The sequence below is a fragment of the Castor canadensis genome, chromosome 12, assembly GCF_047511655.1.
Source record: "Castor canadensis chromosome 12, mCasCan1.hap1v2, whole genome shotgun sequence".
Lineage (NCBI taxonomy): Eukaryota > Metazoa > Chordata > Mammalia > Rodentia > Castoridae > Castor > Castor canadensis.
In genome coordinates, this window is record NC_133397.1 from 63,516,922 (window position 1) to 63,760,404 (window position 243,483).

Below are 243,483 nucleotides of genomic sequence, written 5' to 3' on the forward strand. Positions count from 1 at the left end.
CAGTGTGGTTATCAAGCGTTTATCCTAAATCTGAAATCCTCTTGGTGCAAGAGGCAAAAATCCACTGTGCAGGGCCACCTGTGCCCCAAGATGAGCACCGTCCGGGTTTATTGTGAGCTTACAGTACTATGAGCAAGGTGCCCGCAAGTGACGGCGACGAGGAAGTTGCGTCGCTTATCGAGATCCACACCCCAATCCTAGGCCCTTCCGGTCTGCCCCATGGGGCGTCCTTAGCAACGCGCGCGCTCTCTCTTAGCCCCGCCCCGCGCGAGGCGGTGGCAGTGTTTGCGCTTGCGCGCGGCCGCAACCGCCAGTCAGCTCGCTTCACTTCCCCTCCCCGCCCCCTCCCCTCTCCTCTTCCTCCTCCTCCTCAGCCGCCCGGAACGTGACGCCAACATGGAGCCTGAGGACTTGCCGTGGCCCGGCGAGCTGGAGGAGGAGGAGGAGGAAGAGGAGGAAGAGGAGGAAGAAGAGGGAGAGGATGAGGAGGAGGAAGAGAAAGAAGATGCGGTGGCAGCCGAGGCGGAGGAACCAGCGAAGTCGGATGAAACAGTGGTGGTGGAGGAGGTGGAGGAAGAGGCGGGGTTGGAGTTGGATTCCGACTCTAACTACGAGTTTCAGCCCCGGGAGAGTACGGACGAGGAGGAGGACGACGAGGCCAAGGCCTGGCTGCAGGCGCAGCCTAGCAGAGCTTTTCCTCCGCCGCCGCCCCCTAGGCACAGCTACTTGCCGGCCGGGCGGACCACCACGGAGGTGAGGTGCCGCGGAGCGGCGGGTCCCGAGCGCCGCGCCTTGCACGCCGCCAGTCACTGCGCCTGACGGGCAACCACTCTTCGAAGGGTTTGGGGGACCGCTCGTCCCCGGGGCCCCGAGACATGCGTTTCACCCCCTCTCCCGGTGGGTCCCGGCCCTTTTGAGCCACAGCAGATGTGCGGAGGAGCCGGTATTCCCAGAGCGAGCAGTTAAGCGCTTTGGGGGAATAGCTGGGGCTTATCGCGCCCGGCCGGAGCGGGAAAGGGCGGGTAGAACTCGAGCGAGTGGTTGCCCTGGGTACAGCTTGTTGGGGAGACAATTAGCACACGAGTTTAGCTGAAGTGCAGGACCCCCACCCCCGCGCCTTGAGCAATTAGTGTGGCTTATGTACTCTGCATGCCAGGTCTCCAGGGGCTCTCTGCCTACTGTGAACCTTCATTGGTAGCAATTAAACGGAAGCCCATGGGAGGGACTTAGAATGCAAGAGGCTTTGGTTGCAGCTCCAGTCTGCAAAACTAGAAAGCACAAAGTAATACAGAATGCAAAAAAGTGTGGGTTTTATTGTCGGACCGTGAGGACCACTTTGTAAATAACCATGCATTTAATTTACTGCTTTTTAAGAAGCAAGACCTGGCTGGAAGAGTAGCTGAAGTGGTAGAGCGCTGGCAAAGCATGCGCCTGGCCCAGGGTTCAGCCCCCAGGAAAAAAGCAAGACATGTGCTGCTCGCTTCTGGAGCTACTAGCCTTGTGTGGCTCTTTAATATTAAATAAAATTACAGAGGCTAGGTATGTAGCTCACTGACAGAGTGCTTGCCTAGCAAGTGAAAGGCCCCCAAGTTCAAACCCTAGCACTGGAAAAAAAAAAAAGAATAAAGTTGAGAATTCAGTGTCTCCATTGTTTCAATCACTTTTCAGTTACTCAGTAACTACGCTTGTGGCAGATACAGAACAGTACCATCATCGTAGTGATGCTATCGACTGGTGACCACTAGAGAGCAGTAGTTGATAGTTTGCCTGATATTCTAGTGTGTGCTTAATTCATCTGGTTTATATATATTATTATTATTTGGGTGAAACTAGAGTTTGAGCTCAGGGCTTCGTGCTTGCAAAGCAGGCACTTTACCATTTGAGCCATACAGCATCAATATTTGTGGTATTGGAGGTGAACTCAGGCCCTTGTTCTTGCTAGGCAGGTGACCTACCAACTGAGCCATACTGCCTGCTCAGAAGTTTCAAGTTTTCAAAGCACAGATTTTTCACCTTTTGGGTTAAATTTATTTATTTATTTATTTATTTATTTCCTCTTCTTTTGGTGGTGCTGGGGTTTGAAACTCAGGGCCTCAACTTGCTAGTCAGGCACTCTACAAGTTGAGCCACTCTGCCAACCCCAAATTTGTTCTTAAGTGTTTATTTACTTGTTTATTTACATGTGTACAGAAATGCTTCTGGTATGTTGATTTTGTATCCTTCATTGAATTCATTTATTCATAGAATTCTTAGTTTGTGTGTATGTGAAGTTTTGGGGGGGTTTCCACAAGTAAGATGATGTCATCTGTGAACACAGATAATTTACTTCTTCCTTTCTATTTGCATGCCCTTTTCTTTTTCTTGTCTGATTTTTGTGGCCAGGACTTCTAATCCTACGTTGGATAGAGGAGGAAATTGTAGGCATCCTTGCTTTGTTCCAAATCTTAGAGGAAAAGTTTTCATTCTTTCATCATTGAGAATGAGATCAACCATGGGCTTTTCACATGTGGTCTTTATTTTGAGGTAGTTTTATTCTAGCCCTAGTTTTTTTTTGTTGTTGTTTAATCATGAAACTCTTGAATTTTGTAAAATACTTTCTCTGTTTCAGTTGAGATGATCGTCTAGTTTTTGTTCTTTATTTTGTTAATGTGATGTATTACATTGATCAATTTTTTCGTGTTGACTCATCGTTGCATTACAGGAATAAATCCTGGTTGGGTCATAGTTAGAGTCCTTTTAAATGTATTGTTGAATTTTGTTTGCTAATACTTTGTTGAGAATTTTTACATGTATACTCATTAGGGATACTCATTAAGGTCTGAAGTTTTTCCCCTCATAGTATCTGTGTTTGGTTTTGATATGGGGGTAATGGTGACTTCACAGAATGATTTAGAAGTGCTCCCTCCTCTTCATTTTTTTTTTGTTTTTTGTTTTTTTGGGGGAGTTGGAGTTTGAGGATAATTGGTGTTAATTCTTTAAATATTTGGTAGAGTTCTCCAATGAAGCTGTCTGGTCTTGGGTTTTCTTCTTTGGGAGGTTTGTTGTTGTACTGGTGTTTGAACTCAGGGCCTCACATTTGCTAGACATGCGCTCTACCACTTGAGCCACTCTGCCTGCTCTTTTTGGGAGATTTTTGATTGATTCATTTTCCTTGTCATTGGTCTGTTCAAATTTTCTTTCTTTTTTTTTCCTTATGATTGAATCTTGGTAGGTTGTGTGTTCCTAGGAATTTGTGTTTCTTCTAGACTATCCAATTTGTTGGAGTACAGTTATTCGTAGTACTCTCCCTTAATCTGTTTTATTTTGTGACATTGTGTGTAATGTCCCTTTTTTATTTTTTATTTTAGTTATTTGAGTCTTCTCTTTTCTGGCTGGTCTAGCTAAAGGTGTGTCAATTTGGTTGATACTTTCTTCTTGCTTGGTATTTTCAAAGAACTAATTCTTGGTTTTGTTGGTTTTTTAAAAATTGCTTTTCTATATTTATCTCTGGGTAACTGTATTTTCTTTTTTTCTGTTCACTTTGGGTTAGTTTGTTCTTTTTCTGTTTTACAAGGTGTAATGCTAAGTTTTTGGTTTAGAATTTTTTAAGTGTAGGCGTTTACTGATAAATTTCTTTCTTAGCACTGCTTTTGTTGCATTCTATACGTTTTGGTATATATTTGCTTGTAATATTTGTCTCAAGGCATGTTCTAATTTTCTTTGTGACGTCTTTGACCCATTGGTTGTTTAAGAGTAACTGTTTAAATTTCTGCAAATTTTCCATTTTTCTTTTGGTTGTTGCTTTCTAGTTTCATTTCATTTTGCTTGGAAAAGATAATTTGTATGATTTCAGTCTTGAATTTAAGATTTGTTTTGTGACCTAATCTGGTGTATTCTGGACAGTATCTCGTGTTCTTGAGAAGAATGTATATTTTTGGGTGGAGTGTTCAGTATAGCATGTTAAGTTCAGTTGGTCTATAATGTTATTCACGTCCTCTGTTTCCTAACTGATCTTCTGTCACACTGTTTTACCCATTGTTAAAATCTCCCACTATTACTGTAGTGCTTCCTTCAATTGTGTCAATTAGCTTTAGTTATTTGGGAGCTCTGCTGTTTGGCAAATATACATTTATATCAATAATTATTTTATTTTATTGGCAACCTGACCCTTTTGCATCATATAATGCCCTTCTTTGTTGTAAGTAACAGTTGTTGTTTCATAGTACAAAGTGTGTTTTGACCCATATTTGTATAGCCCCTCTTGCTCTCTTGATTACCGTTTGCATGGAATATCTTTTGACATCCTTTTTCTTTGAGCTTAATCGTGTCTGTAGTTCAACTTGGGTATTTTTTACACAGAATATACTTTGACCTAATTTTTTGTTATTTATTTATTTATTTTTCAGACAGACTCTTACTATGTAATCTACGCTTGAACTCAGGACCTCATGCTGGCTAGGCAGGAGCTCTCCTACTTGAGCCATGCTCCCAACCATTGACCCTGTTTTAATCCTATCTTTTTAAATTTCTTCATTCTTTTATAGCTTTTTAAAATTCTCTCTTTTTGCCTTTCTTTGTTTTAGTTGATTTTTTTTTTTTTTTTTGTCTTTTAAGACCGGGTCTTTTGATTTTTTTTTTTTTTTTTTTTTGGTCTTTTAAGACTGGGTCTTAATATGTAATGTAGGCTGGCCTTGAGCTCCCAATCCTCCTGCCTCTGCCTCCTGAGTGCTGGGATCATAGGCATGCAACACCATGCCTGAATTTTTTTCTTTTTTTTCTTTTTTGATAGGGATGCTTTGATTCTCTTCTCAAATACAGTCTATATATCCTATATATAGTGTATATTCTATAGCTGGTTTCATAGAACTTTTGAGGAAAATAACAGTTTGTTTATAGTGATAGAAAACTATTGCATATGAAACTCCAGTCCTTAATAACTTTGCCACCATTTTTATTTTATTGATGTCACAAATCTTTAAAATTATGAATCTATCAACAGATTTATAGCTACTTTTTATGCTTTTGTTTTTTAAAGCCTTTAAAAGAGTTAAAAGCAGAGTTAATCACCAGAATTATAGTAACGTTTTTGTATTTGTCCATATATTTAACTTTACTGGACAACTTTATATTTTACTGTTGGTACTAGTTACTACTAATGCCTTAAGTCTTTCTTCTAGGAAAGGTCTAGTGGTAATGAATCTCTGGGCTTTTGTTTATCTGTGAATGTCTTTAATTTCCCTTTCATTTTTGAAGAACAGTTTTACTAGATGTAGTATTTTTAGTTAATAGGTTTTTTTTTTTTTTCTTTTGGCACTTTAAATATATCATACTATTACCTTCTGGCTTGCAAAGTTTCTTGTTGAGAAATTTGTTAATCTTACTGAAGATCCCTTGTGTTGAGTTGCTTTTTTCATTTTGCTTTCTAAATTGTCTCATTGTTTTTGAATATAATATTTCTTTGTGTAGATCCCTTTGGAATTATCAAGAACATAGAGTTCATTAAGCCTGCATTTCTTTCCTCAAAGATGATGTAGTATGGTATTGAATGCTTGTAATCCCAGCACTTGCGATACAGAGGAAGGAAGAATTTTGAGACTGAGGCCAATTGGGGCAAAATAGTGGAACTCTGTCTCAAAGAAAAAGGGAGGGGATAGATTCAGTTATTTTCTTTTTAATAAACTCTTTGCCTATTTCTCTTCTTTTTTTCTGGAATTCCCGTAATGTATGTATTGGTCTTGATTAAGTCCCAGAAGTCCTGTAGACTACATTTACTTTTTTTCTTCTTCTTCTTTTTTATATATTTTTCACTCTGCAGACATAATAATGTCAAATGAGATTATCTTCCCCTTTCCAAACAGTACTTAGTGGGTTTCATTATGCTCTCTTCATATATATATGTATACACACACATATATATATATGTATATATATACATATATATATATGTATATATATATATGTGTGTGTGTGTATAATGTACTTCCATCATATTTATCCCCTCAGTACTCTTTCCTTTCTTCCTTCCCCCTCCCACTTGTTCCTTCCACCAGACAGTCTTCCTTTATGCTCATGTCTCATTATTATTATCATTATCAGTCATCATCATTTTAGGTCTTTTTTCCACATATGAATAAAAATGTGATATTTGGCTTTTTGACTTTGACTTACCTCACCCAACATGATTTCCAGTTCCATTTTTATCCATATTATTTTCATCCATTTCCATTCATACTATTTCATATATTTTTATTTTTAAAATTTCTTTTGTCTTTATGACTTAGGTATATTTGTTTCTTTCCCATTTATCTAACAAATACTTATTGAAGAAAGAGGTAGCCAAACAAGAGATTCAAAAATCTGCTCTGACCTGCCAACAAATTAGGCTCAAGAGTGGATTAAACTCTTTTCTTTGGTGCTGGGGATTGAATCTAGGGTCCTGGGCATGGTAAGCAGATGCTCTACTCCTGAACTGTACTCCAGTCCTGTATTTTAAATATTTTACTACTTTTTTAAAATAGAAGCTTACCCCTCCATTATATTCCCATTTCTCCCTTTTTTATACAGTGCTTAGTGAGTTTCATTCTGCTGTCTTCAGCCATAGTCACATTGCATTTTTTGGTCACTTTCCCCCACCTTGGTATCCTTCCCTTCCTCCTCCCCTTCTCTGATCCCTCCTCAGACCATCTCCCTTTCATATTCATGTCCCATTATTGTTACTGTTATCCTTACCATCATTTTAGGTCTAGGTTCCACAAGTGAGTGATAACGTGATACTTGGCTTATCTCATTCAACTTGATCTCCAGTGCCATCTGTTTTTCTGCAAATTACATAATTTCATTTTTCTTTAAGGTTGAGTAATATTCCATGGTATGTATGTATGTGTACATACATACATACACACACATTCACACACATATATGTATACATACATATACAGCATATTTATTCATTTATTGATTATTGGGCATATTAGCTGATTCTCAGTTTGGCTGTTGTGAAGAGAGCTCCAATAAACATGGGTATGCAGGTGTCTGTTTTGTATATTAATTTATACTCCTTCAGATATATGTCCAATAGTGGTATGATGGGGTCATAAAGTAGGTCTATTTTTAGTTTTTTGAGGAACCTCTATGTTGATTTCCATAGTGGCTATACCAGTTTACATTCCCACCAACAGTGTATGATGGTTCTTTTTCCTCTGCACCTTCTCCAGTATTTGTTGTTGTTTCTTTTCTTCATGATTATTAATGAGACTGGAGTGAGATGGAATCTTAGTTTTTCAGAGAACTGTCTGTTCAATTTACTTGCCCATTTATTAATTGGAGTATTCTTTTGCTGTTAGTATTTTGAGCTCTGTATATATTCTGGATATTAATCCTTTATCTGCTGAATAGTTGGCAAAGATTTTCTCCCATTTTGTGGGTTGTTTCTTGATTCCAGTAACTGTTTTGTCAGTGTGCAGAAACTTTAATTTGACGTCGTTCTGTTTGTCAATTCTTGCTCTTATTTCCTGGGCAATTTCTGTTTAGAAACTACCTATGCCTTTATCTTCCAGAGTTTCCCCAATTTTTCCTGTAGTAGTGTCAAAGTTTCAGGTCTTAAGTTAAGGTCTTTGATGTATTTGGAGTTGATTTTTGTACAGGGTGAGAGATAGGGGTCTAGTTTCAGTCTTTTGCATGTAGATAACCAGTTTTTAGAAAGCTGTTTGTTTCCTCCAGTGTGTATTTTTGACTGCTTTGTCAAGGATCAGATGACTAGCTGTGTGGTGTTATTTTTGGGTCTGTTATTCTGGTCCATTGGTTTTTGTGTCTGTTTGTGCCAGTACCATGCTGCTTTTGCTACTATGACTCTGTAGTGTAATTTGAAGTCTGGTATAGTGATACCTCCTTTTTTTTTTTTTTTTTTTTTCCCTCAGGATTTCTTTTGTTATTTGGGTATTTTATTCTACCATATTAATTTTAGGATTATTTTTCTATTTCTGCAAAAAATGATATTGGAATTTTGATGGGCATTGCATTGAATCTGTAGATTGCTTTTGGTAATAGACCAGTCACTGAAGAAGTAAGGAAGAAATAAATTTCCTAGAGTCTAATGAAAATGAAAACAAGAGGATAGATACAGCAAAGGCAGTGCTGGGGGAAAGTTTATAGCTAGAAGTGTCTACATTAAAAAAAAAACGAGATTTCAAATAAATAACCTAATGATGCACCTCAGGCTCCTAGAAAAACATTGCAGATGGAAAGAAATAATACAAATTAGGCCAAAAAAACTGTACAAAGAATCAATGAAATAAAAAGGTGGTTCTTCAGAAAGAAAAGTAAGATCATAAACCCTTAGCCAATCTGACTTAGGAAGAGGAGGGAAACCAAATTAATAGAATTAGAGATGAAAAAAGGGGATATCATAATAAATATCAGTGAAATCCAGAGGATCATGAGAGAATACTTTGAAAAACCTGTATTCAAATAGAGTGGAAAATCTAAGAGAGTAGATAAATTTCTAGGTGTATTTGACTTACGAAAATTGAGCTCAAGAGGATATAAACCACCTAAATAGATCTACAGTAAGCAATGAGATTTAAGCAATAATAGTTTCCCAACAAAGATTAGTCCAGGACTTTATGGAGTCATTGCTGGATTCTACTAGACCGAAAAAGACCAGTACTCTTCAAACTTTTCCATGAAATATAAAATGAAGAAACTCTAACAGATTCATTGTTTGAAGCCAGTGTTACACTTATTCCAAAACTGGACAAGGACACAGCAAAAAAGAGAACATAGGCCAATCTCTTTAATCAACATAGACACAAAAATTCTCAGTAATAAAGGATTTAGGTGTATTTGGTATAAATAACATGTAGCTTCAAAATAGCATGGAGTGTTTAACATCTGACCTGATAATCTCTAAACAAGTGTTAGTACATTTATCGTCTGTTATTACAGATAGATACAGATACACATATTTCCTTCATCTTACTTTATGCCTTCTATTTATATTGCTTATGCTTTTTCCCCCCTCCTTACCTGCTTTGCTTCCCCGTAAGGTTCTTTGAGGTATCACTAAAGGAAAACTGGGGTTTGAACTCAGGGTCTTCTACCTGCTAGGCAGGTGGTGTCCCACTTGATCCATGTTTTTAGCCTCTTTTGCTTTAGTTATTTTTTTGCCCAGGCTGGCCTGGACTACAGTCCTCCTATTTATGCCTTCCATGTACCTGGGATAACAGGCACTTGCTACCACATCCAGCTTTTTGGTTGAGATGGTATCTCTTGAAGTTTTTGCCCAGGTTGGCTTCAAACTGCGATCCTCTCAATCTCTTCCTTCTGAGTAGCTGGGATTACAGGCACGTAGCACCATAGCTAGCTTTGCTTTTGATTTTCTAGGTCAGGATTTTACAGAAGAGGTACAAATTTTAGCCCTAAACTATATGAGAGTTGATGTATACAAGTTAGAGTCTTTGTGACATCTTACTTTGTTATTACTTAATTGCTGCTTTGATTTTTAGTTCCCCATTTATTATTTACACTTGGTTATTTTTCTTAGCTCAGTTTTTAGCTTAATTTTGCATATAAAGGAATTCTTAATTTTAAGAAGTTTCCCACTATGTTGTTGGTAATTTGTAGCAGATGAGGTGCTTTGTCTATTACTAGACTCAGAAATTGATTGATTATTGGTTATTTTTGGATTAACTTTTCTTTTGGTTGATCCTTTAGTAGTTTTCAGATATTACCTTTTTACTCTTTTGCTAAATTTTCCTCTAAAACTTCTGAAAGGCTTAAGTTGTAATGTGTCAAAGAACTCCCAAGTCTCTTAAGGTTTCCTTAATGACTTTTACATTTGGGGTTACTAAATTTTTGTTAGTATTCATCTTTTCTTAATTCATGGATACCTGTTTTACTTTTATGACCTTTTGTTTTTAAATGAATACTGTATCTTTATCTGTTTGAGGCTATTTTAAAAAACCTCATTAGAAAGTATAATCTGTAATCTAAGAGTATTTTATGGTTTTATTTTTGTGTATACCCTTTGCCTTCTATTTTTGTAGTTGTTTTTGTCTTGCTCCTTGTGGATTCTTTAGAAGGGAGTGTTATAATGGAAGCTTTGAGTTCTTTTTCTGCAGGGTTATGAGGGCGAACCTCTAAAACTAGTCCCTGAACTAGTGGATGATTTGACCCAGGTTATTTTTGTTTCATTGCCTCTGATTTTTGCCAGGAGAACTCCACTCTAATCCCTGACTTCACAAAAAGATCCAGACTTTAATTCCTTTTCCCAATGCTATGATTTGATTTTAGTCCCTATTGTCAATTTCTTAGCTATAAGCAGTAACATTTAGAATATATTCTTGTTTATACTTGTTTCTTTTACTTCTATAGATAAGGAACTGCTATGGTTTAGTGGAAAGTGTATTTGGATCTAACTGGGTTACCTTATATTATTGTTTGCTTATTTTTAGGTGAGCATGATAACTTAAACAGTAGTTGTTAAGTCAAAATGTATGTGTGAATGAGGGGTATTTCTAAACATTAGGTTATTTTCATTGTTGTATAATTGTAGCATTTGTGCTATTATTCTGTTTATGTTTGCTTTTGTTTTTCAGGTTGTTTCACTGACCTGCCATCCATGGCAACAGTTATTATGTAAAGGCAATGTTAGAACACGTCCTGATAGTAATGCAATCTTATTGGAAGCAACATCCCAGAAGGGTTCTGGGGATGATCAGGTATGTCTGGGGATGAACTGGCAAACTGTTTTCTTTTTGGTTAGTGGCACAATAAGTTCTTTGCTATGAAGAATGAAATTAATATTTCAATTTTCTCATAGATCTTTGTACAGTAGTTCACTTTTTTGGGGGAGAGGTGATTTCAGAACTCTTTATATTCAAAAGCATTTTAAGCCAGGTGTGGCAGTGTACATCTGTAATCCCAGCATTAAAGGGGCAGAGGCAGGAGGATCATGAGTTTGAGGCCAGCCTGAGCAAAAGACCTGTGTCAAAAAAAAAAGGCTGGCATTGGCTAAAGCAGCAAGTGTGAAGCCCTGAGTTCAAACTTCAGTACCACCACCAAAAGAAAAAGAGCTTTTATTTATATCGATTATTATGTATCTTCTATATAGATATTTAGTATACAAAAAAATTGAAAAATTAAAAATGTTTAAAATGATAAACCCATTACATTTTACTATAAATAATATGTTTTGAGGTAAAGACGACTTTCTGGAAAAAAAAAGAATCAGTAGGAAGAGTAGCATTCTTTAACATTTTTACAAATCTCTTTTTTTTTTTTTACCTTAACTTAAGTGATTAGGGTTGTCCAAAGAAACAGAACCAATAGGAAAGTTTAAACACACACACACACATACATACATACATACATACACATGAGTTGGCTTTATTATAAGGAATTGACTTATACAATTCTGGAAGATGAGAAGTTCCAAGATTTGTAAGCTAAAGACCTAGGCCTAGTCCAAGTCTAAAGGCCTGAGAACCATTGGTGTTGATGGTATAAGTTCTGGTCTGAGCATGAAGGTAAGTGACTCATGTCTCAGCTCTAAAACCATCAGGCAGAGAGCATGAATTTTCTCTGGTGTATCCTTTTGTTCTTTTTAGGCTTTCAGTTGATTGGATTAGGCCTACCCCACTGGGGACAGCAAACTGCTTTATTTCATTACAGATTCTGATTCAAATGTTAATCTCTTCCAAATATACCCTTATAGACAAACCCAGAAGAATATTTAATCAGCTATGTATATACTCTGTAACTCAGTCAATTCAGTACATAAAATGAACCATCATAGCTAGATTCTTACTCTGCTTTTACATTTAGTTCTGTTACAGTGAAATTTGCAAGAATTGTCTACCTTTTCTCTATTTCCTGATACCTTACTCTTATTTTTTAAAAAGTCAGGTTTATTGATGTATAAATTAAATAGAAAAAAGTTCACCCTTTTAGGTGTATAGTTTGCCAAATGAGATTTTTTTTTGCTAAAAGTAATAGTAAAGTTTATTAGAAAAAGAATATACTTTCAATATACTGAAAGCAAGTCTCCTTTAGAGTGAGACCAACTTCAAAAGAGGTTTTTTTTTGGTTGTACTGGGATTTGAACTCAGGGTCTCATGTTTGCTAGGCAGGCACTCTGTCATGCCTTGTAGGCCTTTTTTTGCTTTAATTATTTTCATCATGGTCTCACATTTTTGCCTGGAGCTGGCCTCAGACTGTGATCCTCCTATCTATGCCTCCAAATAGCTTGAATCACAGGCACATACCACAACATCTGGGTTGTTGGTTGAGATTGGGTCTTGTTAACTTTTTGTCTGGGCTGCCCTTGAACTCCAGTTTTCTCCCCATCTCTGCTTCTTGAGTAGCTAAGGTTAGAGGTCTGAGCCCCTACACCCTGTGGTAATGGTACATTTATAAGAAAGTGCCAAATTGTTTTCAGAAGTGATTACCTCAGTTTGCATTCTTAGCAGTGTAAGAGAATTGTAGTTGTTCTGCATTCTTGCTAGCTTTTGGTATTTTTTTTTTAATTTTAGCAACTCTAGGGATTGTATTATGGTGTCTCATTGCAGTTTTAATACACATTTTCCTAGTGACTATTGAGATTGAATGTGATTTTGTATGCTTGTTGCCTTCCATGTTTCTTCTTCAATGATAGTTCTGTTTAAATCTTGTCCTCATTTTTTAAAGGCTAGTTTTTTCCCACTTATTGAGTTTTGAGAATTCTTAGTATATCCTAGATGCAGGTCCTTTATCAGATATATGTTTTACAAATATTTTCTCCTGATCTGTGGCTTGCCTTTGTGGTCTTCTGTCTTCTAGGAATAGAAGCTTTTTTGGTGGTACTAGGGTTTGAACTCAGGGCCTTATACTTGCCAGGCAGGCACTCTACCACTTGAGCCGTATGCCCGCAGCCCAAGGATTGGAAGTTTTAATTTGGATGAAATTGGTTTATTGATTTTTTTTCTTTTGTGGTTTATATTTCTTGTGCTCTGTCTGAGAAATCTTGGTCTGTTTCTAGTTCACAAACGTTTTCTCCCATATTTTCTTCTAGAACTGGGCTTTTTAACCTTGGCACCACTGACAGTTTGGCTGAATAATTCTTTATTAGGGGAGGTTGTCATGTGTATCACAGGATGTTTAGCAGCATCCCTGGTCTCTTCTACTAGATACCAGTAATCCTTTACCAAGTTGCAACCTACAAAAATCTTTAAATATCGCCAAATGTCCCATGGTTAAGCACATGATAAAGAGGAAGGTGGATCAAAGTCTTCCCCAAGCTAAGAACCACTGTTTCAAAAGTTTTATAGTTTTAGGTTTTATGATTATGATCCATTTTAGTTAGTTTTTGTATATAGTGTGAAAGGCCTAACTTCATTTTCTTACATATAATATCTAATTGCTATTCCAGCACCATTAGCTATTTTTTCTTCCATAGATTTCTCTGTATCTTGTGTGAGTCTATTTCTCTTCTTTGTGTTGCACTTATTTATTTGTCTAGCCTCATGCCAGCATTATACTCTTAATTACTGCACTGTCTTAAAATCAGGTAGCCTCCCCTTAGTGTGCTGGCTAGCTTTTGCCTATTTTCTTCCTCTGTTTGGAAGTGGTTTTGTTTATGCTAGATTCTTGAAATTTATATATGAGTTTTAGAATTAGCTTGTCAATTTCTACTTAAAGCCTGCTAGAATTTTGATTAGTATTTTATTGATTCTATAAATCAATTTGTAGTGAATTGACAATAATATTGAGTAATCTATAAGCTTAACAGTTCTCTCAATTTACTTAGATGTTTAATTCCTTCATCAATATTTTGTTGTCATCAGTGAGTATTAGCATTAATTTTAAAAAAATTCTACTTTCCTATACTACATGTGTATAAAAATATTGTTCACTACTGGCATATAATTGATTTTATTATTCAGCTTATATCCTATGACCTTGCTAATCTCAACTACTAATTCTTACAGCTTTTTTTGTACATTTTAAAGGACTTTCTATGTAGATAGTCATATCAATTGTACTTAATTTTTTTCTTATTTTAATATTATTAGCATATTACTCTAGCCCTCCTGCCCTTAGTGTGCTGGCTGGCTTTTGCCTATTTTATTTATCTACTTAGTGTTCCAGCTCTAATCCTGTGAAAGCAAGTGTCACCAGCACCATTTATGTACTGACTATAGTAAATACTTTTATGACTTCATCTTAGGTGTAATAAATAGAATTTGTTAATAATAACCATTACATAACTTTTTTTTTTGTGCTACTTGGGTTTGAATTTAGGGCCTACATCTTGAGGCATTCCACCAGCCCTATTTTTGTGATGGGTTTTTTTGAGATAGGGTCTCGTGAACTATTTGTCTGGCTGGCTTCAAACTGTGATCCTCCTGATCTCTGCCTCCTGAGCAGCTAGGATTGCAGATGTGAGCACCGGTGCCTGGCCTTGAATTTTTGACTTCTATTTGAAATGTTGGAATATTTTTGGTTCTCGACCAGATCAGGGATTTAAATGAAACTGGACACACAGTGGTGTGTGCTGTAGTCCCAGCTATTCAGGAGTTTTGCTTTCGCCTAAGAGTTTCACTCTGGACTACCTAGGGAGTCCAGGCTAGCCTGGACTACATGGTGAAATGCCCCCCCAAAAAGAAAACGTATTTTTTTAATTGATAAATCTCAAATTTATTTCTACTTCTCATTCAAAATTTGACCTACAGTTCATTTGTCATCCTTATCTCTGTCAAAAATATTTACAGATTTGAGGGCACTGAAATTATAAATGTATGTTTGCATATGGATAGGAATAGTTCAATAATGAAAAGAAAAACAGGTGAAATATGGATAGGAATAGTTCAGTAATGAGAAGAAAAACAGATGAAGGAAAGCGGGAAGGAAGTTATTAAAAACTATGGAAAGGAAATGATGGAAAGGCCTTTGATAGGTAGAGAGCCTTTTCATTTTAGTTTTACCATAAAGTAGAAATCTGAGTAAACAATGGGGTTGTAGATCTGGTGGCAGGAAGGTAAGGAAGTTCATATCCCCTGCTGTGTGCACAGTAAATTAGGAGATGAGGTCATGAGTTGAAAATGAGGAAAGTTCTGTAGTTCTAAGGAAAGAAGGTACAGAGTAGTCATTTGAAAGCTAACTCATTGGATAATGTAGTAGGATTTTCTGGCAATACTGAGAGCCCTGAAGCTTTAATGTCATCACTCGAAAGAAAAACCAGTGAGTTTAAGTTTGTGATTTCTTTTTTGATGTTACTGGGGATTGAACTCAGGGTTTTGTTTGCGAGGCAAGAGTTTTGCCACTTGAGCCACGACCCCAGTGTGTGATTTTTCTAGCCATGTGCTACTACTTGGATTAGGAATATTGTTAATGTAAGAGTAAATAATTGAAAGACAAATATTTATCAGTAGTAGTGGACAATATGATAATGTCATATACTGAGACAAAACAGGAGTCTTCTAGAAACTAGTATGGCAAATAAAATTCAGTAAGGTAACCACATGTAGGGAATATTGTAGCTGTAGGTTTGGATTTTTTTTTCAGCATTATTATAATCAAAGTATAAAATTTTACCTTTGGTGAGAATGTCATTAAATAAGAAGCTGTATATCACAAGAGTGGAAATTTTAAATGTTAATATGTGCGTTAATTCAGTTAATGACTTAGCATGTTTTCCTTTAAAATTATTGTTTTAGAAAACAGAATCTTGGCATTTTCATTCTCAAGAAATGGATTCTTCCCAAACTTTGGATACAACACAGACCAGGATTAATGTGAGAGCAAAAGGGACTGAAATGACAGACTTACCCTCTCTGGAGGAAGATACATTGACCCAATCACAAGGTCAAGTAAAGAAACCAAACAGAGATCTCCTATGTTCTCCATTGCTAGGTAATGCCTCTGTATTTTAAGCCAGTAGTAATAATTCAAATTTGTAAAACAGTTTTGGGGGATGAGAATTCCTGTACATAACTAAATTCTTTTTGAATTGAGGATCTCTGTAGAGCCATATTCAAAGGACTTTCCACATTGGCCATCTAGTCTGGTTATTTAAATGTACAGTTGAGCCTCATTTTATCATGCTCTGTTGCTCGTAGAAGGCAGAAAGGTAATAATTTCCTCTCTAGGTAGCTGTGCCTCTTCCATCCTCAATTGGCAGATATTCTTGGGTAAATCATATATTACCTTTTGACTGGTTCAGCAATGGAGACTCCATGAGCCCCCCCAAAAACAACAAAAAACCAAATGTCTATATTTACTTTGTTTGATTCTTAGAATTAATTTAGGTATATGTTGTTATCCTCAGCTCTGAGACCAGAAATAAGGAGAAAGAGGGTAAGTAGCTTATCCGAGATAGATCTTACTGCCTTCCTTTGTTCAATATAGAAAGAATTTACTAGCGTTTTACAAAAGATAAACTAACTTTAAAATCAAGGGATTCACCCATAAAGATCATTTTATAAAATTTTGCAAAGTTTGAATAGGACTAAATTCAGCAAGTTCTTTTTCAAACATAAGCTAGTATTTTTTTAATTTAAACATAAGCTAATTTTTTTTGAATAAGCTAATATTCAAATCAAGACATTAGTGCCAATATTCTATGATGGTGTATCAAATCAATTTCAGTTCTGCATTTTAAGAAAGATGTTGATAAAATTAGAGTACCTTTGTGGGAGGAGGTGACTATGATGGTAGATGAAAGAGAACACTTTGCTGTAATTAAATATTTGAAGGGCCATCATGCTAAAGAGGAAGCAACTCAGTTTTGATTCTTTAATGTAACAAGTACCTTAAGTATGTGCTTACTGTGTGTTTGGTGCTAGGGACATGTAGATGAAAGCTACTTCCTCTTCTGGGAAGATAATTCAATAAACAGAATACAATAGTATTGTTGAACGAGTGCTATGATGTTCTCTATAGGAGGAGTCTGCCAACTATAGCCTTCAAATCAAGGCTTGATTTTGTATTGTTCATGAGCTAAGAATGGTTTCACATCTCAGCATTAATGTTTGAGAGAGGGTCTTGCTTTATAACCCAGGCTGACTTGTAACTTGCTATGTAGCCCAGACTGGCTTTGAACTTAAGATCCTCTTGCCTTAGCCTTCCAGTACAGGGATTACAGGCATACACCAGCTGAATTTTTATTTACTTTTTTGGTGGTGCTAGGGATTGAACCCAGGGCCTGTACACATGTGTACTATATGTGTGTATATGTGTGTGTGTGTGTGTGTGTGTGTGTGTATACACATTTATTCTAATATTCTCTGAGCTTTTACAAAATGTTTGCTGACTTGTAGTGTAGAGGTTAAAGTGAAATACATAGCTTATTGGGGGCTGTTTTCAATTTCTAAGAGATTGGATAGTGACAAAATGAGTTTTATATTACAGCAAATGTCAAACAAATGTTTAGAAATTTCTGAAAGAACGATTTTATCAGTGGGTGAGAGATTGTGCAGTGTGACTTCTAAAATGTTTTCTAATGTAAAGTTGCATTTAAAATTTTTTGGAGCAGATCCCTGGATCAGATAGCCAGAGGAATTCCACCATTATTGTTTTGTTCTGCATGACTACTGTCATTGTGGTATTTAGTTTCTTACCAATGGCAAACATCATTGATGATGACTGGTGCTAGAATGGTTAGATAAAAAAGGGATACAAACTGGTAACCACTGTCCAAATGTAAAGAAACAAGAAGCAGTTGAGAGCTGTATGAAGAAGGCATGGGCAGTTAGATATATAGCCTTCTCCACTCAGACAGATGTGTGTATACACGCAAGCATAAGAGAATTATTTGAAAATTATTAACTCTTTGTTTCTGGCCTGCTTTTCCCACATAACCTGGTTTAACTCTCTAACTCCATCTGAAATATTCTTAAATATTTAAGGAGATGCTGAAATTCTGCTTACAGCTTACTTATTACTATTTCTTAGTTATACCTAAATATTTATGATAATAAGAATTTCTTTTTCTTTCCCTTTTTGATGGTACTGGGGTTTGGACTCAGGGCCTTATGCTTGCTAGGTAGGCACTTTACCACATCCCCTGCCTTGTACATATTAGTTATTTTTTGAATAGGGTTTCATGGTTATATATGTGCTGGCCTGGACCATGATCCTCCCACATAGCTGGAATGACAGACATGTACCATTGTGTCCAGCTTTTATTGGTTGAGATGGGGTCTCATGAACTGTGATCTTCTCAATATCTGCCTCCCAAGTAGTTAGGATTACAAATGTGAGCCACAAGGTCTGCTATAATAATAAGAATTTCTGTAGGTTTTGGTTAGGGATAACTTTTTTTTTTTTTTTTAAAGAAAAGACTCATAAATTTCTCATTTTAAATTAATATAGTAAATAATTATATTTTGAGTACCAGCTAAATGTAGCAGATACTTTGCTTGGCATTGAGGATATAGCTGTGAATAAAGTAGGCATGGAATTGACAAAGAGCTTTTTGTTCCTGTAGATTATTGATTTTTCCTATATTAGAACTTGAAACTGAGAAATTAAAAAATATTAATTTATTTAAAAATAACCACCTTATTGCATATTAACAAAGCACATAGTTTTCCAGAAAAGTAACTGTTTTGTAAAGCAAAAATATTTAGAAGAATGGTCTTGTTTTACTCAGAACAACAGCAACATCAACAACTTTGTAATTTCTAACCTTGTCTTATCAGTCTTAACAGACTGCATTCACTCTGTTACTATATCATGTATAATACAATCTCTGGAAAAGGGCACTGTTTCATTTTAAGAGAATGAGAGTAAATAAGGCAAATGATATTTTAATGTTAAACATAATTTTGACCCTAGTTCTCTCCTAAGAGTGTTTTAGGGCCTAGGAGCTTCTGGACTTCACTTTGATATAAGGGGTATAAGTCTTTATATTATTTAAGATTGAAAGAAACACTCATAATGGTTAAGAGATACTAAAATAGTTTAGTATTGCTCAAGAGTTAGAATGCTATGGCCAACTTAAAGCTATTTAAAGCATTTAAAGCGATTTACACATGGACAAATTACATAATATTTCTTAAGATTTGTAATCATGTTTCCTCACTTAAGGTAGATATAATGGTACTCACCCTTCAGGGTTGTAGTGAGGATTAGATGAAATGTGTGTTAAATATTTGAACCTTGTCAGGCTCAATAAGTGGTAGCTGCTGTTGTTGTATTACTATTCCAATGCTTGTAGAAATGTCCAGATAGCAGCATATTTAGGTGCTTTAAAGTATTACATAAGTAAGCCAGAGAACTTATTTTCAGATTGATCATCATTTTTTATTTGAAACTTTGCAGTCATACAAGATAGCTTTGCTTCTCCTGACTTGCCTTTGCTGACATGTTTGACACAGGACCAGGAGTTTGGGCCTGATTCCTTATTTCACCAAAGTGAACTAGATTTTGCACCTCTGAGGTAGGATGATTTATTTGCCACAAATCTTTCTATTCTTTCTTATTACAAGTTACTATTAATATTAATGACTTTAATCTAAGGTGAGACTTTGGAGTAAGGGTTAGATAGTCTTATCAAACACTTACGAGGCCCTAAATGATGCATGTTAATTTGGCATAGATGTATGAGTAGTGATGTGCCAGATGATTATAATTTATTTAAAGCTAATTTCTAATGTATCTTATTTCAGGCACACTGGATTTAATTAAGATGCACTGGATTTTCTGTATTGTAAACATCCCTGTATGCTGCCATCATCCTTCTCTCCCCTTTCCTCCTCATTCTGCAAAAAAGCATTCAGTTCTAGATTATAAACTCCTCTGGTTTCTCCTTTTGGCCAGCTGTTACTGAATCAGCCTAGTTAGCTCTCTTTACCTTATAGTAATGTGAATATGATATAACAAAATTTTAAAACAAAGATATATTCTAAATTGATATCTTTTAGAAAAATCATAATGAGAGAAAAGTCTAGAAGTCTTCAAAACATATTTGGAATTATCCAAGAATATAAGTTTTTTTTTAGAACTAAAAGAAAAATTTACCTTAAAAACAACTAGATATTTAGAAAGTAAAAAGTACCCTCTGCTATTGTGCTGTTACTTTATAATCACCCCATTAGATTTTCAACCAATGATTAAGTTATGATTGTATTTCATGAATAGATCACTTCTTGAGTTGTTTTCACAAGCCTAATAAATGACTAGTAGACAAATTAATGCAGGTTAAAATGAATATTAAGTCATGGTGGGTGATAAATATTTAAGATTGCAAAGTTTATTAAAAGTGTATTTTGAATTTTTCTTTTAAGAACCTTTTTTTTTTGGGCAAAATTGAAATCAGAATCTATTATTTTAGGGAAGTCTGAAATAATACCAGATTATAGTGTTGTAGTTCACCTTCTAGTTGCATAATTTTCTTTGTTCAGTCATTAGCTCTAGGAATTTGAAACTAGAAATTTATTTTTTAACACACCTTCAAATAAACTTGATTTCATTGACTTACCAAGTTTGTATTTTTGTGTTAGTGCTTAAAAATTAAATGTTGTTAAGGTGTTATTTATTTATTTTTAACTGTATTGTTTCAGAGGAATTCTTGATAAGTCTGAAGACAATGAAGGGATTTCTCGACCGTCTGAAGTTAGTGAAGCTTTATTCCAGGCTACTTCAGAAGGATCTTCAGACATAGTTAACAGTTGCTTTAGTATATCTCAGCATCCACTTACAGGAAGCACAACTATTGGGTCTCAGCATTCTTTCTTACCTCCTGAACAAGGAAATAATGAAGAGAATGTTTCATGTAATGCTGTTAATGAACTGAAAACTCCCAAAGACTCTGACAGCTATCATGCATATATATCATGGAAGACACGAAAAGATACACAGCAGCCAGAAAGCAATTTAGCTGATGAAGACCAAGTTTCGGGTTCTACTTTATCTGATAGTTGTGATGAAAACCTAGCTACTAGGAGAAATGATGGTTTTGATGATGCTTCTTCACATGTGGAGTTTTGGAAACAGGAAGCTTCACAGCTGGCAGAAATATGTCTTACCAGTAAGGATCATGTTTCTTTTCTGCATGAAGTTGCTCCTCCTCCTCATAATAAACAGTCATATTCTTTCTTACGATGTCTGTTGGAAGGAAGAGGAAAAGAGGTTCCCTTGAGCTCTGATAGTCATTATTCTGAGAATGTTGATTTAAGGGCTCTAGCTGAGAATGAGATGAAACAAAAGATGGATTCTTTGGAGGGTTATGAAAGAAATGAAGATCTGCAGAAAGAATTATCTCAATATTTTAAACAAAAGGAGACTAGAAGTAGTTTGATGTCATCAGAGGTATATCCCAGATCTCCAGATATAAAATGTATTGAGAGTGTTGTAGTTGCTAATAATTCTGAACAAGTTTCAGAAGCACATATACTCTCCAGGGGACATGATATCTCTAAGATTGAGGCTTCTGGTGGTCCTCTTCACACAGTTCAATCCAAGTTGGATGAGACATCAGAGCACCTATATTTTCAAGAGGAAAGAAATCTAAAGGCATCTTCTATTTTTGGTGAGAAAAATGTTGATGCTACTGAAAATGTAGCCTTCGAGGCAGTTATTGCCTCTATTGAGCCTTCCAAGAAAGAGAGTATAAGTGAAATCCAAACTGACATCAATAAATGTTTAACAGATGACAGCCAAGAGAGAGAACCCCCAAATCCAGGCCTTTCCCCATTAAAAAATGATGAAAATTCTTTCTTTGATAAGCTTAAGCATCCAAACTATAAATCTACTCCTGGGGTATTTGAACTAGCAGCTTCAAAACCATTGTTGCATAAAGAAGATGATGGTGATAGCTCCTTACATTGGTATCCAAATTTCAAATCACCCCCTAATGCTCCTCAGACCATTAAGCCACTTTCTGTTATTCCAGAGCTTAAGTCATCTGCTTCTTTAAGTGAAAAATCTTACAACCAGGCTCTTGGTCTTGGGAAAACACAGTCAGCTTTAATGCAGTGTGATACATACAATGAACCATTCCTTCCTGTTGGGAAGGTAAAGTCAGTCTGTGCTCTTGATCTTGCAGAGAAGGTAGGATCTTCAAACATTATTTGTCCAATGAAAGTATCAACTTCAGATTCTTTGGTTTTACAAGATTTAAAGCAGCAAACTTTTGAAGAAGTTGCAGATTCCTCAGACTATAGTTTTTGTAAGGATGCAAAATGTAGTAATGCCATTGAAGGGCCACCTGCAGCTATAGGAAACAGCTTTTCAGCAAACTTGGTGACATGTGATGCGAAGTCACAAGGTGCTTTACCACTGACTGGTGATGCATCATTAATTGCAGTTAGCCAAGAGACATTGCTGAAAGTTGATATAGGCCAAGATGAAATTGCTCTGTCTATGGGAACTCAGTCCAGTTTTATTATACATACAATTTTGCCAAATGACTCCTATTTTGTAGAAGGCCTGCAGGGGAAGGCTGAGTCTGACGTCATTACTCTGGATGGTGACCCTGAATGCTGTAACCTAGATGAAAATGCTGTTGTGTGCAGTGAAAGAGTTGCTGAACTACAAAGAGAGGTGAGACATAATAAAATGATAGTAGTAGAAAACCTGGTATTTTCCAGTATTGTTTTAGGAAATGGTATTACTTGTTTTTGTTTTACATTTTACTATTTCCCAGACATGTGATCGATGTGACTTAACTGGTGAGTATGTTGAGCTAGCAGCTTTAGAGAATTTGCTTGATGATCTTTGTGACAGCTCCCTGCATTGGCAGTCTACATCACAACTATCATCTGAAGAGGAGAGCAATTTTGAAAAGCCTGTAAGTTTTTCTATTTGACATATCTTACGGGTGGGGAAAGGAATATTTTAGTTGAGAGATGGTAACAAAGGCAAAGCATCTATTAACATCATCTAATACCAACTTGTGGGGCTGGAGGTATGGCTCAAGTGGCAGAGCACTTGCTTTGCATGCACAAATCCTGATTTCAAATATCAGTCCTGCCAAAAAAACAAAAAAAAGAAATGTTTGTCTTATACACCCTAAGACTTAGTGGGTTCTGTGGTGTCTTGGCAAAGGCTGTCTTTTGGAACTTCCAGGCCTTTTATCTTGAGACATCTTCTTTCCATGTTGTGCCAGCAAGAATGTTTGAGACAGTGTTAAGATTAGACACATCCCTGGGGACATTCAATTCTTTGTGTCTTTCCCTCTTCTGTCTTAAATGTACAAGCTTTGGACTATTCAAATATTTCTGTTTAAAAGTTCCTGAAAGATTTGATTTCAGAAATTCTTAAAAAGTACAGAATCTATGTTTCCCTTGGAAGAATACTGAAGTGCTAACTAGTTAGTATTCCCAAAAGGAATTCTTCACAAATGAGCAATATATTGATGCACATATAAATTCTCTCCCTATATTTCATTATTATCATTGTGTATATATACTAGGAAGTGGTAACTCTGGTGTGTTATAAAAATTCTTTCTTTACAAAGCTTCATTTGCCTGAATCTTAGGATCCCTTGGCTTTAATGTTCTTCTAGTCCCTTTGCCCATCCTCTTTGTCTGATACTGTTGGCTCAAAGCTAGGTCCCACTTACTTGTAAGGTATCCTTATGTCCTGCTCCTCATTAAATGTAGTTAGAAAATATGTGATGTCCTTAATGCTACTTTCCTTTTCTTATTTCCCTATATATAAGATTGGTATGTCATTATAAAGCTACTAGTTTGGATTATAATAATATTTAGATCTTTAGTTGATATGAGGAGATGAACAAAGATGTCATGATGAGCTTTTTATTTATTTGTTTTATAAGAAAATTATAACAGAGGACTATTAGCTTATTCTTATTCAGTATTCTAACGTAGGCATTGTTTAGTTCTAATTTTCAATCTTAGAATGGGAATGAAAATAGCTAACACTCTGCTCAAATACTGGGTTAATACATAATTCACTAAGACCTGTCAAGTACAGTTATTGGGAATTATTTTCATCCCCACTTTACGATGAATACTTAGAGGATTAAGTAACTTGCTCATGATCATTCACTAAATAGGGAATCCAGTGGGAAATTAACCCTGTTTAAGTACTTAACCACTATATCATGAACTGCTTCCCTGGTTAACAATTGTAAAACCAAGGTTGAGATTTTATGTTACTTTAGCAAGAGTGAAAGTTTTTGAAGGAGATTGCTTAAAGTCAGTTTAAATAAGAATGAGAAACAAAATCAATTTTAAACTTGAGTCCTAATTTTTTTGATAGTACTATTTTTGTGAGTAATAACAGCTTTTCATGTAGATAAAACTTATCTTAAAAATGAAAGTATATATTCAGTTAATGTACTGAGATTAATTTTGATCACTATTCTAAATTTTATCTGCCTTTAACTCTAGCCTTAAGTATATTCTTTTAGTTTGGAAAAGATGATACTTCCTGTACTGTCCTTTACTGTTGGCTCTATTCTGTGATTTAGGAGTAACTTAGTATAAGTACTAGGGAAGCAAGGAGTCAGGTATGAAAGAAATCTTTCTGTATGGTTCAGCTTGCTTTCAGGGAGCTTGCTTACCTCTTGCTTTCTTCCTTACTCTCCTTATCTATCTGAGAATAGTTGTTCATGTTTACTTGACTTTCTTTGATATCAACCCATTGTTTTAAGTGATTGTTTGAATAGCTACTTATTTGTAATGCAGCTAGGAGCTGTGAAAACAGCATAGATATTTGGAAAGTCATTGGAAAGTCATTTTTAACTTTACAAATTTACTTTTATTTACTTTGCTGGGCTGTGGTTATAGCTCAGTGGTAGAGCACTTGCCTAGCATGCATGAGGCCCTGGGTTCAAGTGCTAGAACTACTAAAAAAACACAAAAAACCAAAAACCAGAGCCAGTACATTTTTTCTTAAGCCTTGTGCCTTGGGCAAATGTCATTGGAGGATCACATCCTCATCTATTTAAAGAAATAGGAATAGCAGTAATCAATCTCCTATTAAATGGAGTAAGATATATACCACTTACGTTAGTGCCTGTCTGTTAGTTACCTTCATGTTGCTGAAGCAAGAAGACTAGGCTGTCACTAGTGGTTTCCTACTTTGTATCCTTTGGCATTGCCAAATATCCCTTGTGTGTGTATGTGAGTGTATTAAGTTTCTCCTTGTTTTTGGTAGCAGCATATATTCCATACTTTTTTAGTATCCCTTATTTCAGTCATTTAACTATACAAATTAAGTAAGATTTCAGTCATAGATTTCTTTGTTCTGTTCCATTTTGGGGTTTTTTTGGTCTTGTCTTCTCTCATTTCTCTCTCTCTTTCTTTCCTCTTTCCACGTCTCCTTACTCCAGTGGTCCACCTTCCCCTTGAGGTGTAAAAGCTAAAAGCCTATCTCTGTATGGGTAATTATCACCTATATTTTTAGACCTTAATTTTTATCCTGAGTTAGGCCTTATTGGCATTTTGAATGAAGATTTCTTGTGAACATTGCCATTATCTCAAATTCAACTTGTTTGTAGCATTTTTCTAGTTTCTTAGTCATCTCTTATTCTTTATTTTGGTTAAAAACTGGGAAATTAAATAAATCTTGACATTTTCCTCCTGATTTCTCTCATTTTCAATTAGTAATGAAGATCTGGTGATCGCTTAAATATTTTTCATCTTCTTTAGTCTACATTTTCTTTCATATTACCTACTTTAATAGCTCTATAGTTTTAAGCTATGATACGACGTTTTATTGAAATCAAGATTGTAAGATTATAATAGATGTTTCTTCATTTTGAAGCTGTGAGGAGAAACTACTGTTAAACATATACACTGTCTCACACAAGTATCCATATATCATATGATTGGTACTTTTATACACACACATACACACATATAAGAAAGTCTTTTTTTAGGAGTAGGATAATAGAATCTTAAAGACTTTGTGCTGTTTGTCAAGCAGGGATTCTAAGTACTGTTATCATTTTGAATTGGGTAACTTTATTGTAGGGAGCTGTCTTGTGTGTTTTAGGAGGTTTTGCAGCATCTCTGGACTCTAGTCAATAGGTACCAACTCACTCATCCCCCACTTATGACAGTGAAAATTGTTCCTTTACGGGGTACAAGATCTTCCCTAGTTGAGAACTACTGGTCTTAGAGAAACCTGTAAGACAGTAGATGTAGAATATTTATTTCCATACCCAGCTGTCAACTTTCTGAGAATTAAAAAAAAAAAACATGATAAAAGAAGATAGAAAAATTTGTTTGTGCTTTTGGATGCCTTCTTGAGAGGGCACAACTGGATTAACTTTGCATGGAAATAAAGAAACCTAAAGCCTGGTGTTGGTAGTTCATGCCTGTAATCCTAGCTGAGATTGGGAGGATCAAGGTTCAAAGCAAGCCTGGGCAAGTAGTGGACACTCATCTCCAAAATAACCAGAGCAAAATGTACTGGAGGTGTAGCTCAAGTGTAGAGCGCCTGCTATGCGGGTGTGAAGTCCTGAGTTCACACCTCAGTCCCACCCAAAAAAAAAAAAAAAAAGGAAACTTGAAAGTATATGTGAGTATACTATGAATTTAGTGAAAAGTTAAGCATTAGTTAAGTTTATGCATTAGTATCATCAGTTATGGTTTCTAATTTCTTTTCTAGCAAGGACTTACTAGGAGCTGTTGGAACACTAGGAACTTCTTTTTCAGAAGATAACTTTTATTCTTTTATTTCATATCAATTTGTATTCCCTACTACTTTTATTTCAAGAAGTTTGAGAACTTATGAGTTTTGGTAATTTATCACACCTACAGTTCTTTGGTGCTCTTATTTTTCTTCTAAATATGTAAAAATATTCGTTTTGTCTTTCTTACTCTTTTATCCCCTGCAGTATACCTCTCCCTGTAAGAAAATTCTTGAGCTTGTCAAAAATATTAGCATAGTTCCAGTCCTTCAGTGATTATTATTGTAAGAAGCAAACTAAGGTGATAGAAAACTTCTAGGCCTTCTACTTGTAATATTTTATAAGGTAGGTTTCTAAATCCACAGAATGATTTGTAGAGGCTTCTCAGAATTCACCAAACAAGTTATCATCTGTATAAACTCAAGAGGGTTGAGTACATTATCTTAAGTACATGTTAAAACTGCTCCATGTTCATTTTTAAAATAATGAGTTTTGTTTTTTAGCTGAAGTCTGAATTTAATATAACCTTACTTTCTTTATTTCTTTTCTTTCTTCATAGGTAGATCATTGTAGTCTGGATATTAACCAGCCCTTTTCATCTATATTGCCTTCATTTCCTCATGAGCCAACCAGAGAGCCTGAGTATCATTCTTCAAATCTCAGAATGTTGAGAGTATCTCCTGACACTCTACCAAAGACTCTCAAACATTTAGCAGGTATGTAGAAAAAGAAGGTACTGAAAATTAACTCATTATGGCTAGCGTTTTTTTTTTTTTTTTTTTTTTCCAGTACTGGGGTTTGAATTCAGGGCCTTGTGCTTGCAAGGCAGGTGCTCTGTCACTTGAGCCATTCTGCCAGTGTATGGCTAGCTTATGAAAAATACCTTTTTATACCTTTCTAGCAACCTGGCTGGGCTAAGAAATACCCAGATAATTGGTATAAAGCATTATTTCTGGATATATCTTTGAGTGTCTGGGGAAGAGATTTGAATAAGTGGACTGAGTAAGGAAGATCTGCTTTCACCAATTTGGGTCCATCCAACTGGCTGAGGCCTAGATTGAACAAAAAGGCAGCGGAAAGGCAAATTTGCTCTCTTTTTAATGGAGCTGGGACACCATTCTTCTCTGCTTATGGACATCAGAACTCCAGATTTTCTGATCTTTATGTTGTTGGACTTGCCCCAGTGGCTTACCAGTTTCCAGACTGAGAATTAATACCATTGCTTCCCTGGTTCTTAGTTCTTTAGTCAGTGGTTGAACCATGTCACCAGCTTCCTAAAGATGACAACATTATAAAATCATTATCTCTAATCATAGTTTACTTCTCAGAATTACCATCTAATCCACGTTTACTTTAGCATAAAGTAAACCCCAATCTCCCTCAATCCTTTGCCACCTCCCTCAGCAAATAATCTTGCCCTTTTTTTTGAACTCAGGCCTTGTGCTTGCCAGGCAAGAGCTCTACTACTTAAGCCAGGTCCTCAGCCTTTTTTGCTTTAGTTATTTTTTAGATAGGGTCTCACTTTTTTTGCCTAGCCTGGCCTTGGATTCTCCTCCTTAGGCCTCTTGCCAACCTGTGATTATAGGCAGTTTAACACCATGCCTGGTTTGTTTGTTGAGATAGGGGTCTTGCTGATTTTTTGCCCTAGCTGGATTTTAACAGAGATCCTCCCAATCTCTGCCTCTCCCTGTAGCGGGGATTACAGGCATGAACCACACCCAGCTATAATCTTGCTTTCTGTCTTGAAATTGATCTCTCTTAATTTCTTCTCTACAAGATTATTTGCATGCACTTTTGTCTTCTGTAGCTCAGTTAATTCTTTATTCCCTTTAAGTCATACAAGATTCTGGAGATTTCCTATGATCTGAATGTTTGTGTTCTTTTGTAATTTTTATCTTGTAATCCTTACCCTCCAATTTCTTCGTGTCCTCAATAACACTGTCTTTTTAAAGGGTTATTGCTACTCTGGTGAATGTTAAGATGTATCTTATCGTGGTTTTGACTTACATTTTCTTAATGACTAACTGTATTAAATATCTTTTTTAACGCTTATTGGCCATTTGTAAATCTTAAGGGAAATGTCAGTTCAACTTCTTTGTCCAGTTTTTAATGGGGTTATTTATCTTTTTATTGTGTGTGGTTAGACTACTGACTTGAGATGGTTCATCTATTTAAATTAACGTAACTATTAATAGACATTGATGGATTTCGAAGCACTCCTTTAACTGCATGCTGAAAGTCTTTCTTGTGTTTTTTGTGTTTTGATTTTAATTAATCTAAAAGTATGTTCTAGTTTCCATTTTAAGTTTTCTTCATTGATCCTTTGGTTATTTGGGAATTTCTGATTGTCTAATTATTATTTAATTTCCATATAAGAAGAATTTTCTTCTGTGTCTGATAGTTATCTTAGTTCACTTCTTGTGGGAAAAGAAGTGAATTCTGTGTATGATTTTAGTCCTTTAAATTTATTGAGGCTTGTTTTATGTCCTAGCACATAGTTTATCCTTAGAAGTACAATTTATGCTTAGGCAGAATATGTATTCTGCTATAGTTAGGTGGTGTGTTCTGTAGATGTCTCTTAATTCTAGTGGGTTTGTATATTCAAGTCTTCTGTATCCTTCTTGATCTGCCTAGTTGTTTTCTCCAGTTTCAAAAGTAGGGTATTGAAGTCATCAACTTATCTATTTTTCCCTTCTTTTTTCTTTGATTTGCTTCATGTATTTTAAAGCTATGTTGTTAAATTTATACATGTTTACATACATGTTCCTGACTAATTGGCCTCTCTATTGTTACAAATTATCCTTATTTCTAGTAACACTTCTTGTTTAATGATATTTTGTCTTACATTACTAAGTCAGCTCTTACGGTTTCTTCTTGTATGGTTTATCATTTTTATCACTTTCCTTTCAGCCTATTTGTATTTTTAAATCTAAAATATATCTTCTATAAGTGGGACATAGTTGCATCTTGAGTTTTCTAGTTTTTAATCCAGTCTGCACTCTGCTTTTAGATATGAAGCTTATTCACATTTAATATCATTATTGATATCATTGCCTTTTATGGTCTACTCTTTGTTTTCTGTTTGCCTCATGTCCTGTTGTTGCTTCTTTATTGTTTTTTATTGCACTAAGTGAATATTTTCTAGTGTGATACTTTAATTTCTTCACTGACTTTCTAGGTAGTTTAAAAGTTACATTTTTAGTGATGACTGTAAGGCTTATGATATTTTTCTTATCAGAATATACTTTTGATTTATGCTAAATTAATTCTGGTATGATAATAAATTTTAGTCCCGTATAGCTATTTTCTTTCTTTTGGTGCTATTTCTGTTACATATATATGTGTTATAAATCCCCAAATACATTATTACATTATTATAACTGTATCATGTAATATATTTTAAGGGTGCTTAGAGAAGTGCAGGTATTTAAAAAGATTGTTATATTAATCTTCCTATTACTATTTCTTACTCTCTTAATTTGTTCACATATACTTCTTACCATCTGATGTCATTTCAGTGTTCTACTCCAGCTTTGCCCCATTCATCTTATTTTGCTCTTATTGTGAAGTGTATACATTTTTATATATTTATAGTCCCCCAAATATAATTACATACAATTGTATAAATATTGCTTTATGTATCTTAAAATTGTTTTTCAAATTAGGAAAAGAAATGTGTAAGTATGCTTTCTTTTGTAGTTACCTACATTATTGGTTTTACTAGAACTTTGTTTTGCCTTATAAATTTAAATTATTTTAAATTATTATCTTGTGTTACTTGCTTTCATTTTGCAGAACTTTTCTTAGTATTCATTATAAAATAGTAGGTCTGTTACCAACAAATTCTGGTTTTTTTTTTTTTTTGTCTTTTCTTTCTCAGTGTTGGGATCGAACCCAGACCCAGACCCAGGGCCTCGCTCATGCTAGGCAAGTGCTGTACCACTGAGCTACATCCCAGCCTACTTCATCTTTTCAAAAGATAGTTTTGCTGGGTTAAAAATTATTGGTTAATAGTCTTTTTTTTTTTTTTTTTAGTTCTTTTCTCCAGCACTTTGAATATGTCTTTGTACTGTCTTCTGGTCTTCATTGTTTATGATGAGAAGTCAGCTGTTACCTTATTTGTGTTTGTATGCAATTTGTTTTCTCTTGCTGCTTTCAAGATATTTTGTCTTTTAATGTTTTGATTGTTATGTCTTGGTGTGAATCTCTGTGCTTATTGAGCTTCTAAGTTATGTAGTTAATGTCTTTCATCTATTTGGGGAGTTTTTAAGCTATCATCTCTTTGGGTGGGTTTTTGCTCCTTTTTTTTTTCGGTGTCAGTTACCACCTCCAGATACCTGGTACTTAGGTGCACTTAATTTTGTGTCACAGGTCTCTGAGCCTTTGTTAATTTTTCTTCATTCTTTTTTCTCTGTGGTTATTCAGATTGCATAATTTCTATTGACTTTTCTTCAGGTTTGTTGATTCTTCTGTCTGCCCATATCTACTCTTGAGCCTGTAGTGAAGTTTTCTAATTTTAGTTACTGAACTTTTTAATCTCAAAATTTCCATTGGTTCTTTTCCGTATTTTATCTCTTATTCGGTATTTGATTAGACATTGCCATTATATCTGCTTTTAGTTCTTTAAGCATAATTTCATTCTCTTTGAACATATTTATGATAGCTGATATTAAGTCTTTCCTGGTAAAGTCCAACATGTGAGCCCCCACTGAAATGGAGTTTCTATTGCCCTTCTGTGTTTTTTTTCCTGTGAATGATTCATATTTTCCAAATTTTTCTTTGCCTGTCTTACTTTTTTTTTGTTTTAAAGTGGACATTTTAGATAATACCTTGCTGTACTCAGAAAGATATCTGTTTCTTGAGCTGAGAATATTTGACATTGTTTTCTTTATCATGTTAGTGCCTAGTTTGACAGCTTTTGATCTATGATTAGTCTCCTTAACCTGTACCTTCCCCAAGACTATAGTTTTAGGCCAATTTTCTTTTACAGATCTCTTTCTTTGGTCTCCCTGTTAAGTTTCTGGTTTGTCATTCCCTATTAATATCACCTTTTAGCCACAAGTAATTGCAAGGTAGGTCATTGCTCTATTGTTTTAAATAAATTGCTCCATAGTCTTATCTAATATCAAGCCCTTGTGTAGGGAGTAGTCTTTTTGACCAATGTTTGAATCTTTTTTCTGACCTCAGAAAGACTTTTTTTAGTTGTGTTCCTCCCCCCCACCACTGTGTACCCCAAATTGGCCTTGAAATTATGATTCTCCTGCCTGAGCCTCCCTAATGCTGCAATTACAGTCAGCATTACATGTACTATCATGCCCAGCTGAACTCTCTGTTCTTATGACTTGCATCTTCTGGGCAGAATCTTTGTGGTCCTCCCCTGGAATCTGGGAGTGGGTACAGCAGCTCACTTCTCTTGGAATTATATACCCCTTCTCCATGACTGGTGCTGGGTAGGGGACTAGTTCATTCTAGTCTTCTTGGAATCCTCCTCCTGGAATAGAACCTCTATTCTCTAAGCAGGCTAGGATGGGGCAATTGGAATATAGTATTCTCAACTTGCCATGCATGGGGTAAATCTTCCATTCTATAAGTTGGGATTGGGGAAAGGTAGATTGGCCCTTTTGCTCTTCCTTTTCAGCCTTTCTATCATGTGTTCCTTCCTGTTCTTCTTTGCTATCTTATGGATTATTTCTGTTGATATATTCAGTTGTGCCATTTCATTCCTGCCAATAAGATCCTGAGCTCCTGAGTGATAGTAATTATGGTAGAAAGCCTAAAATTATGATTCATTATTATGTGTTGTCTTGACATGAAACCGGAGGGCCTCAAAAGACTTAGCCACACGATTCCTGCTCTCACCAGATATGCCTTCCAACTAGTAGGAAAGGCTTCCCACCCAGCAAATGCCCCTATCAACTATAGGATTTGTTTATCACCTGGTAATCAACCTAATGGGCTTCACTCCCCTGCTAGCTGATGAAATTATTCAAATAAGCCATTCACTTGCTATTTTTGCTACTATAATCCAGCCCCTCATTGTTCCGGCATATTCATTCTGTTCTCAGGTGTAACCCCCATATGACCTAGTGTTTCTCCCCAAGGCTGTGAGTATATGTGAGTAATAAATTATTGTCAGTCTCATTTGTCCAGTGTCAAGTACCATCCCCATACCTATTGGGAAGAAGTCATCCATCACCAGTTGGGTGAGGAGCATGCAATTGAAAGAAGTGTCCATGTCTGTGTTCAATAAGTATTGTATTGAAATGGGGTCTTGATAATTATTTCCCCCGATTCCTTATTTTTTTATTGGCAATAAACCCCTAGATCATTTGTAATTATGAGCAGGAAGAACTGTGGTTCAACTTGGGTCCAAAGTACAAGTTAGGATAATTTATAAGAGGGGTTATTAGCTCCACTTATGGATTATGAAGCATTCACAGTTATATTACAAATTGGAAATAGAAGGACAAGCTTGGGTTTGGATTATTGAGAATTTGTGATACCCTTATCAAGTAGGAAAGTAAATTTAGTTTTAAACTTACTGAATTTGATCTGTCAGAAAATCATTTGGTTTGAAATGTTCTCAAAGTCAGTTAAAAAAGTGGGAAATGTAAATTTCTAAGATCTCAATAATCCATGGTTAAATTATGCCATAACAATGATGACTCATGCCTGTAATCTAGCTACTAGAGAGGTAGAGATCAAGAGGAATGTGGTTTGAGGCTAACATAGGCAAAAAGTGAGACCCCCATCTTAACCAATAAAGCTGGGCATGGTGGTTCCTATCATTCTAGTTACACGGAAGATGTAAATGAGAGAATCGTAGTGGATAAAAATGCTGGGCTGGATAAAAATTTGAGACCCTGTTGGAAAAGTAACCAAAGCAAAAAAGGTCTGGGTATGTAGCTCAAGTGGTTGATTGCCTGCCTAACAACTGTGAGCCCCAAGTCCAAACCCCAGAACTACAAAAACAAACAAAGAATAGTTGAGTTTTCTGAGGGAACATAGGTACAGAGAAAAGCAAAATGCCCAGGACAGAACCTTAAGGAACACAGTAGCAGATGGGGGTACCAATAGAGAATATAGAAAAGGGGCAAATATTTTGCGTAAATTCTTACTCATTTAATTTTTACCGTTTCCATTTCCATTTCTTAGTGCATTTCTCACATTACACTGGATTTTGCTGTATTTACATTTGATATTCTGTCTTCTTGATGAATTGATGGATTTGATATAATTATGTGATATCTCTATTTGTCCCTAGTAATTTTCTTTGTTCTGAAATCTACTTTATCTGATATGATAGCCACTTCTACTTTTAAAAGACTTGTTTATACAATAGAACACACACACATATATATATTTTTGATGGTACTTGGGTTTGAACTCAGGACCTCATGATTGCTAGGCAGGTGCTCCAACACTTGAGCCACACTCTCAGTTCTTTTTATTTAGATATTTTTCACATAGGCTCGTGAGTTTTTGCTGGCCTCAGGCTGTGATCTTCCTATCATATGCCTCCTGTGAAGCTGGACTCATAGGGATGTACCACTATGCTTAGCTTGTTGTTTGAGATGAGCTCTTAGTACCTTTTTGCCTGGGCTAGCCTCAAACCATGATCTTCCACCTTCAGAGTAGCTGGGGTGGTGTGAGCCACCACACTTGGCAGGGTTTTATGTTGTAATCCAGGTTGCCTCTCTCAAGTGCAAAGATTTGAGTTGTGCACCACGATGTCTTCCTTGTACAATAGTTATTTTTGTGGTGTTTTTTTTAATTTAAAATTTTAACTTTTATATGTCATTATGTTTGAAGTGAATTTCTTACAATTTTTTAAAAATTCACTGCTAACATCTATAATTTAGTGTACTTACACCATTTGCATTAAAAATGAGTTGCTGTATTTAAGCCTTACATCTGCAATTTTATTATTTGTTTGTCTTTGTTCCTCTGTTTCGCTTGTCTTACATACTTTAGAAATTCCATTTTTGTTTATTCAGAGTATTTTGAGTATATTGCTTTTGGTAGTTTTCTTAGTGATTGCTCTAGGTATCACAGTATTGTTACATGACTTGTTATACTCTTTTACTACTGGAAATGAAGTATTATTAGTTCCCTTGACCCATCCTCACTTTAAATATAATTATTTTAATATTTCCTTTATACACCCTAAGCATGATGGCATGTGATGTTAAAACTTTTGCATCATTCTTGAAATATGACTTAGAAACTCATGTATTATATTTACTTTTATTTACCCATTCTGTTGTTCTGTTGCTGTTCTTCCTTTTTGAACTTTTTTTTTTTTCCTGTAATTTCCTTTCTGTTTTGAGAACTCAGCTATACTTTGATGGCAGGTCTGTTATGGGCAAATTCTGTAGTTTTCTTCACCATAAAATGTCTTTATTTTCTATTCATTCTAGAAGGATAAGTGTACCAGATACATAATTCACATTTTACAGGTTATTTCGTATTGACCTCCGTAAGAAATTGACTGTCATTTAACTTGGTGTTCCCTGTAGATAATATGTTATTGCTTCTGTCTGCTTTCAAGATTTTTCTTTGTCTTTAGTTTCAGAAATTGTTCTGTGAATTGTTCAGGTGAATGTCTTTGGGTTTATACTATTTGGGGACTCACTCAGCTCCTTGAATGAATTCTGTGTCTCACCAAATCTAGAGAGTTTTCAGCCATTATCTCTGAATGCTTTTTTTTTTTAGCCTCTGTATTTCTGTTACACTTTTGTCATTTTATGACTCCTAGACTTTTTTGTTAGACCAAGTCTCTATTTAAAAAAGAAAAGCAACAAAAAATAAACAACCCTGTTACCTCTTTGTTGTCCTGTCCTGCTAATGACATTGATCTGCCCTCAAATTCACGGCTTCTGTTCCTGTTATCTCCATTTTACTGTTGAGCCAACCAGCAAATTTCTTGGGGGTTTTCTTGGTGGTACTTGGATTTGAAGTCAGAACATTGTACTTCCTAAGCAGGTTCTCTACCACTTGAGCCATAACCTCTAGCTTTTTTTGCCCTAGTTATTTTTCAGATAGGGTCTTGCGTTGCCTGGGCTGGCATAGATGGTGATCCTTCTGTTTACATTTTCTGCATAGTTGGGATGACAGTTGTATGACACCACACCAGGCTTCTATTAGTTGAGATGGGGTTTTATAAATGTTTTCGCCTGGGGTTGTCTTGAACTATGGTCCTCCTTATCTCTGCCTCCTGAGTAGCTAAGATTACAGGTATGAGCTGCCCATCCCTGTTGTTCTTCCCCACCCCTTTCCTGGTTTTCTTTTCTTTATTTGGTGGCCTCTACAGGGAAACAGGGAATCTTTTTTTGTTTGGAGACAAGGTCTCCTTATGTAACTCAACCTGGCCTAGACCTTCCTGCATCACGCAGGCATGTGCCACCATACCTAGCACAGAGTTCTATTCTTAGTCACCAGTTATACCACCTTTTATCTTCACTAAACCAAACTAACAGTCTCCTTCAACCTTGATGGTAATGTCTTCCTTTCTCCTTTCTGAAGTCTGAATTGTTCTGTCCAATTACCAAGGCCTTCTTAATTTTCTTTCATGTTAGTCAATCCTGTTGGTTCTTATTATTTCAATTTCTCTTTTCTAGATTACCATATTAGTAATAGAAAATAAGTCATCTTTTGTTCCCTCCTACCCATGCTCTGTCAGAATATACTTTTTAAAAGGCAGATTTGATAGTGTCACTTCTCATTTGAAACCCTTGCTTACATAGGATAAATTCCAAAGTTTTTAGCATGTTATAGAAAGTCCATGCTTCACATCTTTAGTCATAAACTTATTTGCATCCTTAATCATATTGAACTACTGTCATTTCTTTATTATGCTATACCATTTGTTTCCTTGACTTTGCAGATGATGTTTTCACTTCTTAGAACACTTTCTTTTCCTATCCTTACTTAATGCCTCAGCTTTGCCACTATCATTCTTATGAAGACTGTCAACAACTCCCAGTGGCATATAGAATTAAGTTTAAACTTCTTAATGTAACCTTTAGAGTCTTTTAGTTTCATATACTCAAAAAAAATACACATACACATATATGTGTACACATACATATAAACCATACAGGAAGTCAGTCAAACCCACCGCATGCATAGCACTCATCTGATCCATATTACATTGTACTCATTGGACTTGAGGGTAAGAGGAATCCTCGAAAATAAGCTAATGGTTCTTTGCTGTGTTGTGCATATGACATCTTTTGTTTCTGACTTATAGTTTTAAGTCTTTTGTCATCATTCATGACACGGTAACAGGTCAACTATAGCTTAGTAAGATGAAATCAAATCCCTCTTCCCATCTCATTAAAAAGTCTTTAAAAATCCAAATTTTAAGATCTACATAATGTTCCATAAGTAGTTATACTTTTATTCTAAAACCATTACTGTATTGTTGATTATTTTAACTTTAGTTTGCTTGGTAATTAATACCTTCATGTACATTTGTTCCTTTGATGATTATTTTCCATAGGATTGATTCTAAAAGCTTAATGGGCCAATGTAGTGAGGTCTGCTTTTTTTTTTTTCCAGTGCAAGTACAGGAATTTAAAAAATTGAATATACATATTTGCATATATACACACACATATGTATATATATAATATTAACAAATCTCTTTCTTTAGGAGTCACTTCTGAAGGAAGCATAACTGAAGTTACACAATCCAAGTTGAAATCAGGTGTCCTGACCACTCCTGGAGATTCAGACATTAGACCTCATTTATCCTTGTCTCTTCAGGACTTATCTCAGTTGGCTGCAAGTTCTCCTCAAGAGAATGCTATTGGTCAACACATTGATACTCTGAGCCAGAAGGCATTGGCAGACAGTCATTTAACTGAAGAGAGTCTGAAAGTCGCAGATATTCCTGAACCAGATGATCAGAACACTGGGATACCAACAGCCCCTGCTCCTTCCTACTCACATGTGGAGAAGCCCGATATTTTATATCAAGAAGGCTTACCAGAAGGATATCTAACTGGTGAGCCACTGGCACCCTGTGACCAGAAGACTGGGAAAGCAACATTATCCTCTACTTCCTACCCATATAGAGAGAAGCCCAATATTTTCTACCAGCAGGCATTGCCAGATAGTTTCCGAAGTGAGGAAGCTCTGAAAAGTTCAGCTCTTCCTAGACAAACTGACCAGAGGACTGGAATACTAGCAGTACCCTCTTTTTCTCACTCCCGTAGAGAAAAGCCTGGTATTTTCTATCAACAGGCTGAGCCAGAAGGTCATCTACCTGAAGAGGCTCTAAAAATTTCTGCTCCCCTTGGACTAGCTGACCAGAATACTGGGATCCCACCTATAATCTCTACTTCTTTTTCACAAAAAGAGAAGCCCAATAATTTATACCAACAGGGCTTGCCAGATGTTCATCTAACTGATCAGCCACTGACAGTTTTGACGGCTCCTGGACAACCTGACCAGAAGACTGGCATACCAGGTGTAACCTCTACTTCCCACACACAAAGAGATAAGCCTGATATTTTCTATCACCAGTCTTTGCCTGGTAGTCACCTACCTGAAGAGACTCCGAAAGCTTCAGCTACTCCTAGGCCAGCTGACTTGAAGAATGGAATATCAACCGTAACCTCTATTTCCTACACACAAAGAGATAAGCCTGGTATTTTATACCAACAGACCTTGCCTGGTAGTCATCTACCTAAAGAGACTCTGAAAGCTTCAGGTGCTCTTAGTCCAGCTGACCAGAAGACTGGCACACCAGGTGTAACCTCTACTTCTTACACACAAAGAGATAAGCCTGGTATTTTATACCAGCAGTCCTTGCCTGGTAGTCATCTACCTGAAGAGACTCTGAAGGCTTCAGCTGCTCTTAGTCCAGCTGACCAGATGACTGGCACACCAGGTATAACCTCTACTTCTTACACACAAAGAGATAAGCCTGTTATTTTATACCAACAGTTTTTGCCTGATAGTCATCTACCTGAAGAGACTCTGAAAGCTTCAGCTGCTCTAAGACCAGCTGACCAGAAGATTGGCACACCAGGTATAACCTCTACTTCCTACACACAAAGAGATAAGCCTGGTATTTTATACCAACAGCCCTTGCCTGGTAGTCATCTACCTGAAGAGATTCTGAAAGCTTTAGCTGCTCTTAGTCCAGCTGACCAGAAGACTGGCACACCAGGTGTAACCTCTATTTCCTACACACAAAGAGATAAGCCTGGTATTTTATACCAACAGCCCTTGCCTGGTAGTCATCTATCTGAAGAAACTCTGAAAGCTTCAGCTGCTCTTACTCCAGCTGACCAGAAGACTGGCCTGCTGGGTGTAACTTCTACTTCCCACACACAAAGAGATAGGTCTGGTATTTTACTCCAACAGCCCTTGCCTAGTAGTCACCGACCTGAAGAGACTTTGAAAGCTTCAGCTGCTCTTAGTCCAGCTGACCAAAAGTCTGGCATACCAGGTGTAACCTCTACTTCCTACAAACAAAGAGATAAGCCTGGTATTTTCTATCAGCAGTTCCTGTCAGGCAGTCATCTACCTGAGGACACTCTGAAAGCTTTAGGTGCTTTTAGTCCAGCTGACCAGATGACTGGCCTACCAGGTGTAATCTCTACTTCCTACACACAAAGAAATAAGTCTGGTATTTTATACCAACAGCCGTTGCCTGGTAGTCATCTACCTGAAGAGAGACTGAAAGCTTCAGACGCTCTTAGTCCAGCTGACCAAAAGACTGGCCTACCAGGTGTAACTTCTACTTCCCACACACAAAGAGATAAGTCTGGTATTTTATTCCAACAGCCCTTGCCTAGTAGTCATAGACCTGAAGAGGCTCTGAAAGCTTCAGCTGCTCTTAGTCCAGATGACCAAAAGTCTGGCATACCAGGTGTAACCTCTGCTTCCTACACACAAAGAGATAAACCTGGTATTTTATACCACCAGCCCTTACCTGTTAGTCATCTACCTAAGGAGACTCTGAAAGCTTCAGCTACTCCTAAGCCAGCTGACCAAAAGACTGGCATACCAGGTGTAACTTCTGTTTCCTACACACAAAGAGATAAGTCTGGTATTTTATATCAACAGCCCTTGCCTGGTAGTGTTCTATCTGAGGAGACTCTGAAAACTTCAGCTACTCCTAGACTAGCTGACCAAAAGACTGGCATATCAGGTGTTATCTCTATTTCCTACACACCAAGAGATAAGCCTGGTATTTTATACCAACAGCCCTTGCCTGGTAGTCACCTATCTGAAGATACTCTGAAAGCTTCAGCTATTCCTAGGCCAGTTGACCAAAAGACTGGCATACCAGCTGTAACTTCTACTTCCTACACACAAAGAGATAAGCCTGGTATTTTATACCAACAGTCCTTGCCTGGTAGTCATCTACCTGAAGAGATTCTGAAAGCTTCAGCTGCTCTTAGTCCAGATGACCAGAAGACTGGCATACTACCTGTAACTTCTACTTCTTATTCATATAGAGAGGAACCTGGTATTTTCTATCAGAAAGAGTTGTCAGAGAGTCATTTCACTGATGAATCTCTGAATGTTTCAGCTGTTCCTGAATCATCTGATCAGAAGACTGGGATAGCTACAGTATCTTCTACTGCTTACCCACAGGGAGAAAAGTCCCATACTTTCTATCATCAGGCATTGCCAGAAAGTTATCTAAGTAATCAGGCTCCGAAAGTTTCAGGTATTTCTGGGTCTGCTCATCAGAAGTTTGGAACAGCAACAGTCCCCTCTACTTCCTACTCACATGAAGTACAGCCTGGTATTTATTACCAACATGAGTTGCCGGACAGTCATCTTCCTGAAGAAACTTTGAAAGTTTCAGCTGGTACTGAACTAGCTGACCAGAAGGCTGGAATACCAACAGGGTCTTCTAGTCCCTACTCACATGGAGAGAAATCTAGTATTTTTTACCAACAGGAGCTTCCAGATCTACCTACAGAGAGTCTGAAAACTTCAGCTTTTCCTAGACCAGCTGACCAAAAATCTGAGGTACCAACAGTGCCCTCTATTTCTCACTCATATGGAGAGAACCCCATTGTTTTCTATCAACAGGAGTTGCCAGATAGTCATCCAACAGAAAAGTTCTCAAAAGTTTTAGTTGTCTCAGGACCAATTGATCAGAAGACTGGGGTATCAACAATATCCTCTCCTTCCGACTCGCATATAGAGAAGCCTGTTATTTTCTACCAACAGACCTTGCTGAGTAGTCATCCACCTGAAGAGGTTCTCAAAGGTTCATCTGTTTCTGGACCAGCTGACCAGATAGCTGGGGCACCAACCACAGTCTCCTCTTCCTACTCATATAAGGAAAAACCCAGTGTTTTCTATCAGCAGATGTTGCCAGACAGTCATCTAACTGAAAATGCTCTGAATATTTCAGATGTGTCTGGGCCACCAGACCAGAAAACAGAGACTCTGACACTGTCCTCTACTTCCTATTCACAAAGAGAGAAGCCTGGTGTTTTTTACCAACAAGCCTTTCCAGACAGTCATTTAACTGAAGAGCTGCTGAATGTTTCAGCTGCTCCCAGACCAGCTGACCAGAAAACTAGCTTATCAACTGTAACTTCTACTTCCTACTCCCAAAGAGAGAAACCTGGTATTTTCTACCAGCAGACTCTGCCAGGTAGTCAGATACCTGGAGAGACTCTGAAAGTTTCAGCTTCTAGACCAACTAACCAGAAGACTGGTTTAGCAACTATAACCTCTACTTCTTACTCACAAAGAGATAAGCCTGGTATTTTCTACCAACAGGCTCTACCGGGTAGTCATATACCTGGAAAGTCTCTGAAAGTTTCAGCTGCTTCTCGACCAGCTGACCAGAAGACTGGCATACCAACATTACCTTCAAGTTCCTACTCACGTGGAGAGAAATCCATTATTTTCTACCAACATGCTTTGCCAGACAGCCCTCTCACTAAAGACACTTCAAAAGTTTCAGCTATTTCTGGACCAGTTGAACTAAAAACAGAGACACCAACAGGACCTTCAGATTCCAACTTGCTTGGAGATAAATCCATAATTTCCTACTCCCAGACTTTGCCAGAGAGTCATCTAACTACAGAGGCTTTGAACATTTTAGCTTCTCCTGGATCTGTTGACCTGAAGACTGGGAAACCAACAGTATCCTCCTCTTCATACTCTTCTGGAGAAAAACCCAGTATTCTCTATCAACAGGCCTTGCCAGATACTCAGCCAACTAAAGGTCTGAAAGTTTCAATTTTTCCTGAACCTGTTGACCAGAAGATCAGGGTACCTACTGTAGCATCTTCTTCCTATTCAAACCTAGAGAAGACTGTTACTTCTTATCAACAGGAGTTGCCAGACAGTCATCTAACTGAAAAGGCTGTGAATGTTTCAATTGTTCCAGGACCAACTGACCAGAAGACTGGGATACCAATAGTACCATCTACTTCCTACTCACACAGAGAGAAGCCTGGAGTTTCTTACCAGCAAGAGTTTCCAGATCTTACTGAAGAAGCTTTGAAAGTTTTAGGTGTTCATGGATCTGCTGAACAGAATAATGGAATACAAATAGTGTCCTCTACCCCTTACTCACATAGAGAGAAGTCTGTTATTTCTTACCAGCAGGAGTTGCCAGATCTTACTGTAGATCCTTTGAAAGTTTTAGGTGTTCCTAGACTTTCTGACCAGAAGATTGGGATACACATAGTGCCCTCTACCTCCTACCCACGTGAAGAGAAGCCCATCATTTCTTACCAGCAGGAGGTACCAGCTCTTCCTGAAGTAGCTTTGAAAACCTTAGGGGTTCCTGGATCTACCTACCAGAAGACAGGGATACAAATAGTGCCCTCTAATTCCTACTTGTATAAAGAGAAGCCCAATGCTTTTTATCAGCAGAAGTTGCCAAATATTAGTGAAGAAGCTGTTGGTGTTTTTGTTCTTCCTGGACCAGGTGACCAGAATATTGGGACACCAACAGTACCTTTAAATTACTACTCACACAGAGAAAAGCCCATTGTTTTCTCTCAGAAAGAGTTGCCAGTGAGCCATCTCACTGAAGAGCCTTTGAAAGTTTCAGCTGTTTCTGTATCAGCAGAGCAGAAGACTGGGTTACCAACAGGAACTTCTAGTTCCTACTTCCATAGAGAGAATCCCAGTGATTTTTATCAGCAGGCCTTACCAGATAGTGATCTAACTGAAGAGTCTCTGAAGGCTTCAACTGCTCCTGGTGTAACTGATCAGAATAGAAGTGCTATAGTACTATCTAGTTCCTACTCTGATAAGGAGAAACTCAAGATTTCTACTGTAAGCCTACCAGATGACCAGAAGACTGAGTTACCAACAGCTACCCATAGTTCCTACTTACAGAGAGAGAAATCCAAGATTTCAACTGTGATTGGACTAGATGACCAGAAGACTCCGTTGACAGTTTTTCATAGTCCCTATTCTCAAAGAGTAAGGCCTGGTATTTTCTTTCAACAGCAGTTGTCAGATACAGACCAAAGTGGAAATATTCAAAAGAGTTCAACTGTCCCTGAACCAACTGATATAAAAACTGGGGTACCAGTACCTCTCTCTGGTTCTTATTTCCACAGAGAAAAAGCTAATATTTTTTATTCACAGGGATTACCAGACAGACATTTAACTGAAAATGCACTGACAGTTTCAACAATTCCTGAACCAGCTAATCAGAAAACAGTGTTACCAACAGCTCTCCCTGGTTCCTTTTCACATAGAGAAAGATATGTAACTAAAGGTGCTCTGAAGGTCTCAAGTGGTTTTGGGCAAACTGATGGGATTACTGGATTACCAACTGGTTCCCCTGGTATTTACTCTCATGGTGAGGCACATAAACTTGTTTCAGGACATGTCCTACGACTGACAGATAATTTGAATTCTTCTTACTCCAGTGTCAGCTCAAACAATATGCCTTTAAATTCTCAGGCAGTTGATGGAGTTATGTTAAGTAAGCCAGAATCTTCAGGTCTTGGAGATGTTGGTGCTGAGGAAATCCGGGATACAGATAATAGTTCCAAAACTCTTAAAGAAATTCGGACACTTTTAATGGAGGCAGAAAATATAGCTCTGAAACGATGCAATTTTCCTGCTCCCCTTGTCCCTTTCAGAGATGTAAGTGATATTTCATTTATACAATCTAAGAAGATGGTTTGCTTCAAAGAACCCTCTACAACTGATGTAACTAGTGATGATTTGCTTCAGAGACAGTTGTTTACAGAGGAAAGCCAAAGCAACAGGTGCATACAGAAGGATATTGGCACACAGACAAACTTGAAATGCCAGAGAGGCATTGAAAATTGGGAGTTTATTAGTTCAACTACAATTAGAAGTCCTCTACAGGAAGCAGAAAACAAAGCCAGAATGCAATTAGATGAAACTTTTAGGCAATATGAAGCAGCCAAATCTATAATAAGGTCTGAACCTGAAGGTTATAGTGGAGTCATTGGGAATAAAATTATTATTCCTATGATGACTATCATAAAAAGTGATTCAAGTAGTGATGTAAGTGATGGACATGGTTCCTGCTCATGGGACAGTAATCTACCAGAGTCTTTGGAATCCGTTTCCGATGTTCTTCTAAACTTCTTACCATATGCTTCACCCAAAACAAGCATAGCAGATAGCAGAGAGGAAGATGGTGTTTCAGACAGTGAGGATGGTTGTGGTAGTGTAGACTCATTGGCTGCCCATGTGAAAAATCTTCTGCAATGTGAATCTTCATTGAATCATGCCAGACAAATACTTAGAAACGCAGAGGAAGAGGAATGTCGTGTAAGAGCACGAGGTAAGAGCTGATCATTTGTCACATACGTACGTTCAGGATTATAAACATGAAGTATAATAATTTGCTTAAAGTGATGTATATGGAGTTCTAAATTTATTTTCCTGTAGAACTGTTAGAATGATTATATTTTCTACTAGCAATCCAGAAAAGGAACATTTAATCAATGAGGTGCTAAGTTATGGCATTAATAATGGTAGTCTGAGTTTATGGTCTTAGGAGAAGTAGATTCTGATGTCAGAGTATAAGGAAGTAGCTTGGGTTTCCAAGTTCCTAAAGCTCTTGTGTTTTCACTAATCCTCCCATTGTATCCTTATTTTGGGATACTCAATTTTGGAAAAGTATAAATTAGAAATATCCTACAGTTCTAAATTATTTTGTATTTTCTATTTTTAAAGCTACATTTTTTTTAGTTTTCCTCTGCTAATAAAATTCTTGGGACTGATTGGACATTAGGGCAAAAAAAAAAGATAAAAAGAAAAATGCCAAGATATTTCACACTGAAGCATGGGTTAAGGATTTAAAAGAAAGTATTTACTAATCCCATTAATTTCTTTTTTTTTTTTTTGTCTTTTCTTTTTTGGTGCTGGGATCGAACCCAGGGCCTCACGCATGCTAGGCAAGCGCTGTACCACCGAGCTACATCCCAGCACCCCCATTAATTTCTTTTAGTTGAATTTTCTTAAAAGAGAAAGAAATAATGTTTAAGACATATATCTAGAGGGTCAACTTCTAAGCAACAGAACTTACCTGGAAATCTTCCTTTAAGTTTAATTGCCTACACTGTTCTTAATCTTTTCATTCTACAAAAATCCCCCAGTCCTCAGTTTTGTTTATTATTTTTAAAATATCAAGTCTCATGGAAGTAGCAGTTAACTGTAGCAGACTCTAAAAAGGGAAATTATTAAAGACTCTCAAGATTGAAAGGAACATTAAGATAAAAATGATTGAATGCCATATTTAAAGTGGCCTTTTTGGAGAAATATCTTTAGGATATGGTTTTCAAAGAATCAGACTTTTGGATGATTCATGGTGGTGCATTTCTATAATTCCAGCACTTGGGAGGCTAAGGCAGGAGGATTGGGAGTTTGAGATCAGCCTGCTATATAGTCAGACCCTGTCTCAAAAACAAATAAAAAAAACCCCACACTTTTCAGTGAAGTCATATCTCAAGAACTTTTAATAAGTTGCCATATTATTGATTATGTTAAGTATTGTGGTAGTTGCATATGTTGCTTTTCTGTGATAGTACAATCATTAGAAAAGATCATTTTTATGTTGTAGTATCTCAGGTGTTCCTATGCTTTCTCTCCAGCCTGGAATCTGAAGTTTAATTTAGCACATGACCGTGGATACCCCACTTCAGAATTAAATGATGATGACAGGAGGAAAGTAGAAGAGATCAAGACAAAGTTGTTTGGTCATGGGAGAACAACTGACTTGTCTGAGGTATAAAAGAAATCTAGTAGTGAAAACAGAAAATGTGAAAGACTTGGTGATGGAAATTGGATCTCTTACTTGGGCACTGGAGACTCCAGCTAAATTGCTGATGATCTTGGGCTAAGGTGTTAGGAACCTTAATTCTTCAAAAGGTTTAAAGATTACACTCTTAAGTTTTGATTTATTCCAAATTCATCTATTGATAAAATTTATCTTACAAAAATGAAAATTGATTAGCTTGTTTTACCAGTAGGTTTTAAGAACAAAGATTAAACATCACCCTTATTTTTTTCTTGAAATGTAGATGAAGTCCAGCTAGTTTCAGAGATTACACTCTGCTTAAAAACAGAGTTACATAAAAATAGTGTTCTTTTTAATAGTACTATTTTTCTTGTGTTAGGCACTATTTTATGAATTGAAACACACAAAGTATGAAAAGTAAAAATCATTCTTGTATATCTCCTACCCAATTTGAGAAATAGAAGATTAACAAATACTGTTGAGCTGCTATTTTTTTTTTCTTTCTTTTTTTGCAGTACTAGGGTTTGAACTCAGGGTCTCACACTTACTAGGCAGGTAGTCTACCACTTGAGCCACTCTACCGGCCCAATACTGTTGAGCTGGATGTGGTGGTATACACTATAATCCCAACACACTCTGGAAGCTGAGGCAGGAGGATCTTAAGTTCCAGGCCAGTCTAGGGTACAGGAAACAAAATCCCAAAACAAATTAACAACAGAGAAATGCCCAAAACAAATACCATTGAAATTCTTCGTGTCCCTTTCCACAGTCTTATCTTTTTAATTCTGACATGTATTGAGCTCTCTGCTCTTCATTGTGACTTTGAACTTTATATAGATAGAATTAGCATGATGTATTTTCTTTTGAAAATTGGGGTTTTCATAATCTTAGATTTTTGAGATTCCTATGCAGGTAGAGTTCATAGTTTTAGTATTGTGTAGAAGTATTCCAGTATATGAGTATATTTCAGTATCCATTCTTCTCTGGATGAGACAGTTCTGCTATTATGAACAGCAGTAGTATTTAATGACACCTAGGGTTTTGGTATGGATTACATGAGATTACATAAAGTGCTTAGTAGAATACGTTACATGCTCTCAGTAACTGACAGGTACTATTAAGATCCAAGAATTGATAGAGCTATCATTATGGACTTTATGGACTAATTCATACAAAGTTTCTTCAAAAACTAGTCTCAATGATGGCTTATCTCAATTTTGGAAAAGTATAAATTAGATTGGAGTTTAGGTTTTCTGTATGTGTTTGTAAAAAATAAAATTTAAAAGTAATAAAATGGATAGTTATCCTAGCCCCAATGGTTTAAAAGTACATATTTTTCCCAGTGATCTGGATTTTTCTATTTTTATAATCTTCATGAATTGATATATCTAGACCCCTCAGCAATCAAATGGCCTTCCTTTGGGTAGACTAGTTTATGTTTTTCTTAAAATAAGGTGTTCTAAATTAGATTCAACATAGAATTTCACATGTGATTTGACCAGGATGGAGTATTTAGTACTTTTCTTTCTGCTAATGTATTCTGAGACTTTTAATGGTCACACCACACTTTGACAATTAAAAAAAAAAAGATGAATTATTGCCAAGATTTCTATTCCTATTTTTTGGTCTATATAATATGTTTTAACTCTGCTGAATTTCTTCTTATTGTTGGCATATTGGTGTTCAGCCTAGTAGAATGATTTTGAATTGGAATTTGATCATCTTTTATATTAAATGTCTCTTTCAGCTTTGTGCCATTTGTATATTTGGTAACTTTTTATCTAGTTTATTGATAAAAATTTGTACTAAGACAGAGTTATGGAGAAAAAAAATCTAAAACTTTTTGAATAAGATCTAACATCTATGCTAAGTACTTCACCATACATCATTCTGCCCATAATTCATCATCTTATATTTGACTTTCTCCAGTCTGTGAACCAAGTGATTATGAAGTACAGTTTGTCAAGTATGTCTTGTTTTTAGAGAACACATATTGGCTAGACTGTGTCTATTTTTGGATACTTCTTTTTGTGGTGGTACTGGGGTTTGAACTCAGGGCTTTGTGCTTATGAGGCAGGTGCTCTGCTGCTTGAGCCGCACCTCTAGCCCTGGATGTTTCTTTTTAACATAAATATATAATCGTTCCCCCTTAAAACGTCTCTAAAAGTCTAATTTTACATAGGTACATAATAGTCCATTGTGTGAATATAACAGTTCATTACCATACTGTTGGACATTTATTCATTTGATTCCAGAAATACCTATTAAATGAATGTTTAATTTGTGCTATCACTAATCTATGTTTATAGAGGGCATATTACTGAACAGAATGGACAGAACTTTCTTTGTCATTGAGCTCATATTCAAGTGAGAGGACATGAACAGTAACCAAATAAGTAAAATACATAATATTTCTGTGGTGGGATAAGTGCCAGGGAGACAAAGAAAGTGGAATAGCCAGGTAAGGACCAAGAGTGAGGTATTTGACCAAGAGTCAAATATTTGAAGAAGGTGAGATACTGTACCATTTGGTTATCAGTGGTGACAGCATGCTAGGTAGAGATCATATGTGCCAAGTCACTGAGTTCACTGTGATCCTTACATATGAAAGGGTAGTAAATAGGCCATTGTGGTAGCAAAGTGAGGATGAAAGGGAGAATACCAGACTATGGAGGGCAGTGTTTTATGTGAGGAGATGTGAAAGGTATTTTGGAAATTTATGTGGGGACTTTTAGGTTATCACATTTATTGGAGGTTGCTTTTGGCATCCAAGAGGGGTGTCAGGGATGTTGTAAGTCTTGCAGTGAACATGATAGTTCCACCTAGTGAAGAGTTGTCTCTTGTTACATACTGTTTTTATTTTTATTTATTTATTTTGGTTGTACTGGAGTTTGAATGCCTATAATCCCAGCTGTGTGGGAGGTGTAGGTAGGAAGATCGCAGTTTGAGGCTAGTCTGGGCAAAAAATGTGAGATTCTATTAAAAAAAATAAAAAGGGTTTGAGTTGTGGCTCAGTGGTAGAATACTGCATAGCAAGTGTAACACCCTGAGTTTAAACCCCTGTACTGCGCCTCTTCCCCAAAAAATGAGAAAATAACTGTCTTCCTGGAATTCTACATCTAGTGAAAATCTGTTTCATGATTGAGGCAAAATAAAAATTATTTCAAATAGTAGTTTTTCACCATTAAACCCTCATTAAAACAAATTCTAAGTGGTATACCTGAGATTGAAGGAAAATGAGCCCCTATTGAAAATTTGTGGTGCAGGAAGGATTAAAGAGAAAAAGGATATGTTAATGAACTATGTGGGAAAATGTAGCTGAACACTAAGTGTATAAAGCAAAAGCAGCAGGATCTTTAAGGCTGAGATAAAACATGATATAAAATTATGGAAACAAAGTCCTATAAGTTCAAAGTCATATAAATGGAGTTCATTTATTCCACATTCCTGAAGTGTTCAAGAGAAAAGAAGACATTGTTTCTGTGCATTGTTGTACATGCCTGTAATCCCAGCATTTGGGATGAAGAGGCTTGAGGATTGAGAGTTTGAGGTTTTAGCCTGGGATATATAGGAGAGCTCAGCCCAGCTTGGCCTAAATAATGACACCCTATCTCAAAAAAGTTCACGTGTACACACACACACACACACACAGGGAAAAAAATTGACATTGTTTATTTTAGATTGGTAAGTGTATATGTCTTACCTTGTATAGAATTAATTTGAGATGGATTATAGACTTTAACGTGAAAAGTAAAACTACCGTGCTGCTCCCCCCTCCCCCCCACCCCACACAAAGATTTTATGGGGCTCCGAGTTTCTTGACAGCTGTGTTCCTCACACTGTTCAGGACGTTGCTCAGAGCTCCTCTTGCTTTCTCTTGGTGCAAATGTATGTCCCCACCTTTTTACTTATTATTATTTTCATGAACTTGGAGGCCCATTTGACCTTGGAGACTGTGGGTACCTCCTTGGTGTGGCAAATTCACAAGAATCAGACTGCATTTCCTTGAAAGATTAGCCAACCTTAGGTGTTTTGTTGTATTAATGGAAAATGGACTAAAACACTTCCTTACCTGAGAAGACCTTCTGTTCCTTTTCCCAGGCAATCCCACACCCTTGGCCCCACCAAAGGCAACTATTGGTATTACTTTTCCACCATTGGTTAGTTTACCTGTTTTGAATTTCATATGAATTCATATTGCACAACCATCACCTTCTATCTCTAGCACTTTTCATCTTATGAAAAGTGTTCATCAAAGACTTCTATGAAAAGTCTGTGACCTAGGTGGATATTAGGTAGCATTATAAAGTGTTTCCTGGCCATGGTGATGATATTGTCACTGTGTGATAGGTGAAGGCTCCTATGATAAAGAGATTCAGTAGTGAATTATTTAGGGTTGAGATGTCATGTCACAGTGTTTAAATGGAGAGATAGCTGATCAGGAAATGCTTAACAATTGTTGAATCTCAGTAGAAAAAACCTCAAATTTTTATTTTAATATATCAAATTTTTGGCATATTCATAACAAATGGTTGGGAGAAGAATTATATGATTTAGCAGGTAATAAGCTACTAAGTAATATATAATCCCCTTGCTATCTAAATAGTTGCCATATATCAACAAAATTTCCCAGTTTACTTGAGAATATTAGCAAAATTTCTCAGAGATATTCTGAAAGAATTTTTGGCATTTCTTGTAATGTTCCCTCTTTTATTTGTGCTTTTCTTTGTGTCTTTAGGTATTGGGGTTTGAACTCAAGGCTTTATGCTTGCTAAGCAGTGGTGCTCTTCTACTTGAACCATGCCCCCAGCAACCCCTTTTTTAACCTTTGGTTATTTTTTCAGATAGTCTAGTGTGTTTTGCCTGGGGGCCAGCCTCAGTTCGTGGTGCTCCTATGTATGCTTCCTGTGTAGCTGGGATTAGAGAGATGAACCATAGGCCCAGCTTATTAGTTGAGAAGGGGGTCTTGCTAAGTTTTTGCCCAGCTGGCCTTGAAATGCAGTATCTGCCTTCCAAGTAGCTAGGATTACAGGTATGAACCATTATTCCTGGCTTTTGAGTCTTTTGTATATTTTCTTAATTTGGCAAAAATGTTTGTTAACTTTGGTTTTATCTTCTCAAAAATTCAACTCTTAGTTTTAAATTTTTTTGTTATTTATTTCTACTGCAAATTTTATTTTTTGTTTTGTTCTATTAACTTGAGGCTTATTTTGCTTTTCAAGATCCTGGAGGTATAAAGCTAGGGTGCTTATTTGAGAGCTTTCTTCTTTCTAACATAAGCATTTATTGCTAGAAATTATCCAGTTAGTGCTGCCTTTGCTTCATCACATAAGTTTTGGTATATTTTATTTTTCTTTTTGTTTCAAGATATTTTCAGGTTTTCTTGATGTCATCTTTCACCTACTGGTTGTTCATCAGTATGTAGTTTGAGCTAGATGTGTATGTACTAACATAGATCTTGGGAGGCTGAGGCAGAAGTAAGTTCCAGGCAAACTTGGGCTACAGGGCAAGACTGTTTCTCCAAAAAAGAAAAAAAATAGCGTATTTAGTATGATTTCCACATATTTGTGATTTTTTTTTTTAAAATAAGTTTTCCTCTTGGAGAGAAAAAACATGGTATAACTTCAGTCTTGTTAAATTTGTTCATACTTGTTTTGTGATTTCATGAACCATCCCTGGAGAATGTTTTGAGTCCTATTGAGGAGAATATGAATCTGTAGCCATCTCCTACTTTGTACAGCTGTCTGTTTCTCCCTCCAGTTCTGTCAGTGTTTGCTTTATATGTTTAGGTGCTCTGATGTTCGGTACGTGTGTATTTGTAATTGTTACATCTGACTGATGAATTGACCCTTTTGTTATTATATGACCTTCTTTTGGTCTGTGTTGAAAATTTTTGATGTTAAATCTATATTGGATGATAGTGTAGCTACTCTTGGGCTCATTTTTCTCTTTTTTCTTTTGTGATACTGGGGTTTGAACTGAGGGCCTCACACTTGCTAGGCCTCTCCTCTCTCCTTTCTTCTCTCTCTCTCTTTTATTTTTTGTGGTACTGGGGTTTGAAGTGAGTGCCCTCACACTTGCTAGGCTGATGCTCTACCATTTGAGTCATTTGCCCTGTCCTTTTTTGCTTTAGTTATGTTTTGAATAGGGTCCTGTGTTTGTACCTGGACTGGCCTAAACTGTGATCATCCTATTTATACTTCCCATGTAGCTGGGATGACAGGCCTATACCCTCACACCCAGAGTTTATTGGTTGAGATGGAATCTCATGAACTTTTTTTTTTACCTAGACTGGTCTTGATCCGAAATCCTCCCAATCTCTGCCTTCTGAGTAGCTAGAATTACAGGCATGAGCAACCTCGACTGGCTTGTGGTTTTTTTGGTTTTTTTTTAAATAACCATTTGCATAGGCTGTTTTTTTTTTCATCTCTTCACTTTTTATTGTATGCATATCCTAAAATCTGTGGCAAGTTTCTTGTAGACAGCATATAGTTGGAATTTAAAAAAAATCTATTCAATACTGTATATCTCTTGATTAGGAGCTTTATGCATTGACATTTAAAATAATTATAGGGAAGGACATATTGTTGCCTTTTTTTCGTTTTCTGTTACAATTCTTTTCTCCCTTTTTTCCTTTCTTGCCATCTTTCTTCATGATAAGTTGATTTTTTGTCTTTGTGCATCTTCTTTAGATATTTTCCTTGTTGTTACCATGGGACTTACATGCAGCAAAAATAAGAATAGACAAATGGGACTACATCAAACTAATATAACTTCTTTCCTGGCATTGTGGCCATACGCCTATAATCTTAGCACTTGGAGCCTGAGGCAGGAGAATCACAAGTTTGAGGCCAGCCTGGGCTATGTGGTGATATCCGTTTCAAAAAAATGAAGTGTATGGGAGGGTAAGTTCTCCTGCACAATGGCGGGAACAAGTAGCAGGTTGAAATGGCAGTCTATTGGAGAAAGTATTTTCAATGCCCTTATCTCAAAAGAAGTTAATATTCAAAATAATAGTTTCTACAACTCATTATCAAAAAAACCCCATCTTTGTTAGAAAATGTGCTGATGACTTGAACAAACATTTCTCCCAAGAAGAAAAATAGCCAACAGGTATAGGAAAAGAGGCTAAATATCACTAGTCAGGAGGGTGGAAACCAATACTACAATGACATATCACATCCCTAATAGGTGACTGATATCAGAAAACAGAAGAGAGGAGTGTGGTGGTGCATACCTGTAATCCTAACACTCAGAAGGCTGAGGCAGGAAGACAAAGAGTTTGTGGCCAGCTTAGGCTAAATTGTGCGATCCTCACTCAAAAACAAAGAAACAAACAAAGAAGAGGTAATGATAACAAGTATTAGACAGAAGGTAGAAAAATTGGAACTCCCTCTCCCCTTTTATTTTCAGTTTCTTTGAGACTACAGTCTCACTCACTATGTAATCCAGCCAATTCTTTTTCCTGGTCTTCCACGTGCTGAGATTATAGGCATGTTCTACCGTGCCTGAGTGAAATTGCAGCTCTTTTTTTTTTTTATTCATATGTGTATACAAGGCTTGGGTCATTTCTCCCCCCTGCCCCCACCCCGTCCCTTACCACCCACGAAATTGCAGCTCTTGATGAATGCAATATGGAGGTTCCACAAAACATTTAAAATAGAATTATCATATGAGTCTCCTGGATGTGTGTGTGTGTGTGTGTGTATGTGTGTGTATATACACAAAATCAAAATCGGTGTTGTAGAGATGCTATGTTCCTTCTAACATTATCCACAATAGCCAAGATGTAGAAACAACCTAAATGTCCATCAATGGATGAATGGAATTTAAAAAATGAAGAAACAACATAAATGTCCATCAATGGGTGAATAAAATATTACTCAGCGTTAAAAAAAAGAAGGTGATCCTATCATATGCAACAACATGGATGAACCTGGACGAAATTATGTTGAGTGAAATAAGACTGTCACAGAGATACAACTATGGAATGATTTCACTTACATGAGATAGCTAAATAGTCAAACCTATCAAAACAGAATAGAATGGTGGGTACCAGGGGGTGGGTGAGAGGGAAATTGGAAAAGAATATTTTATGGTAAATATGCAAAAGAGTTCAAAATAAATATTAGCATGGCAGTTGGTATTCAATACAGTATTACATTTTAAAGATGACATAATCAATAGGGCTTAATCTAGCAAAGCAAAGAGTTTAATATTGTGAAATTTATAAACAAGTGTTCATTAGTAGATCAAATGAGGGAACCATAATTATTTCATTAGGTTCTAAAGTATTTGGGAATAGAGGATAAAAAGCTGAGTGTGATGTTTGTATGCCTGTGATCCTAGCAATCAGGAGGCTGACAAGTTTGAGTCCTGCCTGGGCTATACACTGAGACCCTGTCTCAAAAAAACAAAACTAACCAAACAAAACTCCCCAAAATCTGTTCCTTATTAAAGATATTTCTTTAAATAAGAGTCAAGTAATGAGTCAGTATTATGAAATATGCATTTGAAATTTGCAGTCAGCATAATCAGAGATCAAATAACTGTTTAAATGCATATAATGTCACCAGAATGGGAGCAGGAGGGAATTACAAAGCCTCCATTGCACCATAAAAACAACTTAATAAAGCCGGGCACCTGTGGCTCATGCTTGTAATCCTAGCTACTCAGGAGGTAGAGATCCGAAGGATTGCAGTTTGAAGCCAGCCCTGGCAAATAGTTCATGAAACCCTATCTCAAAAAAACCCATCACAAAAAAAGGGGGGCTGATGAAGTGGCACAAGTGGTAGAGTGCTTGCCTAGCAGTGTGAGGCCCTGAGTTTAAGCTCCAGTACCACCAAAGAAAATTAAGGGCTGCTAGAAATGATCACAGTCAGTTTTTGTAAAACTTTGGAATCTAGTGAAAACCTTAAAAAGTAGGGAAAGAACACAGAAATAAGGCTCCATGGCAGTAGAGAGAGAGAGAGAGAGAGAGAGAGAGAGAGACACACACACACACACACACACACACACACACACACAGAGACAGAGACAGAGTGAGAGAGAGTGAGTAGTGGCCTCTTACAATGCCAGTCCTCCCCCAAATCTTCTGTGCTAGATCAACAGTGCCTTTAAAGACAGCAGCCCCATTCTGTAGATGCCAGGAGGCTCAATGCAGATCTTCTTCTCAGCTAGTTGTGATTTTGTCTCAGGTCTCCCAGAAGGACTGGTGCAGGGGCTTCCCTTTTGTTTTGGCCAACCTGGAGTCTTCCTGGGACTGGGGCACCTTTCCCATTTAAAGGTCATAGTAGCAGCTATGGCAGCTGGGGTCAAGGGATAATAATTAGGATGAGGAATACACAGAAAAGCATGGAAAGAAATAGGTGAGAAATTAGATGGGAATAAGGACTTTAAAAAGCTCCTGCATTTACTAGGGAATTGAGAAGACTTTGTGTATGTCAAAGGTTGGACTCATTCTGGAAAAAAGCCTGAGGAGACCCTAAGTTTTCATTTTAAAATGTTTAAATACTTAGTTTTTATCCATTTGAAGCATATAATTTACTGGTTTTTAATTTGTAGATTTGTACAAATAATTTTAAAACATTTTTAAATTAAAAAAGACATTTTTTTTCCTTCTCCCCTCTCACTCAACTCATTAGGTCCTAGGCAATCACTAGCCCACTTTTTCTCCTTATGTTCTTGCCTATTTTGGACATTTCAGATAAATGGAATTATAACGTGATCTTTTACTTAGTATAATGTTTTCAAGAATCATCCTTTGCATACTATAGCATAAATCAATACTTCTTCCCTTTTTATTGCTAAATAACGTTCCATTGTATGGACATATAATATTTTGTTTATCTGCTCATTACTTGGTAGACATTTAATTGTTTATATTTTCTGGATATTATAAATAGTGCTCCTATGTATGTAAGTACATGTTTTGGAGAGGATATGTTTCATTTCTCTTGAACATATGTCTAGGAATAGAATTGCTGGGGTATGGTATCTCTGTGTTTAATATTTTTCAGTTTCTGTATTGTTTTATATTCCTACAACCACATATGAAGATACCAGGTTCTCCATATTCCTTTCCAACATTTGTTATTTTTTAAGGCTTGAACCCAGGATCTTAATGCTTGCTAGACAAGTGCTCTACCACTTGAGCTATGTCTCCAGTCTTCATTTTTAAAAAAATTAATTTTTCCAATCACTAATGGCATTGCACATCTTGTTACATGATTACTGGTAATTTATCTTCTTAGGAGAAATGTCTCTATTCAGATATTTTGCCTATTAAAATTTTTGTCTTTTTCCAGTTTGCAAGTGTTCTTTGAGTATTCTGATAGTAGACCCTTATCAAATACATAATTTGCCAATGTATTCTCCTTTTTTTTGACTCTTGATGGTAACTTTTGAAATACAAAATTTTTAATTTTGACCTTGTATCTTTAGTGTCATGTCTAAGAAATCATTGTATAACTTAGGGACACAGACCTTTAGTGTTTTTCAGAGAGATTCAGCTTCATTTTTTAAATTTAAGTCTCTCATCCCTTTTGAGGCTATTAAAATGTTTGTTTTTATTTTTAAATTGCGGTATAATGTACATAACATAAAATTTACCATTTTAAAATGTACAGCTTAGTGGTGTTAAATATTAACATTCACATTGTTGACAACCAGTCTCTAGAGCTCTTTTCATTAAATGAAACTCTATACCCATTAAACAATAATACATTCCTTCCTACCTCCCAGCCCCTGCCCACCATCATTCTGTTTTTCTTTCTGTATGGATTTGACTACCTTACATATCTCATAAAAGTGGGATCATATTGTAGTGTACTTATCTTTTAGTGACTAGCTTATTTCATTTAGTATTAGGTTTCCAATAGTCATCCATGTTGTAGCCTATGTCACCATTTCTGTCCTTTTTAAGACATTATAATATTCCATTATATGTGTATAACATATTTGGTTTATCTCTTTTTGCAGTACTGGGCCTTGAGCTCAGGGCCTTGCACTTGCTAGGCAAGCACTCTAATCTAGAGCCATATCACCATTCTTCTCTTGATAGACAATAGAGTTACCTTTACCTGGGCTGTCATGAATACTGCTTACTATAAGCATGATTATATAAATATTTCTTTGAGATCCTGCTTTTAACTTCTTTGGGTGTAGATCCGGAGTAGAGTGAACACTTTTTTGGGGGGAGGGAACCAAACCCAGGGCTTTGTGCATGGTAGGCAAGAGGAGCTCTACCACTAAGCTACACCCCCATCCCTATATCCAGATATAGAATTGCTGGATTACATTGTCATTTCAATTTCAAGGTTTTGAGAAAGCTCCATACTGTTTGCCATAGAGGCTGCACTGTTTTACATTTCTACCAACAGTTTACAAGGACTCTTAATTTGTCAACATCTTCATAAGAACTTGTTATTTATTTTATGTTTGGTTGGTTTTTGTCGCTTAGTTGTTTTGCCCATGTTTGAATATGGTTGCTTTTTTTTTTTTTTTTTTTTTTTGTTAAGTTGGAGGGAGGAGTTCTTTAGATACTCTGGATACTAAGCCCTTATTAGATAGACAATTTACAAGTATTTTCTCCCATTCTATACCTTGTCTTTTCACTCTGCTGGTGGTATTCATGCACAAAAGTTTTAAATTTTTATTTAGCCCAATTTATCTATCTTTACTTTTATTTCCTGCCTCCTTTATGGTCATTTTTATGTCTGGTATGCCAATTCATTCTTTATATGTGGATATTCAGTTATCTTAGCACTGTTTGTTGAAAAGATTATTCTTGTCCTCATTTTTTCCTGGCCTCTTTGTCAAAGATTCACCATAAATGTTAATGTATATAACTGGCTATCAGTTCTATTCCATGATCTGTATGTCTGTCTTTGTGCCCTTACCACTCTCTGAATGACTGTTGCTTTGTAGTAGGCTTTTAAATTGAAAAGTTGAATCCTCCAACTTTATTCATTATTTTCAGGATTATTTTGGCCTTTCTAGGTCACTTGAACTTCAATTTCTACATGAATTTTAGAATCTGCTTGTCAAATTTTATAAAATAATCCAGTGAGATTTTAATAGGATGTGCACTGACTCAGTAGAATAATATGGGGAGTATTGCCCTCTGAATCTGTGGGTTGCTACAAAAGGTATTATAATAAGTATCTCAGTCCATAAACGTGGGCCAGTTTATTTTGATTTTCTTTACTTTCATTTATCAGTGTTTTATAGAATACAGAATGTGTTGTCTTATTAAGTATATTCTCAAGTATTTCATTGATTTTATGTTATTGCAAATGGAATTTTCTTAATTTCATTTTGGATTGGATTATTAAGTGCTAGTATAAATGCAAGATTGAGTTTTGTGTATTGGGTTGATGTCCTGTAGTTTTCCTGAACTTGTTTATTAGTTCTAGTTGGTTTTGTGTGGTTTCTTTGCATTTCTTGTCATCTGCAAGTAGAATTTTGCTTCTTTTCCAGCCTTAATTTTGTCAGTGTCTTACTGATTACCCTTGTTAGAACCTCCAATATTATGTTGAGTTGATGAGGTTAGAATGGACATACTTATCTTTTATTATTATTATTGTTATTGTTATTATTGTTATTATTAATGTATTAGTTGTATAAGGAAATGGGTTTCATTTTGACATTTTCATACATGTATATAATGTACTTCAGTTATATTCATCCCCTGTTTTTTGCTCTCATCTCCTTCCCCTTCCACCTTATCCCCTTCCATGGTATGTATATATACCATGTTATCCACTCATCCATTGATGGGCACCTAGGCTGATTCCATAACTTCACTATTGTGAATAATACTGTGATAGACATGAGTATGCAAGTATCTCTTTTGTAAGCTGGTTCAGTTTCTTCTAGTATATATTCAGGAGTGGCATAACTGGATCATATGGTAGTTTTTTAAAAAATTTTTTGAGGATCCTTTATATTTATTTCCATAGTGACTTGACTCATTTACATATCATTCCAGGAATTCAAGAATGTTTCAACATATCCAAATCAGTAAACATAATAAAGCACATAAATAGAATCACGGGCAAAAATCATGTGATCATTTCAATTGATGCAGAAAAAGCCTTTGACAGAATTCAGTATCCCTTTATGATGAAAGCCATGAAGAAACTAGATACTTCACTTGAACTTCACCTTGTCTTGTTCTTGATCCTAGGTGATAACATCTAGTTTTTACAATTTTATATTATGCTAGCTATGGGTCTTTTGTAGATGATTTTCTCTAGTTAAGTCCCATTCCTAGTTTGAGGACAGATTTTATCATGAATGGGTTTTGGATTTTGTTAAGCTAAACAATGTCTTTTTTTGTGGTATGGGGTTTTGAACTCAGAGCCTCATGCTTTCTAGACAGGTGTTTTACCACTTGAGTCATGTACTCAGCCCTTTTTGCTTTAGTTACTTTCTAGATACAATTTCTTATTTTTGCCTGGTCTGGCCTAGACCACTGTGATCCACCTGTTTATGCTTGCTGTATAACTGGGATGATAGGCATGGGCTACCACAGCCAGCTTTATTGGTTGAGATAGGGTGTCACTAACATTTTGCCCAGGCTGTCCTTAAACTGTGGTCCTCCTGATCTTTGAGGTATGAACACCACACCTGGCTCTTAAATTTTTTTTTTTAAGTGATACTGAGTTTGAACTCAGGACTTTGTGCTTACAAGGCAGGCTCTTTACTGCTTGAGCCATGCTTCTGGCCCTTAAATTTTTTAAAAGAGCTTCGTGGAAATATTATTCACAATAATGAAGCATTATTACAATTCTTTTAAACTGTACTTCATTCTTTTAAGTTGTACAATCCAATATATATATTTTTTGATGGTACAGAATTTGAACTTGGCCTTGTGTTTGCTAGGCAAGGGCTCTGCCACTTGAGCCATACCTATAGTCCTTTTTGTTTTAGTGACTTTTTCTAGTAGGGTCTTGTGGTTTTGCTTGCAGCCAGCCTAGACTACAATCCTCCTACAACCTCTTACATACCTGGGACCACAGACATGTACTACCATGCCTAGAGAATTTGTTGAGAAAGCGTCTCACTAACTTTTTTTGTGGGCTGGCCTTAAAGTATGATCCTCTTCATTTCTACCTCCTGAGTAGCCAAGATACAGGCATGAGCCACCACTCTTGAAATTCAGTTGTTTTTAGAATGCTCACAGAATTGTGCAACCTGTACCATCATCCGTTTTAGAACTTTTGTCTTTAAAGACGTGTAACCCAGGCTGATCTTGAACCTTATCATCCTTCTGCCTCAGCTATCTGAATGCTGAGATTATAGGCATGTGCTGTCACATCTGGCCCAATTAGATTTTTTTTCTTGTGGTACTGGGGATCAAATCCACAGCCCTGTGCATACAAGGCAAGCATTCTCCACCACTTAGCTATATCCCAGCAACTTGAGAGCATAATTGTCACTCAAAAAAGGAAGTCCATAAGTTATAGGAGTCCTTCGCCATTCCTTTCTCTTCTATTTCCTAGCTCTAGGTAATAATTTCTTTATTTTCTGTCTCTGTTTGCCTATCCTGATCTTTTGTTGTTCTGTCTGTCTAATTGTAATTATATATCCTTTAACCAACATCTCTTTATGCTCTGCCTATCATGCTTAAACCATATCAGACCAAAGCAGTGAGATCATGTGCCGTTTGTCTGTCTGTGCTTGGCTTATTTTACTTAACATAATGTTCTCTATGTTCATCATGTTGTTGTAGATGACAGGATTCCCTTTTTTATGACTGAATAATATTCCATTTTGTATATTAGCCACATTTTCTTTATCTATTCATCTCTTGATGGATAGTTAGTTTGACTTCATATCTTGGCCATTAACAGTTTTAAAAGAGCCTGTTACGTATCTAGTAGTATGTTATGTATCTAGTAGTTTGTTATAAATATCTAGAAACAGTAATATGAAAATAGTAGCATTTATTTGATTATTTCCAAAGCTTTAAATATTTTTAAAGTGGAAAGGTTGTGATGAAACATGTTTATTATGAAAACTTAAGAGATAGCATGGGAAGGAGGTAGGCCACAGGGTATTTGTAACCTATGAATTGTTGGGAAGGAGGAAGAGAAATATATTTTTCAATTATGATAAATCTAATCATGCCCAGTTTTGAGGCCAGAGTAAATTTGTGTTTCTCAAGTTGAGCTATTTCTTTCCCAGATATATGTCAAGAGATATCAGGGTAATAGCTACACATTAAAAATGATATTTCTAAAGTGTCTGATCTAGTAATACTTAGCTAATTTTTGTTTTGTTTTCAAAGCCAACATTTTGTTTTTAATTATAGATTTACAGGTAGTTGTAAGAGGTAATATAGAGAGATCACTTATTCTTCACCCAATTTCCCACAATGACAGCATCTTGCAGAACTGCAGTAATATATTATGGCCATGATACTGACACTAATACAGTCAAGATACTGAGGCACAAGGCTGCCTCATTTTGTCCTGTAGTCACACCCATTTACATCCCTTCCTACCCCTTTAGCAACCTGCCAGCTACTAATCTTTTCCCCATTTCTGTTATTTTGTAGTTTTAAGATTATAATATGCAACATTTTCATATTAGTATTTTTCATCCAGAGTAACTTTCTGAATTACTCAGAATAATTCTTTGGAGACTCATCCAAGTTGTGTTTATCAGAAACTTCTTTTTATTTCTGTAGAATACTTTCCATGGCATGTGTATACCAAAATTTATTTAAATATTTACCTGTTGAGGATCACCTGTTTTCTATTTTGGCTTTATAAATAAAGCTTCCATAAACATTCACGTGCAAATTTTTGTGTGAACATGTGTTTGGTTCTGTGGTATAAGTGCCCAGGAGCCTAATTTATAGGTTGTATGTTAGTTGCATGATTATTTTCTTGATAAATGGTCACATCATTTCCAGGGTGGTTGTATCGTTTTATATTTCTACCAGCAATGTATGAGCAAGCTACCTACTCTACATCCTCACCAGCATTTATGTCATCACTTTATTTTAGCCATTTTGATAGGTTTGTAGTAATACCTCATTTTGGTTTTAATTTACATTTTCTTAATGGTTTTTCATGTTGAACAACTTTTCATATCCTTGTTTCTGATTGTTGTATCCTATTTAATGAAATATCTGTGTTTTGCCCATTTTTTAATTGAATTGCTCCTTCCTCTGTTGGGTGTTTGTCTTTTGCAGTGCTGGGGTTCAAACCTATAGCCTTGGATATGTTAGAAAAACAGTCTACCACTGAACTACACCCATAGTCCCACTGTTGAGTTTGAGTTCTTTATCCATGTTAGATACAAGTCCTTTATTGAATATGAAGTTTCTAAGTATTTTCTTCCAGCCTGTGTCTGGGAGGGAAAGGAATAGCTTGTTATTTCTAAGTTCAGAAGGGAAAGTTCAGGCTCTGCATGTGGTTGTCCCCGACATCACAGGGGGAGGAGTAGCTCTTTACCATCTAGCAGTGATGAGAGCAAGTCCTGGGCCCCTTTGTGGTCTTCTCTTGCAGCATGGTGGTCCAGGTGATGGGATACCTTATTAAAGCTTTGCAAGAGTGAAAGTCTAGGATTCTCTGCCTTCTCACTTTGTGTGGTGTAGATAAGACTATATGTTTTACTGTGGTGGCTTGTTGGAACAGAACAGTTATTGTCTAAAATTTTTCTGTCTTGTTATACTGTATCTTTACTGGTTTTTTAGCTAGTGAGCAGATTTTTGTTAGGACTGTTGTCTGTGCTTGTTGCTCCTGGGTTGTTGGCCACTTCAGCTATAATTCTAGATACATGAGACAAAAAGAAAACCCAAGGATCTCACCATCATATCAATCCCCAAGTTCCCAAGATCATTAGCCAGTCTGCCTTCTCTAGAGCTTTCAGATTCTTCTTACATCTGTTTTGTGTAATGTCCAGGGAGTTTAGTTCTACATTAGGAAGATTAGGAAAAAATGTATCTCCATCATCTGATAAAAGGTGTCAGAATCTAAAGTATTTTTATTTGAAATGAAATATATATATATATCATGAAATAGAATGCCAAGTTATAATACCTTTATAGGTAAAACACAGAAACCTCAATGAAATTTTGTTTACAGTAGTAGTGATTTTGTGCCTTAGGGAAAGGCACTAGTTCTTTTCCCTATTTTAGGGAGTAAAACAGTAGGTGTAGGTCAAGCCTCCATAATAGAGAGCAAAAAATAAGCCAGATGAGGTTTGAGTGTCTCAAGTAGCATAGAATTTCATTTTTCTTTTATGCCATAATCCAGGATGGAAAAGAACTCTGTTCCTTGAAGTTATCCAAAGACCCAAGTGGGGTGGGCACCTGAGCTGTCTTTATGCATGACTTCCATGGTTGTTTCAGGCATCACCATTTTTAGGTGGCAAGAGTAATTGTGATGGGTCATAATGAAACCCATTATTCTGTAAAACTTTAAAAAATTGAAAAAGAATGAACATGATGGTAGTGTTGGTGGCAGTGGGGGAACATGGAGATCAAGAACTGGATTTCAAGAACAAGAAACTGAAGTTGCACTTAACAATTTTGCTCATATTCCATTGGACTAAGCATAGTCATATGATCACAACTGGAAACAGAAAATGTCTCCAGTTTGGTGGCTATGTGGCCCACAAAAGTTTGGGTGAGTTTACCTCTATTACTAAAAGGAGGAAGGTGAGATACATACTAGGGTATAGTAATAGACTTTGCTCTAATACTCTAGTGGAAAATTTTTAGAACTCTACTGAGTGGTCTTGGTTATCCTAAGCGATTTTATTCTGTAGTTAGCAGTCATTTTCTTGCTGTGTTCTTAGACTTATAAATGGTCAAATATTTGACCTCTTCATAGTCAAATATTAATTGGGATATAAAACTGATTAGTATAATATGTAACTGTTTGGACCCATTTGTATCTTCTAGGGTTTACAGAGTCCACGGGGAATAGGAGGCACACCTGATGCTGTATGTAGTCACATTATTATTGAGAGCCATGAAAAAGGATGTTTCAGGACTCTAACTGCTCAACAACCACAAGTGGACAGTCACCCTTGTGTTTTCAGATCTGCTGAACCCTCAGATGTGATCAGAGGACGACGGAGCCCAACACCATGGAGAACTAGGCACATCAACTTTTCTAAATCATTAGACCAGAACAATTCCCATTTCAGAGTTTGGAATTCTTTGCAGTTGCAAAGTCATCCCCCATTTCAAAGCCTTATGCCTGATGACTTCAAAGTTAGCAAGGGTTTGGGAATGCCATTCCATGAAAACATATACCCTTGGTTGTCAGAATTAGTAGAACCTGCTTGTGTGTCACCTAAAGAAGTGGATTTTCATTCTTCATCACAAATACTGCCCCCAGAACCCATGAAACAGTTTACTACCTCCATCACTTTCTCATCTCACCGACATTCTAAATGCATTTCTGATTCCTCTGTTTTTAAGGTTGGTGTTACTGAAGGTAGCCAGTATACTGGAGCACCTGTGGGGGTATTTAATTCTCATGTCACTGAAGAGCAGAATTCTCCTAGATATCTTAAACAGAGAACATCTTCCCCTTTATCATTTAAAAAACTTTGTCATTTGCCAAATAAAGAAGTGACTATTTTAGCAGAAGGTAGTAGGCAAAGCCAAAAATTATCTGTTGATTTTGAGCATTCTCATCAAGAAGAAAAACTCTTAGAGAAATCAGATTTTGAAGTCACTCATTCTGAGCCCAGTACCAGTACAAATTATAACAATTTCAAGGAAGTTCACTTTTCTGATAACCATACCCCCATTAGCATGGGCAGACCATGTTCCACTCTAGGAGTAAGAGAGAAGAATGTAATTATAACTTCAGATCTTCCTTCGCACATTTTTCTTGAACAACGACAGCTCTTTGAGCAAAGCCAAGCCCAATATACAGATCATTATGTGAGAAAACACCATTCTCCCCCTTGTCCAAACCTTCCTTCTTGTATTTTTCTTGAACAACAAGAACTCTTTGAACAAAGCAAAGTCCCACATTTAGGTCATGAGATGAGAGAGAATCATTCTCCCTTTCCTCAGTGTCAGGATAATATAGCTCCAGACCTTTCTTCTCCCATTTTTCTTGAACAACGTCAGAGCAAACCCCCAGCAGTAGATGCCCACCATTTCCTTTTTTCTCAAAGTCAGGATTCTGTAGTAGAAAAGAATCAACATGCACCTGATTCACACATTTGTAATATGATAAATGTTGAAGCCACCTTCAATGATGTGATCTCCCAGTCGGTCCCTGATCACTGTAAATTAGCACCATCTGCATCTACTCCACCTTCAAATAGAAAGGCACTTTCATGTATCCGTATAACTCTTTGTCCCAAGACTTCTTCCAAGTTGGATAGTGGAATCTTAGATAAAAGATTTCATTCATTGGATCCTGCTTCTAGAACAAATGAGTTTAACTCTCACCTACAAATTAAATCTACGAGATCATTGGAATCAGCCTCCATATTATTGACCAGTAAGCCTATAGCACAGGATCAAGAATCTTTAGGTTTTCTAGGACCTAAATCTCCATTGGACTTGCAAGTCGTACAGTCTCCTCCAGATAGTAAGACTATTACTCAGAACTTGAAAACCATACCTTCTCAGAATAGCCAGATAGTAACCTCAAGGCAAACACAAGTGAACTTTTCAGATTTGGAAGAATATTCCAAACCAGAGGAGACTCCGGTATCTGCAGATGGGTGAGTCTCATTGTGATAACAAGCAAGCTGATGGAATTTGTGACAAAGGTTTTAAAATACTTAAGCAAATGTAAGTGCTTGGGGGAAAAGCAGTATGATTTCTCTTAAGGGAGGAGGTTGTATCTGACTAATCTGGTAGAAGTTTTTTAAGGAATATATAAATAAGAGAATACATGAAGGTAATATGTACTTTGAAGAGCTTTTGGCTAGACTTGTCATCAAATGTAAGGAATTAAGAATTTTTGATCATTTAATGATACAATTCACCAATTTATTTTTATGTTGGAGATACTCTGAAGATCTTTGGGAAGTTTCATGTTGTATTTGCTTTTTCATCATTGTGAGCAAGACTTGACATAAACAACTTAAGAGAGGAAATATTTATTTTGGCTCACAGTTTCAGACGTTCAGTCCATGGTTGCTTAGACCCATGGGCTTAAGCAGAACATTGGCTGCAAGAGCATGGGGTGGAAGAGGTCCTCCACCTAATGGTAGACAGGAAGCAGGGTGGAGCCATACTAGAAAAGAGCCATGGCAAGATACAGTCTCCAAGGATATGCACTTCATCCAAGTAGGTATCACCTTCCACAGTTCAACCCCCTCTCAGTAGTCTCTGATCTGATCAATGAATTAAACCACTCATTGGGTGAGAGCCCTTTTGATCTAATTGTTTTTGGAAATGTCCTTGCAGACACACCCAGAAGTGTGTTTTACTGATCTGGTAGGCATTTCTCTCTTCAAGATTAACCATCACACATGTGTTCATGTATGCTCTGTGTATGTGTGTGTGTATCTCACTGCCTCTCCCTCCTTAATTCCATTTCATATTTCCCTTAGATATTTAATATTTATAAGGAAAGAAATGGTAACTTTTATAGTGGAGAATCCTGGCAGATAATCACATTAGCCATGTGATCAAAGTTAACACTACCAGTAATGCATATTAACATAATGTGCCCCCTGATGTGATGCTGAACTCACATTGTGTTGTAGAAAAGGATAATAAGATAAATTTAGATTTATCTTATTTGGCCTAATTTTAGTCTCCTCTTATTAATTCAGTTTTACCTCAATGAATATCTTATAGCTAAACAAAATTACCTTTGTGTTTAATGTTTATACCTTATGGCAGCATACTCTTCTGAAGATCTCTGGACTTGGAAAGAAGGGGAAAAATGTTTATTCAACACCAACCTTTGGTAGTCATTGGTAGTGAAGGACATATATATCATCTCATTTAGTTTGCATGACAACACTGAAGTAGGTGATGCTATCCCTGTTTACTCACTGGAAAACTGAGACACTGACATTACTACTATGCCAGCTGATGCTATCTGTAAGGAGGTGAATGGGCACTCAAGCAACAATTTTTATTTATGAATTTTTTTGGTGGGACTGGGGTTTGAACTCAGGGCATGAGTAGGCATTCAAATGCATTCTGTTTAATCAAAGCAAGAGCTTGCTTCCCTCCATAGTGGTGTCTCTCAGAATCGTGAATCTTACTTCTGACTCTTCTTCTAGCCACAAGTCATTTAATGTCTTTGGTACTCGTGTAACAGGTGGTGGAAGGAAAGGGTTGGAAAACTCAAAGGTCCTATGTAGCTCAAAAGGTAAGTGAGAATTGGATTGGAGGAAACATCTAGACCAGTCTCTGGTTTCAGTATTGTAACTTGCAGTACAGAGGTCAGTTCTGATTTTTTTTTAAAGAAATGTTTAAAAATTAAAGGTCTGACAAATTTTTGCATAATATTTAAACCCTTCAAAGTTTAAATGCAAAGTTGTTGAAACTGAATTCCTTAAAAATCAAAGCTATGAATGAGAAGAAAATAATAGGTGAATTATAAATAATTGTAATTGAACTAGTTACAATGCCGTTTTTCAGAATGTACTAAATCCTAGGCATTGTAATAAATGCTTATATTTAATGTAATCATCGGAGATAGATATGATTACCTCAGTTTCTAAATTTCAAAAACTTGAGGCATAGAGAAATTGTTTTTTGGCAGTATTTCTTTTAGTGGTAGTGATTTGAATTCAGGGCCTCATGCTTGCCAGACATGTACTTTACCACTTGAGCCACTTCATCAGTCCTTTTTTGTGTTGGGTATATTCGAGATAGGGTCTCATGAACTATTTGCCTGGGCTACCTTTGAACTGCAGTCCTCCTGATCTCTGTCTCCCAAAAAGCTAGGATTACAGGTGTGAGCCATTAGCACCCAGCCGATAAAGTGGTTTTGCCCATGATCACATCACATGACCATTCAGTGTTTGAGATGGCATTTGAACCTAGGTTTGTCATATTACAGTCCATAAATAATTCAAACTATACATATGTGTGTATCTATAAAGATATGCAAAAGATGTAAGTATATATATATAACTTTTTAAACTTAAATTTTGAATTAATTTTGGACTTTCAGAAGAGTTGCAGAAATAGTAAATGAGTTTCTGTATTGGTTATGTATTGCTGTGTGACATATTTTTCTGAAATGTAGTAACCCAACCCTATACCCAAAGTTTCTGTAGGTGAGAAATCCAGGCATAGAGTAGTTAGATGCTCTTGCTCACATTCTCTCACAAGGTTGCAAACAAGATATTGGCTGCAGCTGTGTTCTCATTTCAAGGCTCCACAGAGGCTGTACTTCAAGATCATTCACATGGCTCTTGGCCACAGACTTCAGTTCCTTGCCTCTACAAGGCAGCTAGCAATATATCTAAACTTCCCTCAGAGTGAACAAGTGAGGATGCCTAAGACAAAAGTCACACTCTTTTTTTGTAACCTGTCATCTTCTCATCTCTGCCACTTTCTCATAGAAATGAGCCCCTATATGCAGCTTGTACTCTAGGGTTAGGAGTTGTCCAGATACGAATACCAGGAGGTGTAGAGATCATTGGAGACATCTGATCTTAGTGATTGCTCATATACCCTTTATGGAAGTTTCCTCTTAGGTTAACATCATACCACAACATCTTAACCATGAAGCATTTGTCAGGACTGAGAAATTACCCTTGGCATAAAAGCATAACAAAAATCCATGTAGCCTGGTTTATTTATTTTTATTCATTTATTCATATGGGGATACATTGTTGGGGCCATTTCTCCCCCTTCCCCCCGCCCCCTTCTTCCCCCCTCCCCCCACTTCCAGGCAGAATCTGTTCTGCTCTTATTTCTAATTTTGTTGAAGAGAAAGTATAAGCAATAATAAGAAAGACAAAGCGTTTTTGCTAGTTGACGTAAGGATAGCTATACAGAGAGATTCCTAGCATTGCTTCCATGTACAAATGTGTTACATCCCAAGTTGATTCATCTCTACCTGACCTTTTCACTAGTTCCTGATCCCCTTCTCATATTGACCTCTGTTGCTTTAAGGTTTCTATATTAGTTCCTTTGCAGTGAGGACATCAAATACTACCATGTTTTGGGTTTCTTACCTATCCCCATACCTCCTGTGTGTGCTCTCCCCTTATCATGTGACCCAAGTCCAATCACATTGCTGTATTTACCCTAGATCTAAAGTCCGCATATGAGCGAGAACATACGGTTTTTGGTCTTCTGAGCCTGGCTAACCTCACTCAGAATGATGTTCTCTGGTTCCATCCATTTACTTGCAAATGATAAGATTTCATTTTTCTTCATTGCTGAGTAGAATTCCATTGTGTATAAATACCACATATTCTTAATCCATTCATCAGTAGTGGGGCATCTTGGCTGTTTCTATAACTTGACTATTGTGAATAGCACTGCAGTAAACATAGGTGTGCAAGTGCCTCCGGAGTAACTTGTGTCAAATTCCTTTGGGTATATCCCCAGGAGTAGGATTGCTGGATCCTATGGCAGATCTCTGTTTAGATTTTTTAAGAAGCCTCCAAATTTTTTTTAGAGAGTGGTTGGACTAGTTTGCATTCCCACCAGCAGTGTATGAGAGTTCCTTTTTCCCCACATCCTCGCCAACTGTGAGCAGTAAATTTCTTTGGTTTATAATTCACCCAGTATGTGGTACTTTCTTCTAGTAGCCTGAATGGACAAGACAACAGTTGGTACCAAGAAATGGGGATACTGCTGTAACAAATATTTAAAAATGTGGAAGTGATTTTGAAGCTGGGTAATGGCAGAAGCTTGAAGAGTTGAGGTGCATGCTAGAAAATGTCTACATTGCTGTAAACTAACTTACATTCAATTTTGATGTGCGCTCAGGAGAGGAGGAAAACTGTAGAGAAATCGTCAATCTTTTTAGAGATTATATATGAGGTTTTGAATAGAACATTGATAGAAATATAGGCAGCAAAGGCCATTCTGATGCAGCCTCAAAAATGAGGAATATGTTAGAAACTAGAGGAAAGCCATTCCTTTTTACAAAGTGTTAAAGAACTTGACTGAATTGTGTTCGTGTTCTGATATTTTATGGAAGGTAGATCTTGTAAGCAATGAACTTTACTGAACAAATGTCTAAGCAGAGTGTTGAAGGTGCAGCTTGATTTCTCTTAGCTGCTAATCATAAAATGATAGAAATGGTTTAAAGGTGGAATTTTAGGGCTGAGGCCCTAGAAAGCTTGCCTAGCAAGCACCAAGTCCTGAATTCATAACTTTATACCATAAAAAAGATGGAATTTTAATTAGAAAAGAAGCCAAAATTTAATATTTGGAAAAATTTCAGCTTTTCCTTGTTTTAAAAAATGAAAAGTATGTTTGGGAGAGAATACTAATGGTGTAGTCAAGTGGCCATCGGATAAGATTAGTATTGATCAGCCAGGTGCTATTCATTGAAGAATTACTCATTGGGGCTGCTACTCCCAGAATACAAGGGCCTTGAGGACAGAATAATTTCAAAGGAGAGAAACAATCACTAGTAGGCCTTTCATTCACTGCCGGTTGCTCCCACTCAGGTTCTGCTGTCCACATTCTTGTCATGTGTGACTCTAGGGCCTGATGACTATACCCACCAAAGCTGTGGGGTATAGATGCCTAAGACAGCCATGGAGCCTAGGCAGGAAATTGCTGTGGGAGCAGGGAGAACACCCTCAGGCATTGTCTTAACAGAGTCTTGGGGACAGGGCTACTCCCCAAGGTATCAGACTTCTAGAGCAGCCTGGGTCTAATTCTACCCAGGAGAGCTGCAGGTATGTGACTTAGGCACAGAGAACTGCATTAGGGCAGGGCTGCCCAAGACTGGGGGCAAAGCCACCACCCCAGTGGGTCTTATTATAAGGCATTACCTCCACCCCAGTGAGCTTGGAGGACAGAGCCTTGAGTCAAAGAAGATAATTCTTGAGTTTTAAGGTTTGTGACTTGCTTGGGATCCATTACTCCTTTTTTATTTTATTTTCCACATTTGGAATGAGAATGTGTGTCTTATGCATGTCCTACCATTATATTTTATAAGGACATAGAGGTTTAATTTCACTGACAGCTGGAGGGTATTTTGCCTCAGGATGAATTAATTGCACCTTGAATCTGTCCATACCTAATTTAGATGATGCTCTGACCTTAGATTTCAGAATTGTTGCTGAAAAGAATTAAGACTGTTAGCATACAATGAATGTATTTGCATGCAAGAAAGACTGAATTTTGGGAGGACCAGGCGATAATGCTACAATGTAAATATTTATGTCTCTTCAAAATTCCTTTGTTGAACCCTAATCCCCAATGTGATGGTATTTGGAGATGGGACTCTTAAGAGGTAATTAGGTCATGAGAGTGGGTCCCCCATGAATGGGATTTCTGCACTTTTGAAAGAGACCCCTTCATATATATGGGCTATTGAATATATCCCTTTTGCATGTGAGGATGTAGAGAGAAGGCACCATCTTTGAGCCAGAAAGCAGGCTCTCACCAGACACAAAATCTGCTGTGGCTTTAATCTTTGAATTCTCAGGCTCCAAAACTGTCAGCAATAAATTTCTGTTGTTTATAAGCCACACAGCTTAGGTTATTTTGTTATAGTAGTGCACATGGACCAAGATAGTTGTCATGTCTCTTAGCATCCTATAGTATATGTATATGATAGCCCTTTATGCCTTCCCTATTTTTCATGAACTTCGTGATTTTGAGTAGTGCTTATCACATATTTTCTTGATTGTTCCTTGATTTGGGTTTGACTGAAGTTTTCTCATGATTCCTTTGGAGTTTCCGGTTTGGGGAAAGAATATCACAGGTGAAGTGCCACTTTCTCACATCATGTAGGAAATAGGAAATCCACAAGTCATCACTGGTATTGTCAACCTCCTTCACTTAAAGTAGTGTTTGCCAAGTTTCTCCAATGTTAAGTTACTGTTTTGCCCTGCTTATACTGTATTCTTTGAAATCCAGTCACTAAGTCCAGTCTGTACTTAATGGGAAAGGTGGAAATTGAGCATTACATCCTTTTGTAGGAGGTATCTACATATGTTATTTAGTATTGTTTTAAGCAAAATTTTTTTCTTTATCTTCACATATTTATTTTATTCAACCATTTATTTATCCTACTCTTATTTAATATCAATTCTCTATAATCTTGATATGTATAACTCATGAACTTCTGTTATCTTTGTATACTCTGGGCATTTAACACAGTCTCCTGTTTTATAGTGGCCATCTAATAATTAAAGTAAGTGAATGTATATTCATTTCAACTGAAAAGTACCATTTTTCCAATTAAATTATGTAGTGACATTATAAATTATAATTAAAATTTTTAAAAGTAAACACATGCATAATCACATTTTAATATGTATTTAAGAAAATGAAGTGTACTGTGGAAATACCTTCAGAATGTTTGAGATTGTTGTGTTCACACATATTCCTGTAGCTACTTAAATATTCTTGGCAAAGGATATGACCTGTAATGTCCTCTCTTTTCAGTTCACGAGAACAGAGTAAGACCCCCTTTTCTGCCTCTTCTGGAAAGTTATCATCCGATGCTGTCACTCAAATAACAACAGAAAGTCCAGGAAAGACCACATTTTCATCTGAGATTTTTATTAATGCTGATAATCGTGGAGGTGACATTCCAGAGCCCAGTACCCAAAAGCTACAAAAACCTCCTGTCACGTTTGCTTCTTCATCTTCAGTGCAAGAGAGTACTACTTTTCCTGATGTAGATGGTAAGAGATTGTAGTTGCATTTTAAGTCATGATACTAACTTTTGTGTGTAATTATCTTAGAAATTTGTGACTGTGACTTTCTAGTCATTAAACATATTTCTGATTTAAGTATTAGGGTCTACATGGTTATTATATGCATTTTTTGTTTATATACCTATGAAGAGAATATGGCTTATTTTTATCTTTATTTCTAGTAGAGTTAACATACGCAGAATTCACGCTACTTGTGGTTGACTTATTTTTGTCTTATGTTTTTGTAATAAAGATGCAAGTAGTAAGTAATAAATTAAACAGTTGAGATCTGCTTTTAGGTAGATGGATTTTTAGCATTTTGAATTAATAGTAGTGTTAGCAGTAATAAATAGATGCAAAAAATATAATAGTGGAAACAGAATAGTAGTTTTTTTTTTTTTGCTTATAAAACAATCATTCGTTACCCAGGCTACTGTTTACTCTTCTATCTTTAAAATGTAGACCCTGAGGTTATATTGGATTCACCATTATAGTCACCTGGAAAGAACAAAGAACAGAGAAGTACATGTGGGAGGTTTATGGACCAGGCCCAAATCACTTTTCACTGGCTAAGAATATAGTTTAGCTATGTTTTCCAGATTGAAGAAGAAATAGATTTTGGTGAATAGCTAGCAGTGTTTACTATAAAGTCTATATTCAGCATGTAGTAAAAATTTTATTTAGAAGTATATTTTGAGGGTTTTTTGGTTTTGTTTTTTTGAGGTACTGGGGGTTTTAACTTCTTTTTTTTTCTTTATTCACTTATTCATATGTGCATACATTGTTTGGGCCACCTCTCCCCCCTGCCCCTTCACCCCCTCCTTCATCCCCCTCACTTCCAGGCAGAACCTGTTCTGCCCTTCCCTCAATTTTGTTGAAGAGTAGACATAAGCAATAATAAGAAAGACAAAGCGTTTTTGCTAGTTGACATAAGGATAGCTATACAGAGAGATTCCTAGCATTGCTTCTATGCACAAGTGTATTACAACCCGAATTAATTCATCTCTACCTGACCTCTTCAGTACTTCCCGGTTACCTTCCCAGTTGACCTCTGTCGCTTTAAGGTTACTATATTTGCTCCTCTGCAGTGGGCATATCACACACTTTCAAATTTTGGGTTTCCTACCTGTCCCCATTCCTCCTGTATGTACTCTCCCCTTAGTGTGTGACCCAAGTCCAACAACATTACTGCCTTTGCCCTACATCTGAAGTCTGCATATAAGGGACAACATATGATTTTTGGTTTTCTGAGCCTGGCTAACCTCGCTCAAGATGATGTTCTCCAGTTCCATCCATTTACTTGTAAATGATAAGATTTCATTCTTCATGGCTGAGTAAAATTCCGTTGTGTATAAATATCACATTTTCTTAATCCATTCGTCAGAAGTGGGGCATCTTAGCTGTTTCCATAACTTGGCTATTGTGAATAGTGTTACAATAAACATGGGTGTGCAGGTGCTTCTGGAGTGATCTGAGTCGCATTTCTTTGGGTATATCCCTAGGATCATATGGCAGAAGCCTCCATATTGTTTTCGAGGGGTTTTATGCGTGCTAGGCAGGCACTCTATCATTTGAGCCATGCCCACAGCACTAGAAGTACATTTTGAAAGTATACTATAAAGTCAAGAATTGTATATAAGATGCATGCCTAATGTACCCACTGTGAATTTAAAAGTACATACTATATGTTTATATTTGTTTTTATTTTCAGTTTATAAGAAGAACATTTTATAATTAAACTTTCTTTTCCAATCCTTTTTTTCTTTGTTTCCCAGAAATAAACATTTGCTATGTATTTACATCCCCCCTCCAGAGGCAAATAATCTAAAATAACCTTAAGACTATTGCATCCAAACATGAAGTTGTTGAGAACTTCTTAAAATTATTTACTTGTCTCAGAATTCTCCATCTCCATGTGGTAGTCATTCCATTGTGATCTACCTAATTTTCATGTTTCTTTTGAAGTAAATGGTAAGTTTAACTATTGCTGTCAAGCTTTACATATGGTGGTGGAGAAAGAAAATCAATAAGTCAGTATTCTAAAAGTAATGTCTACAGCAATACCCAAATGGAAGTGAAGATGATAGTCTTTTTTTCCTCCCTGTTTTGTTGTTTTGCCTGATAGAGTGGTACAGTAGTCCTAGCTCATCTGAGACTTCACTAGCCCTGCATATGTAGGGTTACGGTCATTTTGATTAATTTTTATCATAAGACATAGTAAAGTAGTCCCTAAGTATTAGTCATATTCTTAGTATCTTTTTTAAAGGTCATTTTAGTTTTTCTTGATATCAGGTCAGTGAAAGATTTAGTCAACGCTATAAATTCTACTTTATATATTACTTTAATGAAAGAAAAAAATGTAAAATGGCTAGATGGCTCCTGTCCCTGATAGATGTGTCCTTCTCTTATTTCTAAGATCTTCCATCTAAGAAATCTCAGAGTCACAAAGATTGAAAGCAAAAGATTCTAAAAGGGCTTCTACCTTTGTTATTATAGGCACTTACTCTTTCTGGTACTTGGGATAGGCAAGTGCAGCCTATATTCCCATATTCTATAAGATAGTATTCTATCCACAGAAAGTGTTGCCTTTCAGCTTGTGACATAACATGTATCAGTAAATTGCTTGCTTTCATTTTCTAGGGTTAGCATAATTGTGGTGATTAGAACAGTGAATCCTTTTCAGCATCAGTATTTTATTTCATTACTTTCATTGAATTGTTTCTTTCATTGGAAGCAGTATAATAACAATGTGTAGTCACTTGCCAAAATAAGTCATCAGAACCGTCGAGGGTGGTAATTCAAGTGATATAAAGGTTGTTATTGTGTTTAGAATGAAGAAGATCTCATTCTTTTTCAGAATCTGCCAAGAGCATTTTGGTTTTTATAAGCTAGATATAGGTAGCTAGAAGTCCATCTAGAAGTGGTAGCCAGATATAAGAAAAAAAGTGTTCATGAATAAATTATAAAGGAACTTGAGGTGCTTAGCCTCATATAAGCAATACAGCTCCATAAAATTATCAAAAATAGCTTAAGTAAAAATTTTATATGAAAATTCCTTTTTTTGGTGGTGGTACTGGGGTTTGTACTCAGGGCCTTATGCTCACTAGGCAGGTGCTCTACCACTTTAGCCAATATTCCAGCCTGATAAATACTAACCCTTCAGGTAAGAAGAGCAGTTGACTAAATTAAGACAAAGGTGTGTTTTCAGATGGAAAAGCTGAATATTGTAGAGGTGTTATTTATTCCCCTAATAAATATTACTGTATCATAATTCTGCTCAAAACTAGTGGAATTGTTCTTTTGAACTTCTTTAAGTGATCTTAAAGCTTTTTAGGAGGAATAACAAAGAAAATTAAGGGAAAAAAGTAACTTTTTCCCTTGTTTCTCAGAGTGGAGAAAAATAGGAATTACATAATGTATTATTAAGATAAATTTCTAACTTACTTGGAGGGAAGGGGATTGGAAAAATTCAGTGTTTTACCTCTAAAATACCTATCAACATGTATTTTACCTCTAAAATATATCAATATTACTATTATATATAGATTATAGTTTTTAATTTATACAAATGCTCATGATACCCATTTATTTTAATCAAGCCCATTTTATAGGTGAGGAAACTAAGGCAAAAAATATTTCATTCCAGATCACAGAGGTAATAACTGGTGGCTTCAGTTAATTTAAAATCAATTGATTGAATATGTACTTATGTATGAGTTAGGGTATAACATCAGCTGTTTTATCATAGGAACTCCAAACTGCAGGAAGGTGGTGGTCTAGAGCAGATAGCTGTAATCCACGTCTGGTGGCTCTGGCATCTTTATTTTCCCCCTTTTTGTGCTGGGGGTTGAATCCAAGTCTTCATGTATATTTAAAAACAAAACAAAAAAATGCTACTACTGAGCTACCCCCTGCCCTTCTGGCATTCTTTGTGATATCTCTGGATGAAAGCTATCATGATTTGCAATACCTAGGAGCAGAGAGGATTTTAACAGGATCCCTTTAATAGAATGCCTGGAATTCACACACTTTCTTGCACTCATCCTATCGGCCAAAATTTGGACACATGTCCATACATGATTGTAAGGGAGATTGGAAATTATAGTGTACACATGAAAGGAAGAAGGAAGAATAGACAACAAGGGGCTATTTGACATTTTCTATTACATCGTGAAAGGAAAAACAATTACTTTGAGTCCTAAATATCTATGTGTTCTGTGTCTGTGGATTCAGACAATCACAGAAAATATTCAGAAGAAAATAATTGCGTCTGTACTGAACATCTACAGACTTTTTTGTTATCCTTCTCTAGCCAATACAATATAACAAATACAAGTAATCTGTAGATGATTTAAAGTGTATGAGAGGGCAAGAGGTGTGGTTCACTGGCAGATCACTTGCTAAACATGCCTGAAGCCCTGGATTCAATTCCCAGTGCTGCAAAAAAGATAAAAAGGGGAAAAAAATGAGAGAATATACAAATACTGTGTCATTTTATATAAGAGAATTGAACATCAATAGATTTTGGTATCCATAGGGTTCCTAGAATCAGTTTTCCTGATAACAAGGGACGACTGTATATAAAAAAAAAACTTCAGCCTATACACTAATCAAATAAGGGAACATTTGAACAATGAATTATTCTTACTAACAAAGAATAATTTTTTTGCGTGTGGTACTAGGGTTTGAACTCAGGACTTTGTGTTTGCAAGGCAGGTGCTCTAAGAATTATTGCTTAATGACTATTCCCTGTTGGAGGAAGGGTAACTTGGTACAGACATTTTTTTTTCACTTCATAAGTGGTGTGACTTTCTACTCTGTAGTCAGAATTTGCCTGAGATTAAGGGCTGGAAGTGTCGCTCAAGCGATAGAGTGCCTGCTTTGCAAGCATGAAGCACTGAGTTTAACCCCAGTTCTCCCCTGCCTCCAAAAAAAAAAAAAAAAAGAATTTACCTGAGATGAGCAGCAGGAGAAAAGTTCTATAAACGGGAATGTCTTTATTCACAGAATTCTTTATAGTTGAAAATTTAGCTCAACCTAAAATTTCAATATTAGGGGCAAAGTTGAATTCATTTAATCATTTCTATAAGAAATGTGATGATAGAATAAGATGAATATTTTCATTATTAATACAAAATAGAAAAGCTGAATTCTAAATTATATGATGACAGCTATGTCTAAATTATACTGACTATATTATAGAAACAGATAGGGAAAAGATGAGTAGAATATACATTAAACTAGTTGTTGACTGGTATGACTGTTATTTTTACTTTTATGTATTTTCTTAATATTGCAAATGTATATTTTTATAATGTTAACTTCGAAAGCTCTGTCACACAAGAAGAGAATTAGATGTATTTTCTATGACTAGGAATAGAATAAGACTAGCTGTAGGGGTTTGGGTTTAATATAAGATAATCTTTTTTAATTGGAGCCATCCATGTATGGAGTAGATGGCTAAAACCTCATCTTCTCAATGAAACCTATTCCTACCATACTGTTTAAACTGCCTCCTTTCTTAGTATCACCCGTATTACCTAATTTTTTTGTATCACTTACAATTTGTTAAAATACCAGATAATTTGCTCATTTATGTTAATTGTGTACTATATAACTCCCAACTCTAGAATTCTGACTCCTCTTGAGCCATAATATCCCAAGAAATGTGAATACTGTCTGGCACAGTATTTGAGTGGAAGGTACTCAAAATGTATTCAGTGAATTAAGAGCTGTTTTCTTATTAATTGTTCTGATCTTTACCTCCTTAGCCCAGCCTGTACTATTGCCATATAAGCCACCTGGAAGTAAGAAGATGTACTATGTTCCACAATTAGCAACAATTGCTTCATTGCCAGATTCCAAATCTGACACCACCATTGAGAGCTCACATTCAGGTATTATACAGAAATTATTCAAAATTTTATTTTTTGAAATTTTGTGTGTTAGCTGGTTAATTAACAAGTGGATTTTTAGGGTTATTTAATCTTTCAGTGAAAGGTGGAACTTTTCATGCCTTGATACCTGATTCAGATAAGTGAGTTATTTGATCAGATATATTTGCTTTTCATGCCTTGCTCTCTGATTCAGAGAAGTGTGTTATTTGATCAGATATATACCTTTAAGCATTTTAGTAAATATTTTATGAAAATTACATGGATAATTATTTGTTTGGGTTATGGACTTCATCTAGTAAAAAGGTTTGTATGCTTTCTTGGCTCACATTGCCCTTCATGTTTCTATGATTTTTTTTTTCTCAGACTATGTTAGTACTCAGTTATGTGTAATTCATATAACTGCAAGTATTTTTTTCCACTAGCTATGAAGGTATTTATATGCAGATTCTGTTTTGATCTAACAAGTTAGTAAACCCAACTGTTATTTCTTTTCGGCTTTGGTTTAGAATAAAATTTTTATTTTGTTCAAAATTATCACAGTTACTAACTAATGATATGTGCAGTTGTTGGACAGTGTACCCCTTCTTATCCTTTCAGATGAAATTAAACACAGCCACTCTTATTTCCTGTTTTTTATTACAGCAACTGCCTCAGATCTAGGTTTGCAAAGACATAACAGTATTGAAAGGAACATAACACTATATGATGTTGGAAATTTTGAGTTCATAGTGCATGTAGTGCTATTTAAGCACTGTTACTTCCCTAGAATTTATATAAAATGTCCTCCAACATCCCTATTCACCAGAGAGGAGCTGCAGACTTAGGAAATGAATAGTACCTCCTGGAGGAGCTCAGTAAATGCTTCTTGTGGGTTTTTTTAAGGTAAGGGTTTTGAGTTCATGTGGTATCAGATTTTGATTGATGTAATAACATTTTGAGTGGTCTGCAGGAGATGACTTGGTTACTTAAGATAAATTGGTTTTTGTGGGTTTTTTTGCATGATTTGTCCATAAGTATCTTTGTACATATAGAAATTGCAAACAAACAAACAAAAGAAGATGTCCCTGGTAGTAGGCAATTTTTTTGTTGTTGTTGTTAATTTTAAATGAAAATAGACCAACTGATTGAACCTCTAATTTTCTACTGTGATGGAGCTGAAAGAATGAACCACAAAAGTGCTTATCAAATGTGAGGGTTAACAATGAAGAAATGGGAACATGAATTAAACGGGGGAATTCTCAAAGGAAGAGGTACAAATGGCCAGTAGATACATTATGAAGTGTTCAATTTCTCTGGTTATAAAAGAGATACAGATCAAAACAACACTTAGATTTCATTTCATCCCAGTTAGAATGGCCATATTCAAAGGCAATAACAACAACAAATGCTGGCAAGATGTGGTTGGGACTGCAAATTAGTACAACCACTGTGGAAAGCAGTATGGAGATTCCTCAAAAAGCTAAAGATAGATAGAACTGCCATATGATCCAGTGATACCACTCCTGGGCATCTACCCAAAGGGATGTAAGTCAGGATATATAGTGGAGGCACCTGTATGCCAATGTTCACCCAGAACTATTCACAACAGCCAAGCTTTGGAAATACCCAGGTGCCCTACAACTGATGACTGGATCAAGAAAATGTGGCATATATACACAATGGAGTTTTACTCAACCATAAGGAATAATGACATGTGGTTTTAAAGTGAATGGATGCAATTGGAGGACATCATGTTAAGTGAAGTAAGTGAAGTAAGCCAGGCTCAGAAAGACAAAGGCTGCCTGTTTTCTCTCATGTGTGGACGATAGATCCAAAAGATAAACATATACACAAAAACAAACATCATATACGAACTCAGATGTAGAACATGTTTGTAATAGTGGAACTGCTCTGTGGAACTCAGGGAAAGAAGAAAAGGAAAGAGAATGATAAAGCATCAGTAATAACATAAAACGTAAGATCTGTAAAGGTAGAGGATATAAGGATGTGCACTGAAAGCTGTTGAAAAATGGGGGATGGGGGTGGGAGGTAAAGGAATGATGGAAGGGGTTGAACAGACCAAAGTTAACTTCCCACAGTGGGCATAGGGGGGAGGGTGAATGAAAGAGATTAAGGTGAGGGTAAATGGTTGATGGACTTCAAATAGCTATATGAAATAGACCAAAGAAACCTCTTACAATTGCTTTAATGGGGCAGGGAGGGTGTTGAGGTGGAGAGATAATGGGGGTGATGTAACTAATGTACAATATAAGTCTAATTGGAATTGTCACTATGAATCCCCCCATATAATGAATATATCCTAATAAAAAATTTCTTAAAAAATAATAAAATTTTTTAAAATGTGAGGGTTTAGTCTATAGTCAGAATTCAAGAAATTTTCACTCCCTGAAGAGACTTTAAAGAATAGAAAAGAAGCAAGGTTTTAAAGAAAGACTTCAGAAGTAAGACCTTAAAGAATAGAGAAGAAAAGAAGCAAAGTGAAAGAGGAGCTAATAGAGTAATAAAGAAACAAGGCTGTTGTGCGTCTCCATCCGAGCACCCAACACACCTGACCCCAACTTTATGCATGTCTGTCTTCTATTGTTTGTCCTTTATGCATCTCCAGTCACCCGCAGTTATGTGAGAAGGAACAGAGCTCGAGAAAGCTCACTACAATTCACCATGATATCAAGTGGAATTCATAATGAGGATGCAAGGATGGTTTAATATATGCAGATTGATATACAGTATATACCATATCAACAAAATGAAGGGAAAAAGCCATATGGTCATCTCAACTGATATAGAAAAGGCATTTGATAAAATTCGGTATCCATCCATGGTAAAAATATTGAGCAAAACAGGCATACAAGGAACATACCTCAAAATAAAAAAAACAAAACAACAAAAAAAACCACACTTATCAAAAGTGAAACAAGCTCACTTAATAGATTACCAGTAGGAAAATCTTTTATCCCTCTCATTCTTAATTTTGAAAGCAGATTATCTATATAAAATATAAACCTGGTCAAGTGTCCCAATAATTTTTGAGCACCTCCAGTGTCTTGTTATCCACTTACATCTCTAAAATTTCCATCTAGTTGAAGACATTAATTTGGAGAAAGACTTAACGGTGAGTAATGGGAGGAGAAAATGACTCAGTGGTGATATATTGTGGGAAATATTACCCCTGTAAATAAAATACTAATTAAGCGATAGCCAGTTGAGATTGTAGTTTTTATTGTTTTATCTACTCTATGAATGAGGAAATTCATAATAGAAAATAATATTCTTAGGCTAGAATATATGTGAAGAAATACTAGAAACTGTTCTGGTAGGTATTGTCCATCAGTGTGTTGTACAATTGTATATGAGAAAGATTGAGTTAGAATTTGGGGCCAAGAGCAAGTCCTGGACCATTATTAGCAAATATTTTTGCCAAATAGATGTCTCCTCAACTGAAATACGATTAAGTGAGAAGAAGAAGAAGAAGAAAAAGCAGTCAGGGCAAAGAAAACCACACCCAAAGAAAGAGATAGATTAGAAATTTACTTACTAGGCCCATTGACATTCTTAAGTATGCAAGAATTCATTTATATTGAATAATGATCTCTTTGAAGGTGGAAACCATGTCTTTTTTGTAATGCATTTTATACTTCAAACCCACATTAATTATAGATATTCACATATTTATATTAATAGTCATGACCAATCAGAGCAAAAAGCCATAGAGAGAATTGGCTGCATTTTTTAAAGGGGGCACAGAGTTATAGCAGCAAAAATAATGGAGTAAAGATCTCCAGAAATTTGCCTCTATAAAAGCAACCAAAAACTCTGTCAAAACTTTTGCAAAAATCTGGAAATTTTGCAAAAAATCTAAAAACCAGAGTTTTTTTTAGCAACCCAGGGAATATTTATTCAAGAAAAATGATCTTTGTAAGAATGTAAGTTTTGTCAAATGGGAGCAAAATGGAAGACTAGTAAGTCTAGCTACTTGGGAGGTTGAGATCGGAAAGACTGCAATTTGTGGCCAGCCTGGGCAAAAAGCTCAGGAGATGTCATCCCAAGCTATGTGGGAGGCTGAGATCTGGAGGATCGTGATTCCAAGCCAGCCTGGGCAAAACCAAAAAGACCCAATTTCAATGGAATAAAAGGTGGGTGGGGTTGTGTGAGCCTGTCATATCACCTGTGACGTGAACCTAACTAGGGAGTTTGCAGTCCAGGCCAGCCTAGGATTCTTTCTGAAATAATCAGAGCAAATAGGGCTGCAGGCATGGATCAAGTGGTGAAGTGCCTGCCTAGGAAGTGTGAAGCCCTGAGTTCAAACCCCAGTAATACAAAACAAAACAAAAACACATTTTCACCAATATGCAAAAGCTAGATAATATAGTCTACTCCTGGATCTTCTCGAAAAATTTGCTTAAAGCTTCACCCAACTAAAGAGATGAATCAAAATAATTTAAGAAAAGTAAAAAAATTTTTTAGAAAAAGAAATAAAATAGTGCTACAAGTGGCCAGTAGTGAACTTTGAAGCAAGTTTAACATAAATTGTAGTCTAAATTGTAGAAAGTTAAGTTACAAAATTTTAAAAAATACTGGAAGTTATTTTGGAATGAAAGGCATAAGAAGAAAAAACCATTGTGTTTTTGTCTTTAATGAAAGATACAAAAGAGGTTTTGATTTTTTTATTCAAGACATGGTGGTTGGGTTGGTGGTATGGCTCAGTGGTAGTGTGTTTGCCTAGCATGTGTGAGGTCCTGGGTTCTATACCAAACACCACGAAAACAAAAACAAAGTAAAGACTTGGTGATGAGAGAAGTATATAAAGAAGTCTTCATAAAACTCTAACATGATATCAAAACATAAGCAACATAAGAAGAAATAGAAAATAAGTAATTTAAAATGCTTTTGCATAAAAGAATACCAACAACAATGAAAAGATAAATCACAGAACAGGAGAAATATTTTCACTGGTAAGGGATTAATATTCATACAATCTGATTTATATTATCAGCACAGAATCTAAATTCACATTTCTCCAAGTAAGATATGCAAATAACCATAAACACTTGAAAGGATGTTCTTCATCATCTTGGCAAATGCAAACCAAAGCCATAATTTTATCCCTGAGACCCATAGCATCACTATTAATTTTAAAATAGAAAACACAAAAGGATATGAAGGAATTGGAACATTTGTATATTACTGGTGGGAATGTAAAATAGGGTAGCCACTCTGGCAGTTCCTAAAAAAGATACACATAGAATTTACTATATGTTCCATCAGTTCTGCTTCTGACTACATACTGTAGAGAAGTGAAAGAAGGATGTCAAAGAGCTACTTATACACGGTGTTCATAGCAGCATTAATCACAGTCACCACAAAGTAGAGACCAAAATGTCTATCAGCCTGTGGAATGCATAAATAAAATATGTGTATAGAATGTTGCTCAGCCTTTTCAAAGTAATGAAATTCTAGCTGGTGATGAGGCTCAAATGGTAGAGTGCTTATGTAGTATGTGTAAAGCCCCTATGTTCAGTCTCCAGCAACACACACACACACACACACACAAGTAATACTTGCAACCATGTGGATGAACACTGAAAACATTAGGCTAAGTGAGATCAGTCCATCACAAGATTATACTTAGTGTATGATTCCACTTACATGAAGTACCTAGAGTAGTCAAATTCATGGAGACAGAAAGTAGAACAGTTGTCACAAGGGGCTGAAGTGAGGTGGAATGTGAAGTTATTGTTTAATGGGTAGGGTACAGAGTTTAAATTTGGGAAGATGAATAAGTTTTGGAGATGGATGACAGTGATGCTTGTATGAAATAATGAATGTACTTAATGCAGCTGAGTTATATTTCTTAAATGTGGCTGAAATGGCAAGTTTTGGGTTATGTATATTTAACCACAATAAAAACTAAAATAGCTATCCCCCCAGATTTTTATTATAGTTTTAAGTCGTTATCTTACAAATTGCCAATTAGTGTACAAAATTAGCAAAATAACAGAACAAGAGTTGAAAGCATGGGAAGCTTTGAGATAGCATAAGCTGTTCCATTGAATGGAATATAATGAAGTGTCTTTAGCAAATAACTTTAACATACATTGGCATTATCTCATATAGGAATTTCAATTACATATTTTTAACAAAAGGAGAGAGAAAGAACTTTGTAAGTATAAATGTTTTATGCCCTGTATTCTCTATGAGTATATGACCATGTGGGTAGGATAAAATGGGAGATGGCAAATCTTATTCTCAAAGTTTTATTGTAATCCTCATTTGACTTAAAAAAAAACAACTTTGTATTGTTTTATTGGGAGTACATTGTGACATTTACAAACATTCTTGTAATGTATCTTAGTTAAATTCATCCCCTCCATCATTCTCCTTTAAATTTCCCCATCCCCAATTCATAGAATAGTTTAAACAGGTCTCATTTTTCCATTTTCATACTTGAGTACATAGTGTTTCCATCACAATTACCCTCCTACACCATCGTTATATCCTCCCCCCTCCCAATGGTACCAACCCCTAGACAGGACGTGATTTATATTCCTATTCTCCATTTTTGAGAAAAAAAGAAATGATATTTTTGTTTTAAGATATCTACACAGAGAGTTTCCTTATGGCATTTCCATGTATATATGTACTGTGTCCTGAATTGGTTCATCCCCTCCATTTTTCTCTTTTCTACCTTAGTCCTTTTCTTACGGTGTGGTCAACCGGTTTAAAAATTCTATATTCACTTTTGTATAGAAAGTACATCATCTATATTCACCTTCTTTACTTCCTTCTTTTACTCTCCCCCCTCCTATTAGTGCGCTCCCCTTAGTGACCATTTTTCATTCTTCTTGATTCCCTTAATGTGATTCTAAAGTGTCCTTTTGGTATACCTTGGCTTCTAAACACAACCCAGGCACATCACTGGGTCTTCAGGTTCAGGCAGAGTGACAAAGTGTAAGCATGGAGGAAAAACAGTACTCTGATGCGCCTATTGAACATAGAGTTGCAATGTTATGGCTGCCTAATGTACTCTCAGAGGTGATTTTTTTGACTCTGCATGGAGAGTTTCACCTTAAATGCTAAACTTAACCCCTAAATTCCCTTTTAAATGTATTGCTACTAGAGTCAAAAAATTATGAAACTATATGATATGATCCCAGTTTGTGTTCCCATAGAAGGATATATAACCAAAGGTTGGTTGTATTTGTTTTTAAATTGTTTTCTTGAATTTTTTCATAACCAGATTTTTTTAAATGACAGGAAGCTTTCAACACATATTCATTTGTTTCTTCAGCCAGCAAATATTAAAGCTCTTACCATGTTCCAGGCAGATACTGTATTAGGTGCTACATATACAAGAATGTGTAAAGTACACATTACCCTTCTTGTCATAGAGTTTACATTCAAGAGGGGAGATAGACATTAAACAAATAAACCACAAGTAAGTATATATTTAAGAATAATGTGTTAAGAAAAGAGTTTTATGATAATAACAAGGGAATCCACTATAGTTTTGGGGGCTTGAGGGCTTTTCATGGAAGGAACTTTTGAGCTAAGATACAGAGGATAAGGCTGAAATTTAGCAGGCAAAGAGTGAAGGGCACAGTCTGCTCCCAAGTCACTGAAACAGGAAAGGGCTTCATGTATCTGATGAATGAAAAGAAAGCAGTGTGGGTTGTTCAAAAACAAACAACAACAACAAAAAATTTGAGCCTGTGCTATGGCTCTTGCCTGTAATTGCAGATACTTGAGAGGCAGAGGTAGGAGAATTGAGGTCTGAGGGTGGCCTCAGTCAAAAGCAAGAGACTGTATCTGAAAATTAACTAAAGCAAAAAGGGCAGAGTTTATGGCTTAAGTGGTAGAGTGTTTGCCTAGGAAATGCAAAGCCCTGTGTTCAAACCCTAGTACCACTTTAAAAAAAAAAAGTCAACAAATTTAGTTTAAAGATCTAATATTCATGAATCAGGCAGCAACCTACTGTATAACTTAGAAGTTGTTCCACTGGGTATGGCAGAACAGTTGGTTTTGATAAAATTGCAGACCAGGAACAAGGAAAAATAGATTGAATGGTATGTTGCCTTTCCTTGTAAGGATTAAAGAAGAGAAGGCTTCTTTTTTCCTCCCACTCAGGTTGAGTGGCCCTTTTCAGTTGGCTGCTACAAATCTCCTGTTTTTATGGGAAACTGATCTATTTCTGCTTCCTTAAAGTTTCAGTTTTATCGCATGATACTTAACACAAGTTAATCCATTTTGGTCTGATCTTTTGGGGACTAGTGCAGGAGCTCAGTACAAAACAACAATCTCGTATAAGTTTTACTTCACAGGGTAAAGCAGAGTGGTGGATAAATAATGGCTTAATGATAGGTAGGTGCTAGGTCACACAGATTTATAAGCCTGTTAAAGCATGTGGACTTTAGTAGGCAATTGTGGTTTAGTTTCCATTTGTAAAACTGATTCTGGCTGCTATGTGGAAAATTGGCTTGTAGATGGAAAGTCAGAGATCCAGGGTAAGGAAGGTCAGAGTTTAAGTGGAGATAATAGAAGATGGTAGCATCTAAGATTAGAGTGATGTCAATAGAGATGGGATGTAATGGACAAAGTCAGCTCATTTTTGGGAAATAGTTCCTACTGGACTTAGTGATAGAATATGAAAAGTAAGGGTTAAGGAGATGGGAAAAATGATTTCTAGTTTTCTAGAGTGAGCAACTGGGTGAATAGAAGTACCTATTACTAAGATAAGAGATTGAGGAAGAAGGAGATTTGGAAACAATGGCCAAATAACTGCTTTGGACATGTTAAAAATAAGTCTCCTATTATAAATCCACATGGAGACTTGCAGTTGAATGTGAGCAGAATCAATTTAGGAAAATACACAGATGGGCATGAATGTTCCAGGTCTCTAGTTAAAGTTCTAGAGCAATAATGTTAACTCTTGTGCTCCAAACATAGATCTGCACTTGCACAGACTATTATAACAATGCACAGATTCAAGAACATAAGTGCACATACACATGCATATCTTCATTCTCTTCCAACTGCCTCTCAGCTCCAATGACATTTATTCTCCTGTACATCAATACATTGCTGTCATAGACTTAGTTGTTTTCCCCACCTAACTGGGAACCTAACATGGTCACCTCTTTTAGAGAGTGAGGGATGGTGGACAGAATGTGCATGTTACTCCTGGTGCGTGCTCTCTGTGTCTCTGGGAGAATTTATGGGAAGAATAACCATCCATTACAGCTATTTGTATTGTTTTATAGTAAATTAAAATTTTTACTCAGGGAAGGGACATATTTTTCTAATTTCTATTAAAATGCTTGAAAGGCTAGCTGTCTCCCTGAATGCCAGAATCAGAAGCTTAGAAGAAAATTCTCATCTAGTGTAGTGATGCATATTTGTTGGTTATCAGCCATTCCTTGGTAGTCAGTAAGTTTATCTAGAAAGAGTAATAAGTCTAGTTCTGGCCCCTTGAGGAACTCTAGCACTAAAAGATTTGGTAGAAGAAAGATAATAGGATTTGCCAGAGTGATAAGAGGCAAGTGACAGAAAATAATGCCAAGGAAACTGAGAAGAACCCAATATAATCTATCCCAGGAGGATAGGTGGGGTCCTGGCACTCTGTCCTGAAAAACCCTATATGTCTTATTTATATTTGTACTGTACAGATGAAAGTAGTACTTTCTCAGCTTTTATTGCTATACACATATTAATTAGAAGCTCTAGAAATACACAAAGTATGGGATCCTGGGCTAGAAAGAGAAATTGTTGCTGAAGATAATTCTATAGTTACTATAAGCTTTGTATGTCCAGAAATACTCTTTTTTTTTTGTGGGGGGAGGTAGTATTGGAGTTTGAACTTGGGGCCTCATGCTTGCTAGGCAGACTTGAGCCATGGCTCCAGCCCTTCTCCCCACAACCCCTCTTTTTTTCTGCTTTTTGCTTTAGTTGTTTTTCAGGTAAAGTCTCCTGTTTTTTGCCTGGGTCCAGCCTCAGAGTATATTTCTCCTACCTACGACCTCCCATGTAGCTGGGACCACAGGCTTATTGGCTGAGATTATCTCTGCTAACATTGTGCCTGGACTGGCCTCAAACCATGATACTCCCATTTTTTTAGCCCCCAAGTACCTGGGATTACAGGCATGAGCCATCATGCCCAGCTAGAAATACTCTTTGGCTTATTAGATATGTCATGGATAATAGATCACTTTCTCTTTTCAGTGGATATAGGAATATTGAGAAGTATTTTAAATGAAAGCTGAATACTTTGAAATCTTTTATCATATATCACTTTCTAATTTTTATTCCTTTCAGTGATGATGTATGATATAAAAATTATTCCCTTCAGTGATTTTGTGTATGTGTGTATGTGCATGCATGTGTGTGTGTGCTAGGGATAGAACCCAGGGCCTCATATAGTATAGGCAAATGCTCTCAACTGAGTTACATCCCCAGCCCTTTTACTGTTTTGTCTTTTGTACTGCCAGACAGCTCTTCTGAAAACATATATAATTATAATATCTCATTATTTTAAAATGATACCATTTTCATGTATAATAAAGTCTGTACTCTTTGGATTGAAATTCCAAATTTTATTCTAAATAATTATTTTAAATTTCTATCCCCTGTCACTTTTTTGGTTCAGGGTCTTACTGTGTAGCTCAGGCAGTGTCTGGGACTTGTTATATAGCCCAAACTGGCTTCATACACTCAATGGTCCTCCCTCAGGCTTCCAAGTGCTGGGTATAGGCATGTGCCAACACACCTGCTTAATTCAGCCTGACTATAAAAGTATCTCCTGTTCTTATACATTCCTCGAGTTTACTTATGTAGTAACTTTTGCCTAAAATGTCTTTCTACCTTCTTTTCCATACCAGAAAGCCTATTCTCCCTGTCCCCCTGGTACTCTTTTTCTCCTTCCTTCTAAAACATTCCTGAGATAGAATTGGTGTCCCTTCTACACCTTCTACACCTCAGTAGAGCTCAGTAGAGCATAAGTCATCTCTTATGTCATTTGCTTCTTTGCTTGGTATCATTGTTACTTATTCTATTTGACATCTCCCTGTAGCACTCCCATCATAGTGCCTTTTTCACAGATGTGGTCTAAAGGCAAAACTTTTTAAAGTTTTTCTCAACTTCAAATCTGTGTTAGTGTTGATTTACTATTTTCCAATGTTTCTGTAGGGTCCAATGATGCTATTGCTCCAGATTTTCCAGTTCAGGTGCTAGGCACAAGGGATGATGACCTGTCAGCCACTGTAAACATTAAACATAAAGAAGGGATCTACAGTAAGAGGGCAAGAACTAAGGCACCCTCCTCAGTGGGGAAGAAATCCTCTCAGAAAGATGATGCAGGTAACTAGTGACTTTGTGTATTTTGTGATTTGTTTCCTCCTTTTCTAAATGGGAATATTGTCCAGTTTTTATCCTTTTCCTAATTTGTTATGCAAACTTTTCTCCTTGCTTTTATATTGGGCATGTACAAGAAGGTAAGATATTAATAAAATCCTTTAAAACTGCTTTCAGAAATTGTTGAAAACTGTAAACTTTATTTTCACCATGGGATATGAGACACATTGCAGCTTTTGAAGTGAAAGAATCAAGTAAAATTCATACAAAATCTTGATTGAATAGCCTTATGAATTTATCTGTTAAATGTTCCAAACAACATCTCTTGCCAGATTATATGTGCTCCCATGATGTATGTTTGTTTGTTTTGCTGCCAACATTTAAAAGTAAGATTTTAGGCTTTTCTTAAAAATTCATAGTATCTGATTGCACTCAGCTCACATTCCTTCCTGACAATAATCAGTTGAAGCTGAACCATGGCTGCCTCCTTCATAAATAGAGCATCAATTTTTCCTATTTGTTTCCTCCCCCATAATGCTCAGACCCTGTCTAATTTATTCATACATCTTATCTGTCTTGCTGCTATAGGTATTTGAGTTTTCAGACTTATCCCTTATTCCTAGTTATAGATCCCACTGTTTTATAAAAGCCTTTATTCTTTAAAGATCCTTTTGCTTTTAAATTCTGTATTGCTGACATTATATTTCTTTAGTTGATACATGATAATTATTTAAACTCCAGTAGCTACTGAAAAGTCTGTGTATATAATTGCTGTTTGTTACATTAGTAGTTTTTTATTCCTATGCATAGCTATTTGCCAAATAGGTACTACTGATCCCAGGACAGTTCTAAAACATAGAGTGGCTCTATGTTCTACTTTTAGCATAGTGTTTATGACTTTTTTTGAAGGTTTCAGTGCCTTTGGAGGAAAATGGATGAAAGTCTGCTTGCTAAAGCACAAATATTTCTTTTTCTAGATAATTTTTGTTATACAGCAACACATGCCAAAATCTGTTTATAAATGCCTTTTGAAATGAGAGAAAAAGACATACTTCCCAGCTAACATTAATGCTACCAAGCAAATAAAAGAAGAAATATTTTAATAAAGTATAATTCATAAATGGAAACTTTCATGCGCTATGGGATGGCATACTGGTTTGCCATTCCCTGTATTCTAGTGACAATTGAGTTGACACAGATAACCCTAAGAGTCCACTGTCTGAAACTTCAGGAATAGGTGAATATGAAAAATTTGGCAGGGAACAAAGTGATAGATTAAACTGAACTCCATTGGAAATCTGCACAAACAGCCCACTAATTATACTTCACCTCCAGGCTTCACAGGAGTGTTTGTAATAGCTCCAGACTGGAAACTACCAAATGCTCAGGATTTATTCAATAAAATGAATAAATTGTAGCATGTTAACATTATTGAATGTTTATTAGCAAATGAGGAATAAAGGATAAGTACATGTGACAACATTTAATGAATCTTATGAACATAATGTATGAAGAAAGGAAAATAAAAGATTATATATACTATTTCATTTATATAAAATTTAGAAAAATTCCAAATTTATTGTTTTTAAAATCGAATGTTGCCCTCATGTTGCATGAGGGGGATGGGAAGAAATAATAAGGGGAACATGTAGTTTGCTTAACCAGGTTTTATTTCTTGATCTGTGTAAAGTAAGACACATAGTTACTTTTTAATAATTCATTGGTATCTATATTTGTGCATTTTATATTTTCTAGTACACTAAAAATATTTTAAACAGATAAAGAGAATACTTAGAAATTAATTTAAAAGGACTTGTAAGACTATTGTATAGAAAATTATAAAACTGGATGGAGATATATTAAAGGAGATCTAAATAATTGAAGTATTATACAATAGCAATAATCAATTAAAGATGTCAGTTCCCACCTAATTAATTTCCATATCCAATATGATTTTTCATGGAACTTGCTAGGCTAATTTTGAAATTTTTATAGGAAATTGAGAAGTATGTTTGAAAAAATAAGGTAAGAGAACTGCTATATCAGACATCAAGACTTTAGCTGGGCACAGTGTCTCAATCCTGTAATAGCTATGTGGGAGGCAGAGATTGTGAGGATTGCAGTTTGAGGCAACCTTGGCAAAAAGTTTGGGAGACCCCCATCTCAATCAATGATTGGGCATGGAGGCAGGTGGCTGCCAGCCCCTTGTAGGTTAGAAAGAACAAATAGGATCATAGTCCACAAGTAGCCAGTGCTAAAAAGACTAGTGGAGTGGCTCAAGTGGTAGCATGCATGCTTAACAAGCACAAAATACGTATATATATATATATATATATATATAGAGAGAGAGAGAGAGAGAGAGAGAGAGAGCTTATTTACAATATCATTTCAAAAGGAATAAACAGAAAAGTGAAACAGAATAATGACCCAGATACAAAACTCATGAATGTGGAAACTTAGTATATACAGAGATAGTTTAACAATCTATGGAGAAACAATGAAGATGAGCTTTTATACTGCTTTGATCACTGATGATATATATATGTGAAAAATAAAATCAAATCCCAATTGCACACTGAGCAAAATGTATTCCAAGGATATTCACTATAAAAAGAAAAATTTCAAACTTTTGGAATTTAGTCTATTTTTATGACCATAATATAGTTAAGAATTTCTTAAGCAGAAAGACACCTAAATAATGAAGGGCAAGAATGAAAAACAGGAGGACACTAATGGGAGGGAGAGGGTAAAAGAAGGAAGTAAAGATGGTGAAAATAGTTGAAATACTTTCTATACAAGAATTAATATAGAATATTTAAACCTGTTGAAATTACCATAGGAAGGGGGCTAAGACAGAGAGGAGAAAAATGGAGGGGGATGAACCAGTTCAGAATATAATACATACATATATGGAAATGTCATAATGAAACTCCCTGTATAGCTATCTTAAATAAAAAATGTCTTTTTTTCAAAAATGAAGGATAGGAAGATAAAACAGGTCCTATCTGTGGGTTGGTACCAATGGGAGGGGGGGAAGACAATAAGGAAAGAGTGAAGGAGGGTGAATATGGTAGAAATATTATGTAGGCGTGTATGAAAATGGAACAATATGCGGCCTTTTGAAACTATTCCAAGAAGATGGGATAAGGAGGAACAAAGAGAATGATGGAGGAGTGAATCTAAGATATATTGTAAGTACTTTCGTAAAGTCACAGTATACCCCCTATACAAAAATAATATGTTAATATAAATAGTTTTTAAAACACAAAGCATAAACTCTAAAGGAAAAATAAAACTGAAATTATTAAAATGAAAAATTGTGTGCACAACAGACAACCTAAACTATTAACAGACAAAACAGAGGAAAGGTAGTGTTGCAGTTTATACAACCTATGGGAAAATTTATAAGAACGGTCAGTATAGTGCTTTTCAATATAAAAAATTGGAAATAGAGTTTATACTAATCAACAGATATGTTGATATAGCTATACAATAGAATACTAGAATAACACAATAGCATAATTTTGAGAATGAGAGTCATATCAATGTGACTAAATCTCACAATCACTATTGAGTGTTTAAAGGAATGTACAGTATATCTTTTATGTAAAATTTAATACATTTGAAATAAGGTAATACCTTATTAATTAATATTGATTAGTTTGAATATTAATATTAGTGCAGTGTTTGAAGAATTGACAATCACTCTTGAGACTGATAAACTAAATCCAATGTAAAGATTGGTACGGAGAAGAGAATGTCATCATTGAGACTACCCAAGGAACCATTATGTCTGTAATGTCTTTTTTCTTAAGTTCAGTTGTTGATACCTTCATGTTTATTATGTTATACTTGTGGTATGCCTGAAATACATTATTAACAATTAGTAAAATGTTTAAAATTTTCAGAAGAGTTTTGGATCAAAGAGATTAGAATTGGATAGAAATAGAAAAAATAAATTTAAAAGGAAAGATATCATGATAAATAAAACAAAGACTGATTCTTGATTGGGTTTTTAGTAATCTGTGTTACCTTTCTGATTTCTTTGTTGAGAAATACACATTCTTAGACATAGGAAATGAAGTATGACCAAGGGAAAAAAAACAGCAAATAATTATATGAGAATGCTATAAATAAAAACTAGATGGTGTAAGTGCTTTTCTTGGACTATGTAGAATACCAAAATTGACTCTACAAATGCCAGAGTTTTGAATAGGCTGGAGTGTTTGAAATTGTTGTTTTTATCTTAAAAAAACAACCTGACCAATACTTTTTTTTACTGTTGCATCAAACCATCAAAGAACAGATTTTATTTAAGATATTACTCTGTTTAAACTGTTACTGCACATAGAAGAATATGGAAAACACTAATTCACAGTTTTTACATATTGCATTCTAAAAAAATGTTCTTTTCCTAATTTATAAAGAGTATTAGGGTTTTATGTGTTTGGGGGGAAGTTGAAGGATTGCTTGTATATTGTGTTCTTTATCTTTCTCTCTGGGATCAAATGGTGTCATTCCAGATGCCCCAATTCAAGTGCCCATCATCACTAGCGATGAGGATCTCTCAGACAAAAAACAGAAGGAAGAAATCATCAATGAAAGGGTTGTGACCAAGGTTGCCTACCTTGAAGAAAAAGAATCCTTACAGAGAGACACTACAGGTAGCTTAATGGGATTGTCTGTATATCATTTTCTTTTGGTCTTCTAAAATGATATTATTCCTTAAGAATATAAGCAGAAATTTGTTTCTCTAGTCTTTTTGTTCTCACCAGCCCTCTTTTATCCTGCTCATATGTGAAGTAGCTAAAGTATTTCTTGCTACATTTTTGGTATATTTTTGCAGGGGTAAATCTGACATTTTCAAAACTCTTTAAGATATTCCTGGTGTACTTTTGAATATAATGCACATACTAATCTTATATTCACTTAGTGAATTTACTGGTAAAATAGTTTCAGTGCCATGAGGTATTGTCTAATACTGTTGTTGTACCTAAGCCTTTATTCTTTAGAAATTCAACTTGTTTACTTCCAGTTATTTTAATTCAACAGGATTGTATGCTGATTAAAAATACATATATTAGTGTATTCAAATTAGGATTAGCTTTGACTTTGAGTGATAGAAACAAAACCAAAATATAACATGGGCTTAAAGAAGACAGGAAAACATTTCTTTCTCATAAAAATCTAGAAGTAGACATTCAAGGGTTGACATGATGCTCCAGAGTATCTGGAAACAATGCTGTTTATCTTCTTTTGCTCTAAACACTTTGGCCTTTGTTCTCAAACTGTAGCCATCAGCACATATTCCAGCCAGCAGGAAGATAGGGAAAGAAAAAAGCATATTCCTTCCTTTAAGGATCCTTTTCAGACATTACATGTACCATGCCTCTTACATCCTACTGGATGGACTTAGTCACAGACTTAGGTCGCACCATGGTACATCATCAGGGAGGATAATAGTCTTTATTCTGGTAATATATGCCCAGCTAAAGTTAGGACACCATATTAGAGGAAAAGAAAAATGGGTATTAGAGGACAGTTGGTATTTTTGCCACAGTTATAAACTAGAAGCATATTTTAGAGCAGAATTAGCCTCTTTTCTTTGTTATATATTACCTTTTTATAAAGAAGTTGGGAGTGTATTCTGGAAAACATATCGAAATTCTATCCCATTTTCCTGTTGCTAAGTGAATGTTCCAGAAAGCTTTGATTATGTTAGTCTTCTAATAAACTTTAGTCTTCATTGTTCTTGAAAATAAAGTCTAAATTCTTTTAGCATAGACTTCTAGAATGTTACAACCAGCTTCCAAACAACCTTTTGAATGCTAGTTCTCACCTTGTTCCCTTAGTAGATTCTGTAACCAAATAACCATACACATTTTCTTAAATGCTCAATTGCTTTCCTGACTCCGTACTTTTGTTTGGTAGTCATCTTTGCCTAAAGTGCTTTTCTCTTTCTACCTCAAGATGTATCCCATCTTCTAAGGCCCAAATCAGTTATCAAGAGTTCTTCTGTAAAACTTCTTGCTAGTATTAGTTTCTCTTTCGAGTACTTACCACTGTTTATCTGTCTCTCTTTGACAAAATTCCTTTTTTTTTACTGTATGTTAATAGTTTATACATGTATGTAATGTACTTTGACTATATTCACTCCCCCATTATCCTTTCTTATCCTCCCTCCCTCCCCTACTGGTCCCCTTCCTCTTCCCACATAGTTCCCCTTCTACTTTCATGTCTCTAATTTTTTTTTTTAAATCTAGATTCTTCATATGAGAGAAAGCATGTGATATTTATCTGAGTCTGGCTTACTTGCTTCACGTGATTATCTCTAATTTCATCCGTTTTCCTGAAAATGACATAATACTGTCCTTTATGGCTGAAAAAAATGTCATTGTGGGTATATGCCACATTTTCTTTGTTTACCTGTTGATGAACAACTACACTGATTTCCATAGTGTGGTTATTGTGAATAGTGCTGTTAAAAACATGAGTGTGATGGCATCTCTGTTGTATGTTGTCTTGCATTCCTTTTGATAAATATCCAGGAGTGGTATAGCAAGACATATGATACTTCCACTTTTAGTGTTTTGAGGAACTTCCATACTGATTTCTATAGTGGTTACACTAATTTATACATTCCCACCAACAGTGTACAGGGTTCCTTTTCCCTTGCATCCTCACCAGAATTTGTTATTTGTTTTCTTGATGATAACTTAATGACTGGGGTGAAGTGGAATTTCATTGTCATTTCGATTTGCATTTCCCTGATGATTTAAAGATCTTGAAGATGTTTTTCATGCATTTATTGGGTTTTTTTGTACTTCTTTTTTGAGAGCAGTCTATTCAGTTCATTTGCTCATTTATTGATTGGAATACTTGTTCTATGATAACTTTTTGAGCTCTTTATGTATTCTGGATATTAATCCCCTATCAGATGAATAGCTGGCAGAGATTTTCTTCCAATTCTGTAGGCTGTCTCTTTACTTTGGTAATTGTTTTTTTTTGCTGTGAGGAAGTTTTTTAATTTGATGCAGTCCTGTTAATGGCAATGGTGCAGCCTGTGATCAGAAGACTTTCACATTCTTTGTGTCCCACTTGGAAGATTCCGTAGCAGGGCATATGGGTATAAATGAAGTTTATTCAAAGTTAGGGAAGGGAATTACAGAAGGGAGCATAGTGGGCCTAGGTGGAATCTGGAGGCAGAGAGAATCTAGGGGCTTTTAATACCTATCCTAACCTATGGAAAGGGAAGAACCAGGTGATTCCCATTCAATAATCAATTACCAGTGGCATGGGTGGTCCCCTGGCCAGATGAGGGTGGTCCAAGCTGTCCCTGAGCCAGGGTACGGACAGCCTACTTGCATATCTGTAATTGAATAAAAGGCTCAGAGAAAGAGTAATGTTTAATCTGAATATTAAGCCACATAGTTTCTATGAGTCCCAAACTTTCCCTAGCTCTAGCCTGCCTCCCATTTGTCAATTGCTATTATTTCTTGAGCTATTGGAGTCCTTTTCAGAAAGTCATTGCCTATAGTTCTATATCTTGGAGTGTTTTCCTCTAGTAGTTTCAAAGTTTGAGGTCTTTTTCTTTGTTTTTTTGCTTACTTTCCAGATATTCACATTTCATGGATTGTTACACTTCCTCAGTGGGATTACTCAAAAGCTAATACAAACATATCATATTGTCTGAAAAGTATTTTAGTTTTAGAAAACAATTTCCTATTTAAAGTAAAAAGCTATATCTATTTAATTGCTAAGAAGTTTTACACTTCCCTACAACTGGGTCTACAACAAATAGTCCTTATTTCTGACCTTGATTGCTACTTGCTGAGAGCATACATTGGCCTTGTGTTCAGAGCACAAGATTGGAAGAAAGACCAGTTTTAAAGAGCTCCTGTCATCCACGGGTACTATAACAAATCAGTTTTTTGTTAAAATTCTCTCTTTCAGAATGAAGATCTTTAGATCTGAGAATGAGACATTTAGTCTGCAAAGTCTTCAAATGTATCACACTTGCATTTTTTCACAGTTTCAGGTCTTACGTTAAGGTCTTTGATTCATTTTGAATTGATTTTTGTACAGGATGAGAGGGATCTAGTTTTAGTCATCTACATGTGAATATTTAGATTTCCCAGCATCTTATGTTATAAGATCTATTTATGCTTTCTTTCTTTTTTTTTTTTTTGCGGTACTAGGATTTGAACTCAGCATCACACTTGGTAGGCAGGTGCTATACAACTTCAGCCACTCCGCCAACCCTATGACATCTATTTATGTACATGATCTTTTTTCACTCCAATTTAGATTGTTTTCTTAAACACATTTTGACTAATTTTATTTTTTTTTTAGCACCAGTAACAATACCTTTCTCACAATAAATGCTTTTAGAGGTATTTTAAATATTTGTTGTCAACTTCCTATCTGTATTAATGTGTTAATTTTCCTCTCTTAGGTTCCATTGATTCTACTGCTGTGGAGCACTTAGTTCAGGTACAAGACACAAAAATTAAAAACCTACCAGACACTAAAGCCATTGAAGAGAAAGAAGAGATCCATTTTAAAAGGACTGTTTGTAAGGAAGCCTGGCCAAAAGAAAAAGAATCCTTACAAACAGATATTTCAGGTAATGGAACTGGAGTGAGTGTTGTCAGTGTGTTTATATGATTTAAACAAAGGTACTTTTTTTTACTTATACAAATCATTTCAGTGTTGTCTATGTGGACATAAATTTGTAGAATAATTGCTACTTCTTAGAAAAGATATAGCAGCTTATTTACAAGTAAATACAGTTGGCCCTCTGTATCTGAGGATTCTGCATTTGTACATTCAGACAACTCTGGATTAGAAATATTTGGGGAAAAATGTGTATTTGTTGAACATGTCATTCTTGATATACTATAACAATTACTTAACATACCATTTACATTGTTTCTTGGTATTATAAGCAACCTAGTGATTTGAAGTGTAGAGAACGATGTGCCCATAATCAAATACCTTCCTGTTTTGTATAAGGCATTTGAGCATCCACAGATTTTGGCATCTGGGAGGCCTTGGAGCCTAGATCCCAAGTAACAACCGTACCTAAAGCTGATAATATTAGAAGTAAAATATCACCTCTCAGTATTGAAGCAGGGAAAACTGAACAGCTAAAGATACTATAGAAGACTGTGACAAACACAGAGGCTGCATCAATACAAACTTCTTAAAAATTACAGTAAAAGAGCCTAAATGAAATCAATTTCTGTTTGTCCATGGCCCCATTCTTATGACATAAAAGAAAAGCACAAGCTATTACTATCTAGTTGTCAAGCTTTACCTCTTAGAGAAAGATTGAAAAATATCCAGATAAGGAGAAAAAGGAGTCAAGGAACTAGTGTACTGATATGGTATGTTGAAAACGGTTCCAGTTCAACACTCACATTAAGAATGTACAAGATAAATCAGTTTTTATCTAGATACCAATACTATAAGATAGAGAAAGGACAGTTTGTTCAACAAATGGTACTGGGAAAAATAGATAACCACATGCAAAAGACTGACGTTGAATCCTTACTTTTAACCATACACAAAATTTACTCCAAATTGATTATAGACAAAAATCTAAGATATAAAACTTCTATAAGAAGATATAGAGGAAAAGCTTCAAGAAACTGGATTTGATAATGATTTCTTTGATATGACACCAAAAGCATATGCAACAAAAGCAAATATAGACAAATGAGATTATATCAGGCTTAAAAACTTCTGCATCTCAATGAAAACAAGAATGGGAATAGGCAACCCACAGAATAGGAAAAATATTTGCTAATTATGTATTTGGTAAGATGTTAAAATTCAGAATATATGAGAACAACAAAGCCCTGATTTAAAAATGGGCAAAAGGTTTAAATAGACAATTCTCCAAAGAAAACATAGGAATGGCCAAAAAAACATGTGAAAAGATCTTCAACTTCTCTAATCATAAGAGAAATGGAAAGCAAAACCACAATGAGATGTCAACTCATACCTATTAGGATGTCTACTATCAAACAACAGAAAATACTATATATTTGGTGAGAATGTGGAGAAATTGGAATTTGTTCACTGTTAGTTGTAATGTCAAATGATATAACTGTTCTGGAAAACAGTATGGTGGTTCCTGAAAAAAATAAAAAAAATTACCATATGATCTAGCAATCCCTCTTCTGAGTACCTATCCAAAAAGATTGAAAACAAGATCTCAAACTGCACACCCATGTTTATCACAGTGTTATTCTTCATAGCCAGGAAGTGGAAGCAATCCAGATGTCTATAAAATGAATAAAGAAAATGTGAATTGTTATTGGTTAATTAAAATTAAATAAAGTTGGCATGCTGGCCCATGCCTGTAATCTTAGCACTTGGGAGACACAGACAGGAGAATTGTGAGTTCCACAACAGCTTGGGTGACGTAGTAAAACTGCCTCTTGAATGAATGAATGAATAAATAAATGAAAGAAAAATGTGAAACAAAGAGCCGGGTGGCCTTTAACAGCACTTGGAAGATGGAGAAAGGAGGATTGTAGTTTGAGGCAAGCCTGGCCTGCACAGCAAGACTCTGTCTCAAGAAAACAATAAGCCAGATGCCTGTAGCCCATGCCTATAATCTTAGCTGCTTGAGATGCTGAGATCAGGAGGACCACAGATCTAGGCAAAAAAGTTCAGGAGACCTCATCTTAGTGGAAAAAAGCTGGATGTGGTAGTATACACCTGTTACCCAAGCTACATGGAAGGCTGAGATTGGGAGGATCACGGTTCCAGGCCAACATGGGTAAAAGCAGTTTGTGAGACCTCCATCTCAATGCAACAAAGCTGGATGTGGTGGTGTGTGTGCCTGTCATCTCAGTGATGGCAGAAAGCATAAAATAGAATTGCAGTCCAAGTCAGCCTGGGCAAAAAGTGAGACCCTATCTCCAAAATAACAGAGCAAAACGGAGTAGAGGTGTGGCTTGTGTCTCAAGCAGTAGAGTGCCTGCCTAGCAAGCATGAAGCCCTGAGTTCAAACCCCAGTACTGACTCCTATCAAAGAAACCCAAATTGTTTTATATACTTACAATGGTATACTATGCAGCCCTCATAAAGAAATCATGCCAAATGTTACAATATGGATGAACCTCAAGGACATTATACTAAGCAAAATAGTCTAGTCACAAAGAGACAGATACTTTATGATTACACTGATATGAAATGTCTAAAGGAGACAAAAATCATAGAAACAAGAAGCAGAAAGGAGATTACCAAGAGCTGGGGGGAGGAGGGTTTGTATGGAGAATTAGAGTTTATTGGGTATAATGTTTAAGTGTTGTTACAAGATGGAAAAGTTAGAGATCTGTTGTGCAACTATGTGAATATACTTAACACTGCTTAACTTAAAAATAAGATGGTAATTTTGATGTCATGTGGTTTTTTAAATCACACACAAAAACGTAAGATGAAGAAACAAAACATTGCAACTCTGCAGTAGGTAGTGTGGGAGACAGCTTTGTAAACAAAAGATGAAAATATAACCTTTATAATCTTAAAGGCAGAAGAAAAATTTAGATAGAAGATAATTTTAGATGACATGAAATTAAAGTTGATGAAATGGAAGATTTAAAGGATAGGAGAAGAAGTTGAAGCAAAAAATATACTAATTTGGAGAAGAGATTAAATGAAAGGAAAAAATGGAATTTGAGAACTGAAAGTGAAAATCTAATACAACAATGTCTGTTGCTGTCTCTGTAGAAAATCACAAACATAATAAATAAAGATGAACTGAACCTGCACTTTAAATGAAATGCCAAGTTCTAGGAAAATATATATACATATGTATAATGATTTATACAGAGTTGTATATTGATGATAGCACTGAACTATAGAGAAAAAAATGAATCATGCATGCATCCATGCAAAAAAGCAAGAAGAAAAAGGAAAAAATATCAAAAGGGGATAGATAGAGGAAAGGGAGGTGAAAGAAAGTGCAAATGAACTAATGTCATCTTTAAAGATAATCAAAAAATACATGTGTAAGTATGGTATGTAAGATTATGACTGTAAAAGAGTTAAACTTGCATGTAAGAGTTAAACTTGTATCCAAAATACATAGAAAAATTGTAGAGATAGGCATAGGGATAGAGGGAGAAAAAAGAAAAAGTAAATTTGTGACAAACGAAAAATTACCATAAAATGAGAGAAAGGAAAGCATAATTAATACATATGAATTAAATTAAGCAGTATAAAAATAGGCTCCAGATTAAGTAACAAACTCAAGGCTCAGTAATAGAGTGCTTGCCTAACATGCACAAGTTTCTTAGGTTCAACTCCCAGCACAGCAAAAAAAGAACAACAAAAACTCAGTTCCATGCTATGTAGCCTACTCATTGAAAGTGAAATAATTCCAGAAGGCTAAAAGTGAAGAGAAAAAATAAGGAAATGATGAAAAGAAATCTGGGGATATTAATATAGGTGAGATGTCTTTTTTTTTTTTTCCCCCTCATGGGACTAGTTGGTTTGAACTCAGGGCTCTGCACTTACAAAGCAGGTACTTTACTGCTTGAGCCGCACCTCTAGTCCATTATCTTCTGTTTATTTTGGAGATGAGGTCTCATGAACCATTTGCCTGGGCTGGCCTCAAACCATGATCCTCTTGATCTTAGCCTTCCAAGTAGCTAGGATTACAGGCATGAGTCCTCAGTGCCCAGCTATAAATGAGGTTAAATTAAAACCAAAATTTTTGAAGAATTTAAGGAGAAATATTTTTATATTGATTTACATATTGGAGATGTATAAAACTTTATCAAACAATTCATGATAGGAAAAACAGGAGCTCTATCTATAAGGAAGTTCATGTTGCCTCAAAGAATGAAGGTGTGGAATTATGTAAACATACTCTTAGGTTATACTGTTAGGCAAAAGGTGCTTAAGAGTGAGAGGTGAAGGTAGAATTTGCTTATAAGTGAAAAAAAAGCAAAACAAATCATTAACAGCAAACCTTTTGGGGCCTTCAAAAAGAAAGGACAAATAGAGAACAGTAGTAGGGAGGGAACTTCAACATAGTTCAAGAAATTGTATTTTTTTAAAATAAAGTTATAAAGTATGTTTAATGCAAGTAATGAGATGTGATCTAATGTATATGTAAAAGTCAAAAGTCTATATTTAAAAAAAAAAAACTTCAAAGCCTTTCCACGTGACCACAGAACATTTTTTCAAACATCTTTATTAAGATATTTACCCATTTAAAATTGTACAGTTCAATGGTTTTTACTGTATTCACAGATTTGTGCAGTTGATTATTACCGTAGCAAAGTTGAGATATTTTTGTCACAATCAAAAAGAAGCCTGCAGCTTTCACTCCCTCAGCTTCTCATCACCTCCTCTGAGATGAAAGGAAACTCCGATTCACTTTCTATCTCTATAGATTTCCATATTCTGACCTGTCTTACAAATGGAACCATATAATAAATGTGGAGTTTTCATTGGATTCTTTTAGCTAAGCCTGATGTTTTTAAGGTTTATCCAAGCTATAACATATATCAATGTGTCATTCATTTTAGTGATTGGATAATATTCCACTTTATGTATATACTACCTTTTGTTTATTGATTTATTCATTTTTTTATTATATTGTTTTTTACATTTACTTACATATGTATACATTATTTGGGCCACCCTCTTGTTCTCCGATTTTGTTGAAGAGAAAGCATTAGAGATAATAAGAAAAATAGTGTTTTTGCTCCTTTGAGATAAAAATAGCTATACAGAGAGATTCCTAGCATAACTTCCATGCACATGTGTATTACAACCCACATTGGTTCATCTCTACTGACCTCTTCACTACTTCCTGGTTCCCTTTTCATAGTGGCCTCTGCCAGTTTAAGATTACTATATTTGCTCCTATACAGTGAGCACATCAACCACATGCAAGTTTTAGGTTTCCTTGCCTTTCCTGTGAGAGGACCCATGTCCAATAATATTACTGCATTTGTTTTAGGTCTATAATCTGTATGTGAGGGAGAACATGCGATTTTTGGCCTTCTGTGCCTGACTAACTTTGCTTAAAGATGATGTTCTCCAGCTCCATCCATTTACTTGCAAATGACAAAATTTCATTCTTTGTGGCTGAATAAAATTCCATTGTGTATAAATACCACATTTTCTTAATCGATTCATCAGTAGTGGGACCTGTTGGCTATTTCCATAGCTATTGTGAATAATGCTGCAATAATCATGGGTGTGCAGATGTCTTTGCAATAACCTGAGTCACATTCCTTCAGGTATATCCCCAGGAGTGGTATTGCTAGCTCATATGGCAGATCTGTGTTTAGTTTTTTTTAAGAAGCCTCTATATTGTTTTCCAAAGTGGTTGTATTACCTTACATTCCCACTAGCAGTGTATGAGCATTCATTTTTCCCTGCATCCTCACCAACATTTGTTGTTGGTGGTGGTGTTGATGGTAGCAATTTTAACAGGTGTGAGGTAGAATCTTAGTGTGGTTTTTATTTGCATTTCCTTTATGGCCAAGGATGGTGAGCATTTTTTCATGTGTTTTTTGGCCATGTGGACTTCTTCCTTTGAAAAAATTTCTGTTTAGTTCAGTTGCCTACTTCTTTATTGGTTTGTTAATTTTTGTGGAGTTTAGTTTTTTGAGCTCCCTGTATATTCTGGTTATCAGTCCTTTGTCTGATGTATAGCTGACAAAGATTTTCTCCCATTCTGTGAGTGGTCTTTTGTTGTGCAGAAGCATTTTAATTTCATGTAGTCCCATTTGTCCATCCTTTCTCTTAGTTGTTAGGCCACTTGAGTTCTACTAAGGAAGTCTTGTCTATACCTATTGCTTCCAGATTATCCCCTGCTCTTTCCTGTCATAACTTCAAGTTTTAGGTCTGATATTAAGGTCCTTAATCCACTTTGAATTGATACTAGTACAGCATGACAGGTATGGATCTAGTTTCAGTTTTATGCAGGCAGATAACCACTATTCCCAATAACATTTGTTGAAGAGGCTGTCTTTTTTTTCTCCAACTATGTTTTTGGCACCTTTGTCAAAAATAAGGTGGGCATAGCTGCATAGATTCATATCCAGGTCCTCTGTTCTGTTCCACTGGTCTTCATATTTGTTTTTGTGCCAGTACCATGCTGTTTTTATTGCTATGGCTCTGTACTATAGTTTTAAGTCGGATATTGTGATACCTCCAGCATTGCTCTTTTTGCTCAGTATTGCCTTGGCTATTCATGGTCTTTTGTGTTTCCAAATGAACTTTAGGGTAGGTTTTTAAATCTCTATGATGAATGTCATTGGGATTTTGATGGGCATTGTGTTGAACATGTACATTGCTTTTGGTAGTATAGCCATTTTTACTATGTAGATTCTGTCCATGAGCCTGGGAGATCTTTCTACCTTCTGTAGTCTTCATCAGTCTTTCTTCATTAGTTTATAGTTCTCCTTGTAGAGGTCATTTATATCCTTTGTTAAGTTTATACCTAGATATTTGATTTTATAAATGAAATTGTTTTCCTATATTCTTTCTCAGTTTGTTCATTGTTGGTGTATAGAAAGGCTACTGATTTTTGTAAATTGATTTTGTTTCTTGCTACATTGCTAAAGCTGTTCATGGTGTCCAGGAGTTTTTGGGTGGAGATTTTGGGATCTTTGATTATCTTGTCGTCTCCACATAGGGATAGTTTGACTGTTTCTTTACCTATTTGTATTCCTTTTATTTCTTCTTGATTTTTTGCTCTGGTTAGGGATTCCAAGACTATGTTGAATAGCAGTGGGGAGAGTGGGCACCCATGTCTCATTCCTAACTTTGGAAATGATTTCTGCATTAAGTATGATGTTGGCTATAGGTTTGTCATATATAGCCTTTATAATGTTGAAGTACGTTCCTTCTATTTTCTTAGAGCTTTTATCATGAAATGGTGTTGAATCTTATTGAAGGCTTTTTCTATATCTATTGAGATGATCAAGTGGTTTTTGTGTTTGCTTCTATTAATGTACTATATTATATTTATTGATTTGCATATGTTGAATCATCCCTGTATCCCTGGGATGTAGCCAGGGATAACTTGGTCATAGTGAATGATCTTTCTGATATGTTGCTGGATTAGGTTTGCCTTTATTGAGGATTTTTGCATCAGTGTTCATTAAGGAGATTGGCCTGTAGTTCTCTTTTTTGGATGTGTCCTTGTGTGGTTTGGGAATGAGTGTAATACTGTCTTCATAGAATGAGTTAAGCAGTGTTCCTTCCCATTCTATTTTGTGGAAAAGTTTAAGGTGTGTTGGTATTAGTTCTTCTTTAAAGGTCTGGTAGAAGTCAGAGAATCCGTCAGGTCCTGGACTTTTCTTTTCTGGGACATTCTTTATTGCTTTTTCAATTTCATTATGTGTTATAGATCTGTTTAGGTGGTTAATTTAATATCCTCTTGGTTCAGTTTCAGATGGTCATATAAACATCTAGAAATTTGTCCATTTCCTCTATTGTCCATCCTCTGTTGAATTATTTTTTTGAGGAGTGTGGTTTCCATCCCTTCTTCTTCTTCCCATCACTCCACTTGGTGCTGTGCAACTGTGTTCTTTTTTTTTTTTTTTAACTTGAAAATATGCTTTGTATTCTTATCTGTGTCTTGGACAATAGCAACTATGTTGTTGCTAGCCTATGTTGTTGATAGGCTAGTTAGTGGTTTTAATTGTCTATTTTCTTTCCTTTGATTTAGTTTTTGTGTTGTGACTGACTTGGTTGTTAGCTAGGTTGATGTGCTCTTTCTGTCCCTGACCTGAAGGTATAATTTAGCAATAAGAAATTCACAGGTTCAATGTTAGACCAGTTGTTTTCTATAAATAGTGGGAGTTGGGAGGGTAGGGTAATAGTCAGTAGGCTAAATATAGAAACTTGGTTAATTGGTAAAGGTGCACTAAAAGGAGGGGTTGATGGAAAGGGGGGTTGTGTAGGGAGAAGAGGTATGGGGGCTGCTAGGGTCTGTGGCCCTTGTGTGTGTTTGGGTGTATTTCTGTTGTTGTAGTGGAGGGTGCTTTATGTCAGGGTTGCAGGGCCTGGGGGTGTGTACAGTTGGTACAGTAGGCTAGTCAATGGGTAGTGAGTGTGTAGAAGGGAGGTGTAATGTGGTGAGAGGTTGGGGAGGTGAACACTGGGAGAGAGTGGATGAGAAGGGGCAGAAAGAATCATTGGGAGGAAGAACAATGGATTGTAGCACAGGGCAAGGAGGGAAAGTGAAGGGGGTAAGAATAGGGATAAGAAAATAGCGATGGTAAAGTTAATACAGAAGAAAAAAAACACCAGGTACCACAACTAAAAGGTCGGTCAGTTTGGTAAAAGGTGTGGAGTTATTCCTTTGACGTCCAATCCTGCTATTGGTATACAAGCAGGAGCTCTGATGTCGTCTCACCAGATGACTGCCTTGTGAGTAGTATTCGGTTCCTTCTGTCCACAGGGTAAGTTGTGATTGGGAGCTGAGGTAACTCACTGCCAGTTCATGCAGGGTGTCAGAGCTGTTGTTGTTTTTACCAGGTGGCAGCAGCATTGCCCTACAAGTGCAACTCTTTTTGGTTGGCTGTTCCCCCAGCTAGCTGGGACAATTCAGTTTTGATTACTGCCCTCTGTCCCACAAGACCAGCTCTGGGATGTATCACCTGCCCTGCTTTGTGAGGTTGGCTTGTCACCTCACCCCCACTCTCAACCTTTGTGCCTCTCCTGACCTCTGGTGCTAATTTGTCTTCTCTGGGAGGTTGGCTTGTCACCCCACCCCTGCTCTAGGCCTTTGTTGATTTTTCCCATGTTCATTCACTGAGAGTTCAGCTCCTTGCTCCCCCCCCCCCCCCCAGTTCTCTGTTTCACCTCTACCTATGCTGTTGGTGTTAGATTACAATTCACTGTTTATGCTTTTCAGTTTTGTGGGAAGGGGGATTTGATCTGCTCAGGGTCTGTGCTGGATTAAGTTCCCCTAACTGGTAGGAGAAATCGCACATGATGTGTGATGCTCACCTGTTCGTTCTGCAGATTCACACAAGTAGCTTTGGAGCTGGCCAGTGGGGAGAATGGCGTGCCACTTCTCTCTGCATAGCACAATGTAGGAAGGCTTCCCATGGGTTGGGGTCCAGGATGTCACAGAGTTCAGTTCTGGTTGATGGTATATCTTCTGCTTGTTGAGAGAAAGAAAAAAAAAAAAAAAAAAGAAACACACTGGGGGCTTTTTTCCCAGGGCAGGACATTCCTTGCTGGCTGTGCTGCCTGGGATTTTCCTGGCTGTTAGGTTCAATTAAAAGCTGTTTTAAGGGTCAGTCCTTGAATTTTATGTGCACCTGATATTGGCAGGTTAATATTTTGGCTAGAAGCAATCAGAATTACCCAAGGGTAGCTCTGATGTCTCAAGGTGTTTTCTGGAGTCACAGAGTTTAGGATTTCTGATTCTCTACCCCTATTTGCCATCTTGGATCTCTGCTGATTTATTCATTGATGGAGATGAATTGTTTCTGTCTTTTTGTAATATGAATAGTGTTTCTATAACATTCACTTATAAGTTTTGATAAGAACATATATTTTCATTTCTCTTGGAGAGCTATATATATACCCAAAAGGGGAATTGCTGAGTATATGCTGTTATCATTAGATAACAATGACTAATCATTTGAGGAACTTTCAAACAACTACTCCATTTTTACATTCCCACCAGAGTTTTTGAGGGTTCTATCTTCTCTAGTACCTCACCAACATTTGTTACCTGACATTTTGATTATAGCCCTCCTAGAGTATGAAGCATTATCTTATTTTCCTTGTGTTATGTATTACTTTTGTGACTAATGTTGAACATCTTTTCATGTGCTTGTTATCTAGTTATGTTTCTTCCTTGGAGAAATGTCTGTCCAGATCCTACCTTGGGTTTTAATTATGTTGTCCCTTTATTTTTTAATCATAAGAGTTCTTTATGTATTCTAGATGTATATCCCTTATCAGATACATGATTTGTAAATATTTTATCCCATTCTTTGTGTTGTCTTTTTATGATGATATCCTTTTTCTTGATGATATCCTTCAAAGTACAAAAGTAAGTCTAATTTATATGTTTTAACTTTTGGTGCTCATGTTTTTGATATCACTTAAATAATCCTTTGCTAAGTCCAAGGTCATGAAGATCTACCTATATGTGTTTTATTCTAAGGACTTTATAGTTTTAGCTTTTACATTTAGGTAAATGGTGTATGTGGTGTGAGGTAAGGGTCCAACTTCATTTCTTTCCATGTGGATAATCACAGCACTATCTGTTGAAATGATTATCCTTTTCACATTAAGTGGTCTTAGTATTCTTACCAAAAGCAGTTCACCATAGATTTATAGTTCTATATCTGGACTCTATAATATTCTATTGGTCTGTATATTTATCCTTGTGATGTACTAATCTGTCTTGATTACTGTTGATTTGTAGTAAGTTTTGAAATTGGGAAATTTGAGTCCCTAATTTTGGGGGTTTTGTTGGTGGTGTTTTGTTTTTGTTTTTTTCAGAATCATGTTGTCTGGTTCCATTATAACTCCATTTGAATTTTAGAATTATCTTGGAAATTTCTGCAAAGAAGTGACCTGGTATTCTGATAGGAATTGCATTGAATCTGTAAATTGGTTTAAGGAGTATTACCATCTTAATAATAAGTTTTCAATCTATAACACGGGGTGTTTTCCATTTATTTAGATCTTTAATTTTATTACATTGCTTTCTAGTTTTCAGAGTGTAAGTTTTCCTTTTCTTTGGTTACATTTATTCCTAAGTATTTTATTTTTGTGCTAATATGATTAGAATTTTTTTCTTTTTAAATTTGGATAGATATACTTAATTTTGTAATTCTGTATTTACTAATAAACCAATGTATTTTTATAGGTACCTGTGTTTGTTTCTTACAATGACACATTTGCTTATACCTTTGCATGTACACAATTACATAAAACTTACATGAATGGTTTTTCTTCTATTTGGTGTGGCAAAAGTAGGTAGACTGGTGGCTAGAGCCACATGACTGTACTTGAATATTCGATGTCCATCATATATATGTTGATGTTTGTGCTAGAATTACTAATTTTTATTTTCAGTTTATTTACCTCAAGAATATAAAATCCAACTTTTAAAGTTTTTATCCTAAAATCTTACTAAACTCCTTTATTAGTTTTGTTATTTATGGATTTCCTAGAAGAAACTAAAATACAGTTCAGTTAGGGACTTTAAAAGTTTGAGATGGCTGTGGAATCCAAGTGGATATATCAAATATATAGGTAAGTATATGAATCTGGGACTCAGAAGAGAACTAATTGCTTGAAATGTAAATTTAAGAGTATGAAGATGGTACTAAAAGCCACAAGGAGAGAGGAGATCACCTAGAAAGAGAATATAGATTGAGAACATACTCTGGATTTGGCTATACATGGAGGTCATTGATCTTATTAGTAAAAGCAGTTTTAGTCCAGTGGTGCGTCTATTCTCAGGAGTAATTTGAAGAGAGAATTGGGGTGGGAGAAGAGATAAAAAATAGGAAAATATATTTTGACTGTGAAAAATGGATCACTACCTGGAAGAGGATATAAGTGTTCTCTAAAGGTACTGTGTAATACATAATGCTCTCACACTTTTGAAAATGACCCACTAAAAAGGGACAGCCTAAAATTATAAGAGATAATAAAGAAAAGAGCCATGGTCTCAAAGGGAAGATGAATGGGGCTCTAGAGAATTTAAAAGTAGGGTTTTTGATTGTGTCTTAGTTCATTCCTGATGCTATAACAAAATACCACAGAAGTTTATTTCTCATGGCTCTGGAGGCTGAGAAGTCCAAGACTGAGGTGCGGTATATTTCATGTCTGGTGAGGGCCCAGTCTCCGCTAAGAAGACACCTGTGTACTTTGTCCTTACATAGCAGAAGTCACAAAAGGGCCATATAGGCTCCTTCAAGCCCACCATTCTGAAGGTGGAACCATCATGATCTAATCATATCCTATAGGCCCCACCTCTTAATACGATTGCATTGGGGATTAAATTTCAGAGGGACACAAAAATTGAAACCATAGTAGATTGTAAGATGATATTGTAGTCAAAAAAATGCCTCTTTTGATATAGAATAATGATTGTCAAAAAGACCAAAAGGTGGTAAATTTTATGTTATGTATATTTGACCACAGTAAAAAGTCGAGGAAAATAAGTGGAGATGATTCACAGAAAAGGACTTTTAAAAAATTTTAAAAACATGTAAAAAAATTTTTTTTCCATTCTACCCACGTAATGCCTAACGATGAAAATGAAGTCTTGGGTTTCTTTTTTTTTTTAGTTGAATACAAGATTACCAATAACCTTTTCAGTATTATTGCAGGACTAATTTTTTTAAAAGCAAGTTACAGCACATAAAATAACACTTTCACAGAAAGGGTAAATACATATGGCAGCTAAATTTATTACCTGGAGAACTAAAGTTATTTACGTCACATAGCTCTGTCATATAGTAGCAGAGTTTAGCCCAGAGTCCAGATGTTTTGACCCTTGCCAACCTGCCTGCTAAGTAAGGGGATGAGTCTTTTGGGCAAGCCATGAATTTTCTGAAACTATATAAATTGGGTTTTTTTCCCCTTTAATCCTTGTCTTATATCTAAAGAACTTAGTACAAATAACATTGCTAAAGTGAATGCAAATTTTTCTAAATTTGTTCAAAATCTTTTATTTTTCCTTTTCAGAGCCCAAATGTCATTCAGAATTTGAAAATACTACTCATTCTGTCTTCAGGTCAGCCAAGTTTTACTTTCATCATCCAGTGCACCCATCAAGTGACCAAGATTTTTGCCATGAGTCTTTGGGGAAAAGTGTTTTTATGAGGCATTCTTGCAAAGATTTCTTTCAGCAGCATTCAGACAATCATAGAGAACCCACTTGTCTTCCTCCCTCTTATCAAAATGTGGATAAGACCAAGACGGATTATATGAGAATAAAGAACCTCAGCATCAATGTGAATTTGGGAAATAAAGAGATGACACATACTACTAAAAGTCAGGCTAGAGATCATCTAAAAAGTAAAAGACAAATTAATGATGCAAAAAGGGATCATGAGGTTTCCTCAGAGCCAACAACTCAGCACACTGCAAGTTTGAATGAACTCTGGAACAAGTATCAGGAGCGACATAGGCAACGGAAACCACCTGATGTTGGTGACAGGAAAGAACTGTCCTTGATAGAGCGACTTGATCGTTTGGCTAAACTTCTTCAGAATCCCATCACACATTCTCTCCAGGCCTCAGAAAGTACACAAGATGATAGCAGAGGGGAGCAAAACATTAAGGATTGGAGTGGTAAACAGAAAAGCAAGCTTCAGAAGCAGAAGCGGTATAAAAGCCTAGAGAAAGGCCATAAAAACATAAGTGATCTTAAAAGAAGCAATTTTCTTTCTCCTCAGCCAACTGGGAAGTCCAATCAGGTTAAGATTGAACAGGTTAAATTTGATAAATACATTCTAAGGAAACAGCCTGATTTTAATTATATCAGCAACACTTCTTCAGATTCTAGACCCTCAGAGGAGAGTGAGCTGCTTACAGATACTCCCACCAATGTTCTTTCCACCACCCCTTCTCCTGTGGACTCAGATATATTAACCCAAACAGATAGAGAGGTGACTTGGCGTGAAAGGAGTAGCTCCATTTCCACCATTGACACTGCCCGATTGATCCAAGCTTTTGGCCATGAGAGAGTATGTTTATCACCCAGGCAAATTAAATTATATAGCAGCATCACCAACCAACAGAGGAGATACCTTGAGAAGCGTTGCAAGCACAACAAAAAAGCATTGAGTACAGGTCATCCACTAATGACTTCTGAGCACACCAGAAGGAGGCACATCCAGGTACATGGCTACAAATTCCATCTGGCAATGTGACTGCCTTTTTCATGGACTTTTTAATCTCTGCATACAGGTGAAAAAAAAAAGTCATTTGCCCTTTCCTCACTATAACATTTCTTACCAACGGAAAAGAGTGAGAAAGTGTAGTACAGTGCTATTGTGAGTTGTCATTCTTTTCATCAACACTCATTACCATTTACCCTCTGGATTAAGGGCTTTGCTGGTAGATACCTCAGAATCTGCAAACTTACACCCCAACATGGGGAGTTTTGAGTTTAGAATGACCTCTGTTCTGAACAATATTGCCTGGGTTTTGTTTTGTTTATTCTTTCCTTCTGTGTTTCAAAAAATATTTGAGGTGCTTTTAAACACAAGTATACACACACACACACACACACACACACATATACACACACACAAATAATATGATTTCTTAAATATAAGTGAAGAATTGGGATGATAGAAAAATTGAAGCTGGGGTAAGCTACAACATGATTTTTAAAAAAATAAATGAAGAATTGAGTGATGGAAAGACAAGTTGAAACCAGAAGGGAGATAAAATATACCTGGTGGATGTGTTTGATTGAAGTTAGCTACCAGTTTGGCATTGTGTGCTAGTTATGCACATAGTTGCTACTGGAATTTTGTGATCAATTAGATTATGTAAAAGCAAATCAAATTTTCAAAAGCATAAATATTTCAGATACAAATATCTAAGAAAAAATTCCTCATCTGTCTTCATAAAGAAGGCATCACAATGTAAAAGAGCCCTCTACAACCTGCTTACAGTAGATTCCATAGCAATGGCTATAAGGCTGTTACGCATTCTTTAAATTAGGGAGTTAGTAAAGGAAGATCTCAAGGGGCACATCATTGCTTTACCTAAGAGTAAATATTTAAGAGTACCTCAAAGCCAAGCCAGTAGCTCATGCCTGTAATCCAAGCTATTTGGGAGGTAGAGATCAACGAAGATCGTGGTTTGAATCCAGCCTGCACAAAAAGTGAGACACCATCTGAACAATGAGTGGGTAGCATGTAACTGTCATCCCAGCTAAGCAAGGTAGTATAAATAGGATTACAGTCCAGGTCAGCCCAGGCAAAAGCTTGTGAGCCTGTCCCCAAAATAACGGAAGCAAAAAGGGAGTGATATTGCTCAAGTGGTAAAGCACCTGCCTAGTAGCTGTAAGACCCTGAGTTCAGCCCACAGTACCACACACACACAAAAAGTTACGTAGAAAAGTGCTGTCCAATGCTCCGTGCATTGGAATTTGGAAAGAAAAATATTAGAATTTATATTCATTTTGCTCAGTCTCAACATTTTAATTTTTGTGAGTGTAGTCATGGCATAATTTATAAATAAATTTTGACAGTTGTGCTAAAAATATTTTGTCAGTAGGGTTGCATAATCAAAAAAAATGACTACTGGCCTGAATGAAAGGAGTGCAAGATGCTCAACTTACCAGAAATTATTTCCATAATTGAGCTTTTTTGGGAGGTAGTGAATGATAGTAATTACATATATTAATGGTATGATTTTTTTAAGGAAGAATTGGGAATGACACATAAGGAAGATAAGGAAAAGGATCCAGATAGAAAGTTTGTGTGTACAGTAAAATGCACACATAAAATATGTACTTACGACTATTTTAAGTATACAATTCAATGGCATTGAATACATTCACAAGGTTTTAAAGCCATCACCTCAGAAGAAACTCCATACCTGTTAAACAGTGACTCCCTATTCTCCCCAGTAACCCCTAATCTACTTTATGTCTCTGTGGAACCATATAATATGTGACATTTTTGTCAGACTTCTTTTATGTTAGCATAATGTTTTTAAGCTTCATCCATGTCATAGCACATATCAGTACTTCATATTTTTTATGGGGAATAATACGCCATTGCATATATAGAAAACGAATATGGATAAGGATAATGTAAGGATAAACTAATATATATTTATTATGTATATATAATATTTATCGTGTATTTATATATATAATATGTAATATATATTTATTACATATTGTTTATCCTTTCATCCATTGGAGGACAGTTGGATTATTTTCACATTTGGCTATTAGGAATTCAGCAGAACACTGAAAGTTATGAACAAGCAGAAGTGAAAATGCTACAAAGTTCTCCCATCTTCTGTAGGTGAAGTTTGTCCTGGTTAAGTGTTTGCCTGGTTTCTGTAAACCTTTGACTATCTTTCATAGTCCTGATAAAGTTTATTTTGATGGGCTTTGCCAGGTTGTTTGGTGTTTCTAGGGAAAAGATTGCCCCCCACCTTAGGTCTCTACTCCCACTATATTTGCTGAGTCAAAGTTTTGTGTCTCTCCCACAATATTTACTATTTCTCTTTCACATGTCTGCATTATAACACTTTCTTAAAACTCTTCTTCCTGCACGAGATCCTGTAAGAGGGTGCAAATTCTCCTAATTTCTTCAGCCTTCAAGTGTATCATACTGTCTCCAGTATACACTTTCCCTCAACCACGAAATCCTGTCTTCCAGCTTTCTTTCTGGTGTCTGATTGTATCTCCTCTAGGTAATTTAGGGATGTGTCTCTTGTGTTCTTGCAGTTACCAGTCCTCTGATCTCTAGTTTCTGTTGACTTTAACAAAAGCTATGAACTTGTAAGGGTGTTTTTGGTGTTGCCATTATAAGAATAGGAACAGTGCTTTATCTAACTCTAGACTATCAAGTGGAAACCAGAGGTATATATCTAGTATATTACTGTCACTACTTTTTATCATTTTAATGTATTGTGATTAGAGATTATACTCAATTCTGTTTCTGTCTTAAGGATACATAGAGGCTTTCTTTGTGGCTTAATATATAAAAAAGTTTTCCATGAGTATTATGTACAAGATAGAGTTTCCACATAGAGTATGACATTCTACTTACATCTATTAAATCAACTTTATTAATTATATTTTCCTGAATATTGACTTCCTTGCTCTGTTAAGGAGTTCAAAAAGTAAATTTAAAGGTTAATTCTTCTTTTAGTAATTGAAAGTTTTATATTTTTAGGTCTGGTACATAAATATTAATGACACTTTACTCGCTGCGAATTGTGTCATAAATTGTATAAAATAACTTTTATCTTCCGTTTTTAATATTTTTGCCTGTGATCCTCTTTTACCCAATGTAATTTTTCCTGGGGGAATTTTTTTTTTTTTTTGGCATTTGCAAAATTGCTCTTTCCACATCCTTTTGCTTCTAGCTTCTCTGAGTTGCTTTGCTCCAGTGTAAGTAGCATCTAGTCAAATCTTTTTTCCTCCAACTTGAAGATCTTTCTTTTAAAGCATATTTATTCCATGTAAATTCATTATTACAATATTATATTTACTTTATCACCTATTTTTTTCCATTTTGGTGTGTCTATTAAGTAAATGTTTATTAAACTAAATTCTATTTCACACTTTGGGAGGGGGAAGGAGGGTGTTTGTTTTGTTGTTTTGAGGTGGGATCTCACTATGTTGCCCAGCTGGCCTCGAACACCTGCGCTAAAGTGAACTTCCTGCCTCAGCCTCCTGAGTGTGAATATTTTTATTATAGTAAATAAATACACATAACATAAAATTTATCATCTTAATCATTCTTGAGTCAGTAATGTTAAACATATTCACATTGTTGTAAGACTGATCTCCAGAACTTTTTCATCTTGAAAATCTGAAGTTCTATACTCATTGAGCAATAACTTTCCTTTTCACTCTCAACCTAGCCCCTGGTAACCACCAGGTAACCACCAGTCTACTTTTTGTTTCTATGAATTTGACTGTTTTGGATACTTGGTATGCATGGAATCATGCAGTATTTGTCTTTTTGTGACTGAATGGACTTATTTCACTTGTCCAAAAAAGTTCCATCCATGTTACAGATTTCCTTCCCTTAAAAGTCTGAGTGTTCCATTGTATGTATATACCATCTTTTGTTTATTTATACATTGATGGACATTTGGAGTTGCTCCATCTCTTTTCTGTTGTGAATAGTCTGCTGTGAGTATGGTTATATAAATTTGTTTTGAGACCTTTCTTTCATTTCTTTTGGATCTATACCAAGAAGAGAAGTTGATGGATTTAGAGTGGTTCTATTTTTAACTTTTTGAGGACCGTCAGTACTGTTCTCCATAGTAGCAGTTGTACCATTTTACAATGCCACCAACACTTGTTATTTCGTCTTTTTATAATAACCATTCTGATGGATATGAGGTGACAGCACATTGTTGTTTTGAGTTGCATTTCTCTGATGATTTGCTAGGGCGTACTTTCATGTTTGGCCACTTGTATATAACTGTTGGAAAATTATTCAAGTCCTTTGCCCATTTTTAACCAGGTTATTTGATTTTTTTGTTGTAAGACTTTTTTTTATATATTCTGGATAGTATCTCCTTATCAGGTACATGATTTTCAGTCATTCTCTTCCATTCCATAAGTGGCCTTCTCACGCTGATGATTATATCCCCCCCCCTGCCCCGATGTACAAGTTTTTAAGTTTGATGTCCCATTTGTCTATTTTTATTTTTGTTGTCTGTGTTTTTGGTGTCATATCCAAGAAATTATTGCCAGTTTCTATGTCATGAAGAATTTTTCCCTGTTTTCTTTTAATAGTTTTATGCTTTTAGGTCTTATGTTTAGGTCTTTAAGTCAATTTTCAGTTAGTTTTTGTATATGATGTATGATGAAGGTCCAACTTGATTCTTTTGCATGTGGCTATTATTCAGTTATCTCATTATTATTGAAAAGACTTCTTTCTCCCATGGAGTGGTCTTTGACAGCCTTGTCAAAAGTCATTTGATTGTATATGTAAGGCTTTTGTTGGTCTATTTGTCTGCCTTTATGCTAGTATCATACTGTTCTAATTACTGTGCCCTTGTAATATTTTGTGAAGTCAGGAAGTGTGAGTCCTCAAACTCTGTTCTTATCTTTTGATTTGTTTTGGCTGTTGAGAATTTCTTAAATGTTTTTGAGCATGGTTCAAAGTGATAGAGTGCCTGCCTAACAAGCATAAGGCTCTGAGTTCCAACTCTACTACCTCCAAAAAAAAAAAAACTGCAGGTAGAATATTTTAATGTTTTTAGTAATCTTTTGCTTTTTCCAGTTTATTTGTTCTTCTTTACTTCATTACATTAGTTTGTTTCTTTGTGTTGTTTTTCTTGTAACTTAGCAGCTGTGTAATCTAATTAACTCATGTGCTTAATACTCTATCAGTCTCGTATGAAACTGTTGACTGCCATATAAAAAATTAAGAAACTGACTACACTTCTCCGCACAAGCTCCATCCATATAATCATACTTTCCCCCCAAACCAACCAATAATTGCTATATTTTGTGAATTGTATCACAATTCATTATAGTAGTATTAGTGCTACATTTGACTTGCTTTACTTTCAAGAATTATAGGGACTGAGAATGTAGCTCAGTGGTAGAGCACTTCTCTGGCATGCATAGGTCCTGGATATGACCCCCAGCAACTGAAAATATGTATATGTGTGTGTATATATGTACATATGTATATACGTATAATTTATTAGAAATTCAATTATTTTACATTAGTTATATTTTAAAATATAGAATCAGTAGTTTTTAATTTAGATAATTATTTTGTGTGGCTAGATTTTTAAACATATTCAGGAATTAGCATCATTTAAGTTCTTAAAAGTTTGATGCTGTCTTTCTATTACCTTTTTACAAGAACAGCAACTTGGTTTAGTATAAAAGTTTGGGATAATAATCCTTTATTCAGAATTCTAATTTTACTTCCTTTTTGGAGGTACAAGTTAACATTTCTATATGAGAGCCAGCCCTGGTTGGTTGATTTGCTTTTCTTTCAATTTTTTTTTTTTGGCTTTGGTTTGGTTTTTTGAGGCACAGCATAGCTAAGTAATCTAGGCTGGCCTCGAATTTGTTATGTAGCTCATGCTGGTCTTAAACTCATGATCCTCCTACCTCAGGCTCTGGAATTACTTAATCTATCATGTTTGCAATAGTAGATGATGAGTTCTGATTTTCTAAAGATGACTGTTAGTTACCAGCCTGAGTTCCTGCTTTTGATCTTATTAAGAATCTAAGAATTAGAAATAATGTCAAAAATGTTATCTTTTTATACAGATACTTTGTCCTTATGACATGTCTTACTGGCTAGTAAATTTTATTTTTTAAAGTCTAATTTTCAGGGTTGAGTGGTGGCAGACACTTGTGAGGCCAGCCTAGGCAAAAGGTGGCAACACCTCTTCTCAACCAACAAGCCAGGTGTGGTGGGGTCTGAGGCTGGCCCCAGGCTAAAACAGGACATCTATCCAAGAAATAACTAAAGCAAGAAAGGTCTGAGGGTGTGGATCAAGTGTGGGAGAGTACCTACTTAGCAAGTGTGAGGCCCTGAGTTCAAACCCCAGTACCACCAAAAAAAACCAAAAAAACTAATTTTCATTTGATTAAGATATTTCTAAAAACTTTTCAGAAGAAATAAACTGTCTTTTGGTGCCATAGACTATATTTCTAATTTTGACTCTGACTTATCAATGTGTATCTTTGGTTCTAAACTTGAGTGGTTATAAATTATCATAAGCCCATTCCTCAGTTTTTCTTTGCAGGCACCTGGCTGGCTGAAAGTCAGTAGTAACAATCTTCCTACATGAAGAATGGATATGTTTTTCCAAGCCTAATTTCCATATACAAAGTAATTTTTTTTAATTGAAAAACTTTTCTGGATCTATTTGGTGTCTCTAATAAGTGTGGGAGTGAGTCTTACCTACTACTTTTAAACTAAAATCATACAAAAATCCTAAAATATATCTGACATGGTGGCATTTACTTTCTTTTCCCAATATAAAATAAGGTATCAGGAGATGAGTTTGCTCTCTCTCATAATGATAATCATTAAAACTGAAGCAGTCAGCTAGCACATATATCCTTCCCGGGTTACATGCAACAGAAAGTTTAAAGGGCAATAGCTGATGTCATTTAATTTATAGTCAGTCTTTATGTAGAAGCCTCATTGCAGAGAACTGAGTGGGCTAATCCACATTCAGACCCCAAAGAACCTATAAAAAGGTAAACATTTAATAATAAAACATAGTCTGAAGATAAATTCCCTCTCAACAAAATACTTATTTAGCCCTAGGATAGTGAAAATCAAAGACAGAAAAAAAAAATAGGATGTGGAGAAACTGGAACTCTCATTCTCTGCATGTGGGAATGTAAAATAGCATAGGCTCATTGGAAAACAGTCTGGCAGTTCCTCAAGTGGTTAAAACAGAGTTTATCATATAATCAAGCAATTCCATCCCTAGGTATATTCCCGAGAGAAGTGAAAACATATTGCCACACAAAAAAATTGTACATGAATGGTCACATGGTTTTGTGACCCAAACTGATGGATGAATAAAATAAAATATTTGGTCATAAAAGTAATGAATACACACTTTTATAATACACAATAACATGAGAATATGTTAAGGGAAAGAAGCCATTTAAGGCTACACATTGTATGATTCCATTTATAAGAAATATCCAGAATAGGCAAATCAATAGAGACAGTGTAGTTAGTGGTTGTTTGTGGGCTGGGGGTGGGCTGAGTGTCCAGGAAAATGAAGACTGACTGTTGATGTGTACAGGGCTTTTTTGGAGTATTTGAACTAAAAATGGAAACACATTATAAGGCTCCTCATCTAGTGCACTGTAAATGTGATTTTTCACTAGCTATGGTGCATACCATGGCTGATCACGTACTTTGGAAGTGCGAGGGGCTCACAGAGTCTCAGGCTTGGAAGGGACCACAGGAGGCCTATGGGTGCTACCCACTCCCATCATCACATCAGAACTTCTGCACCAATGGCACACCAGACTCTGCTTCCTCTGCTCACAGGGCAGCCTGTTCCATTTGTCTGGGCTCAAATTATCAAAGGTTTTATGTATAAGGATTCAAAATCCACTTGTTTTGTAATTCCTGGCTCTGTTGAAGGCACAGGAAATCTAATCTCCCTCTTGGCCCCCTTCTTCCTTCCCTCAAGTGTTTTCTTTTAGGTCTTCTTGTGAACCATTCCTCATAGGTCATGGCTTCAACTCCTTTTTCTGAATTTGGCAGCTTGAGTCTAAGTTTATTGCTATCCTAACTTTAAAGATAGCATGTGTTTCAGGTGGTAAAAATCTGTTGAATGAGCCAATTTATCACCTTTCTAGGTCAAACCATTTCTGTGGCCTAACACATTTTAGTCCTGCTGACCCCTTCTCTGCAAGTATTTTTGTTAATTTTCATTTATTGACCAGATAATACAGCTACATGATACATCAGGAATATATGGGAGTATTTGATGAGTGTCCACCATCAACTCTCCTTTCTGGAGTCAGTGTTACCAGTTTCTTGTATAAAAGAGTTGTGCAATCACCACTATTTAGTTTTAGGACATTTCTGTTGCCCAAGAAAGGTCCCTTGTATCCATTTGCAGTCATTAATGCAGCCGTTGGCAACCACTAATCTGCCTCTTCTGGACATTCTATATGAATAGAATTTATTGAAATATGGATGGGAGTCCCTCAAGGGCTTCCTGCCTTTAAAAAGCATTGCTTTAAGAGTGTGTGTTGAGGGGAGGGGTTGGTGTGCTTTTCTTTTTAAAGAACCTTTATGGCATTGCATTTTTAGCTTTGCCCGGAGTCCCTTCTGCCCATATTGCTAAGTTGACCTTTTAGTGGGTTTAGAGGGTCATTGACTTTTCGTGGGTTAACATCAGCTGATGATGAAGTGCCTATTCAGATGGCATTTTTACCAGCGTTTGCTTCTTCTCTGGGAAGGTTACTTGACCATTCAGTTTATAGAGCAAGTCTCTCCCTAACAGTGGAACTGGATACTCCAGTACATCCAGAAAACTGAGTTAGGTACAGATCACTCAGCCTGCACTCTCAGGATTGTGGGAAAATCTGTTCTTCGGACTTTCCCAATACTTCTGCAGTAAGCACAGTTCTGTTAGTCCTTTTTTGCTAATAGGGTCATTAAAACTCAGTACATAGCTCCAGTATCGATAAAGAAGCTTATGACCTTGTTCCCCACTGTCAGTTACACCTGCAGCTCCTGTAGGAAAATGATGATTGGAACCCAAAGGATTGTTAGAGCCCCAAGCTTCCTTCAGTCCTTGGCAAAGTCATCATAAATTCCTGCCATCTGATGTTTTATCCTTTTTATTTAAAAATTTGTGGCAGTTTCTCTTTCAGTGTCCATTCTCATCAAAGTATGGATGTTGATTTTTCCCTAAAGGCCTTTTTCTTTTTGAGTAGGGCCTCCAGTTCCAGTTTCCGACACTGGGTGTTTTGAATGAAAATGGTTGCTCGTTTGGCTGTTTTATTTTTCAATCATTACAGACCATGAAGGCTGTGTCCACCAGTTGAGAAGGGTTCATGCCCATAGCCACTCCAACTTTCTGTATTTTTCACCTAATGTCAGGGGCACTCTCCCCAATGAAGATCATACTGACCATTCTTATATTTTTCAGAGGTTTCTGGGTCTAAACTGGTATGTACCTGTATGTTTAGTATATTCTTTTTAACCAGGATAAGGGGTCTTTGGTTGTTCCTTGCTGTAATTGTTGTATCTTATTTAAGCTTCTTGGTTTAAGTGCCCCTTCTTGGAGCTCTCCCAGGTGTTTTATTATAATGGTCTAGTTAGAATCTGTTATTGGTAGAATTTAGGTCCTAGCTTGGGTATTGCATCTCTTGGACCTGCAGTGTGTTGGGGGTCAGCCTGGTGAAGGATCTCATTAGCCTTGTTTAAGACATGATTTCTCTCATCTAAACTTAACATTATATTGAGCAATCCTTGTGCATCAGCCCAAGTAAGGGTATGGGTGGCAAAAATGATGGTAAAGAGTTCCACCATCCTTTGGGGATCATCATGATGAGGAAGGTAAAGAGCTTTTTCAATTTAATAGGTCAGAAGTAGAAAATGGGCATGAGTACAATTGTAAGTAGCCCATTAATTAATCTTGGGCATTTGGCCCACCTGCTGGATAGTGTCTCCTTGGGAATTTACCTGCTTGGATGGACATCCAGGCCAAATTAGGTGTGCTGGTGGGTCTTACAGGGAGTGACTTTCAGATTTACCAACACATGAAGTAAGCATTTCTTCTGATGCTCCAGCAGCATGAAATGGGGGTGGAGGATCTATTGGGAGTGAGGGAGCCACAGCATTCAAAGTAGTTAGCAACATTCTTCCCTCCCTTCAGCATCTTCATTGATATCTGATGGGAGATTTAACTTTGATATCTGGGATGTTTGTGCCATAGGTTTAGCTCCTTCTTTAGAGGAATCTTCATGTAAAATCATAAAGAGATTGGACATGTGGTATCTCATCCACCTTCCTGATTTCCAGCCAAACTATTCCAACGATAAAATGGTATAGAAAATTTAGAAACCTGCCTGGGGACCACTTCACCTTTGCATCTACTGCATACTTAGGCTATGTAGTACTGTAATAATGCATCATCTTTTTCTTAAGTCATGGGTTTACAAGCTATAATTAGACCAGATACCTCCCCTTGGGGAGTTTTCCTTGAAATTTCCAGAATTCCCTTTGGAGAGTTTCCTGATAGTACAGACCCAGTATTTCCCACAATTACACAAATTACTATAGAGATCTCCCAAATACTCTAGCTTCTTAATGTACCTTGCATCTCATCTTACTGCTTTGTCCTGCCAAATTTCAAATTTCCTTGTTTAAAACCAAATAACCTAAGTCAAAAATAGCCCAAAAGAACTCAAACAATGGAGAAACAAAAACCACAAAATTCCAAAATTTCTTGTCCATACAACAGTCTACACCTAGAATAGCATGAAAGAGCTTCAAACAACAAGACAAGCAAAAAAAGGTCCAGCATGAACTGTTATAAAAAGGATCTTACAGGGTCTCTAAATTCACTCATTTTTTCACTTTACCAAACAGTGATCAAAAGCAGCTGATACTGGCCAACATTGAAAGATAAAAAGTCCGTGAAATAAAAGTAATTCCAGCAGTTGGGTAGGACTATTTAATCTTTTTCCTCTCCATCCAGGTTCAACTTACTGCAAGTGACTAATGTATGTTCACAAGGCATGCTTAATCCTGACTGGTTCACCAGAGTTTGTAACTGTAGGTTTTAAGACAAAAAGCCCCACTCTGGGAGTCACAAACAGTCTACTTGGCCACCCTTCCAAATGTGCCAATTAAACAGATGAGTAATTGTGATTGGCAAAGATTTAACTGAACATGACTACGTGATGGATAAAGGAGTTCAGTGATCTTCAGAGTCTTTAAGGGGCTTATAGGAATTTTGAGGTTTTATAAAAAATGAAAGACAAAGGAGGGGTTTGTAGTATGCACAGCTGACAAAGCAGGTAATCTTGGCCAGGTCAGTGGTCTGATCAATCATTCTCTCAGTCTTGGTTCTGTGAAGGGTTCCAGAGAAGTTGTCATTACTGTCATCACTTGAGGGGAGTAATCTGTTTCCATAAGGTGATTACTCCTGCCCTCATGGGGTGAGGGGGAAGTCTGTTCTCACTGTTGTGTAGGGGTAGTTTTGGTCCCTTGTCATGAAAAATGTTTATCCATCAGTCCTTCCTAGAATCCAAAGTGAAAGTAGGAGAAAAAGACTTAGAAGGAAAAAATTGAAGAGGCAAAATTAGATCCAGAGAACAAAATGGTGTTCAGCCAGTAACTGGTAGCCTCCTTCATTTTGTGTACTTGTACACTTTGTTTTTTCTTTTTTAACATCATAGTAGTTTCATAATTTTACATTCTTTTTTTAAAATAATTTACCATCTAACTCATTTGTCCTCTAACACACACACCCCAACATAATACAACACCCCCAACCACCACCATTTTTGAGACTGTTAGTATGTTGCCCAAGCTAAGGCCAAACTTGCAATCCTCCCATCAGCCTCTTGAGTAGCTGGGATTTCATTTGTTCTAACACTTTGTAATTTCAGACATGACGGTTTTGTTACCTTTTCTACGGAAATTGGCACAAAGAGGTTGTAGATTGAGAGACAACTAGTGAAGGGAAGATCTATGGTTAGCTCAGGTCTTTAGACTCCAGGCCTAGAGCTTTTTCTACTGCATCAAAGGTGCTATCATTCTTCCTATATAATTTGCAAGCCTTTATAATTATTCCTACTAAACATTGTTTTGTTTGATTTGGCCCACCAATCTTGTTATTGTTTTGGATCCTGCCGTCATTCAGGTACTCCTAGATGTGCATTATATCGAAATTCTCCTGGCTTTCCCAATCTCCAAGATGTTGATTGATATGTAAAATATTAAAAAAAAAAGTGGCAATTGCTAAACCCAGTGAATGGAAGACAATAGGTTGCTTAGTTAATCCTTGTCAAATGCATGATGTATCACTCAGTAAAAGCCTCTCTTACGTTGAAATAATATTAGAATAAGGTTGAATAGCTCATTCTGGTTCTACCAAAGCATGTTGTTATTTCTAGCCATATAACTCCATCTTGCTTCAAATGAGATGTATCATCATTTTGTTCAAGTCTAGGTATACTCCACTTACACATTCTTTTGGTCTGCCAGTCAAGTGACTATATCTACTGGGGAAACCAGGACTGACCTGGTAGGGCTTGTTTTGCCTACCTTATTGAAATTTGCTAACCCTCTTTTGACTTTCAAATGCCTGAAAATTACCAGATTGGTGACCAGTCCTAACTCTTACAGGTCGATGGTGTTAAACTCCCCAGTTTGCAATGCTTACCTTTCTGAAAATCAAAGTAGTTCCTGTCTCCAAATATCTGCTCCTTTTCTCTGGGTTTTTATTGTAAGTTTCCTGGGAGCCTAGTTCAAAGTAATAGATACTCTGCTGCTTCTCCTTACATGGGCTTCAGTTCACCTTTACCAAACTTGCTTATGTGAAAAATCACTTAGCCATTCCTTATTAACATTGTACCTATCAATGACTTGGAGATTTGGAAAACAGAATTTCTATACCATACACATCTAGGAGTACCGGAATGACTGGCAGGATACCAAATAACAGGAATGATGGGTCAAATCAGTCAAAAAGATGTTTAGCAGGGATAATTGTAAAGGCCTGCACATTATGTGGGTGGAATGGTAGTAATTTTGATGCAGTAGGAAAACTTTTACATCTGTAGTCCATACCTCTCTGCTAGAAATTGCAATTCATTCTGAGTTACCACCCTCAGGACATGTCTGTGATGAACAAGTTTAAGTAATACTGTTTTTGTTTCAATATTTGTTCATCTATATTTTGATTATCTTTTTGTCACCCATCAACATTCTACCATCAGCTTCAATCCCTTAGTTTATCCTTCATTGCTCTGCTTGCTCTGACTGTAGCTACAAAGGCCTCTGGGACTCTTTCATGTGTTTGTAATACTCTACTCATTCAGGACTTTTAGGATCTTACAACTCTTTGGTTTCTGTATAAGTACCCAAAACCACTCTTATTGGAGAGCACACTTTCTACAGCTTATCACTTTATTATGCTGTTTTTGGACATTTTGTCTAGTAACAAAATTATATACAGGTGTCAATTGAGGATTTGACTCTGGAAATTCATCAGGCTAAGGTTTGACTAGCATCTTCAGATTTTTTCAAGACCTAGAAAAATACCCAGCATCCTTGTGTCTTACTGTTTTGTAACAGCTTGTTCCCTGTCCAACTACAGTAACAGCATTCTCCTACCTATCACAGATAACATGGCCGCATTGTTCACAGGCTTCCTCCAAATGCGTCTTAGCAATTTGATTAATTAGGAAGGACTCTTGGGGATTTGTAGGCTTGTTTATCCTGTGGTTAACTGTGCTATTGACTATAGATAACTACAACAGATTTTCTTGTTTTTCCAGGAGGCAAACCAGATGATTTCTTCTGACTCTGTTTCATCTGCCAGTAGTTTCTTGAGCTTGAATTCTACTCTTTGCAACAAACAAAATGTACACATATTAAGTAAGGGCATCCAAGCAGGTAAACTTTTTTATTGAAATAAAAAATGTTCTTAAACATAAGATACTAACCCTTTTACATAATAAAGTTGTGAAATAGATTAAAACTACTTGAATATCCAAATGCTATTTAACCTATAAATTGGCAAAAATCCAAGTATATGAATAGGAGGTTATGAAAACGAACACCCTCATACTAGTGGTATAACTTGGTAAAAACCCCGATGGGAGGCAATTTGGCAGTTTGTTTCAAAATTACTTTGACCCAGCATTGTTGCTTTTGGAATTTAACCTGTACATATACTCAGATATGTACAAAATGCCAGGTAAACAAAATTTACTATTGGAGTATTATTTGTGATAGCAGAAAATTAAAATAAATTTTGATAAATCATCAATAACTGAATGGTTAAATAAATTATTATGCTTCCATATAATGAAATCCTTCATAGAAAGAGCTCCAAGGTATATAATTTAAAAGAAAAAAAATACAGAACAGTGTGTAGTATATTACTGCTATATGTATTTTAAAAAAACAGTAAAGAAGAGAAGAGAATTGCTTAAATGTGCAAAAAGTAATTCTCTGAAACTGTGGTATCAGTGGAGAACAGGAGTGTGAAGGAGGATTTTCTGTTTATACCTTTCTGTACCCTTTGATTTTATAAAACATAAATAAGTAGACTTCCTATTTTTTCCTTCTCCTCAAGTCTTATCTTCACTGCTATCAACTTCTTCCCCATCTGGGTGGTTGCCAGTAGGTCCAGAAGTGCTTAGTATCTTTCTTACTTGAGATCAGAACCAAAATTCTTTGCCCACTGAATCCATATTTGTTCTTCTTTCTCTCTGATGGCTATGTCGACGTAGAAATGAAACCCTTCTTTCTTTCAATCCCTACTGCCCTCCTCCACATCTTTGCATCTCTCCAACTCTTCACATTCCTTCCTTCCTTCCCCTTGCTCATCCAAAAACAAGGCAGCATGTCTGTGAATCATTTATACCTAGTGACTTGAATAAACCTGTCAGCCTAAGCCTCAAGGATGCTCCCAGAGATATCTGTGATCTTTCTGCTCAGGTAATTTGGAGATTGTGAATGGTGCCAAAAAAAACACTCGAGATGTTGGGATGACTTTCCCAACTCCAAGTCCTAGCGAGGCCAAATTAGAAGAGGACAGTGTTGTGACTTCTTGGTCAGAAGAAAGAATTGAAGAGAAAATGTTCTTAACCAATTACCTTGGGAACAAAAAGTTAAAGAACAAGCAGAACTCCTGCGAAGGTCAGTTTTGTTTTTTTTTAAGGTTAGTTTTTATCCAGGTTTATAGCAGAAAAACTACAATATAGGTTTGTAGAAGAAAAACCAGTCTCTTGCAATGCTAAGATTCTTTGATTTTAGGTGACTCTGTGTTGACTCCACCTACCCTCAGCTACCACATTGGCAAACTTACTGAGTATCTGAAATTGCATTTACAGAGTCTTTCCTGCATTTATGACAAATGAGCTCCCCACAAGTCTATGTTACATTATGTCTTTGATGATAGTTAAGTGGGGCTATAAAAACAAAAATCTTTCTTCCTTCTTAAAAATATTTCCTGTAGGAGTTTCCTGGTTTGTTCCTGTGGAAAATGTGAAGTCTGGATCTAAGAAAGAAAACTTTCCCAAGAATTATGGCCCTGGTGTCTCCTGGTTTGAATCAATCACAAAAACTAAACCTTGGAGGGAACCACTTCGGGAACAGAACTGGCAGGGACAGTGCAAGGACATTCAAGGGTCACTGTCTGGTTTACATGGAGATGATGGCCAAAACCAACTGAGGCCATTTGTGAGAACAACACTACAGGTACCATGACATCAAATTAACTTTAGCCATATGTTTACGGGTAGGGGGAAATGGCAACATATAGAGAAGTTACGTGTGTGACTTGGCATGCTGAGGTTTAGTCACATGGCCCTCCACAGTTCATCTGTTTTTATGTGTGAGCTTGTTTTCTCATCATTAATAAAAGGGTGCCTTATTCTAAATGGTGCATGATCCCCAGGATCTGGATACCAGCCAATAGAAGGGAGGACATTGGGGCACTGCTCATCAGGTTTGTAGATACATGCATGTGGTGTTCCCAGAAGCCTGGTATTTGTGTAGGCATTGTACTTGTTCCTCTGTTTAGATAACATCTATTCCTCCTTAACACAGGACTCAAAAGGCACCAAATGAGTCAGTCAGTGTATCTGTCTGTCTGTATCTCTCCTTTGCACATGCTATGCAAGTGCTCTACCTCTAAGCTACACCTCCAGCCCTCACCAAGTCTCTTCTTCAATGTCCTTGAGGACTAAAGGAAATGTTATTTAATGATATATTTATTTGAAGAGAAATTTAAAATAGAACAATGGACTGAACTCATCAACATTTGGGAGAACTGTACCTGCTATAATTTTAGTTCTCAGCTTATCCCAGAAATATTTCTTTGATTGAAATCCCTTTGATTTCCCTGCTGGAACTCTCTGTATAGAGAAGAGATCAAAGTATCCTTCGACTCTAGATATTTTCCAAGCTTTAGAAAGAGGCTCTCCAAACCTGCCAGGCAATTAGAGAACAGACTTCATCATTCCTGTGAAACTGGGGCTTTTTCTTCTCTTTAGGAATCACTTCAGCTTCATAGACCTGACTTCATCTCCCGCTCTGGGGAACGGATAAAGCGCCTAAAGTTAATAGTCCAAGAGAGGAAGCTGCAGAACATGTTCCAGTGTGAGCGGAATGCACTGTTCAATGCCACGCCCCCTCTGCCTAGGAGAGGTACACCCTTTTGTCACTTTCCAATGAGTGGCTAGAGAAGGTAAGACTGCTGCTCTGCTAGAGAGCACTGCTGAATATCAGGGTCAATTAGGAATTCTGAATATAATCTTTTTCTTGCTGAGACTCAAATCTCCTTAGCTAGCATACTGGCCCAACCTAGCATTTTAGTGCTTTTGTGATCCACGTAAGCCCTGTCATTGTATCTTAAAAAAGAGAACATGTAATAAGAATCACTTTTTATAGATCAGCTGTGTGTCTATGAGACAGTTAGTTCTGAAAGTATGTTTTTTTCCCTTTAAAGATCCAGCCAATTCTAGCTTGCCTACCTCATATAATAACAATAATAATAATATAATAAACATGTAGCCCTTGTATCTTGCCCAGACACTGTTATCATAACACCTCTCTAAGGAAGGAACTATTAATATCCCTCAGTCACAGTGAGAAAACTGAAGCAAAGAGGTTAAATACCTTTTACAAAAGTACATACCCAATTAGTAACAGCTGGAATTTACACCAAGATGGGCAGGCTCCAGAGTCTGTGCTCTTAACAATTACCCTGAGATCTCAATGAAATAATACATGAAAGCTGTAAAAACTGTGAAGTACTACCTAATGCCGTCATCACAATCTTAACTATATACCGGTCAACTTTTCTGTTCAAACTGTCTGTTCTGTGCGACAAGGTCCTTAGGCTGCTGTTACAGTCATCCTAATTCAATTCTGGCTTTTGTAATGGCCTTGGTCTTCACTCATTGCTTACTACCCTGTATTACTAACTCAGGCACAAAGTTCAGCAGTTCCCTCTCACAGCTCTCGAGTGTCACCCTTTTCCTTACTAAGTACTAGCCACTGAAAATCACTTCTTCTCTTGTTTAGTTTTCCTGCTTGCCCAGAAGAACAAGCCTATTGGAAAGAAGGAAATGATTCAGCGTTCTAAACGGTAAGGCCAAAAGAACAAGAGTATAGTAAGCCTGCCTTATTTGTGGATTTATTAACATGCAGTTTTGACCAAATTTGGTGAAAAATAAAAGAAATTAAAACATTTTTAAACTCCCATGTGTGCATTAAGCAGTTCAATTAATGTTGGAGAAGCTCTCATTTAGTCCTGTGTTATCCTCAGTTGTGTTTAAATCGTGTGTAATGATGTACTGTTTCCTTGACCTTAATTTTGTGAAAATATGCCTCCCAGAAGCCAAATGGTGCCCCAAAAGCAAGGTAAAAGTTAATGTGCTTAATTTAAGTGATAAAGTGAAAATTTTAGATTTGTTGAAACATTCTTCAGCAGAAGTTGGTTGGCATTATGGGAAAAATGAATCAAGCATCTGCAGTACAGTAATAAACTCTATGCATCCTGAGCATTCATTATTTTTCCTCAGTAATGATCTCCTTGGAACCATATACCTGCAAATAGCAAGGGTCTACTGTAATTATGAAAATGTAAATCTAGCAACCTGGTGGGCAAGAGCTCTGGCTTGCCTCCACATTAAAAGCATAATTATGCAGCAAGTTGAAACATGAGAAAGTTAATTACGAAAGTGGTTTCTCATAGCACACACATAAAAAAAGAAAAGCAAAATAGGTAGCAGATATGAATGATTTATGTACAAAAGGTGTAAGAATCCCTATTAACTTGCATGCCTTGATCAAGTTTGTCTTTACTAAACCTATATAGAATTAAAGAATTTTTTGAAAGAAAATTATGTATCTGTTTGGGGCCATCCCCTTTATTTTAGCAATCTCATTTCTCAGAATTTATTGAACCATAATGAAGTGCTTTGCTCTCTAAGACAGTAAGTTAAGCTTTTAAAAAAAAATCAAGTTTCAGAAGCATGCATACATTACTGCCATTTATGGTCTTTAAAAAGAAATATTTGTACCTATATAGATGTATATACTTTTTTTTTCTTTTATTCCTATGTGTATTCAGTGTTTGGGTCATTTCTCCCCCTTTCCCCCCACTCCTCCCTTAACCCCTCATGCCCTCCCTCTCCCCCCCTACCCCCTCACTACCAGGCAGAAGATGTATATACTTTTATATACATATTATATCACTGTAAGATGCAAAAAATGGGTAATAGTGCTTGCCTTTGGGAAAAAAGAACTGAGTGGCTGGGCTAGAGAGGTAGGAGAGATACCACTTTTTCACCTCTGTACTTTTTGAATCTTATGCTTTTGTAAGCATTAGCTGCTAATTAATTAGTTTGATATGTGCATGTATTGATCATGAGAATGCCATGGGAAATTAAGGGTTACATTTTAGGGGTTCATTAGGAGCTTGCTTTAATAAGAACAGTTTTATAATTGACATAATTCTGAAGTAATGGTTCTTGAAAGCAGTTTTTCTCATGTAATTGAAGCATTCCTCTTGAGATCTTATTCTTACTCTCTATTTAGTAAACCTTTATTGATCGTGCAAAGGACGCTTTAATCCAGTGGTTCTTGTAGAGTGGTCTGTGGACCTTTGGGAATTGCTGACACCCCTTCAGGGGATTTGCAAGGTCAGAACTAATTTCAAAACAATACTAGGCTCTTTCGTGACTTTTTCACCGTGTTGACATTTGCACTGATGAGGCACAAAGCAGTGGAAGGAGGAGTAGAACTTCTGGGACCTTAGCACTATTTAAGACACAGGCACCAAACTGGCTCCAAGATGCAAGCAGTGTCACAGAAGTACACATAAAGCACTTCTGCCACAAACTGAAGTACGTTGGGGGTCTATGCAGTGAGCTGAACTAGCTGTCTTTCTCATGGAGCCCAACTTTCACTTAAGAATTGTTGAAAGATAAACTGATTATTCTGATTTAGGTATATGGCAGACATTTTCTTGAAAAAGAAGAAATGAATCTATCACTTCAGGGAAAACAGCTTACAGTATTTGTTGCCAGTGAGAAAATGTGAGCTTTAGAATAGAATTCTGGAAAACTTATCCACCACCATGAACTTAGTAACTTCCTGGGACTTAAGCTTTTCTGACAAGATCAGCAGCAACATTAACAAATGTGATGATGATCTTCATATTACAGAAGTAAATTTGTCAACATTTGGAAAAATCTATGTAACTCACCGCTTGGGGATTTTTCCAAATGATGGTCAGTTGTTACAAACTCAGGCATGAGTAAATGATACATTCAAAGTACAATATAGACTGGTGGATTCTTGTGTAATAGAGTATAAAAAGATCACTGATGCAGTTTCAGATTGTACCTTGCAACTAATTTTTAAGAAATTACCACTCTTCAAGTTTTAGTATAGTATCAAAGAAAATTGAGCTGGACATGCTGGTACATGCCTGTAATCTCAGTACTGAGGAGGCTGAGGCAGGGGAGTGCAAGATCTAGGTCTAGCTAGACCCTGACTCAAGAACCCAAAACAAAAAAGATCAGCAGTTAATCTGAAAAGAATGTTAAAGTATTCCTTTCTTTTCCAGTTACATATATGATGTATATAACCAGATTTAAAAAAAATACAGACTTTAACTAGAATAATGTATGACAACAGACAACACAGAAACAAATACAAGAGTCCAGCTGACTTCTGTTAAACCAAACATTAAAAGGATTTGTAGGGCTGGCAGAGTGGCTCAAGTGGTAGAGTGGCTGCCTAGCAAGCGTGAGGCCCTAAGTTCAAATCCCAGTGCCACCAAAAAAAAGAGAGTGATTTGTAAAAATAGTAATAATAATATAAGACAGTACAGTCTTCTCACTATGTATTTTTTTTTTAATTTTGGAAAATAGACTTTGTTTTTTTGGCAGGTACTCTACCACTTGAGCCATGCCTCCAGCCTATTTGCTCTGGTTATTTTGGAGATAGGGTATTGCTTTTTGCCCAGGCCAGCCTGGACCACGATCCTCCTGTTTTAAGTTTCCTTCCATAGCTGGAATGGCAAGTATGCACAGCACATCCAGCTTTTTTCCAGTGAGATGGGGTCTAGCGATTCTTTCATCTCAGCCTCCCAATTAACTTGGATTACAGGTGTGAGCCGCCAGCACCTGGCTATAATGGGCTTATTGTTATTTTCACTTTATTGCTATTTTTAAGTGAGTTAAGAAAATTTAAAAAATGTTTTAGCTTCAATTTTAATATGGTATTTTATTTTATTTTTATTTTTTATATATTGTATTTTAATAGATAAAATGCACATTGAGGTCTTCAATTTTTAGGGGCATAAATGGGTCCTATATCCAAAACATTTGAGAAACATTGCTTTATTCTGTTACAAAATTTAATTAGGGGAAATTATCCAAGATTCCTGTGTGTCGGCTAATTACACTCTCACCTCAGCGAACCCTTGCTGTAAGGGACTATGAAGCTTGCCTTCAGGATGACAGGCAGGACATCCTCTAAAGGATTGATGCTTTCAATCATAAATGTACTTCTAGGAGTGGATTAAGTTCTAATCTTCTGGAGAAAGTACATTATATACTTTTTTTTTCACTTTTATTCACTTGTATTTCTCATGTGGCACATTTTCAAGGAAGTGATCCATTTTCATCTGAGAACTATAAAAAGGGCAGAGAGGGGAAGTAACTCAGCAGATTGGGATCTGAGCTGGGATTGAAGCCATTGATACTCCTGCAGCTGTATTCTAACAAGGATTTGTATCTCTCATCATCTGTACTCATTATGCTGCCAAAGATGTGCAAATGTCTTGGTGAGAAGAAAAATTTAGAGAAGAGAGAGTTGAGTTCTTCTATATAGGAGGGTTTGTCCCCTTGTGTCCTCTAAGAAATACCTTTGCCTTCCATGGTTTATTTTCCACAGAGCCTTTGCTTCATCTTCAGTGAAATTTTTTTTTTTCAGATTGTAGAAATCTTTGGAAAATACAGAGAAAAGTAGAAAAATGAGCCAAGCACCAGTGGTTCATGCCTATAATCATAGCTACTCAGGTAGCAGAGATCCAGGAGGATCACGGTTCAAGCCAGCCCAGGCAAATAGTTCATGAGACCCTATCTCAGCAATACCTAACACAGGGCTGGGATGTAACTTGGTGGCAGGGTGCTTGCCTAGCATGTGTAATGCCCTGGGTTTGATTCCCAACACCAAGAAAGAAAAGACAAAAAAAGTGGCTCAAGTGGCAGAGTACCTGCCTAGCAAGTGTGAGGTCCTGAGTTCAAACCCTAGTACCACCAAAAAAAAAAGAGTAGAAAGATGAAAATAAATATCACTCATATTTCTTCCCTTTAAACATAGTGACATTAGTTCTGTATCTAGAGGGATACATAGGGGTTTTGCAGAGATTGAGACACCACATTACTGGTCTACTATATGTAGAGGTTTATATCCTGCTTTATATTATGCATTATACTGTGAATACTTTCCCATGTCATTAAAAATTGTTTAAAGCATCTTTTATGCTTTGTAATAATTCATTATATTCCATGATGTGTTTAACTGTTCTTTTATTGGGAAGTTAGATTGTTTCCAATCAGAGTATATTTATCAAATGAACATATGGTTATTTTCTTCCCAACTTCAAATCAGTACCACCCATTCCCAGGTTGGACACAGCCTAATTTTTTTCATGTGACTACAAAACCCTTCATCGTCACCTCACCTTCCAGCCTACCTTCTTTTTGTACTTCATCCCTATATTGCTCTTACTCTTTCCATCAGAACAAGTTTTTTTCCCCTCCTATAGATGTAACTTATTTCCCATTAATTTCCTTATTATTAATAATGTTAATAATAATGGGATTATTATTCCTATTAATAATCCTTTCCCATTGTTTTCCTTGTGCTTAAAAATACAGTAGTAATACCTGTTCATTGTCTTATATTGAAACAATACATTTTTTGCATGTAAAGTAGAAAACAGAAGTTCACCTTTACTCCCTTTATCTTACTCTTCCCAAAAGTAACCACTATTAGCAGTGTTTTATTATGTTTTTACTTACCTGTCTCTTCCAGATTTTGAGCACCCTATACTAGGGTTCTGTCTGTGTCCAAGTGTCTAACAGGAAGGACACTGACTGGGCATGCAGGGGCTGGACCTGTCGAGGGACTAAATGCCTGGAGAGTGGTAGAACTTAGCGGGGTGTGGTGAGAAGAGACCATATACCTTTGTGCCAGTAATGTCATTGCTTTCATTTGTAAGGATTTATGAACAGCTTCCAGAAGTACAGAAAAAGAGAGAAGAGGAGAGGAGGAAATCAGAATATAAGTCCTACCGGCTGCGAGCTCAGCTGTATAAAAAGGTCAGTTGAGTTTATACTCTGTCCAGAGCTGGATAGATCACATTTATCAGGAGAGAGAGAAATGGAGAGAAACAGTCTGACTTATTTGAGCATTCCCTCAGAACTAAACACATTTGAGAAATGCACTCTTCCAGCGCTAAAATTTCAAACATAAGACCCCTGTGATCAGGTTTAGCTCCTCACCTTAATTGTATAAAATACTTCCCATGCATTTTGAATGAAATAAAATTTCATACATAGGAGATAATTTAGATATCATAGTGGAAATGTCCAAAACATCAGAATTGTTAGAGTCCCAAATGGTGGCTTTTTGCCTCTCATGGGTAAATCAGATACCTCTAGAGCTATTTTAATATACTGGAAAATGTCTGAATATGGCCTAAAAGGTGTCATCCTTGGGGATGGTTAGAGATTGTAGCCCCAGTAGAGTCAGTGGTGCTACAAGTCCAAGAACCTCACCAGACAGGGGTCTTGCTGCTATTAATTTCCTGAAAAGCCAGACTGACCACTGGGCCTGAAGGGCCTTGTTCTTGTTGCCTCTCAACTTCCTCACTACCCCTCAGAGGATTCTGAAAGTCAGAAACCAAAAGACCAGATCATACTACACTGGAATGGGACTTGGGAACTGTCCCTGGAGCACCCAGAGCCCATGTCAGGGGAGCCCCCGGACACTGTTTGGCCTGTCTGCTTTGTTAGAATCATAAGACTGGGCCCCTTGCTGTGCTTGTGTGTTGTGAACTGATGGATTGGTAAGTCTGTATCTGCGTAGAAATAATAGGTATTGCTTGCAGATCATCTTTCCTAAACACTTTAGGAAGTATTTTTTGTCTAACTGCCATAATTTCTATAGCTGAGTAACATAAACAAGAAACAAGATTTGGGAAGAACCATGTGGGTTTCTTTAGCAACACATTTGGGGTGAGGAGTGCCATCTGTCTTTGATAACAAGAGTACTTTTGACCTCTTTCCTGCCTTTCTTTTCTTCCACAGAAAGTGACCAATCAACTCCTGGGGAGAAAAGTTCCCTGGGACTGACATAATTTTCCTCGGAGCCTTGGAATTATTTTTTATGAACCTGGAGATGCATAATCCTTACTTTTATGGGTCTGATTTAATAAAGCTTACTCTTTGTCCATGTGTAACTTTGTAACCTCTAAGGTCTGGAGCACAGTGGTGGTTAGAATGATTTGATGGTTTAGAAGCAGTCCTTTCTCCACAGAGGCCTTGCCACATTGTTGTGAATTACAGTGGTATTATCTCTTAATTCTAGTCAAGAGTGAGTCTCATTTTGTATGTATTTTTGTACTTTTAGAAAATAAATAACTTTTGATTTACTCTAGTAAAACAACCACAGAGGGTCATTTCTTTCCCATCTGGAGAGGAACAGGGAGCTGGGTAATATCTGCCCTGATAAACGGCATGGCACAGCAAGAGCCCTTTGTGGTGTTTGTTGGGAGTGTCTGGTCAGGGTGCCCACTAGATGTATGAGACTCCTGGCACACACAGGCACCAGAGCCTCCTCTCAGATTCCCTCCAACTACCCTGCGGACTGTCTTTGGAGGCTGGGAGAAAAACCACCATCCTTCATTGGTGGGTTTTCCTCCACTCACTGTTGTTTCAGGATTGAAACCTCAGACTATTCATCACACATGAACCAATATTTATGACCTAGAGAACAGCTTATGGAAAAGATAAGTTGATAATTGAGATAAGGTACATACAATAATTCATCTAGCACCTGGGCAGAGTACATCAGGACTTACTCCCCTTGTGACCTAAAAATATAGCTAAGGCCCAAAGTTGAGGGAGTAAGGTGCTGAGCAGCCTCACTGTAAGTTCAGCAAACCTCCAGCAGTGGGAGCGCTCAGGAACAGTGACCTCCGCAGAAGGCTTCCTGGAGACCAAGCAGGCCCTGCACACCCCAAGTACATGCAGAGCTTTAAAATAGAACCACCCAAGCTCCCGCCAGAATCCTGAAAAATGCCAGGAAGATGACATGTAAAGAATGTCTTTCCTTTCTTGCTGGGCAAGGTAATTAACTACTCAGGGCAACATGTGAAATGAGAGTACACCTAAGTCCCCTTTTAGCTCCAAAATGCTACAGCTATTGACATGTCTTGTGGAGGCTACTATTCAGAATAGAAACATAAAGTAATAGTTGTTTTAAAACCTGGATCTGCAAGGAAGCCAGGGCAGGATGGAGTCCAATTAGGAATAATGAGCATGATTCCAGATCATCCAGATGCTTTCCCAGAGCAATTAGATTCAGAGCCTGAGAAGCCCTAGGTAGCATCTGACAGCTAGCTCCTCCCAGCCCCAGCCAGAGCATACCTCCTCAAGGATGCTAACAGGTACACTGGGGAAATCTGCCCTCACATTAGAGCAGTATTCCCCCAGGCCGCAGCCATGGGCATTACCATGTGCAGAGTCAAAGCAAAGTTGGTGGTGGCCAGGCCCAGTGACTCATGACTATAATCCCAGCTATTTGAGAGGGAGCGATTAAGAGGATCATAGTTCGAGGCCAGCCCAGGCAAAAAGTTAGAAACACCCCATTTTAAACTCAACAAAACAAACCAGGTATGGTATAATCCCTGGTAGGCAAGGAGGCATAGGTAGGAGGATCACAGTCTGAGGTCGGCCCCAAGCAAAAACACAAGACCTTATCTGAAAAAGCAACCTAAAAGTGAAAAGGACTGGGAGCTTGGCTCAAGTGGTAAAGTGCCTTTCTAGCAAGCACAAAGCCCTGGTTTTAAATCCCAGTAAAGGAAAAATTAAAAAAATGGGGCACTGAAAGTTGTCACTGCTACAGTCTCTCTGCCCCTCCTATGCACAGAGATCTTTGGCTGATGTTTGCAGAGTACAGCACCCACCTCATCCACCTCCCATCTTTTCTAGAGTCTGTTCCATTCTCAGAATACAGACTGTTTCCCTGACTCCACACACATCCATTTGGGTTGTGTACCTGCAGAAGTCACAGAGTCCCCATTTCATGCTGCTACTTGTACATCTTGCAGACTCTGTGCTCCCCTCCACCATTCACACAAGCATGTTTGTCCTGGCAGTACTGCACACCAGGCCCAGCCGAACCCTAGCCTCTTACTTTGCTTTGTTCTCACACAAGTACAGAAGCTCAGGCCAGGGCTGTATACTGCCACAGCTTCTAAGGAATGGTGGGATTCATTCTGGAGCTGCTGCTTCCTAGACCTGGTTCACACCTAACCTGAGCACCTTCTCCCCTCTTTCTTCTGGAGGTTTTGACTCAAGCCTCCTTAGCCACTCTTTCTGAGAACAGCTTCTGCTTCTTGCAGAAACTACAGCAGGATCCTCCAGTGACCACTGTGTGGTGACCTCACACCAATTTGGCGTGAGGGTATATATGAAGGAGGCAGACTATTGACTGACTCACAAGATATTTTATATGTCCCAAATGATTGTTCTGCCCAGTTGTTAGAAAGTTAGACAAAGCCAAACTGTTAACATGGTCTGCATCTTTACCTCTTTAGGATAAATTATTTTAACCTACAATGTTAGTTTTATTTTTACTGTCTCTGAATCTATGCTTATAGATAGCCTTCTCCATTTCTCAGTACTTAAGATGAATGGGAGGCAGGGGACGGGAGTGGGGGTGCCGGCGGGGTGGTGGGGGGAGAGGATCACATGGGAAAATCAGTTTTCCAAAAGTATCGGCCTCTAGGTGGCACTCTTGGCTCATCTCCACAGCCTTTGCCCCTTTGCATCAACCTAAGATGAACATCCTCATCTAAAGAAACTCAACCCCTAAGAGAGGTCATTTTCCAAATCTCACCCTGCCACTTAAGGGGATTCCCAAGATACATGGATATGGATTTTAATATTCTTAGTCTGAACAACAACTCTCCTACCTGTCAGAGAGCCATGGTTGGACCAGAAATACTCAGTAACTCAAGCCATCTCCTACTTAGCCATTAGGGTAAAATCTGCCATGCATGCATGTTCAAACCCCAGTACTTCCCCCAAAAAATGTTTTTGCTAGAAGAAAATATAGGAGCGTCTCCCTACAAATTTAGTTAAAGAAAAGTATGTTAAAGGAGAAGTATCTTAAGATTGATATATTTATAGATAAGATGTGAAAATTTTACCTAAAAAAATAGTGAAAAGACAAAGGCATAAAATGAGAGATGATTACAGCACATGTAACCAACAAAAGATTTTTATCCAGACTATATAAAGAAGTCCCATGAATCAATTTTTTTTCCAAAGGCCATCCAGAGGAAAATAGGCAAAGTGTAACAGGAGTAGGAAATTACACAGAAGAACAAACACATCTGGCCCATAAACCTGAAAAGTTGCTCCACTTTAGGGGAAAATGTACATTATATGCAAAATAGAAATACCTTTTATGCTTAACAGATTGGCAGAGTTATTTACTTCTGACAAGAGTTGGCAAAAATGTGGGTCAAATGGAACACAAACTGCTTGAACAAGTTTGTATTTACTTTATAACTCAGTGGCTCTAAGTACACACTCTAGGAAAAGTGCTAATCTACCTTGGAAGGTTAGCAGCAATATCTTCTGATTGCCTTTTTTTTGACAGGACTGACATTTGAACTCTGGTCTTAGAGATTAAGTGGTAGAGCAAGTGCTCTACCATTTAAGCCACACCTCCAGCTATAATAACATCAATGTCTTCTTAACATAGCAGTGAACTGAAAACAACTCAGATGTCCCTTCACAAGAAAATGTGTATGTAACAAGTGGTGTATTCACACAAAAGAATTCTGGACAGAAAATTAATGAACAATAGCCACACACATCCACTCTGATGAATCTTAAAAGCAACACTGAGTAGAAAGAACCAAACTACAGAATACATTGCATAATACCATAATTATAATGTTGAAGACACTGGAGGCTGAGGTGAGAAGATTGGGAATTCAAAGCCAGCCAGGGCTATGTAGCAAGACCCTGTCTCTAAATAAAGTTCAAAAACAAGCCAAGGTAAAGGTGTTGCTTAGGGACATATGTAGACCCAGGCATTTTTTAGGTAGCTAGATGATTAGATACATACATACATACATACATACGAAGACTGATTTTTCAGTAGAAAATAATGGTTATGTCTTGAGAGAGAAGGGATTGGGAAAGAGCTTCAAAAGTCTTGGTCAGAATAGTGACATCTTTCTAGTTCATCAGTCAACTCATGAGTGCTCATTTATTTATGTATTCAATTTATATAAAACATTTTAGTGAATCAAATGTTTTCTAAGCTTATAGTGGGCAGATTGTTAAACAGATTCAAAAGTAAATATAATTTCTAACTCTTAAGAACAATGTTGCTGTAACCATTAAGACCAAATTTATGCATCCCTTGCTGCCCTTAAGTCTTCTCAATGGGAAGACTCCTTCCTTTTTGCAAAGATGAGAACACAAGTAATCCCTTCCAATCACTTTTAGGTGGTTATGCATTCTATAATTCTTACTTTTTATTGAGAATGGAGTTTCCACTCAATAAGTAAAAGTGTAAAACTGAAGCTCCTGCCTTTTGTTCAAGTTCAAGTTTTCTCTTCCATATCTGGGCCCCACCATGCACCATCTGGGGAGCACAGTCCTCTCTGCCCCTGCCTGGCACATTGTGCCTATCCTCTGTACATGTATCCACGTGTACCTGTAGTGGGGCTATTGGAACATTGGACCCTATCTCTGATTATACAAATGATAGGTTTTCCTCTGTCTTCTGCTTCTCTTCCCCAAAATTTCTAGCAGTCACTTCAATCAATACTCAGTCTTCTTAAGCAAGATTGAAAACAGCTCAGTGCCAGCCTCTTGCAAGGACATTTGTATTCCAGATCCTCAGAAAACACTCCTCCCTTCCTCTGTCCTGGTAAAACTCAGAGTTCATGCTGACCCCAAGGCCATGGCCCAGCTAGACTCCAATACTTGCTCTCTCAGACAAGTCAGCCCCACTCCACTGAACTCTAGCTGCAAGGATTGCATATCAAGTGGCAAAGGCCCACATCCAGATCTGGAACCACATGCACTTAAATTATGCATCTTGCCATGGTAGATAATCAGAGATTAACCAAGCCTGATGTGTCCACACCTCCTCCTGGATTTTTGAGGGGAAGAGTAAGCAACCTGTGGACTAGACTCAAGTCTAGAATTCTGGATAGTGTCCACAGAAAAGCCGCCAGGTATAACTGTTAAAAATACAGGACTCCAGTTATACTGGAATTATAGGTAAACAAGAAATGATTTTTTTAGTGTATGTCTGCCCTATGAATATTTGGGCTATAATTATACTTAAAAATAATTATTCAATGTGTGAAGTTAAAATTTACTGGTCTTCCTGTATTGTATCTGGCAACCCTAATGCTGTGCTGTGTACTAGACTGAGGCCAGCAGCAATAGGACACATGCAGGAGTAGCAGTAGGGCAAAGCCTTCCAGTTACCTGTGAGATAGAGAAATACTGTGGTGAAAGGAGAGAAAAGAATTCAGAGAATACCCCTCCCTTATCCCCCCTCCAGCTGCATCAGGAAGCAGCATCCAGGCAGTCCAAGGATGCTGTCCATAGCAGAAGAGTTGTTAATGTCATCTAGGATGTTTCTTTGGAAAGCCAACTTTGAGGGATTAGACAATCTCGTGAAGAGGCAGACAGCCTCAAAGAGTTGGAGGGCTATTGAAGGATACCTGCTATAGAAGGCAATTCTATCAGCACAAAAAAGAAAAAATATGTTTTAAACCATGTGCGGTGGTGCATGCCTGTAATCCCAGCCCTCAGAAGGCTAAGGCAGGGGGATCTTGAGTTCAAGGCCAACCTGGGCTACATAGTGAGACAACGTGTATCAAAAAAAAAAAGGGCAAAAATGTTTAAGAGTGCAAATAAATAGATTAAAATCCAATGATATATAAGGGATTTTTTTTTTGGTTTTTGTGGGGTGTGGGAATGTGAATCAGGAGTCACATAGATCCTGAATGCTCAACCATTCTGTCTGGCTCTCAAGGGGCAGATGAGAGCTACAGCTTTTTTGAGACAGGGTCTTGCTCTATAGCCCAGGCTGGCCTTAACTTCCAAGTGCTGGGATTCCGGGTGGATGCCACCATGAGATCCAAGTATTTTTAAGGACAATAATTGAGAGTTAAGGGCAGAGAAAAATTAAGCAGAAAAAGGACAAACATCATATTCCATTTATACGTGGTGCCAAGAATAGGCATCTCCATAGAGACAGAAAGTAGAATAGTGGGTTCCAAAGACAGGGAAGAGTGGGAAATGAGTGTTGAAATGGGTACAAAGTTTCTGTTTGGAATGATGAGAATGTTTTGGAGATAGGTGGGGGTGATTGTTACAAAACATTGTGGACGTTCACAGTGCCACTCAATTACATAATTTCACAAAGTGGGAGGTTGAGGTAGGAGGATTGCAAGTTCAAGGCCAGGCAGGGCTATACTGTGAGCCCCTGTCTCAAAAAAAAAAAGTAAGTAGAAAGATTATAATGTAATTTTTATGTCATATATATATATATATATATATACTTCATTAAAAAGATAAATGAGATACAATGAATTGTAATTATATACAGAATTTTGTGAAATGTATAGCTAGCTCAGAATTGAGAGGCCTAAATTAAGATATTTAAAATACCAACAGAAAACAAATTTTAAAAGTTAAAAGGCATGATTTTTTGTAGTAAAAGTGAATTTTATTAGGAAAGGAATTTAGTGTAATAGGATTAAAATGGGGAAAAGAGAGAAACATTTCCTGCTCATTATGCAGGAAATGGGAATATAGACTCCAAAAAGGTATGATTTTTTTTAAATAAAAGAATTTTAAAGATATATTATAAAAACCAAGAACTTATAGATTAAGGTAGTAGGTATAAAATAAACTTTTTAAAAAGAGGAGAAAAGTTCTAGATCAGGAAGCCAAAAAGACCATAAATTAAGCAAAAGCAATTCAAAAAGACAAAATACATGCTATCAACAGCAAAACTGGCTAAATCACCTAAAAGGAAAACAAGGTGAAAATTTGAAAATGAGAAAGAGAGGGTAGCAGGAAGGAAAGGGAAAAGGAAAAAACAAAACAAGTGTGTTGTATGACTGAGTGACTTTACCAGAGTGCACAGTGTACTGTGGGGCAGGATACCCACCACCAAGTCATGTGCTCCCGCTTAGCATTTGTTCTGGCTCTCACCAAGTGGGCATTGGCTGCAGCTTTAGCTTTCCCTGCACTCTGGAGTCTCTCATATCCAACTAGGGTTAAAGTTCAGAGGTACACAGGTTACCCAACATGGTCATGCAGCTCTGGGCCACCTCTTCATGCTTTCAAGGCAAAACCACTCACGTCTGTCCTGGTTGGGTAAAGGGGCTCCCATGTTGTACACAATGGACCCCATTCACTTCTTAGAATACCCATCCCACAGTGTATAAGTTCCACTGGCGCCAATCTGCCTGCCAAGCCTAGCTATCCCAAACCTGAGGCTTCTGTTAGAGTCAGCACTCCATCTCAACACCCCACCAGGATGTTGTGCCCTCCTGACTTCTGGTGCCCAATGGGTGCTTCTCTACATTTGGCAACTACTTGTGGCAGTATGTCCATCCTTCTGTCTCCTCTGCTCTCATTCGTTCACATCCTGCTGAGTTAAGATTGCCCCAGAAGGGAGGCACTGGGTATCAAGATGGAGGTTCTGCCTTCTCTTCCCAATGGTCCTTAAATGGGAGCTTTAGGCAGATTGCCTGCAGATGTCTCACCTCACCATTTTTTCCAGTCAGCAAGGCCAGTTTTAAAATCAGTCTGCCACCTGGTCACAATTCTGTATTTCCTTCATTGTTGTTCCTAAAGTAGACTTGTTAGAACAGCACCCATATTAGCAAACTTTAAATTAGGTTCACCCCTATTTACGATCTGAACACTCACATTAATTTTGTTCAGAAGGTAACCAACTGGCCTGTAATGGATGCAAAAGTATCTTGTAAACACCCCTCTACTGATTCCCCCATTTTAAATTTACTGCTGCTACTTTAGCTTGTTTTCTTTTTCCTGGATTTAATCATTTTTCCTATTGTAAAAATAAATTAATAATTGTCAAAAGTGGAAATAACCAATGTCTATCAACAGATAAATGGACAAATAAAATGTGTATTCATATAGTAAGTAGAATAATAGCCTTTAAAAATGAAGGAAATTCTGATACATTCTACAACACAGATGAATCTCAAAAACATTGTGAAAGAAGCCTGAAAGAAAAGAACAAATATTGTATGGTTCCACTTAAGTGACACACACAGATCGCAAATTCAGAGACAGAAAACCAGAACAGAGGTTCCAGGGGCTGAGAGTCGAGAAACTGGGAGTTACTAGGAACAGTTTCTGTTTCAGGTGACAAAAAATAGACAGTGATGATACTTACACAGCATTGCAAATGTAATTAACGCCATGTAACTGTACACTTTAAAGTGGTTAATTGTATGCATATTTTACCACCATAAAAAAATGAGAAGGAGGAAGGCAGTCAGGTGCTGACAGGTTGAAAGAGCTTGGGCTGGCACAACTTTTCCTGCATGTACCCGCATCTTCAAATGAGCACAAGTGTGTGCCCAGGTGGATACATGTGATTGGGAAGCAAAACAAAAAAGAAAAACGAATTAACTCTAGTTGAATTAACCAGTACACTGTTACATAAAAGGACATCTTAATGTCTTTAAATTTTTACCACATTCAAAACAAGATCTTGCCCTTCAAATTGAACAAATTACTTATTAGCTGAAAAAAAAGGGAAGGAAAGTTTGGAATCATCACAGATTTTTCTCATTGCTGGTTCTAAGTCACTGATTCTAAAGTTATCTTGTACATGCCCTCCTCCTTCCTCCTTTCTGGAAAACCATCTCCCATGCTACACTTGTACAAAGGATCCTGTACGAATCATAAATATGCATTTTGCCATTCCCTGGAACCCTCGCAACTCATGGGTCAGTATGACGTACTGCTCAGTTCAGACAAAAGCAATCTCTGCCTCCCCTGTCTGTCCTTCCTTGTCCCCCTCCCACAGGCGGCTAGAAAATGCCAGGTGGGAGGGGCATGTCATGGGGCTTCTCAGACCCCATGTAACTTATTCTCAGCATATTTCATGCTAAACTCCTATCTCAGCCCAGTGCCGTCCCTTACTGTTGTAAACTCTTGGGGGTGATTCTACCCTCCATTATCACCTCATGCATTTGATTAGAGTACCTAGGAGCTGGCTTGAGTGCTTGACAGAGCATCTGTCAATCACCCCAGCCCAGCCTATAGGGAACCACCCAGTTCCCTCCCCACCAGTTTGTTGGTGAAGGGAAAGCACACTCTCTGCTCCCTTTTCCTTGCTTCCATCCCATCTGGATCATCTGGCCAGATGGCACCACCATTGCTTTTGCAATGCTTTCCCTTTCCCTTTAATAAGCTCTATTGCCTCCCTTCCTTCATCTACTTGTCTTGCTTGGATGTCTCCATGCTGGACACAAAGAATTTGGAAATCTTCTGATCAGAGACCATGTGACCCTACACCCCCTACACACCCACACAGATGGCAATATCTCCGACCTTCCATATCTTCTTTATGAGTTTTAGGTGTATCTGAACTCTTCTTTCGTTTTCAAATTACTTTGAGAAGAAATTTGCAGAATGTAAAATTAACCATTTTCAAGTTTAAAGTTTGTGGCATTTGATACATTCACAAGGTTGTGCTACCACCACCTCTGTCAAGTTCCAAAGCATTTTTATCACTATGAAAATGTCAAGGATTAGAGGGATACATGGTAAGGCCTGAGGCACCAAGTAAAACGTGGGATCCCAGGACATTTATGGACAAAGGCTAGGACCAGGCTGAGTTCCAAGGGTGGCAGATCTGGGACCTTTATCGATGTCAGGACCTCTTTTGGACACAGTAACCCTCCATGTCTGGCCTATCTGCAGTCATGCTGGCCAGCTCCATGAGGGTTCAGTACATCAGGGTCTTCTTGTGAAAATATCCCTACTCCATCTACACCCACATTCTTAATCCTCTCCAGAGACAGATTAGAGTGGATTGAGTGCATCACTGCCCCAATTCTCAGAAGACCACATTCTACCTTTCTTCTGTGACTGCAGCTCTTTTACTATACCCGCAGCTTCTCTCCCCCTGAGTCTGGGATATTTCCATCTGCAGAGACTTGGAAAAGTTTTTGCTTCTTTCTACTTTTGCATTGGCTATTCTGCAAAGACTTTGAACCCTGCCTGAACTGTCCTGCTGGAACAGGATGAACATGTAGTGCCCAGTGGCCTTGGCACTACAGTTAAGCCAGAACGTTTGCTCAGGTGTCCTGAGACACAGAGAGCTGCCGAACAGAGCCCAGTAGGAACCACTGGCCTACAGACTCACACGCTAGGCAAAGGTTTATTATTGTTTTGTGTTTTTATTATGCAACATTACCCTGGTGTTAAACAGGTGTGAATTGAGAAGAGCACCAATTGCTTACACCCCACCATCAAACTGGACTCAGATGTGCATGAACAGTGAAATGAAATGTTTGTAACATGGAAATATCAGGGTTTGCTTGTTACTACAACAGAAGCAATCGTTTTGATACACAGTAAAGAGATCACAGGCCTCCTTCCTGAGCAGAAGTGAGGTGGTACGTGAAGTGAATTAGAGGAGTGTCCCTTAGTTTAGAGATCCTGGTGAAGAAGGACTGGCCTGTCTTCTGAAAGCCCATCTGCTGGTAGAGAGCCAGGGCAGCACACTGCAGCATACTCGTGCTAAGGACAACTTCACTGTAGCCCTGGTCCCGGGCAAACTGGAGGACAGTCCTCACCAGGGCTTTTGCTATCCCCTCTCCTCGGTGCTCCAAGGCCACACAGAGGTGCCGTAGCTGCAACTGCTTCTTCTGCAAGAGGGGCTTCTTCACTGGCAGAGCACCCACTATGCCCACCACTTGCCCCCCACGCTCAACCACCCAGAAGCAGGAGGCACACCCACTCAGGTAGGTCTTGGTGATGTCAGCCAGGTCTGTGCGCAGACATGCAGCCATATGCTTCTTCCAGGTGTATTTAGCAAGGAGCCACAGGAAGGCAAAGAGGGTGAGGCTGGACATTAGAACAAGGAGCCAGGAGCCATACACCAGGAGTAGAGCAAGAGGCACCACAAGTAAGAGCAGGAGGGTTCCAGGCAACATCAACATATGGTGGAATGTGGCAGGAATGTGCTCTTCCATGCCTCTGCAGAACAAACCCAGGACCCATTTGCGGTCACTGTCCTGGTATTTGCGGATATGGTAAGGAGCCATGAGGAGACTTCTGCGTCTGAAATTTCAATGTCCATGAGCTGAGGCAACACCTGCCTCCACACCTTCCTTTGACACTGTAGAAGAGAAGAAGCCATGTGAATTCCCCCCCACAGCTCCCAGCCTTCCAGGAGCCTTGGAGACCCTGCTCAAGAGTGTATATTTCTGCTGTCACCCAAGAGGAAGCCTGAAGATGTAGAGTCAAAAACACCTGATTGAAACCCTGATGTCTTCCCTTTTTAGCTGTGTGGAGTTGGGTATGTCACTTAACCTCTCTGAGCCTCTGTGTCTTCACCTGCAGAACAGGGTAAAATAATACCTGCCTTCTAGTTTTGTTTTGAGGATTTGATATAACAACTTATATGAAGTACTGATATATATATATATATATATATATATATATATATATATATATATATATATATATATTCCCACCACTCTCCTTACCCTTCCTGGTATATTGAGATGGTGCCCTGTGGTTGCCAGACCTCATGTCTCAACCTTTTTTTTCCCTATCCAGGCTCCACACATTGAAGGATGCCTTGTTTCCAAGCTCAAGTTTAAGCAAAGACTCCTTCCCCTTGATTATAAATGTTTAAGACTCCTGAAACAACAAAAAAGTCAAGCACAAAAAAGGGCCCAGCCTGGAATTCCACAGGAAGGTCCCTGGGTACCAGGCCCACACTGAGCCCCCTAACGTACCCATGTTCACTCACCTGCTGTCACAGAGCCAAGAGTGTCTAGTGAAGCCTCCACATATTCCGCTGACTGATATCCAACAGAGATGGTGAGGGACCCGCCCCGCTTTGGGGGAGCAGATCTGCATACCCTCCTCATTGGCTGGCTCTTGAATGTTTAATAATTATAAACCCCAGGGTCAAGAACCTGTAACAGAGCAGGGAGTCTAAGTCCATTCGCCTTTGTGATCCCCACAGAATTAATCTGAAGAGGTGCAGGTTCCGGGAAGACTCAGCGGTACTTAGCCTCATGGGAGGCCTGCCACACCTCTTCCCATCAAGTTACAATGTCTCTCACCTAATTCACTCATCCTACTCTGAGGCCCACCCTAGTCCTTCACAGTTGGACTTTTCCTTGCTCAACGTCAACCTGGCTCTAGAAAAATGGATTCTGGTGGTTCCCCACACTGCCCTCACCCCCTCCATCAGGCCCTGACTCATCAATGGTGTTGATGCACCTGCAGAGCTGCAAGTGTTCTTTATAGTCCCTAGCAAAGCTGATGTCCAGCTTGCAGGCCCAGGACAGTGACCTGCTACCATGAGCACTGGTGGCCAACCAGAAACAGCGCCATCACACTTGTCAACATGTTAGCTGAGGATGCACCTGACTAACACAGTCAGAAGCAGCACAGAAGGGCAATTCCTTCTCCTTGAACTCTCCTCTACAGAAGGATCACTTCCTTGCCCCATAACAACTCAGCCTCTGCCCTCAAGATATACCCTGGAAGAGCAGGTAAGGACCTGCTTTCCCCTCTCATGATTCCTAAAGCAAGAGGACATGGAAGCCAGCATTTGCTTGTAGTAGTTAGCTCATGCTTATTGTGGCCAGGAACCCAGTAGGCACTGGGGATGAAAGAGAGATATAGCCAATGTGGGTCTTACATGGAAGGAGCTTCTTGGGAGCTTGGAGTCTGGGAGACAGATGGACACCATTGCAACTGTGACAAGGGTCAGCAAGGGGAAGATCCAGGGCTGCCAGAAGAAAGGGCAATGAAGCTTCCCCAGGAGGACTCCTAATCCAATCCCCAAGGAGAGGCACCCTACACAAGCAGTGAAGGTAGCTTCTCAGGCCAAGGGAAGGGAAATACAGAAAACCCCAAAACATGATAATTGCACAGCTTTTGAGAGAAGAATGGCCTATATAATCACCAAGGGAAGGAATGAGTTAAGATGACAGGGACCTGGCTATGCAGGCCCAGAGTCCTTATTAGATAGCATGGACCATATTCCATTAGTACAGGAGACCACAGATATGCTTTTTTCTGAGGATCAAGATAACCAGTGTGTGGGTGTACAACACTCTGACAGCACATAATGGAACTGAGGAGACAGAAATCTCCCAAAGGCAAGTGCTGAAACAGGTGAGAAAATGGTTCCAAGGTACAGATGTGCAGGCTGCTCACTACAAGAGAATCTATCACAAGAGGGCTAGGGAGTTCAAATGGAGACTACACTGCTTGCTAAGGCAAGGGTGGTAGGCTGAGATGTAAGTCTGGTCAAGGGAAAAGACACCAATTACTGATTTGCTCAATGACATTGGTTGTCACTACCTGTATCCCATAGTCTGCATGGGTTGAAAGTGGATCTTTGTCTGGGTTCACAAAGTGCCATCTGGAGTAGCAGAGGCCCAAGAGATAGGGTGGTGACTTGGACCAGAGCAAGGTAACCAAGACTGTGAGATCTGGACCACTTGGAGGTGCATTTGGGCACAGAAATGTCAAGGTTTAGAATGATTCAAATGTGGATGAACCCATGGAAAGGGTCAGAGATGATTGCCAGAAGTGTGGCAAGAGCATCTAGGAGGCAGCTGGGTAGTGGCAGATTTGGAAAGATCACGATGTGTCTGTACGTGCTGTCTGCAGCTTTTCATAGAAAACCAGAAGCTGTGAGCAGGCAGTTGGAATCCAGAACCCTGAGGCTGCTGGACTTTGGGATTTTCGATATCCAACCAGATTAGAAGGTTAATGTTTAGCATCAATTTTGCATGATGAATCATGCACATTTATTACGTTGTCCTCAGGACATTTTATTATTGGCAGAAACCAAGATGAAGGACAAGAGGCTTGGATGCTATCCCTGTCTTTCCCCGTCCTGTACAAGTGGTATAAACCTTAGTTTGCAATTAGGCTTTTCACCCTTCCCAGGGATTAGTATAGCGTCTGCAACTTTTAGGCTCTCTTGGATTTTCTCTTTCAAAACTGGTTCATTTCTTCATTTAGCACAGAACAGCTGAGTCCTTGTAATGAGCCAGGTCCTGTGCACTTGGCATAAGGAACAGGAGATGTTGGAGACATTGCTGCCGCAGCCAGCAGGATACACAAGGTGGAGCTGAGGGAACAGCGGGGCATGGTGGAGACATACAAACCTAAAATCATGGTGGTAGGCTGAACTTGAAACTTAGGGCTTTTATGTTGCAAAAATGGAAAAGCCACCTACAATTGGCTTAAGGAATAAAGACGATGGATTGGCTTCTGGAACTGCCAAGTTGTAAATAGGGAAAGGGTGACCTGAAGGTGGGTTTGTGCTCAGTGTCGCTTTCCTTCCACCCCTGTCTTCATCAGATGTAGGATTCTTCTCAGCCATGATTGAAGCTGTAGACTTGTGCTCCATCAGCTAAATGTGAGGGAATATGCCCAAGCATTCCCCAGTGTCAGCAGATGTTAAACTGGTCAGTGTCCAAGTTCTCTCATATTTTCTGAAGACTAGCTATTATGTTTCACAGTAGGTTCTGGTCAGTCTGGGCTTATTTGAATAGGGGTCCAGTCCTAAGAATACCAGCACCCTAATAGAGATTGAGGACTAATGCGATCTCAGAAAGCTGGAACTGCAATAGACATGGAGGACACAATTAGTTCAAGAATACTGACCACTCATAGGAAGCGAGGTGTTCTGTGAGCCAAGTGTACATGCAGTCCAGTATAGATGGCATATCACTGTTAGCCCAAGAACACCAGCACCGTAATAGAGATGGGGAACCATCAAGAACCCAAGACAGCTACATCTGAATCAATTTGTAGGACCATTGGTGATCCAAGGTTGCTGGCACACTGAAAGAGAGGGCAATCCACTATTAACCCAAGGACATAAGCACCTCAATAGAGAAGAGGGACTGTTGAGATCCCCAAGGATACCTACATGGAGGTACAGATGGAAGACCACCATGATGCAAAGCTACTGGGCACCCGAAGAGAAATGAAGGAACACTGTGAGCCAAAGGATACAAGTACCCCGATATAGATGGAGGACCAGTGTGAACTCAGAAGTTTTAAGGGTGAGTCATGTATGGGCACTAACTGCATTGGGGGGGTGCTCTGAAGTCTAGAGGGTTTCAACAATGGGGATGTAAACTATACACAAGTGACTTTGAAAAGATGGTAAGGCCCCAGAGTGTAAATATTCTGACCCTCTTCCCTACCTCCCATCTTCTCAGTTGAGCTTATTATGGGACTTGGCAAGCAGAAGGAATGGATTGTTGTTGTGATGGACAATGGGGAAAGAATCAGGAGGAAACTAGAGAGCACATTCTAATTTTAGGACTTCTGAAATCTAAGTGAATATCTCATTGATTTCTGAGATAATTTGTGTAACTCCTATTGGTTTCCAGAATAATATATATATATATATATATATATATATATTCCAAGTTAGTATGAGCCAATTTGAACTTCAACATCCACAAAGTTATCTTATCTTTCTGGGAACCACAACTACTCTGACAGGGCTTGGAGCAGGTGGCCACAGTCACCCCTGTTCCTCCCTCCAGCCCCAACCACTCACCCAGTCCATGACTGTTAACACCTTTTTCTTAGGTCCTTTCCCCACTTTTGTCATATTACAGCCCAAAGCAAAGCTGAAACTATGACAGCAATGTCCATAGTAAGATGCTATGTGACATAGAAACCTGTGAGAACCATTTTTTAATGCTAGTAAAATAACATAAATAGGATTATTCTCTAAGAGTAATAAGTTTAATGTGGAATAATAGAGCATTTGGAATGAGTGTGCCATAGTAAACTATGTGTACATTCAAATGGTTAAGGAAAAGTGTAGGTTTCAAGTTGAAATATGTAAGATTTTTTGAAATAACAAGTCTTGGTCACAAGAATTAGAATCCAGGGGTGTCAGGGGTCACTAACTAGAATGGTACCACTCCCAGATTAAACTAATAGTCACTGGACAGAGGTATTCATTGTAGAAGGTTATGGTGGCCTTTGTGCAAGGTTTGGCTCTAGCAGGACCTTTGGTGAGTATTTCTTACTATTTGCCACACATTCATGAGATTTCTTCTTCATAATCAATCTGTTTTCTTTATTAATTTATCTTGATTATGAATTACCAAAGTAACTGCAGTTTGATTCTAACAACTTCCACAATATTCACCACCTGAAGTTTACTAACACAGCTCTTTTAAGCATTCAATCCAGAAGCACTAAGGACATTCACAGTGCTGTCTAATGAGTATTGGTTTTAGTGTTTGTTCTTTGTTTCAGTCTAGCCCTGAGCCTCAGTGACCCAGGGTGGAAGCTTCCAGCCAAACTCCAAGGGAATCCCCAGGACTCAATTCCAGGATTAGGACATTAACAACCTATCTGGGAGAAACTGTCTAACCAACTTTTCCTCCCTGCCAGTAGGAAATAAATCCTTTCTAGCCTGAGCTTATGATGATCGTGATGGTGATGGTGACATGGAGATGAAGATGTGCCAGGTGGCAGGTCGGGGTGGGACATTCTTAGCAAGTTTCGAAATTTGTAAGCAGAGCAGAGAAAGTACAAAGGTCCTGTACTTGATCCTGACTGCAGCCTCACTGCCCAGATCATCCTGAAATGCCAAATTTCATAATTAATGGTTTTAAGGAGCTGTGAACCATCCTAATTCTACCAAGATTCCACAACCCTGGTGAAGTTGCTATTTGTCTGAGCCAAATTTCTGGGTTCATTTTCTATATCAAATCTTCAGTGTATCTGTGGTATCAGAAAGGTTGAAACCTTTTAGTCTTCACCAATTTTTAACCCAAATGGGTCCATTTTCCTCCTAGAACTGTAGAATCAGTAACAAGACTAAGATCCATTTAAGTAGCAAAAGATGCTTTAATTTTTGACTGAGAATAGAAGTGGGAAATAAACTACAAAACCAACTTCTCCACTCATTGGGGGTCAGGAAGTTATAGACATAGGGTAAAAGAAATGAGGTGGAAGTAATAGGCTCATAAAAGGAAGGAATATTCATTTCTTTTCTGGGAATGGGTGGAGATTTTCCAGGAATTTAGGTGCTACCTCTTCGAATTCCTAGAATAGTTCTTTCCTATCATGACCATGAAAATTGTTAACTATCTTGGCAATGGTGGATGTGAGGTAGCATGCAGATGGGATTATAATGAAGTTAGAGATTGTCTGGTGGTCATTCTGGCTGCTATGTTAGGGGTTTCTTTTTTTTTTGGCATACTGGGATTTGAACTCAGAGCCTCCCATTTGCTAGCAGACATTCTGCTGCCTGAGCCACTCCACCAGCCCTTGGCTGCTAACTTAAGATTCAGCCAGTTTCAGTCAGCCTACATAAGAGCAACTGGCACCTACAGATATCCTGTCCTCAAAGATGAACAGATTAGGGTGGGGTAAATATTCAATTAGGTGAGCGAAGTAGACAGTACATTAAAGCAAAGTAACAAAACTAGATCATTTCTGAAATATCTCCATTTGAAGTCTGTGGTTCTAGTTCATTGTCAATTACTAAATAATAGGAGAGGTCCCAGACTCCCATGAGAAGCTGTCCTGGCATAGGTCATTTGCTATGGATCATTCCAAAGTAAATAAAGGTTGTGCATATACCCTGGATGCAAAAGCTCTTATGAGTCAGATCTTGTTTTGTGACTGCATTTGGTATCTAATGAGGCCTAGGTAAGGTAACAAGACATATGACAACCCAGTACTTTGAGTTATTGTAAGTAAGGTTCATTTCATTTCTCCAAGTTATTATTTTTCTCTGAATGAACTTGCAGATTTATACAAAATACTAAGCAAACTCATTTTTTTTGGTAATTAAGAACAAGAGAAATTTTCCCTTCACAGTCTTTGTTTTGTGCTCATGTTACAGTTTGGATCTCAAATGTCTCCAAAAGGGTCATATATTGAAGACTTGGTCTCCAGATGGTGGTGCTGTTGGTAGGTGATGGATTCTTCAGGAGGGAGAGTCTAGTTGGAGGAAGTAGGTCATCAGGAGTATGCCGTTGACGAGTACATGGGTCCCAACCCCTTCACTTCTTTTCCTTACTGGCCACCATCAGGTGAGCAGCTCTGATAAATTACATGGTACCACCATGAAGTTCTGCCTTACCACAGGCCCAAACTGATTGGAACAACCATGATCTAAATAAATAAATCTTTCTTCCTTATAATTTGATAGCATGGGTATTTTGTCACAGTGATGATGTCTTGGAGAAGGGAAAGGGGTAAATAGAATCCCCAAAAAGAGGGGTTCAACTCCCCATTCCCACAAGACCAACAGACTCTTGAAATCCAGACATTTCACACAAAAAGGAAAATCACCAGGTAAAAGGCCAGCAGAGGTTTGTTTAGCAAAGATGAGGAAAGCAGGGAGAAATAGAAATGGAGAAAGAAGCATGCTTTGACATTCAGGAGGTGGGATCCAAGAGTCACAAAGTGGCAGTTCTCATTCCAGGCGTATTTATATCCTGTAAGCTACACTGGGAAACCTGTTTTAAACTTATCCTGGATAAGTGGTCAGCTCACCTGGTAATCTTCAATCATGTTGTTAAGTTCCTGTTTTGATGTTACAACCCAAACAGATGTTGTAACCCAGAGTCTGTGTGGGCTTACTATTGCCCAAAACATGGACACAATGGGTCCAGGGTAGGTTTAACATTACTGGCACACGGACAAAATAGGTATAACATTTTCAGGCATTCCTTTCTAAAGAAAGAATTAATTCACCAGGCATACCTTCTGTTCTTAGGTTACATTACTTATCCAAGGAGATTGCAACTCACTTAACATCTAAAAAGAGAAAGTATAATGGAAAGAATGCATGCATATATATTTTTTGAGGTTTAAAGGTGTTATTTTTACAAATCGTAGCTGGTGAACACCAAAGCCTTCATCTGTATAGACCAACTCCAACTTTGCCCTGGGGCACTACCGTGAGAAAAGCTGCTCCCAGGAACCTGCAAAGTCCAAAGTCCAGGATGGAAAGGGCCTAGACTGAAGGCCTCAGCCAGAGCAGCGGGGCAGCCACTGTGCATGACTCAATGATGCAGCTCACTTCCAGCTTGCTTTTGGGAACTCAGCAAATGAAGTTCATCTCAAAATTGGTGTCCCAAGTCTGAATCCAGCACTGGAAGCACAAGTTCTCAAATAATAATAACCTTTCCCACTTTGCAGTCAAGTTCTTGTGTGTATAGCCTTCTTTAATACAAAATTTGTAGAGGTCTGTATTTATGGCTTTCTGTTTGTGAAAGAATAGGTTTTCTGGTGGTGGATCCTGAAGATGGCCCAAAGAGATTCCACTTCCCTTCATGAAGTTCTGTTTCAGCTTGTCTCATCATTTTTTTTTGTGGTACAGGGGTTTGAACTCAGGGCCTACACCTTGAGCCACTCCACCAGCCCTTTTTTTGTGAAGAATTTTTTTTTTTGAGATAGGATTTTGTGAACTATTTGTCCAGGTTGGCTTACCATGATCCTCCTGATCTCTGCCTCCTGAGTAGGTAGGATTATAGTAGACATGACCACCAGTGACTGGCTCATCTTTTTATCTAATTCATCCAGTGTTAGCCCAATCAACTCCCAACCATCTGGTGGAGCTTCCCAGCTTCTTTTGATTTTATGTATTTTACCCCCACAAGGTAATTTACAAAGATCTTGGAATCTCTTTCCTAGGAGTATAATAGAAAAATCTCTTGTCTTGGCAGATACATACTTCAATTCTTGTTCAGCTTTACTAAGTATTCTGTGACCCTGGCAAGGTTCTTAGTCTCATCTGAAGCCTAGATCCCTAGGGTTTTTGCTTCTCTAGTCTGCATATACATTCTTGAATGATGTGATTCTAGTCATTTTCAGCTTCCTTTCCTAATTCTGTCCCAGTTCCTAAATCTGACTTACTTTTTCATATTTTTTCTAATTTCTCTGTTACCCTATCCTGCCTCATGGTCCCCCCCAAATGACTTTGGTTCCTTTTCATCTTAAAAGGAGTTTCAGAAGGTCATATTCTATGGCTACTTCAAGCTGTGAATGGGCATTGACCCTGCTTAATAGGAGAGACCAAAAACCATTCCCTACTTTATTCAAGAGGTAACACAGAGAATGATGGAGGAGGTGAATTCAGTTATGATATATTTATTGTAAGAACTTTTGTAAATGTCACAATGTACCCCCAGCACAACAATAATATATATAAAAAAGAGGTGACACAGGAAATTCAGTTGGCAGGAAATTCATTTGGTAAGTTGTTAAGATTAGGATCAGGAAGAGAAAACATCTGGAATATTTTGGTGATTAGTTACTGAAAGAAAAAAATTAAATCAATAAAAATATTCTTTTAAAAGTAACACAAGGGAGGGGGCAGGGGTAAGAGGGGAGAAATGACCCAAACATTGTATGCATATATGAATAAAAGAAAAAATGGAAAAAAAAAAGTAACACAAGAGCTGACAGAGTAGCTCAAGTGGTACAGGACCTGCCTAGCAAGTATGAGGCCGAGTTCAAACCCTAGTACCACCAAAATAATTAAAATAAAAAATAAAATTAACACAATATGTAAGTGTAAGATTTTAAAAGAAAAATCATATGCCAGGCACCGGTGGCTCATGCCTGTAATCCTAGCTACTCAGGAGGCAGAGATCAGGGGGATCACAGTTTGAAGCTAGCCCCAGGCAAATAATTCTGCAAGACCCTATCTCAAAAATATCTAACACAAGAAAGGGCTGGTGGGGTGGCTCAAGGTGTAGGCTCTGAGTTCAAACCTCAGTATCACAAAAAAAAAAAAAAAGAAAACGGGACTACCAAGCCACCGACCCAGGTGGGATTTTGATACATTTCCCATCCTAGTCTCAAACTCCTGACTCAAAAGATCCACATGCCTGAATGTAGAGATGGGCCTTCAGGAACCAGCCACATTTCCAGGCACAATGTGTATATTTCAGAATTTGTGAGGATGCATGTCATGGGTTTCTTGTGAGAAAACCACTGGATTCTTGAGGAAATCATTTCCGGTGTGTTGCTGCAGATTGCTCCAGAATCTTATCAGTGTGCCTTCAGAAAACATCTTCCTTCATTAACTTAGGGAAAGCCCAGCATTTTCCCAGGAAATTGAGGAGATTCCAAGATGGCGACTAGAGAGAGGAAGCAGAAAGCATGCTCTTTAAAGTAAAATTTTGGAGAGATGCTGGAAATACACCTTACAGGAAAAACCACTGAGAAGAGACAAAACTTTGACTCCTCCACACCCCCAGCCTGCACATAGCATCCCCACTCCACGTTAAATGGAGAAACCAGGAGGGTTCCTGCGCCGCCAGACACCAGCGTCCAGGCCGCTTGGGAAGACATGGACCACAAGGTGAGCTAAGTGGCACACATTACTCCCACAGACAACCCTGGGCCTGATCAGCATAGCCCCCTGGACAGACTGACCCCCACCCAGGGACAAAAGAGGAACTGAATAATAAGCAACAACAACAAAAAAGACACATAGTAAAGAGGGCGGAGCGCCCTGAGCACTGAAGAGGGGTCAAGGGCAATGCCCCATGGAACTGTAAATAAACAAGCCAGCTGGAGACAGCAGGAGCAGCGGCACATGCCCAGCAACCAGGAACAGGAAAGCTTGTAAAAGCAGCAGTGGGAGGGAAATGGGGGATGACCCATTTCCCATGTGAGCTGTAAATAAACATGCTGGCCTGAGAAAATGGGTGCAGTGTCACCTACCCCATGTGCTTGGAAAGGGGAAAGCTTGTAGCAGTGGCATCCTGCCCAGGAAAACTTTGAGTAAACAAAGCCTGTGGGGCCAGGTGAGTGCTAAGCTCACTCCTGAGGTCTGCATAAATAAAGCCTCCAGCAACAGCTGGCTGACAGCAGTAGGCAGGCAAGCCACAGCCTCAGATAGCCATTCACAGAACTGTCTCCAGACTCTTTTTTTTTTCCTTTTTTCTTCCTTTGATGAGACAACAACCAAACTACACCTGCATGCTGAAAAACTTACTGAAACTGTATTGCATTTGAACTTGGGACACTTTGTGGTGTTTTTTGTTGTTGTTGTTATTGTTTTTTGTTACCCTTTGAGGAGACAATGAAACACCATCTCCAGGATTGGAGGCTGAGGGATGAACACCAAAATTATTATGACTGAAACTTTATTGCATTTGAACTTGGAGATTTTTAAAATTTTTTAAATAAATTTTTATTTTATGTATTTATTTATTTATTTTTAATGTTCAATCCTCTCTCTGTCTCTCTAATGCCTGTTCAGCTTACTGTTGATTAGTACACTATCTCTCCCTGTTTATATCTTTGAAACTTTTTTGTTGTTTGTTTATTTTGTTTTTTTTCTATTTGCTTATTTGTTTTTCCCTTTTTCTTTAACTTCTTTGTTTTCCATCTCCTCTCACCCTTCCATTCTAAATATCAACATTGTTATTATTACAAGCTAGAAAATATGTAATTGCACACAGTACAGGGACAATAACAACACCAAGGGCAATGACAGGAAGAGAGAAAAAACAGGGAAAACAGTTTCCCCACAGCAAAAAATTAGTACAGGAACCAGAGGGGAATGAAGAAATCAGATACTCAGATCCAGACCCCAGCAAAATGAAGATAAACTATGCCAAAGAACCCAATGAAGCCCACAAGAACAATCTAAAAGAAGAAATCCTACAAGTACTCAATCAGAATTTTATAGAGATGATACTGGATATGGTCAAACAAAATGTACAAGAGACACTCAAGAAATTCCAAGACAACAAAAATAGAGAATATGAAAAAGCACAAGAAGAAATAAAGGAAACCATAGAAGCACTGTAGAAACACCAAAGTGAAACAGAGAACATGATTAATAAAGAGATACATGAACTCAGGACGAAAATAGATAACATTAAAGAGGAAACCAGCCAGGATATGGAAAACCTCAGAAAAAAGAACAAAACAGAATTGCAAAACAAAATGGAAGGCCAATCCAGCAGAACAGAATAAACAGAAGACGGAATCTCAGAACTCGAAGATGAAATGGTAATTAAAGGAAAAACCGAAGAACTATTAGTTAAACAACTCAAGACTTGTGAAAAGAAAATGCAACAACTCACCGACTCCATCAAAAGACCAAACTTGAGAATCATGGGCATTGAAGAAGGAGAAGAGGTGCAAGCAAAGTTAATGCGTAATATATTCAACAAAATAATAACAGAAAATTTCCCAAATCTAGAGAAATCTATTTCCATACAGATGCAAGAGGCCACCAGAACACCAAACAGACCAGACCAAAATAGAACTACATCACAGCATATCATCATTAAACAACAAGTACAGAAACTAGGGAAAGAATATTGAAGGCTGTAAGAGAGAAAAAACAAATAACATACAAAGGTAAACCCATCAAAATCACAGCAGACTTCTCAACAGAAACATTAGGGCAAGAAGAGCTTGGGGTGAGATCTTCTGAGCAATGAATGAAAATAACTTCAACCCTAGAATACTCTACCCAGCAAAACTATCATTCAAAATAGATGGAGCAATAAAAGTCTTCCATGATAAGCAGAAACTAAAACAGTATGTGAGCACAAAGCCAGCACTACAAAAGATTATTCAAGGGATTCTGCACACAGAAAGTGAAACCCAACATAACCATGAAAGTGCAGGCAGCATCAAACTAAAGGAAAAGAAAAAGCAAGAAAGTAGAGAGTAACCTCAATTTAGGTACACACAATCAAATCTTCAAACAACAAAGACAACTAAATGACAGGAATCACCACATACTTATCAGTACTAATACTTAATGTTAATACACTTAATTCTTCCATCAAAAGGCACCATTTGATGAACTGGATTAAAAAGGAAGACCAACAATTTTTTGCTTACAGGAGACTCATCTCACTGACAGAAATAAGCATAGGCTTAGGATGAAAGGCTGGAAGAAAATTTACCAAGCCAATGGCCCCCAAAAACAGGCAGGAGTAGCAATACTTATCTCTGAAAAGTAGACTTCAAACCTACATTGATCAAACGAGATAAAGAAGGACATTCCATACTAATAAAAGGGGAAATAGACCAAAAGGAAATAACAGTTTTCAATCTATATGCACCAAATGTCAACACACCCAATTTCATCAAACATACCCTGAAAGACCTAAAAGCATATATTAACTCCAACACAGTGGTCGTGGGAGACTTTAACACCCCATTATCATCAATAGGTCATCCAAACAAAAAATCAATAAAAAAATCCTAGATCTAAAATATACCATAGATCAAATGGACCTAGTTAATGTCTACAGAACATTTCATCTAACTTCTACACAATATACATTCTTCTCAGCAGCCCATGGAGCCTTCTCCAAAATTGATCATATCCTAGGCACAAAGAAAGCCTCAGAAAATATAAGAAAATAGAAATTATATCATGCATTCTATCTGATCACAATGCAATAAAAGTAGAACTCAACAACAAAAATAAAGACAAAAAACATGCAAACAGCTGGAAACTGAATAACTCATTGCTTCATGATCAATGGGTCATTGATGAAATAAAAGAGGAAATTAAAAAGTTCCTGGAAGTCAATGAAAATGAAAACACAACCTACCAGAACCTACGGGACACACCAAAGGCAGTCCTGAGAGGAAAGTTTATAGCCATGAGAGCATATATTAAAAAGACTGAAAGATCCCAAATCAATGACCTAATGATACATCTCAAACTCCTAGAAAAACAAGAACAAGCAAATCCCAAAACAAATATAAGGAGAGAAGTAATAAAAATAAGAGCTGAAATCAATGAAATAGGAACCACAAAAAACATACAAAGAATTAATGAAACAAAAAGTTGGTTCTTTGAAAAAATAAACAAGATCGACAGATCCCTGGCAAACCTGACTAAAATGAGGAGAGAAAAAACCCTAATTAGTAGAATCAGGAATGCAAAAGGGGAGATAACAACAAACACCATAGATGTCCAGGAAATCATCAGAGACTACTTTGAGAACCTATATTCAAATAAATTTGAAAATCGTAAAGAAATGGACAGATTTCTAAATACATATGATCATCCAAAACTGAACCGAATCTATAACACAAAATGAAATTGAAGCAGCAATCAAGAGTCTCCCCAAAAAGAAAAGTCTAGGACTTGATGGATTCTCTGCTGAATTCTATCAGACCTTTAAAGAAGAAGTGACACCAACACTTCTTAAACTGTTGCACAAAATAGAAAGGGAAGGAAAACTGCCTAACTCATTTTATGAAGCCAGTATTACACTTATCCCAAAACCAGGCAAAGACACCTCCAAAAAGGAGAACTATAGGCCAATCTTCTTAATGAGCATTGATGCAAAAATCCTCAACAAAATAATGGCAAACTGAATTCAACAACACATAAAAAAGATCATACACCATGACCAAGTAGGCTTCATCCCAGGGATGCAGGGGTGGTTTAACATATGAAAATCAATAAGTGTAATAAACCACATTAACAGAAACAAAGACAAAAACCACATGATCATCTCAATAGATGCAGAAAAAACCTTTGATAAGATCCAACACCATTTCAGATAAAAGCTCTAAAAAAACTAGGAATAGAAGGAAAGTACCTCAACATTATAGAAACTATATATGACAAACCTACAAGCCAGCATTATACTTAATGGAGAAAAACTGAAACCATTCTCTCTAAAATCAGGAACCAGACAAGGATGCCCACTATCTCCACTCCTATTCAACATAGTACTGGAATTCCTAGCCAGAGCAATTAGGCAAGAAGAAGGAATAAAAGGAATACAAATAGGTAAAGAAACTGTCAAAATATCCCTATTTGCAGACGACATGATCCTATACCTTAAAGACCCAAAAAACTCTACTCAAAAGCTCCTAGACACCACCAATAGCTATAGCAAGGCAGCAGGATATAAAATCAACATAGAAAAATCACTAGCATTTCTATACACTAATAATGAACAAACTGAGAAAGAATATATGAAAACAATTCCATTTACAATAGCCTCAAAAAAATCATATGCCTATGTGTTAATGTAACAAAGGATGTGAATGATCTCTACAAGGAAAACTATAAACTTCTGAAGAAAGCGATTGAGGAAGACTATAGAAAGTGGAGAGATCTCCCGTGTTCATGGATTGATAGAATCAACATAGTAAAAATATCTATACTCCCAAAAGTAATCTACATGTTTAATGCAATTCCCATCAAAATTCCAATGACATTCATTAAAGAGATTGAAAAATCTACCATTAAATTTATATGGAAACCCAAGAGGCCACGAATAGCCAAGGCAATACTCAGTGAAGAACAACGCTGGTGGTTTCACAATACCCAACTTCAAACTATATTACAAAGCAATAACAATAAAAACAACATGGTACTGGCACAAAAACAGACATGAAAACCAGTGGAACAGAATAGAGGACCCAGATATGAAGCCACACAACTATAACCAATGTGTCTTTGAAAGGAGCTAAAAATATATGATGGAGAAATAGCAGCCTCTTTAACAAAAACTTCTGGGAAAACTGGTCAGCAGTCTGCAAAAAACTGAAACTAGATCCATGTATATCACCCTATACCAATATTAACTCAAAATGGATCAAGGATCTTAATATCAGACCACAAACCCTAAAATTGGTACAGGAAAGAGTAGGAAATACTTTGGAGTTAATAGGCAAGAATTTTCTCAGTTGAACCCCAGCAACTAAAGAGACAGCATAGATAAATGGGACCTCATAAAACTAAAAAGCTTTGGCTCAACAAAAGAAATGGTCTCTAAACACCCACAGAGTGGGAGAAAATACACATCAGCTACACATCAGACAAAGGACTGATAACCAGAATGTATAGGGAACTTAAAAAAATTCACCCAAAATTAATGAACCAATAATGAAATGGGCAAGTGAACTAAATAGAACTTTCTCAAAAGAAGGAATTCAAATGGCCAAAAAACACATGAAAAAATGCTCACCATCTCTAGCAATAAAGGAAATGCAAATTAAAACCACACTAAGATTCCACCTCACCCCTGTTAGAATAGCCATCATTAGCAACACCAGTAACAACAGGTGTTGGGGAAGATGCAGGGAAAAAGGAACCCTCTTACACTGCTGGTGAGAATGTAAACTAGTACAACCACTCTGGATAAAAATTTGGAGGCTACTTAAAAAGCTAAACATTGACCTACCATATGATCCAGGAATACCACTCTTGGGGATATACTCAAAAGATTGTGACACAGGTTACTCCAGAGGCACCTGCACACCCATGTTTATTGCAGCACTATTCACAATAGCCAAGTTATGGAAATAGCCAAGATGCCCCACCACTGACGAATGGATTAAGAAAATGTGGTATCTATACACAATGGAATTTTATGCAGCCATGAAGAAGAACGAAATGTTATCATTCGCTGGTAAATGGATGGAATTGGAGAACATCATTCTGAGTGAGGTTAGCCTGGCTCAAAAAACCAAAAATCGTATGTTCTCCCTCATATGTGGACATTAGATCAAGGGCAAACACAACAAGGGGATTGGACTATGAGCACATGATAAAAGCGAGAGCACACAAGGGAGGGGTGAGGATAGGTAAGACACCTAAAAAACTAGATCGCATTTGTTGCCCTCAATGCAGAGAAACTAAAGCAGATACTTTAAAGCAACTGAGGCCGATATGAGAAGAGGACCAGAAACTAGAGAAAAGGTTAGTTCAAGAAGAATTAACTTAGAAGGTAACACACATGCACAGGAAATTAGTGTGAGTCAACTCCCTGTATAGCTATCTCTACCTCAACTAGTAAAAACCCTTGGTCCTTCCTATTATTGCTTATACTCTCTCTTCAATAAAATTACAGATAAGGGCAAAATAGTTTCTGCTGGGTAGCGAGGTGTAAGGGGGGATAAGGGAGGGAGCAGGGGGGTGGGGGAGGGCAAGGGAGGGGACAGGGGGAAGAGGGGAGTAATGACCCAAACATTGTATGCACATATGAATAAAAAAATTTTTTAAATAAATAAATAAATACTAGGAAATCCCATTCACTATCTCAAAACCAAGCAAGATTCCCTGTGTTTCAATTTGTGATCACTTGCTGAATATAAGGATGCAATCACTGTTTTTGGTCTTGATGACTACCAATTTTGGTAGAATTTCCTGTATTTAAAAGTGCTACCTTTCACTTATTAATATCAAATAAAGAATATTTAAGATTTCTAACCAAAAAAAAAATCATAAAAACTTTAAGGGAATGTAAAGTCCATAGACTCTAACTCACTTATGACACTTGACTGCCACAGAAACATTTTAGCAGGTTGATTGCTGTTATGATGGTAAGCTGAAGGAAGCAGCTCCTGGCAATAGAACATATGCCTTTCCAGAACCCTAGGCCTCTAAACTAGTCAGAGCTGTCTTCTAGTTTGTCATCAGCCAATGATTTAGGATATATTTTTGAGAAGATCTTCTACCTGCATACAGCATTTCTTGTTGGTGACTTTATATATTCCACCCCAGCACACAAGTCGGAAATCTAGTGTGTGCAAGTTTTCAGTGGAGAAACCTCGAAGTTCTGAGACGTCTTGCAGTAGTAATTGTAAGGCTTTGGCTGTCAGGTTTGCCAGTCTTTGAAAGATGCCTGTAATGGCCTTTCGATTTTTCATAACTAGGAAGGTGATTATTCCTTCTCCCTTGGCCCAAAGTAAGGAATCCATTTTCTCCCTCTAATTTGACCCATTTGTTGTCTACTCTAGATGGTAATAGTTAGATCTCAGATATTCTCTGTGGGAAATTCTGCTGTTGAATTCTGAGTGTCTCCTAGAGGGAGTAAGTTGTCACTTTACGTCCTCCAGTGAGTCACAGTAATAATATTCTTCAGTCTTTGATGAATCTAGCTGCTTCTGTTTTTCCTGTATGGATGCAAAGGAAGTAGGATTTGTTGTTGACATGTGAGTCAAAGAAGCATGTCCTTGGATGCAACAGAACCTAATTATTTGGAAAAAATAAGTCACAGGCCTAGGAATTTTATCCAACTTTTGAATCTAAATGTCTAATGCCACACTCTGCCTATTTAAATCTGGAATTTCTGAGTCTAGGGCAGATAGCAGTAAATCTTTAAGTTTTAAAAGTTTTCTTGTTGCTTCCCAGCTTACTCCAGGTCTTTGTTTTGCCTCATAAAGAGGTTTAGCTATTAAACCAAAGTCAGGAATCCATATCCTATAGAACCCAACCATACCTGGAAAAGTTCTGAGTTGTTTCTGTGTTCAAGGTGCCCTAGTTTTTAAAAGGCCTCTTTTCACTCAGGGGCAAGAGTTCATTCCCCTTGAGTCAGAATATAGTCTAGAAACTTTATCTTTTGCTGGGAGATCTGTGGTTTTTGTAGACCTGGTATGCTATAGACCCCAAGAAATTAAGGACTTCAATTGTGTTATCGACAGGATCCAATTTTTGTAGGACTACAGATAAGGAGATCATCTCTACACTGGAGTAAGTCTCCACAGTCTAAAGTTCAGAACCTTTATCCCCTTGCTAAGGTGTTTCCAGCTTTTGTCCTATTTTCCTAGGGCAATAAACTTAAAATCTGATACACTGTGTGCTGTAAGGGAGCAAAAAAAGTTTTGTTTGTTGCCTCTGTTATCTCCAGCATGTTATCCCTTGTGAAAACTGTACCCAGGTTACAGACAATGATTGAAGCATTGTGATGGGATAAATTCAATTATTAATAGTAGTAGGAGAGCAAAATGTAAAAGTCTGCCTCCAATGGAGAGGGTGGGGGCAGGGAGGAGAAATGACCCAAGCCTTGTATGCACATATGAATAATAATAAAAAAAATATTTCCCAAGTGACTAGTCTAAATAAAGACCAACAAAAGGCTGGCTGGGAATAAACTAGTATGTGAGAAGTTGTCATGGCTGAATTATGTGAGTAAAAAGAATCTGTTGTTTAAGACTAAATAGAAGCACCATCATAAAACAGAACATAAAGAGAGGAAAGGGAAAGGGGAGAGAAATGACCCAAACGTTGTATGCACATGTGAATAAAAGAAAAAAACAGAATATAAGAGGTAGTCAAAGTCAGAAAATATGAATTCTCCTTCTACCAGAGTGTCAGTTAACCATGCGTAAGAGCCTTTTCTCCATAGCTTTACTTACTTTTGTAAGCTTTACTTTACTTACTTTTGGAAGAACTTAAGATCCTTCTGTTTCAGCCTCCCAAGTGTTAGAATCACAGGCAGGCGCCATCAGGCCCAACATGACTCCATTGTAATTTTGACAGCATCTACCCTCTGTGGTTGAACAATTCTGTCTGAAGACATCATTGATTAACCACCTTGTGGCTCAGCTTTAATTATCCTTCATTGCTCAGACGAAATTTGTCATGCTTGGTCTGATTTGATCCCATGTTGGAGGAGAAGTGACAGGAGTCCATACCAATAAAACCCTTTTGACCAAATTCAAGCCACTAAGGGGTTTAGAAGGAGCAACTATTAGGCTGAGCTTACCTGGAGTCCATCCTTAAGTTTAATTCTGTGTGTTCTGTAGATCCTAGCACCTTAAAATACTGTTCTGATTGTTTTGTTATAAGTTGTGCTTCTGCATGTCAACAGACATCAAAGTTTTACAAGAAGTTATAAAACAAAACCAACAAGCACAAAATTTTAAATACTAATTTGTTTGGAAAAATTGGTACTTGCTAGAGACATTTCCCATGTGTTTGATTGTAAATGCATTAGAGAAGGATCAAAACTGAGGATGAGACTGGGCACAGCAGCTTTCATCTGTAATCCCAGCTGCTCAAGAGGCAGAGATTGGGAAGGTCATGGTTCAAGGCCAGCCTGGGCAAAAAGTTAGCAAGACACTATCTCAACACAGAAGTCAGGCAGGGGTACACACATTTCTTATATCAGATATGCAGCTATGCAGCAACTGTAGATAGGAGGATCAGGGTCTGAGGCCAATTCCAGGCAAAAGCATGAGACACTATCCAAAAATAATTAAAGCAAAAGAAAAATTGGGGTATGGCTCAAGTGGTAGAGTGCCTACCCAGCAAAGTGCAAGGCCCTGATTTCAAAAACTAGTTCAGAAAAAAACCCACTGTGAGCACTATGGATGACAAAAGACTTAAACAATTGTCATTCAAATTTTGAAAAATGTTTAGAAATTGACAAAACAGTCTAATTATTTGCATTTCATACAGAATTTCAGGATAAGTATAGTTGACAGCAGTATGTCAGCACCATCAAGCTCTCCTTATTATTCCCTCAACAATGTATTTTAATTTTTAGTGTGAAGAATGACTCAGGTACATAGATAGATAGACAAACAGACAGATAGATAGATAGGTAGAGACAGGCATACCTATGTATCTTTTAAATTATAAGTTTCTTTTATGCATAAATCCCCATTTAATTTTGTCTTTTAAGAATAAACTATTTTAAATAAGGAGCAGTGTACTTTTTTATATTGATGTACTTTCTAGGTTACAAATGACAATCCTTTTGATTATTTGAGCAGCACTTCTTGGAGTGCACAGTATTTGGCATGCCTAATTATCTTTGCTTGAAGGTGATGTCATGACATAATTAGGAGCACATGAACACAAGCCTACAAAAGGCTAGTACCGCAAACTATCTTAGTTTGGAGGATAACAACTTTGTAAAGTGTTTTTCTAAGCTTTGAGTTCTAGGTGGACTGTATACTTGGAGAACATAAATACATTTAATTTAACATACAAAGGAGCCAGCAACATTTAGCATCATACCTACAAGGAAAGTTCTTTATATTATCAACTTAGCTTTGACATTTGAAGCAAAATTTAGAATCTTTGTTTTGGCAAAGCCAGCCAGGAGTTTAAAGGTAAAATGCTATATGTATTTATTTGTTTTCTTCTAACCCTACCCTCCTTGTCCTCTGACCCTGTGCCCCTTCTGCACCAGGGCTTGGACTTGCTCTGAAGCACTGGGGGATGCACCATGTTAACCCATGGTACCCCTCCCCCAACCTGTGGGTTTCTCACAGCACGTCAGCATCTCTCCCAGAGCATCTACTGGGAGATGCTGGGATGCACTGCATTAGCCCAGTCCCATGTGGCACAAAGTGTGCATGGCCTATATACCTCATAAGCCACTACTGTGGCCATGTCCTGGTAGACCCACAACCAGGGAGGGTGGAACTACAGGGATGGCAGTGCCACAGGGTACAAGTTTGCCACCTGGCCAAGGTGGAGAGGGTGGTCAGGACTGCCCGTGACATGGTAGACGCTGTCTCTTTCCTGCAGCTGCCATACATCTGCACCTTCCTCTTTACCCCTCTCCTTCCTTCTCCCTCCTCTCTGCTCCCTTTCTAACCCCTGGGCCCAGGCAGCCCCCAGGAGGCATTCTAGTCATGGCAGGCCTCAGTCATGGTGGCCATCTCCCCAGCTACTTGGGCTGGATTCCTCTATGGGCTGCCAGGTGGGGTCCTGGAGGGCAAGTGGGAGGTCACGAAACTGCCTTCAGAGGTGCTGTTGGAAAATGGCAGCTTGTTTCATACAGATGTCTGCTGGGGGCCTTTAAGGCAAACCAGGTCTAGAGGACTTGAAATCGAGACTTCCAGGATATAAGAGAGATGCCTTGAGGATCTTGGAATTTAACTTGCTCTCTACCAAAAAGCAACTTTCCTCCTTCCTTCTCTCTCTCTCTCTCTACCAGCCAGCATAGGAAAGCCCTCATGCAGGGGTGGAGAGACTGACCCTTGGGAGAGCGGTTCTTTCTTAAGGGGTAAAATTCCTCTTCATTCTCTCTCTTTCTCTTCACAGGCCAACATAGGGGAGACGCTTTGATCCTGCTAACCAAAAATGAGAAGACTAGCTCTCTACACAGCCCATTTAAGATTGTTTTCTATTCTCTGCATCCTGCCTAAATTAGTCTTTTGCCAGATGCAAAAACCCTAAGGTATTTTTCTGGTCACACTGAGGAAACTAAGTTTAAAACTAAGTAAAAATTCTTTTAAGTGGTTCTAATACTGCTAGTGCCTTATATCTATATGTTATGAAATCATTTTACAGGGTTAAAAATGTATACATGTAAACAGTTATAGTACTTTTATCCAAGGTACATTCTATCTAATGAGGTATTTGGCATTTCTGCTCTTTATGACAAATGCTAAAAGTTCTGCTGTTTAGGCCTGACATCTGTTTTATATATGTGATATGCAATTAAACATTAAAACAGGGGCTCTTTGAAATCACTGACACTGGCTTTTCCTAACCATTGGAAAATTTAGGGTTTTTAATTGTCAGTACTTCATTAACACTAACTTGTTACTTTATCTAGCCAAAGTTTGAGGTTTAAACTGTGATGCTGCTACTGGCTTCTTTGTATATTAGATGTCTTGGTCATCTTCAAGTTTATAAGCTTTCTAAAATAGAGTTACAAAAAGACACTGTATCAAACTGGTGTTTTAACTTCTTTCACAAGCTTGTGCATATGTTCCCAATTATAATAAGAGAGGTTTAGTAGTTCTGTAATATTATATTAATTGCTATACTATTAACCATTGTTACTTTAAGTTTTGTCATTACAGTTCTAATCCTACTGGGATGTTTACAAATAAGCCCATGGAAAGTGACAAGTGCTTATCCATCAGCCAGGACAGGCATTCTTAAGTATTGGGATCATTTTGCATTTTCCTTGAAAAAATTTATAACTGTTGTCTGCTGACACTTGATAGCAATTTAAGGTGTCAGTACATTCCCTATGGGACAGTTAGATTTAATTAAGCCCAGCCTAAGAGCCATTTTAAAATAAATCTCTTTATTGCTTAATTTGGCCAAAAAGGTTGCATTGGCACTGACTTCTGATCTGTTTAATGTGTTATTCCCCCTCCTCCATGGATAAAATCTGACATTATGGAAGAAGCTCTGACTTTCCAGGAGAAGTTACTCCGGTTTCGAGGGACAAAACTGCCAAATTGACAAAATCTTCTTCTCTGTTTCTTCAGAGAAACAGTTTAAGAGGATGCGACCCCCAAGCAGTCTGGGTCCCCCAACTTCTTAGAGGGACAAGTGGCAATCAGCCACCTGAGACGGTTCAAAAGGACTCACAAATGAGGGGACTGCTCCAGATCCAGATGGAGTCAATTATGCCAGATCTGTAAAAGGAACCAAAGCCAAGAGATTTTTAAAAGGGGCTCTTATGCATATACTTTAATATTGAAGCCTTTCGAGCTTCTGACTACAGGCAAACTCTTCTTTGGCCAAGGCCTTCTGTTTAAGCAAAGGGAACATAACTTTCAATGGTATCTAACTTCTGCTTAGGGACACTGTGAATCTACTTTCTGTACAGAGCTGACTCTTATTGATATTTACCCTCTAATTGGAATGGCATCTGCCCCCCGAAACACCTGGTCCCTAATGTAGATATTACCCCAAACAATCAGTCCTTAACTGCCCACTACAGTGGCAGTCCAACTAGAAGGCAATCTAAAGGTTAGGTACAGGTATAAACACCTACAGGCAAAGTAACCATAAGACTCTCTGTCACTTTTCAAAATGAAGATTTAGATTCTTTATCCTTCCTGCTACACCTGGCAGACCCTCTTATGATGTTCCTATCAACATTCATATTCAGGCCATGCATTCTAAAACAGATTTATCTCTTTTAGGATAAAAGCCTTCAGGACCCAAATCATGAGGCAACAGACAAATGAGATTCCTATAAACAATCTTGATCATGCTGGACAACAGATATAGCTGATTAAGTTCTCAGGGATAGCAATAGGAGGGGGGACAATATTTCCAATAGGTAGAGTCTACAGTCCCTGGTCAGCTTGAAACAGAAACTGAATATGGACCACCTCCCTTCAGGAATCCCTCCCCCCAATTTTTTTTTTTAGGACTATTGTCTCTCCGGAGGGAAGTTGAAGCAGGCTAGAATTAGGGAAAGTTTGGGACTGAGACTCCTCCCTGACACGCCTTAACTAGTATAAGTTATAAAGAACAGGAACTTCTTCCCCATGGGTGGGGCAACTGGGAATTATCATAGGTGTAAGTCTGCCAAGCAACTCCCCTTGGCTCAAAAATCAAGGGAGCCAGGTAATGACATGCCTTCACCTGGCTCGGGAACCACACTTCCTCTCCCCAGTCATTCATTATTGGATGGGAATCACCTGGTTCTGTCCTTCCCACAGGTCAGCATAGGTATTAAAATCACCCGAAGAACAGAAATATGCTCTCAGCTTCTGGCTTATACTTGGGTCCCACAATGCTCCCCTTTGTAACTCCCTTTCCTAATTTTTAATAAACTCCATTTACACCCATATGTCCTGCCATGTATTCTTCCATGTGGGACAAAGAATTTGGAAGTCTTATCACAGAGTGCACTGACGCCATTAACATTTGGCTGGTAGGGTAATAGGTGTACAACACTGACATAAAGCAAAGTTTAGATTTCTTACAAGTTTGGGTGACAGCATTAGTGATCCCACATAGACTTATTTCCTGATGTGCAAGTTCATCTGATATATACAATACTGCTCCATTAGTCAAGGAAAATAAGTGTAGGTTGGATTGCCCAAAATAGCAGGGTTTTTTCCCATCTGAATAGTACTGATAACAAACAGAAATGCCAAGTTTCATTGACTGTTTTTATATTTTGAAGGTCCAGAAACAATACATACTATATAAAATAGAGTACTTGCTGATCACTTTGCATGAATTAAACCCACATACCTTAAACATTTGTATAACATTCAATAAAGTTATACAAAGTTCAGATACACATCTCTACACATTTTTAATCACAGACATGTAGGGTATTAAATGTATTACAATCACCTAAAATAATAGTTGTTTGTTTAAACACAGTTATAAAGTAGTCATTTAAAAGATTTTGACATAAACAGATACTTAAATGAATCTTGGCTTTGTTAAGACTGAGTTTTCTAAATAGTCAAATGGCTATCAAAATTAGCAGAAAACACAGGAATTTTTTTCAGTACAGGGGATTGAATTCAGAGCCTTGAACTTGCCAGGCAAATGCCCTACCATTTGAGTCTTGCCCCTAGTCCAAAAGGAATTATCTTGATAAAACAAAGTATCTTTACAGTCTCCTGTAAAGTGTTACCAGGAGCAGAACAACATCTAAAAACAGCATTGTTATCCCAGTGCCACTGGGTCACACCTTTAATCCTAGCTTCTTAGGAGGCAGATATCAGGAGGATCACAGTTAGAAGCCAGCCCCAGGCAAACAGTTTGTGAGACCCTATCTTGAAAAAAACCATCACAAAGAAGGCCTGGTAGAGTGATGTAGGCCCTGGGTTCAAACCCCAGTACCAAAAAAAAAAATAGGAAAAGACCATGAGAGGTTCAGAATTACCAAACTGTAGAGCTATAAAAACTCCAATTTCAAAATGGAGACTAAAAGGATGATACAAAGACTCAATGAAACAAAGAGCTGGTTCTTTGACACAACAAGATTGATAAACCCTTAGCCAAACTAACTAAAGAAAGGAGGGAAAAAACACATATTAAAATTAGAGGTGCAAAGGGGATATCACAATGAGTACTGAAACCAGAGTTTTGGACCCTAAGCTCAAACTCCTGGGTTCCCATATGTCAAGTTCAGCCACTCACCCACATATATCAAATAAAGAGACATGATGAAGGGCAGAGAAAGGAGATTTATTACGTGGCCTGGGACATGCAATGGGAAGAAGCAGAGTAAGTGCTCAGCCCATCTTCAGCCATCTTCAGGATACAGATATAAACTTTAGCTTTAAATAGAAAAGGTATGCATAGTTAAATAGTCTCAATCCTAGCCACTTGGGAAGCAGAGATGAGGAGGACCTCAGTTCAAAGCCAACCTGGCAAATAATTTGCTAAACCCTATCTGGAAAATACCTAACACAGAAGGGCCGAGGGAGTGGCTCAAGTGGTAGAGTGCCTGCTTAGCAAGTATGAGGCCCTGAGTTCAAAACCCCAGTACTAAGAAAATAAAAGTCCATAAACAGTTATGGCCTGGTTGGTCTTTATTTCAGTCCATGTTGTTATCCAGAGTCACTGTGCCTGGCAGGTAGTCCATCCTGAGGAAGCTCTACTGTTAGAGGTAGTTTCCATATCTTGTCATAAGGATGTTATCAGTAAAGATGTTATCTGTTCTGTCCTCCCTGGAGTCCAAGACAATTGCAAAGTGACTGCAAAGAGAATCGTTTAGACAAAGACAGATCAAAATGAAGGAGAGATGCCAAGCTTTTCTCCTGCTCTTAATTAATTGTGGGAGAAAGGAGTCAGTGCTTTTCAGTAAAACCAGTTTAAGCGCCTCTTATAATACCAATAAAATTCAGAGGACTATAAGAGAATATTTGAAAACTTACATTCAAATAAACTGGAAAAATCAAGAAGAAATGTATAGATATCTAAATGCACATGACCAACCAAAAATGAATGAAAGGGATATAAACCATTTAAACAGATCTATAACAAAGAAATTGAAGCAGTAACAAAGAGTCTCCCAACAAAGAAAAGCCTAAGACCAGATGGATTCACTGCTGAATTCTGTAAAACATTAAAGAAGAATTAACACCAACATTCCTCAAACTATTCCATGAATTAGAACGGAAAGGAATATTACCATGCTCATTCTATGAAGCCAATATTACCCTGATACCAAAACCACACAAGGACACAACCAAAAAGAAAGTGATAAGCCAATTTCACTGATAAACATAGATGCAAAAATCCTCAATAAAACATTTTCAAATCAAATTCAGCAACACATTTATTTATTTTTATTTTTTTTCCTTGTACTGAGCATACATTGTGACATTTACCAAAGTTCTTATAATATATCATAGTTGAATTCACCCCCTCCATTCCTGGAACAGTTTCAACAGGCCTCATTTTTCCATTTGCATACATGAGTACATTGTATTTCCACCTTATTCACTCTCCTACACCCTTTCCTTATATCTTCCCCCTTCCCACGGGTGCCAACCCCCAGACAGGACCTGTTTTACCTTCCTCTTCTCCGCTTTTGTCAACAACACACTATGTTGACAAACATATAATACACTATGATCGAGTTGGTTTCAGTCTTGAGATGCAACATATACAAATTAATAAATTAATATATCTCATAAACAGAATCAAAGACAAAAACCACATGATTACCTCAGTAGATGCAGAAAAAGCCTTTGACAAAATTCTACGTCCTTTCATGATAAAAGCTCTGAAAAAACTAGGGCTGGACAGAACATACCTCAAGATAATAAAGGCTACATATGACAAACTTAAAGCTAACATCATACTAAATGGGAAAAAACTGAAGCCATTTCCTCGAAAGTCAGGAGGAAGACAAGGTATCTACTCTCCCAGCTTTTATTTAATATATTTTTAAATTCCTAGCCAGAGCAATAAGACAAAACAAAGAAATAAAAAGGATACAAATATGAAAAGAAGTCAAATTATCCCTATTTGCAGATATTAGCTTGTATTTAAAAGACCCTAAAGATTCCACACAAAAAAACTCTAGATCTGATAAGCACTTTCAGCAAAGTAGCAGGACACAAAGTCAACACAGAAAAATCAGTAGCTTTTCCATTTGCCAACAATGAGCAGACTGAGAAGGAAATTAGGAAAACAATCCCATCACAATAATCTTTAAAAATACTTAGAATAAACTAAGGAGGTGAAATATCTGTGTAATAAAAACCATAAAACAGTGACAAAAGAATTTGAAGAAGACAGCAGAAGATGGAAAGACCTCTCATGTTTATGGATTGTCAGAATTAATATTATAAAAATAGCCTGTAGTACCAACAGCAATGTAAAGATGCAATGTAATCTCTCATCAAAATCCTAATATCATTCTTCTCAGAAAAAGAAAAATTAGCCCTAATATTGATATGGGAGCATAAAAGACCATGAATGGCTAAAACAATTCCTAGTAAAAAAAAAAAAAAAGCAATGCTGGAGGTATCATACCAGACTTCAAATTAATGACAAAAGCAGCATGGTACTACAATACAAACAGAAATATAGATCAATGGAATAAAGTAGGAGACTCTGAAATAAATGCACACACCTATGATCACCTGATCTCTAACAAAGGTGCCAGAGACATCTGCTGAAGAAAAGACAGACTCTTCAAAAAAATGGTGCTGGAAAACTGGATACACACATGTAGAAGGTTGAAATTAGATCCCTGTCTCAGCCTGTACAAAAATCACTGCAAAATACATCAAAGACCTTAATGTAAGACCGGAAACTTTCAAACTACTACAGGAAAAACACTTGAATATATAGCTAGAGGCAACAATTTTCTAAATGGGACTCCAATAGCTCAGGAAATAATTGACAAATTGGATTACATCAAATTAAAAAGCTTCTGTCCAGAAAAGGGAATAATTACCAGGGAAAAGAGACAGCCTACAGAAAGGGAGAAGATCTTTGACAGCTACTCATTGGACAGAAGTTAATATTCAAAATAAATATAAAGCTCAAAACTTAAACACAAAAAGCACAAATAACTGAATCAATAAATATGCAAATGAATTGAACAGAGAATTCTGAAAAGAAGTAAAAATGGCCAATAAATACATGAAGAAATGCTCAACATCTTTGGCCATAAAGAAATGCAAAACAAATCAACACTGAGATTCCACCTCTCCCCAGTCAGAATGGCTGTCACCAAGAAATGAAACAATAGCAAATGGTGATGAGGATGCAGACAAAAAGGAACCCTTATACACTACCGGTCGGAATGTCAATTAGTGCATCCATTATGGAAATCAGTATGGAGGTTCTTCAAAAACCAAAGATAGAAATACCATATGATCCTGCTATACCACTCCTGGCATTTCCCCAAAGGAATATAGATTAGCATACAACAGAGATGCCTACGCACGCATGTTTAAAATATTCACAATAGCCAAGTTATGAAATCAGCCTGGATGCCCTCCAACCAATGAATGAATAAAGAAAATGTGGTGTATGTATACACTGGAATATTATTATTCAGCCATAAAGAAGGATGAGATTATGCTGTTTTCGGAAAATGGATAAAGCTAGACATAATAATGTTAAATGAAATAAGCCAGACTCAGAAAGAGAACTATAACATGTTTTCTCTCATATGTGGAATTTTGACCTAAAAAAACAAACCAAAACAAAAGTAAGGACATAAATGTAAAAGGGGAACCGTTTAGGAAGCAACCAGTGGGAAGAGGAAAGGAGAGGATGAAGGGGTGAATATTTTTGAAGTACATTGTATACATGTATAGAAATAAAATATTAAAACTGCTTTTAAAAAGGGGGAAGGAAAGGTAAGAAAGAGTAATAGAGGGAGTGAATATGACCAAAGTGCGTTATACACATGTGTGGAAACATCACAAAAAACCTATTGTACAATTACAAAAGAATTCTCTCCAGGGGCAACAAGATAGACTTAGGGCTTTTCATTCTTATGCGAATCACAACAGACCTCCTTAAACCTCCCGGTTTCTTTACATCTTACATCTCTTCCCTGCTAATTGCCAACATAAAGCTACAGAATGTAAATTTCTCTGTCAGAAAAATGGCAAAAGCCCAAATTAGTTCAGATGAATCCAAAATGACTGGGAAGAGCCTCTAGCCCAAAATTCCTTGTCAGACAAATGGCAAAGTCCAAATTAGTTTAAATGAACTCAGATGGCTTGGCAAAAGGCAGGTGATGTCAGCCTAAAGGAAAAGAAAGGGAGGGACACCAAAATAAGTGCAATTTTGGCACCTGCATGGAACCCTTATTTTTCTTATTTCTCGCTTCCAGGGTCACCCACTGTGAGTGATTTATGCCTAAAAGGCTTATTTTTTTTTCTTAGATTACTAAAGTTGTAATTGGAATCTTAGGCCAGAAGCCCAACACTGGAGGTGGGATGGGGAGGGGGAAGTTTCTAATATTCATATTTACCCATGCATTATTGAAAATGGGGATTAACTTTTTATTAATATTCCTCCTTAAAATCCCAATTCTTTAATATATCCTGAGGGAAAGTTGGTAGGAATGTTAGCACCTCCCATTTTGTTTAGTCTCTTTCTGTGCCTGTGGAAGTCAGGGAGGAGGAAGGAAAGAAAGAAAAAAAAATAAGCATCATATTCGAATTCTCTGGGGATCCCCTGGACTCCCATTCAGGGGTCCCCTGGAACTCTCCTTCACCTGAGGAGTCACCTGATCACTATACCTCCATAAGGAGGGACATCTGCCTCCTTCAGAATGCAATCAATAAGTCACCTCATTCCATCCTCTAGGGGGCATCCCTCTGTCCTAGGATGGCAATCCAGCCTCATTCCTGAGACCACTTGGAACTCTGTCATCTAGGAGTCCAGCAGTTAGGCAATTAGCTATGATCCAGAAAGAGCAAGGTCTTCACTTATAATAACAGCCCTCTTTGGATACCAAAACCGAGATTTTTAAGACTTAATCCCTAAAGGGTGTTTCTTTTCTTTTTTTTGATTTTAGATTTATCTTTAATAATAGTTTAACTTGGGTTACAACAACTTTTTAAAATTATTAACCACACTTTTTTTCTTTTTTGGCAATACTGTGCTTTGAATTTAGGGTCTCACACTTACTAGGCAAGTGCCCTCCCATTTGAGCCATGCCCCCAGCCCTTTTTTGCTTTACTTATTTTTCAGGTAGGGTCTCACTAGCTTTGTCCAGGGTGCCCTGGACTGTGATGCTCCTACCTATGCCTCTTGCATAGATGGGATGACAGGTGTGTACAACCATGTCCAGCTTTTTGTGGAGATGAGATCTCAGTAACTTTTTTTGACCGAGATCCTCCAGATCTCTGCCTCCTGAGTAACTGGGATTACAGGCATGAACCACTGCACCCAGTCTAGCCAAGCCTTTAAAAGTTAACTTTCATATCTTCTTCCAGATAAAGGATAGGAGATGGGTAAGTCTGTTCCTTACAATAGTAAGCAAGGAAGTAGGATTGCAACTCATGATAAACCCTTTTGTTTCATTATTATTATTGATATTAAACAAAATCATAAAAGACCAAATGCCTCAATCAAACAATTGTGACCCTGAAATAGGGACCATTTGCCTATATTTTATTCAAAACCATGGTATATAATACCAATGACCTGATTCTAGGCACGAAGGACAATTTTCCATCAGCTTTCAAATACAAATGATAATATGAAAGTGGGGACAGAGAGGCTACTCAGCTTTCAGCTATATGCCAATGAGAGTGCCAATTGCAAATTCTGTAATACTTCATGTTTTCAATCTTGGCCATATCTGAATTCCAGAAAGCTAAGAAAACTGGTTGGTGCCATGTTTCCCTTCGAGGAAAGGTGGGAGGAGGACTTTTCCATCCCCTTTCTTACTCATCTGTTCTCACCTGACCCCCACCCCAGAGGGCCAGTCCAGGAGATGAGGCGAAGCAGGTTGCAGAGTGACAGGTAGTGGATTAGTAAAAGTGGTGGAGAAATTAAGCAAGAAATTAGAAGAGAAAATTTTTGGCAGAAGACTAAAAGGTGAATTTAGAAAAAATATATGGTCAGAAACAGTAGCTCATGCTTGTAATCCTAGCTACTCAGAAAGCAGAGATGGGGAAGGTTGCCATTCAAGGCCAGCCTAGGCAAAAAGTTTGTGAGATCACACCTCAATTAATAAAAGCTGGGCTTGGTGGCACATGTCTGTCATCCCAGCTACACAGGAGCATAAATAGGAAGATTGTGATTCAGGCCAGCTCAGGCATGAGAGCTAGACCATATTTGAAAAACAATGAATGCAAAAAGAGCTGGGGGCATGACTCGAGTGATAGAGCACCTGCCTAAAAAGTGCAAAGCCTTGAGTTCCAACTCCAGTACTGCAAAAAAAAAAAAAAAAAAGGAAATACATGAGTCTTGACCAAATGAGCACAATTGATGATGGAGCATCAGTGCCACCTTCTGGTCATATCCTGGATGACTCACTAAAGCTTCTGTCACCCAGGAAACGAAAGGGGTAAGGAGAACCCCAAAGAAAGAGTTGAATACCATTCAACTCCCCAATTGTCACATGATCCAAAGGCTCTTGAAATCCATAATGAAAAATTTCACAGTGTTTCCACAAAAAAAGGCACATGGTAGAAAGCCAATGGGGGTTTATTTAGCAAAGTTGGACAAAGCAGGTTGAAATAGAAGTGGAGAAAGGAGCACACCTGGACATGCAGGAGGTGGGAGCCAATAGGCTCAAAATGGCAGGTGTATTTATACCTTCTAGACCAAACTGGGGAATCAGGTTTAAATTTTTCCTAGATAAGTAGTCACCTTACCTAGTAACCTTCAAACATTTTGTTAAGTTCCTGTTTTGATGTTATGACCTAAACATGAGATGATGGGTGTAACATTTTTTGGGTATTCCTTTCTGGTTAAAGAATTAATTTACCAGGAATACTTTCTATTTTTGGGTTACATTACTCATTACTGGGGAATGCAACTCACTTAATATCTAAAAGAAGTATAATGAAAAGAATGTATGTACATAATTTTTTCAATATTGATCCAATCTCTTGCTACTCTAGAGAATTTCAATTTTAGTTCCTGATTCTCTCCCAGCTCCTGAGTGTGGCCTATTTTGCCTAATTTCTCTGTACCTTACTCTATTTAACTTGCCTCAATGACAAGCAGAAAAACTGGTAGCCTGACAAAGAGTCTAGGACTCTTTTTTCAGCAGCAGGATAATGGCAAAGAAAAGTGAAAAGTAAGACAGAACTTTCCCTGTTAAAATGAATGGGGATGGGGTTGGCCATAGATGGATGCGAGCACTTGCCTAGGGTTTGGTCCCCGGCCCTGCAATGAGAGTGTGTGTGTAGGGTGTGCAGGACATTCTGTCTGCTTTTTAGTAGGGCATTGCTTTTAGAATACTTGTCATTGTCAAAGCTTCCTCTGTACCATGGGGAGGTGTGCAAACTTTACCAGCTAATAAGCCTGTTGCCAGCTGTGGACTCAGATGGTCTTCTATAAGGACCTGGGCACAGTCTTTGAGGTGGAAACATCTGACAAAGTGGTCCTGTACCTCCCACACTTTGGGGAACTGGGGAGCCTAACATGGGCTCTTGAGAGGCAAATCTACCAACTGTCAGAAGATGGATCCCCTTTGCTTTGCCTAAGGCTCTTGACAAATAGAGATAGGCATGTGCTCCACTGAGTGCAATTTGACTCTGGTGCTGGTGAGGACTGATTATTATTATAGTGTAGATGGAGTATTCACTGGCTGTGTTACAGGATGACATTTCCTTGTCTTTCCTACCTCCTGGCAGATTGTGTTCTTGTGTTAGTACTTGTTCAACAATGAAAGTGTTCTTTTCTTCCTAACCCTGCAGAGAAGCCTTCTGGATTGGAAGGATATTTTACTTTTAATTCTATTTCTCCAAGGCTACAGGACTTTGGGGGCTCCCCCAGAAGGGAGCAAGGTTAGAACAAACACTCCCCCATTCTGTGCCCTTCTGAAATCCAGTTCAGCCACAGCAGAAGCTCTTAGATGATTCAGGGACCCCATAATGCCTGGAAAGAGGAATTCTGAGCATTTTCACTTCTGTTAGCCCGGGGTAAGTGTCAGTTCCCATTGCTCAAGGCCACTCTGCCCCTTCTGCACCAGAGCAGTTCTGGGCGGACTACTTGGGTTTGTGTACCAGAAAGGGATCTTGGGCATTTAGGCCACCCAGAGAGCAACCCAGCCCTGGGGACTGCACCTCCAGAGGGCACTGTTGCTTTGCAGACAATCTGTGGGACTGCCTGAGGACATGGAGTCCCCTGAGTGGTGGTGGTGGGGTAAAAGTGAATGTGAATGTGGAGGAAGAAGATGGAGCCCTCTCTTAGTTACCAGGGGGGATGGGGATGCAATAATACTAATGCTGGGATCCCAGGAAGCCTTGGGCTTATGGCTACTGCCCTGTCTCCAATACTTGTGACTGATACCTTGGTATCAAGTTTCTGACTTCACACTTACACAGGCGTTCACAGTAAAGCCCAGTTCTGGAACAAGACAAAGGCACTGGCCAGGCTGAGGACTAATGCAATGTTGAGGCCTCACTGGGGAACACCACAAGAGAGTGCCCTGTGGAGCAGTGTGCAGGTTTACCTGCCAACCTATCCGCACTGCATGTTACTCGATTTCCTTCTTCCTCTATTTAGCTGGGCAGGTGTTTCCAGGGACACACCTGGGGTCCCCTCAAAGAAGAAAGGCCTGAGCTCAGCCAAAGCTGTTTGTGTGACCACTTGTAATTGGAATTATCAGTGGGCCCCCTGGACAGGAGCTGCTCCTGCCTCTGGGCTCCCAGGCCTGGCTGGCCTAAACTTGGACACACTTGTTTCTCAACCCCTGACCTCTTTACTAGGGAGGTCCCCCTACACTGCCTCAACTCTTAGACCCACATAACACAGCATCTCAGCTTCTCCTCACTCAGTGTCCAGACAGCAGATGGGAGCCCCTGTTGAGGCCAGTGTCCTTCTTCAGCCAGCCCTGGCTGCTCAGCTCCTGTGTGACTGCAAGTCAGGGCCAAGGCTTCTTGGGCCATGGCAGGTGTGGGCCCACTATGGAGGGAAGACCATTCTCCCCAGAGGCTGCTCACCTGGAATTCATCCAGGGAGGGAATCCTGCAGGGTCTTCACAGGAAGAGTTGGTCTGGCTCATGGATTATCCTAAAGGCCATGGGCTTGGTAGTCCAGGGCAAAGATGAGTCCCAGATGAGCAGCCTCTGGGGAGCCTTGGCCTCCGTCTTGTAGTCATAGAGAGGGCTGATTAGCCAGGGCTGGCTGAAGGAGGATATTGTTCACAGCAGAGAACCCTACCTGTGTCTGGATGGACACTGAGTGAGGAGAAGCTGAGGTGTTGTGTCACATGGTCGCTGGGGGCCTACCTGGCAAGGAGGTCAGGGGTTGCCCTCTCAAGGGGGACTGGTTCCTAACACAGCCTTATGCCAGGCCTCTTTCTCTGCCAGTCCTACCCATACCACCCTAAGAAGAATTCAGTTCACTCTGGCCCCTGCCCATCCCTTCCCTTACCGACACCTTCCAACATGCTCAAAATGATGTAGATACCTTTTTGTTCTTATTCTCTACCAGCAGGGATCCAATCTCTTTGGCTTGATATATCACTAATGTTTTCTTTTCTTCTTTATTTTGGCAGTACTGGAGTTTGAACTCAGGGCCTCATGCTTGCTAGGCAGGAACTCTACCACTTGAGCCACTCTGCCAGTCCTTTTTTAAGTTGGGTATTTTCAAGATAGGGTCTCATGAGCTATTTCCTGGACTGGCCTTGAATCTTGATTCCAATTGCTGCCTCCTAAGTGGCTAGGATTACAGGCATGAGCCACCCACTGGGGCCTGGTATCACTAATGTTATTAAGTACCCAGACAAGCCTGGCTCCTAGTAGGAGCTCAGTTGATGTGTGTTGAATGACTAAACAAGAAACAAGTAGCTTGTGTAACCCAGTAAGGGTAAAAATGGGAACAGCACATTTACTGTGAAGCTACAAAGCTTAAGCTTCAAGGGCCCTTGTATGTGCCCTTCCAAGAAATCCTATTTGTATTTGCAATTTTATATTCTGAAGGTAGGATCTAAATTTTCTATGCCTCAGTCTCCACACAACCAAGATAAACACTGAGGGAAGACTTGTTAATTGGACAAAAAAATTTTTTTTTATTTTAAAATCAAACAGATTGGGGATCAAATCTTAGTCCAGTCTCTACTATGTGTCTTCACCTCTGTGACTCCTGTCCCTAGTTAGTACAATTGGGTCAGTGTGCACAGTAGTCACTATTCCTAAGAAGCCACCATTAACAGCTTTGCTCCGTCTAAACTTTACATCCCCACAGTGACTTTAGCTCCAGGTAAACCTGTTTTTAACAGGCATAAGGCAGCTTGTGTGAGGACAGCCCTTTGAAGAGCAAAGGATAAATTTTAGCAACAGCTAAAATACAAGCAGGATGAAGGGCTTCCTTCCTGCTCATAGGTTCCAACCCAGTCATCCATCCCCTCACGTGGAGCTATTGTTGAACCTACAAAGGTAAGGGTAGAGGAGGGGTGTGAGAATGTGCCAGACGAAGAGAACAGCACCCTAAACGGTCCTTAGAGGAGTTCACTCAACTACAGCAGCTGGCTGTATTTGGGGAGTGAGTGCAGGGGCTGAGGCAGGGAAGGCCAAGCTGCTGTCCTGGGTCTGAGTGTCCAGAAGCAGAAGCCATGGCCCCTGAGGGAGCCTCCACCAGAGGTCAGGGTGGGACTTTGCATGACATTCTAGAGTGCCCAGGCCTCCCCATCACCTCACTATCACAAAGTTTCCATCCTGGTCCTTTCTTGGCCTCTCTGATCCTGTTATCTGGGCCCCATCACGGCTTGCCTACATGGGCTCTGCATGAATAAAACCATTTCACTGAATTGAATAAAACAGTCAGGTGCAGAGAACACCATAGTCCTACCTCATGTCCTACCCTTCCCTGTACCCACTGAGAAATGATCCTGGAAGCACTGTCCTTTCTAAGTGAGGAGAGCTGGTGGCTGCACAGCAGGACAGAGGCTGCATGGCCTGTACTTTCTTACAGGAGGTATCCTGCAGGGCCCACCATTGTGTATGAACCTGGAACCACAGCTAGGGGGCAGCAGTCACCTAGTGTGGACCCTAGTAAGGATGGGGGCCAGGCGGGGAACACAGAGGTGGATGGTTTAGTTTTCCCAGCAGCACAGGGAGGCAAGCTGGAAGGAGTGAGATGAGCATATGGAGGGGAAAGGCCAAGACAAGGGGAGCAGCATAGAAGATGTAGAAGAGGCTGGTCTGGCCTACAAGCTGCCTCCATTTGGAATCATCCTATGACCTGGCAAAAGTGCTCTGTGGAAGTGAAATAAGCCTGTGACAAAGCCAGTTGCAGGACTGGCAGAGAGTTACCTGGCAGATCCTTCAGTAGGGGTAGCTGTGAGCAGGACACAATGTCAGGGTTGGAGTAGCTCCTCCAATACTTCCCAAGTGTCATGAGTTACTGGCTGAGGGGCTCCTGTACTCCTTTGACCAGGGAGAGATGAGCCTCTGGGTTAGGAAGACTCACGAGAGGGTCCAGATTCCCAAGGGCACTCAATGTTAGCTGGGAAAGTGGGACAGTCCTGAAAACATCAGTACAGACCATATTCTAACTCACCCCTGGCTGGAGGCTTGCAGAATGACAGGGTCATAGTAGAGGCATCCTAGTTTCTGGAGTCCCTGAGTTTTTAGAGAAAGAACCTGCATCTAAGCCTGAGTCCCAAGGGTGGCAGCTTTGGGGGACTCACCAGTCTATATGCTCTTCCTGGACACAGAGAAACTCTCCATGGGTCAGTCATGCTGGCCTATGTCATGGAGTCAAGCCATGGTCCTAGAACTCACCATATCCATGCCAGGCCATGAAAACCTCCCCCACTGTTTTGGTGGCCACCATCCTCCCCCTCTGCACAGGCCTGGTTCTAGTCAAATGGAGTGTGTCACAGCCCCAGTTCTCACAGGGCTGCCTCCCATCCCTTTGCTCTATGCTTGTGAAGCACCTTACTGCAAAGGCAACTTCATTCCCCCCGAGTCTCAGGTTTCTCCGCATGTGACACCTGCAGGGGCCTGGAAATGCTTTCCCACCTCTCAGTTTTTGCTTCAGCTCATTTGCCAAGGCCTGATGGAACAGGATGATGCACAGTGATCCTGGCGATTCAGCCAACCTCGGACATTCCTACAGCTATCCTGTGATCCTGAAAGCTGCCCAGCCAAGCCCAAGAGGACTGCTGTTCTGCAGGCTCATTAGCGAAATATATGTTCATTACTGCTTTGTATGTTCTATGCAACTTTACTGTAGTAATAGAAAATGAAACATGGGCACTTCAGAAAGATAGGATGGAGCAGAAGCAACAATGCCTATACCTCACTATCAAGCAGACTGCAATATGATGAAAAAAAATGAACTTTAATTATTTGTATTATTTAAATATCAGGGATTGTTTGTTACCACAGCAAATTAATAGGATCCTTACTGATACACAGAAAAGTAGCATCACAGCCCTCCTTCCTGAGCAGAAGGGAGGCTGTATGCCAAAAGAATTGTAGGAATAGGGATTAGCCTTAAGCTCAAGCACCAAATGCTCTCACCTGTCTTCTGGAAGCCCATTCTTTGGTAGAGGGCCAGGGCCTCATGCTGTACTATGCTGTTCTCAAGGACAACTTCACTGTAGCCCTGGTCCCGGGCAAACTGGAGGACAGTCCTCACCAGGCCTTTTGCTATCCCCTCTCCTCGGTGCTCCAAGGCTACAATCAGGCGAAAAATCTCCAACTGCTTCTTCCCTAGTGGGGGAGCCTTGACTGGCAGAGCACCCACTATGACCACCACCCGCTTTCCACACTCAGCCGCCCAGAAGCCAGAGCCACACACACTCAGGTAGAACTTGGTGATGTTAGTGATGTGTGTGAAGACATGCATCCACATGCTTCTTCCAGGGGTAACTGGCCAGGAGCCACAGGAAAAGGAGCAGGATAAAGCAGCATACAACAGCTGGGAGCCAGGAGTCAGACATCAGGAGTAGAGCAAGAGGCACCCCAAGTAAGAGCAGGAGAATCTGGGGTAGTGTTAGCATGAGTTGAAAGGTTGCAGGGATGTCTTCTTCCATGCCCCTGGAGAACAAGCCTGGAATCCATTTGTGGTTGCTCTCCTGGTATTTATGGATGTGATAAGGAGCCATGCAGAGACTTCTGTGTCTGAGATCTCAATGTCCAGAAGCAACAGCTAAATGTGTCCACACACCTTCCCTGCTGCCCTGTAGAAGAGAGAGGAAGCCATGTGAGTTCCTCATATAACATCCAGCCTCCCAGAAAACATGGAGACCCTGCTTAAGGGTGTGTCTTTCTGCGGTCACCCAAAAGGTAGCATGACACCACCATTAGGAGAAGATGTAGGGTCAGAAACACCTGATTAGAATCTTGGTTCCTCCCCCTTTTTAGCTGTGTGACCTTGGGCATGTCACTTAACCTCTCTGAGCCTGGGTGTCTTCACCTGTTGAGCATGATAAAATAATACCTGCCTTCTAAGATTGTTTTGAGGATCTTATTGAAGCACTGATATATACAGGCCCTTCCCCTTCACTTATTTTACCCTATTAGGGACTCTCTGAAATTCTTGGTGCATTGATTGTGGCAGGACCACTTTGTGTCCCCAGCTCTTTGTTCCCTCTCCAGAATTCATATATTGCAGAATGCTGTGTTCCCAAGCCTGAGTTCCAGCAAAGTCCCCTTCCCTCTGATTATAAAGGTGTAGGCTGAAGACATGGCAAAGGGCTAAGCACCAAACCAGCCCATCGTGAATAGGGACTAGCCTGAAGTCCCAGGAAGTCCCAGGTGGTTCCAGGCCCACACTGAAACCACCAGCCTCACACCTGTGTTCTCTCACCTGCTATCACAGAGTTAGGAGTGTCTTCAACAGCCTCAGCCTCCTAGTGGCAACTAGGAAAGACTGTGGAACAGTGCTGGGTTGCACCTCATTGGCTGGCTCCTGGATAATCATAAAACCCAAGGTCAAGAGTTGGAAAGTGACAGAGCAGGGATCCAAAGTCCACTCACCTTTGTGATCCCTGCAGAATTAACATGGGAATGTACAGACTCTGGGATGGCCAAGGAGTTCTCACCCCTCTTCCTGGTCCCATCAGGCCACAGCATCTATTACCCAGCACACCTGTCCAACAACTCTGAAGCCCACCATGGTCCCTGAACACACTTGCTGGAAGCCTGGGGACTGTGCTACTTACCCAAGGCTCTCTCATCATGGGAAAGAGTCCAGATCCATTGGTTCAACAACAAAGTCCTTCATTGCTGGGCTTCTCCCTGCCCAATCTGTACTTGGCCCTGGAAAAACAGATCCTGGTGGTTCCCCACACTGCCCTCTCCACTCCTCCTTCTCTCCGTCAGGCTCTCACTCAGCCATAGTGTTTATGCACCTGCTGGGCTGCAGTTGTTCTTTTCAGGCTCCAGCAGAGCTGATGTCCTGCTGACAGACACAAGACACATGGCTTTTTTATTTGTGTAGACATGCTTCTAAAAACACTTTAAAAGAGACACACGTGAGCACAACACCACTCGCTCTCCAAGGCAGCTTTATTCCAGAAGTTCTCAGTCCTCCTCGAACTCCTCCTCCTCGTCCTCCAACTCTCCCTGCTCCTCCGCGGTGGCATCTTGGTACTGCTGGTACTCGGACACCAGGTCGTTCATGTTGCTCTCGGCCTCCGTGAACTCCATCTCGTCCATGCCCTCGCCCGTGTACCAGTGCAGGAAGGCCTTGCGCCGGAACATGGCCGAGAACTGCTCCGAGATGCGCTTGAACGGCTCCTGGATGGCCGTGTTGTTCCCTATGAAGGTGGCTGACATCTTGAGGCCCCGCGGCAGGATGTCGCACACGGCGGTTTTCACGTTGTGAGGAATCCAGTCCGCGAAGTAGCTGCTGTTCTTGTTCTGCACGTTGAGTATCTGGTCGTCCACCTCCTTCATGGACATGCGGCCTCGGAAGATGTAGGCCACCGTCAGGTAGTGGCCCTGGCGGGGGTCGCAGGCCACCCTCATGTTCTTGGGGTCGAACATCTGCTGCGTGAGCTCGGACACCGAGATGGCGCGGTACTGCTGGCTGCCGCGGCTGGTCAGGGGCGCGAAGCTGGGCATGAAGAAGTGCAGGCGCGGGAAGGGCACCATGTTCACCGCCAGCTTGCGCAGGTCTGCGTTCAGCTGGCCGGGGAAGCGCAGGCAGGTGGTGACCCCGCTCATGGTGACCGACACCAGGTGGTTGAGGTCGCCATAAGTGGGCGTGGTGAGCTTCAGGGTGCAGAAGCAGATGTCGTACAGGGCTTCGTTGTCGAAGCAGAAGGTCTCATCCGTGTTTTCCACCAGCTGGTGGATGGAGAGGGTGGCGTTGTAGGGCTCCACCACAGTGTCCGAGACCTTGGGCGAGGGCATGACGCTGAAGGTGTTCATGATGCGGTCTGGATACTCCTCACGCACCTTGTTGATGAGCAGGGTGCCCATGCCGGACCCGGTAGCTGCTGTGGGTACTCGTGGCTGGGGTCAGATGATGTCCAAGATTGTGGCAAAGGCGTTTAGGAGGCTGCTGGGCTGTGGGAGATTTGGAAAGGTTAAGACTTGGCTGTAGGTGCTACTTGCAGTTTTCTCAGGATAACCCAGAAGCTGTGAGTCAGCTGGAATCCAGGGCCTTGGTGGAAGATGCTGAGTTTTTAGGGTCTTTGACATCCATCAGATTTCAAGGCTAAGGTTTAGCAACAATTCTGAATAGTGTGTCTGTGTGCATTTGTTACCTTGTCCTCAGGACATTCTATTATTGTCTCTAACAGTTGAATGTTAAGCAGAAGTTCAACAAAGAAGTGTGGAGAGCAGAGGCTCCTAGGTGGGTGCCCTAATGAATCTGAGTTTACCAAGGCAGAAGCCCAAGTCAAGATGAAGGGCAACAGTCTTGGGCACTGTCCCTGCCCTCCATCCTCCTGTGTGCTCATTGGTGACTGTGGCTTCCCCTAAATCTCAGTTTACCCAAAAGCTTTTCATGCATTAGTGTAGCATCTGCATTTTTGAGGGCCTTTCTCTGTCATAACTGGTTTATTTCTTTATTCACGACAGAACAGCTGAGTCCTTGCCATGTGCCAGGCCATGTGCACTTGGCATGAAGAACAAGAGATGTTGGAGACATTGCTGCTGACGCATAAGGTGGGGCTGAGGGCACAGTGAGTGCATAATAGAATCTTAAAAACTCAGAATAATTGTGGTAGAAGGCTGAACTTGACATTTAGGACTTTTATGTTGTAAGTATGGAAAAGCTACTTACAATTGGCTTAAGGAATAGAGGTGATGGAATGGCTCCTGAAGCTTCTGTGTTCTTCCTTCACTGTACTTTATTGGATGTAGGATGCTCTCCAGCCATGGTTAAATTTGTGGCATCCCTGTTCCCCATCAGCTGAAAGATGAGGGCTTAAGCTCCAGCATTCACAGAGTTAGCAGATATTAACTCATCAGTCTCAAGGCCACTCACGTTTTCTGAGGACTAAATGTGTACATTTGCAGCAGGAGAAGCAAGTTGGAGATTATCTGAATAGTGGTCTGGTCCCATGGACCAAGACCCTTACGGAGTTTGGAGACCAGACTGCGTATAACTTAGTAGTACAATGCTTGCATGCATGAGACCCTGGGTTCTATCCACAACACTGGGTTAAAAAAAGGAAAAGAAAATGATCAACATGAGCTCAGAAAGCCAGATCTCGAAGAGAGATGGAGGACTCCTGCATGCCTAATATTATCCACACCTCACAGAGGAGCCCCAATGTGGCAGCATGCCAATACAGATGGAGCGCCGCTGGGAGACCTAAGACACTGCTGCCTCATAGAAACAGGGAGCCACAGTTTTCCCAGGAGCTGAGGATGAGTCACCTGGGACCATTGCCTACAGTGGGGATTGTCCCTCAGTCGGGTATGGATGCTGATAGGCTGCAACATGTGTGCTGGTAGTCTGAGGATAAGACCTCAGATTGCAAATATTCGGTTCTCTTCTCCCCACCACTCTGGTTGAGCTTATTATGGAACGGGCAGAAAAGGGGCGGATTGTTGTGCTGATGAGTGATGGGGAAAATTAGGAGGAGACTGAAGAATACATTCTAGTTTTAGGACCTCTGAAATCTGAGTGAATATCTCATTAATTTCCAAATATATGAGAGATAATTCATATCATTTCTTATTGTTGGTTTCCAAAAGAAAATGTATTTTCTAAGTTAATATGAGCCAAATTGGACCTTGACATCTACAAAGTTGCCCTGACTTCTTGGGAGCCCATAGCTGCTCTGGAGCTGGTGACCAAAGTCACCTCTGCTTCTCCTTCCAGCACCAACCACACGTTCAGTCCATGAACCCTGATACCCACTTCTTAGGGCATGTCCTTGCTCTTACCAGGTCACTAGCCAGTGCAGAGCTGAAACTATGATAGCAATGTTCACAGTAAGGTGCTATGAGAGGGACTTACCTAAGAGTCCATTTTCTTTCTTTTTTTGTGATAAATATGGAAAACATGGAATTTACTGCTGTAAGCCACTTTTAAGTGCACAATTCAGCTGCATTAAGGACATTCACAATGCTGTGTGACAAGAGCTAGTTTTAGCACTTGTCCTTCATTAGTCCTTTTAGTTCACACCCAAGCCTCAATTCTCCTGGGTAGAAGCTTCAGTCAAAATGCAAGAAAAACTCCAGGAATCAGTTCTGGAAATAGAGTTTCCTAGGGCCTGAGGCCTGGTACAAAAACGTCTGGGAGAATCTTGGCGAGTTGGACTTCACTGCCACAGGAAAGAAGATAAAGCCTTTCTGACTGGAGGGGATGTTGACATGGACATGAAGATAGGTGGAGGTTTTAGATGGACATAGGGTTCTCCTTACAAGTTTGGGGTTTCCCAAGCAGCCAGAGGATTTGCAAAGGTCTTGCAGTTGAGTCTTAGGGCAGTCTTATAGCACAGTGCGGGGGGCAGAGAGTCAGGTTTCAGGCAGCTATGGGTTGGCCTAGTTTTGGTGAGATTCCAGTTTCCTAGTGAAGGTGCTGGTTTTGCTGAGACATGTTTATGGGATCATTTCTACATCAGATCTTCAAAGGTATCCTTGATGCCCAAAAGGTCAAACTAACAAACTAGATCATTTGTGAAACATTTTCCTGTTTGAAGATTCTGTGGTTCTAGTTCATTACTAAAACTAAATTACTAAAGAATGGATGGGTCAAAGAGCCTCATGGTAGCTGGCCTGGAATTGGACATTTGCTGCTGATCAGTCCACACACACACACACACACACACACACACACACACACACACAAAAGATGTTCATGTAGCCTGGGTGGAAAAGCTCTTATCATTCAAGTTGTGCTTTGTGCAAATGAGTGGTTACCCATGGGACCTATGTAAGGGATAGGGAAAGAAAAAAAACCCAGAACCTTGAACTATCTTAGCTAATGTTCATTCCTTTCCTCAGAGTTGGGATTTTCTAGAAAGGAACATGCAGAGCATTCAAACAAAATGCTAAGCAATTTGGTTTTTGTTGCTGTGGTGGTGGTGGTTGAGTAATTAAGAAAAAGAGAACATTTCCTTCTGTAGACTTTGTGTTTGGCTTTGAGGTGGTGGCCTGACCTAGGAGTCTTAGGTCACTGCTTTCAAAATCAGGGTGAGGGCAAATTCTCCCTGTTTAAAAAAAAATAAAGAGGGGGGTGGTATCACTCAACAATATAGCTTCAGTTGGCATGCTTGAGTCCTCATGTTCAATCTGTAGGACCAAAGAGAGAGAGAGAGAAGGAGAGGGAAAGGGAGAGGGAGAGGGAGAGGGAGAGAGAGAAGGAGAGAAAGAAAGAAAGGAAGAAAGAAGAAAGGAAGGAGCAGATATCCTATCTCCCTTCCCAGCCCTTCTTTTGGAGCTTTGCCCTTAGAAAACCTATCATTATCAAAGCTTCCTCTGCCACTTTGAGATGTGTGCAAACCTTAACAGCTAATAAAACTCTTGACAACTGTACACCCAGACAGTCTTCTCAAGAACCTGGGTGACCTCTTTGAGGTGGGATCATCCTGGAGGAAGCCCCTACCTCCCAGGCTCTGGGGGATAACCTGAGCTTAACATGGACTTTGAGTCCTGAACTCTATCCTGAAAATATGTGTGTCTTTGTGTAAAGACACACAGCACACACAGATGGGCAGGTGACCTAGGATTGTTACGTCAAGAGTCTGGTTCTGCTGCCAGTAATGGAGAGACTGAGTAACTGGGGGAAAAAGAGTTTTATGACAAAAAGCTAGCAAGTTGGAAGATGGAGCTCTCTGACTCTCATTCTAAGGAAAGCCATCATGGATAGGTGAAGGCTTATAGAGGAGTTTGGGGAATTGTACCCTCTGACAGGTGGGACTATGCTGGGGTGGCAATAAAGTTTGCCATGTCTGCTTTTCTGACATACATGCTGCCGTAAGTTGAAGGTTACCTGATTTCTGGGTCCTGTAACTCTAAAGAAAAGTTATTGATTAAAAGTTTCTTTTCCCAAGAGTAGCTAACCTTGCAGTTTAAGATACAGAGCAGGGGCAGACACCAAAAAGCAACTTTTTCCCCTCCTTTGGCAGTATTTGAGCTTGTTAGGCAGGCTGTCAATCACTTAAGCTACACCTCCAGTCCTTTTTTGCTTCAGTGTCTTTCAAATAGTCTCATTTTTATGCCAAGATGGCCTGTGATAGAATAATAATGTTGCCATTTTGTGAATTGGTGGCAATTTTATCCTCAGGCCTCACTTCTTGAGAAATGGAGCCTCCCCCAAGAAGCTCCACCCTTCACAGAAATTCCCATGCTCTAAGACAGCTCCACCCCTACCAGAGATTCCTGTGCACGTGCTAATTTCCTCAAGCTCCCTCTTCTATAAAAGCCACGCCTAGCCCAGAGTCAGCACTGCGCCATCTTTGCCCGGCCAGCCTGGCAGTTCGAGCCTGCCATTAAACTTTGCTCTTGGACGTGAGACTTTTCTCTTGAGCTTTCTTTGCGAGTGGCACTTTTCCTAACATTTTGGTGCTGTGACTTGGATCAGGTGCGCTCCCAGCATTGACCTTGCTCTTTCTCCTGGCCTCCCCCTCATCCCACTCTTTCTCTCTCTCTTTCTCTCTCTCTCTGTCAATTCACATTCCCTTCCTCTGGGAGCTGAGCTGCTTTGCTGGGACCCCCCCCATCCTAGAAGACTCCCTCACTGCTCACAGGGAATTTCCTCTGCCCCAGGGTGCCTCCAATCAGCATCCACCACTGGTCAATCTTCCTTCAAGGTCCTCTCTTGGTGAGTCCTCCTTGCACGCAGAGCCGTGGTCTCACTTTCTTTTCTTTTTGTTTGTTTGTTTTGTTACACTAAACACCTTATTACACTAGCTAAGCATAGTGGGCAACTTATTTGCCTTTCCCAGCCTATGAGCTTCCTCAGGTAGTTCCAGCAACTTGCCCCATAGCACACAGCCCTCTGCCTGTCACACTGGCCTGCTCTGGATGCAATTCAGGCAAGAAGCTTGCCCTGCTGGAACTTCTCCAGAAGACTGCTGATGTTTGCATTCTTTTTCCTTTCATTGTTTTTCTTTTTTTTTCTTTTATTATTCATATGTGCATACAAGGCTTGGGTCATTTCTCCCCCCTGCCCCCACCCCCTCCCTTACCACCCACTCCGCCCCCTCCCTCTCACCCCCAACCCCTCAATACCCAGCAGAAACTATTTTGCCCTTATTTCTAATTTTGTTGTAGAGAGAGTATAAGCAATAATAGGAAGGAACAAGGGTTTTTGCTGGTTGAGATAAAGATAGCTATACAGGGAGTTGACTCACATTGATTTCCTGTGCATGGGTGTTACCTTCTAGGTTAATTCTTTTTGATCTAACCTTTTCTCTAGTTCTTGGTCCCCTTTTCCTATTGGCCTCAGTTGCTTTTAAGGTATCTGCTTTAGTTTCTCTGCGTTAAGGGCAACAAATGCTAGCTAGTTTTTTAGGTGTCTTACCTATCCTCACCCCTCCCTTGTGTGCTAAAGCTTTTATCGTGTGCTCAAAGTCCAATCCCATTGTTGTGTTTGCCCTTGATCTAATGTCCACATATGAGGGAGAACATACGATTTTTGGTCTTTTGGGCCTGGCTAACCTCACTCAGAATGATGTTCTCCAATTCCATCCATTTACCAGCGAATGATAACATTTCATTCTTCTTCATGGCTGCATAAAATCCCATTGTGTATAGATACCACATTTTCTTAATCCATTCGTCAGTGGTGGGGCATCTTGGCTGTTTCCATAACTTGGCTATTGTGAATAGTGCCGCAATAAACATGGGTGTGCAGGTGCCTCTGGAGTAACCTGTGTCTTTTGGGTATATCCCCAAGAGTGGTATTGCTGGATCAAATGGTAGATCAATGTCTAGCTTTTTAAGTAGCCTCCAAATTTTTTTCCAGAGTGGTTGTACTAGTTTACATTCCCACCAACAGTGTAAGAGGGTTCCTTTTTCCCTGAATCCTCGCCAACACCTGTTGTTGGTGGTGTTGCTGATGATGGCTATTTTAACAGGGGTGAGGTGGAATCTTAGCGTGGTTTTAATTTGCATTTCCTTTATTGCTAGAGATGGTGAGCATTTTTTCATGTGTGTTTTGGCCATTTGAATTTCTTCTTTTGAGAAAGTTCTGTTTAGTTCACTTGCCCATCTCTTTATTGGTTTATTAGTTTTGGGAGAATTTAGTTTTTTAAGTTCCCTATATATTCTGGTTATCAGTCCTTTGTCTGATGTATAGCTGGCAAATATTTTCTCCCACTCTGTGGGTGTTCTCTTCAGTTTAGAGACCATTTCTTTTGATGAACAGAAGCTTTTTAGTTTTATGAGGTCCCATTTATCTATGCTGTCTCTTAGTTGCTGTGCTGCTGGGGTTTCGTTGAGAAAGTTCTTACCTATACCTACTAATTCCAGAGTATTTCCTACTCTTTCTTGTATCAACTTTAGAGTTTGTGGTCTGATACTAAGATCCTTGATCCATTTTGAGTTAATCTTGGTATAGGGTGATATACATGGATCTAGTTTCAGTTTTTTGCAGACTGCTAACCAGTTTTTCCAGCAGTTTTTGTTGAAGAGGCTGCTATTTCTCCATCGTATATTTTTAGCTCCTTTGTCAAAGACAAGTTGGTTATAGTTGTATGGCTTCATATCTGGGTCTTCTGTTCCACTGGTCTTCATGTCTGTTTTTGTGCCAGTACCATGCTGTTTTTATTGCTACTGCTTTGTAATATAGTTTGAAGTCAGGTATTGTGATACCTCCTGCTTTGTTCTTTTGACTGAGTATTGCCTTGGCTATTCGTGGCTTCCTGTGTTTCCATATAAATTTCATGGTAGATTTTTTGATCTCTTTAATGAATGTCATTGGAATTTTGATGGGAATTGCATTAAACATGTAGATTACTTTAGGGAGTATTGACATTTTTACAATGTTGATTCTACCAATCCATGAGCATGGGAGATCTCTTCACTTTCTATAGTCTTCCTCAATCTCTTTCTTCAGAAGTGTATAGTTTTCCTTGTAGAGGTCTTTCACATCTTTTGTTAGGTTTACACCTAGGTATTTGATTTTTTTTGAGGCTATTGTAAATGGAATTATTTTCATGTTCTTTTTCAGCTTGCTCATTGTTAGTGTATAGAAATGCTAATGATTTTTCTATGTTGATTTTATATCCTGCTACCTTGCTATAGCTATTGATGATGTCTAGAAGCTTCTGAGTAGAGTTTTTTGGATCTTTAAGGTATAGGATCATGTCATCTGCAAATAGGGAAATTTTGACAGTTTCTTTACCTATTTGTATTCCTTTTATTCCTTCTTCTTGCCTAATTGCTCTGGCTAGGAATTCCAGTACTGTGTTGAATAGGAGTGGAGATAGTGGGCATCCTTGTCTGGTTCCTGTCACTTTCTTATTTCCTCAAAATCCTAGCACTAGGTCTCGGCTCTCTCTCTTTCCTGGGGACTGGGTCCCCTAGGACTGTGAGACCCCAGTGATGAAGACGTCCCTCCTGGGAGTCCCACCTCTACTCTCTCCTGAGGGATCAATATCTCAGGGATGTCTGTCATATCCTATCCTCAGTTCAGGCCTCACTATGGAGATTGGACTGTCCCAAACTCCCTCAGTTTCCTATTGGGATGTCTCCTGGCCAACGTTGGGCCCCTTTGCCTAATGCCTGATTTTAAGCCCTGTAATCAGGCCTGGCCCCAATATCCATTAGACAATGCCTCCAAATGGCCACTTAATGGCACTTCCAATCCCAATATTTTAAGGGATTTAAAATATTTCTGTGAGCGCACTGGTAAATGGAAGGAAATACCCTACACCCAATCCTTTTCCTATCTCTGCTCCAAACCCTCCTTTTGTACTTCCTGTTCCCCTGTGCAGGTTCTATTAGCCTTTAAATCAGCCTCTAAACCAACCAAAACCTCTCTCGAACCTCCTCCTTCCCCACGTAAGCAGACTTCCTTGTGCTGCTTGCCCTGCCAGTCCCTTCCTATCTTCCTGAGGGACTTTACTGTCATAGTGTCAAGCCAGCCGCTCCTTGCCAACTCTGGCCTCAAGGTGATTCTGGCTTTGGGGGAGCTCATGCTCCCTCCCTGTGGGGCGAGACCAAGCCTGGAGTTTATTCAGGTATGCCTCATGCTACGTTGGGGGAGTCCTGATTGATTATGGCATATGACAACTGCTTCTCCTTTCCCCCTGTCTAATGCCCCTTCTGAGACAGTGACCCAAGAGTGGAGGTTTCATGTTGCTGAAAGTGTTCCAGTACCAGTCAATGGGAGTGACCTAGAGGCACAGGTGACCGCTAATCCCTCAGGCATGTGTCATGCCTCCAGGCTCTGCCTTCCCCTCCCTTACCTAAGATGTCAGGACCCCTTTTCTGCTCCCTCCAGGGTCTCACCGTGTGTCCTTTGTCTCTGTCTGCCTTCCCCTCCCTGGGCTTACTGGGACCCTGCCTCCCATGAAAAACTTGTAGCATGGTACCTTATGACTTAAGTTATTCCCACTAGTTTGTTAGCCTCCTCAGTCTAAAGCAACTTTAAATCAACTGCTAGGCACCAGCGAGGCAAAAACATTTACAAAAAAACTGTGGCTGCCACACTCACTCTAACTCTGCCCCCACAAGAGGAGGAGAGAAAACAAACAGGCTCATGCAGAGGGATGCGGCTCCTGGCCACAGCAGGAACACCTGCCATAGCTAAGAGAATCCATAGAGAGGACCCAATGCACATCCTAGGCCACCAGCCGCAAATGGTGGTGGCTGCGGCCTGCTGTCACTTCCCCTAGAATAAACACGTGCAGGCGCGAGTGCACAGGAATTAGGGAGAAGCAACAGGTCGCAGGATCAGGCCTAGGCAGACAGGGTCACTTGTCTTGGGTGTATGTGTGTGTGGAGGGTGGCGCCTTGTGCAGGCCCTGCTCCCAGCCCCACCTCACACCTTGGGCCACCAGATCCACTCCTTGTAAGCCAATTGTTGGCTCAAGGTTATAGTTCCCAGGAACAGCAAAATGGGTGTTACTGTGGTCTCTAAACTTCTCATTTAAAATTTCCTATACTTTCTACCTACCTTTTCTATAAAAGGAGAAAAAAGTGAAGTGAGGTCCCCTATACAAATTTTCTTTCATTTCTGAGACCACCCAGATTGGCTCCATTATTGCTATTTAGATACTCAAATGCTGGTCATTCTTTGTAAGGAGGACCAAAAAAGCCCCTTATCAATGACAAAGTCCACCCCTACTGCTCCACCCTCTGCCCTACCTTCTAAGCCACCCTAATATTCAGAACCTCCTGATGGGTGCTTCCGCCTTCAACAGGTAATGGTAGGAAGAGGGCGAGTGCATGTCCCCTTCCAGTTATCAGATCTAAGGGAGATTACAAAACGTCAGGACAGCCATACTGATGCCCAGACAAATGCATCCAAGCCATTATCTCTGTGATCCAAACCTTTGAATTGGCAGGAAAGGGTATTACCAGACTCTTTCCTCATTAGAAAAGCAATGGGTTCTGGCTCAGGCCACTCAGGTTGGAAATGATTACCATTTACAATGAACCCCAATACTAGTGGCACCTAAAAATGAGGGAATAAATGTACCTATACCTTCAAGGGCACAGGCAGTCCCCTTGACAGATCCACACTAAAAGGGGCTGGTGACATGGCTCAAGCAGTAGAGTTCTTCTTTGCAGACGTGAAGTCCTGAGTTCAAGTCCCAGTACAGCCAAAGGAAAAAGAAAAAAATATTTGGGGATGAGGACGTAGCTCAGTGGGAGAGTGTCTGCCCAGCATGTGCAAAGCCCTGGGTTCAATTCCCCAGCATTGCTAAATAAAAAAAAAAATGGTAAGGAAGATAAGTGGCATTAATGTCACTTCAGCCATCTCATAGTGGAAAGGCTAAAAAGGGCCAAAGTCAAACTTCTAAACTATTCCAGGTGACTGCAGTATAGCAACACTATGAAGAAAACCCTTACCTTTCTACAGCAGAAAGCATACCACAGTGGACCCAGAGTCACAAGTGAGAGAGGTTCTCCTCAAAGACAAATTTCTAACATAGTCCAGCCCCAGATATTTGTAAAACACTCAGTCTGTGGCTGAAAGGAAACAAATCTTTGGATCAAGTAATACAGCTAGCCATGTCTGTATACTACAACAGGGACCTAACAGGAGAGAAAAAGATAAGAGACACCATGGTCTCATTGCTGCTCTCAGAGAGAGCCCCACCCAACTAGGGCCTGTATCCTGAACTTGCTACCATGGTGGAGAGGAGGGGCACGTCTGCAGAGAATGCTTAAGGGGGAACAGCCCAGGAGTCAGCCCTGCCCCCAATTGGGACCCTGCCCTCTCTGCAAAGGTGACCATTGGAGGTCTAAGTGCCCCCCCATCTCCAGATGGAAGGCAAAGGTGCCACCTCCTATGGATTGATGGGTACTGGCCTCCTGTCCACACTCCACTTCTTGGCATCAATGTCGAGGAGCCTTGGGATAGCCATAATGGCAGAAAAACAAAAGGTCCTTTTCTGCTAGACAGTGGAGTCCGTTTCTCTGTCTTACCTTTCTCTTCCAGTCCTGGGTCCAATGACAAAAGTTATTGTTCGGGGCAAAGCTGGCAAGCCCCTAGAGTGCTAGTTTACCTGGCCTCTGGTCTGCTCTTGGGGAGACCTCCTCTTCTGTCACTCTCCTCATAGTACCTAAAACTCCAGTGACTCTGCTGGGATGGGATTTACTATCTCAACTAAAAGCTCAAATTCTCCTCCCCCCAGGCAGCTATTTCTGTTGCCCCTTCCTTCAGAAACAAATAGATCCCACAGTGTGGGCTGATGTGGTAAGTGTAGGGCAAGCCAGGATGGCCATCCCTATTCAAATAAAACTCAAAGATTCCTCACAGTTTCCACACCCCAAAACAGTATCCCATCAAGCCTGAAGGATGATGAGGCCTATGCCTATCATAAGTTCCTTACAAAAATCAAGGGCTACTAATTAGTTGCTCCAGCCCCAATAATAAATTTAAAATTCTTATAATAGATCATTTAAAAATACAAGTTACAAAGTAAACTACTAGAAAGGATATAGATAGGTAGTGAATGTATTTTTTGAGAAGTTAAAGGAAAAAGGAATGGTTTTTGGATGAGAAAGGATTTTGTAAAAATGGGTTTTGTCCTAAAGATTGTTTCAAATATGGAGAGGAGGGATAAGAACAAACCATAAAAGGGTTTAGTATGTTGTATGAAGTTCTGAGTAAGTTTTAAAAGTGTATACTAAAAAGCTTTGGTGTGTGATAAAGTTGACTATAATTTAAGAGTTGCCTAAAAGATTTTTAGGGTCATTTCAGACTAAAATCAAATTCTCTATGTCTATAAAATAACAAGGTTTTCTTAATATTGTTCTGCTCTGAGTAACATCTACAAAAAACTGTTACAGAGAATGATTTTTATCAAAGTAATTACTTATGTTTTCTGTTGATCCTGTCAAGCTTTAAGTACTACTAAATCAGAGTCCACTTATGTATTTGCTCATGTCTTAAATGACCACCTTGTAACAGTGTTGTGTCTATACTTTATCTAAATATGGTGCAAACATTTACAAAGTTATATAAAAAATGAGCTGGAGCTCTCTTTTATCCAAGAATGTTACATTTAACCTAAATCCTGACAGTCAGCCCCTGCCTCCCATGGGTCACCTAACTAGGCGTGGTCTTAAAGAGACAAACTCACTCCCTGAGTCATGAGGGAATCAACCCAATCCTCCGTTTCCCACTCCCCCATACCATAAAGCAGCTTACAGCTTTCTTGGGAGTTACAGGATTTTGCAGAACCTGGATCCCTAGACATGCAGCCCTTAGCAGACACCTTTTTATGCTCTTTCTAATATTTCTATTTGGGTCTTACATAATAAATGCTCTAAATAATGTATGGCTACCCATTTCTCTTAGGAAATTTCTCTCCAACAGGCCCTGATCCTCTGGCTGACTATCTGTCTTATTTTAACTTTCTCAGGGAACTTCTCAGAGAGCATGCAGACCAGATCCTGCCCCACCCTATAACAATTTCTGTTCAACCAGGGGATCTTGTTTCCCTAAAGGATCCTCACAATGCCCACTGCTGTCAAGCTCAATGGGATCCCCCAGTGGCAGCACCTTTCAAGGATAAAACATTGCCCACCAACTTCCACTACAGCAAAGGATGAGTACTCTTGTGTACCGCTGGGCCCCATGTGGCTACTCTTCTCCCTTAAACTCTCTCCCTTTTCCACTCCTACATAAGTTCTTAGTCCTCATCTGGCTCTCGATTTTCCACCATAGGTGGATTTAAAACACTGGTGGGGCAGTGAACCTAATTCTGGGAGCATGCATAATACCTCCCTGCTTCCTTCCCTTGGTTCTACGATCTATTAGGTCCATTACAGAGGCTACTATAGAAAGAGAAACAGCTGCACATGGAATGAGGCTACTCCAAAACCAACGAGGCCCTGACCTGCTCACTGCACAGAAAGGTGGTCTCTGCCTGGTTTCACAAGAAGAATGCTGCTTCTATGTTACTCAGTCGGGGGTAGTAAAAAATAAAATTAGACACCTCTCAAGGAACAGTTAGAAAAACAGAGAAGGGAGTTGGAGGGCTCTTGGAATCCTCTTGGGAACAAGAGTTCACAGTGGTTCTCCTGGCTAATGCCCATCCTAATGCCTATGTTTCTTTCTCTTTTATTCTTAAGCTTCCTCCCTTGTATCATAAAAACAGTACAGAGATTTCTCTAAGACCGCATGTCTGCCGTTGCTAATCAAAAGTTTAACCAGTTGTACCTCCAGGGATACCAACCTCTCCAAAACCGTCCAGAGGACTGCTGTGAGGGCTCCTGCAAGGACGCCACAGGAGTCTGAGGATCTTGCCCCATACAAGGACCCCTGCCAGCAAGAATCAGTTAAGAGGCCGACGCTTTGCCCCAATTCCCGATCCTCAGCCCCTACCCTCATCATTATTAAAGAAAAAAATGGGGGAATGGTAGAATAATAATGTCACCATTTTGTAAACTGGCAGCCATTTTATCCTCAGGCCTCACTTCTTGAGAAATGGAGCCACCCCTAGGCAGCTCCACCCTTAACAGAAGTTCCTGTGCTCTAAGACAGCTCCACCCCTACGGGAGATTCCCGTGCACATGCTAACTTCCTCGAGCTCCCTCTTCTATAAAAGCCACATCTAGCCCAGAGTCAGTATTGCACCATCTTTCCCCGGCCAGCCTGGCAGTTCGAGCCTGTCATGAAACCTTGCTCTTGGATGTGAGACTTTTCTCATGAGCTTTTTTTGCAAGCAGCGTTTTCCCTAACAGACTGGACCTTGATCCTATTTGCTTTCTGCATAGCTGGGATGACAGGTATGCACTACCACACCCAGCTTTCTGTTGGTTGAGATGGGTCTTGCCAACTGTTTGCTGGTCTGGTCCTGAACCACAATCTTCCTGATCTTCACCCCTGAGTACCTAGGATTATAGATATGAACCACCACACCAGGCTCAAAGGCAACTTGGTCCCTGACTGCCCTCTCAAGGGAGGCTGGTTCGTACCACAGCCTTATGTCAGGCCTCCTTCTCAGCCAATCCTACACATGCTACCATATGAAGAATTCAGTTCACCCTGGCTAACTGCCCGCCCCCTCCCCTTACCTGTAATGAAGTTTTGTCCACACCTTCCAACATGCAACAGATGCTGTAGATCTACGTTCCCACTAGCACAGATCTTTTCCCTACAGTTCACTGATGTGTCAGTAATGCTCTACTTCAAGCCTGACACCTGGCAGGAGCTGGATCAAGCATGTTGAATAACCAAACAAGGGACAAGAGGCTTGTGTAGAGCCATCAGTGCGGAACTGGGAGGAGCACATCTACTAGAAAGCAATGAGGCTCATGCTGCAAACTCCCTTACCCCATTTTATGGCTCTTTAAGAAATAAACTGGAAAATTTAGAAGATGCAGTTAAATTTCTAGATTCATTTGACCTACCAAATTGAACCACGGGTATATAAACCACTTAAAAAGATTTATAACAATGAAATTGAAATGGTAATGAAGAGTCTTCCAATAAAGAAAAGTCCAAGACCAGATGGATCCACTGCCAAATTCTGCAAGACCTTTAAAGAAGAATTAACACCAGTGTTCCTCAAACTATTCCATAAAGTAGAAAGAGAAGGAATACTATCACACTTACTCTATGAAGCCAGTATTACCCTGATACCAAAACAGGACAAAAACTCGAAAGAAAAGGAAAATTACAGACCAATTTCTCTGATGAATATAGGTGAAAAAAATCCTCAATAAAATATTTGCAAACCAACTTCAATAGCACATTAAAAAGAAAATATACCATGACCAGGTTGGTTTCATTATAGGGATACAGGATGGCTCAACACATGTAAATCAATAAACATAGCACACCGAATGAAGGACAAAAACCACATCATCTTAATTGATGTAAAAATTAACAAAATTCCACATACTTTCATGATAAAAGATTCAAAGAAATTAGGAATAGAAGAAACATACCTCAACATAATAAAGACTATATTGACAAGCCTGTAGACAAACCATACTAAATGGGGAAAAACTGAAACCGTTTCTTCTGAAGTCAGGAGTGAGAGAAAGGTATCCAGTCTCTCTATTCTTACTGAATACAGTACTTGAATTCCTAGCCAGAGCAATAAAGCAAGAGAGAGAAATAAAAGAAATATAAATAGAAAAGGAATAAGTCAAATTATCCCTATTTGCAGATAATATTCATGTACTTAAAAGACTATGAAGACTCCACCAAAAAAATTCCTAGATCTGATAAACATTTTCAGCAAAGTAGCAGGATAAAAAATCAACATATAAAAATCAGTAACTTTTCTATATTCCAACAACAAACAAGCTATGAAAAAATTCAGGAAAACAATCCCATTCACAATAGCCCCGCAAAATACCTAGGAATAAACTTAACTTAGGAGGCAAAAGACCTCTATAAAGAAAACTATAGAACACTGAAGAAAGAAACTAAAGAAGACACTAGAAGATGGAAAGATCTCCCATGTTCATGGATTGGCAGAATTAATATTGTGAAAATGGCTATACTGCTGAAAGCAATCTAAAGATTCAATGCAATTCACATCATAATACTAATGCAATTCTTCATGATAACTAGTCCTAATATTAATATGGGAGCATAAAAAACCTTAATTAGCCAAAGCAATCCTGAGTTTAAAAGAAAAGAATTACTGGAGGTATTCACAGTACCAGACTTCAAATCATACCCCAGAGCCATAGTAGTAAAAACAGCATGGCACTGGCACAAAAACAGACATGAAGACCAGTGGCACAGAATAAGACCCAAACCCACACAGCCACAGCCATCTGATTTTTGTCAAAGATATTAAAAAGATGGTGAAAAGGCAGCCTGTTCAACAAACGGTACTGGGAAAGCTGAATATCCACATGTAAAAGAGTGAAACTAGATTTCTGTTCTTCATTGTGTACAAAAATCAATTCAAAATGGATTCAGTCTTAATGTAAGACCTGAAACTGAAACAACTACAGGGAAATCACTTGAAGATATAGACAACTATTCTTTCAATAGGGCTCCAATTGCCAGGATAAAGAGCAAGAATTAACAAATGGTATTGCATCAAATTGAAAAGCATCTGCAAATTAAAGGAAACAACTGCCAGAACAAAAAGACAACCCACATAATGGGAGAAAATCATTGCTGTTCATCAGATAAAGGATTAATATCCAGAATGCAAGAAGAGTTCAAAAATAAAACACTAAAAGAACAAATAGTCCAATAAATAAATAGGCAAACTATTGAACAGGTAGTTCTTGATTGAGGAAACACAAATGACCAAAAGTACATAAAAGAATATTCATAGTCATAAAGGAAATATAAATAAAACTACACTGAGATTCCATCTCACCCCAGTCAGATTGGCAATCACCAAGAAATAAAAGAACTAGTGAGGATGCAGGGGGGAAAAGAAACTTACACACTTTTGGTGGGAACATAAATTAGTGAAACCACTATGGACAGCAGTATGGATGTTCCTCAGAAAACTAAAAATAGAACTACCTTATGACTCTGCTATGCAAATGTGGGACAAGTGTCTGAAGGGGTGCAAGTGAACATACAATAGAGATACCTGCACACCATGTTTATTGCAGCACTAGTCACAATAGCCAAAATATGGAATCTGCCTAGGTGCCCAAAAACCAATAAATGGATTTAAAAAATAGAGTATTATTCTGTCTTAAACAAGATTGATATTACAGAGTTTGCAGGAAAAAATAGATGCAAATGGAGATCATCATGCTGAATGATATAAAACAGTTTCAAATAGCCAAATACTCCATGTTTTTGCTCATATGCAAAATTTAGAGCTAAAATGACAATAACAAGAATAATAACTGAACTTGAGTGTGAAGAGGGGACTCTAGTGGGAGAAGAAGTGGGGAAAGGAGAGAGTACTGAGGGGTGAACATGATCCAAGTACATAATATATGTGTATATATATATAATTATGAAACCCATTAAATACTGTTTTAAAGAGGAGGAGAGGAGGAAGGGGGCTAAGATGGCATAATGCATGTGGTGAATTTAATCAAAGTACATTGCATGCATCTATGGAAATATCACAATGAAAATCCTTTTACCATTAATGTATGATAGTAAGAAAAAGAAATCCTTGTGGCACTAATTGCTACCTTTGAGTAGCCCATGATCACATTTTAAAGTATGTTACAAGACAGGCAGCATTTTAGTGTCTAAATTCAATATTAGTTTAGCAAGCTTTTCACTTTTCAGTAACATTTTTAGTAAAATGTTTAATAGAATTTAGTAAATTTCTATTATTGACTTAGTTCCTTATCCTTCTATATATTGCTTTATAAGGGTCTCTAGAACTCACTTTTTACCCAAGAATGTTGAAAAGGGTAGCTCTGCAATATTCTAAAATTTCTAGCTATAAATTATATGGTGCATGTCCCTAAGATAGCACTAATTCTTTTCACTGGTAATTATATTTAAAAATGGATTCAGTTTATTAATAACTAATGGATTTATAGAAAGGGAATTTATTAAAAGACTTAAATGAATATTCTAAGCTTAAATTTTTATGTTCTTGACAATTAAAAACTTCAAAGCAAAAAAAAAAAGAAATCCTACTTGGCAATATTGGGATTTGAACTCAGGGCCTTGTGCTTACTAGGCAGGTACTCTTCCACTTGAGCCATATCACCAGCCTTTTTTGCTTTAGTTGTTTTTCAAATAGGATCTCATTTTTATTCCTAGACCAGCCTGGGTCACTATCCTCCTATTTATGCTTCTTGCAAGGCTGAGATGACAGGCTCATGACACAACATCCAGATTTTTATTGGTTGATATGGGGGTCTTGCCAACTGTTAGCTCTTGCTGGCCTCAGGCTGCAATCTTCCCAATATCTGCCTCCTAAGTAGCTAGAATTACAGGCGTGAGAAGAAATCTCAACTGTTTATGGTATAAAGCATAGCGGCATTTGGTTCTTTCACAGTGCTGTGACACAGCTACCTTTATCAAGTGCCAAAGCATTCTCATCAGCCCAAGAGGAAACAAGTGCTTCCATAGTCATTGCTCTCCATTTCTCTTCTCCTCAAACTTGCATCCCCCCACTTACAATCTGGAAAGCTCCTTTGGATTTCCAGGATTTGTCTCAGATCTCATGGGAGATTCCTAATTGTCATGTGAAGTTCTCCAGTCTAAGGTTCTAGTGTATCTCTTGTTTTTAGCTCACTTCGTGACTCGTAAAGCCCTCACCAATGCACAAACCTCTGCACTTGCCCAGTTTTGGGCCTCTCTCTGAGTCCCTCAGGAAGAGCTGTGTCAGCCCCACTGGCAGATGTGGATTTGGTCCAGGAGGATCAACAGGGAGGAACCAGTGAGAGTGGGAGGCCCTCCCTCCCAGGCTGTTACGTAGTAACCAGGCCTGGGAGCCTCAAAGAGCAAGGGGCCCTTCCATCTCCTCTTTCTCCTGGAGGCTGGTTTTCATGTTGCCTGCAGAAGAAAGGATCTAGGGTGAATGCTTATGTGCTGGTATTAGTCTTGAGGATGTAAGAAGCTCCCGAGGCTACTCTTGTTTTTTAACGGACATCCAGGCAACATGGCAGCTGGTATGAAGACCACATTTTAAGGAAGGAAGGACTAAATCCCAAAAGTGGGTAGAGAACAAGAATGGCTGCTCATAAGTTATCTTTCCAACATAGTTATCTGATCCTTACCTGGAGATTGCCATTGCTGAACCCACAAAGGGAAGGGGAGGAAAGAGGTATGAACATGTTCCAGGCCAAGGAAACAGTACACTCAAAGACCTCCAGCAGAACTGATTGAATCGGAGCAGCTGGTTGTGTTTGGGGACTGAGAGGTTTTAAAACAAACACTCACCCATTTGACACGCTTCTGGAATCCAGCTCAGTCACAGCACAAACTTTTAGAAGATTCCAGGGACCCCATAATGTCTGGAAAGAGGAGTTCTGAGCATTTTCACTTCTGACAGGCCTGGAGCAAGTGTCAGTTCCCATTGCTCAAGGCCACTCTGATCCCTCTGCACCAGACCAGGTATGGCCAGACTACTCAGAGTCTTGTCGCAGAAAGGAATCCTGGGTGTTTGGGCCACCCAGAGAGCCACCCTGGGGACCACACCACCACAGGGCGCTGTGTTTTTGCAGACAATTTGTGGGACTGCCTGAGGACCTGCAGGCTTCCAGGGGACCTGGTGTAGGTAAAAGTGAATTTGTAGTGTGGAGGGAGAAGGTGGAGTTCTCCCCTGTGTACTAAGCAGGATAGGATTGTAATGGGGTGCGGGAAACCCACTTACTTCTCATTTCCACTTAGTAAGTCCCACAGCAGGGATCCTGATCTCTGCTCCATTGATGTGTCACTAATGTTCTTAAGTGCCCAGAACAAGCCTGGCACCTAGTAGGAGCCCAATCAACATGTGCTGAATGACTAAACAAGAGACAAGCAGCTTGTTTATTCCAAGGAATGTAGGAATGAAAACAGGCTCATTTACCGCAAAGCTACAAAGCTTAAACTTCAAACTCCCTCCCTCTCTTATTCTGATCCTTCCAAGAAATTCTACTTGCATTTGTGATTTTATGTTCTGAAAGAAAAACCTGAATTTCCCCACCTCAATCTCCTCACAATTAAGGTAAAGGCTGAGGGCAGAGCTGCCTAATCGATGCGATGTGGATTTTAGAATCCAATAGACTGGGGTTCAAATCCTAGCCCTGCCTCCAGTGTGTGTCTTCACCTTTCTGATTCCTGGATTGGGTCAAAGTGGCAAGTCCCACTGACTCTATGCTGTTAGCCTACTCTGTGACCCATAGCGACCTCCTCAGTGCAACATAACTGCATGCACTTGTCCACTCTTCAGGAAAAGCTGTGTCAGTGCTGGAGGCAGGGGTGGAGGGGAGAGAGTTCCCAGCCAAGGGAACAGTGTGCTCAAAGGCCTCCAGCAGACTTGATTGAATCAGAACAAATGACTGTGCTTTGTAAGTGAATGCAGGGACTGGAGGACGGGAGGTCAAGTTGCAGTCCTAGGTCTGAGTGTCCAGGAGCGCAGGCCCTGGTCCCCTGAGGGAGCCTCCAGTGGCAGGGGGCTGGACTTTTCATGTCATTCTGGGGTGCTCAGAACTCTCACTTTACTTCATTATCACAGTGTGCCCATACTGGCCTTACCTTGGCCTTACCTTGACCTCTCCAGCTGTTACCTGGATTCTAGCAGGGCCTGCCCATATTTGTTTTGGTTGAGTAAAACCATTTCCCTGTTATTGAATAAAATATGCAAAGCCCAGGAACCCACATGGTTCTCCCTCATGTCCTGCTTTTGGCCATTGGAAATGAATCTGCAAGCATTGGTCTTGCTGGGTAAGGACAGTTGGAATCAGCAGAGCAGAAGAGAGGGCAGAGCAGGAGAGAGGCTTCATGGCCTGTACCTTGAAGATTTCCAGCAGCTGTCCTAGGGCCCACCATTGTGTCTGAAGCTAGATCCACAGCACAGAAGGCAAGAGACCTCTGGTATAGGCAGTGCTATGTATCTGGAGAGGCAGGAGAACAGTGAACAGATGGTTGAGTTTTCAGAGAAGCACAAGAGAGCGGCCTGGAGGTGGGGAAGAGCCTATGGAGGGGACTGTGGTGACAATCAAAGTCAGGAGCAAGGAGAGCAGCATGGCAGACAGGTATGGAGTTCAGGAGTACGATTGCTTGTGTTTGGAAACTTGAGAGGTGAAATTGGCCTGAGACAAATCCAGTTGTAGGGTTGGCAGAGAGTTGACTGACAGAACCCTAAGTGGAGATAGCTATGAGCAGGACACAATGCTAGGGCTGGAGTGGGCCCCCAGATACTGCCTGAAAGTCACAAGTTACTAGATGAGGGGATCTTGGAGTGCTTTGTTGGGGGAAGATGAGCCTCTGAGTTGGGGAGACTCAGTGAGAGGCTCCAGATTCCCACTGGCACTACAGGATTAGAGATGTAGTAGCTGGTAAAGAGGGATACTCCTGCAAACAATAGCACAGACCCATACCCCAGCTCACCCCAGAACTGGATGCCAACAGGAAGACAGGGTCACAACCAGAGGCACCCTGGTTTCTAGGTTCCTGAGTTTTTAGGGAAAAGGCTATGTCCAGCCTGCGTCCCAAGCATGATATCTCTGAAGCATTGCCAGTCCACACCATCTTCTAGTACATGAGCAATGACCCATGGCGCACCTACCCTCAGTCATGTGTCTGAGGCCAGCCATTGCCATAAGAATTAAACGTGTCCAGGTCAGGCCATGAAAACCTCCTCCCAGTGCCTCACTGGCCACTGCCCTCTCTGCAAAGACCTGGTTCTAGAGCAAGTAGACCATGTCACTGTCCCAATTCTATTGACAAGGCCACATCCTATCCATCTGCCCTATGACTGTGCAGCTCCTCTACTGCAGAGTTTGCTCCATTTCTACCAGAGTCTCAGAATTTTTTATATGTGACACCTGCAGGCACCTGGAAAAACTTCCTCCTTTCTGCCTTTGCTTTGGCTGATCCGCCAAGAGAGCTTATATCCAATTTGAGCTGGCCTACTAGAATAGGATGACTCACATTGGCCCTGGAACTTCAGCCAACCTGGGACATCTCCACAACCAACCCCAGGAGAAACTTCTGGTCTACAGGCACATTAGAGAAATATAGGTATCTATTGTTGCTTTGGAGTGTTTTACATAATACTGTCACGGTCTGGAGTCTTACATGTAAGGAGGTACTCAGGAGCTTTGGGGGTCTGGGAGACAAGTGGACATCCTCTCACCTGGAACATGGGTCAGGATGAGGCATATGTGGGGGCTGTCAGGAGAAAAGGGAATGAGGCTTCCCAGGGAGGATATTTGGGCCAGACCCCAGGAGACTTTGTCCTCTGTAGGCAGTGAGGGCAGCTTCCCATGCTGAGGACAGAGAGATGTGGAGAACACTCAGGCAGGGAGAATGGACAACCTTGAGAGAATGATGGTCACAGCTTTGGGAAAATTTGACCAAAGTGGCCATGCAGGGAGAGACAAAGTAAGGCAGATAGCAACTACACTACTGGGCCAGCATCCTAGTTAGGTACCATAGATTCTAGTCAATGGACACTGGGGGAAATAAGTATGCTTTTAGTGGGAAGCAAATGACTGGAGTATAGTGTGTGCATGTGTGTGTGTGTGTGTGTGAACATCAGTGTTTACATGGAGCATGAATCTGAGATGGCAGGGATAGGAGATATTCCAATAGGCATTTGAATGATCCTGGCAAAATAAGGTCCCACATAGAGGCATGCACATTGCACACCACTCATGAGCACCTGTTTAACAAGGCCTACTGAGAACTAACATCCGGTGTATGCTGATTCTCAAGAGAGGATCCTCGCAGCAAACTGAGTCTGGCAAACAAAAAAGCATTTTTTTGTGATTTTCTCAAAGATCTTGTTTGACTTCTATCCTATGCTCCCAATGGTCTCATTGATGGGAGGAAGTCCCTGTCCAGTGTTCACAAACAGGCCTTCTGCATTAGCAGTGTGTCTTAGAGGAACACTTGGTCTGTCCATTATGTGACAGTCAAGACAATGAAATCCATGCCACCAGGAAGTACTTTGTGTTGCAGAAATTCAAGAACTTAAATGACTCAGTGGGAATGAACACAAGAAGGGTCAGAGATATCAGCCAGGACTGTGGCAAGAGCATCCTAGAAGCCCGCTTGGGAGAAGTCATTTTGGAAAGGTGAGACCTTGACTTAGGTGCTGCTTGCAGCTTCCTTGTGGCAAACGCAAAGCTGGGAGTGGCAGCTGGAACCCAAGACCCTGGTGGAGGCTGCTGGGATTTGGGATTATTAACTTCTAGTCAGAGCTATAATTCTGGTTAGTGCATGGGTTACATTGTCCTTATATACTTAAGCATTGTCTCCAACACTTGAATGTTAGAAGTTTAGAGGAACTAGGAATGTTGAAAGCAGAACTTGAATGTTAAATATGAAGCAGAAAATGAACTAGGCATGGGAGGCAAGGAGGGAGGGTTCCAGGCACAGGTGCATGCGCTAATAAGAGTCTGCATAATAATTAACAATGCAGAGACCCCAGTCAAGATAAGGGGTGAGAGGTTTGTTCAAACCCTGCCCTCTGTCTCCCCTTGTGCTTGGTGGTTACAGTGTCTTCTACAAACCCAGGGCTCTCAGTCACATGGTGACTCAACAGTGGTGTGGCTCTCTTGACTTTTCTGCTACTCTGTGCAGGTGCAGCTTCCTTCCATCACTGTCCTTATCTGATGTTGGATATTCTCCAGCCACAATTGAAGCTGAGGTTCCCTGTTCCCTACCATCTGAAAGGTGATGGCTATGCCCCAGCATTGCCTTTGTCAGCAGATGTGGACATTCCCCTGCCTGGTCCAGTGTGGTTTTCTCTGAAATAGTCTAGTCCAAGGTTGTTAGCATCTCAATAGAAATACAGAACATCTTTGAGTACACACATGCCGTCATCCAATGAATGGGAAGTCTAATTGAGCCAAACGGGAACAGCACCCCCATAGAGATGCACGTTCACTGTGACCCATGTGCTGAGTGCTCTTGTGACTACTGCCCATAACGGGGGATACCTTTAATCTAATCCGTTGCCCAATCCAAGCAGATTGGACAATGGACTTTCAACACTGTACACATGAGTATCTGGGAAGAAGATAAGATCCAAAATGCAAATGATCTGGGAGCCTACTCCCCACCACTTTGGTTGAGCTAATTATGGGACTGGCAGAAGGAAGTGTTGGTGGGCGATTGGTAAAGAATTAGCATCAGACTGGAAAATGCATTCTATTATTAGGTCTCTAAACTCTGAGTGAATTTCTCATTAATTTCTGAAATAAGTGAGACAACTTGTGTCTCTTACTACTATGGGATTCTGAATAAATATATTTTTCAAGTTAATGTGAGGAAAATTGGACTGTGATCACAACAAAGTTTTTCTGACTTTATGAGCGGACACAGATGCTTTGAAAGGGAATGGAACTGGTTCCACAGTTATCTCTGTCTCTCATTCCAGGACCAATCCCACATCTGTCCATGGGTCCTGACAACCTTTTCCTAGTTCCTATCCTTGCTCTGCCATATCACCACTGAGTGTACAGCTGAAACTATGACAGCGGTGTCCAGTAGGTACTGTGCATATACTAACCTAGGAGAACTGTTTGCTCTTATTTATGGTGGGAAATAACATACAAAAGCTGATTCTCCAATGATGAATTAAGTTTAATGGGAACAGCAGAGTATTGCAGTGGGGAAGACTTGAAGGAAAAATCAGGAGGATTATGTTAGATTTTTGAAACAAACTCTTGGTTATGAGGATTAAAATTCATGAGATTGAAGGATCAGTAAGCAGAAGAGAGCCACTCCCCACTTAAACAGTCACTGGACAGTTGTCATGAAGTATTTGCTGTAGAAGTATGTGTTTGCCTTTGGGCAAGGTAGCTCCAGAACCTTTTTGGGTAATATTTTTAGGGACGATATCAATGAGATCCTTCCTTCTTAACCCACCAGGTTCCTTTATTAACTTATTTATTTGGCTGTGATTGATAATAGTGACTCTTGTTGAATTCTGACAATTTCCAAAATATACCTGGATTTCGCTAACCAAACCATTTTTAAGAGCACAATACAGCTGCATTAAGTAAGTTCACAATGCTCTCTGATGAGTAATGTTTTTAGTGATTCTCTTCCATTAGTGCAGCCCTGGTTTCAGGGTCTCAAGGTAAAAGCTTCTAGAAAAATAAAAGAGTAATCCCAGGACACAATTATAGGATTGGGGCTTCCGAGGGCCCAACACCTGGCACACAGCATGTGTAGGAAAATTCTGGTTAACCCAGCTTTCCTGCCTCTGGGCAGAGATAAATTCTTTCTGGACTGGAAGTGATGGCATCTTGGAGATGAAGACAGATGCTGTGCAAGTAAGGGGAACAAAATTATAGTTTGGATTTGGAATGTTCTCTCATAGACTCGTGCTGAGTCTTGGTCCCCAGCTGGTAGAACTATCGAGTGGTGGTGGAAACTTTAGAGTTGGGGTCTAGATGGAGGAAGAAGGTCCCTGGAGATGTGACCTTAGGGGCAAATCTTACCGTTGGTTCCGTCCAATGTGTCTTCTCTTTTTTTTCTGACCATCATTAGATGAACAGCTTTGTTCTATCACATCCTTGCGCCATGATGTGCTGCCTCACCACAGGCACACACAAAAATTAACCAGCTAACTATTTAAGTTCACTTTTTAGATTATTTTGTTACATTAATAGAAATCTGTCTTATGCAGGCACTCTTTAAAAGGGGAGGAATTCCTAAGCAGAGCAGAGGATATTCAAGGGTCATGCTCTTAGCCTGAAGGTGCCCTCCCAGCCCAACCCTCCTAAATGCTGATGACTAGCAGCAGGGTTTTTGTTTTTTTAATTTCTAGTGCTGAGATAAATCCAGGACCTCATGCTTGCTAAACAAATGCTCTAAGACTAAGCTACATGCCTATCACTGGTTGATGGCTTCAGAGAGGTGTAGGCCAGCCTAATTCTGGCAAGATCCAACTCCCCTGGTGAAGTTACTGATTTGGCTGAAAAAAATTGGAATTCATTTTCTATATCACATCTTCAAGGTTTATGGGGATCCCCAAAATGTTGAGACCTTGCAAAACCAGATCATTTCTAAAGTGTCTTCAGTTGATACTTTGTGGTTCCAGTTCAATTCTCAATTACTAATTCATGGCAGGGGACCCAGAAGCCTGAAAGTTGGCCAGAAATTGGGCATTTGCTACAGATGTCACCATAAAGCATAAGTAAAGGAGGGTGATATAGCCTGGATGAAAAAAGTCTTATGATCAGATCCTGTGGTGAGAGAGTGAGTGGTAGACATGAGGCCTTGGTAAGGGAACATGGCAAAGGAGCAACATAGCACCTTGAGCTATCTCTGTGTCACTTCCTCAGTTATGGTTATTCTGACAATGAGATTTATGAAAAATACTATGACAGCTCATTTTTTCAATAATCAGTGTTAAGAGAAATTTTCCCTCCTTAGTTTTTGTGTTGGCCTAGCACAGGAGTCTCAGGTTACTGTTCTCAGAAGAAGAGTAAGAGAAAGAAAAAATAAAAACTTTGACTTTGAAAGAAAAGTGGGGGAAGACATGTCACTTTTGCCTTTTCTTAGAGTGTTGTCTTTAGAAAACTTGTCATTGCCAAAGCTTCCTCTGCCTCTTTGAGATGTGTGCATTATCTTACCAGCTAATAAGCCTCTTGTCAGCTGTGCCCCCAGGTGGGTGCCCTACTTGAGATGTAACCATCAAACATGGTGGCCCCATATCTCCCAGGCTCATGAGGACAAGAAACCTAACATGGACGGAGTTGCAAGTCTCCCTTGTGTGATGAAGAGGAGTCCTTTTTATGCTTTGCTTAGACATGGTTATAAGTGCCCAGAAAGAGTCAGGGTAGAACCCCGTGTAACACTGGGGCTAGGGACTTCTCTACTTAAGACTGGCTATTGTTGTTACAAAATAATGGAGTGAGCATATCTGGTGTCTGTGGTACAGGGTGACATTTTTTTCTGTCTTTGCCACCTCCTATATGATTGCCTTTGACGAGCCTCATACTGGGGTTTGACACTTGATCAATAATGAAAATGTTTCCTACCTCAGCAGAGAGATCTTCTGGATTGGGAGGAGATTTCAATTTCAATTTTATTTCACTAGGGCCAGAGATGACTTTTTCTGGGGGCTCCCCCATCAGGGAGCAAGGCTAGAACAAACACACATCCATTCTGCACCCTTTTAGAATTGAGTTCAGTGACAGCAGAAGTTCATAGAAGACTTGGACCCCATATTATCTGGAAAGAGAAATTCTGAGCATTTTTATTTCTGACATCCCTGGAAAGTGTCAGTTCCTATTGCTCAAGGCCAGTCTGCCCCCCCTGTGCCAGAGCAGGTTTGGCCAGATTAATGCAGGCTTGTGTCCCAAAAGGGTTTTGGGTAACCCAGAGAGCAAATCTGTATCAACCACCAGAGGGCGATGTTGCTTTGCAGACAATTTATAGGCCCCCCCCCTTCCCTCCTGAAGTCTTGAGGGATTCCCAGGGTTCTTAGCGTGGATAAAAATGAGTTTGTGAATTTGAAGAAAGAAGATGGAGTCCTTCTTAGCTACTAAGTGGGAATGGGGATGTGGTGAGGTGCTCCAAGTCCATTGGTCAGACTTGGAGCCGTTGACCGGCATCTAATACTTGTGGCCAATACCTTGGGTTCACATTTCTGACTCCTTCTCACACACACACTTTCACCAGGTCAGGCCCAGCTAAGATCAATACAAGGCCTTTATCTGCTGGGGGATTAATGGCAGTGTCAAGGCATCATGTGAAATGCCACAAGCAAGGGCCAAGGAAAGCAGGGGGCAGGTTGGCCATGGCCGTCCTGACCACTCAGCCATTCTGTACTACATGAGTCTCCAGATTTGTTCTACCCTGTGGGAAGGTGGTCCGGGGCATGCATCAACCCCATCTCCTTTGTAAGGAGAAGATCCTGAGCTCAGACAAGGCTCTGATCTATGTGACCACTTTCAGTGGATCCATCACTGGGGAATTTGGACAGCAGTGCCCTTTAACCTGGGGCCACAGGCCTGACCAAACTGCACTTAGGAGCCACATATTTTCACTTCCACCTGACCTCCTTGCTCAGCTCTTCCATCCTTGTGGCAAGCACCTCAGCATCTTTTCACTCAGTGTCCATCCAGACACAGGAGGGACCCCTACAGATGGGCCAGTATCCTCTTTCAGATAGCCCAGACTAGTTAGCCCTCTCTGGGGCTTCAAATTGTGGTGAAAAGTGCCAGGCCTCCCGAGAGACTGCTCATCGGGGAGTCATCTTTGCCCAGAACCACAAGGTCCAGGGCCTTTAGGACAATCCACTGAGCCATTGTGTGATTTATTTGCCTGTGAAGACCCCACAGAATTCTTTTCCTGGCCCTCCTCTCAAAGACAATGGATCCTCAGCCAGTCCTACCCATGCCACCCTATGAAGTACTCAGCTCACCCCGGTTCCCTGCCAGTCCCCTCAGTTAACTGTTAAGTTTTCTCGGCACCTTTCATCATGCTCTAAATGCTGAAGGGTGCACTTGGCCTTGTTTCCACTGAGTGAGCCCCACTAGCAGTGACTTTTTCCCTATGGTTCACTGATGTATCACCGATACTCTTTTTTTTTTTTTTTTTGTAGTACTGGGGTTTGAACTCATGGCCTCATGCTTGCTAGGCAGGTGCTCTACCACTTGAGACACTCTGCCAGTCCTCTTTTGTGTTGGGTATTTTCCAGATAGGATCTTGTGAATGGGTGATCTCTGCCTCCTGAGTAGCTAGGATTACAGGCGTGAGCCACCGGCGCCTGGCTCACTGATGTTCTTAAGTGCCTAAGAGAAGCCTGGTACCTAGCAAGTGTTCCTGCAGTGTGCATTGAATGTGTGAAAAAGAGACAAGAAGATTGTGCAGGCCGGAACTAGAAGGACTTGTGTTTATTGTGAAGCTATAAAACGTTACCATAAAGTTTCTCCTTCCTTGTATGTCCCTTGCAAGAATCCTATTTGCATTTGTGATTTTATGTTCTGAAGGAAGAACCCAAAGTGTTGACACCTCAGGCTCCTCACAACCAAGGTAAAGGCTGAGGGTGGAGCTACTTATTGGACACAATGTGGATTTTAGCATCCAAAAGATTGGGGCTTAAATCCTAGCCCTATGTCAGTGTGTGTCTTCACCTATCTGACCTGACCCTAATCTGTACAGTTGGCATATAAGTGGCACATCCCAATGACTCTGGGCACAGCAGCCACTCGATCCCTTCGAAAACCCATTCAGCATCTTCACTCTCAACCTTTAGCTTCCTTCAGACCCATCTAAATCCTTCAAATTCTTCTGTTTTTTATGAAGTCTACATAACATAAAATTAACCTGCTTACAGTGCAAAACAAGCAACATTTGGTGTAACCAAATATTGTGTCATGACCATCTTCACCAAGTCCCCCAAATCTTCTCATCGGCCCAAGAAGAAATTGCCACTTCTGTAACCAGAACTCCTCAGTTCCCTTCTCTCTCAAACCTGACCACCTCCAGCTCTCTGATAACTTCCTTTGGATATCTATGCTTTGCCTCAGGTCTCATGGCACAATTTGTTACTTATGTGGCATTCTCTAGTCTGAGGCTCCAGGCCCTAGATATGACTTAAAACGCCCCCGTCAGTGCACACAGAGGCGCACACTTGCCCAGCCTTGGACCTCTGTGCTGACTCCTTCAGGAACAGCTGTATCAGCCCAGCTGGCAGATGTGGATTTGGTCCAAGAGAAGGAGCTGAGAGGAACCGGTCAGAGTGGGAAGCTCCTCCCTCCCTCTGTGGCCTTTAGAGTGCTGACCACGCCTGTGGGCCTCAAAGTACAGGGGATCCTGCTGTCCCCTCTTCCTCCTGGAGGCTGACTGTCATGTTACCTACAGAAGGGGCTGTCCAGGATGAGTACTCATGTGCTGGTATTAGTCTTGGGATATAAGAAGCTCCCGAGTTTACTCTTATTTTTAACAGACATCCAGGCAATGTGGTACACTTCAAAGAAAGATGAAGTAGGCTGGAGGTATGGCTCAAGTGGTAGAGCAAGTGCTAGGCCCCGAGTTCAAACCCTAATACCAAAGGAAAAAACCCCCTGAATTCCAAGAATGGCCAAATACAAACAGAAAACAGGCCTTCCTTTCTACTCACAATTTATCTTCCCCAAACGGTCATCACCCCCTCTCCTAGAAACTCCAGTTTCTGAACCCACAGAAGTATAGGTGGAGGAGATGGAGAGTGAGTGATCTAGACCAAGAGAACAGTGTGCTCAAGGCTTCACGCAGAACGGATTGAACACAGCAGTCTGTGTTTGGGGAGTGAGTGTTGTGACTGGAGCAGGGAGGCCATGCTGCGGTCCTGGGTCTGAATGTCTGGTACTAGAAGCCATGGCCCCTGAGGGAGATTCTACCAGGAAGGGGCTGGAATTTTCTTGGCTTTCCTGGGTGCCCAGATCTCCCCCATCACTTTACTATCACATTGTGTCTATCCTGGTTCTTCCTTGGCTTCTCTGCTCCTGAAACCTGGGCCCTAGTAGGGTCTGCCCATGGGTATCTGTTTTTTTTTTTTTTTTGAGGTACTAGGGCTTGAACTCAGGGCTTTCACCTTAAGCCACTCCACCAGGCTTATTTTTGTGATGGGTTTTTCGAGATAAGGTCTTACGGAACTATTTGCCTGGTCCTGTTTTGAACCACGATCCTCCCTCCTGAGTAGCTAGGATTACAAGTGTGAGCCACCAGCACCCAGAATGCACATGGGTATCTGAATTAGTAAAACCACTTCACTACAATAGAATAAAACATCCAAAGCCAGAGAACACCTTGGTTTTGTCTCATGTCTGTCCCTGCCCTGTGTCCACTGGGAACTGCTGCTGGAAGCACTGGCTTGCTATGCTAGGAGAACTAGAGGCTGCACAGCAGAAGAGTGGCTGTATGACCTGCATCTCTTGGCATAGAGGCTGTCCTGAGTGGCCCCCTTTGTGTCTAATACTGGAACTAAAAGGAGGCAAAAGACACTAATTGGGGAGAATGCTGTGTGTCAGGAGGTAGGGGAGAGGTGCATGGATGGTTGAGTTTTCATAGAGGCATGGAGAGGTCTGAAAGAGTTGGACAAGCATGTCTATTGGGTTGTGGTGGCCATTAGAGCAGGGGCAAGGAGAACAGCACACAAGGGACACAGGAAGACCTGAGGTCCTGGGCTACAAGTTACTTGCATTTGGAACCATCCCATAACCAGGCAAAGGGTCTCCATGGAGGTGAAATGGGCCTGTGACAAGACCAATTGAAGGACTGGTAGAGCATTGCCTTCGGTGGATCCTTCAATATGTCTGTGTGCCATAGGTTACTGGCTGAGGGGCTCCGGGACTCCATTAACCAGGGAGAGATGAGCCTCTTGGTTTGAGTACCCAGTGAGAGGCTTCAGATCCACACGGGCATCCCAGAGCTAGAGATGAAGTAGCTAGGAAAGAGGGACAGTTCTGCAAACATTGCACAGACTCACGTCCCAACTCACACTTGTATTGTAGGACCACAGCATGGCATGGTCACACCTGAGGCATGCTAGTCTCTGCAGTCCCTCAGCTTTTGGAGAAAGAGGCTGGATCTGGTCTGCATCCAGGGTGGCAACCTTGAAATCCATTAATACACATGCTCTCCCTGGACATGCAGAAATGCTCCATGCCTGTCAGCCCTCAGTCATCTGGACCACGTGATTGTCCAATTGCTGCCATGAGAGGTCAGGAAATTCAGGTCAGGCCATGAAAATCTCCTCCACTGCCTCAGTGGCCACTGTCCTCCCGCTCTGCACAGACCTGGTTCTAGAGCAAACAGAGCCATGATCTGTGAAGGCCTTGTACCTAGCCTGGGCTGACCTGCTGAAACAGAGAGAAGCAGAGTGGCCCTGGCACTTTAGCCAACCCAGGATGTTCCTACAACTGTTGTGAGCCAAGCCTAGGAGGACCTTTCATTAACAAAATACATAACAATTACTACTTCAGAGTTTTTTATGTAACATTACCATAGTATTGGACATGTAACACAGATGTTTCAAAAAGACAGAATGGAGCAGAGCCCACAATGTCCATACTTTGCCATCAAGCAAATAAAAATCAGATGTGCACTGCAAATGAGATTTTACCATTGTACCACTGAAATATCAGGGTTTGTTATTATGGCAGTCAAATGCTAACTGATACACAGAGAAACAGAATCATAGTCTCACTTTCCAGAAGGGAGGTAGTACATGAAATGAACTGTGGGGAAAGCCACTAACCTTGCTATTGGACCTATCAATGATTCACCTGTCTTCTGGAAGCCCATATGCTGGTAGAGGGCAATTGCCCCATGTTGTAATGCGCTTGTATCAAGGACAACTTCACTGTAGCGCTGGTCTTGGGCAAACTGGAGGACAGTCCTGACCAGAGCTTTTGCTATCCCCTCTCCTCTGTGCTTCAAGGCCACAGATAGGTGAAAGAGCTGCACCTGCTTTCTCCCCAGTGGGGGATCCCTGACAGGTAGAGCACCCACTATACCCACCACTTGCCCCCCATGCTCAGCAACCCAGAAGCAGGAGCCACATCCACTCAGGTAGGACTTGGTGATGTCAGCCATGTCTGTTCCCAAACAAGTGACCACATACTGTCTCCATGGGTATCTAGCTAGGAGCCACAGGAAAAGTAGCAAGGCGAAGCTGCACACAATGGCCAGGACCCAGGAGTTATAGACCAGGAGTAGAGAGAGAGGCACCCCAAGTAAGAGCAGGAGCGAGTGGGGCAGCATCAGCATGTGGTAGAAGGTGGCAGGGATGTATTCCTCCATCCCCCTGGAGAACAAGTCCAGGACCTGTTTGTGATCACTCTCCTGGTATTTTCGGATGTGATAAGGAGACATGGGGAGACTTCTTTGTCTGTGATCTCAACGTCTATGAGCCAAGGCCAGACATGCCTGCACACCTTCTCTGTGGCCCTGTAGAAGAGAGAGGAAGTCATATGAGTTTCCCACAGAGCAGCTGGCCTCCCAGAAACCATGAGATCCTGCTCAAGGGTGTGTCTTTCTGCTATCACACAAAAGGAAGCCCGAAACCACCCAAAGAGAAGATGTAGAGCCAGAAATACCTGATTGGAACCCTGATTCCTTCCCTTTCAGGCTGAGTGAATTTGGACATGTCACTTACACTCTATGCAACCCTGTGCCCTCATCTGCAGAGTAGGGTAAAATGACATCTTCCTTATAGGTTTGTTTTCAGGATTTAATACGGCTACTTTTTTATTATAATTTTTTATTAGGATATATTCATTATGTGGGGGGAATTGCAGTGACAACTCTGATCTTATATTGCACATTATTTATATTGCTCCCATCATCTCTCCCCTTCAGCCCCTTCCCGACCCCACTTAAAGCAATTGCAAGAGGTTTTTAAAATTCTGTTTCATATAGGTATGCAAAGTCCATCAACCATATATCATCACCTTAATTTCCTTCCTTCACCCTCCTCCCTACCACTAATACCCACCCCCTGCATACACTGTGCCTATTTTATAGTCCTTGTTTTCATTATTGATATTTGAGTTGTTGTTCAAAGGGGTGTCTCATTGCATGCCCACTGTGGATGAGCTTTACTTTGATTTGTTCAATCCCTTTGAATGCTCTCCCTTATCCCTTTACCTCCCACCTCTCGTTTTTCAACAGCTTTCAGTACACATCCTTATATCCTCTGCCTTCACATCTTATGGTATGCAGTATTACTGATGCTCTGTCATTCTCTTTTCCTTTCTCTCTTTCCCCAAGTTCCACTGTTACACACATGTTCTACAACTGAGTTTGTATATCATCATGCTTCTTTTTGTAAATATATTTATCCGTGGATCTGTCGTCCACGTATGAGAGAAAACATGCGTCTTTTGTGTTTCTGATCCTGGCTAACTTCACTTAACATGATGTCTTCCAGTTCATCCATTTACCATCAAACCCCATGTCATTATTCCTTGTGGCTGAGTAATAGTCCATTGTGTATCTATACCACAATTTCATGATCCATTCATCAGTTGTAGGGCATCTGGGTTGTTTCCAAAGCTTGGTTATTGTGAATAGTGCTGCAATGAACACTGGTGTACAGGTGTCCTTATGGTATCCTGCCTTATATTCCTTTGGGAAGATGCCCAGGTGCATCACTGGATCATACAGCAGCTCTATCTTTACGTTTTTTGAAGAAATCTCCGTATTGCTTTCCATAGTGGCTGTACTAATTTGCATTCCACCAACAGAGTAATATGGCCACTATATGAACCACTGATAGATACAGTTCCTTCCCTTCCAGCCTCCTTTCCGCCTTATGACAAGCACTCTAAAGCTCTTCGCACATTGAGATGGCACTGGCAAAAGGGCCTCCTGTGTCCCAGCCCTGTTTCCTCTTTAGGAACCATACATTGCAGAATCCTGCATTCTCAAATAGAAGTGTCAGCAAAGCCTCATTTGCCTCATAACAAAGATTTAGGCTGCTGAGAGGGCAAAGCCCCATATCGTACCATCCTTAAATAACCAGAAGCTGTGGGATTCCAGGCCTATCTTGACACCCTGACCACTCACCTGAAAACACAGAGTTTAGGGTGACCAGGATGACCTCAGCCTCTGAGTGGCGTTCAGGAGACACTGTCTAAGGACTGAACCATCTCTGTGGATCAGTCCTGTGTTGACATCTCATTGGCTGGCTCCTGGGTAATCATAAAACCCAAGGTGAAGAGCTGGTAAGTAACAGAGCAGGAACCCCAATTTCTATTACCTGGTAATTCCCAGGGGATTATCCTGTAAATGTGCAGGCTCTGGGACAGCCCAGGGTGCTCACTTTTGTGGGATGCCTGCCACCCTCTTCCTGTTCCCATTCAGACATCAGCATCTTTCATCTGGCACACTCAGTCTGGTCTGAGGGTCATGATGGTCCCCTGTATATACTTGCTAGAAGCCTTGGGACTGTGCTTCACCCTGGGCTCTGTCAACATGGGCAACAGTCCAGGTCCGCTGACTCATCAACAAAGTCCCGCACAGCTGGGTTTCTCCCTGCCCAACTGTACTTTGCCCTAGGTAACAGATCCTGGAGGTTCCCCACACTGCCCTCTCTGCCTCTCCTCCTCTCCATCAGGCCCTCACTCAGCAATGGGGTTGACCCTCTGCCTAGCTGCAGGTGTCCATTTGAGCCTCAGACATCCAGCTGAGAAGCCCAGAACAGTGGGTAGAACCTGAACCATCACACTGGTCACATGTGTTAGCTGAGCAGCACTGGGCTAAGACAGGCAAAGCCCCAAAAGAGAACAATTCTTTCTCCTTGAACTCTCCTCCGTGGGAGGGATGCTTCCCTGCCCTACAGCACCTCAGTCTCTGCCCTCGAGCTGTAACCTGGCACAGTCCAGGCTTTCTGTTCTTATGGCTCCTGATGCATGAGGATAAGGAATCCAGCATTTGCTTATAGCCTTAAGCTCATGATTACCAGAAGTTGTGGGATTCCAGGCCAGGGACCCAGTGGGCACTGAGGGTGATGAAGAGAAGTGGACGATGTGAGTTTTACACGGAAGGAGCTCCTCAGGTGTTTTTACGGCCTGGGAGATAAGTAAATGTCCACTCAGCTGGGACAAGGGTCAGGACAAAGCACATTCAAGAGCTGATAGGAGAAGGTAATAGTTTCCAAGGAGAACATTTGGCCCAGTCCCAGGAAACTTTGACTTCTACAAGAAATGAGGGGAGCTTCTCAGGCTGAGGGAAGGGAGGCATGGAAAACATTCACGCTGGGGGATAGCACAGCTTTCAGGTAAAGTTGGCCAACACACAGTAAGGGAGTGGCTGAGGCCCAGAGTGGCCATACTGCTACTGTTTGCTAGTGTAGATTATAATCCAGGCACACTAGAGGCCATAAATATGCTTTTAGCTGGGAAGCTATATACTGAGGTATTATTTTGTGTGTGTGTGTGTATGTGTGTGTGTGTGTGAGTGTGTGTGTGTGTGTGTGAGTGTTAACATGAACCATGAATCTGAGGTGGCAGGAATAGAAGATACTCCAAGAAGCATTTGAATGATCCACACAAAATAAGGTCCCCAGATATAGATATGCAGGTTGCACTCTGCACATGAGCACTATTTCAACAAAGCTTGCTGGGAACTAACATCCAGTCTATGCTGATTCCCAGGACAGGATCTTTAGCATGTAGCTGAGTCTGGCAGAAGAAAAAGTACTTTTGTAATTTTCTCAAAGGTCTTGTTTGCCTACTATCCTCAGTGCACACATGGTCTCATTGCTGGAAGAGGGACCCTGTTGAATGTTGACAGCATTAGCAATGTGCTTCCAGGAACACCTGCCCTGTCCACTATGTGACTGTCAAGAAAGTGAAATCTGAGCCATCTGGAGGTGCTTTCTGCAACAGAAATAGAAGAAGATAAGTGACTCAATGAGGATGAGCACAAGCAAGGGGTCAAAGGAATCAGCCAAGACTGTAGCAAGAGCGCATAGATTGCAGGGGGCAGAGAAGGGCTATGGGCCATTTTAGAAAGGTGAGGCCTTGTCTTAGGTGCTTCCTGCAGCTTCATCACAGCAAACTGGAAGGAAAGAGCAGCATCTGGAACCCAGGGGCCTGTGGAAGCTGCTGGGATTTGGGATTAACTTCTAGCCAGAGCTATAGTTTTACCTTTAACATAATTTTGGTTAGTGCATGGGTTATACTGTCCCAAATATATTTTAATATTGTCTCTACCACTTGAATGTTAAAAGTTTAAGTTGACCTAGGAATGTTGATTGTGGAACTTGAATACTGAATGATAAGCCGAAAGTGAACTAGGAATGGAGGGCAGGGAGAAAGGGCTCCAAATGCAGGTGAGTGCCCTAATGAGAGTCTGCGTAACATTAACCAGACAGAAATCCAAGTCAGGGTGAAGGGTGAGAGGCTTGTGCATTGTCCCTGCCCTCTGTTTCCCCTTGTGCTTGGTGGTTACTGTGCTTTCTGCAAACTCTGTCACAAGGTGACCCAATGGTGATGTGGTTCTCCTAACTTTTCTTCTACTCTGTGCAGGTGCACCTTATTTCCACCACTGTCCTCATTGGATGTAGGATGCTTTCCATCCATGATTGAAGCTGAGGTTCTCTGTTCCTACCTGCTGAACCTGTACATATTTTTATCTGGGAGAAAGATAGGACCCAGAGTGCAAATATTCTGAGTTCCCACCTCCCACCACTTTGGTTGAGCTTATTTTGGGACAGGCAGAAGGAAGAGGTAGATTGTTGCAATGATGGGTGATGGGAAGAAATTAGGAGGAAACTGGAGAACACATTTAATTTTAAGTCCCCTGAACTCTGAGTGAATTTCTCATTGATTTCTAAAATAAGTGTCTATTACTACTGTTAGATATCAAATGAACTTTTTTTTCAAATTAATGTGAGCCAAATCGGACCTTTACCTCCACAAAGTTACCCTGACTTCCTGGGAGGCCACAACTGTTCTGAAAGGGCATGGAACCAGTGCCTGAGTGATACCTGTCCCTTATTCCAGATCCAACCACACACCCAATCCATGGGCCCTGACATTCTTTTCTTAGAGCCCTTTCTTTTATTTTTTCTTTTTTATTGTTTTATTATTCATATGTGCATACAATGCTTGGGTCATTTCTGCCCCCTGCCCCCACCCCCTCCCTTACCACCCACTCCGTCTCCTCCCTTCCCCCCCAACCCCTCAATATCCAGCAGAAACTATTTTGCCCTTATCTCTAATTTTGTTGAAGAGAGAGTATAAGCAATAATAGGAAGGAACAAGGTTTTTGCTAGTTGAGATAAGGATAGCTATACAGGGAGTTGACTTGCATTCATTTCCTGTGCATGTGTGTTACCTTCTAGGTTATTTCTTTTTGATCTAATCTTTTCTCTAGTTCCTGGTCCCCTTCTCCTATTGACCTCAATTGCTTTTAAGGTATCTGCTTTAGTTTCTCTGCGTTGAGGGCAACAAATGCTAGCTAATTTTTTAGGTGTCTTACCTATCCTCACCCCTCCCTTGTGTGCTCTCGCTTTTATCACGTGCTTAAAGTCAAATCCCATTGTTGTGTTTGCCCTTGATCTAATGTCCACATATGAGGGAGAACATACGATTTTTGGTCTTTTGGGCCAAGCTAACCTCACTCAGAATGATGTTCTCCAATTCCATCCATTTACCTGCGAATGATAACATTTCGTTCTTCATGGCTGCATAAAATTCCATTGTGTATAAACACCACATTTTCTTAATCCATTCGTCAGTGGTGGGGCATCTTGGCTGTTTCCATAACTTGGCTATTGTGAAAAGTGCTGCAATAAACATGGGTGTGCAGGTTCTCTAGAGTAACCTGTGTCACAGTCTTTTGGGTATATCCCCAAGAGTGGTATTGCTGGATCATATGGTAGATCAATGTCTAGCTTTTTAAGTAGCCTCCAAATTTTTTTCCAGAGTGGTTGTACTAGTTTACATTCCCACCAACAGTGTAAGAGGGTTCCTTTTTCCCCGCATCCTGGCCAACACCTGTTGTTGGTGGTGTTGCTAATGATGGTTAGAGCCCTTTCTTGCTCTGCCATATCACCACTGAGTCCAGACCTGAAAACATGACAGCAGCATCCTCCACAGTGAGGTGCTGAGGACGTCCTAACCTGGGAGAACTGCTTCCTATTTTTTTTTATGGTGGGAAAATAATGTATGGTGGCTGATTCTGCAAGATTAACTAAGTTCGTGGAGAATTTCAGAGCATTGCGAGGACATGCATGTGACATAGTTAACTAGGTGTACATTCAAATTATTGAGACAGGAAAGGTTTAAGGAGATACGAGGATTACGTTAGATTTGTTGAAAGAAGCTCTTGGCTACAAAGATTAAAGTCCATGAGGTTCAAGGATCAGTAACCAGAAAGGACACACTCCCAGCTTGAAGTGATACTCTTTGGATGGAAGTCATGGAGAAGAATTTCCTGCAGAAGAATGTGGCAGCTTTTGGGCCAGGTCTAGTTCCTGCGGCTTCTTTGGTTAATATTTATAGGGAACATACTAATCATTCCTTCTTAACTCACTAGATTTCTTTATTAATTTATTTATTTGGTTGTAAATTGTAATAGTGACTCTTGTTGTATTCTGACAACTTCTACAATATACCTGGATTTTGCTAACCCAACCTTTTTTTTTTTTTTTGCAGTACTGGGGTTTGAACTCAGGGCCTATACCTTGAACCACTCCACCAGCCCTATTTTTGTGATGAGTTCTCTCAAGATAGGTCTCCCAAATTATTTTGCCTGGGCTGGCTTCAAAACTCTATCCTCCTGATCTCTGCCTTCTGAGTAGATAGATTACAGGCCTGAGCCACTGGCACTAGACTAAAAATCCCATTCTTGTTTGCAGCTTCTTTATCTCTGTTCAGTGCTGAACATGGAGAAAAGAAATCCTTGCCATGTTTTATATTAAATAAATATCTTCCTCTGGGTGCCTGTGGCTCATGCCTGTAATCCTAGCTACTCATGAGGCAAAGATTGGGAGGATTAAGCCTGATATAACTATTATCCCTAGGCAAATAGTTCCCAAGTTCTTATCTTTAAAAAACCCATCCCCAAAAGAAGGGTTAGCAGAGTGGTTCAAGTGGTAAGAGTGCCTGCTTAGAAAGTATGAGGCCCCCAGTGTTGTGAAAAATAAAGAATCTTCTACTTTACTTTTTTTTTCGTGTGGTACTGGGGTTTCAACTCAGGACCTACACTTTGAGCCACTCCACTAGCCTTTTTTTTTTTTGTGATGTTTTTTTTTCGAGATAGGGTCTTTCGAACTATTTGCCCAGGCTGGCTTCCTCAATTTGTGATCCTCCTGATCTCTGCCTCCTGAGTAGCTAGGATTAAGGCATGAGCCACAGGTACCTGACAAATTCTTGTGGTCTCCTGCATCCTGCAAAGTGGGGAAAGGACGATAACCGGTTTCAACCAACTCTGAAGGCACACACAGTGTAGCCCACCTGTCACCTGTAGTAACCTTTTAGGTGTTTTTGCCTAGTTAAGACTTCATAAATATCATTGCATTTCATGCATATAATTACAGCAGAGTGAATTATGGAAGGAACATGTGCAGTCAGAAATCAATTCTGTAACAATTAAATCTACTAATTACTCTAACCCCACCTGTAGAAACATCCACGTTTCTCCCGCCAGCCTGACTTGAGCCACATAAAAGCCAGAGAGACCCCCAAACCATGGGGCTCTTGAGCTGTGCATCTTGGACCTGCCATTCTCCCTTGACGGCATTTCTTTTACTTTCCACTTCCAATAAACTTCGCTGCTTTGCCTTCTACTCCTTGTCTCTTGGATCAATTCTTTGATTATGACTCCAGACAAGAACCTGATGCAACCCCACAGTAAATCTTATCCCTGGCCCCTGCCAATATCTCTTCTCTTTGTTTCCTAACCACATGAAACATGATGTACAGGCCCAGAAAAGATGGACCAGCCAACCATGGACTTAAACTTCAGATACTCTGAGCCAGAACAAACCTTTCCTCTTTTATGTTGACCTTTTAGACATTTTGTGACAGCAAAAGAGATCTGCCTAATTCAGGTACTCTTTAAATGTGGAGAACACCCAAGCAGGGCAGAGAATATAGAACGGACCTGTATTGAGACTGAGGGTGCCTCTCTGCTTAGACCTTCCTGAACACTGGTGTTAATCAATGGTTTTTTTAAAACAAAATTTGGAGAGCCTGGGTCAAATCCAGGACCTCATGCATGAGGTAATGCTCTAACGCTGAGCTACCCATCCAAACCCGAAGTTCACGGCTGATGGTTTCAGGGAGCTGTTAAGCCAGATCCTGCTATCCTGGTGAAGTTACTGGTATGACTGAAACAAATTTTCAAATGCATTTTTTTACATGAAATCTTCCAGCTGTCAGGCATCCACATAATGTTGAGATCTTTCAAACTAGATCCTTTCTCAAATGTTTTCATTTGAAGAGTCTGGAGTTTCTAGTTCATTCTCAATTACTAATTGACAGCAGGGGTCCCAGAACTTTCAAAAGCTGGCCTGATATTGGGCATTTGATGCAGATGTCACCATTGTGGGTAAGTAAATGAGGGTGATGTAGCCTGTATGCAAAAACTCTTATGGTCAGATCCTGTGGTGAGACAGTGAGTGTTTGCTGTGAGCTCTCACTAGGGTACAGGCAAAGAAATATGCAGCCCCTGAGCTAGCATCATGTCACCTCTTTTGAATCATGATTATTCTGGAAATGAGCATGCAGTTTAATACAAAAATACTAAGAAAGTTTATTTTTTTTTCAATAATTAGTAGCAGGAGAAATTTTTCCTCCTCAGTCTTTGTGTTGCCCTCGGAGTCCTGCTTGCCCGACACAGGACACTGCTCACAGAATCCAAGTAAGGGCAAGGAAAAATCACAAGTAAGACACACATTCTCCATGTTTAAAAGAAAAGTAGGGGAAGACATGTCGCCTCTTTCTTTTCTTAGAGCACTGTCTTTGGAAAACCTGTCATTGTCAAAGCTTCCTCAGCCCCTCTGAGATGTATGCAAACCTTACCAGCTAATGAGCCTTTTTGAGGTGGAGTCATGCAGGTAAGGGACCCCTACCTCCCAGTTTCTGATGGATGAGGGAACCTAACATGGGCTCTGAGTCACAAATCTCCCTTATGTAGTGAAGAGGAGTCCCTTTATCCTTTTCCTAAGATCTTGTAGCAAATGCAGTTGGACAGGAGTCCTGCATGAATCAAGGGTAGGCACTATGTGACCCTCGGTCTGGGGAGTTCTCTACTTAGGACTGATAACTGTTATTGTAAGAACATGGAGTGGGTATATGTGCAAGCTGTGTAATTAGGTGACATTTCTTTCTGGCTTTGCTACTTCCTTTATGATTGCCTTTGATGAACCTCACAGTGGGGTTTGACAATTATTCAACAATGAAAGTGTTTTGTTTCTCTCTTAGCTCAGCAGAGGCCTTCTGGATTGTGAGGAGATTTGGATTTCAATTTTATACCTACAAAGCCAGAGGACTATCTCTGGGGGCTCCCCCAGTAGGGAGTAAGGTTAGAAAGAACACACCCATTTTTCACCCTCTGGCTTGGGGCTCAGCATGGGCAGAAGCTCTTAGAAGATTCCAGGGGCCTATAATGTTTGGAAAGCGGAATTCTGAGCACTTTTCTATCTGAAACCCTGTGCAAGTGTCAGTTTCCAGTGCTCAAGGTCACTTTGCTCCTCCTGTGCCATGGTAGATCTGGCCAGGTTACTCAGAGTTGTGTCCTAGAAAGAGATCCTGGTTGTTTATGCCACCCAAAAAGCAACCCTGGGGACTATACCGCCAGAGGGTGCTGTTGTTTTGCAGACAATTTGGTGAACTGTCTGAGGCCCTATGGGTTTCCCAGGGGTCTTGGTGTAGGTAAAAGTGAATTTGTGAGTGGGGAGGAAGAAGTTGGGGTCCTCCCCTACCTATTAAGTGAGGATGGGGATGCAGTGAGATACAGATGGTCCCTGAACACCATGGGTTGGACTTGGATCCATTGACCTGCCTTAAATATTGTGACTGATACTTTGGGGTCACAGTTCTGATTCCTCCTCACATGCAGGCTTTAACCCAGTCAGGCTGGGTTCAAGATCAATACAAGGGATTTACCAGGTGAAGGACTAAATGGCAGTGTGAAGCCATCATGAGGAGCTCCACAAGCCAGGACTCAGTAAAGCAGGTAAAAGGTGCCAACCTGGCTACCTTCATCACTCAGGGTACTAAGTGTTTCTGTACTAAGAGTTTTCAGATTTGTTTTAACTTTCATCTATGTGGCAATTGTCCCAGAGCATTTACCTGGGCTTGTGTAAGGAGTAGAGCTTGAACTCAGCCATGGTTCTTTCACTTGAGCTGTCAGTGGGGCTAATAGTCAAAAACTGCCCCTGGGCCTGGGCCCCCAGGACTAGGTGGCCTGCACTTGGGAGCCACACATTGTTACCTCCACCTGATCACCTTACCAGGCAGGTCATTCACCACCACTTTCTCCACTGCCTATGTGTCATAGTACCACAGCTTTTCCTCAATCAGCGTCCATGCAGACATAGGTAGGAGCCTCTTCTGGGGCCAGCATCTTCCTTTAGCAAGCCCTGGCTGCTCAGCCCTCTCTGAGGCTGTAAGTTGGGACAAAGACTTTGGACCAGGTGTCCCTAGAGGCTGCTCATTCAGGAGTCCTCTTTGCCCAGGATCATCAGGCGCAGGGCCTTTAAGACAATCCACTGAGCCATTCTGTGACTTGGCTTTGAATGTCCTGAAGCATTCTCTTCCTGACCCTCCTCTCAAAAGGGACATATTCTAACATAGCTTTTTGTCAGGCCTCCTTCTTAGCCAGTCCTACCCATGCCACCCTATGAAGTACTCAGCTCACCCCGGTTCCCTGCCAGTCCCCTCAGTTAACTGTTGAAGTTTTCTCGGCACCTTTCATCATGCTCTAAATGCTGAAGGGTGCACTTGTCCTTGTTTCCACTGAGTGAGCCCCACTAGCAGTGACTTTTTCCCTATGGTTCACTGATGTATAACTGGTGTTCTTAAGTGTCTAGGAGAGGCCTGGTATCTAGTAAGTGCTCCTGTAGTGTGTGTTTAATGGTAAACAAGAGACAAGAAGGTGTGGAATCCAAAAGTGCTAGAACCAGAGAGACTTGTGTTTACTGTGAAGCTATAAAACTTTACCGTAAAGTCTCTCCTTCTTGCAAAACTCCTACTTGCATTTGCTATGTAATGTTCTGAAGGAAGAACCCAGTGTCCACACCTCAGGCTCCTCACAACCAACATAAAGACTGACGGCAGAGCTATCTATTGGACACAATGTGGATCTTAGAGTCCAACAGATTAGGGTTCAAATCTAACCCTAATCTGATTAGTAGCTGCCTCAGTGTATGTCCTCACCTATCTGACCTGACTCTAAACTGTATAGTTGGGGGTCACAGTGGCACATCCTACTGACCCCCCATTCTTTAGACCCATTTAAGTCATTCTCATTTTTTCTATTTTTTGTATGAAATCTACATAATATAAAATTAGCCTGTTTACAGTGTAAAACAAAGCAGCATTTCATGCATTCAGCATATGGTGTCATGACCACCTTTACCAAGTCCCCCAAATCTTCTCATCGGCCCAAGAAGAAACTGCCACTTCTGTAACCAGAGCTCCTCAGTTCCCTTTTCTCTCAAACCTGACCACCTCCAGCTCTCTGATAACTTCCTTTGGATATCTATGCTTTGCCTCAGATCTCATGGCACAATTTGTTACTTATGTGGCATTCTCTAGTCTGAGGCTCCAGGCCCTAGATATGACTCAAAACGCCCCCGTCAGTGCACACAGAGGCGCACACTTGCCCAGCCTTGGACCTCTGTGCTGACTCCTTCAGGAACAGCTGTATCAGCCCGGCTGGCAGATGTGGATTTGGTCCAAGAGAAGGAGCTGAGAGGAACCGGTCAGAGTGGGAAGCTCCTCCCTCCCTCTGTGGCCTTTAGAGTGCTGACCACGCCTGTGGGCCTCAAAGTACAAGGGATCCTGCTGTCCCCTCTTCCTCCTGGAGGCTGACTGTCATGTTACCTACAGAAGGGGCTGTCCAGGATGAGTACTCATGTGCTGGTATTAGTCTTGGGATATAAGAAGCTCCTGAGTTTACTCTTATTTTTAACAGACATCCAGGCAATGTGGTACACTTCAAAGAAAGATGAAGTAGGCTGGAGGTATGGCTCAAGTGGTAGAGCAAGTGCTAGGCCCCAAGTTCAAACCCTATTACCAAAGGAAAAAAACCCCTGAATTCCAAGAATGGCCAAATACAAACAGAAAACAGGCCTTCCTTTCTACTCGCAATTTATCTTCCCCAAACGGTCATCACCCCCTCTCCTAGAAACTCCAGTTTCTGAACCCACAGAAGTATAGGTGGAGGAGATGGAGAGTGAGTGATCTAGACCAAGAGAACAGTGTGCTCAAGGCTTCACGCAGAACGGATTGAACACAGCAGTCTGTGTTTGGGGAGTGAGCGTTGTGACTGGAGCAGGGAGGCCATGCTGCGGTCCTGGGTCTGAATGTCTGGTACTAGAAGCCATGGCCCCTGAAGGAGATTCTACCAGGAAGGGGCTGGAATTTTCTTGGCTTTCCTGGGTGCCAGGTCTTCCCAATCACCTCACTATCACATTGTATCCATCCTGGTTCTCCTTGATTTCTCTGCTCCTGAAACCTGAGGTTGAACAGGCCCTGCTCACTTGTACCCTGGACGAGTAACACCATTTGCCTGGAATATGATATAATATTCAAGGCTTGGGAGCACTTTGGTCCTGTCTCATTTCTGTGCCTGTCCTGTGTCCACTGGGAACTGCTGCTAAAAGCACTGGCCTTACTAGGCTAAGACAGCTGGTGTTTGCACAGCTGGAGACCAGCTGCATGGCCTACACCTCTTGGCATACAGAAGCTGTCCTGAGTGGCCCCCTTGTGTCTGAAGCTACAACCTAAGCTCAGTAGAAATGAGACCCCTCGTGTTGACAGTGTTATGTGTTGGGAGAGGAAGGCAAAGGTTCAAGGTTTTCAAAGTAGCACAAGAAGGCAGGCTTGAGGGAATGGGAGCAGCACATGTAAGGGACTGTGGTGACTATTAAATGAGGGTCAAGGAGAGCAGCATGCAAGGTGAGCAGAGAGGTCTGGGATCCAGGGCTAAAAGTTACTTGTGTTTAGAGCCATCCCATGACTTGGCCCAGAGTCTCCAGAAGGTGAAGTGGGCTTGTGACAGGCCAGTTGCATGACTGGCAAAGAATTGCCTGGCAGATTCCTCAGTGGAGATGGCTGTGAGCACCACACAATGCCAGGGCTGCAGTGGTATGCCCAGAAAGACGAGTGTCACAGTTATTGGCTGAGGGGCTCCTGGGCTCTGATGACCACGGAAAGATGAGCATCTGTGTTTGAGAACACAGTGAGAGGCTCCAGATCCCACGGGCAAACCACGGTTAGAGATGAAGTAGCTAGTAATGAGAGACAGTCCTCCAAACATCAACACAGATCCACCTTCCAATTCACACCTGTATTGAGTGTGACATGGTCACACCTGAGGAACTCTAGTTTCTGCAGTCCTGAGTTTTTGGGGAAAGAGGCCAGGTCCTGCCTCAGTCCTAGGGTGGCAAACTTGGGACTTACTGGTCCACATTCTTTCCTTGGACATGCAGAAATATTCCATGCCCTGCCACCTCCTCAGAGATTTGGAACATATGAGTGCATCTGGCAGTTGCCATGAAGGTCAGCCTGACCAGGTCAGGCCTTGAAAATATCCTCAGTGGCCACCATCCTCCCCCTCTGCACAGACCTGGTTCTAGAGCAAATGGAGCAATCACTGCCCCAATTCTGCTAATGGAGTTGCACCCACTCCTCTGCCCTGTGATTGTACCGTTCTTCTACTGCAGAGGCTGCTCTATTTCCAGTTACATTTCCCATGAGACAACAGCAGAGCTGTTGTTTTCTGCTTTTGCTTTGTCTGATCCATCAAGGCCTTAAACCCAGCCTGTGTTGACCTGCTGGGACACAGTGATGCAGAGTGGCCCTGTCTCTTTTGCCATCCCTGCATTTTCCCCCAATTTTTGTGAGACAATGAAAGCTGCCTAGTCAAGCTCAGGAGAACTTACTGATCCTCAGGCTCATTAGTAAAATATATGTCTGTTACTACTTTGGAGAGTTTTTATGCAAAATAACCAAGGTATTAGACAATGAATCAAATATTTCAAAAGTCAGAATGGAGCCAGGTGCCAGGTGCCAGTGGTTGACACCTATAATCCTAGCTACTTGGGAGGATGAGATCTAGAGGATCAAGGTTCAAAGCCAGCCCAGGCAAATAGTCTGTGAGACTCCATCTCCAAAAATGAACTGGAGATGTGGTTTAAACTATAGAGTGACTGCTTTGCAAGTGTGAAGCCCTGGGTTCAAACTCCAGTACTACCAAAAAACAAAAACAACAACAACAAAAAAAGTGGAGCAGAGCCCACAACTCACCCTCAAGTAGATTGTAACCAGATGTGCATGAAAAAAGAGCTTTTACAATTTGTACCACTAAGGTTTCAGGATTTGCTTGTTACTACAGCAGAGTCAACAGGATGCTACTGATATACAGAGAAATAGGACCATAGCTCCCATCCTAAGTAGAAGGGAGATGGTACATTAAATGAATTGTAGGAACAGCCATTAGCATTGTCCTTGGGTCCATTAAAGATTCACTTGTCTTCTGGAAGCCCATATGCTGGTAGAATGCCAGGGTCACACATGGTGACATGTTTCAAGGACAACTTCACTGTAGCCCTGGTCTCAGGCAAAGTGGAGGACAGTCCTGACCAAGGTTTTTCCTATCCCCTCTATTCGGTGTTCCAATGTCACAGACAGGTGAAGGAGCTGCAACTGCTTTCTCCCCAGAGGGGACTCCTTGACTGGCAGAGCACCCACCATGCTCGTCCCCTGCCTCCTGTACTCGGCCATCCAGATGCAGGAGCCACACCCATTCAGGTAGCACTTGGTGACGTCAGCCAAGTCTGTGCATAAACACGTGACCACATACTGCCTCCAGGGGTATCTGAGCAGGAGCCACCGGCAAAGGAACAGGATGAAGGTGCACACAATGGTCAGGAGCCATGAGTCATAGACCAGGAATACAGCAAGAGGCACCCTAAGTGAGAGCAGGAGGGAGCAAGGCAGCATCAGGACGTGGTGAAAGGAGGCAGGGATTTGTCCTCCTCCATGCCCCTGGAGAGCAAGTCCAGGACCCATTTGCAGTTGCTCTCCTGGTATTTGTGAATGTGATAAGGAGCCATGTGGAGACTTGTGTGTCTGAGATCTCGGTGTCTCTGTGCTAAGGTAGACCTGCCTCCACTCCTTCCTTATGGCACTGTAAAAGAGAAAGGAAGCCGTGTGAGTTCTGCCCACAGCTCCAAGCCTCCCAATAACCACGGAGCCCCTGCACAAGGGTGTGTCTTTCAAGAGGAAATCTGATGTGGAATCAGAAACACCTGATTGGAATCCTGGTTCCTCTCCTTTCTAGCTTTGTGACTTAGACATTTCATTTACCCTCTCTGAGCCTGTGCGTATTCATCTGCAGAACACTAAAATGACAACTCCCTTATAGATTTGTTTTTAGGATTTAATACAGAAGCTTATATGAGCCACTGATATATACAGGTCTTTCTTTTCCACCCTCCTAACCCTATTACAGGCTCTCTAAAACTCTCTTGGTACATTGATATGGCACTGTCAAAAGGAGCACTTCATATCCCCAGCTGTGTTTTCTCTTTAGGAACTATACGTTGAAGAATTCTGTGTTCCGTAAACACAAATGTCAGCAAGGCTCATAACCAAGGCTTAGGTTGCTGAGAAGCAAAGTCCAAATTGTACCACCCTTAAAATCCCAGAAATTGTGGGACTCCAGGCCTATCTTGATATCCTAACTTTGCACCTATGTCCACTCACCTGCAAACACAAAGCCTAGAGTACCCAGGATGGCCTCAGTCTTGAGTGACATCTAGGAGAGATTGTCTAAGCTCTGCTTACCTCAGGGAATCATCTTACAGTGGCACCTCATTGGTGGGCTCCTGCTTTTATCATCATAAAACCCAAGGTCAAGAGCTGGTAAGTCACAGAGCAGGGATTCCTAGTCCATTCACCTGGTAATTCCCAGGGGTTATCCTGTGGGAGTGCAGACGCTGGGACACTCCAGGGTCCTCAACCTTGTGGGAGGCATGCTACCCTTCTTCCTGCTCCCATCAGGCTGCAGCATCTCTAACCTAGCACATTCGCCCTTCCACAGGACCACATTGGTGCCCTGTACAGTTACTAGCAGCCTGGGGACTGTGCTTCCCACCCTGTGGTCTATCATGGGCAAGAGTCCAAGTCCCCTGACTCATCAACCAAGTCCGTCATAGCTTGATTCTCCTTCCCCAAGCTTCACTTTGCTCTAGAAAATGGATCCTGTGGCTCCCTACACTGCTCGCTCTGCCCTCCCTCCTCACATCAGGCCCTTATTCAGCAAGGTGTTGATGCACCTGCTACTGAAGGTATCTTTTTAGGAACCAGGAGAGCTGATATTCAGCAGACAGGCCCAGGTCAGTGGGCAGCTGCAGTGATTTTGGGGGTCTGGCAGCTGGCTCCATCACTTGTCACCTGTGTTAACTGAGGATGTGTCTGACTAAGACAGGCAGAAGCACCACAGAAAGGCAATCCCTTGTCCATGGACTCTCATCTAGGGAAAGGATGCTTCTCTGCCCTACAGCAGCTCAGCTTCTGCTCTCAAGCCTTAACCCGGGAGAGCAGTTAAGGCTCTGATTTCTCCTTTCATGGCATCTGAAGCAGGAGGATGTGGAAGCCAGCATTTGCTTGCAGTATTTATTTCATGCTTATTGTGGCCAGAGTTTCAGTGAGCATAGAATGTGAACTCTGAGAGAATTTCCTGTTGATTCTGAAATAAGTGAGAAAATTGTTACCACTGTTGGATTCCCATGTAAATATATTCTCTAGGCTAATATGAGTGAAATTGGACCTTTATCTCCACAAACTTACTGTGACTTCTTGGGATGTCATAGTTTCTGTGACAAGGCATGGAGTTGGCCACAGTCACCTCTGTTCTCATTTCAGACCCAACCACACATCCTGTCCTTGGGCCCTGACATCCTTTTCTTAGGTCCTTCCTTGCTCTGCCATATCACTACTGAGGGTACAGATGAAAGTATGACAGCAGTGTCCACTGAGGTACTGTGAGGGACTAACCTGAAAGAACTGTTTTCTCTTTTTTTGTGGTAGGAAAATAACATGCAACAGCTGTTCTCCAAAGATTAATTAAGTGTAATGGAGAATAGCAGAACTGCAAGGACATGCATGTGGCTGGCATAGTTAACTAAGTGTGCATTTGAATGGTTAAGACAAAGGGAAGGGTTTAAGGAGATACAAGGAGGATTGTGTTAGATTTTTGAAACAAGGTTTTGACTACAAGGACTAAAATCTACAAGGTTTAGGGATCAGTAACCAGAAGGGAGCCACTTCAGCTCGAACCAACAGTCACTGGACAGAAATCATGGAGAAGTATTTGCTCTGGAAGGATGTGGTAGCCTTTGAGCATGGTGTGGCTGTAGCAGCTTCTTTGGTTAATATAACAATGAGATCCTTCCTTCATAACCTTCCAGATTTCCTTATTAATTACTTATTTGGGTAGGAATTGATAAAAGTGACTCTTGTGGAATCCTGACTCCTTCTACAATATGGTTGGAGTTTGCTCACCCAACCATGCTCAAGAGCATAAGTCATCAGTATTTAGTATGTTTACAATGCTCTTTGATGAGAAGTGGTTTTAGTGCTTCTCTTTCATTAGTGTAATGCTGAGCCTTGGCATCCCAAGACGAATGCTTCCAGCAAAATGGAAGGGAAATTCCAGGACACAATTATAGGCTAGGGACTTCCCAGGGACCAAGACCTGGCACACACAGGAGAGGTAGAATGATGGCTAACCTGGTTTGCCTGGCTCTGGGGAGAAGATAAATCTTTGTGAACTGGAAGGGATGGTGACTTGGTGATGAAGACAGATACTGAGGGGGTGTGTGGGGCAATATTTTAGTTTGCATCTGGAAAGTTCTCCACATGTGTTGAAACCTTGGTCCCTAGCTGGTGGGACTTCTGGATGTTGGTGGAAACATTAAGAGTTGAGGTCTAGATGGGAGAAGTAGGTTACTGGTGTCATGACCTTAAAGGGTAATTCTTGTCCCTAACCCCTTCTCTCTTTCTTCTCTTTGCTCCTTGACCAGCGTGAGGTGAGCAGCTTGCACCATGATGCGCTGCATCACAACAGGTACAGAAAAAAATGAACCTTCTGACCATGGGCGTAAACCTCAGAGATCTTGAGCCACAGTAAACCTTTCCTCCTTTATGTTGACTTTTTCAGGGGGTTTTCACAGTAATAAAATCTGCCTAATACAGGCACTGTGTGCAAGGGGAGGAATTCCCAAGCATAGTAGAGGATATACAGGGGTCCTGCACTGAGCCACCCAATGCCCAGACCCTTCTGATGATGTTCATTGCAAGTGTTTTTTTTTAATTTCTGGTATTGAAAATTAAACCCAGGGCCTCATGCATGACAAGCAAATGCTCTCCAGCTGAGCTACGTGCTTGGCCCTGAAGCTTGAGGTTGATGGTTTCGGTGAGGTGTGGGCCACCCGGGTTCTGCAAGATCCAACTTCATTGGTGAAGTTGCTGGTTTGGCTGCAACAAGTTTCCAAATTCATTTTCTATACCAAATTTTCAAGGCTTGTTGGACCCAAAAATGTTTGGGCCTTGCAAAATGATTGTTTTAAAAATGTCTTCATTTGAAGAGTTTGTTTGAGTTCATTCTCCGTTACTAAATCTAAGCAGTGCTTCCAGAAATCCTGAAAGCTGCCCTGAAATTGGGCATTTGCTGCAGATATCACCAGAACGGATTAGGAAATGAGGGTGATGTAACCTGGATGCAAAAACTCTTATGATCAGATTCTGTAATGTAGACAGTGAGTGGTTGGCATGAGGCATCTGTAAGGGAACAGTCAAAGGAGCAACACAGCACCATGAACTACCTAAGCTAACATTCTTGTCATGTCCTCAGAGTAATGATTTACTGGAAATGAGCAGGCAGTTTTATACAAAATACTAAAAAAGCTCATTTTTTCCCCAATAATTAGTAGTAAGAGAAAATTTTTCTCCTCAGTCTTAGTGTTAGCCTCTGAGGCCTGCTTGCCTGAGACAGGAATCTTTTGACTCTGCTCTCAGAGCAGAATAAGAGCAAGGAAAAACAACAGCTGAGACACAAATTGGTCCTGGTTGAAAGAAAAGTGGGAGAGGATATGTCACCTCTGCCTTTACTTACATTGTTGTCTTTAGACAACTTGTCATTGTCAAAGTTGCCTCTGCCCCTTTGTGATGTGTGCAGACCTTACAAGCTAATAAGCCTCTTGCTAGCTGTGCACTCGGTCTTCTCGAGGACCTGGGTGTCCTCTTCTGAAGTAGAATCATCCAGGGGGCCACCTATCTCCCAGTTTCTGGAGAATGAGGCCTCTGTAAGGGCCTCGTGGAACCTAACATAGACTCTGAGTCACAAATGTGCCCTATCAATGAAGAGGATTCCGTTTTTCCTTTTCCTAAGGCCTTGGGGCAAAACCAAATGGACAGGAGTACTGCATGAATCAAGGGGAAGCACTGTGCGAACCTGAGGCCGGGGATTTCTCTACTTAGGACTGGCAAAGAGTATGAAGTGGGTTTATGTGCTTCTGTTTAACACATTTCTGTCTTTGCCACCTCCTAGTGGATAGTCTTATTTTCTTTTTGTCTAGCCCAGCAGAGAGCCTTCTGTATTGGGAGGAGACTTTGATTTCAATTTTATTCCTCCAAGGCCAAAGGACTTTTCCTGGTGGCTCCCTGAGCAGGGAACAAGATTAGGACAAAAACTTACCCATTATTCACCTTTGTGGATTGAGAGCAGAAGCTCTCCCTGAAATCTCAGGATATTTCAGCAAACTTATATAACGTCTTGCAAGAGGCATGCTGAACATGTTCATCTGTGACACCCCTGTGCAAGTGTCGGTTCCCATGCTCAAGGTCAGTCTCCCCTTCTGTGCCACAGCAGGTCTGGGCAGGCTACTCAGGGTTGTGTTCCAGAAATGGATCCTGGGTGTTTGGTTGATCCAGAGAACAATCCTGGGAACTGCACTTCCAGAGGGCATTGTTGCTTTGCAGTCCTTTGTTGGACTGCCTGAGGGCCTTGAGGCTCCTCAGAGGGCCTGGTGCAGGTAAAAGTGAACTTGAGAATGTGGGGGAAGATGATGGAGTCCTCCTGTACCAGCTAAGTGGTGATGGGGATGCGGTGAGGTGCCATGGTCCATGAAAGTCGTGCGTTAGACTTGGAGCCTTCACCTGCTTCGCATACCTGTAGCTGATACCTTGGGATCACGTTTCTGACGCAGGCTCTCATCAGTCTCACCCTGTTCAAGATCAATACAGGGCTTTACCAGGTGGAAGACTGGGGGCAATAAGAAGGCATTGTGTAGAATGCCAGCAGCAAGGGTCCCAGGAAAACAGGGAGAGGGTCAGCCTGGACCACCAGGACCACTCAGCCTTTCTGTACTGCCTGAGTCCCCAGATTTGTCCTTCCTTCATGTTACATGGGCAGTGTTCCAGATTATCCACCTGGCCTGGTGTAAAGAGAAGATCGTGAACTCAGCTAAGACTCTGGTCTGTGTGACCACTTTCATTTGGAGTTTTAGGTGGGGCCCCTGGAAAGGATCTGCCCCTGTGCCAGGGCCTCCAGGCCTTCCTGTTTTGCACTTGGGGTACACACATTCCCATCTCACACTGACCTCCTCAACTCTCCTGCTCATGTGACACAGCACCTCAGCTTCTCCTCTCTGTCCATCTAGGCACAGACCCCTCAAATTCCTTGTTAGGGACAGTGTTCTCCTTCAGCCAACCCTGGCTGCTTAGCTTTCACTGTGGCTACAAGTTGTACCAAGGTGCTTGGCACACACGCAGGTGACACTGCTGTGGAGAGAAGACCAGGCCTCCTCTGACAGAGGCTGCTCATCCTAGACTCATGTTTGCATTGGACCATCAGGCCCAGGGCCTTCAGGACAATCCATGAGCCAGACAATGACCTGCCTGGCAAAACCATGCAGGATTCCCTACCTGGTCACCCTCTCAAGGGAGGCTGGTTCCTACCACAGCCTTATGCCAGGCCTCCTTCTTAGTCAGTCCTACTCAGGCCACCTTATGAAGAATCAGTTCTCCCTGGGGCCCTGCTGGTTGCCTCTCTTTATGTAGATTGAACTTTCTCAACACCTTCCAGCATACTCTAAATGCCACAGACGTACATTTGTTCTTTCTTTTTGGGCAGTACTGGGGTTTGAACTCAGGGCCTTGTGCATGCTAGGCAAGCACTCTACCACTTGAGCCATACTCCCAAGCCTTTTTACTTCAGTTATTTTTCAAGTAGGGTTTCATGTTTATTCCCAGGAGCATGTACCACAATTCTTCTATTTACATTTTCCACATAGATCAAATGACAGGTGCTAACCTCCACACTCAGGTTTTTATTGGTTGATATGGGCGGATTCACCAATATTTTTGCACAGGCTGGCCTCGAGTTGCGAGCCTAGGGATCTCAACCTCCCTAGTAGTACAGTTAAAGGAATGATCACATTGCCTGGCTCACTAATGTTCTTAAGTGTCCAGAACAAGCTTTGCACCTAGTAGGAGTCCAATCAATGTGCACTGAATAACTAGAAAGACTAAACAAGAGACAATAAGCTCCTTGTTTATTCCAAGGAGTACAGGAATAGAAACAGGTTCATTTACCATAAAGCTACAAAGCTTAAGCTTCAAACTCCCTCCCTCCCTTGCATTGGTCCTTCCTAAATCCTATTTATATTTCCAATTTTATGTTTTGAAGGAAAAACCCAACTGTCGACATGTCAGGCTCTTCACAACCAAGGTAAAGGCTGAGGGCAGAGTTGCCTATTGGACTCAAATTGGAGTTCAAATTCTAGCCCTGACTCAGTGTGTGTCTTCACTTTTCTGACCCCTGGCCCTTATGTACATTTGGATTCAAAACGTCAAGTCTGCCTGGCCCTTAGCACAGTAGCCACCTTACCCCTAAGAAAACCCATCAACATCTTCACGCTAACATTTTAAAGTCTCCCTATGAGGTTAGACCACTGTGTGTGTGTGTGTGTGTGTGTGTGTTATTAGTGTAAAAATTGTACAAAGGAATTTCATTGTGCTATTTCCATAGGTGCATGATTCAGTGTCCTTTGATCAAATTTACCCCCTTTATTACAGTCTATTAACCACTGTCCCTATTCAAAGCCCTTTTTTTCACACAATATTTAGTTGGCTTCATAAATGCTATATTCAGATAGACAGATATATAATGAATTTCCATCATGGTCACCCCCAGCACCTCTGCTTTCCTTCTCCCCCTCCCACTGGTTGCCACAGTCAAACAGGCTCCATTTTTAAAACTCATATCACATTATTATTATCATTGTAATTATTATCCTTTCAAGTCTACATTTCTCATATGAGCAAAAACATGATATTAGGCTTTTTGGGACTTGGCTTATTTCAGTCAGCATAACGATCAATTTTCTACAAATGACATGATATCATTTATCTTTAAGGCTGACTAATACTCCGTTGTGTATATGCGCCACATTTCTTTGACCATTCGTCATTTGTTGGGCACCTGGCTGAACCATAGCTTGACTATATGAATAATGCTGAGATTAACATAGTGGGTGCGCAGGTATCTGTATTGTATGTTGACTTACACTCCTTCAGATATATGCCCAAGAGTGGTATAGTAGGATCCTATAGTAGTTCTATTTTTAGTTTTTTGAGGGATCTTTATACTGATGTCAGTGGTGGCTGCATTAATTTACATTACTACCAACAG

The 243,483-nt window shown here is 39.5% G+C and overlaps 4 protein-coding genes and 3 pseudogenes across 12 annotated transcripts; 1 reads left to right on the forward strand and 6 right to left on the reverse strand.

Annotated features, from left to right (window-relative positions):
* Positions 1–351: 351 nt before the first annotated feature.
* On the forward strand, positions 352–136,998 carry Alms1 (ALMS1 centrosome and basal body associated protein). Of its 6 annotated transcripts, XM_074049976.1 has the most exons (24): positions 355–753; positions 10,575–10,697; positions 15,672–15,867; positions 19,279–19,396; positions 20,520–20,986; positions 22,382–22,500; positions 22,604–22,747; positions 27,123–27,279; positions 37,221–44,342; positions 45,655–45,788; positions 63,724–65,516; positions 72,355–72,596; positions 78,380–78,505; positions 89,684–89,854; positions 94,372–94,512; positions 98,304–98,474; positions 111,566–112,722; positions 126,573–126,690; positions 127,741–127,941; positions 128,261–128,502; positions 129,300–129,453; positions 130,333–130,396; positions 135,551–135,650; positions 136,641–136,998. In XM_074049976.1, exons 1-24 carry the CDS (start codon positions 397–399, stop codon positions 136,683–136,685), a joined length of 13,662 nt encoding a protein of 4,553 aa, XP_073906077.1. In that variant the 5' UTR covers positions 355–396; the 3' UTR covers positions 136,686–136,998. The 6 variants fall into 6 exon arrangements, 5 of the variants coding, with proteins under 5 accessions (XP_073906081.1, XP_073906077.1, XP_073906078.1 ...); XM_074049977.1 differs by lacking the exon at positions 22,604–22,747; XM_074049978.1 differs by lacking the exons at positions 135,551–135,650; positions 136,641–136,998 and having other exon boundaries at positions 129,300–129,493.
* Positions 136,999–147,032: 10,034 nt separating this feature from the next.
* Positions 147,033–148,794, reverse strand: Nat8 (N-acetyltransferase 8 (putative)). Of its 2 annotated transcripts, none has more exons than XM_020188127.2 (2): positions 148,636–148,794; positions 147,033–147,996 (listed from the first exon to the last, which is right to left on the reverse strand). In XM_020188127.2, the coding sequence occupies exon 2, from the start codon at positions 147,920–147,922 to the stop codon at positions 147,239–147,241; it is 684 nt and encodes a 227-aa protein (XP_020043716.1). In that variant the 5' UTR covers positions 147,923–147,996; positions 148,636–148,794; the 3' UTR covers positions 147,033–147,238. The 2 variants fall into 2 exon arrangements, with proteins under 2 accessions (XP_020043716.1, XP_073906082.1); XM_074049981.1 differs by lacking the exon at positions 148,636–148,794 and adding an exon at positions 148,367–148,583.
* A 7,071-nt stretch (positions 148,795–155,865) lies between these two features.
* Positions 155,866–182,381, reverse strand: LOC141414726 (protein BUD31 homolog; annotated as a pseudogene).
* Positions 182,382–182,471: 90 nt separating this feature from the next.
* On the reverse strand, positions 182,472–186,550 carry LOC109702890 (N-acetyltransferase 8-like; annotated as a pseudogene).
* Positions 186,551–187,970: 1,420 nt separating this feature from the next.
* Positions 187,971–188,879, reverse strand: LOC109702887 (tubulin beta-2 chain-like). Its single transcript, XM_020188124.2, has one exon. It carries the CDS (start codon positions 188,871–188,873, stop codon positions 187,971–187,973), a length of 903 nt encoding a protein of 300 aa, XP_020043713.2. The 5' UTR covers positions 188,874–188,879.
* Positions 188,880–220,010: 31,131 nt separating this feature from the next.
* LOC109702888 (N-acetyltransferase 8F1-like) lies at positions 220,011–223,610 on the reverse strand. Of its 3 annotated transcripts, none has more exons than XM_074049984.1 (3): positions 223,505–223,610; positions 222,610–222,734; positions 220,011–220,989 (listed from the first exon to the last, which is right to left on the reverse strand). In XM_074049984.1, the coding sequence occupies exon 3, from the start codon at positions 220,912–220,914 to the stop codon at positions 220,243–220,245; it is 672 nt and encodes a 223-aa protein (XP_073906085.1). In that variant the 5' UTR covers positions 220,915–220,989; positions 222,610–222,734; positions 223,505–223,610; the 3' UTR covers positions 220,011–220,242. The 3 variants fall into 3 exon arrangements, with proteins under 3 accessions (XP_073906085.1, XP_073906084.1, XP_020043714.2); XM_074049983.1 differs by lacking the exon at positions 223,505–223,610 and adding an exon at positions 222,866–222,986; XM_020188125.2 differs by lacking the exons at positions 222,610–222,734; positions 223,505–223,610 and adding an exon at positions 222,803–223,008.
* An 11,682-nt stretch (positions 223,611–235,292) lies between these two features.
* Positions 235,293–235,862, reverse strand: LOC109702886 (N-acetyltransferase family 8 member 3-like; annotated as a pseudogene).
* Positions 235,863–243,483: the final 7,621 nt, after the last annotated feature.

Bases quoted from the DNA above. Each gene is read 5' to 3' on its own strand.
- Alms1 (XM_074049976.1), top strand. From the start codon at position 397: ATGGAGCCTGAGGACTTGCCGTGGCCCGGCGAGCTGGAGGAGGAGGAG. The intron at 98,475-111,565 runs GTAATGGAACTG...TTTCCTTTTCAG, and splicing joins CTTACAAACAGATATTTCAG to AGCCCAAATGTCATTCAGAA. The intron at 135,651-136,640 runs GTCAGTTGAGTT...TTTCTTCCACAG, and splicing joins GAGCTCAGCTGTATAAAAAG to AAAGTGACCAATCAACTCCT.
- Nat8 (XM_020188127.2), bottom strand. From the start codon at position 147,922: ATGGCTCCTTACCATATCCGCAAATACCAGGACAGTGACCGCAAATGG.
- LOC109702887 (XM_020188124.2), bottom strand. From the start codon at position 188,873: ATGGGCACCCTGCTCATCAACAAGGTGCGTGAGGAGTATCCAGACCGC.
- LOC109702888 (XM_074049984.1), bottom strand. From the start codon at position 220,914: ATGTCTCCTTATCACATCCGAAAATACCAGGAGAGTGATCACAAACAG.